This window comes from Schistocerca cancellata, chromosome 8, assembly GCF_023864275.1.
Source record: "Schistocerca cancellata isolate TAMUIC-IGC-003103 chromosome 8, iqSchCanc2.1, whole genome shotgun sequence".
NCBI lineage: Eukaryota > Metazoa > Arthropoda > Insecta > Orthoptera > Acrididae > Schistocerca > Schistocerca cancellata.
The window spans coordinates 174,737,011-175,025,368 of record NC_064633.1 but is presented as its reverse complement, the minus strand read 5'-3'; the positions used below and the strand labels follow the sequence as shown (position 1 = coordinate 175,025,368).

At 41.8% G+C, this 288,358-nt stretch overlaps 1 protein-coding gene and 1 non-coding gene across 2 annotated transcripts; both read left to right on the top strand.

The window, feature by feature from the left end:
• The first annotated feature begins 101,256 nt into the window (after positions 1-101,256).
• Positions 101,257-216,023, top strand: LOC126095451 (hemicentin-2-like). Its single transcript, XM_049910244.1, has 5 exons — positions 101,257-101,275; positions 111,553-111,722; positions 147,693-147,906; positions 204,374-204,661; positions 215,899-216,023. Exons 1-5 carry the CDS (start codon positions 101,257-101,259, stop codon positions 216,021-216,023), a joined length of 816 nt encoding a protein of 271 aa, XP_049766201.1.
• Positions 161,588-161,662, top strand: Trnas-cga (transfer RNA serine (anticodon CGA)). The gene has a single exon. It is a non-coding gene; the product is annotated as a tRNA-Ser (tRNA).
• Positions 216,024-288,358: the final 72,335 nt, after the last annotated feature.

Sequence of the window (288,358 nt, the reverse complement as noted above, 5' to 3'; positions counted from 1 at the left end):
GAAGACAAAGGAAATCAGTTTTCATGCTGAAGTATGTACAGGGTGGTCAGATGCACTCTGAGAACTATACAAGAGCTGCAGGATACCTTGTGCTGAGATATAATTATTACGAAAAAATTCGATCCGTTGCGCTGTTTCCAAGTTAATTACCATCGAAGCTACCCAATGAGGCCGTTGTGCGCGCCAAATCAAGCGGCCTGCCAGAAACGGTGTAGCCAGACGAACGCTTCGTTTGGTTTCTTAAAAAAGAATACGACAGCGATCCAAAAACTGGACATGGGACGGTAGTAAGGATCAAACCGGAGCCAAAACCTCAGCAAGTATAGTGCGCTGTCGGCTACGCTTTTGGAGCTACACTGATCGTATCTGTCGGACCGCGCACCAGACCTGATTGGCTAACTTCAGAGCCAATTACCTCTCAAACGGCGAGACGTATCGAATCGTTTTCTTAGCAGTTATTTTTCAGCACAACCTGACCACCCTGTAGACAGTCGTTTTATATCGCTCCATTTGCGAGTGGGACAGGAAAGGGGTTGATCAGCTGTAGTGAAGGACATCGTTCGCAATAAATCGTGTAGTGGCTTGCGGAGTATGTATGGGTATGTGAATGTAAAGGCAGATAACTGTTCGGTAACTGCAGTTGAAATAGCATACATGCTAGAAAGTTTTTCAGTCAGGAAGACCTATATAGAAGATTTTTGTGGTAACAAGAAAGGCCCACAAGATTTTGAAGACAAAGTTGAAAATCTGATAATCGCACTAAAATGTATCTTTTCAGTTTTTCTACTTAACATGACGTTTTAACGCACACAAGATTTGGCGTTTTCCTTACGGTGTAAGGAAGGCAGCTCTCTTTCTGTGTAGATAAAAGAAGGATGACAACTATAACGAAGAAAAAGAATGCGATAATAACATGGTTGCAACAGACTGGTGAAACTCTTCAGTAAGTATCATCGTAGTAGTGCTCATGAAACGGTACGAAATGTGACGATCACTTAAGATCACTATCAGGGAAGGCGAATGGAAAACTTTGATTATTTGTAACTCTTCCGTAAATGCATATTACATTTTGTAATGGAAATCGTATAGAAGATGCTAGTTCGAACAATTTCTGAGTCTACAACATACGTGTTTTGAAGTCGTTGTCAAGTGCGCATGACGGCAACATTGAGCTGATTCAAAGACGCGCTGCTGGAGTCCTAACATATCGGTATAGGCACCACGAAACTGTAACAGTGATATTTTGTAACTGAAATGTGAATCTTTGGTTGCAAAGTGACTTCATTCTCACAAATTGCGTTGGGTAAGTTGAGAGAACCGGTGTTCGAGGAAACTTGCAGGGCTCCCTGAGATACATCGCGTATAGGTCGTGATAATAAGGCAGGAGAGGTATGTTATGCACAATGACGCACAGACATTGAACGTTTGGTCGCTCAATATGCGAATGAAATATCGATAGTACTTGTCCTAAATGTGTACAATGTCCACCTGGCACTATAGACGGGATTTTGGCGTATATGTGTGGATGTAGATTTGAATATAGTGTAAGTAGGCTGTTTATGTTTTCTTATTGGCAACGTTACGTAGCGCTCTATATGAAAATCACTGGCTGTGCTGTGTGCAGTCTGTGGCTAGTTTGCATTGTTGTCTGCCATTGTAGTGTTAGGCAGCGGCAGCTGGATGTGAACAGCGCGTAGCGTGGCGCAGTTGGAGGTGAGCCGCCAGCAACGGTGGATGTGGGGAGAGAGATGGCGGAGTTTTGTAATTTGTCATGAACTGATATATATATATATTATGACTATTAAGGTAAATACATAGTTTGTTCTCTATTAATATCTTTCATTTGCTAACTATGCCTACTAGTAGTTAGTGCCTTCCGTAGTTTGAATCTGTTATGTAGCTGGCAGTAGTGGCGCTCGCTGTTTTGCTGTAGCTTGAGTAAGAAGATTTTTGTGAGGTAAGTGATTTTTGAAGGGTATAGGTTAATGTTAGTCAGGGCCATTCTTTTGTAGGGATTTTTTAAAGTCAGATAAAAGGCAGCAACAATATGATGAAGTTGTGTGTTTGTGCTTATTCTTTTGTAGGGATTTTTGAAAGTCAGATTGCGTTGCGCTAAATAATATTGTGTGTCAGGTTAAGCATAGTCTTGTACAATTTTTCTAAGGGGACGTTTCATATGTCGACCCTTAGCCGAGGATACCTCACTGGAATCTTCTGATTTTTTCATGTAGTTTGTGTAATTAGTGTAGATTTTGTTTATTGCTAGCGCGTAATTGTAGAGAGAATCTCCGTTGTAGTTGCAGCCTTTCATTGTTGTACAGTAAAACAGTTGTGGCATGCATGTAGATTTGCACCAAGTATTTCGCAGCTGCAATTAACTAGATATTATTTTCAGTACTATGTTAATGTGTTCTCTTATTTTTGCTCTTCAAATTGTGCTTTTCTGTGTTATCGTTTGAAATATTGTGACAATAATGACGTGTGAAAAACGTAACACTAGGCTTCAAAGTAAACTGAGAAATAATAGTGACGACGAGTGTAGCTTATCAGCACCACTGGGTAGTGAATTAACAGACATTCGAAGTAGTAATTTGGTAACTGTGCATAGGGAGATGGAGCGGGTGGCAAATAATGGTGTAGACAGTCAAACAGGTAGTGAACAGGGAAGCATTATCGATCGATCGGTCGGCAACAGCTCGCCTCAGGAATCCGAAATGATAGGACACAATTTTGCAAATACTGTAGATTCAGGTTTTGCGTCCTCACCATTTTCTCAAATGAGTCAAGACACATTTTCTGCTTGTCAAAATGTGAATGTTGCCGGTGAAAATGCACTGCCAAAAAGCATAGAGAAACAGATTCCAGACACTAATACATTATTATTGCAATTAATGCAACAAATGGAACAAAATCAGAGACAAATGGGACAAAATCTTCAAAAGTTAGACACAATGGAACAGAATCTTCTAAAGTTAGACACAATGGAACAAAATCAGAGACGAACACAGCAAAAGCTTCAAAAGTTAGACACAATGGAACAAAATCTTCGGAAGTTAGACACCACACTTGAACAAACACGAGAAGATTTAACTACTGAGTTACATAACATTGAATCGAAATGTCAAAAAGTCTGTAATGACGTAAAAACACAAATTTGTGAGCATTTTAAGCGTATTTTTTCGCGGCACGAAAATGCATTACAGAATCACAAAGCAGCCATAAAAGAGCTGCAAACCATTGTTCATGAAAATCATGAGACCTTGTGGGCTAAAATTGACTCAGTTGCATCTACCGATTCGGTTATGCAACTGGCAAAAACTCAGGAAAACTTAAAGAACACAGTAGATTCGATTTCAACACAAATGGACACTCTGAAACTTGGGTCAGAAAAACACACTGAGGAAATGTGTTCACTATCGGAGAAAGTAGCTGAACTTTCGGATCAGGTCACTAACTTATCTACAAAGGTAGATGATGATCTGAATGACACAAGACCCGTAGCCTTCACTGACACAGAAGAGTATGAGCAAATTAGAAAATTCAAACAAAATCAAAATCAAATCAATACACAGTACAAAAGAGAAATCCGGGAAGTACAAGATCAGTTGACGCAGGTAATACAAGAATTACATATTTCAGAGGACACTCGCGCTCCAACACGGGAAGAGGAACTTAGAAATACGGAAAAGCCACAAAATAATAGCACAGGGCATTTCGGTAATTATGAAAGGAATTGGCAAGGTGCACCGAATTTTGAGATGGAACCGCCGACACGACGTAACAATGACCGATATGTAACTCGTCGACACGATGATTTTGACTATAAGCTGTTCATTACTACACATAAATTCAAAACGTTTAAGAATTCTGCCAACGACATTCATTCACAAGCGTGGCTCCATCAATTCTCTCATTGTTTTCCTCCCAACTGGTCATTGGAGCACAGATTAGAATTTATGTGTGGCTACTTGGAGAATGAACCAGCTGTAAGAATGCGATCGGTCATTCACGATTGTCACAGTGAAGGAGAATTTTATCATGCCTTCCTCTCAGCGTATTGGACTGAAGCTACACAAGACCGAGTAAAACATAGCATCATAATGATGAAACGTTTCGAACAATCTGAATTTTCCAGTCTTATGAAATATTTTGAAGACATGTTGCATAAGAATCAGTATCTTTCAAACCCATACAGCCCCTCAGAACTCATCCGCATTTGCTTACTCAAATTACCTGAACATGTACGGCATATTATTTTGGCAGGACGTTGCAAAGACGACATTGAAGCTTTTCAGGGACTCTTACAAGAATTAGAAATTGACACAGACAGTCGCGGGATGCGAAAGCAGGAAAACAATCACTACAGATCACATCCGGCACAATTCCGCGATGACAGAAATAATACACGACAATGCTCTTCTTATAACGTAAATCGTGACCAAAAGAGACACCACCCGTATGACAACCACTGGCAGAGTAATAGTTACAGAGAAAGATCGCATTTCCGTAGTAATGAATATGACAGAGACAATCATAGAAACAGACAATTTGGCAACCAGAACAATTATTATCACGGGAGACAGAATAATTTCAGACGCAACAGTTCAGCGCGCAGTTACGATTCAGGGAGAAATTCTCCACCACGTGACCGACACGAAAGAAACTGTGTAAACTACCGACAAAACGACAGACCTGAATTCCATCAGAACTGGCGAGCTTTAAACAGAGCTGGGCCCTCTCGGCAAGGCGAATTTGTGGAGGTTAGGCCTCCTAATCCCAGTAACGATGCGCAGCAACAAAGAGACAGACAATGACTCGCACTGCAGGCATATACGTGCGCCGGCTGGCTCCGAGAAAAATAACATTATACCAGCACTGCTAATGAGATTTTCATGCAACATTTTGGTTTGCTTAAGAGTGGATTCTGGATTTGAGGTGCTTTCTGTGAAATGCCAGATGACACAGTGGTTAGTTTATGTGACAGCTACACGATTTTATCATGATGCTGCTAATGCGTGACAATTTACAATGTTGCTTTTGCGGTGTATCTGTTTTATATCTGCACAGTTTTTTCTGAATTCTTCTATAAAGTGAGATATGTTTTAGTGGTGTTTTTTGTGGTATGGCTACAAGGAGACAGCCTTTTCCGTAGGACAACAATATGTTACAGCACAGTACTTTCCTCATCAAGGCAATAAGCGTAATAACTAAGTCATCTATACGCAAAGCATTTCACTTTTGTGTATCATGAGGTAAGTACGAGGGTTATTCCAAAAGTAAGGTCCGATTGATTGCCAAATTGAAACCACAGTGAACATCAGAAATGTTTTACTTGTAACAATTAGCTACACCTTTCAGCTACTTCTCTACGTAGTCGCCGTTCTGACATAGACTTTTTTCATAGCGTTGTACCAACTTTTCAATAGCCTCATCATAGAAGGCAGCCGCCAGTGCTTTCCGCCAATTCTCCACGCTGGCCTACACCTCGTTGTCTGTGTCAAAATGTTGTCTTCAAAGACAGCGGTTCATGTGACCAGAGATGAAACTCAGGGGGAGACAATTGCGGACTGTATTGTGGGTAATCTAACATTTCCATTTGAAAACGATGCAGGAGCATCTTCATTGCCCCTGCAGAATGCGGCTGAGAATTGTCGTGAAGACGAAACAGCACGACAGTTATGTAATGTTGGCTGCATAGCTTCAGGCGAAATTTCTCACCAGGCCCTCGTACTTGGCGGCAGACACTATTTTCTAGACATCTTTACGCACTCACTGCGAGCTCAGAAATGAGAAGAGTGACGTGATGCTAACTGGGGTTATACTAGAGACACTACCCAACACATCTGTGCAAAGCTTTATCGGATTTTCATAGTCGTTTCCATTTCGCGACCGATCGGACCTTACTTTTGGAATAACCCTCGTACATTGACTTCTGCAGAACTTAGCTTTCGGAGGACAATAACTACGACACTTCCACAGAGGTTATCTTACAGCAAGACGCATATTTAGCGTTACAGGACACGTATTTGAGTGATTAATTTTGTACTTAAAACATTTATCTTTAAAGATTTTTGAATTACAAAGAAAGTTTTCCATGATACATTTCATTCCAATGCTGTAATCTGTAACACCTGAGGGTATAATTACAATAATCCTCAAGGGGGTACACGCCTGCTTTGTGTACCATGTGTTTGGCAAGCACAAGGAGCCCTAGCTAATATGGTATTTGCTTATACAACTTTACACATCGGTACCATATTTCCATAACACACAAATTACACAGCTATCTGATCATTTAACTGAGAGAGACAAACTTTTTTATTACGTCAGTGACAGATGTTTCGTGATTACACCGTTGGATAACTTCACATTTACGAAACTGTATTTTGTCTGTACTTTGTGAACTTTTCATATTTCTTCGGACCCATTGTGATACTATGAGAGCTTTGAATGATGTATTTGGTGTGAGATCATTATTTTTAAAGTACATTTGAGGCAGATGACACTATTGAAATGAGCAGAGAATATTTTTTATGGTTTGAAATTATTGCAGAAAGCTACGACTTTTTTGAGATTTGACTGAGGTGTTATGATGTTATTTTTACGACGACGATGTGTATTATGCTGTTGAGGTATGTTTATGTCAATAAGATGATGCTACCATATATGAGGAATGTGATTACGTGTTTATATGTATATGAATAATGAATAGAAGTTAGGGACTCTTGACTTGTGAAAAAGGATGTTGGAAACCAACAATCGTACATTAAGAGTTATGAAATGTGTGTAAATGCGTGAATGTATCACAATGCCGGCGAAAATTTTTTTGGACACTGTTATATTCATAAGATTTTGTTTCTACACATTTGCAACGCAAATTCTTGACCTGTGAAATATTTTTATATGAGGCTGTCACTGTTGCGGAAACTGCTGTCGTAAATATTTCTGTAAGGAAGTTAAGTGACTACCTGCACGTAATGCGTCGTGTGCACCCAGCTGCGTGACAGACGCCTGGAAAAAAGCCTTTAGTGCCTTTCAGAGGCAGAGGTGGAGAAAAGAAAAGAGACATTAACCTCGCTGTTGACATTCCTTTAGAGAAAACATTGCAAGTCGACACCCTCATTACTTGGAAAGATACTTACATCTGCACACCTGATTATGACAAGCGTCTTTCTCTAGAATTGAGGGAATTTTTACTGCGTTATGAAATGCCATATGGCTAATGAATGATGTTTCATGGTGTCCTTTGTACATATTTGCTCATTTCCTTTAATATCTAGTTCCTATCTGCACTGCAGCATTGGTTAAAATAAAATTTAATATATGTACTAATATAGTTATTTTATGCCTACAGATCTAGTCAATAAGAAATTTCTGATCTACTTCCAAGAAAACGAGGGCACATAAATAGACATTTCCCTTCACAGGAATTGCATAAATAATTTCTTTACGATTTGGTAACTTATCTGCTAGTGTAAGTTCTCGTGGTGCATCACTCTAGTGTTAAGATGTGACATAGGTATTAGACATGGCCATTTTAGTGTAATATTTTTTTGCTTGAGCTATGTCATGTTTAGATATAAGTTGCTGCTGCTGTTTGCCAGGCATAGTGCTACTAAATTTCACTTTGTATTACTCTGTTAAGCTAGTTTTACTATTGATTTATTTTTATTGTTGTTGCACATTGGCTCATATTATTTGTAATGATGCATTGCTTGGTAATTTAGATTTACTGTAGCTTGCTTTGCGATTTTCCATTTTTTTTTTGTCATTGCTGTTTGCGTTAATTGTTTTGCGCTGCTGCATTGCCTCGTCCCTTAGTTTAGAATCTGAGCTCAGTAGATTTAAGTTAGCTTAAGAGGGGTAGACTATATAAGAAACTGACTATGGAGAATAGGTAAAGAATGCATTGCGAAGTTATATGAAAAAGATTTGGGCCAAAATGAGTATTGTACAATGAGAAATAATGATTTTGAAAGAAATATGAATAGAATACAGGAAGGAGGTATAGATAGGACTTTTTGGGAATAATGATGAATGAAGGGAGATCTCCAAGAAGCAAAGAAGGTTTTGTTTGCAAAATACTGCAATGAAACAAACCCTGTCCTTTCCTTGTGTTATCCCACTATGTGTTTGTGTACCCTTGTGTATTTGTTTTCTTCCTGTCTCTGTGTAGTTTCATAGAATTTTTTCCTCTTTTAATATTAAGCTACATTCACTATGATGAGGAATACTGTTATCCTCAAAAATAATTGGCATTAATAATATGTTATTTACCTTGTAAAGATGTTTAGACATTATTTATTCTGTTTTGTTTTAATGCTCATGTGTAAAGTTGATGTTTCAAAAATTATTCTGATCTTTTATGTATTTACTTATGTCATAATTCCAGTAACACTGATGTATATGTTTATTTCTATTCTGTTGTAAAGCCTGTACTACAACTGTTATCTGTATTGTTATGTTCTTTAATGATGTACACTCCTGGAAATTGATATAAGAACACCATGAATTCATTGTTCCAGGAAGGGGAAACTTTATTGACACATTCCTGGGGTTAGATACATCACATTATCACACTGACAGAACCACAGGCACATAGACACAGGCAACAGAGCATGCACAATGTCGGCACTAGTGCAGTATATATCCACCTTTCGCAGCAATGCAGGCTGCTATTGTCCCATGGAGACGATCGTAGAGATGCTGGATGTAGTCCTGTGGAACGGCTTGCCATGCCATTTCCACCTGGCGCCTCAGTTGGACCAGCGTTCGTGCTGGACGTGCAGACCGCATGAGACGACGCTTCATCCCGTCCCAAACATGCTCAATGGGGGACAGATCCGGAGATCTTGCTGGCCAGGGTAGTTGACTTACACCATCAAGAGCACGTTGGGTGGCACGGGATACATGCGGACGTGCATTGTCCTGTTGGAACAGCAAGTTCCCTTGCCGGTCTAGGAATGGTAGAACGATGGGTTCGATGACGGTTTGGATGTACCGTGCACTATTCAGTGTCCCTTCGACGATCACCAGTGGTGTACGGCCAGTGTAGGAGATCGCTCCCCACACCATGATGCCGGGTGTTGGCCCTGTGTGCCTCGGTCTTTTGCAGTCTTGATTGTGGCGCTCACCTGCACGGCGCCAAACACGCATACGACCATCATTGGCACCAAGGCAGAAGCGACTCTCATCGCTGAAGACGACACGTCTCCATTCGTCCCTCCATTCACGCCTGTCGCGACACCACTGGAGGCGGGCTGCACGATGTTGGGGCGTGAGCGGAAGACGGCCTAACGGTGTGCGGGACCGTAGCCCAGCTTCATGGAGACGGTTGCGAATGGTCCTCGCCGATACCCCAGGAGCAACAGTGTCCCTAATTTGCTGGGAAGTGGCGGTGCGGTCCCCTACGGCACTGCGTAGGATCCTACGGTCTTGGCGTGCATCCGTGCGTCGCTGCGGTCCGGTCCCAGGTCGACGGGCACGTGCACTTTCCGCCGACCACTGGCGACAACATCAATGTACTGTGGAGACCTCACGCCCCACGTGTTGAGCAATTCGGCGGTACGTCCACCCGGCCTCCCGCATGCCCACTATACGCCCTCGCTCAAAGTCCGTCAACTGCACATACGGTTCAAGTCCACGCTGTCGCGGCATGCTACCAGTGTTAAAGACTGCGATGGAGCTCCGTATGCCACGGCAAACTGGCTGACACTGACGGCGGCGGTGCACAAATGCTGCGCAGCTAGCGCCATTCGACTGCCAACACCGCGGTTCCTGGTGTGTCCGCTGTGCCGTGCGTGTGATCATTGCTTGTACAGCTCTCTCGCAGTGTCCGGAGCAAGTATGGTGGGTCTGACACACCGGTGTCAATGTGTTCTTTTTTCCATTTCCAGGAGTGTATGTCGTCAATGGCTGTTACTTATACAAGTGAATGTACCGTCAACAGGCGTGACTTTGACCGGTTTTTTACTTTAAAATTAAATATCTCTAAAACCTAAAAAATTTAATGTATTGTTTTTTCTTTCAGAGCATGAATGCTGAGTTGTAGTAATATAAGTTTTTGCGTTTATTACCTTTTGCTCTAAGAGATCGTAAAATTTACAAAAGAACCGTGTTACCCATTATGTGACGATTGCGGATTGTTTATCATTCTGTGGTTGCTCTGAAGCTTTATCGACAATGTAAAAATAACCAAGCGTAGTAGTTATATTTTAATGCTAAATTCAGAGTAACATACAAAGAAATATCAAGCGCAAGAAAGTGATCACAAATTTGCTTTATGATATTCCGAAGAAACGTAAACACTTCGTCTTCCTTACTAAAATCTGGCTGACCACCTTCTGTTTCATCATAAAAACCATGAATCCTGATTATGGTTGTTTGTTTGAGAATTTTATACACTCAACTTGCTTTACTAGTGCTTATTTTCCATTTACACTTCTGTGAGACACAGTTCTGTAATATCCAGTCTATAATTCTTCGGTTGCTCTTACACATTTGCACACTTTCAGCTTTTTTACAATGGCGTCTCTGACTATCTCAATGGTAAGGTGTAACAAACACAACTGCGACCTACATCAAAAACTCATAAATTAAGATAGAGATATTTGCATCAGTTACTTCCTTACTCCATACTAGACAGTTACGGACAGTTGTTGCTGCAAGCACTGTGTCTTATTGTTGCTGTGTTCATTAGGTAACATTCTTGCCGCATTGTGAATGTTTTTTTTTTTAATAAGAGAACCAGTCGAGAAAAGACAGTGAAGTTCATCCCGATTACACCAAGAATTTGCAGGGTTTTATTTCTCTATCTAGAAATAGGTAAGTACAACAGATTAAGTTTCGCTCTTGCCCCAGTTGTAGAGCGGAGGGTCAATTCGCAACATACATAAGACTAAGTCATGTGAATTGGATTACGCCAGTCACACGAATAAGAGCTGTAGCACATTAAATAATTTTAAAAAAAAGCTGTTAGTATCTAGATAGAGGTTCGGAATACGGTACTTTTAACTACTGCCAAGAGGTAAGAAATTAAGGACAGTAAATATAATGAATAACATAAAAGAATTTTTATCGACAATATGTAACTATTTGACGCAAAATTTTTACTATACTTTGACCCTTAACCCCAGCGGTAAGCGTTTCCTCATGTTATGATACTACATAAGGTGTATGACAATAGCAACTGAAAGCGTAGTTACACCCTTCTAAAAGCAGGAAGTGGCTCTTGAAGAGTGTGCAATTAGTGTGACCTAAACTTTAATGATGATTAGATGTGATGAATGTCTAGCAGTCAGGTACCTCAGAAAATCTGCGAACATCACGAAGAATTTTTTCGGTTGGAAGCAAGAGACTTCTAACTGCCAGTTTCGTTTACTTGCGCCGCACACGTGCTGGTGGCATTGTCTCTGCTGCCACGTGCCCTCTCTGCTCAGTAGGTCGTCGGTGTATTATTGTGTGCGGGGTAATAAAAACTTGATGATCTCTCATGCCCTGGAACACTTCCAAGTGCTGACAGACGCCGCTCCCAACTTTTTGTGACTTCAGAAGTGCGCGACGCGCCGGAAAAAAGGGCTCACTCCCTGGGGAGCCGCCGGGAGAGAGAGCGACTCTGGCTGCTGACTGGCTCTCTGGCAGGATGAACAAGCCGGGAACAACCCTCCCGCGTGCGCTCCACTTGTGCCGACTTAACGCCGCCCACAGGACAATGGCTCAGCTCCTGTCCGCTCTAGCGTACAAATCCGCGCGAATATGAATTCGTGCTTAAAGAGCTTACTCGCATACGGTAAAATGGAAGACATAAATAAAAGGAAATGCTGAAATATTTATGGGAGCGCCCACGTTAGTCACGCACTTGTGCAGAACTGATTCCAGAGTTCGACGCGTCACCAATGCCCAGATCCTGCAGACGGAACCCATTCCCAGCTGGACAAGGATGAGATCGCAGGAAAGTAGAAAACTGCAATTCACCTCACGTATCGTCAAAAGTCGAGATCTCAGGGACGGAACTCAATCCCAGTTAGACAACGATGAGATCGAAGCCAAAGTGGAAAACTGCAACTGACTTACAACATTCATTTGCATCCACCCACCTTGCAACCCACTAAATCACGCACTTGCGTGGAACTGAAAAGACGTCAGAATACGAAACTTCTTTATTTTAAATGAGTGTGTCTGTATTTAAATTGCTGAATGACTGAGAAGATGAAACATCTACGTTATTTTATTCTGAAACAGCTGAGTAAAACTGAACGTACAGAGCCTAGTTTCTCTTTAGTTTTCCTTATCATGTCAACACTGACCCACAATATTCTAGCGCAACGCAGTCTGACTGCTCAAAGAAAATTACAAGCTGACTTCAAATAATTAATACGAAAGAATGGCCCTGAATAAGAAGCAAACCTGACAATAACCGACACATTTCATTGGGCACTTACCTCACAAAAATCTTCATTGCGCGAACTACAGCAATACAGCGAGCGTCAATACTGGCAGCTAAATAAAAGATTCTAACTACTAAAGCCACTAACTACTAATAGGCATGTAGTTAGCAAAGGAAAGATTTAGTTTCAAACAACAAAAATGTATTATTTACCTTAATAATGTGACCTCCAGTTCAAACACGAATATAAATCGTCATAGACATCCAGTACAAAGATATATAATCATGAATAATTTTCACTCTGCCAGTCAGATACTTAAAGATCGTTAGCCTACGCTAACCATTCAGACCTCTACCCTCCATCAATCCCAACTTGTCACATTAAACATCCATCACTGCTGGCTGTTCACCTCCAAGTGCCCAACAATACTTCCATCACTGCTGGCGACTAACTTCCAACTGCCCAACACTACTGGCGATTAACTTCCAACAATGAGTACGACCAGCCACAGAGTCTCTTACAAAGAAAGCGCAGTCAGAGATCCAATGCAAAGCGCTACACAGCGCTGCCAACACAGAAGCGGCCCACTTACAAATTCAACGCATCATCAAAGTACATATCTCAAGGACGGATCTCAATTTCAGCTGGACAAGGATGAGATCCAAGACTAAGTGGAAAACTGCAACTGACTTACAACATTCGTTTGCATCAATCTCCCTCAGGAGATAAATTGAGCCGGCCGGTGTGGCCGTACGGTTAAAGGCGCTTCAGTCTGGAACCGCGTGACCGCTCCGGTCGCCGGTTCGAATCCTGCCTCGGGCATGGATGTGTGTGATGTCCTTAGGTTAGTTAGGTTTAAGTAGTTCTAAGTTCTAGGGGACTGATGACCACAGATGTTAAGTCCCATAGTGCTCAGAGCCATTTGAACCATTTAGATAAATTGAACCACCTCTGGGGAATGTTACAAGTAGCCCCTTTGCTTCCCAGCAATCACCTCCAGTTTTCTGTGTTGAGTTGTTCACTTTGTCCTCCTTCCCTAGCTTTGATATTAGCCGGCGTAGCTGATTCTTCTGCTGTGCTCCGCTGTCTGTAAGTTATTTATTATTTTTTATCATAATAGTCAGGGAATATCATTTTCGTTAATGTTAAATTTTGATTCTTTTTTTAATTGGGGTTTGTTTTCTGCAATTCATTACTTCGAGTCAGTTTTCGTCCGAAACCAGACTGTCCTGTGTGGTTTTTCTCTGTAACTACTTGTAGTAAGAACAGAATCATGCAGTCTACGAGTTGCTAGCCTTACTAGTTGTATGCTATGCCACCATCTTGATGAATGAAGACGCGGCCAGAAGGTAGTAACAGTCGACAGTGACGATAAAAGTGAAATAGTGGCACTGCATAGTGCGGCATTTTTGTAATTGCGCGATAATCTACGCGAAGATAAAGTTTTGCAACATTAATCCAGAAGACAGAATCAGTTTGAGGGCTAGTAGGGGCATCAACTTGTACGCCAACAACAAGACCAAATAAAGCGTAACTATCCAAGAGACATTAAGAAGGGAACTACGTGTAATGGACAAGTGGTGTCGGTTATGTTGCGAAAGCCCATCACATGCAGTAGCACACAAAGCTGTACGTCTTCAGTGGGTGCAACAACACAGAAACTGGATAATACACTCTTTTTTTTTTCTTTAAAAAAATTCACTGCAATTGAACTATCCGAATTGGACGGATATAGGTAGATGTGATATACACTTACAGGCAAACAAATGATTATACTTTAAAAAATAGGCTGACTGAATCAAGAGAAAGAGCTTGTCCAATTGAGCAAATCAAAAACGCGTTGGTCCACCCCTGGCCCTTATGCAAGCAGTTATTCGGCTTGACATTGATTTATAATGGATGTCCTTCTGAAGCATCGCGCCAAACTCTGTCCACGTGGTGCGTTAGACCGTCAGAAACCCAAACTGGTTGGAGACCCCTGCCCATGATGCTCCAAACGTTCTCAATCGGGGAGACGTCTGCCGACCTTGTTGGCCGAGACTGGGGTTTGACATGCTCGGAGACGTTTATTATCTTGCTTAAATATAGGTCCACAATGCCTTGTCATGAAGGGCAACAAAATGGGCCGTAGAACATGGTCGACGTAGCGCTGTAGTGTAAAGGTGCCGCGGATGAGAACCAAAGCGGTCCTCCTATGAAATGATATGAGAAGCCATACCATCACTCTTGGCTGTGGGGCCGTGTGGTTGGCGACAGTCAGGTCGGTATTCCAGTGCTGTCTGGGGCATCTCCAGACATGTCCACGCTGGTCTTAGGAGCTCAGTTCGAAACGATACTCATCAATGAAGACAACTGTCCTCCAGTCAATGAGACTTCAGGACGAAGATGTATCTAAAAGCGCACCAGACAGCGTTGGGATACCAACCTGACTATTGCCCTTCATATGGCGCAACAACAACAAGTGATGGTCTGGCGCGCCACTTTATTTCATAGCAGCACCCCTTTGGTTATCATCCACCGCACCCTTATAGCACGGAGGCACGTCGACAATAATCTAGCCCTCTTTTATTGCCCTTCATGACAAGTCATCCCTAGCATACATTTCAGCGTGATAATACCCGTCCACACACGGCAAGATTTTCTACTGCATAGAGGGCAGAGGAGGACCTACGCGTATTAACTTGCGCAATTTGAGAGGCTCTTTCTCTTCAATAAATCACCTAATTTTTCTGAAACTGTAATCTTTTGTTCGTCGTTAGATGTATATCACATTTACCGATTTCCGTCCCATTCGGATAATCCCTTTGCGGCGCGTCGTTTTTTACTTTTTATTTCGACTCAAGGGGAGTTGGGTGAGGACGTTTAGTGTGGCCTGCTGAGTTTCGTTTTTGTCTCTGTCGAAGTGTGCAAGGCTTCGAGTTCACCGACCACTTAATAAAGCGTTTTGCGCGCAGTGTGTGGGGAATCTAGTCTAGGCTGAAAGTGATTGTGTGATGTTTTGGTGGTTTTTTTTTTTACTCTCCAAGATTTGGGTCCACTCATTCAGGTTAATGTGAGCATGGACGAGGATGTTTATTACAACAATTTCTGTAATCAGCTTTCGCACTCTCTTCTACATCTTCTTACTGTGGATACTCCAGCCTCCTGTAGTGACAACAGCCGTATTATCGAGTCTGCACGTCTACATCTGTGCACCCTCTAACACCTTTACTGGTCCGCTACATCACTCTATTTTAATTCCAAAGAATATGTCTGGAACTGAACCTAACAGCGGCTAAATCCAGCAGTCATCACCACCGAAATTTGGACGTAACAATGGATATAATCGTGGAAGATTGGCTTCATCTGGATATGGCGTACGTGAAGATATTTGTAGACTTTCTCCCTCGCCGAACTACGGCCTTAATCATTGCTAGACGGTATTTTACAGTATTATCATGGTGTATCCTGGGAGTTATTTTACATCTGGCGCTATAAGCTCAACAATGAAAAACTATAAAACTCCAATACGGTGAGACAGGTATTTTCTTAGAGGTACTACCTTTCTGTCGGACTTTATACTGTAGGGAATAGAGACAGTTGTAATTATACAGTGCGTCAGTTACGAATGTGAATATTATACGTGTTGAGTCTGTTCTTTGGCACATATCCGAAAAGACAGACACCACACAATCATGATTCTGAGGCCATATAACTACAAGATGAATGAGAACTATCGGCATCAAACACATAGGTAAAATGAAATGTTGTCAAGGCACATGTAGTAGCTGCAGCTGAGTATCCAGCGGTTCCCAGGTACATATTTACTATTTTCTTCTGTTAATCTATCTCCTCCTTCCTCCCTATCTCTCTCACTCTCTCCATATCCTTCTTCACTCTGTCCATATCCTCCCCATCCTTTCTCTGTCCTCATACTTTACGTCCCACTCTCTGTTCATCTACTCCTGCTCATTTGTCTGTCCACCTCCTCCACTCCTCTTCTCTGTCAATCTGCTCCTTTCCCCTCTATCCATCAGGTCCTTTCGCCTCTGTCTATGTGTCGCCTCTAATGACATCTCCTCCTCCCCATCTTTTTGTCCTTTCTCTGTCCGCCTCTTTCCACTCTCTCCCTGTTCATCTCTGCCTGTTTCCTTTCTCTGTCTATGTCCTCTTCTCCTCTTCTTGGTTCTTCACTTCCTCTTCGCTTTCTTTGTGAAATTCCTCCCTCCCCTCTGTCTGTTCATCTCCTGTTCTCATCTCTCTTCCTATGTATTCCTCCCACTGTGTTTGTCCATCACCTCCTCTATCCTTCCTCTAGCGTTTCTCCTTCCCCTCCATCCACTCATCACGGCCACCCCCAATAAGAGGCTGGTGGTTCTCACTCCCAATGTATTTCTTTGCAGATTGCAACTCATATATGTGCAGCATTTGGTATAAATCGTTCCAGAAGTGTAGGATGAGCTTTTTACCTGTCGATTTGCCCATGTACGCACTTATAAAATATATGTAACATACATGAAACTTTCTGGCAGATTAAAACTGTGTGCCCGACCGAGACTCGAACTCGGGACCTTTGCCTTTCGCGGGCAAGTGCTCTACCATCTGAGCTACCGAAGCACGACTCACGCCCGGTACTCACAGCTTTACTTCTGCCAGTATCTCGTCTCCTACCTTCCAAACTTTACAGAAGCTCTTCCGCGAACCTTGCACAACTAGCACTCCTGAAAGAAAGGATACTGTGGAGACATGGCTTAGCCACAGCCTGGGGGATGTTTCCAGAATAAGATTTTCACTCTGCAGCGGAGTGAAAATCTCATTATGTAACATACATATTACATATGTAATACGATTTTGTACACATATTTCACCTTTACTGCTAGCAAATTTCGTCCTGCAGCTGCATTTTACGCAGCTCAATGTTTATGGCGACGTATCTCCTGAACTATGTGCTGTACAACGATAAAATTTGCATGTACGTCCGGCGGTATATGTGCCTACTGTTTGCGAAAGATGTTGTGAATAGAGTTCGTAGTAAAGAAGTAATAAATTAAAACGTTATGGAAGATGATTCAGTTTTTCATTCATCGCAAAGTTTATGACCTAAAATATCCTGAAATATATGTCGTACAGTTACATATTTTATAGGTAGTTTCAGCTATATTTGTGGATTACATTGTGAACAGGGTTGGTTGTGAAGAAGTAATAAATTAAAACTTCTACATGATGCAAGAGTTTTTCATGCATCACGGTATTTGACGTCATATCACCTTCATTATTTGTCATAAAATACTGTATTTCTTTAGGTATATTAAGCAACAAATGTGGCTACTATCTGCGAAATGTATTGCAAGTACAGTTTGCACTAAAGAAGCAATAAATTTAAACGGCATACTTCATGCACCGTATTTGCTCTATGAACGACGAAAGTATAGTAAGCGGAAACATTTTTCCTTTCACAGATTTGTGGGTGTCGTCAGGGAGAAAAAGTTTCGTAAAGAGTTGAAATTATATGTAGAGTTGGTATCACGTCTCTAAGTGCTCTCATTTTCAAATGCTCGATGACTAAAGTAAAGATATCAGCGCGTCGTTGGTTATTCTGCTCTCTTCATCCCCACCTCCATCCCTACACCTTTGAGAGGTAGGTAGATTTTAGCCCCACCACGACGATTTTCAAACATTGAGTGATATGTGTAGCAAGCGATTGAGATCGGTCAAGTGGTTTAGGAGATGCAGAATCTCAGGAATCTGGTAAAACATCAAATCTCCGACTTCACTGAGGCCGGAAAAATATCCTGCAAGAACGGGACCAACGACTACTGAAGAGAATCGTTCAGCGTGATGGAGGTGCAACCCTTCCACAAATTGCTGCAGATTTCAATGCTGGGCCACCAACAAGTGTCAGCGAATGAACCATTCTACGAAACATCATCGATATGACCTTTCGGAGCCAAAGGCCCGTTCGTGTTCGCTTGATGACTGCACGACACAAAGCCTTACATCTCGCCTCGGCCCGTCAACACCGACATTGGACTGTTGATGACTGGAAACATGTTGTCAGGTCGGACGAGTCTCGTTTCAAATTTTGTCGAGCTGATGGACGTGTATGGGTATGGAGACAGACTCATGAATCTCTGCATCCTGCATATCAGCGTGGGGCTGTTCAAGCTGATGGAGGCTTCGTAATGGTGTGGGGTCTATGCAGTTGGAGTGACATGGGACCACTGATACGTCCAGATACGGATCTCAAATGTGACAATGATATGAATGGATGCAGGTGATCAGACAGAATGCTTACGTAAGCATCCTGTCTGATCACCTGCATCCATTCATATCATTGCGCATCCCGATGGACTTGGACAATTGAAGCAGAACAATGCGACTCCCCAAACGCTAGGAATTGCTACAGAATGGCTCCAGGAACACTCTTCTGAGTTTAAACACCTCCACTGGCCACCAAACTCCACAGACATGAATATTATTGAGCATTTCTGGGATGCCTTGCAACGTGGTGTTCAGAAGGGATCCCACCTCCTCGTATTCTTTTGGATTTATGGGCAGTTCTGCAGTATTCATGGTGTCAGTCCCACCCCCCGTACTACTTCACACATTAGTCGATTCCATGCCACGTGGTGTGGCGGCACTTCTTCGTGCTCATGGGAGCCATGCACGACATTAGGCTGGTGTACCAGTTTCTTTATAATACGTGTGGATTATACGTATATGTCTGTTCTTCCTGTTGTGTCTGAAAGGACAGACACCGTACATTAATTATCCCGTGGCCATTTGTATGCATAATGAAAGAAAAAATCGACGGCAACCGCAGGATGGCTCTGAAATAATTTAATGACAACAAGTGAAAATGTATGTTGGGCCGAGTCTCGAGCCTGTATTTCCCGCTTTAAGCGCGTGGTCGCTTTAATCTCTTTGCCTATCCGAACGTGCTTCTCGTCCAGCCTAAATTCCCATCTCGCCACATACTGCTTCGGTAGGGCTCACTATTCGCAGCATTTAGCATGATACCCGCAAGACGTCGGGCCTAAAGAGCATCCACAGCGAAGATATCATGAGATGCCGTCAAGACGCATCGCATACACAGGCGATGAAAGAGAAATACCAGCGTCAAGCGCATCAGGCCACAGAAATACCTCAATGCCAAGTGGAAAATTTATTCCGCACAGGGACTCAAACCCGGATTCCCACTTACCGCGAGCAGTCGCTTAAACATCTTTGGCTATCTGAGCACGCCTTGCGGCCATCCCAAATTCTCAACTTGTTGCACACTGATTTTGTAGGTTAGTATGACCAGTCGCGTAAAGAGAGAAATCTGGATAAGAAACTCTGTCCAGCATACATTTCCATTTGTCGTCATTAACTTATTTCAGAGCCCATATGCAGCTGCCGTCGTTATTTCTCTTGCACTGTGTATATAAACGACCACGGGATCATGTGTGTCTGGTGTGTGTTCTCTCAGACATACAGGGAGACAATTATTGAATTATATGAAAAAAAAGTAAATTAGTTACAAAATAGGACGGGCACACACTTTATTCAGCACGCAAACGTCACTACAGATATTCGGATTTAGGTTATGAAATGTTCGATATGCCTGCCATCCTTGGCGATGATGTGGGGTAGGTGAATAACGAAATTCTGCATGACCCGCTGAAATATCGGAACATCGATGCTGTGGATAACCTCCTGAATTGCCATTTTCATCTCAGTAATGGTTTTGGGGTTACTGCTGTACACCTTGTCTTTAATATAGCCCCACGCAAAGGAGTCTCATGTGTTCATATCCGGAGAATATGGTGAAAAACCGAGGCCCATAGCTGTGGCCTCTGGGTATCCTATAGCACGAAAATAGTTCCCAAAGCGCTCCTCCAGGACACGAAACACTCTCTTGCTCTTGCGTGAACCGCATCTTGCCGAAATCATGGTCGCTTTGGACAATGGGGCTGAAATCATCTTTCAAATCCTTCACGTACCATTCAGTAGTAACCATGTCATCAAGGAATATCGCACCGATTATTCTGTGACTGGACGCTGCCCACCACCCAAGTCACCCGTTGAGGGTGAAGAGACTATTCGATCGCGAAATGCGGATTCTCAGTCTCCCAAATACGCCAGTTTTGCTTATTGACGAACTCATCCAAATGAAAGTGGCCGACAACAACAAAGCGCGTAAGCGTCCCCACAGTAATTCCCGTCGTACCCCGCCGCCAACCGTGCATTTTGAACGTCCTAACACAAACCTTTCAGAAGATGCGGCCATTTTATTTAATATAGTTCGATAATTGTCAGCCTGTACCAGAAATCACTGGCACCCCACGTATAACTGTAATATCTGTAGCTCGACTGCATATCATATCTTCAGTATGGATGCACACTAGGTCCGAGCTTCTGTGTGAAGCATGCTAAATGCTGCGAGGAATTGGAATGGTGGATATGTGCGGGCTACGGAAGTTGTTTGCGACAAGTTAGGAATTTGGGTTGGACGTCAAGTGCACTCGGACAGCCAAAGCCGTTAAGGTGACTGATCGCATGAAGCGGGAAATTCGGGTTCAAGACCAGTTCAGCACAAATTTTCACTTGTCGCCACTGAATTATTTCAATGCCCTCATGGGAATGATGTCGCTATTTGTCTGTCATCATGTTAAGAAAGTGTCTGACAGTACTGTGTTGTCACGATTTCCCGTTCTCCGTGAGTTGTTATTCTCAATATGCCTGACGCATTTCAAACAACTGACAGCTGAAACTATCTTTTGGCGCCGATGACAATGAAGATCAGTAGACAATGTTTCGCACCTATTTAGCCCATTGATTTACACAACTCAGGTTATAAATATCCATTGCAAACAGTGTTGTTCGCGAAATCGGCAGTATTTCTATAGGAAATTGAGCTACTGCAATGTGAAAATTTTTCGACATTTCTCATTTTGAGCAAGTTTTTCTGCCTGAAACCTGACCTCGCCAATGGCCTCTGGAATGCCTACGTCCTCACGACTCGGCTCTCTTTCAACTCTCTTATGCTTCAGTAAATCCCGATGGCCTCGTAATGATTGCCCAGTTCACTTTTAACTCAAATCGAGTTGCACTTGTTTACTTAGATAAATCGGATCACTTGCACCGTAATCCACACCCGATGGCATTGTTGAATTTCCAACTAATTAAATCGTGTACAGCTTCAAGATCGCCACAGAAAATACGTTTTCTAGCGTACTTCGTTTTGTGCTGAGGTGTTCGTTGCTAATAATCGTCTCGTGGTTGCTATAGTTCTGTGCACCACAAATTCCACAAACTGTCGCCAATTATGTTTCGCGGGAACTAATTGAGACCATAGCGGTTGCTTTAATAGGACCTGTGCACAATCGCACTCGTGAAATTATTGCATAACGTTTAACTAACTTTGCGGATCTCTCTCTCGCCTGCAGTGAAGAGCAATTTTGTCCGACGGTAGTGTCCACACGGACGGTTCTCTGACGTTAACACTGCAGTAATTAATCACAAAACAGAGAAATAAAATGAAATCGAAATAGGCTGGGCTAATAATTTTTATCACTTCATCAATCAGAGCTGGTGCTAATGTTATTAAGCGTTTTCCGATACGGCAGTCGGTAGCTCTGTGATTACTCCGATTCTAAATGAGCTATGACGAACAGCGCTGTCAGCGCGAACTGCAGGCGACGAAACAGCTTCGGTTACATTTCACTGATTATCCAGCGGCGATGCCACCCTTTATTACTATTGCCCTGAATATCAGGCGTATGGCAGACCGATATGCTGAAGCTGCGACCAGCGCAGGACTCTACTTAATGAATGCTGTTGCTTACTGATATCCCTGTTAAATATACCCAACTTGAGCTATAGCGGTTTCCCATATGTCGCATTGATTTGATTGCATCATCACAAAATATGTTGTACATTTTAAGCTTTGCATTAAGAGGATGTAATGTGAAACAAATTGTCCAGTAAAGCTGATTACTATCCTGGCAGATCAGATACTGCTTATAGCAAAAAATAATGCTATGATGCCGCCCGAGGTAGCTGCGCGGTCAAAGGCGCTTTGTCACGGTTCGGGTGGCTACTCCCGTCGGAGGTTCGAGCGGCTCCTCCCGTCGGAGGTTCGAGTCCTCCCTCGGGCATGGGTGTGCGTGTTGTCCTTAGCGTAAGTTAGTTTAAGTTAGATTTATTAGTGTGTAAGCTTAGGGATCGATGACCTCAGCAGTTTGGTCCCATAGGTACTTACCACTAATTTCCGAATGCTATGATTTTGTTTCCTCGTGACTGTGTTTGTTGAAATTTAATTCAAAAGCAAAATCTGTCCAAGAAGCCTATTTTAATGCAGCAATCTTCCTTCCGGAAGAGTGTCGAAAACATACCATAAGGGACCTGTAAATTATTCATGGACACAGCGGGGTATTTACTACTAATGGACTGATATACCTATGTCCGACTGATTACTCATCGCTGAGACAAAAATTTCAGCAACAGACTTCGACAAGATGGCGGTACACTAGCATGTAGCTATCTTATGTTCAAGCATAAGTGAATGGCATAGGTAGAGCAAATTAATTAGCAGGAATACTGAATGTAGTTACTATATTGTTCTCAAGCTGTGCAAACAGGTAACAAAAATGACATTAATTCTTAATACACGTAATATGAATTCAAGTGCTAGTAAAAGCAATGAATTACGTATTTCCTAGGTCCGTCTTCCTGGAGGAGAATGAACTATTCATAATACAGGAGCGGATAAGATTGAATACACAACGTAACGGATTGAATAAATTGTTCGACACTTACGAAAAACAAAAATGATATTAATTCTTAATACACGTAATATGAATTCAAGTGCTAGTATAAGCAACGAATTACGTATTTCCTAGGTCCGTCTTCCAGAAGGAGAATGAACTATTCATAATACAGGAGAGGATAAGATTGAATACACAACGTAACGGATTGAATAAATTGTTCGACACTTACGAAAAACAAGCGACCGGAGCGTTTGTGGTGCCACGTGCATGAATATCTCTTTATGTTACAACTCATTGCAAGTTATGTGCTTGGAATGACTGCACAATAACCGCGTGAATGTCTTTACCAACCGAATGAAGTTACCTACACTTTTGCTATTAACCACCATGACAAAGTATTTGGAAAGCTCTCACCCAACATCTCCAGCATCGCCTAACGTCGACTCAAGAACACAAAGTGTAATGCACAACTCATTCATATATACACGAGCTCGTGGCCCCGACCACTGACACCGTTTCTCATTGGCTGATGGCCCGAGCACTAAAGCTGCACTAAAGTTGCAAACACGCTTCAGTGGTGTCATAATGAGACAACTGAAAGATTTTTTATAACTAATCAAAGCCGATCACTAAATGTTCTTGTATCATATTGCAAAGATTATTTCGAGGTTTGGGGATAAATAAAAGTGCGATTTAGAAAGCCACTTTCACGTTCATGTGCTGTGTGAGGAATTGAAATTAGAAGTCTAATAAAAGTAGTCCAATACATCTAACTGTGCACTGTGAAAGGGCCCTCTTTCAGCCTCCTTTGGTGTCATGCTCATTTGTAATAACTTGTTCCACTGAATTATACTTGCAGAGTGGTCTTCGGCTATTTTTTGTAATTATATTTCGATGCTTGGCGAAGGATTGCATAGCAGCCTATTTTTATCGATCATCATTTTTTTCTCTTCACCAATTTGTTCACCCTTTTTCCGTAATCGCCAGCATGAGAAGAACTGCAGTGTGTGGGTGTTCAGGTGACAGGGTGTTTACAAGTACCAGTTGTGATCAAGGTACTTTTTCTACTTCTGAAGAGTTACCGAACTTCCCGTTGAATCTTGTTGAAACAGGCCTTGTGGTCTGCTGTTACCAACGACAACGGATATCATGCCTTTTCTTTAACGTTTAAGATTGGATAAAGCAGGCCAACGCACGAAGTCGTGAAAATTTTTGTCCGTCAAACTGATGTGGGTTCAAAACAATGGCCTCCAAAGTGGACAAACGTCTGACTTCTCGTTGTTTGTTTTTTGCGGTTGGTCCACCACCCACTACTGTGCCTTGTGTAAAGGTGCGCCCGACAGAATCGGGTAGCGATGGAAGCTAGAGGCTTTATAGAGGACACTGTTCCGGATGAGGGCGTGGTGAGTTTATCTCCAGAGCACACTTATTATTCGTATCAAGTGTGGTCGGGATCCGCTAAACACTTCGCTTTTCGAAGTAGGTAATCCCCACATTTACTTAAATTAACTACCAAGAGAATTAATACTCTTTGGTATCGTGTGAAGTTTATAGCTTTCTCCCTACCCCTCCTCCCTACGTCATTAATAGCCTATTATATTCTCGGGCCAATAAAATTTGGAAAATACGACGTATTGACTCGGATCAACCTTTTCACCACCAAAATCAGTCTGGTCCTGAGGAACGTCACTGCAATAAAGTCGAAACGTCCGTTTTAATTTTATAACTAAAGTAGTTTGTACAACACCCAGAAAACTTTTAATCATCATCACAACAATCGCGGTTCCCTACGTAGTTACATCAAGTGATGCTTTAATACTCAAAAACAGCTGTAAATTATCAAGTATTCTTGTGGCAAATGATTGTATCAAGTTAAGTAAATCTTTTTATTATTCATGTGGTTAAGCGAATTAATATTTTATATGCTGTAGTTCAAATGAGCAATCTTCTAGAGCAATAAAAAACCCACAATTATAGCCTGACGATTACAATAAATCTCGTCATAACACAACGCTTAAGGGAAACCCAGTTTTCTTAAGGAGGAGGAGGTTAATGTTTTACGTCCCGTCGACAACGAGGTCATTAGAGACGGAACACAAGCTCAGATTAGGGAAGGACTGGGAAGGAAATCGGCAGTGCCCTTTCAAAGAACTATCCCGGCATTTTCCTGGAACTGTTTAGGGAAGTCATGGAAAACCTAAACCAGGACGGCCGGAAACAGGTTTGAACCGTCGTCCTACCGAAAGCGAATCCAGTTTGCTAACCACTGCGCCACCTCGCTCGGCCACAGCTCTTAAGGAACCATATCACAGTAATAGGATGGATTTTGGTAGACGATGTGTGAGTGAAGAAGGGAGAAAAGTCTAGGTAATAAATATTTGCTTCGTGGAATGTAACTCCCTCTTCGTTCTCCCCCAAGTGCACACCGCAGATTTCCTATATCCCTTGTGTAATCACTGATAAAAATGGCCTTGCTTGAGGAATGATTGACAAACATTTCACAAAAGCCATTTCCTGACTCGTCGTTCTCAAGTGTCAGTATTAATTTCCGTTACGCGTCTCATACAATACGTTGCGCCAAATGTAAGAAAACTTTCATACAGACTTCAAACGACATTCTACAAGGTGGAACTGTGATGCAGTAAGGCATTCCCTACTATTAACAAGATCCGCAGAAGCTTCCAGAAGACCATAGCGTATTCCATGCCATTTGGCAGAAAGTATCAACCGAACAGTAAGAAATTAATTGTGAATAAGACTCTGTAACAGAGACAGAAGGGTTGTTAAACGGGTTACGGACACCTTTTAACCGTTGTGTCACAGTAAAATACATCAAAATTTCAATTAACGGAACTTGATCCTTACTTCTTTAGGACAAAGAACTTTCATCGAGAGTTTTACTACTGTGTGTTCTAAGTTCCACCTAAAGTGGTTTTGCATTCCAATAAATCGTCTAATGGTGACTGTTGTATGAAGGTACGTTACAGTTTATCGACCCACCGCGAGGAGATCGTTGGAGACAGAGCGGAAGTTCAGAGTGAGGAAGATTGGGAAGGAAATCGGTCGTAAATGGTTCTCAGCACTATGGGATTTAACTGCGGAGGTCATCAGTCCCATAGAACTTAGAACTACTTAAACCTAACTAACCTAAGGACATCACACACATCCATGCCCGAGGCAGGATTCGAACCTGCGACCGTAGCGGCGTAGCGGTCGCGCGCTTCCAGACTGTAGTGCCTAGAACCGCTAGGCTACTCCGGCCAGCGGAAATCGGTCGTGTCAGTTTTTACGTGGTGTATAGTAGAATGCTCCTAGCGTCTTTTGCATCCAGCAACATGGTGATCAACTTCTTTCCATTTCGAAAACGTTTCCCTCAATAAAGAAAGACTTTTCACTAGCGGTGCAATGGTTTCTTCAGGTACTCAGTTTGCTGTTTAGTTAGTATGGTTGTTCTTGTGAAAGTCGTCTCCCTGTCTCTTTAGTTTTGGTTTGTCTTAGCCGGCTGTACCTAGCGTAATTGCACCAACGCTACTAGTCACACACATCTGTTGTCATACTACAACTATCCGCATGAGAGATGGTGAATACTCTAATCCACTATTCATGACGGTAAAGTCGTTTTACGAATGTTGTTAAATCTGTTTGTTTTGCAAAGGCTATTATTAAGTTAAGGGTTTACGGCTAGGTCTGAGAGCAAGTTGACCAATGAAACAATGTTTCGCCTTAGCTTTTTCAGTGACACATCTACACTAAAGTACAACACATTCCATTTATGCAGGGACAGCATTAATAAAAGCGATAACTGGAGGGGCAGGTTCCTGAATGGAAATGGAGGAAGAAACGCCTTATGAATATGTGTCCGGAAATGTATCTTTCCTATGGTAGATGGCTCTTACGAATGACAATTCCTCTGAGCACATGCCGTGAGTTCCTTGTGTGCTGCAGGCTGTGTGACTGACAAAGCATACTCTAAGCAGCAGGATGGTCCGGTATTCATGTCGTGAACAAGCGGACGTAGTGTTTGTGTACTATGAAGCAGATGGAAATGGTCGAGACCCACTACGACCATACCAAAACAATTACACTCACAGCCAACAACCACATCAAACAACATTCCAAGTCCTTTTTGGATTTTTGTGCGATCATGGGTCTTTCACACGGACAAACGTGTAGGGAGGCGACGGACTGTGCGTGCACCAGGTTTGGAAGACTGGGTTCTACAGGGTATTGGGACGAACCGTAGCAGAAATTCCAGGTAAGTAGCCCGCCAACATGCTGTAAGCGAAAGTACGATTATGTGTATTTTGCATGACACCCGCTACCGTCCCTATCACCTGAAATCTCATCGAGGTTACTTTGAATACCTGCTGCGATGTGGATGCGATAGAGATCTGAACAATGTTCCGTGACGATATTTGTTGCATGCATACCGTCCGTTTCCAAACACATGTTCATAGGGCCTTCTTGCTTCCATTTACAGTTAGAAACCCGTCACTGCAGTTTGTGAGTTTCAGTGGTTGGTTTCTTGATGGATTTGGGTGAGGGGACTAAATAGCGAGGACATTGGTCCCATCGGATTGGGGAAGGACGGGCAAGGAAATCGTCCGTGCCCTGTCGACGAAATCATCCCGGCATTTGCCTGAAGTGACTTAGGGAAATCACGGAAAACCTAGATCAGGATGGCCAGACGTGGGGCCGGCCGCTGTGGCCGGGCATTTGTAGGCGCTTCAGTCCGGAACCGCGTTGCTACTACGGTCGCAGGTTGGAATCCTGCCTCGGGCATGGATGTGTGTGATGTCCTTAGGTTAGTTAGGTTTAAGTAGTTCCACGTCTAGAGCACAGATGACCTCAAATGTTAAGTACCATATTGCTTAGAGCCATTTGAACCAGACGCGTGTTTGGATCGACGTCCTCCCGAATGCGAGTCCAGTGTGGTAACCACTGCGCCACTACACTCGGTTAAGTTTTATTAAAATTCATCCTGTGTATTCTGCCATTGTATTTATAGGTTACAACATTTAGGACGCTTTCTTGCTTAATAAATGTCCTGTCGCTCACAATATGTGTTAAATGTACAGTACACGCTTCTCCTTCCCGACGCATACCGAGCGATCGTCACGATATACGAAACACACAAAGGTAAAGAGCGGACGAAAATTTCATGTAGTCGTAATACGACCTCCTAAATCAGTGCACTGCAGTGAACAGTAATGACATATATTTTTATAATATACACATCGCTTGCACAGTATCATTTGGATGTAAATGTTGGCAGCTACAACACGAAAATCTGTGCTCATCAGAAGTTTTCCGACTTCAACCGTTCGCGGAACATTCGGCTAACGACAGAAAACTGTACTCCCGTTTTCAATCATTTCACTAACCACTGTAGTAAGTAATGCAATAAAAGATGCATGTTTGGGCAGGTAATGTTGATATGTTATAGTTTTGGGACAGGTCTATTTTAAATGACGTCCTTAAATGGGAAATCTAAATTCGTTAGGTATAGCGTCAGTGGTGTACCCTTTAGCGTTCAGGCACGGCGACAAGTGGTATGAGGCAATCATTTACTGTGCGCGAATGGAACGGCCGCCTTGCGGAGAATAAACTGTCGCGAAGATCTCACTGCTGTGAAACGATAATCACCCTCCAGTGACTTCGGCGTTCATTTGGGTAACAGCTGTGGACCAGCTGCAAATGGTGACTAGCAGCGGAGTCTGCCCAGTGTCTGCAGAACTGGTCGGTTATACGGAACCCGTCAGATTTGTCTTATCCGGCATCAGAATACATCTGGTGAGAAATGGGCTCGGAAATTATCCATTAGATCGACAGATATGAAAGTGTTTCCAGGACTAACTAATAGATCAGTGTAACCCCAGCAATACCAAGGCATTTTCCACAGTGCGCATTACCAAAGGGAGGAATAGGTTCCTGACTGCCCACAAACAAAAGAATCAAAAAACAATATTGGTTAACTGTTGTAGAATTGTGTTAACAACACATTTTTTAAAGAGGTACTGATGTGTAAGCAGTGTCCCGAACCTCAAAGTACCTTTTAGCACACATTTAACAATTTCAACGCACTGTCTATAACATGTACTACCAGGCTCATGACCACAACAAACGAAAAAATTAAGAAAAGCAAATGTCTTTCATATTTGTTGTTTTTTACCCTCGAAATATTTTTTAAAGAGATACTGGAAGGCCATGAACCTTGAAATGCTGAAAAGTGACACCTGCCACTGTGACTTGAATTTTTGGGTTAAGTGTAACTGAAAATATTAAAACATATATAGAATCCGGTAGAAGAATTGATTAAAAACAATAAACATTCTTTTCAAAGTTTTGAAATGTAGAGCAACTAACTATATTACAATTTTTTCAAAAGACGGGGATAAGGTACCCTGTCCCCTTGGTATTGCGAGTGTTAATTGCGTTACAGTTTACAATGTATAAAACTATCTAGAGTGTAATTGTGGAAGCTCTGAGTGGTTGTTCGCAGCCGGCCAATGGGGCCGAGCGGTTTTAGGCGCTTCAGTCTGGAACCGCACTACCGCTACGGTCGCAGGTTCGAATCCTGCCTCCGTCATGGATGTGTGTCACGTCCTTAGATTAGTTAGGTTTAAGTAGTTCTAAGTTTTAGGGGACTGATGACCGCCGGCCGCGGTGGTCTAGCGGTTCTAGGCGCTCCGTCCGGAACCGCTCGACTGCCGCGGTCGCAGGTTCGAATCCTGCCTCGGGCATGGATGTGTGTGATGTCCTTAGGTTAGTTTGGTTTCAGTAGCTCTAAGATCTAGGGGACTGATGACCACAGATGTTAAGTCCCATAGTGCTCAGAGCCATTTGACTGATGACCTCAGATGTTAAGTCCCATAGTGCTCAGAGCCCTTAGAACCCCCCTATGGTTGTTCGCAGACAGTGATGTTTTCTATAGTAGACTACAACTGTAGAGGGCTGTTTATAAATCCAGGAACACACGCGAAGGATCGTCGCTTGGGGCAGAAAATAGTTGTTCACGGTGAACGTAAATAAATGACAAGCACTGCGTGTAAGTAGCTGAAGAGGCCCATTACTGTTCGATTACGCTATTAGAGGTATATCACAGGAAACCGTAACGACGGAAACACATCTAGTGGTAACCTTCATCAGTGACTTAAAGCGTAATGATGGCGTAAGACTCCTGGTATAGCAAGCAGACTCCAGATGGTGATTCACTGGAGGAATCCGAAGGAAACGTAATTCATTCATGGAAGAAGTACCTTACAAAACACTCGTTCGGCCGATTCGTAGGTACCGCTCGCCAGTCTAGCCCTTTATCACGTTGGATAATTTGAAGATATAAAGAAATACAACGAAAAACGACAAGTTTATCATGTAAACGTTTAGTGAAGCACATGAGTGTCTCGGAAATGATCAACAGTTTATAAGAGGGTCGTTGTGCATATCAGGGAGGGAAGCATATAACTGGATAGTTATAATAATATAGTGCAGTTGCTCTCAGAGGTCCAGTGGGGACCGTAACTATCGTATGGTAGCGAAACTTGGTAGATGTACTAATGCGTTAACACAGAACCGATTTACGCTGAAACAAAATTGATCGAAGTAGCTGAGAAACCGTGAGTTATCCGGGTCATACTATTTGGCATGAGACGCCATAAGTACCATTCTAGACATGAGATGCATACAGACACGTATCTCAATTAGTATATTACAATGCAGTTATCCTGTTAATAAGATACACATAAAAAGAAGTTTTGCAACACCTCGGTTCCGCGAGTTCCGGAACCTGTACAGAAAATTGGAATAGAGATCAACATAAATATCCACATCGCGCATTCACAGTATGGATGAATCACATCGAAGGATGTATCACCACCACACAGCATCCTAAATAAAACAATAAAGTCCGCAGCTCGTGGTCGTGCGGTAGCGTTCTCGCTTCCCGCGCCCGGGTTCCCAGGTTCGATTCCCGGCGGGGTCAGGGATTTTCTCTGCCTCGTGATGACTGGGTGTTGTGTGACGTCCTTAGGTTAGTTAGGTTTAAGTAGTTCTAAGTTCTAGGGGACTGATGACCATAGATGTTAAGTCCCATAGTGCTCAGAGACAGCCATTAAAAGAATAAAAACACGTTCGCAATTTGTAAGTAATATATTAGTTAGCTTTACCTAAGAGTATTTATTGCTCAGTACTTCCAGGATTTTTGCCCACAACACTCACTCACTGCAAAGCAAGCGACCAAGCTACGCACATCAAAAAAAGTTTTGCATCACCACGGTTCCCAGAACTCTTGAAGATAGACGTTCTGTGTGCATACTGTATCACAGACACAGTCCCTTTGACTGTTCAGAGATGTCACTAACCCGCCCATAGATGTAAACAACCATGCATGTGCAGCGCCTATAAGACGGAGAGGGTCCGACAACACGGATTCCTGAAATCTCTTCTGTTCATTGCTCATGGTCACTTTGTGTGTGCACATTTACTGTTTTTCATAATGTTTTGTACAATTACTTCATCATTTGTCAATTAGTTCGTGTTTTATCTGCCTACGTAAGTGCAACCATGTGTAAACTTAGCCATCTCTTCCTTTATTGTACAGGCATACAGCAAAATCAGCATAGATCGCTTTTAATTCGTTAGCAACGCCCAAGAACTACCCAGGACAGTAACTTTTAATTACTCTGTACGTTCAATGAGAAGATGTTGTTTGTTGTAACTTCATTTAATCTGTAGCCATGATCACGTTGTACGATCACAATGAAAGGCGTATATATTAGAAGAAATGATTATGAAAGTATACACAGCCGAGCAAAATCGTTATGACCACCTGCTTAATAGCTTGTTTATTCGTCTTTGGAACGAAATACTTTAGTTATACTGCGTATCAAGTACCTGACAGACTGATGCTAGGTTTTTGGAGATCCGTGACATTAGATATCTACCCACAGGTCTCGTGATTCGCGTAAATAACGGGCCGCTGATTTGCGTACGCGCTGATTGTGCCCGATGGTGAGCCAGATGAGTTCCACAGGATTTACGTAAGGCGAATATGGTCGCCGAGACATCAACATGAGTTCACTATAATACTCTCCAAACCACTTAGCACGGTTCTGGCTCTGAGACACGATCAGTTATGCTGCTGCAAGGTGGCAATGCGATCTGGGAAGATATCAAACATAAAGCGATGCAGGTAGTTCGCAGATGTCAGCGCGTCTTCGATGACGTTTTCAAGATATTCGTTCAAAGGGTCTCCGTAATAATAATCCGTCCTTTGTCCTTTGTCTTAGTGGATTTCCCCATTTTCAGCCCACACCTCCGCTACTGTGATCACCCGTCCTTTTCTGTTCCGCTTACATAAATTTTTTACAGCGTCTTGTGTCCGCAACGCCACCAAGCGGCATCCAACATGGAGGTGGGTATTGGTCCCAGTGTTCTGGCTTATAAGTGTGTGTATCATGAGAAATATCAGTTTCCTTGGAATGTTGGCCACCTTGAGCATCTTTATATATCTGAACTCATGAGTGACACTTTTCTTTGGGTACCAGAGGTTGTAGTATTTAGAGTAGGGCCCGGGCGAGTGAGGGAAACAGTTGTCGGCCACAGAGGGAGAGACAGTCTAGTGTCTTGGCAGTGTGAGGGGCTTGGATGGTTGACCTGGCGCACAGAGAATGGAATTTAGTTTGAGAGGCACCCTGATGTGTAATTTAGGATAAAGAATAAAGAATGATTTGAAATGATATTAAACAGAGATAAGGAACGTAATTTGCATTGAGTTTATTTAGCTGAAAGTGCTACCGGAGTAATAATTGTAGTGTAAAGATTTCATTTTGTTTACTAATATCTACGTGTTGGTTCAAATGGTTCAAATGGCTCTAAGCACTATCGGACTTAACATCTGAGGTCATCGGTCACCTAGACTTAGAACGACTTAAACCTAACTAACCTAAGGACATCACACACATCCATGTCCGACGCAGGATTGGAACCTGTGACCGTAGCAGCAGCACGGCTCTAGACTGAAGCGCCTAGAACCGCTCGGTCACCGCTGCCGGACACTTTTTGGTATCCAGCGTGAATTATCAGTCATGTGTTCAGCGTTCTAATTAGTTTCTTCCTACCATTGTTAGTTAAAAGTATTTTATTTGAAATGTCACAGAGTAAATTTTACGTAATTTAAAATTCTGTGTACAGGTACTTATTGTGGTGTATGACAATGATGAGAAAAGTTACTGTTCATGCTAGTTAGAGTTTATTTCTTGTCTCATTAAAATGATTTAATATATTTGCCGAATACTGTTTGTTTCTCATTTACAAATATTTCATGGAGCTTATCCTCACACACAAGTGAAAGATAAATTTCGTACCCATACTGTCACGTCTTATACTACGGTGTGGACAGTGATTAGCATTTCCAGAAATGGAAAAAAGTTTAAATTACGAAATTTAAAGACATGAGAAAAGGCCGTTTGTCGGCCAATGATTTATTTCAGTAACACACAGTTCAGCACTTCACTTTCTTGCAGTGTGCACACAGAGTAGAACAGAGTTATCCACTAATCTGGTAAGAAACAATTATAGCACCTAAACGAACATTTCGATGAAGAATTACTAACAGTGCACATCTGTAAAATTTTCTAATAAATTCAGTAAATGTTTCTGTGCAATAGGGCACATTTTGAAAACCTAACAGCTAGTCACTGTATGTAATTGTTTCATGAGAGTATAACGATTCTTTATATTCAGTCTATTTACAGATAGTCAGCGGCAGTTTAGATTGATTGGTATCACTCATTTGGACAATAGTGTTCATAGTCGAAAATGAGGCATCTAAGGCTATTGTAGATCAGAAGCTGCCATTCGAATTTAGAAGTTATGCAGTTTCAAAGTAAATCTTTATAGCTGCATCACGTTCATTCAGTTACAGTATCAGAATTATGTTTGGAAAGTTTCCACAATTACTGTTTCTAATGTATTGTGTATAAATACTTCACAATCGACTGTATAATAAGACGTATAACGTTATGAATCTAGTGATGATGCAGCTCTGTGTAATCATAGGTGTATGTTCTCTTCCACTGTAAATAACTGTAGCTAACTTAACACGGTTAGCATGTGATTCTATAAACAGCATACGATAACCACCAGTTTGGATGCTTTAGCTCTTGTACATTTCCGAGGAAAATATATTGATTGTAACTACGTTATTGATGACTCATGATCGCTCTGTGAGGTCTTAATTGACGTTCCTAATTCATTTTACATAATTATTTTGCATAATTATTATGCAATAATTATAACGTGGTACAACGTGGAACCTTACGTAAGTACAAACACTAGTCTCTCAAAACAGACTGAATTTTTGTACGAATATGTAGTGAGAGCGGAGGTTCGATTCCTCCCTCGGGCATAGGTGTGTGTGTTTGTCCTTAGGATAATTTAGGTTAAGTAGTGTGTAAGCTTAGGGACTGATGACGTTAGCAATTAAGACCCATAAGACTTCACACGGATCAGAACTTTTTTTTTTTTTTGTAGTGGGACCAGATCTCTCACGTCTGACTGCACTGCTGCATTTACCATCGCTCTATATGATGACTTACCTAAAAATGCTCCAATTTACATAATACAATAATAATATAGCAGTGGGGAATGTTCTAGATTCAACGGCTTGCGGTACAGGTATTCAGAGCGTGAGATCCTAGTATGGTCCATTGCAGAGTCTGTTTTATATAAGCACGTGTTGAGGGAAGAATAAGGGAAGTTTCGGAAGAACATGCATATTGATACCAGATGTGCTAATAATTTACGCTTTTAGAAAAACCTTTCTTCCACAGATAAGCAGATGTATATTGAAACCCCTTAACATAGACTTTAGTGCAAAAGAAAGAAATCACCATGCAGGAAACGTAAAATAATGGTGTCGAAGAATCTCTCTTATTACAAAAGGAAAGTAGTGGGCTCAAATGGCTGTGAGCACTATGGGACTTAACTTCTGAGGTCATCAGTCCCCTAGAACTTAGAACTACTTAAACCTAACTAACCTAAGGACATCACACACATCCATGCCCGAGGCAGGATTCGAACCTGCGACCGTAGCGGTTGTTGTGGTTGGCAGGAGAGCCAACACCGTGTTACTAGAGGAAGCCGAAAGGCACGCGTTTTAGCTCACGCACGCTGGCGTGAGGTCTGGAACATGACAAGGAAATTAGAATTTAGAAAAAACGGACGTAGCTGCTGGAATACTTAACTTTAATCCATTAATGGTGAACGTCGCTCTTAACGGTACTTGATTCACAGTAACAGTAGTAACTGGTAATGGCGCCTTGCTAGGTCGTAGCAAATGACGTAGCTGAAGGCTATGCTAACTATCGTCTCGGCAAATGAGAGCGTATTTTGTCAGTGAACCATCGCTAGCAAAGTCGGTTGTACAACTGGGGCGGGTGCTAGGAACTCTGTAGACCTGCCGTGTGGCGGCGCTCGGTCTGCAATCACTGATAGTGGCGACACGCGGGTCCGACGTATACTAACGGACCGCGGCCGATTTAAAGGCTACCACCTAGCAAGTGTGGTGTCTGGCGGTGACACCACAGTGGTCGCGAGGTTCTAGAATGTAGCGCCTAGAACCGCTCGCGCACGGCGGCCGGCACGAAAGTTGTGGTTTATTACCTAGTATAGGAATGGAAGGCAGCAGTTTGCGTTGTCCAAGTGAGCACACAGTTCAGATCTACCTACTGAGAACTGGGTTTCGTTTTCACTCAATAGTTCTACAGCGTACTTCCAACGACTTGTTGAATCCAAGCCACATCGGGTTGCCGCACTACGCCGGGAAAAAGAACGTCCGACACAATGTTAAGAAATGTAGACGATATATGGTTACATTCAGAGAAATAGTATCTGATGTATTTGATAGATTTACACCAAACAAATTAATAAAAGATGGTTGTTATCGAGTGATACACAAGACGTATCAGAACGCTATTGCAAAAGCAACGCAAAAAGCATACCAAATTTAAAAGCACAGAATCCAAAAGATTGGCGATGTTCTATTGAAGCTCGAAAATCAGCTGGGGCTTTAGCGCGAGATGCTTTTTACAGCTTCCACGATGGAACTCTGTCTCGAAATCAGACAGAAAATCCAAAGAGTTTTAGACTTATGTAAAATACCCCAGCGCCAAGACACAATCAATACCATCAATCTGCGTTACCAATGGTAATATAACCAATTATAGCGCAACTAAGACGGAGTTACTTAACACAGTTTTCAGAAACATCTTCACCAAACAAAACGAAGTAATTATTCCAGAATGCGAATCTAGATCAACTCTCAATATGAGTAAATTGAAGCAGATATCCTTGATGTAGCGAAGCAGCATAAATCGATTAATAAAGGCAAGTCTTCTGGTCCATAAAGCATACCAGCCAGGTTCCTTTCAGAGTATGCTGATACAATAGCCCCATATTTAGCAATCATGCAGAATGGCTCACCTGACGTAATATCCGTACCAGAAGTTTCACAAGTCAGACAGATACTCAAGAACGACAAGGAGTAATCCGCTGAATTACGGACCAATATCATTAACGTCGATTTAGAGTAGAATTTTCAGCGTATATCGCGACTGAACGGCATGAATAACCTCGAAGGTAACGCTCTATTGACACACTATCAGCACCGATTCAGAAAATATTGTTTTTGTGAAACACAATTACTATTTATTCGCACGAAGTAATGAGTTCTACCGACAGGGAATCTCAAACTGATTGCATATTTCTAGATTTCCAGAAGGGTTTTGACACCGTTCTTCACAAGAGACCTCCAATTAAGTTGCATGCCTATGGAGTATCGTATCAGCTGTGTGACTAGATCCGAAAATTCCTCTTAGAAAGTTGACAGTACGTCGTAATAAACGGGAAATCATCGAGGATAACGGAAGCGATTTCAGGCGTTTCCAAAGGAAGTTTCATAGGTTCCCTGCTGTTCCTAATCCATACAAACGATTTAGGAGATAATCTGAACAGCCTTCTTAGATTGTATGCAGAGGACGCTACCATTTACTGCCTAGTAAAGTCATCCGAAGATCAAAACCAATTGGAAAATGACTTAGACACGTTATCGGGATTTTGCGAACACTGGTAATTGTCTCTCAATAAGGAAACGTGTGAGATCATCCACACGAATACAAGAAGAAATCCGTTAAATTTCGATTACAGAATACGTTATAATACGTTATACAAATCTGATGGCTGTCATCCGACTTAAATAAGTAGGAATTACATTTACGAAAAACTGAAGTTGGAAGGATCACATAGATAATGGTGTGGGAAAGGGAAACCGAAGACAATGTTTTGTTGGCAGAACACTTAAAAGATGCCACAGGTCTACCAAAGAGACTGCCTACATTACGCTTGTTCGTCCTCCGCTAGAGTATTGCTGTGCTGTATGGGACTCTTACCAGATAGGATAGACGGAAGACATGGAGAAAGTTTAAGAACGGGCAGGGCAGCTCGTTTTGTACTGCCCCGAAACAGGAGAGTGTCACGGGTATGAAAAGCGATTTCCGCTGCCAGTCATTATAAGAAAGGCCTGTTTCGTTGAGGCGATATCTTTTCATGAAATGTCGATCACGAACATTTTCCTCTGAATATGAAAATATTTTACTGTCACCCCCTAAATAGAGAGAAATGATCATAGTGATAAAGTAAGAGAAATCAGAGCTCGTGTCGAAAGAGTTAAGTGTTCATTTCTTCCACGCCTTGTTGGAGAGCCGGCCGTAGTGGCCGAGCGGTTCTAGACGCTTCAGACTGGAACCGCGCGACCGCTACGCGTCGCAGGTTCGAATCCTGCCTCGGGCATGGATGTGTGTGATGTCCTTAGGTTAGTTAGGTTTAAGTAGTTCTAAGTTCTAGGGGACTGATGACCTCAGATGTTAAGTCCCATAGTGTTCAGAGCTATTTGAACCATTTTTGAACCTTGTTGGAGAGTGGAACGGCAGAGAACTAGTCTGAAGGTAGTTTGAAGAATCCTCTGCGATACACTTCAGTGTGAATTGCAGAGTAGTCATGTAGACGCAGTGTGGTGATGTAGGGATTTTCTCTGCCTCGTGATGGCTGGGTGTTGTGTGCTGTCCTTAGGTTAGTTAGGTTTAAGTAGTTCTAAGTTCTAGGGGACTTATGACCACAGCAGTTGAGTCCCATAGTGCTCAGAGCCATTTGAACCATTTTTTTGTGGTGATGTAGGAAAAATATGTTCGTCCTGCAAGAATGCAGCCATTTTATATATATGCAGTGCTATTCGTAAGCCACGTACACGTGTCGATCACACACACAGATTTGCGATAGTGTGAATTTAAAAAGCAACCGACTACATCGTGACTGCGGAAAACAAAGACATTAAAAGTTGAAGCATTTGTGATAGCCTGATGTTAAATTTGCAAAAATTATTACCTGAAAAAAAACGAAAAACGAGCGCATAAGAAATTAAATTTTAAACAGAATTTGTGTTACATGAAATTCGATCCATGTGGCGAACATGACCGAAAGAATTCTAAAGTACCAGAGAATGGTTTTTCTTAAACAAGTACAAAAATATAGCTCTGATCAAAAAACGTTGAGGGAGAAAGTTGCAGGGCTTGGAATCATCTATAGGTTGCTTTTTTTGAAACGTTGATTGACTTGTTGCGTTTCGAGTTATATCAAAAATGCGTAAAAATATCATTAACATTCACGTTAAAAAACTCTTTAAAGTTCACGTTCCATTACTTGCAATTTATTCTATAAATGTCCGCCAGCTTAGCTGGGTAGTAACGTGCTTGCCTCCCGTGGAAGCGGGCCCGTGTTCGATTCCCGGCCGGGATGGAGATTTTCTCCGCTCATGGCCTGGGTGTTCTGTTGTCGTCATCATCCTTTCATCCTCATCACCGGCGTGCAACGCCCAATGTGGCATCGACTGAAATAAGATTTGCACTTGGCCGTCGAACTTCCCCGGACTGTGCCTCCCGGCCAACGATGCCATACGCTCATTTCCATTCTTTTCACTGTAGAAATAGCCACGAATTGTCAGAAAGGTTCCTGATTGAAAAATTAAGTAGTAGTAATTATTTTTAGACATGTAGCGATGTCTTTAAAAAAATGACTCTCACAAAAACTGGCTAGATCTTCTCAACGGGTGGCCCTAGAGTAACGATTTTGGATTTATGTCCTTCATGCGATGTTATTAATATTTAGACTCAGAAAATGACTTAAAAAACCTGCATCTTTTCAATTACATCAATTTTAATTTTCAGGGAAAGACTTCTAAAGAAAGAAATTGCTGTCATTCTTTTCGAGAATTTTTTTAGAAGAAGATTTGTAAGATGGCAAGAACCATGCCACTTACATGAAGTCATTAAAGATCACCTAACTCACATTGAGCGAACAGTAGGGCTGCACAAAATGACTGACAAGGCACAATGCATCTTGTTGATGGTATAGTATGGATATATTGGAATAATCATTGTCGGGTGATGGTTTTAAAGTAATTCACATGACATGAAAACTTTGTGGAAACGCGTTGATTTACTGGAGGCTAATTTATCCCAGTGAAGTACCCAGAAATGACCGCGGCGCGCGACTGGGGAGTGGCGAAGGGAAGCGACAATAGGCAGCTTAGGGCGGCTCAAGCTCTGAGAAAGCGGTAACAGGGCGCAGCCTCCAGCCGCCTTATGATGAGTGACAGCGTGGGTGGTTGACCCCAACTCCATGCTGGTGTACCAGGAAGCAGACAGAGAACTTGTACGCCTGTTGATAAATGTCTGTCATCCCGTTTTCAGTGAAACATGTGAGAAAGCCACGCAAAGCCACGGTGGAGCGGTCAACAGAGGTCAAAATATGCGTGTTCCTGACTATAGCAACTTCACACTGTATTCACGGTGTGCAGAGTCTGAAGTAAATCAGGTGAAGAGCGACAGAATGAAATACGTCGGCCTCAGATGGGAACGTAGGACCGAGGAATTTGAAGTACTCTCCTGGGAGTCAGAATTCCGGAAAAATTGGTGTTTGTGCCGACGCTAACATTGATGGGTGGCCTGGGAGGAGCTAAATAGCAGAAGTTGAGAGGAAGGGAAATTTTGTGGGAATTTGTTCACTTCCCAGAGCAGGCATTGGTCAGCACTGGGAAGCAACGCATACTTAACGCGACTTGCGCTGCAGTTGGCGTAAGTGATTTTGCTGGAGGGGGTTACCAAGGCAAAGAGCGGACTGTGAGAAGTCCGTAGAGATCTTCCGTTCACTGCTTGCCTAGAGTGCGGACGTGGCGTTCTTACTCAGCTTGCCTGAGAAAGAGTGACCATCTCTGCAGTTTAGGACGTAGCAAATTGAACGATTGAGCTTAGAGATAGAAAGTTTTGGTTCAGCTATGTACTGAGCAAGATAGCTAGGAGTGAATAGACGAGCACAGCCTTGCAACACCAGGAGGTCGGTCGACGTCCACACACACACAACGACGCCGCTCCGCCACGCTGTATTCGGTGATATTGCACCCGTTCCGGCCACTGATTAATTTATGGGATCACGTTGGCAAAGTTTCCACGAGGATTTCATGGGCCATGTATTGTAGAATTCTTCACGCACTTCGCATTACGCCTGGGTCAGTCGATAGAAATTACTTTTGAGTTGTCCCGCTTTACACCACGCAAACGCAATCTATTACCACTGCCTGATAGGAGAGTCTTGTAATGTGATGATTGAAGGTCGGGAGTTAAAAAAATAAATTTGTGCCAATCGACTGCATCTGTTTTCAATCAAGTAGTTGAAATCCCAAGTCACTTTCTTAATTAATTTTATTTTCAACATTTGCATCTGGTGTTCAATAGCTGAATATATAATCAATGTGCACCCCTTTTTAATTAAAAGTGATCAATTCTGAATAAATTAATGTCAACACTGCCATTGCAGTTCAATCTGGAGTCACAGGGCAATATTACTTTTTTGCGTTATCAGATATTGCGGCAGTTTTGCACTCTCTGTTGATCTGGTAGTCAATTAGTTGGGGTGAACACACGCCAAAACCAGCTAAGTGACAGGTGGGGTGTTACAGATTCTATGACCTCCTGGAACCAAGATTTTTTCTTATTTGATTTAATTTTTTACTTTTCTTACAATGTAGGGGACGTAATTACGCAGCGTAATTTTACAGCGATGCACTTGATGGAGGTTTATACACTGATCACCAGAATATTGTGGCCACCAGCCTAATAACCGGTGTCCACCTCTGGCAAAGACAACAGCGGCGACGCAGTCGTGGCATGGAGGCAATGAGGCTGTTGTAGGTCGCTGGAGGGAGTAGGCACCACATCTGCGCACACAAGTCACCCAGTTCCCGTAAATTTCGTGGAGAGGGAATGAGCTCTAACGCCACTTTCAATCACATCCCAGATGTCTTCGATCGGATTGAGATCTGACGAGATGGGGACCAGTACATCAATTGGAACTTGCCACTGTGTTCCTCGAAACACTCCGTCACACTCTTGGCTTGTGACAAGGCGCATTATCTTGATAAATGCCACTGTCGCAGGGAAACATTATCCACATGAAGGAATGTACGTGGTCTGCACTCAGTGTACGACACTCCTTGCTCGTCATGGTGCGTGGCACGAACTCTACTTGATCCAGCGATACTCACGTGAATGTACCCCAAAGCATAATGGAGTCGCCGCCAGCATGTGTCCGTCCAGCAGTACGGATGTCAAGGATCTGTTCTCCTGGAAGACGACGGATTCGCGCCCTCCCATCGGCATGATGAAGAAAACATCGCGATTCGTCATATCACGCAACGCTGAGCCACTGCGTCAATGTCTAGTGCCGATGGTCACTTGCTCATTTCAGTCGTGGTTGCCGATGTTGTGGTTTTAACATTGGCGCAGGCATGGGTGGTCGGCTGCGGAGGCCAATCTGTAAGAGTGTTCGGTGCACTGTGTGTTCAGAAACACTTGCACTCTGCCCAGCATTTAAGTTTGATGTTAGTTCCACCACACTTCGCCGCCTGTCCAGTTTCACCAGTCGTCTCAGCCTACGACGGCCGACATCTGTATCGAAAGGTGGCCACCCAATCATAAGACGTCTGGACATGGTTTCACCTTGGTTTCTCGATGTGTTGAAAACACTCACCGCAGCACTCCTCGAGAAACCAATAAGTCGAAAAGTTTCCGAAAGGCTAGTTCCGAACCTCTGGGCCATCACAATCAGTGGATTGCGCTCCTTCTTCATTCCACAGGCGGATACAACATGCACCATGGTGTGTGTCTGACCATTCAATCATTCTTCGACAGGTGACGCTGCTATTGCCTGGGAGGGTTTATATCGACAGTAGGTACGTGGTCATATTTTTTGGCCGATCTGTGTACGTGCTTGACTCTATGTATCTGACAGGATGCGTGTCGCAAATAGCGGAAAGCAAACGGGTATCAAGCTGTACAGAGTTTCGTTGCATGTAACATCGTCAGTGTGATGTCGGTTAAAACTTTTCTTGTAATCCAGATCTCCATGTATCCAGCTATAAGTTGTTCCGTATGTGAGATGCAGTGATTTTATTTACATTTTTTCCTCCTTCCCCGTCAGTAAGTGGGTTGTTCCTTGAAGTTTTCAGTAGGGCGAATAGAAATGAGAGTGGACATAAATTTACGCAGCGGTTCCCAACACTTCATGAAGCAGATGCTGAGTGGAAGTAGATAATTCTTTTCTCACGTTGTAGGATGCGACCTCCTTTCTAAACGGTGGAAATGCGTTGCGAGCCAGGTATTGATGATGATGATGTTTGGTGTGTGGGGCGCTCAACTGCGTGGTTATCAGCGCCCATACAATTACCCAATCTTTGCTCAGTCCAATTTCGCCACTTTCCTGGATGATGATGAAATGATGAGGACAACACAAACACCCAGTCATCTCGAGGCAGGTGAAAATCCCTGACCCCGCCGGGAATCGAACCCGGGACCCCGTGCTCGGGAAGCGAGAACGCTACCGCGAGACCACGAGCGGCGGACGAGCCAGGTATTGAAGTTTATCATATGGGGTTGGTCGTAGGCATCCAGTTATCGATTTCCAGCATATAATTTGGTAACTTGTCAGTAGACCTATGTATCAATCTGTAGAATCTGGGCTTAAGGCCCATGGACTTAATGAGGCATCTACTACATCTACGTTGAAGTGGTTAAGATAGCTCTGAGGACAATGGGACTTAAAATCTGAGGTCATCAGTCCCCTAGAACTTAGAACTACTTAAACCTAACTAACCTAAGGACATAACACATCCATGCCTGAGGTAGGATTCGAACCTGCGACCATAGACCTGGGACCTGCCTAGAACCGCTACACCACAGCGGCCGGCCATCTAAGATCTTTGGAAGTTTTTACAATACGTTTACCAATTTCTTCATAATTCATTTTTAAGAGAGGCATAGTATTTTTGTCATGTGTTGGTCACTATTCGTATTCAATCTGGTCCTCTAAAACCAAAACAATCGTGGATATAAGTGATCAAAATATGGTTCAAATGGCTCTAATCACTATGGAACTTAAAATATGAGGTCATCAGTCCCCTAGACTTAGAACTACTTAAACCTAACTAACCTAAAGACATCACACACATCCATGCACGAAGCAGGATTCGAACCTGCGACCGTAGCAGCATCGCGGTTCCGGACTGAAGCGCCTAGAACCGCTCGGTCACATCGGCCGGCTATAAGTGATCCCAAATGGTGTAACATGTTAGTAGAAATAACAACTGTGAGATATAATCAGGGTTTCACCTGAAGTTCAATTTTACTTTAAGAACATAACTAGCGACACTAATAATACAGCACTTCAAGCAAAGTTTGGATGCACTGGAATGGGTTCCAGTCTATTACATATTAATTGGAAACAACAATGTATTCGCTTTTACGTGTGAGCTTACGCTCAAATGAAGTGTATCGCAACAATCACTTTGAGTTCTACCTTTTACAAACTATTTAGGAATACAGTCTCAAGCTTTCGTTTCAGGTACAGTCAATATTCTTGGAATATGCTGATCTAAAACACACTGGGCTAACATACTCATCAGTGGAGAAGTATGTTGCTGAAATGTATGTTTCCACAACTAATGTTTTGGCTCCCTACCTTGAACAGTTTGTGAAGGAGAAAAGCGGAAATACAAGGCGCAGTCAAATGAAAAGGAGACAGATGGAAAAAAGTGAGTTTCATATTTCAGTAGTAAACGCCACAGATGTTAATATATTTATCCCCCTGTGGGACAAGACGGTCACTGCCTTATGGGAAAATGTTTGCGCTTGCCTGCAGGAATATGACTGTACCCAGGCCAGCAGCTTTTCGTCCGAAGCAAGCTGAATCGCGAGTGTCTTTCTTCTGGACTCCAAAAGTATGTAAATCGCATGAGGAGGGTTTGGAACTATACGGAGGATGTGTAAGCGCTTCCCAGCGGAAGTTATGAAGTGTAGTCGAAACAACAGGCGCAACAGCTCCGCGTGACTCATGATTATCTTTTCCTTTGACTGCAAGGACCCGCAACTCATTGACATTCTGGAATATGACGCCACAATTAACGCACATTGGTACGCGGACACTTTGCAGAAAGTGAAGCAATCCGTCAAGACCCAACGCAGAGAAATATTTACGAACCGCATCATTCTCTTATGGGGTAATGCCTGCTCATTTATTGCCAAGATTGTTTCGATTACGCTGCTGACATTTGTCCCCCATACACTCCCGAGCTCTCCCCATGCGATTTCCATACATTTTGTGTCCTAACGACCGACATCATGGACGTCGTTTGCTTCGGACGAGGAGGTCCATGCCTGGGTCCAACCATTGTTCCGTAGGCAACCACAAACATTTTTACGTAGAGCGATTGACTGTGTTGCCTCACAGTAAGCAAATGTATCAATAGTTATTACTTTTGAAATAATACTTTCTTTCCATCTGCCTCCTTTTCGTTTCACTGACCCAAATGGAGATGGAAGTATAATTTAGTGGTATCTTTCACGAAATGTTCAGTCGCCCGTAGCACCAACAAAAATCAGTTCTCCTATGCTCAACAGATTACTTCAATCTCTTGTGTACCCTAAAGTGATGTAAAGTAGGCACAGTGAATATGGCTATGAGCAAACGCTCTCTGTTTCTCGAATACAAGTCACTAATATTGAACTGTCAAAGATAGTAGTCTACCTTATGTCCACAACACGTGACAGACTTCTTGTCTGGTTGTGACCTGTTTCGATGCAGCAGTATTCTGGACGACGAAGACTTGCAGGTGTGCGCAGTAAGACTAAACTACTCTCATACCAAGATTTTGGAAGAGTCAGGGGCTCGATGTTTTCGCAACACACTTCGTTGCTGCTTGGTTAACCAACCTTCCAAGAAGCATGCCGCGCGGCTGTAGAATGGCCATTGTTTGAAGACACTGTAGAATTACCAAAGCTATATACCGTAAAATGAAGGTCAGCCCTTGGGTTGCACTATCGAAAACTCTAAAAGCAATTTTTAGTAAAGGTTTTACTAAGTACATTGGGCTGATGCGTAAGTTCGTAACGCTTTCCAATAAGTTCAATAAATACGACAGATACACCTAACAGAGACTTTACTCATCAATGATGTTTTCTCCTTTACTACATACAACAGTCTACCGCCACTGGGGTAGCTCTTCGATCCAGCGATTGTAACATCACATGGTTTTGAGGCGAGAAAATCGTCGAGTCACGTTCGCAGCGCTTTTTTATGCTGAAAGGAAGATCCCTGAAGACTTCGATAGAGAGCAGGAAAGGTGACATTCTAAGAGCACAAGATCAAATGAATAAATGAATTACTTTCAAATCAACTCCCGTATAACGTCAGTCGAGCACGATGCGGGCGGGCTTTATCGTGGAGTAGCGTCACCTCACGCAGTCGTCGTGGTACTTATTCTTGGATTGCGTCTACAAGATCCCTTCATCGTTGACAATAAAAGTCAGCAGTGACAGTTCCACATCGGGGAAGCAAATTGTAGTACACCACGCTGCCGCTGTCCCACCAGAAGCATCGCATTATCTTTTGCGAGTACGCTCAGGTCTCTGTATGGCGATTTGATGCTTAGTTTTTGCCCCCCCCCTTCCCCCCCTCCCGCTTCTTTGCTTCTTTTCCTTATGTTAGCACAAGTATATCATTTCTCGTCACCAGTGACGATATACACTCCTGGAAATTGAAATAAGAACACCGTGAATTCATTGTCCCAGGAAGGGGAAACTTTATTGACACATTCCTAGGGTCAGATACATCACATGATCACACTGACAGAACCACAGGCACATAGACACAGGCAACAGAGCATGCACAATGTCGGAACTAGTACAGTGTATATCCACCTTTCGCAGCAATGCAGGCTGCTATTCTCCCATGGAGACGATCGTAGAGATGCTGGATGTAGTCCTGTGGAACGGCTTGCCATGCCATTTCCACTTGGCGCCTCAGTTGGACCAGCGTTCGTGCTGGACGTGCAGACCGCGTGAGACGACGCTTCATCCAGTCCCAAACATGCTCAATGGGGGACAGATCCAGAGATCTTGCTGGCCAGGGTAGTTGACTTACACCTTCTAGAGCACGTTGGGTGGCACGGGATACATGCGGACGTGCATTGTCCTGTTGGAACAGCAAGTTCCCTTGCCAGTCTAGGAATGGTAGAACGATGGGTTCGATGACGGTTTGGATGTACCGTGCACTATTCAGTGTCCCCTCGACGACCACCAGTGGTGTACGGCCAGTGTAGGAGATCGCTCCCCACACTATGATGCCGGGTGTTGGCCCTGTGTGCCTCGGTCGTATGCAGTCCTGATTGTGGCGCTCACCTGCAAGGCGCCTAACACGCATACGACCATCATTGGCACCAAGGCAGAAGCGACTCTCATCGCTGAAGACGACACGTCTCCATTCGTCCCTCCATTCACGCCTGTCGCGACACCACTGGAGGCGGGCTGCACGATGTTGGGGCGTGAGCGGAAGACGGCCTAACGGTGTGCGGGACCGTAGCCCAGCTTCATGGAGACAGTTGCGAATGGTCCTCGCCGTTACCCCAGGAGCAACAGTGTCCCTAATTTGCTGGGAAGTGGCGGTGCGGTCCCCTACGGCACTGCGTAGGATCCTACGGTCTTGGCGTGCATCCGTGCGTCGCTGCGGTCCGGTCCCAGGTCGACGGGCACGTGCACCTTCCGCCGACCACTGGCGACAACATCGATGTACTGTGGAGACCTCACGCCCCACGTGTTGAGCAATTCGGCGGTACGTCCACCCGGCCTCCCGCATGCCCACTATACGCCCTCGCTCAAAGTCCGTCAACTGCACATACGGTTCACGTCCACACTGTCGTGGCATGCTACCAGTGTTAAAGACTGCGATGGAGCTCCGTATGCCACGGCAAACTGGCTGACACTGACGGCGGCGGTGCACAAATGCTGCGCAGCTAGCGCCATTCGACGGCCAACACCGCGGTTCCTGGTGTGTCCGCTGTGCCGTGCGTGTGATCATTGCTTGTACAGCCCTCTCGCAGTGTCCGGAGCAAGTATGGTGGGTCTGACACACCGGTGTCAATGTGTTCTTTTTTCCATTTCCAGGAGTGTATTTCAGAGCCAGTTGATAGAGCCAACAGCTAACGAGCAAGTACAGATGCACAAATGGCCGCCCATTAATTTTGTAATTTTGGTTTTAGAACATGCGGTACACTTACACCCATGCAAATTTTACATGATAATGTAATGATCACATTTCATCATATTTCGCAGTTCTCGACTAGAATGACTTGGATCATTGTGGATTAATGCGTTTAAACGATCTTCACCAAACCCCGAAGGTCTTCTTGAACGTGGAGGGTTGGTAATGTCAGAACGATCCTCCTTAAAACAAGAAAAAGAAATTGCTTTCGGTGATCTGTTCAATGACATCCCGATATTCGGCGCAAACGTTTCTAGCAGCCTCCTCTGCTGTTACCCCTCTGTTTAATTCAAACGGAAGACCTTTTCGGAAATGTTTCGATATCTCCACTTGGCACCGCAGTTCCTAGCCTGCGCAGCTCCACTCACTATCTCCAAATGACAAAATGACGGTATGCAAAGTCAAAGAGCAACAGTGAACTAAAAGTAAAAATAAGCAATAAATAACCCTACAGCAACCGTAATACCAACAAGAAAACAAAAATGCAACAAATTTATGCACAACCTAACAGATACTGTTAAATAATCTTAACACCAGTCACAGTTCATTCAAATGCAGTTAACATTATTTCTTTCGAGCCATAAACATCACCAGGTATTAAGAGACATGCAAAAGTTAGTTTATTAGAATATAAAATATTTCTATAAGTGATAATTATATCGTACTGGAGCATACTGAGGACAACCTGTAGAGTATATGACTAACAGGGGTATAACAAATTTTAATGTAATAGTACGTAATAGAAGATTCTGTTATTTTAAGAGAAGTAATGAAAATGTGTCTCGAATGGAAAAAGAGACATTAGGGTCGACGAAGAAGTTATTACAGAATTAGCAAAAGCTCGGAACCGATGAGAACGGTAAAAGAATTCGGTCCTGCCTTTCTGAAACTAACCATGCCGGCATTTGTTTTATACGATTTAAGGAAACGGCAGAAAACCTAAATCCGGATGCTCTGGAATCAATTTGAACGCCATTTCTCCTGAATGCAGATTTAGGGTGCTTAACGTTAAGCCGTTCTGTGTATCTCTCTCTTCATACATACAATTCGTTGAAGGTTATTCTTAGCATACGCAAAAAAAACTGTGATATTTAATAAGATCTCTGTACACGTGTCTAAAATTACTTGTCTGCCATTATGAATGCTTGAAGATGCCTTTTATATCTCGTAAATTGGAATTAAGATGGGAAACAACTTTCTGGAGCGCACGTTTCCCTCTACTCATTTTCCGCCCTTTGCTCCAGAACATTCCTGGCCACACAAATAGTAACACACGCACCTACGTACCCACAAAGTTATACGGAAATGTGTACAAACACGGCAACGCAAAAAAAAAGACAACAGAAGAACAAACAGCGACAGCTGGCAACACTACAAACAGTAAACATACACAATCAACACACTTCGCAAGTGAAGTACTTAGGAGAAATGTGCTCGCACACGCAGAGAATCGGACATCTTGGTGTATACAAGGCATCAAGTTACAATTCCAATACGAGACATGTGTAATAACAAGATACCAAAAATCGCATGTACACACAAACAACAAGGAATAATGGAAAACTGTAATACGTCTGGAAAACTGCTTATTATATGTATACTTCCACCATGTTTAACATTGCTTTTGGAAATAATAAATAAATAAAAAAGGTGGTGATAGTTCGATATTTGTACAGATAATTTTTAAACGTTATTTGAAAAAAAATGATGCTCACATCGGAGACGACGTTATTCAACACCTTTTACTGGGAATATTGACTTAAGGCAAAACGTTGGCAATTAGTAAGTAAACGAACTGTTCTGTATTTTACTCACAAATACGTAAGACTCACGTTCAAATACGGCAACGCTCCTGACAAAACTGTAGATATATAGATAATTGATTTAACTGCAAAAATGCCTGTTACTTCAACTCTTTTTTCTAAAAAAATGTGAAAATTCAAAGTAAACCCTATTAGAGCAGTATGACATCGTCTATTGGTGGCACCCAAAGGAAAAACACATATGTATTCAGACACATGCTGCTCACAGCAGCTGTATCGAAACCATAAAATCAGCGAAAATAAGCCAATAGCATCCTCTCAGAAATGCTCATAGTTAAATTTTTCACCTTTTTAGGCACCAAAACGCTGAAAGGCTTAATCAGTCTTAAATGATGATGATGATTTAGGCATCAAAAAAGAAACGAACAAGAAGGGGAATAACAACCCATTTTTGCCAGAAAAAACCGTGACAAATTTTTTCTATTACACATGATTTGGTATCACCTTCCCCCCAAAAATGCTGAAATGAACCGCTACTGTAGAACTTCCAAGAAATTCTGGTAATGAAAGATGATTTTTTTTTCTTACCACCAGAGGAACACAACGTCAACTAGGACTAAACCTGAAACGAACGAAAGAATTACAGAAAGTTTTATTAACCGCACAACAATGCTGATCATATTTTTCTAGTATAGAAAAAGTTACACCGTCATCTCCTCTCCTAAAATGATAAAGGGTGAAGCGCACCACTCCTGAAAAACCTTAGAAATATCAGGAGGTTACAGCTCAATTTTTTAACCACTTATGACACACAATATCAACTGATCCTAAAACTGAAACAATTTAATGTAGAATAAAAAGCTGTGTAAGCTGAATCACAATGTCAGTGGTATATACGCTGCAACCTAAAACGCTCTGTATGTATTACTCTATCAACATAAACAACTGAAATCAACCCATAAATAATTCGCAAAATACGCTACAACATATTTAATCAGGAGGCATTTAAATATTACTATGTAGCATAACATACAAAATATTTGAATGGAACATAAAGCAATACCAGTTTCAGCACAAATTTTTTCCACTGTTCTTTTTATTATGTTTTATTTTTGTTTTATTTTACAATCAGAGTTCATTGTATAGTCTCCCGTGATCTAGCACAGACGGAAAAATCAGTTTTTCTTACCTTATGATTTTTCACGGTCTCTTTGCACTAAGCTAGAAGGTATTTCAATCCCAAGACATAGGAACCTAATTTAAGAATTTTAAGTCGATGCTTAATTTGTTGAATTTGTCCAAACTCTTAACTGAAATGAACTCATCGATTTCCTTGTCTGAATTAATAAAGAGATTCAGAACACAATCTGATAGTAAATATTTTGATACGTTCTGAATAGCCTACTGTACAAAAGTGCTGCATTTAAATTCATAAATTTATATAAGGCCAAAAATTAAATACATCAAACAGTTTTGTTACTGCAGCACGTATTACAGTGGAACTGTTTTGGTCTCCGAAGTTTCCCACTGAAGGGTTCTAACCATATATGTTTTAGTACAATTGCTAATCCTGAATCGAACAGTGATAACACACAAATATCTACATTTGAATACTATAAGTGCTGATAGCACTTCTTTAGAGAACTCGAACGATCCTTGCATTTACTTTTTCGCGCAGTTTGAAACGCAAGTGTAACCTCCCCACAAAATTTTGAAACGTCAATGTTTATAAAAGAATGTGCCAGATGTCGTCTTTCCACAAAACTGCATAATAATAAATGAGTCAAGCCTAAGCTCGCTGCAAAATTAAAGAATAGTAATGCCCCAAATGCACACTCCCCACCATAATAAAAGTCAATGATAATAAAAATGTGCAAAAATGTAAAGTCCCCACAAAATTAACGCTAAAATGAACCTGATAAATTTTATAAGGGCAGCTGCGCTGACCCTCGGCCCTGTGCAATTATTAAATCTGAACAAAAAAAAACAAAATTCTTACATCAGTAAACTCCCTCATTATCTGCTCTTGTTTTTCGGCACAGCTCCGTGCAATGCTGGCCTATATTTACTTCTGATACTTGGAGGAAATGCATAGGAAAAATTCTTTAAATGGAAATGATTGCTTTTCTTTAGAAGATTTACTTTATAAAAAATTATTATTGGGGCAATTCTTCAACAAATTAATTACAATTAACATACATTACATTATCAGATGTTCGGAATGCTGCTTCATTACCTTTGATAACAATATACCTCGTCCTGAATCGTGACCAGAGACCCATGTCGACGCCCGCCGACTCCTCACACACAACTATCGACTGACTGCTACTGCAGACAGAGTGCAACTTGCAACTGAACTACATGCTCTCGCGACTCGCTACGTACAACTACTGCCGCACTCACGCTCGGTCAAGCGCAGACTAGCAACGATAAACAACTCTCTGGTCAGAGATTCTGTCATGCCTCGCCATCGCTGTTATAGAATACATACGCGACGTACGCGTTTCAAGTTTTAGTTCTTTTAAAAAGCAGAAGTCATTGTAAAGTGGCCCGAATGCTGATGTACTGAGACACCAACACTTTCCTATACTCACAAGTGTTACTCAGCCTATCAAATTCACTAACACTGAGGGGTAGCTGAGGACAAAAGAGGAGCATATTCAGTTAATAAATTCCCTTGGCCACCCACTTTGCATGATGCAGAGCACCAGATGGTCTTACTTGTATATTCAAATGCAGTTGTCCCCAGAAACATGATGCAAAATTCAACAAATTCGCGGTAATAAGTTTTCAGACGATTTTCCTTTAGTAGTTTTAGGAAGAAGGGCTTAGTCAACATCGACATTGATAAAACCTCAAGTAAATGTTTATTGCTATCTTTATAATTTGATTTTTGCATACCATTTCACAATAGTCTACATTTTTAAAGATTTTTATGGCAGGAGTAATTGATACTTGGGGTAACTCATTTTTGAGTACACTCCGTATCACTAGCTCATACCTGTGATGACGGCAAGAGAAATACCGCTGCTGTTTTACTGAATGAGATTTTCACTCTAAAGCAAAGCGTGAGCTGATATGAAACTTCCTGGCAGATTGAAACTGTATGCCGGACCGACACTCGAACTCGTGACCTTTGCCTTTCGTGGGAAAGTGCTCTACCGACTGAGCTACCCTAGCACGGCTCCCTCACCATCCTCACAGCTTCATTCTGCCAGTACCTCGTCTCCTACCTTCCAAACTTCACAGAAGCTCTTCTGCGAACCTTACAGAACTCTTACTCCTGGAAGAAAGGATATTGTGGAGACATGGCTTGGCCACAGCCCGGGGGATGTTTCCAAAATGAGATTTTCACTTTGCAGCGGAATGTGCTTTGATCTGTGTGTGCTTGGGTGGCTCAGTCGATAGAGCACTTGCCCGCGAACGGCAAAGGTCCAGAGTTCGAGTCTCGGTCCGTGACACAGTTTTAATCTTCCAGGAACTTTCCGTTGTCTTCCTGCTAACTATTCCAACAAGTGCGTCTGATGTGGTCGTTTCACAATAATGAATTGTATTTTTTTCGAGCAGTTCCGAAAGCATTTTTGCATTGTAAACTGCCTGTGGTTGTTATTTCCAACAGAAATTCGGCAATACTGACACTCCAATTGACTGTTTTTGATTTCCGTAAGTTACAATGACTGGTACTCTTTCAGAATTTGAACCCCTGACATTTAACGCTGGTATCAGCTTACTGTACCAGTGCATAGGCACAAAAATTAGATTCTGCTCTTTAAACAAATATGTAATATTTTCCGAATTGCTCTCGACATACTCGTATTTGCGCAAAACGACGACTAAGTATTATTTCATCAGCGTTATGTCGAAAGGCCTCGACTGTAGCCTCAAGAGCGAATACAGCATCCGTCTGACTTAACTGACGCCTGTCGAAAACAGCGCCTTCGTTTGAAGTCATAAAACACCATGTTCCATATTTACTTTCCTATTTAGAGTTTACCATATTATCACCTACGATTTCATCCCTGCCAGAAACAGGAGCTGAATTTGAAGACGCGTTTGTGAAAATGGTACGATCATTATAATCATTCACTCCAAAGATTCCTTCACAAAAATTAGTTACATTCTAAAATCTGTGAACTTATGTCACTTTTCAGCTTCCATGATTGCTCTTTCGTAACCTTAAATTTCGCCCTTTTCTTCTTTGCCGCCTGCGTCCGGTCAACATTTCCTAGATAATTCTACAGCTGGGCACTCATGAATGTAAGAAAGAATGTTTATACTACTGCATTTTTCTCATGTTCAAAGCATTGCCATGGGAAACATCGAAGAGATTATTTAGACTCGCGGAAAACTTAGGCTCTCGTTCTTTGTGAGTGCTTGTCTTTTTATGAACACTTTATTGCACTCTATTGCGCCCCTCTGGATGCAATTCTGTAAGTTTTCTTGTACAGTGAGGTAGAGGTCTTGTAGGAATCCTAGGCTTCGCCCAGAATATTACGTATTCACGCGGGACTAAAATAGCACTTTCACTGACAATCGATTTCATTTCCTGCATGTTATAAAACAAGAGCGACAAAACCGTCGATTAAATGCTGATTTATGACCACTGATCTTTAACTTCATCAACTAAATAAATAATTGTGTCACTGCTTCTTAAACTACCTGCTACGACGTAAATAAACCTTCACGACGTAATATAAGGAATAACGACGCTGTAGTGAAGGTGGGCAGAATGACAGCTGACAGTCGAGCATGCGCATAAGCAGTAATAAGCCAACAAGTAGAGACACGACGCATCATGGCCCAGTTCTAGATCCTTGCGGGATGGGCTCCTCGTCTTCGGTTTCGACAACAAGGGTCCTAAAATTATTTTTGAGGAAATGTAAAAAAAGCTAGGGGGTGCGTGCTAAGAAATACGAAATTCGAGAAATAAGAACTACCCTATATATATGAAATTAACTGTTAAAGGGTAGAAGGAAGAGGGGAGGGGGAAGTGAAAGGATGTGATATAGTGAAGGGGTGCATCGTTGAACAGGCGTGTGTCATAGCGCTGTTATTTCTCTGGACCGGCCCTTGCCTTTCTTATATCAACCTGACGTTCCAATGATAAATTTTGGCTAAAGTTCCTATTACCCTCCTCATTAATAAATACCTGTTTCCCAGAGATCCTGACTACTGTTTTAAACAGATGGTTGTTTCTAAAAAATGGAACGGAAAATCTTATTCCTTGGCTGAAACATTTATTTCGTTTTTTTGTGCATCAGATAACGAGAAAACGAAACTTAATATTATTAAACATTTCTTTTATGCGATGGTGTTATTCATAGTATAAAAAAGTAAAATGAAAAAGGCTCAGACATCTTAAGTTATCATTTTTTTGGTCTGCGTCCAGCTCTACTTTGCAGGAGCGGCAGTATACACTATCTGTCAATGATCATTTACCAGCAAATCACCGATGGAACATACTGTTAATGTGCTTATCACGTTATCCGCGCACATCATGACAATTTGCCTAAAATGAACACAGAAGCTGTTTCCGTTTTCAAAACCATAGGAGAAGAAGTTTTATTTGGCGTTATAGTGCAGCTGGATTTCTACAGTTAAGCGCAAGAGAGAAGGCGGTTAGTTGGAAAGAGAACACTGGGGACTTCTACTATGAGGAGGAATTGTTTGAGAACATGATAGAGAAAAAATGAGGGTCAATATGGGAGACACATAAGATCCACTACTGGAGTCAAACTTTAATAGAATTTTGGAATATTTCGGATCAGATTAAAGCAGAAGGAATAGATAACATTGCTTTGCAGTTTGTGAACTCATTGTGGGAAGCGACTGTTTAGGTTGGTGCGTAGAATTTATGAGTCAGGAGATATAACGTAAGGCTTTCTGAAAAACGTCACCCACACTTTCCTGAAGTAATAAGTTGCAGGTAAGTGCGAAAGTTATGAATCGATAAATACACCAGCTTTCACCTTTCAAAAGTGAGACTGAGGAACTCAGGACGTAAGGAAGAGAACGCCGAACTTTTTACCCTTAAAGCTGTTACGTTGTTTCTCATATATGAAGTGTCGGATTCACAAAATTCTTGCACAACATTCTTTTCTCCTGGAGTTAATTACCATTTTTAGTGAAAGATTTCTTGTGAATACTGTTCGCACGGGAGACTACAGTGCTTGGTGTAGCTGTAATGCAGCATTAAAGATAGAGAAATAACTGTAAATCCTCACACCGTTCCGCTGTTTTTTACATATTTGGATGTAAATCTTTTGTATTGTACTCTATTCTTTTTAAGTAACTTCTGGAAATGGCAATATATGATTACTTACTATGACCAATTGTAACAAGTGAAGACCCTGTTACCTGGATACAGTAGCGCTGACCCCGTGACGAAGACGTGTATCCGATCACCTGATGTTACTACTCTGTGAGGATTACATGTTCAGGCAGTTCTGCCAGCTGCCCAAAAGGGGGACGCTGTGTGGTAGAAATAGCGTAATAACAGATAATGGCTGAAACTGCCAAACTAGAGATAATACGCGAATATTAACGTCCGTTTCGTGCTCAGTGCCAAATTAACAAAATTTAGTCCGTATCGTTTGCGTAACGTTTTTTGTTTCGGATAGTGTAATGAACTCAGATGTGTTTAATTAAATCGGAACTGTTAAGGATTGCAGTATCTGACCACGTCATATTGGGGTTAATTGAAGAACCAATGCAGAAGATGGTGTGTTCTTTGGCTTATGGGTGCTTCTTATATACTTGGTTGGTGCTTTGCGTTTGAGGTTGTGTTCACCTTGTGGCCGTATAACAAATTAATCGTCTACATACTTCATTGAAACTTACTACTATGAGTGTAATAAAGGGTCCGATTTTTTCTCCTTCCCGAATATGCTGACAAAGTAACGACATGTTTAACGATCATATACAGCCGCTCATTCGACGAAAGACCAGTACCTAATAACAGGAACGTAGCACAGGTCCCACCAATACACAAGAAAGCAAATAGAAGCAATGCACTGAGTAATACCACCGACATCAATTTGCAGTAAGATTTGGGATCATGTAGTGTGTTCAAAAATACTGAAACACTTCGAAGATAATGATCTATTGACGCACATAATCGATTTATAAAATATCAAACTCGTGAAACACGGGTGGTCCTTCATTTACGCGAAGTAATGAGTTCTATCGACAGGGGATATCAAGTTGATTCTACCATGTACAATATTTATCAAATCGACATCTCTTTTTCTCAACTCACAGTAATAGAGTCGAGGGGCATGAAAGGGAAGCAGTAGTTGGGAAGGGAGTGAGAGTGGCATGTAGCCTATCCCCGATGCTATTCGGCTCTGAGCACTATGGGACTTAACTTATAAGGTCATCAGTCCTCTAGAACTTAGAACTACTTAAACCTAACTAACCTAAGGATATCACACACATCCATACCCGAGGCAGGATTCGAACCTGCGACCGTAGCGGTCGCGCGGTTCCAGACTGTAGCGCCTAGAACCGCTCGGCTACTCCGGCCGGCCCCGATGCTATTCAATCTGTACATTGAGCAAGCAGTAAAGGAAACAAAAGAAAAATTCGGAGTAGGAATTAAAATCCATGGAGAAGAAATAAAAACTTTGAGGTTCGCCGATGAAATTGTAATTCTGTCAGAGACAACAAGGGACCTGGAAGAGCAGCTGAACGGAATGGACAGTGTCTTGAAAAGAGGATATAAGATGAACATCAACAAAAGCAAAACGAAGATAATGGAATGTAGTCGAATTAAGTCGGGTGATGCTGAGGGAATTAGATTAGGAAATGAGACACTTAAAGTAGTAAAGGAGTTTTGCTATTTGTGGAGCAAAATAACTGATGATGGTCGAAGTAGAGAGGATATAAAATGTAGACTGGCAATGGCAAGGAAAGCGTTTCTGAAGAAAAGAAATTTGTTAACATCGAGTATAGATTTAAGTGTCAGCAAGTCGTTTCTGAAAGTATTTGTATGGAGTGTGGCCATGCATGGAGGTGAAACGTGGGCTATAAATAGTTTGGACAAGAAGAGAATAGAAGCTTACGAAATGTGGTGCTACAGAAGAATGCTGAAGATTAGATGGGTTGATAACATAACTAATGAGGAGTTAGAATTGGGGAGAAGTGAAATTTGTGGCACAACCTTACTAGAAGAAGGGATCGCTTGGTAGGACATATTCTGAGGCATCAAGGGATCACCAATTTAGTACTGGAGGGCAGCGTGGAGGGAAAATATCGTAGAGGGAGACCAAGAGATGAATACACTAAGCAGATTCAGAAGGATGTAGGTAGCAGTAGGTACTGGGAGAGGAAGAAGATTGCACAGGACAGAGTAGTATGGAGAGCTGGATCAAACCAGTCTCTGGACTGAAGACCACCACAAGGACAACAGTAATCGCACTGGGATGAATGAGGTAACGTCAAAAATGTTTTCTAACTGACTTCTCACACTGCATACCGATTTTGCACCACAACTTACTATTTGTGGACGAGCATTGCTGTATTGAGAAATGGCACCACGATACTGTAACGTGAGAGATTAACACGTGTGGACACAGTATGTCCGTGTTGTTTCGTTGTGGCGTCAGAGTTTATTCAGTCACACCAGCCGTGACCCGAAGTCATACCGGAAGACATTCCACACATGAAGCCAGGAGTAGTACCGCAGTGCCTCGCCGAAAAGTTGTAAGAATAGGACATCTCGCAGGTCATCACAATACTAGCCAACATTGGGAATTCTGGGTAGTCAGAACCACGAGTTGTGGTATTAACGGCAAGCAACGCTTGGGACGGTGATTACCTTGTACAACAGCTGTTAGTTTCCGATCAGCGGTGCGGGATGACACAGAACGTTACAGGGACTCCATTATTTGTTCTCGGATGACAATCGCAGAACCGAGCGAGGTGGCGCAGTGGTTAGCACATTGGACTGGCATTCGGGAGGACGACGGTTCAATCCCGTCTCCGGCCATCCTGATGTAGGTTTTCCGTGATTTCCCTAAATCGTTTCAGGCAAATGCCGGGATGGTTCCTTTGAAAGGGCACGGCCGATTTCCTTCCCAATCCTTCCCTAACCCGAGCTTGCGCTCCGTCTCTAATGACCTCGTTGTCGACGGGACGTTAAAACACTAACCACCACCACCACAATCGCAGATATTAAGTGGTTACCATAGGCTTAGTGCACTATATGGTGATCCTCCCTTGTGATGTCAGAAATGGTCAACCAGAAACTTGATGTCAACTATGCCTACGTTCATAGTCTCATGTGGTCCAACTTCGGACGACTGTCACATCCGAATCGCCGATTGACCTGAATATTCCACGAACTGACCAGCCGGCCAAATTGACACCCTCGAAGAGGCCCGTTTCGAGCTCCGCCAGGTGCTAATATCGCTGCCTCACACGGGTACGTCACATCTGAGCCCTCATAGTAAACAATCAACGCCTCACGATGTTCGCGTTCCTCATATTACCTACAGGTTTTGGTAACCACAATGAACAGGACGTCATTTCTGCACTCTGCTGGCCGTGATTCGTGGCACAGAGAATTGTATCCTTTATCATTTACACACCCGTCGATGTCATGCGTGTGTACGATGTTGCACTGACATATCTCCTGGGTGCTGCACTTTCTTGTTAAGCAGTGTATATCCAACCACTGTGTTATACGTTAGACATTTCTCTCGTTGACTTGATACAGCTCATCTTCATTCCTTACGTGATCAATGCATCTAATCTCCAACAGTAACGCCACAGTAATACCACATTATTATTGCTTCTAATCGTTTCATTTCAATCTCCCCACTGTTCAAGTTTCGCACTTGTACAGACCTTTGCTCCAAACGTTGCTTTTCCTGAATCTCCTTCCGGTTGGATATTAACAAATCTTTTTGGACAGAAATCCATTTTATCATGAACAATTCTTGCTGCAGCTTCTGTCTGCATGATTTTTGTGTCATCCGTTTTACTTCCTGGATGGTGAAATTGTTCCACCTGTTTAAGAGTCTGTTATACGAAAGTAACGTTTAGCTATGTTTATTTGCTATGAACATCATTATCTTACTTTTCCATAATGTTTATGTGCAAGTTGTAGCTACCATCTAGTACACCTGACGTCTTATTAAACCGCAGACTAAACTGCTGTTCACGTTTTCTGCATTTCTCCGATGTTGACAGACGACTGTATCATATTGGTTTTCCACCTTTGAAAAGGTACTCGCTGTTCGGGACAGCCCTTTACATCCCTCGTTGACTGTTTAATATACAGAATTAAATATCAATGTGCTAATTAGCTATACAGAATTAAGTATCAGTGGTGCTAATTAGCAACTCAATCTTTCCTTATTTTGGTAACTAGCATCTTTCACTAGCGCTGACTGCCCGACTCTGCTTCGCATAAAGAGGATGCATAAACGTTCTACTATTGTAGTTGATAACGGACTGACTTATTATTCAGATATTATTTTTATTAATCTATTGGCATTCATGAGGCTCAAAAATATTTTTCTTGGATTTCCGCCTAGTCTAAATGAAATGAGTAGACACGCTGATATAAATTTTGGCTGTTAACTGTCTGCGAATCATAGACATTTATTTTCCTCATGTTTGTCCAAATGATTATAGAATATTCTTCTGAAAATCTCTCTGTCGTCGATACATTTAGCTACAGACTTCATTCCGTTTTCCCATCCAGTGTTTAGATAATGTGTCTTGTAACCCGCTGTAAATAATTTAAGTTAAGCAAACGTACGTATTTCATACATAACGTGGTTACTACTCATATCATTACTTGAAAACGGTTTTCGAAGCTCCGTCATCAGCAGGGTCTTGTCACAATAAAAGCCAAATTCGGTAGAGAAGTGAGAGACAACTGTGAAATATATTATTAGCCCACAAAAGCCATCATAATTTATATTCACTCTGGGTACAGTACCTCATCGGCTAAACAAACCAAAATGTATTAACTGATGACGACGTAAATTTCAGTATGTCGATAGAAACATGTTAATTTTCCCCGCATAGGTTGTGGCTGCATGTATCAGTGTCGAATGAAATAAAGGTAACAAAAAAAAATCATGACACAGTGATAGAAGCGAGTAATATGTCAGGTTACCACAAATGTGGTATCATTATGATTCGTGAAGGCGACTGAATTATGAATACCAGAAACAGTTCTCTGTTTATGGAAATTTGCATATATGTAGCAAACTCTCACAATGTAATTAAAGTACGCACGTGTATGACCTATTCAAAAGTTTTTACAGGCGCACATCTCATAGTTATATATTCCATTCCCAAATTTATTCACCAGTCCTTTAAACAGGCGCGCCTGTATTATTTCAGCATGATTCTCAGATACAGATTGTAGGTTGTCAATGTCAAATAACGTAATAAACTGGCCCATCATTGGAAACGACGCAGAAGGAACCTTCCCGAAACGCGTTTATATTAGCTGACGGTAATTTGACGCTTGAGAGAAGCAGCACAGATTGTTTCGCACGTAAAGAAAATATCGAGTTGTAGTAAAGCTGCGTGGGTAGGTTAAGACCTCAGAAACATTCTTCAGTAATTGGGAGGTTAAATTTGTTTTTGTTTACAAACTCCCGCAATTTCTTTTTCACAGCACCCGACTGCGGACTCCTGCGAAACGAACTATAAAAGAAATACGAGAACGTGTATTTATAGCTTGAATTGAAATCTGAAATGAGGCTTTATTTTAGCATTCCGTGAAACAAATCTACTTCGGGAAAAGCATGAGAGCAATTACAACTGGGAAACATTCGAAGAAAGGCAATCAGCATTTAGAATTTCGAAACTTAACCAATTTAAAAAATTCACGATGGTACTGTCAAAAAGAAAGCAGAGTGATATTCAATTTACCTAGACCAACAATATGCAGTATCTAATAAGACTTGTACGCCGTAAATTAATTTAAGATATTCTTTTACTACATTAAATCGATAACATATCGTTAAAGGTCTCGACGTCATTAGAGAGAGAACAAAGTTGTGACAGGGCAGGTTGCAGAAGTAAATTATTTGTGTCGTTTTATTCGTTAATGTTCAAGGGTAATGTAATTAAGAATCGTTGACTATATCTGAAAATATCATATTCTGAATCATTCAAAATTCTACTTTCAGAAATAACTCTGTACTACGGATACTATATACTGCTTCACTGATAGCGTACTAAATTTGTGAATGACGAAATTTCACCAACGGAAATACATAGTGGTTTGTCGAAGGCCGTGGACGGCACTGATCGCAACATTAATTTGTTTTTATGGTATTATGAGAACGAGGTTTATTTCATATTTAATTAATGGGAAGCGAATGGCAGCGGTAGACTATTTATGCAATCACATAAAATTATGAGTATTCTGGTACAGTTTAAAATTGAGTCCACCCCCCTTTCTTGCTGTAGAGGAGTCTTATGCTGTGCTCTACTGTAAGTCAGAAACGATGCTCTTAGCTGAGATGCAATAATCACAATCAAATCCAAAACACGTGCAATAACGTCATGAACCAATAAAGAGTTTATCGAAAATAGATAATGGTTGGATCACGGTAACGATCTGTAAGTGTGTAAGAACACACTTCATTCAATTCTGTACTAGGCAGGATACATCGTCATGATTAAGAATATTGTATGTGCTAAAGCAAATAATAAATGTCAATATTCAAAATTCTTGACTGTTCATATTCACCAGAAGTTGAATTGACATTCACGTATTACAGATCATTACAAATTTTCTTTACATGCATGTACTGAGATGATGATGAGGGCATAAATAGTTTTTTTACAGAGCATATGACCGTAAATTAACCACATGTGAAATACTTTTCTGGGTTAATACCACTATTAGACACGCATTCATTGCGTCTTAGAACCTCGTATGGGGAACTGTTTGAAATCTTCTGTAGTCTAACTACAGTCTCGTCATAAATTTACTATCTTATAAATTTTGTAGTCAAGAATCAATCACAATCTGAAAATAATAATAACACTTATAAGTATATCGCTAGTAACAAGAATGTTGTAATTACCCACTACTTAACCTTAGTGATACAAAAAAACGTAAGAAAATGTGTGCAGCCATACAAACGTAAGACTATCTCCATGGTAAATAAAATTGTTATATTTGGCTCTAAAATTATCAATGAATTTAAATAATTTGAGCTTTGTCGCAACCTTTGCTTCTTAAATGAGTTTCAGTGTAGATAGTATGTGTTAAAGTATATTGAGGATTAAGATTAAAGTAAAAACCTACTTATCTAAATGATCTGCTTGTAGCCTTATTTTCTACACAGAGATCTGATCAACAGAACTCGTGAATAACCAATTAACTAACAAACATGCCTTATCAGATTCTTGTCTTACACTGTTCGACGAAACCACAGACATTCTAAATCTTGTTGATCTAAGTTTTGGAATTCTGCTTTCCCAAATAATAATAAAGTGACTCAGACAATGTGCCCACTCTTATTCAATCTAATGGTTAAGTCAAACATCTGCTAACGAAAACAGGATCTGACCATGCTTCAGTTCCACAATGCCAAATTTCATGTGGTATTGTATTTCATGTATTTCATAATGCGCACTTCGAAAAAAGTTTTGCATCACCGCGGCTCCCAGAACTGTTGAAGATAGACGTTGACTGTGGATATTGTATCACAGACACAGTCCCTTTGACTGTTCAAGCATGTCACTACATCTGCCCAAAGATGTAAACAACCATGCACGAACAGCGCCTGTTAGACGGAGGAGTCCGCCAGCCGATCAGTCGCAGTCATACCACCAGGAAGGAGGTACACGGCTCGTGTTGTCTGTAGTTCAACTATGCCTAGACGATCAATACTGCAGATCGATCGCGTCCCTATTGTTACTTTGTGCTAGGAAGGACAATCAAGAAGGGAAGTGTACAGGCGTCTCGGAGTGAAGCAAAGCGATGTTGTTCGGATATGGGGGAGATACAGAGAGACAGGAACTGTGGATGACATGCCTCGCTCAGGCCGCGCAAGGGCTACTACTGCTGTGGATGACCGCAACGGATTAAGGCTCGGAGGAACCCCGACAGCAACGCCACCATGCCTTTCGTGCAGCCACAGGCCATCGCGTTACGACTCAAACCGTGCGCAGTAGGCTGCATGATGTGCAACTTCACTGCCAACGCCCATGACGAGATCCATCTATGCAACCACGACACCATGCAGAGCAATACAGATGGGCCCAACAACATGCCGTATGGTCCGCTTTGGATTGGCACCACGTTCTCTTCACCGATGAGTATTGCATATGCCTTCAACCAGACAATCGTTAGAGACGTGTTTGGAGGCAACCCGGTCAGGCTGAACGCCTTAAGCACACCGTCCAGCGAGTGCAGCAAGGTGGTGGTTCCCTGCTGTTTTCATGTGGCATTGTGTAAGTCGCTGGTGGTCATGAGAGGCGTCGTAACGGCTTTGCGATTCGTGAATGGCTTCCTCCGACCGATAGTGCAACCATATCGGCAGAATATTGCCGAAGCATTTGTTCTCATGGGCGACAATTCGCACCCCCATCGTGCACTTCTTTCAGGATAACGACATCGGTCGATTAGAGTGTCCAACATGTTCTACAGACATGAACCCTATCGAACATGCCTAGGATAGATTGTAAAGGGCTGTTTATGGACGACGTGACCCACCAACCATTCTGAGGAATCTACGCCGAATCGTCGTTAAGGAGTGCGACAATCTGGACAAACAGTTCCTTGGGGAAATTGTGGATATGACGCCACGACGAATACAGGCATGCATCAATGCAAGAGGACGTGCTACTGGGTATTAGAGGTACCGGTGTGTACAGCAATCTGGACCACCACCTCTGAAGGTCTCACTGTATGGTGGTACAACATGCAATGTGTCATTTTCATGAGCAATAAAAAGGGCGGAAATGATGTTTATGTTGATCTCTATTCCAATTTTCTGTACTGGTTACGGAACTCTCGCAACTGAAGTGATGCAAAACTCTTTTCATTTCGTGTAGTTAATACTTATGTGTAATTACCAACATCTACTGTCACTTTCCTTCGCAGCAGGTGAACTGGTGAACTTAGTGTTGTGGGTTGGCAGGAGAGCCAACACCTTAATAATAGAGGAAGCCGAAAGGCACGCGTTTTAGCTCACGCAGGCTGGCGTGAGGTCTGGAACAAGACAAGGAAATTAGAATTTAAAGCCAAGGACGTGGCTGGTGGAATACTTAACTTTAATCCATAACTGGTGAACATCGCTCTTGACGGTACATGTTTTACAGCATCAATAGTAACTGGTAATGGCGCCTTGCTAGGCCGCAGCAAATGACGTAGCTGAAGGCTATGCTAACTATCGTCTCGGCAAATGAGAGCGTATTTTGTCAGTGAACCATCGCTAGCAAAGTCGGTTGTACAACTGGGCGAGTGCTAGGAAGTCTCTCTAGACCATCCGTGTGGCGGCGCTCGGTCTGCAATCACTGATAGTGGCGACACGCGGGTCCGACGTATACTAACGGACCGCGGCCGATTTAAAGGCTACCACCTAGTATGTGTGGTGTCTGGCGGTGACACCACACTTAGCATGGAGTATCAGTACTGAAGAATATTGTACTGCCTTATCTTACCACTTCTGAGAAGAAATTTAAATACAGCACAAAAGAAACTGTTAGAAAAACGTAACTTAGAATCCCTTCTATCATTATTACATTTTCAAATGAAATGATCTCGGTTCTCGTAACTTAGAATCCACTTCTATCATTATTACATTTTCAAATTAAATTATCTCGGTTCGCAGCAAATGATCCCGTCTACCTATGGCGGCTGCCGGTCACCTGAAGACGATCCTCCCATTTTTCCCCCTCCACTGACTAATTTTGTATGGTCACTGAATGTCAAGCAGCAGTAATTAAACTTTCAGTGTCAATAGTTTTATGGTGCTTAATTTAATAGCTTGTAAGGTAGCGCTGGTCTTTCTTAGATGTTTTTTCCGCGATGCTTTTAATAAAAGTGACTTTAACTCTGGCCTTTTCTGTTACGTTTTTGTACGTGAATGGCTGTGGCCATATTGAGGCCATGTAGAGAAACCAAAATATTTTTCCGTCTGGCGTTCCTTCAGAGCACCAAATGCACATCCTCGCTTGTGCCTAGTCCGCATCTTACTTAATTCTTTATAATTATTTGTTTAGGCTTGAGATCACACAAATCGTGTCATAATTGGTTTAGATTTATCACCAAATCGTCATAGGATGACTTGTGACCTAGTAATTCATTAGCTAAACTAGACAGGAGAGGTACATAAAACGCTACATAAATATGTCATGTAAGAGACATGTCCAGTTAGGAAGTACACGGTTCTGCGTGTGGGATTAGTAAACTGTAATGTATTCGCACTTGTATAGTATGGGATAGTTTCTTAAGTTCTGCGACCTGTTTAAGAAGTTTTCCATTCCTAATTGGGATGTCTAAGATGGTATTCTTAAATTCCTGCTTTCGGAATACTGACTGACTTAGTGTCTCTCTATTTTTGTCGAGTTCTTCCTTTATTAACGAACAGAAGACGCTTATTGCAGAATCACCAAGTCCAATGTGTACAGTACCGGTATAAGAAATAGTGGGTCCTCGAGTGCCCCAATCCTTTCTTCGAACTGTTCTTATCGACATCACAAGTATCGTGTGATTATGTCTGTACCATACCAGTGACCGAGAGACGTAGCGCAGTAGTTAGCACACGGGACTCGCATTCTGGAGGACATTGGTTCAGTTCTGTGTGTGTTCATCCCGACTTAGATACTCTGTGATTCTGCGGAATCACTCCATGCAAATGCCGGAATGGTCCCTTTCAAAGGGAACAGTCGATATCCTTTCCTGTTCTTCCAACAGTCCTTGAATATGCTTTGTCTGTAATGGTCACGATGTCGACAGGCCGTTAAATCCTGACTGTCCTTTATTCCTTCATTCTACACCATCTTACATATTACTCACTTGTAGGACCTAAACTGGACTTAAATTTCTATATAGGTTGATTTACTGTTTAAAATATCAACGAAGAATTTTGTAAATGATATTCTTTTACCGTAAACTGCAAGTAAGTGTTTTGTGTATCATACGATGCTTGATGATAAGTATCATTGACTCTAAATCCATCATATATTGATTTGTTAGTACAAATACCCATCTAATGAGTGTATTACCTTTTATGTCTGAAGAGAACGACTCATAACTCGAAACACATCGAAACAAGCTACAGAGAACAACAGCACACCATCAACATAACCAGTATAGTATCACATGCTCAATGTTAAATATTTTTATCACCATTCCAGATTTTACATAGTATCCCAACTATTTCTTGTCATGTATCGCATATTCCTCGTTACACGAATATTTGACGTGAGACATCGTCGTGTTTCCGTTTTAAAAACCATAGGAGGAGAAGTTTTACTTGGCGTTATAGTGCAGCTGGATTTCTACAATTAAGCGCAGAGGAGAAGACGGTTAGTTGGAAAGACAACACTGGGGGCCTCTACTATGAGGAGGAATTGTTTGATAACATGACAGAGAAAAAATGAGAGTCGATATGGGAGACACATAAGATCCACTGATGGAATCAGATTTTAATAGAATTTTTGAATACACTCCTGGAAATGGAAAAAAGAACACATTGACACCGGTGTGTCAGACCCACCATACTTGCTCCGGACACTGCGAGAGGGCTGTACAAGCAATGATCACACGCACGGCACAGCGGACACACCAGGAACCGCGGTGTTGGCCGTCGAATGGCGCTAGCTGCGCAGCATTTGTGCACCGCCGCCGTCAGTGTCAGCCAGTTTGCCGTGGCATACGGAGCTCCATCGCAGTCTTTAACACTGGTAGCATGCCGCGACAGCGTGGACGTGAACCGTATGTGCAGTTGACGGACTTTGAGCGAGGGCGTATAGTGGGCATGCGGGAGGCCGGGTGGACGTACCGCCGAATTGCGCAACCGTCTCCATGAAGCTGGGCTACGGTCCCGCACACCGTTAGGCCGTCTTCCGCTCACGCCCCAACTATCGTGCAGCCCGCCTCCAGTGGTGTCGCGACAGGCGTGAATGGAGGGACGAATGGAGACGTGTCGTCTTCAGCAATGAGAGTCGCTTCTGCCTTGGTGCCAATGATGGTCGTATGCGTGTTTGGCGCCGTGCAGGTGAGCGCCACAATCAGGACTGCATACGACCGAGGCACACAGGGCCAACACCCGGCATCATGGTGTGGGGAGCGATCTCCTACACTGGCCGTACACCACTGGTGATCGTCGAGGGGACACTGAATAGTGCACGGTACATCCAAACCGTCATCGAACCCATCGTTCTACCATTCCTAGACCGGCAAGGGAACTTGCTGTTCCAACAGGACAATACACGTCCGCATGTATCCCGTGCCACCCAACGTGCTCTAGAAGGTGTAAGTCAACTACCCTGGCCAGCAAGATCTCCGGATCTGTCCCCCATTGAGCATGTTTGGGACTGGATGAAGCGTCGTCTCACGCGGTCTGCACGTCCAGCACGAACGCTGGTCCAACTGAGGCGCCAGGTGGAAATGGCATGGCAAGCCGTTCCACAGGACTACATCCAGCATCTCTACGATCGTCTCCATGGGAGAATAGCAGCCTGCATTGCTGCGAAAGGTGGATATACACTGTACTAGTGCCGACATTGTGCATGCTCTGTTGCCTGTGTCTATGTGCCTGTGGTTCTGTCAGTGTGATCATGTGATGTATCTGACCCCAGGAATGTGTCAATAAAGTTTCCCCTTCCTGGGACAATGAATTCACGGTGTTCTTATTTCAATTTCCAGGAGTGTATTTTGGATGAGATTAAAGCAGAGTGAATAGATAACATTGCTTTGCAATTTGTGAACTCATTGGGGGCAGCGACTGTTTAGGTTGGTGCATGGAACTTGTGAGTCAGGAGACATAACGTAAGGCTTTCTGAAAAACGTCAACCACACTTTCCTGAAGTAATAAGTTGCAGGTAAGTGCGATAATTATCTTACAACACGTTAACGGCTCATGTAACCAGGTTGCTGACAAGAATAGTGCCCAGAAGAACGGAAAGGAAAATTTAGGATCAGTTACATGACGATCAGTTTGGTTTTAGGAAAGATGAAGCCACCAGAGAGGCAGGTCTGACGTTGCAGTTGATAATGGAAGGAAGGCTGAAGAAACGTGATCGATCAGTAAAAAGCTATCCCAAATGTAAAGTGGTTCAAGTGTTTGAGATCCTGAGAAAAATGGGAATTAGTTCTTGGGAAAATCTGATAATATATAATCCTAGTGAATTTGACAATACTTCGCAATTGCTAAACATGCATAGGATTTGGATATACAACCTAATCTCCTTTTCCCACTCTCTTAGTTCATTTCTTCCTCCCCCCTCTCTGCCCATACCCACCTTCCCCCTCTCTACGTCCATTTCTTCCCCTTCCTCCTTACTGTCCATCACATTTTCCCCTCCGGTGTGACCTTAAGCCTTGTTTGTTATTACCAAAAATTTAGATTCTACGAGAATATTATAATCAAAAGCCCATAAGCCAATAGGGAAAACAAAACAGCTCACTGTTGTTTATACAACTCTTGTTTAAAACTATGTATAATGAGAAAAAATATGTGTGGGAGAAACTATTTGTGTAATGGCTTAAACGCCGTGCTATTGTAGTTAAAATGAACTGTGATAAAAAAAAACCGCACATTATCACAGCAGAGTACAGCAGATTATTTTCTTACCACAGTCGGTTTTAACAGAAAACCTGTACATGTTTTGTTTAAAAAAAATATAGCTTACGCCAATCTGACTGTTTATGAGACAGTCATGTAAAAATTTGAAGTAAATTGGCCACTAACTTTTCTAGATTTTAGTTAATGACGTTTCCACATTTTATATATATTCTACATTATACGAGGATTGTCCAGAAAGTAATTTCCGATCGGTCGCGAAATGGGAATCACAATGAAAACCAGAAACGTTTTATCTGCGACAGTTAGGTACCCCTTACACCTACTTCTCTACGTAGTCGCCGCTTCAACGTCAAGTTTTGTCGTAGTGTTGTATCAGCTCTTCAATAACCTTGCCATAGAAAGCAGCCGCCTGTGCTTTCGGCCACTTGTCTGCACTGGTCTGGAGCTCGTTTTCTGTGGAAAAATTTTGTCTTCATAGTCAGCGGTTCTTGTGAGCAGAGATTAGACTCAAGGATAACCAATTACGGACTGTATTGTGGGTGATCAAACACTTCTCATCGGAAATGCTGCAGGAGTGTCTTCATTGCCCCTGCAGTGTGCGACCGAGAATCGACATGAAGAAGGAACTGCTCGACAGTTGTGTTAAGTGGGCTGCACGACACAGGTGAAGTCTCTAACCAAGCCCTATAACAGCCTGTTTTCGGCCGAAAGCTGATTGGAGTAATGTATAAAAATTGGCGTAAATCGGTCAAGAACTTTTGGATAACTATATTGACTGGGTGTACACCGAAGAAAGATGAAAGTAATTAGGGCTAGCAGAAATGAGATTAGTGACAAACTGAACACTAAAATTTATGATCACATATTGACGAAATTATATTAACTTGGAAGCAAAATAAGGTATCTCGAACGAAGCAAGGGGTTCATGAAAAACAGACTAGCACAGGCTAAAGAGAGAATGCTAATACCAAACATCCGCCTCAATCTGTGGAAGAAATTTCTGACGAAGTGTGTTTGGGGCAACTCATCGCATAGTAGTGAACCATGGACAGTAGGACAACCGGGAAATGAGCGAATCAAAGCATTTGAGATGTGATGCTACAAAATAATCCTTAAAATTAAGTTGTCTGATAAAATAAGGACCGTAAGAAGGACACACAGCATGAGACAGGGACAGCGTGATAGTACACGCGTTAAGATGTCAAGGGATTATTACCATGTTGTTAGTGGGAGCTGTAACGGGTGAGAACCGTAAGGGAAGGCAGAGACTGGGATACATCCAGCAGATAACAGAGACTGCAAGGTGCAAGTGCTACTCCCAGATGAAGGAGGTTGGCAGGAGAAAGGATTTTGTGGCGGGCCACGTCAAACCAGACTGATGACTAAAAATAAATAAATAAATAAATTCCAGTTATGAGACAAATGTCATAAAATGATCAAGTACATAACAAAATCATGACATAAATAGCAAATTAGAGATAAAAATATATGCCTCTGATTATTATACTTAAGAAAACGCTCTCTGCAATTGAACTTTCCCTTTTCCTCTTTTTCCAGTCCTAATTCAAAATTAATATTTCTTGTTTAAGGATTCTTCCATTTGTTACAGTTAGTGCAAGTGCTTTTGTAAACACTACTGAAACGTCCCCTTTGAACAATTATACAAGACTGTGCTTAAACTGACACACAATATTTTTAGCGCAACGCAATCTGACTTTCAGAAATCCCTACAAAAGAATGGCCCTGACTAACATTAAGCTATACCTTTCACAAATCACTTACCTCACAATAATCTTCGTTACTCGAACTACTGCAATACAGCGAGCGCCACTACTGCCAGCTAAATAAAAGATTCAAACTACGGAAGGCACTAACTACTGATAGGGATAGTTAGCAAATGAAAGATTTTAATAGAGAACAAACAATGTATTTACCTTAATAGTGTTGAAAAACCATAATATACATGTTCATGACATCCATTTTTACAAATTTCCAAACTCCGCCATCTCTCTCCCCACATCCACCACTGCTGGCGGCTCACCTCCAACTGCGCAACACTACGCGCTGTTCACATCCAGCTGGCCAACACTACAATGGCAGACAACAATGCAAACTAGCCACAGACTGCACACAGCACAGCCAGTGATTTTCATAGAGAGAGCGCTACGTGGCGGCGGCGTTACCAATATAAGAACCTAAACAGCCTACTTACATAGATCATATTCATCAACACATCTTCAACAATTCATCATAATAAATACATATCCTAATAAACATTCCTCAACAGCATAATACACATCGTCGTCGTAACAATAACATCAAAACACCTCAGTCAAATCTCAAAAACGTCGTAGCTTTCTGCAATAATTTCAAAACCGAAAGAAAATTCTCTGCTCATTTAAATAGTGTCATCTACCTCAAACGTACTTTAAAAATCATGATCTCATACCAGATACATCATTCAAAGCTCTCATAGTATCACAATGGTTTCAAAAAATTATGAACAGTTCACAAAGTACAGACAAAATACAATTTCGTAAGTGTGAAGTTATCCAACGGTGTAATTACGTAAATATATGTCACTGATGTAGTAAAAAAATGTTTGTTTCTCTGTTTAATAATCAGATAGCTGTGTAATTTATGTGTTAGAGAAATATGGTACCGATGTGTAAAGTTGTATAAGCAAATACCATATTAGCTAGGGCTCCTTGTGCTTGCCAAACACATGGTACACAAAGTAAGCGTGTACCCCCATGAGGATTATTGTAATTATACCCTCAGGTGTTACAGATTACAGCTATGGAATGAAATGTATCACGGAAAACTTTCTTTGTAATTCAAAAATCTTAAAAATAAATGTTTAAGTACAAAATTAATCACTCAAATACGTGTCCTGTAGCGCTAAATGTGCATCTTGTTGTAAGATAATCTCTGTGGAAGTGTCGTAGTTATCGTCTTCCGAAAGCTAAGTTCTGCAGAAGTCAATGTACTTACCTCATGATAAACAAAAGTGAAATGCTTTGCGTATAGGTATCTTACTTATTACGCTTATTGCCGTGATGAAGAAAGTACTGTGCTGTAACGTATTGTTGTGCTACAGAAAAGGCTGTCTCCTTGTAGCTATACCACAAAAGTTACTATTAAACATGTTTTACTTTCCAGAAGAATTCAGAAAAACTGTGCAGATATAAAACAGATACACCGCAAAAGCAACATTGTAAATTGTCACTCACTAGTAACGTCGTGATATAATTGTGTAGCTGTCACATAAACTAACCACTGTGTCATCTGGTATCTCACAGAAAGTACTTTAATTCAGAATGTATTTTCAAGTACACCAAAATGTTGCATTAAAATATCATTAGCAGTACTGGTAAATGTTCTAAGTATGTGAACCTTATAGTCGTTACGTAATCGTGCAACTAACAAGCAAGAATGTACAAATAACAACACTGTGTCATCTGTTCACTATAACAATGCATTCGTAATTTCTGTTTAAATAAGTTCTCTTGGTTCTTGACTGGATATTTAACTTCAAACATTGTTGCATGGTAACAGTTTCTAAGTGTGACAATGCATACTAGAAATGTGAAGTGAATCGTTTTATGGCAATGACAAAGTCAAAAAGCAGATTATCTTTCAATAAACGGTTTTACATGTGAAATGTGGTGCAATCTTTAACCCTTTATAGCGTGCAGAGTTTCAACTTGAAAGCAATTATCATGTTGTATACATCGGTAAGGAATGCTAAAATTTTTTTTCAGGATTAGCGTGTATGCTATTTTTCCCTGAGCCAGCCGGCGCAAGTGGCTGCCTGCAGTGCGAGTCATTGTCTATTTATTTGTTGGCGCTCGTCGTTATTGGGATTAGGAGACCTAACTTCCACAAATTCACGTTGTCGAGAGTGCCCTGCTCTGCTTAAATCCCGCCAGTTCTGATGCAATTCAGGTCTGTCGTTACGATCACATCGTCTGTCGGTAGTTCCTGTAGTTTCTTTCTTGTCGGTTAAGTGGTGGAGAATTTCTCCCTGAATCGTAACTGCGCGCTGGACCGTTGCGTCTAAAGTTATTCTGTCTCCCGTGATAATAATTGTTCTGGTCGCCAAATTGTCTGTTTCTATGATTGTCTCTGTGATATTCATTACTACGGAAATGCGATCTCTCTCTGTAACTATTACTCTGCCAGTGGTTGTCATAAGGGTGGTGTCTCTTTTGGTCACGATTTACGTTGTAAGAATAAAATTGTCGTGTCCAGTTATTGTTTCTGTCGTCACAGAATTGTGACGGATGTGACCTGGAGTGATTGTTTTCCTGTATTCGCATCCCGCGACTGTCTGTGTCAATTTCCAATTCTTGTAAGAGTCCCTGAAAAGCTTCAATGTCGTCTTTGCAACGTCCTGCCAAAATAATATTTCTTAAATGTTCAGGCAATTTCATTAAGCAAATGCTGATGAGTTCTGTAGGGCTGTATGGATTTGAAAGATATTGATTCTTGTGCAACATGTCTTCAAAATATTTGACAAGACTGGAAAATTCAGATTGTTCAAAGTGTTTCATCATCATGATGCTATGTTTTAATCGGTCTTGTGTAGCTTGTGACCAATGTGCTGAGAGGAACGCATGGTAAAATTCTCCTTCACTGTGACAATCGTGAATGACTGATCACATTCTTACAGCTGGTTCATTCTCCAAGTAGCCACACATAAATTCTAACCTGTGCTCCAATGACCAGTTGGGAGGAAAACAATGAGAGAATTGATGGAGCCACGCTTGTGGATGAATGTCGTTGGCAGAATTCTTAAACGTTTTGAATTTATGTGTAGTAATGAACAGCTTATAGTCAAAATCATCGTGTCGGCGAGTAGCATGTCGGTCATTGTTACGTCGTGTCGGCGGTTCCACCTCAAAATTCGGTGCACATTGCCAATTTCTTTCATAACTTCCGAAATGCCCTGTGTTATTATTTTGTGGCTGTTCCGTATTTCTATGTCCCTCTTCCCGTATTGGGGCGCGAGTGTCCTCTGAAATACGTAATTCTTGTATTACCTGTGTCAGCTGATCTTGTACTTCCCGGATTTCACTTTTGTACTGTGTATTGATTTGATTCAGATTTTGTTTCAGTTTCCTAATTTGTTCGCACTCTTCTGTGTCATTAAAGACTACCGGTTTTGTGTCATTCAGATTATCATCTACCTTCGTAGATAAATTATTTAGCTGATCCGAAAGTTCAACTACTTTCTCTGATAATGAACTAATTTCCTCCATGTGTCTTTCTACTGTGTCCTTTAAATTTTCCTGAGTTTTTGCTAGTTGCGTAACCGAATCGGTAGATGCAACTGAGGCCAGTTTAGCTTGCAAGGTCTCATGATTTACATGGACAATAGTTTGCAGTTCTTTTATGGCTGCTTCGTGATTCTGTAATGCATTTTCATGCCGCGAAAAAATAGGCTGAAAATGCTCACAAATTTGTGTTTTTACGTCATTACAGACTTTTTGACATTTCGATTCAATGTTATGTAACTCAGCAGTTAAATATTCACCTGTTTGTTCGAGAGTTTGTTCCAATGAGTCTAACTTTTGAAGCTTTTGCTGTTTTTGTCTCTGATTTTGTTCCATTGTGTGTAATTGTTGCTGTGTTTGCCTCTGGTGTTGTTCCATTGTGTCTAACTTTTGAAGATTTTGTTCCATTGTGTCTAACTTTTGAAGCTTTTGTCCCATTTGTTGCATTAATTGTAATAACAATGCACTGGTATCTGAAACATGTTCCTCAGTGCTATTCGGCAATGCATTTGAACCGACAATATTCGCAGTTCGAAAAACAGAAAATGTGTCTTGACTTATTTGAGAAAAGGGTGAGGACGCAAAACCTGAATCTACAGTATTTGCAAGATTGTGTCCTGTCATTTCGGATTCCTGAGGCAAGCTGTTGCCGACCGATCGATCGATAATGCTTCCCTGTTCACTAATTGTTTCACTGTCTACACCATTGTTTGCAGCTCGCTCCATTTCCCTATGTACAATTACCAAATTACTACTTTGAACATTAGTTAATTCATTACTCGGTGGCGCTAACACACTGCTTTCGTCTTCACTGTCATTTCTCAGTTTACTTTGGAGCCTAGTATTACGTTTTTCACACGCCATTATTGTCACAATATTTCACACGACAACAAAGAAAAACACAATTTGAAGAGCAAAAATAAGAGAACACATTAACATAGCACTGAAAATAAAATCTAGTTAATTGCAGCTGCGAAATACTTGGTGCATATCTACATGCAAGCCACAACTGTTTTACTGTGCAACAATGAAAAACCACAACTACAAAGGAAATTCTCTCTATAATTACGCGCTAGCAATAAACAAAATCTACACTAATTACACAAACTACAAGAAAAAATCAGAAGATTCCAGTGAGGTATCCTAGGCTAAGGGTCGACATATGAAACGTCCCCTTTGAACAATTATACAAGACTGTGCTTAACCTGACACACAATATTTTTAGCGCAACGCACTCAGACTTTCAGAAATCCCTACAAAAGAAAGGCCCTGACTAACATTAAGCTATACCTTTCACAAATCACTTACCTCACAATCATCTTCGTTACTCGAACTACTGCAATACAGCGAGCGCCACTACTGCCAGCTAAATAAAAGATTCAAACTACGGAAGGCACTAACTACTGATAGGGATAGTTAGCAAATGAAAGATTTTAATAGAGAACAAACAATGTATTTACCTTAATAGTGTTGAAAAACCATAATATACATGTTCATGACATCCATTTTTACAAATTTCCAAACTCCGCCATCTCTCTCCCCACATCCACCACTGCTGGCGGCTCACCTCCAACTGCGCAACACTACGCGCTGTTCACATCCAGCTGCCCAACACTACAATGGCAGACAACAATGCAAACTAGCCACAGACTGCACACAGCACAGCCAGTGATTTTCATAGAGAGAGCGCTACGTGGCGGCGGCGTTACCAATATAAGAATCTAAACAGTCCACTTACACTACTGCTGCTTCATAAATCTGTTTAGTCGTTGCTTTTGTAGAAAAAAAGAACCAAAATCACCACTTGAGATGACTGATTTTAGGAAAACTAATTTTATTGACTGTTATAAATTGTATATTCGTGAAACAGGCTGGGCTATTGCAGGTACATTGAGCATAAGCGTGGGTTGAGATTACATCATTTTGCTATACTTGTGCTGAAGGATGTTTCGTATTTCATACAGAACTGGCAGATATGGCCAACAAAGGGACAAAAATTAGCAATCAGTTAAGCTAAATAACCATACAGCTGGAAACTCCCACAGGGGTTCTAAATGATCAATTACAGCCTTTCCTTAAACTTCAAATTCTGAACACTTAATACAATGTCGACTATAATGACCTCCAAAATGATACAGTTCGCAAACTGCAAACTATGTGTAATATCATTTTGTGGAATATTAATGATAGTTTTAGCGTAGATATGGTGGAAAGGTAATAGATGCTAATTAGAGTGATTCTGGCAACAGTCTCTAGGGGATGAAATGACGCAGAACAACTTTGTAGTTACCCGGTCCCGATTATAGTTTTGTGACTGAAATAAACATTTCCACTTTGAATTATATTTCGACGACATGCCTCCATAACAACATTATTAAATAGGTTTTTAAGGTCATAGATTGTTCACATAATACTGTAAATGCATTAGTAAAACTGCGTCATGAATGTAGCTGTTAACACGATAAAACTGTCGTCTTGCAGAACAAATTCTGTTAGAATAGTGCCGTAATGGCATGAGTGCCACTGCACAGATATTGTTATATTAACAATTGACTTTGAGGTATTCATATCGGCCCGCCGGTGTGGCCGAATGGTTCTAGGCGGTTCAGTCTGGAACTGCGCGACCGCTACAGTCGCAGGTTTGAATCCTGCCTCGGGTATGGATGTGTGTGATGTCCTTAGGTTAGTTAGGTTTAAGTAGTTCTAAGTCCCATAGCGCTCAGAGCCATTTGAATTTATTCATATCGTAGTAAATGTTTACTGTGGTTCCGAATTTTGGGAAGAAATTAATTACTTATATATTTATTTGTTACACAGGATTATTTTTACTTTATAAAAGTATATGACTTTATTTTTTATTTGCATTGGATTTAAAAAGAGTGTCAGGATGACAGATTTTTTTGGGATTCTTGTATTCTTCCATAAGGTGTGTTTTCAGCAACCGTAAAAACAATAACGAAATATTAATAACAGAAAAGTGCGTTAAAAAATCAAAGATGTCCACAATAAAACGAGAATCACGAAAAGTTGGCCAAAAGCGGAATTCGATGGAACAGAGAGACTATCATGGAATGTTTCAGTTTAGAAAAGAGGGAAACAACCTAGTACTGTTACGATATGATCCAGTCAACAAGCCAGATACTCCCAAACCTCAACCCCAATAATCACACCCATCTCCACAGACTTTTATCGCAATAGAATTGTCACATACTGTACTTTGTTTTATATCACTACCTTTGCCGTCCTATCTATACAACTTGTGGACTTTAGCATTGCGCGTTTTCGTTAAGGACTCTATTTGATAACCATCTGTCTTGAAAATTTTAATTTATCACTATAATTTGTTTAGCGCTCGATTCGACACCTAATGTCACGATCAAAGTTTCTGTGTGTGTTGATAGTATCTATGTTTCTAGCGTTTGGATTCCTACAATTATGGATGTTGGTCAGTCGTTTCCTATGCGATGGGCCAATAAGACGAAAATAATTCCGAAATAAAGAAATATTAGTAGAACCAAAATACTTTTAGTTTGTTGCTCTATCTTAAATAATTTTCCTCTCTGTATTACGCTTTTTGTTTAGCTTCTCTCAGGACAAACAGCTGACACGTTGTTTGGCGCAGTATGAAAGTCGAATAGTGAATGAGGAGGTGGAAGTAGCCATTGCACTCGGCAGGGAGTGGTTTCCCTTGTGCGCCTACAGATGTAAAATGCATCTGTTTCGTGATACCGCGGCGCCAGCGAAGTGTTTTCGCTGTGTGTGCAAGACACGTAGCGCTGCGGAAAGTTTAACCTCTGGCCGGCGGCTGCTCAGAGCGACCGGTCCTCGAGGACTAGTAATCGGGGGTTCCGGACTGGGAGTGGCTGCACAGCGCCGCCCACTCCGCCATCCCTGCCTCCACACCCCCTCCCTATCCAACTATAGCGGCTTTCTCTTGATGTTGCCAAGTTTCTTGGCGGCGGCCCCCTCTTCCTCCATCGCCACCAGTCGGCAGTCGGCTTGCAATTTCCATCCCTGGGGACTCCTTTCAGACGCAGCTCGCGGCGTGTGCAGCAGTTCGCCTCGGTATTCTGTACAGCACGCGGGGCCGCATAATAGATATCGGCATGCCCCGATGCCCGCGCACAAGTGACTGGCTCTCAGACAGCGGAGCAACAGCAAAGCTTCTCCAGTCCCAATCTACCGCCGTTGGAGTTATGTTCTGTTCTCCCTGGCTACAAGCGGCGAATACGTCCACTAAAACGACGCACTTCCTATATTAACCCAGCTTTACGCAAAGCCCAGTCAAAATACACTGACGGAAAGAAAACCATCACAAAGAAATAATTAACATAGAGTAACTAAATTTCGGGAATACATTTGTCTGGGTAACATATTTAAGAGATCGACGGTGCAAGATAGCTGGTTAATGTAAGTGCGAGATAAGCCATTCCGCATGGGAAACGCTGGTACATTAATAAGCGGTCTATGCGCCAGAATGTTAAAGTCAAGCATGGAAACGTGCATCCACTAAGTAGTAAAAGAGCGACATGTCAGCTTGTAGGATGGAGTTCGATACCTGCTGCACTTGGTTGGTCAGTACAGGGACGATTAATGCTGGTTGTGGGTAATACTGGAGCTGTCATCCACTGATATCCTGTATGTGCTCGACTGGAGGCATATCTGGTGACTGAGTAAGTGAAGGAAACATTCGAACACTCTGTAGAGGTTGTCACCCGAATATGAGCGAGCGTTATCTTGTTGGAAAACAACCATTGGAATGCTGTTCATGAATGGCACCACAACAGATCGAATCACCATAATGACGTACAAATTTGTAGTCTGTGTGCTGAGATAACCACAAGAGTGTTCCTGCTGTCACACGAAATCGTACTCCAGACCATAAATCCAGCTGTGGGTCCAGTGTGTCTAGATGCAGACAGGTTGGTTACACGCGCTCACATGGCCTACTTTTAACCAACACAAGGACATCACTAGCACCAAGGCAGAACTGGCTTTCCTCAGGAAACAATACAGACCGCTACTCTACTCTGCCGGCCGGGGTGGCCGTGCGGTTCTAGGCGCTACAGTCTCGAGCCGGGCGACCGCTACGGTCGCAGGTTCGAATCCTGCCTCAGGCATGGATGTGTGTGATGTCCTTAGGTTAGTTAGGTTTAATTAGTTCTATGTTCTAGGCGAGTGATGACCTCAGAAGTTAAGTCGCATAGTGCTCAGAGCCATTTGAACCATTGTACTTCACTCTCCAATAAGATCTCGCTTGACACCACTGAATTCGCATACGGCAGTGGTTGGGGGTCAATGGAATGCACACGACAGGGCGTCTGTCTGCGAGCTGTTATTGAAGTAACCGTTTTGTAAAAGTTTCTTCTGTCGTTGTGGTGCCAAATAGTGCTCGATTTGCTGCTGCTGGTGCAGTACTATGCTCCACAGCGATACACCTAACACGACGGTCTTCCCTCTCGGCAGTGTCACGTGTCCATCCGGTGCCCGGTCTTTTGGCGACCGTACATTCCCGTGCCCATTTCTGCAACAGTCAGGTACATGGCTACATGTCTACCAAGTCTTTCTGTAATATCGTGGAAGGAACGTCCAGTTTCTGTTACCCTGTTACACGACCTCGTTCGAGTGAGCTGTCGATAATGACGGCTTTGTCGCCATAATGGCGTTCTTGACTAGCATCAACTCACCACGTCCAATCCCAAAGGTAACTAACGCTCACGAGCGTTAAATCCCGTATTTAAAGCAGAAGTGATTTCCATCTTCGTAGTGGCGCTCCTAGCGTCACTTATGCGACTGGCGCGAAACTGATATACAGAAACATGCCTACCAATTTTCGTTTATCCCCCACAGCTCCCACCTGGTGGAGGGATTTCTATTCTTTCTGTGCAAGAATTGCTCCACGGAGGCATATTTTTCTTCTTTTCTACTAACTACAAGTTGTCCTACAAATGGTCGGTATTACTCGATTAAATAAAGTACGTGCAGAGGTTTATCAGAAACTAAAATTCTTCCTAGTATTTATTTCGCATTGGAAACGGTACTCATACAGCCATTCTCACTGTCCACGGATGTCATTTCAATAGTATAATACAAGATATCCTTGATGAAGCACTAACTCCAATATTACTTAAATGGTTGTGCAGAGCATAACAAATAGGTATGACCAAACTGTGAGCAAACAGTCCGCACACATAGAGGAAGAAAATGTATTACATGTCAACTGGACCGAAAAAGTTTTATTTCCGTGTCAGAGCTCATTTTACGTTTCTGCTCTTGATCACGTTAATCATGGGGAACAAACAGTAACTACCAGATTTATATAAAACGTTTTCGTACATGACATGTTCAAAATGCCCTCTTGATTACGTTTAGTTAGACTGGAGTAAATTTTAATGTTATGATGTTCACTGACATTTGCAAGGTGCTACTGGAGTAAGGCTCCAGTCGATCTCTTTTGCCACTGACATGCAACAAAGTGCAAGTCTCCCACTACATTCCATGTGTTTAGAAATGAACTGTGCGTATGGAAACTGAAACGAAGTGTTTGCCCAAACAAAACTGTACTGGTGTACCCTGATTAATTATTAATATTTACTGAGTAATAATGGGATCTGTCAGCTGCTATAATGAAACAAGGTTACAGATTACGCACGTTTATTGTTATGACTTCAACGACTGTTCCGAGGAAACAAGAGTCAAATATGAAACTTCCTGCCAGATTAAAACTGTGTGCCGGACCGAGACTCAAACTCGGGACCTTTGCCTTTCGCGGGCAACTGCTTCTGTTAAGTTTGGATGGTAGGAGACGAGGTATTGGCAGAAGTAAAGCTGTGAGTCGTGCTTGGGTAGAGCACTTGCCCGCGAAAGGCAAAGGTCCCAAGTTCGAGTCTCGGTCCGGCACACAGTTTTAATCTGCCAGGAAGTTTCATATCAGCGCACACTCCGCTGCAGAGTGAAAATCTCATTCAAGGGTCAAATATTCATCTTGGGAAAATGAGTGCATGTGTGAGTGTGTCATAACTGTAGATCTTCAGAGGGAGAGGACTGGAAAGGTTCTCATAAAATAGACCGGACCAATAAGAAATCGTCTTAACGGACTGTGAATCGCAAAACTGAAGGGTTGAGGATGACTGCATCGAAAGGTTAATGAGTAAAGGGAAACATAACCCCAAAGAGTAAAATTATGGGAGAAAGATCACCAGAGAGTGACTGAACAATCTGAACCAAGCGCCTATCATCCCGTACGAACTTTGTGTGTCATGGCTGCAACATTCCCAATATTTTCGCGAGAAGAGGTCAGGTGAGAGGGCAGGCAGAAATTATAAGGGCCCTGTTTTGACCCTGCGCTAACTTCAAGAATGATTTAAACATTCACTTTAGAATTAAAAGAAATTAAAGGAAATCCTCTAGAATCATCACCCACCCTCACGGTTAACACCAATTTTTTTTTCAAACACATAGAAATTTACTGTTTAATTTGATCTATCATTTAGATGGATTAAGTGTGCTGAGCAATAAGGAGAATGAAACACGAGGCTGGCTGCAGCCTGATACGTTTCACAGTGCTTGTTGTACCTATGGACAAAGATAATGTTGAAATGTGATTCACCTCGATGCTTGAGTTACATGCGAGAGACTTCAATGCTCTACTGGCATCAGGCCCCTAGAATTTACTTTTTAGAGCTCATCACAGACTTGGTGGATGGTGCATTATAATGGAAGTGTACTCAAATGAGGAGTTAGCAGACGCCCCTCAGCTCTACGGGTTATCAAATGGTAATGGCCATGGCGCACAACACTCGTATCTGGAGGTATGTCCTGAACGACGATACCCCGACAGGGAGCGTGGGATGTTCGAGCCTACTACTCGTGACTATGGGGGGGGGGGGGGGGGGAGCGCTAGAACGATGAGACTGCCTCACCTGAAGAGGAATTACATCGTGCAATTGACGAAAACCCTAGTCTCAGGAAGAGATAATTAGCTGCAACATGTAATGTTGACCACATGACTGTCTGGAGGATACTACATGCTGGACTTCCACCTTGGCAAGTCAAAAGTCGGCACATTATCACCTTTGGCAAGTCTAAAGTCGAGAAATTTCAAACTGAAGTTAGCGTTTAATATATCCAATATGCAATCCTTAAAAAAATCGTAACAGGTGGCAACAGTGGCTACCTTTGAACCTGCTGTATTTGTACGCATAGTGGCTGCAGGCACTGAGGCACTATCAGCAGTTGATGTTTCTGCACGGGTACATTGTACCAATGGCTCATTCAACAATGTGTCAACCCTCACTTTAGGGCAGATATTGCTTTTCAAGTACGCGGCTTCGTTTCATCGCCATCGGATAATCAATGAGTGCCTAGGCGCTGCCGGGAATCCTCATGGAATTGTGCAGTCACGTCATCAACAAACATTTTCTGTCAACGTATGGACCGTCACCGTTGTTGACTGTTTTTTAGGGTCTCATGTTTTTCCACCCAGTCTCATCAGCGAAACTTACCATGCTTCCTTAGAGAATACTCTGTCAATTTATTCTGCTAGAACATGTTTCTTTCCGAGTTCGACAAAATATGTACGTTGTACACGATAGACTTCCTACGCATTTCATACTTACGCTTCTAAATAATACATTCTGTGACAGAAGATAGTTACTGGTGAACCAATTCCTTGGCCTCCACGCCCTCTCCGGACCAAAAATCACTACACTTTTATCTTTGGGGGCATAGGAAAGCTCTTCTGTACGGAACCCGTAACAAGATGTACCAAGTTCTCCCGGATTTGTGGAAGCATGTGAAACAATATGCAACCCACAGGCATACATCAGCTCATAAGGGATTCAAAGCGACGGCCGACTGACGCATGTAACATAGCTAATGGTGAGAGTTTTGAACACTTCACTAAGGTAACTGTTTCACTCTGTGCTGATCCGTTTTTTTGCTGTGTGTTTGCTAGGATTAATCTGATTATGAAGAAAAGTAGAAATGAGCTCTAACTTCGAAATAAAGCGTCACTGGATCTATGTCAATACAGCATATTTTCTTCCTCTACACGTGAGGAGTGTTTCCTGAATGTTTGGCCACATCATTTTGTTACAGCTGCGTAAACATTTGTTGCTGTTGTTTTACTCAACGGACCGTTGACTGGTTTGTTGCAAGCCTCCACACAATATTTTGTGCAATTTGTGTCATATTTATATAACTACTACGACCTATTTCCTTTTGAAACTGCACTTAAGCTTCCTCTATAGTCTTCACCCCCCACCTCCCCCTCCCCCAAGCTTCAATCCATTACCAAATTAACTAAGAAAGTGCTAACCCATAAGAGCCTAGTTTTGAGTTACTTCATGTTACACGTTGATTAATTTCAGCGTCAAGAAAATAAATACAATATGATTACCAATTTACATAACTGACAGTCTTTCTCCAGCTGCACAGATGAACTACTTTTTATCAGTATGTGGTGCTCTCGAATACGCAGTGGATACCGTGGTCGCCCATATACTTTCCAGCTGTGGGACTAGCACATTATTCCGGCGAAGCCCTCGACTATTCTTGATGCATCTACGTATGTCCTTTCAACTTGTCCCTGCTTTTAGTCAGGTTGCGATGTAAAACTCTTTTGTCTTCAGTATAATTTAGTACCTCTTAATTAGTTACTCGGGCTAACCACAACAATTTTAGTGTTAATGTACTGCTTACATTGTTCACCATTCTTTAACAGTTTATGACGCGTTCTGGGGATAGATATTACGTTTAGCAGTCCAGTGTAACTGCTGTCAGCAGTCTTCTTTTCATATCGGGATGTTAATCAATGGATTTCGCTGTGCTGAAAAGTTCCACAGTTCATCGAACGTATTACTGTTTCTATCGTAGTAAATGGTAGATAGATAGAATATTAAAAGTATTTCCCTCCGAACGGTGTTGATATTGTAAGCAAACGAATTTTGTGCCGGCATTATAAATGCGGAAGATGCAGGAAAGTGCGGAAAAACCTTAAGAAATGCGTTAGTTACCTTTGAAATTTGACGAGGTTAGTTGATGTTAGTCAAGAATGCTTTTAAGGCGAAACAGACGCCGTTATCGACACCTCAATGAACAAGGTCGTGTAACAGGACTACGAGAAGTCTGATGTTCCTTCTGCTATCATGCAGAAAGACTTGGCAGGAATGTATGTTTTGTGATGAGCGCTGGTTCTGCGTCGGTGCTAGTGATGTTACTTAGAAGGACCTACACCTGGAATTATGGTCTCTGCAGCAATTTCGTATGACAGCGTGAGCGCTTTCGTGGTTATTCCATGCACCCTCACTGCAAAATGGTATATCAGTCCGGTGTTTCGACCTGCCATGCTGCCATTCGAGAACAGTATTCAAGGGGATGTTTTTCAGCAGGGTAACTCGCGCCCACATACAGCTGTGGTAACCCAACATGTCCTGCGGAGTGCCGTCAAGTGGTCTTGGCCTACGAGATCACCAGATCTATCTCCAATCGAGCCGATATGGGACATCAGCAGACGACAACTGCAGCGTTATCCACAACCAGCACTATCCGTCCCTGTACTGACAGACCATGTGCTACAGGTAGGAATCTCCATCCCACAAACTGACATCCGGCACATGTACAATACCGTTCGTGCACGTTCGTACGCTTGCACTCAACATTCTGGCGGTTACGCCGCTTATTAATGTACCAACATTTTACATTTGTAATGGCTTGTCTCGCCCTTAATTAACCTGTGATCTTACATAAATATAACATCTTGACAAATGTTTCTCCCAAATTTCATTACTCTACATTAATAGCAAAAATGGTTGAAATGAATCTGAGGACTATGGGACTTCTGAGGTCATCAGTCCCCTAGAACTTAGAACTAATTAAATCTAACTAACCTAAGGACATCACACACATCCATGCCCGAAGCAGGATTCGAACCTGCGGCCGTAGCGGTCGCGCGGTTCCAGACTGTAGCGTCTAGAACCGCTCGGCCACCCCGGCCGGCCATGAATTGCATTTTGATGGTCTAGGGTGCAATTTCTTATGACAGCAGAAACACTATCGTGATTATTCCACGCACCCTGACTGCGAATCTTTTCGTCAATATTTATCGCGTACAGGGAAGGCGGCAAAACGAAACGTTCAGTCCCAACGCGTACGAAATTGCGTGTCGAGTGACCTTGACGGACGTAAAAGGAGATAACTGTGACAGAAACTAAGGAGACAACATCTTCAGAAAGCAATGCAGAAGTAAACTACGCACTCACGAACTCTGACACCACCAAAACAACACGAAAGAAGCTCTGTAAGTAAGAAATTGCGGGGCGAGCTGGAATTCCAAAACATCTCATCAGTGATGCGAAGACCTGTAAAACGAAAACTTGGTGCTGAAGCCATAAAACCTTCACAATGGAGCAAGAGAAGATGTTCATTTGCTCGGACGAGTCTTCTTACACACTATTTCCAACTTCTGGTCGTGTTTCCGCTCCCAGAGTGAAATATGGCGGCGCTTCGGTGATGATCTTGGTAACCATGTCGTGGTATCCCAAGTACCCTTTGGTTATTCTGCAACGTTGCATTGCAAAGGATTATGTGACCATTTTGGCTGATCATGTCCATCCCATGGCACAATATTAATTCCCCAATCGTGATGCTGCTGTCGAAGACGACACGGTCCCTTCTGACACAAATTGCTTCGTTTCAGTCTGGTTGTGTATGCACGAGCACGAATTGTGTCAGGTCACCATGCCACCACAGTAATCAGATCTTAACATTATTGAGCTTCGGCTGTCTACTTTGAAGAGATGGTGCGTCATCGCTAGCTACCGTCACCGTCCTTTCCTGAAATCGCCACTACTTTGCATGATGAATGGTATAATAAACTCTTGAAAACCATACAAGTCTTGCATTTATCCGTTACAGGACAACAGCAAGTTGTTCTGAATACCAACTATTTTCGTACATCGTGTTAGGAGTGGTAATGTGTTAGTTCAGCGACCTGTATGCGTAATGTTGTATCGTTGACCTATCGATAGTCGCCTCTCTCCTGAGGGTAGAGTGTGTCAGTACTTCGTAGTGGTTGTGTTAGGCGCTGCTGCATCACGCATTTCTCAACTTACTGTGGTGCAATTAAGAACGTTGTCATACAAGTTCTACATTTCACATCAGTGTTCACGGATCAATATTAATATTTATCTAAAGGATGACGATTTTCAATCTCGTGTGTCGTTCTGGGAGGTCAGTAACAAACAGTATCGGGACGGTTACGGCAAATTAATGCGTAGTGGACTGACTATATTTACAAGTTCCAAGTGAAACAAGAATGCATACTGTTGAACGGTTTGAATAGCACAAGCTTAGGTACTTTTTCGTTTCGTATATAGGGCATCGACCTTTGGAAACATCCGTGTGCCGATTCAGTCATGCGGACGCTCGTGTAAAAATAAAACAGTTGTTTGGTATTAACTGAAAGAACCGCGGTTTTTGTCATCTTATAAAGCACCTTTGTAACTTTGAATTTCATGTGAGTTCTGTGTTGCGCGTATTTAAATGGGATAATACACTACTGGCCATTAAAATTGCTACACCAAGAATAAATGCAGATGATAAACAGGTTCTCATTGGACAAATATATTATACTAGAACTGACATGTGATTACATTTTCACGCAATTTGGGTGCATAGATCCTGAGAAAACAACCACCTGTGGCGGTCAAAAAAGGCCTTGATACGCCTGGGCATTGAGCCAAACAGAGCATGGTTGGCACATACAGGTACAGCTGCCCATGCAGCTTCAACACGATACCACAGTTCATCAAGAGTAGTGACTGGCATATTGTGACGGGACAGTTGCTCGGCCACCATTGACCAGACGTTTGCAATTGGTAAAAAATCTGGAGAATGTGCCGGCCAGGGCAGCAGTTGAACATTTTCTGTATCCAGAAAGGCCCGTACAGGACCTGCAACATGCGGTCGTGCATTATCCTGTTGAAATGTAGCGTTTCGCAGAGATCGAATGAAGGGTAGAGCCACGGGTCGTAACCCATCTGAAACGTAACGTCCACTGTTCAAAGTGCCGTCAATGCGAACAGGAGGTGACAGAGACGTGTAACCAGTGGCACCCCATACCATCACGCCGGGTGATACGCCAGTATGGCGATGACGAATACACGATTCCAACGCGATGTCACCAAAAACAGATAAGGCCATCATGATGGTGTAAACAGAACCTGGATTCATCCGAAAAAATGACGTTTTGCCATTCGTGCACCCAGGTTCGTCGTTGAGTACAACATCGCAGACGCTTCTATCTGTGATGCCGCGTCGAGGATGACCGCAGCCATGGTTTCCGAGCTGATAGTCCATGCTGCTGCAAACGTCGTCGAACTGGTTGTGCAGATGGTTGTTGTCTTGCAAACGTCCGCATCTGTTGACTCAGGGATGGAGTCGTGGCTGCACGATCTGTTACAGCCATGTGGATAAGATGTCTGTAATCTCGACTGCTAGTGATACGAGGCCGTTGGGATCCAGCACGGCGTTCCGTATTACCCTCCTGAACCCACCGATTCCATATTCCGCTAACAGTCATTGGATATCGACCAACGCGAGCAGCAATGTCGTGATACGATAAACCACAATCGCGATAGGCTACAATCCGATCTTTATCAAAGTCGGAAACGTGATGGTACGTATTTCTCCTCCTTCCATGAGGCATCACAGCAAACTTTCACGAGGCAACTCCGGTCAACTGCTGTTTGTGTATGAGAAATCGGTTGGAAACTTTCCTCATGTCAGCACGTTGTAGGTGTCGTCACCGGCGCCAACCTTGTGTGAATGCTCTGCATATCACTGCATCCAGTCGGTTAAAATTCGCGTCTGTAGCACGTCATCTTCGTTGTGAAGCAATTTTAATGGCCAGTAGGGTATTACTTCAGCAGTAACCTCAGAACCCCACAACGATTTACGTGACTGTCATGCAAATAATAACTACGTCAACTGCGGCATGATGTTGATCGTGATCATTGCAGCACAACCCTATGTGTTGCATGGGGGCTTAATTAAATTTTATGCAAATATTTTTAATTATTGTAGCTGTTTGTCCGATTACGAAGTCTCGTAACCGGTTGGCCCTGACTAGTATTACTCCGCAATCTGACTGCATAGAATAACAACAAGGAATGAAAGAAAACTACCGTTAACACAATTAATTAATTAAGTCCTCAGCAACTATAAAAGCTACGAAACAACAAAGCACAAATGTAACTGTTCTGTGTGTGGAAGTGTGATTCAACGTACACATCTGGCACGGTTCTTCCTCAATACGACAAGATGCTTTAAACGCCATCTACAATGAAGTAATTTAAAAAAAAAACAAAAATACTATAATTGCACATAAAAACCAGAATTACACTCTAATACATGAACACAAGCCAGATGCTTTGTTGACTGAACCTGTGACCAAGAGACATTGTTAGTTAGGACATTTGAAATAAAAATTTTTTTTTACCTTCATATATATTGACGAAAAATACACTCTGATCATTACAACATCCGCAATCGAACAGCATCGACTGTCTAGCCCATCAGAACAACTGCATACAACATGCTCACAACTAGTCACCGCTATATCAGAACTCCTACTACTCACTTCTCAAAAAACACTCTCCACGACGACTTCTCGACAAGCACTCTCCACTACCACATCTCAACAAGCACTGCCAGTGGAGGTGGCTGAATAATACTCTTTGGCGCAATCTCTGGCGCTGTGTCTCAGTGTAGCCACCTTTCATATGCCCCTCCTCCACGGGCTAGAATTTGATGGTATTTTTGCCAGCATTGGCGGTGAAAATACCACCAAATTCGTCCAAAAAATACAGACAAAAATTAAAAAGTAATATTAATAAGTAAATATCACATAACTAAATAAATTTTGGCTCTGCACTGACCCTTCAATAATCTAATATATAAAATACAGTAAGGAATACAAGTGCTTGCATACATATGATTTTACATAATAGTTTACATAAGTATTATTCAATCAATGGCACCAGAAATGACGAACAGTTGCAGGTAAGAGTCCCATAACATTTCATAAACAATAAACACACAAAAAATCAGTTTATACAAATATTCACATAAAATCCTTTCAATAGTTCAATAAACAAGTAGGACTCCTCAGAGTAGTTGGCAGTTTCAACAGTAGCACCCAGCAATGATCAACAGGTGCAAATAGCAGTCTCATAACAGTTCATCAGCAGTATTTAAACAGCTTCAACAGTGGCACCCAGGAATGTTGAACAGATGCAGACACCAACAAGTGACATCATTTCATTAGAAGCAGTCCATCAATGGCACCCAGCAATGTTGAACAGGTGCAGCCACTAACAAGTGACATCATTTCAGTAGAAGCAGACCATCAGTGGCACCCAGTAATGTTGAGCAGGTGTAGACACCAACAAGTGACATCATTTCAGTAGAAGCAGTTCCATCAGTGGTACCCAGCAATGTTGAGCAGGTGCAGACTGCAACAAGTGACATTATTTCCGTAGAAGCAGTTCCATCAGTGGCACCCAGCAATGTTGAGCAGGTGCAGACAGCAACAAGTGACACTATTTCAATAGTAGCAGTCCATCAGTGGCACCCAGCATTGTTGAACAGGTGCAGACACCAACAAGTGACATCATTTCAGTAGAAGCAGTCCATCAGTGGCACCTAGCAATGTTGAACAGGTGCAGACACCAACAAGTGACATCATTTCAGTAGAAGCAGTTCCAACAGTGGCACCCAGCAATGTTGAACAGGTGCAGGTAACAGTCCATAATATTCACAATCACTAATTAGACAGTTCATCAGAGTTCATCAGCAGAAATTAAACATCTCCTAGTGGCACCCATCATGTTGAACAAGTGCAGATAACAGTCCATAATATTCACTATCACTAATTAGACAGTTCATCAGAGCTCATTAGCACAAATTAAACATCTCCTAGTGGCACCCATCATGTTGAACAAGTGCATGTAACAGTCCATAATATTCACTACCACTAATTAGACAGTTCATCAGAGTTTATCAGCAGAAATTAAACATTTCCTAGTGGCACCCAGCAATGTTGAATAGGTGCAAGCACGATCAACAGTTTGAAGGCACACACAATTATTTTTACAAAATTATTATCAATGCTCTTACACTAAACATACAAATTATAATAAACACACAAGTGATATCAGATAATTGTCAAATTAAATATTACAAATACACAAATATCAGTAAACCTATAATATTTATGGGTGTCAGTGCAACGTACAGCAATCAACAAAAATTATATTTAGGAGATAGGTCAGTACCAATTATTTGGGATTAGGAAAGGAAAACACACAAAACACACTCACTCATCTTTCATCCACATTAAGTACTACTGTGTAATTGAATAGTGTTAACTGTGTAAATGCAATTCTGTCCAAAATTTTATGTTCAACTTGTGTATCAAGTAGTAGTGGCAGCAATGTATAACAGTCAATAATAGTTAATCAATGTCGTGGTCATCATGTCAAGACCAATGTTTGCCAAGCCAAATCAAAATGTATGGTTGCTGAACAACTGTCAGTGTGCCAAGATATGCAATTACTTCCTCTCTCCAAAAAATATATATACTGCTTATTGACTTAACAAAGTGTGTGTGTAGAGAATCTTCTTTCTACTTGAGTGTTCTAGTCTGCTATCTTCATCCTCTTTGTTCCATATAGACCAAGAAACAAACAAAAATAAAATGCTCCTCACTTACTTCATCTCTTATCCACCAAAACTACAATAATCATTATCATCACATAATCTTAATAGTTCAATAATACCTCTTATGTCGATAAATATAAACCTTATCATCAATATCATTTACCTTACCTCTTGTCCACCAAAACTCCAATAATCATCAACTTCACACAATCTCAATACCTCAATAATACCTCTTCAATACGTCGATTCTTATAAACCTTATTACCAATATCATTTCACTTCCATAACAACTCCTTCCTCTAGTCAGTCTCCTCGAACAAGTACAGACAAAATCCTAGTGCAAACTTCAATTTATCATCCCATGCAATCCGAAGACACAATGTCCACACACAACCTCTGCGTAGTCCACCTGAGCCAAATCTTCTACTCATTATGAATTATAAAATACATTTTGGTTACCTTGTCCATCATAAAATAAAAGAAATGCATACATGACCTCTAACAGCCTTCAGTTTGAATATCTTTCAGTAAGTAGGTGCGAGTATGTAGTATGAAAGATCACATAAGACTTTGAATGAATAAATCGTAATATTTCACAGTGTGTACACCACTTCAAGATTCATGGCAAAACAGAAGCAAACATGTGGAGTATTTCTTGTGTCAAGTGTCACTTACTATTTCAATTGCTCACGAAGAATGCAGTGTAATAACTGTCAATGGTCTAAACCCAGTGTTGGTATTTCATGTCGTTAGCTTCCTTTCTACTAGCATAAATTTATACAGCTTCCATAAAACCTCCAGCTCATGGCAGTTCATTTTCTTATCTTAAAATATAAAGCACTGAGCGTAAGCAAAACATGCAATAGCGAGTAAATATACCAGTAGAGAACAGAATGCTAACAAGTGGATGCAGCACAATCCCTATAACGAGGCTCTGGCTAGCAAACAATCTATAATTAATACCATAGTGTGACCTAAACCCCATGTTCGTACACCGTATATCAGCATTTCTATGTACCAAATTAAAGAGTAGTAATGACAACAAAACAGAAATGTATAAATGTGCAATCCATACGCAAAGCAGCAAATAAATATCTTACATAATAAACAGGTCATTAGCATCATGTCAGCATAAGCAAATAAATGTTCATATGTAATCTTAATAAGCAAACATGAAGGCGCAAGCAGATAAATCACAAAGTTTAACTTACATACATAACCATATCAGCACAATTAATCAGTTGACAATTATAATTTAAATAAATAAGCACAGCAGACACATAATTAAAAAATGTGACATCAGTGAAAAAGCAATGCAGCCAAGCGATGCATAACATACATAATTAACAACCCTGTTCATCAATCAATCATTGTCAAAATCAGTTAACACAAAGTATAAATCACGTAATCGCGAGCAGCAAATTACGTCTAAAGTACGTACCTAAGGGGAAATATGTTACCTGAAAAATAAACTCAATTAATAGTTACCTTTTTAATTTATTAGTTTCTTCTTCGAAATTACATTCTTCCTGAAGATTTCTCGATAGCAAGTCCTCTTAACGTCGGACACACACAGAATTTACCTGAAGTTCTTAAATATTTTATACAAGCGTATCCTGAAAAATACTGAACGTTAATAACATAATTTATCAAGTCACTATAGCTTTATACTGAATTTATTCGGAGAAATTACACTGTGTATTTTTCTACAGCTGTCAGTGCATTGGCACTGAGCGCTCGATCAGCTGTAGGTACGCGTGACGTAGGAAGTAATTGTTTACGGTCAACGACTGCCTTGTGCGGCGCGCAGACTTGACTGTTGCTTTGAGTATGTGCCGCCGCCGGAACATGGCGCGGTATCCTTGTATTCTCTTCATGTTTACGTATAACTGTTGGTTTCTCGAAAGTATGTCATTCCACAAAAATTTTAACGTTCGATATGTGATGTATTCCCTTAGAGCGCCGAGATTTAAGAGTTTGTCCTTCGACAGTGTTACCATGAATAATTTTGCGAATCCTATATGGACCGTTATAAAGCAGAAAAAATTTGCGACACAACCCCTTTCTTTTGTGAGACAATGGGTGAGACTTAATTAACACCTTTTGACCAACCGACAAGGTTTTTAAAGGACCAGGACGTTTAGCTGATTTCTCTCTTCTAGCAGCCGCAGATGCAATATTTTGCAGAGCCAGGTTCACAACTTCAGAATGCCGCAGTTTCCGTGTAGGCGGAAAAGGAACGATTTCAGAAATGCGATTTGTCGGTGCTTTATTTCTTAATATCAATATAGGCGGTAAAGAAGTTGCATCATTAGGGAGTTCATTTAGTATGTTTTGAAAAATATGAAGATACTGATCCCAAGTTCTGTGATTCTGATGACAATAAAGTCGACACAATTTATTGATTTCCTTCATCCATCTCTCTGAAGCGTTAGATTGAGGGTGAAAAAGTGAAATGAAAATTGGTTTAATCTTACGACGCCGTAGAGTACGAAGCCAAATTTTAGAACGAAATTGTGATCCATTATCTGATATAACCTTATCAACATGACCCACTTCTTTAAAAAAAATGTTTGATGAAGGCATTAGATACTGAACGAGCTGTTGCTTTGCGTAAAGGTGTAAAATACACATATTTTGATGTCAATTCCACTGCTACCAAAATGTACGCAAAACCATTAGTAGAACGAACCACTGGACCGAACAAATTGACAGCAGCCATGTCCTTTAATTTCGCTGGAATGATAGGAAACAACGGTGCTCTGTGAGAAATAGTTGGCGGCTTAGCCTTTTGACATAATTTGCATTTGGCAAGAACAGATCGAATACGTTTTTTCCATATTACTGAAGTAGCAATTTTCTCGTAATTTATGAAAGCATTTTCTGGGACCAAAGTGTGCATAACTGAAATGTGTGTACCAAATCAATTTATTAACCCACTCATCAGGAATGCAAACTAACCAAATAGAGTTGTCGACCGATTTTCGTTTAAAAAGAATATCATTGCGAACTAAATAATACTGTCTAATCGCTACGCTTTCCTTTCTCCTCCACGTCTCCTTAATGTCCTTCCAGATTGGATCCTTGTTTTGCTCCTCAGCGATATCCAGGAGCGAAGACGAAATAAAATTCTCAAACGCAACACCTTGAATATACATCAAACAATAATTGTTTTCTTTGCAATCCTCTTCAGCACTTTGTTTCAAACCCATCAGTGCACGTGATAAAGCATCAGCAATAATATTTGAAGAACCCTGTATGTAAACAATACTAAAGTCAAATTCCTGTAGATACAACGCCCATCGTGACAATCTTCCATGAGTTAATTTTGTTGACATAAGAAATTCCAGAGCTCGATGATTGGTGTAAACCTTTGTATGTCTGCCATACAAAAAGATGCGAAATTTTTTGAAAGCCCAAACAACAGCCAAGGCTTCAAGTTCCGTAATCGAATAATTCTTTTCTGATTTAGAGAGAACACGACTTCCAAATGCAATAGTTTTCTGTACTACAACGCCGTCTTCTTATATCTCTTAAAATAAGTGTGCACCTAGGCCTTTGTATGATGAGTCCGTCGCCAAACAAAAATCTTTAGATAAATCCGGGTGTGAAAGAAGTGGAGCCGCAACTAAAGCATCACGAAGTTGTTCAAATTCTGATTGAGCTTCCCCATCCCAACCCCAATTAGAATTCTTTCCAGACAGTTCACATAAACGAGGTGTGGCCAAATTGTCCAATCTAACAAAGCGTCTAAGAAAATTACAGATACCAAGGAAATTACCAACATCACGTTCTGTAGTAGGAACAGCATAATTACGAATAGCGTCTAGTTTCACTGGATCAGGAAGAATACCTTCTGTAGAAATAATATGACCAAGAAATTTCACCTGAAAACGACCAAATTCAGATTTTTTAAAGTTCTCTGTAATGCCAACTCTTGCAAAAATACGTAATAATGAATCCAAAATTTTGTTATGCTCACTCCAACAACGTTTAGCAATAAGAATATCGTCAACATATGAAGTAATATTGTCACGAAGATAAACAGATAAAATTTCGTTTAAACTACGAATGAATACTGCTGAAGATACAGTAAGTCCAAACAGTAATTTCCGGAATTGATAACAGTTACCAAAGGCTAAAAAGGCAGTGTATTTTCTACAATCCGGATGGAGTTCTATTTGCCAAAAACTTGCGCGCATATCAATCGTGGATAAAACTTTAATTCCATGGAAATGTTGAAGAAGTTCATCTAAATTTTGTGGACGGTCAGTTTCAGGAATGATGATATTATTTATGTGTCTGGAATCCAGAACCAAACGAATTGACCCATCCTTTTTAAGAACGACGTGTAATGGGCTGGTATAAGGACTGACTGCTGGCTCAATAATGCCTTGATCTAACATGTATTAAAGTTCACTCTTAACCTTGTCTCTGTAAGCCAAAGGAATAGGGTACGTTTCCCCCCGAAATGGTGTGTGTTCGTTTACTTTAAATAAATATTGTAAGCCTTGTATAGTTCCTGTGTGATGACTAAATACTGTAGCATGTGAAGTCAAAATTTGGTGCAGTTCTTCTCTTGCAACGTCATCTGGCACTTCAGCTTTCTTAACCTTTTCATTAATTAATTCTTCGCTATTAATTATATCATCCATCCCGTCTCTGTATCTATTGTCATTGTCATGAATGAACACATTGTCGTCATAATGCTCAACGAAAACATCAGAAGTAAGAAACCTTAAACATTTTGTGTCTGATTCAGATTTTGTTAAACACTCGAAAAATTTCAAACATCTCAGCATTCCGGCAATAGTCAAATTCACACTTCCATCTTTAAAGTTTAAAATTGCCTTATGTGTGTTAAGAAACTCCATACCTAAGGTAATTTGTGTACTGAGTAATGGAACAATAATAAAATGAGCAGAAAATTCGTATCCTTGACAAATGAAATTTAAGTTGGTCTGTTGTTTGACTTCCACACTTTTTCCAGAAATAGCTCCTCGAATTGTAGTTTTAGAAACAGGTAACACAGGACAAGCAATAGTTCTTACACATATACGAAAAACTGATTCACTAATGACATTCAATGGGCTCCCAGAATCTAAAACTGCAGTGAACTTATTCTTACCCACACATACTTCAATAACAGGATGTAAAAATGCGTCTACATTATTTTCCTTTTCGTCTAGCAAAATGTCTCTCATGTCTTCCAGGCGTACGTAGTGTAAAGTCGTAGTGTCATTACTTTCTGAACCGTCTATATTGCTGCCAGAAGCCGAAGCTACAAGTCATTGTCGATTGTTCGCGTCACGTCTTTGATTATTTCCGTCATTTCGCGGATCAATTTCTACGATTTGCACATGTCTCTCTGAATTTCTGTCACGCGGAGGATGCCAAGTAGGCCCCTCCTGTCTGTTAGATGTAAATTCTTGGTTGTGTCTGTTATTAAAATTTCTGTTTTCCTGGCTATCTGCACGACTACTTCTTGTGTAATTTCGACTGTCACTTCTGAAATTATTGTTATATCTACTACCCTGGTTATTTCTATAGTAAGAATTCCTATTATTGTATGAATAATTTCTGTTTTGATGATTCCGATTACTGTTTCCGTATGATTGATCATTCCGGTAGGAATTTCCGTTATTATAATTGTCTGTGTAATTTCTGTTAGACCGTCTGTTATTGTCATAAGGCTGGTATGTATTATCCTGTCTGTTTCGTCTGTCATTCTCAAAATTAGCCATATAACGTCCGTTCCGATCATTATTCTTTATCTTTGAAAATCTATTGAAATTACTGTTACTGAAAAAATTGCAAGAAGTCCCGTCGTCGTTGTCATACTCAAGATCTTGTAGCAACGTCTTAAAAGTCTCAATGTCGTCTTTACATCTTCCGGCTAAAGCAATTTGTCTTATCGATTGTGGCAGCTTAGTTAAACAAATGCGAATTAATTCAGTCGGACTATAAGGGTTGGACAGGAATTGATTCTTTCGAATCATGTCTTAAAAGTATTCTGCTGGCGTGCGGAACTCAGACTGATTAAAATTACGCTGCATAATAAGACTATGTTTGACTCTGTCTTGCGTGTTTTCGGACCAATATGCCGATAGAAATGCATGATGAAAATCATTTAGATTATTACAATCTCTAATAAGTGCGCGCATCCGCGTCACCGGTTCGTTTTCTAAATATCCACACATAAATTCCAGTTTGTGACTTAGTGGCCAATTCGGTGGAAGTGCGTACATAAATTGATCTAACGATGAACATGGATGTATGTCGTTCTTAGAATTGCGAAAGATCTTAAATTTCCGAACAGTTAAGAAGTGTTTATACTCAAAGTTTTCTCCTCGTGGCGACAAAGACCTACCGCGTCTGTCCCAGTCCCAATGTCGATTATTGTCAAGTTCGCGCGCCTGGCGCTCTCTTGTTGCATCTCGTAAATGAAACAAATTATTTTCTTCAAACCCTTCTGCTATCTGTGATTCTAAATTTCTCCTGCTGTCTTTTCCTACGATTTCGCCTTCAATTTGTTTGACTTGCTTTCGTAATGTCTCAAATTCCCTTTTAACGCGTTCATTAAATTTTCCCTGATTTTCAACATGCTTATTTATGTTCTGGTACTCTTCGGTTTCTGCAAATGGCCGTGGAGCTGTATCATCAGAATCTCCGTCCCCATTTAAACTAAGACTTGTCAATTTATCTGAAATCTCCTCAACTCTTTCCGATAAGTCACCTATTTTTTCTTTCTGTTTATTTACTTCTTCCGTAAGTCTCGTGACTCGGGATTCAGTATTGACACATTTAGTAGTTAATTGTTCATAATGTTGTGTTAAGTTATTTATTCTGTCATTTGGTACGGATTCCTCGATTCTTTCAAATATTTCTTCCTTATCGTGTGCACGTTGTAAATTTAACTCTGAAAATTTTTGTACTACCGCGCGACCTCTTGCTTCCTGTTCCATAAAAACACGGGAGAACTGCCGGACTCTTGCTTCCTGTTCTCTATCCTGTTCCTTTTGTCTGATTTCTATTGAAATTAATCTATTATTGTGAGCATTCAAAATCAGTTGTACTTCTTCTCTAATTTCTTTTTTTAATTCATCTTTCATGTTTTTGAAACATGTCCCTATCCGTGAGTCTAACGGTGTTTCCATTGTTCCCATATCACTTTCTAATCGTGTTGCCAAAGTTCCCATCTCTGTTTTTAATTCAGATCCTAACTGCGATCCCAGTGAGTCTAACCGTGTTTCCATTGTTCCCATATCTGTTTTTAATTCAGATCGTAACTGTGATCCCACTGCTTTTAATTCAGATCTTATCTGTGTTTCCATTGTTCCCATATCAGTTTCTAACCGTGTTGCCACTGTTTTTAATTCAGATCCTAACTGTGATCCCAAATTTAATATTGCGCTCCTTAACTGCACCATATTAACTGGTTCGAAATTCTTTTCGCCCCTAACATTTCCCGCTAAACCAGCTTCTTTCGTCATAGCTGTAAAGCTATCGGTGTTCGATACAGTTCCAGAATCTTCTGTCGTTAATCTCGTATTCTGAAAATTTTTTGATTGTGAAAAGTTTTGAAATGCTTCTGGACCATTTTCCCGACTTATTAAATTGTTTTCCACTTCATTATTCATAATGCTGTTCTCCTGTGTTGGCGAGTTCGCCATGTCAACAATTTCGTCATTCTGACTATCCATCATTTTTGCCATTTTCATCGATCGCGTAATCATTTACAAAACATACAAAACTCGTCACTATACGAAAATTACACACAATGACACTTTATCTCCAACAATACCAGTCACACGAAATGCTTCCCGACAAACACGATTAACGAACAATTGAAATCTTCATATTTGCACAAATTGTCAAACCCGTATACGAGTCATCAAAAATTAAATTCTGCAAAAATACCATTAGAAGAAAGACAAGACAACTACAAATGTTCATTACCAAATCTACGCATGCAATATAGACTACAATTACTAAACTACAAATTACTTCAACAATACTACTGTCTGCTATTTTTACTATCAGAAGATTCCAAGGGACGATCCTGGCACGTGCATGGTGGCTTAATTAAATATATCTTATGCACATAATTTTAATTTAAGTCGCTTACTGTCCGGTTACGCAGTCTCGTAACCGGTTGGCCCTGACTAGTATTACTCCGCAATCTGACTGTATAGAATAACAAAAAAGAATGAAAGAAAACTACCGTTAACACAATTAATTAATTAAGTCCCCAGCAACTATAAAAGCTACGAAACAACAAAGCACAAATGTAACTGTTCTGTGTGTGGAAGTGTGATTCAACGTACACATCTGGCACGGTTCTTCCTCAATAACACAAGATGCTTTAAACGCCATCTACAATGAAGTAATTAAAAAAAACCAAAAATACAATAATTGCACATAAAAACCAGAATTACACTCTAATACATGTACACAAGCCAGGTGATTTGTTGACTGAACCTGTGACCAAGAGACATTGTTAGCTAGGACATTTGAAATAAAAAAAAATTTCTTTACCTTCATATATATTGACGAAACATACACTCTGATCATTACAACAACCGCAATCGAACAGCATCGGCTGTCTAGCCCATGCTCACAACTAGTCACCGCTACATCAGACCTCCTACTACTCACTTCTCAAAAAACACTCTGCACGACGACTTCTCGACAAGCACTCTCCACTACCACATCTCAACAAGCACTGCCAGTGGAGGTGGCTGAATAATACTCTTTGGCGCAATCTCTGGCGCTGTGTCTCAGTGTAGCCACCTTTCAGTGTCTTTCAACAGAATTTACTGGATTCCACCACACTAAATTGACATTGTTTGTGTGAGTGGCTCCGCAACTTGTCAGTAATTATTACAGGACACGTCGAAGCAGGCAGAGCAAGAACAGAAGAGCAAACGCCGCGAAAAACTTGGTACGCAGGGATTTCGAACCGTGATCCTTCCTTTGTTCAGGGAATACTTGTACAGAATATATATACGACATTTTCCCCTGGCTCGCTACACCATGTAAATGCTCGTATATTACCAGATTCATGCGAGGCCAGTGAAATCCATTTCGGTACAGTTAATGAGCGAAACCACTGCAATTTTATTCACCATTCGTGGCAAACCCTGAACAGAGCTATCAACATGTTTGGTCCCCCCTTTCAAGTAACTGCACTCGATTATCTGTGAAGACGTTGCGGCCACCTATGCATTTGGCTACTAAAGGCATTTTGACAGTTTAATTTTTGAGTTTCGAATTTGTCATTCGCCTCCCTTTCGTAGAAAGTCGATGAAATGATAGTTCTGAAAATGGAGTTTGTCTGTAGAATTGTTTTACCATTATTTCCTTTTATGTAGCATGTTATTCGTGCAAGAAATGCGTGAAGTTAGAAACGTCTACCAAGCGTTAGTTCGGACACAATGAGAGACTGCGAGTCAGGGTGTCTTTAGTATTGCGAAACGCCTCCTTTACTCTCTGTCACGAGCAAAAGTGGGAAGAAGCGAGTGGACAATGGCGAATTCAGATGCTTTCAGTGGCAAGCGCCAACTAGGCTGTTAAGCATTCTCTCGCTTGCAGCAGGAACGCCTGGTAATTATGGCTACGTCCGTATAATTTATTTATCGCGTTATATCTCGACGCGTCGGAAATCCCTTACGATAATGAATGACAAATCGTTCGTCCAGCCGCGCCATTTATCATTCTCACGAACTTGAGGACGAAGGCGCGAAACGCGTTTCATTAAGTGAGGTAAATAAATGCCTTTGAGGTTCGTTTTTAGCAGCCCGAGTGCCACGGTTAAAGGTGAGATTGTGAACGAGGTCAGATTACGTAAAAGAACTGATGTCGTTACGCCACACTGCAGCTACATATTCCTTGTTACAGTGCTGACCTCAGTGCTGGTGGCGTAATGTCGCATGTTATCAAATGGAGCCAGTGAGTTGAGCGCCCGTCTCGGGCATGAGTGTCGGTTTCAAAAGTTTCGTTATTGTGCGTGTCCTGCACGGAAATTAATGACATTACGCAAAAAGGGACTTAATAGGTCCGCCAAAAGGAAACTGAATATTTTGATTACTGTGCGCCTCTCTGTCGTAGAATGACATAATTCTACCTCGAACTGCGTTCTTGCGATATGACAAACACGATCGTCGCAGTAATGATGAAAGAGCAGTCTGCTACAGACGTTTATGAGACTCGTTAGAAGCAAAGAATGGCGGCGCTCCTTCGCAACATTCCGTAAGACGAACGCGAAAATTTTTTTTGGTATAAGTGACGAATTGAGGCGTGTGTCGATTCAAATGAGACCACTTTTCGCACATGTTTGGTAAGCACACTAATTTGCATTAACAGTCTCACTCCTTTTGTGTCAGCCCAAGTTATTGCCTTTTCCGACAGACACGAAAGAAAATGATTATAGAACGGACAAAATAAAACTGGCCCGGAAAATATTTACAAGACTGACGCGCAACAGACGTTTGTTAATGAACAGGAGAACTCCCTGTCACAGAAAGAGCTGGAAACCTTGCACAAATTGGTACCTGTCACATGCCTGCATAGGCGCATCTCCCTATAAGCTCTGTCCCAAGTTCTGTGCTGTGTCATTTCGTTTGAATGAGTGAGGGGAGCAGACGTATTTAACCACCAGTTGAATGAAACACAGTAATGGTGCTCACTACAAAATAGTGCGGTTTCTGTTTCAGGTTTTATGCGTGGCTCGTGGGAAACGTGTGCAGAACTGTTTGCACAAGAGCTTTGAAGCCTCCTACTTCTTGCTGAACTAAACTGAATACATAAGGTGTGTGACTTACGTAAAATGCCCTGAAAATATTCCTCTTTCATTCAAAGCATTGACCCAAAAGTAATCACTAACGTTAGCTGACCATCGCTTTCTTGAAATATTCAAGACTAAGAGATGCTGTCATTGCACAACGGAAAATAAAAGTGGAGCTTGAAAAAACGTTTGAATGAATCCATGATCACGATTGCGCCTGTCCTAGCCTGATTCGTAAGTCTAATGATAATACACAGTCTCCCAGTGAAAGCCTAAAGTCTAACATAGTTTGGAGCAGAAAGAAGTATCGAAGTCTCGCCAACAGTATCTTTCGGGCTATAAAAACAGGCTAAAATTTCAAAATATTTGTATTCCTTTTATTTTTGGCTAACAGTTCCGCTGAACACAGAACGCATTGAAAAATGTGTCAACCGAGTGGTGTCTCAAGTATGCATACATCAGCATCGGTGAACAGTTCAAAAACTTTGCAAACTTCCAAAAGACTGAGGGATGAAACTATATCGAAGATGCTTCAGTGAAATTTTTGTTATTAATAAGAAGATAAACTACGCAGTGACAAACAAATTTACACTTGGATTACGCGATGTGCAATTTCACGATACGGGAGAATTGGAAAAAAAGACAAATCCGTGCACTAAAGAATAATCTGAGCAATGTAATGTCAATGGGAATATACGGAGTCCCAACGCTAACCGGAGAGATGGACAACAGAAATCCCGACACAATGTCACGTGCATCTCTCTCTTTGAACAACGGAAGCTGAGTCTGGACATCCATAGACCTGAAAGTATCGAAGAAAAAATATTACGCCACATAGTGCGATTATGGCATGACGTCACCATAATCCCCGTAGTTTACAGTACAGGAAATTGCCATTGGAAAACTTCAACTCGATACACAGCGGCACAAGCCCGTTCGGACGTTCATGTAGACTCAGAACAGCAAAAACGACGAATGCACATAACAGAAAGCCGTCCGCAGAACAACGAAAATGGAGGACATTACCACATCTTAATTGAAGCACACTAACACTCGAACCTGCCGCGTGGGATCATATTGGTCTGCCAAATATACTTCCAAATTAGTGACCACAGAGATGCCTTCACTTTACCAGCCAAAGACCGTAGTATGCTTATCAACCGGGAATCCGTGCATTAGCGTAAAAACTAGTACCTTGAAAGGTGACTTTTAATAAATGGCTTTCAAATTTAATGGTTAAGAGTTTTGGTAAAACCGCCATCAAGGTCTGCAGTGCGTAACTTAGAGGCAAATGGTGCGAAACGGGCTCTGCAGCGAATAAGCAGCATAACAGACACTGAATGTTGCAAAATTAATTTCCCTCTTGTAACTTCGATTTTATTTTTGTTTTCTTTGTGTCGAGGCATAAGTTATTTCTTATATACCAAATATAAAATTCCCTGGTGGTTTTATTTGCTTTCTCTAGTCGGAATTCTCCTATTTTATCTGCCACTTGAATGTTCTGCCATCCAAAAGAATTCTCGAAGGACCATCCAGATCTAGGTTTTCCGTGACTATCCAGAACCGTGTAAAGTGAATACTGGCTTGGCTCCTTTCACAGAGTACGGCCGATTTCATTCCCCATGTTTAACAAACCGAGACTACGCTCCGACCATAAAGACCTTGAAATCGAGGGGCCATTAAACGTTAATCATCTTTCCTTCCTTCACCCACAGAGAAAATGTTTCCAAGAACTGTCTGGAAAGTTAAAAATACGTATTAACAAAAACAATAGTGCTTAGGTGGTACCTTTAGGAACATTTTTATTAATGTGTTTTGGAAATGATCACAAGGAGCGACTACAGACTGTTTCATAAAGACATGCAGGCCTTTCCGCAACGCGTCTTTTAAACCATTTGCGACGTAGTGCTCAGACAGGCACGGGAGTGTTTATTTTCCGGTTAATGTGCACTTCACACAAACAGAGGAGGGTACTCATATGCGCAGGAGGGGGAATGCAAGGGTGGTTTAGGGGGGGGGGGGAAGGGCAAGAGGTAGGTACTCCTGTCTATCGAACGAGCAAAGACGTCAGGGGCTGCTCGAGCGCAGATAAGAAAATGTAAACGGGATTTATTTTGCAAGCATAGCCAAGTGAAACGTACAATTTGATCGTAAACAATAGCTTCACTGTTAAGACATACGCAGATATTTAACTGCAGGCTCTATTGTACATTACAAAAAATGTAGTTCATCGTTCGATCCACTAGTACGGATCTTTCACTGTGACTATTTCCATACACATAAAATATATTTAGAAAATGCTTAACCCTACGTTTCTTCACTTTCAGTAGACCTGTTTGTTTCACTTTCACTGCTAATCGGTTCAGTTTCAGCTTTACTAGCGGAATCAGTTGCTTTCATCATTATGGCTCTCACTATTCGAATCTGTACCATTTCCCATATTTAAGATCATCTCCAGCTCTTGGTCCAGCAAACCTTCATTTGAAATATACTACTCTTCAGTTGTACTTATGTGCTCAAAGAGTTTCTTGCAGTCTTCTTTTGTTACGGAAGCAATTTGTTTATCTACAGGTGTTAACAACATATCCATTCTGAATGTCACATAAAGTTCAGAAACGCCGTTCTTGACTCCTGCCCATATCAGCTGCATAGGATTCAGTTATCGGTGGTATGGAGGAAATCGTTTCACAGATAACTACGTTCGGTTAACACGCTGTGTTTTATAAATGATATGGCCGGGTGTGTTCATTTTGATTAATTATTACAACTGGCGTCTCAGCATAACCTTGTCAGCCCTCATGGAGTTAGATGTTGGAACACGAGTCAGTGGCTTATAGCGGTAAGTTGCATTACCTATAACGAGTGCAGAGGTAGCAAATTAGGTATTAATCTCTTCCTGAGCTACTTTTCGTACTTGTAATTTGAGAAATACCTGTCGTTTCGACAATCCCCGGTTTTCTTCCCAGATATAGGTCTTTCGTAGGGATTATATAGAAAATTGTCCTCCCTGCCAACATAGATGACGATAGTTCTACTTTCTTTTGAATCAGGTTCCAACAGACCCTGTACTGAATAGTTACTCCGTTCATACAATGCTGCGTTACAAGTGAGAACAAATATTTCATCTATGTAGACAATGTGACGACACTCGCATATGTACTTACGGACAATATTTACGTAAGCAATACGTCTCGCCATGATACTTCTTTAGTTCTGGGGAACTTCATGATTACTCGGCGTCTTCTTCAACATAAATTCTAGAATGCGATGAAATTTACGATGTGTTGTCTATATAACCATTAAAATTTACTAAACTCTGTAACTTTTTATTAATTCCCTTTACTGTCAGTCTTATTTAGTCGCTAATGTAGAAATTATTCATCACGCGGTGGAAGACTTGCATATTAAAATTGTGTTTGGTGGCCTTCTATGATCATCTGGGTCTTTCCTTACGACATGTTGAAAATGTCCACTTCTCTCTTGATTCCCCGAAGAGAAGTAATCCATACAGTAGTTGCTTCAGCCACTAGTTGCAATGTAAACTTTAGTTCCAGTGGAGCACCGAGCACAGCTTCTTTCTCCATAAACTGGTAGACACGTGGAACCACATTTCGTGTTTCAGTATGACGGTGTTCGACATTTAACTTGCTTTGTAATGTTGTCATCTTCAACTTCGATTCCCTTCTCCCAGAGTCTTTACTGATGGAGCGCACCGCCTGACACGACGGCAACACGTCCGACGCTGTCGATCGACTGAGCGGAGTCGACTGCGCATGTTGTTTATGATGTTCACGTCTGTTTGCATGAACTGCAAAATCGTTATACGGAACACAGAAATAGCTATTATGATGGTGGTTTGAAAAGTTCTCGGAATCATCACGAGAGGTCAGCGCTAGCGAAACGAGTTGTTCACATGATATCCATTGGACTGTTGTCTGTAAACACATGCCGCGTCAGTGCTCTTGAAAGAGAGCTGTGGCGGTGACAGGGCTCTGTTGTTGTTCCCGCGTAGCGATTTGCGAAGATGAAAAAAAAAGAGATCAGTGGTTAGCACTGAAAGACCAGAGTCGAAACAAGGCCCCGGGGGTAGACAACATTCCGTTACAATTACTGACAGCCTTGGGAGAGCCAGTTCTGACAAAACTCTACCATCTGGTTAGCAAATTCTGACGGTGACAGGGGTCGAGTACAGGAAGCGAAAGGGTATTTACAATTTGTACAGAAACCAGATGGCAGTTGTAAGAGTCAAGGGGCATGAAAGGGAAGCAGTGGTTGGGAAGAGAGTGAGATAGGGTTGTAGCCTATCTTGGGAAGAGAGTGAGACAGGGTTGTAGCCTATCCCAGATGTATTCAATCTGTATGTTGAGCAAGCAGTAAAGGAAACAAAAGAAAAGTTCGGAGTACGAATTAAAATCCATGGAGAAGAAATAAAAACTTTGAGGTTCGACATTGTAATTCTGTCAGAGACAGCAAAGGACTTGGATGAGCAGTTGTACGGAATGGACAGTGTCTTGAAAGGCAGATATAAGATGAACATCAACGAAAGCAAAACGAGGATAATGGAATGTAGTGGAATTAAATCGGGTGATGCTGAGGGAAATAGATTAGGAAATGAGATACTTAAAGTAGTAAAGGAGTTTTGCTATTTGGGGAGCAAAATAACTGATGGTGATCGAAATAGAGAGGATATAAAATGTAGACTGGCAATGACAAGGAAAGCGTTTCTGAAGAAGAGAATTTTGTTAACATCGAGTATAGATTTAAGTGTCAGGAAGTCGTTTCTGAAAGTATTTGTGTGGAGTGTAGCCATGTATGGAAGTGAAACATGGACGATAAATAGCTTGGACAAGAAGAGAATAGAAGCTTTCGAAATGTGGTGCCACAGAAGAATGCTGAAGATTAGATGGGTAGATCACATAACTAATGAGGAAGTGTTGAATAGAATTGGGGAGAAGAGGACTTTGTGACACAACTTGAGTAGAAGAAGGGATCGCTTGGTAGGACATGTTCTGAGGCATCAAGGGATCACCAATTTAGTATTGGAGGGCAGCGTGGAGGGTAAAAATCGTAGAGGGAGACCAAGAGATGAACACGTTAAGCAGATTCAGAAGGATGTAGGTTGCGATAGGTACTGGGAGATGAAGAAGCTTGCACAGGATAGAGTAGAATGGAGAGCTACATCAAACCAGTCTCAGGACTGAAGACCACAACAACAACAACAACGATCAGTGATTAAGTAGTTCATAAAGAAATGTATGAAAACAAAGGATATTCATGCCGATTTCCAGAATACACCAGGGGATTCTGCTCCTTCATATACAACTGATGCCAAGTGGACAAATGAATTGAAATTTGGTCGGGAGAGCTTACATCTTCGCAGTGGTCGGCCAAGATGTGTCACTACTAAAGAAATCACTGCAAAAGTGCACAAACTGATCATGGGGGGTCGCCGATTGAAAGTGCTTGAAATTGCTCACGTTTGACAGATGTCACCTGAAAGGGTATATCATATTTTAACTTAAGAATGAAGAAATTATCTGCAAGACGGGTGCGATGACTCTCGCCACTGGATCAAAACCGCATGAGAATGGACAAAAAAAAAATGGCTCTGAGCACTATGGGACTTAACATCTATGGTCATCAGTCCCCTAGAACTTAGAACTACTAAAACCTAACTAACCTATGGACAGCACACAACATCCAGCCATCACGAGGCAGAGAAAATCCCTGACCTCGCTGGGAATCGAACCCGGAAACCCGGGCGTGGGAAGCGAGAACGCTACCGCACGACCACGAGATGCGGGCGAGAATGGACATATCGGAACAATTTTGGCTCGTTTTAGGAGAAATGAACAAAATTTTTTGCGGCGGTTTTTGACCACAGATGAAACTTCAGTGCACTGCTACACGCCAGAGACAAAACAACAGTCAAAGCAGTGGAAACATGCTGATTCTCAGCCACCAAAGCAGGCAGAGACAATTCCTTCGGCGGGAAAGGTCATGGCATCTGTGTTCTGGGGTGTGGAGTGGACTCTGTTTGTAGATTATCTCCCCAGTGGGTAAACAATTAGTAGAGAATACTATGCTGACCTCCTGAACAAATTGCAACAAAAGATACGCCAAAAAACCCAGGTTTAGCAATGAAGAATGCCATCTTCCATCAAGACAATGTGCGCCCACACACACGTGCCGTGGCACGGCAAAATTACACGAACTAAGGTATGAACTGTTGCCACACCAGCCTTATTTACCTGATACGGCTCCTTCAGACTTCCATCTCTTCCCAAAACTGAAAATTTTTCTTGGTGGACGAAGATTCACTTCAATCGAAGAACTGTAGGCCGGAGTTGACAACTATTTTGCAGACCTGGAGGAAACTCAATTTCGAGATGGGATCAAGGCACAGGAACATCGTTAGACCGAGTGCATTAATTTACAGGGAGACTACATTGAAAAATAAAAGAAAGCTTTAGTGATGTAAGTACTTTTTTCTATTCCGTTCTGAGAACTTTTCAAACCGCCCTCGTACTAAACGGCTAATGCTGTTTGTGGTTCGTGGTTCATGGTTCACAAATACCGTTGCAGATTGCCTACGTAACGACTTCCAGGGACACTAAGAATATGAGTTCCACTATTTCATATAATTATTGAGAAAATTTAAAAAAATTAAAAGCTGCCGTAATGGACGTATTAAGAAGTGCAGTTCTACGCTAAGGGTTTAACACAGTACAAACATTACGGTTAGAAACTCTCTGTCTGTCTTGAGGCAAAGTTGCTTACTACGAGAGCGAGAGCATTTGGTGATTTCTAACAGAACTTAAATATAATTTCATACCTTTATGAACTTTATCCGCATTCTCAAAAATGAAGGGAAGGAAAACAGTTTATCGCTTACTAAATAATGTCTGTTGATCCCACAAAACTTCAGCATCATGCATGACGTTTTAATTTATTGCTTCTTTACTGCTGACTCTCTTGTTTACAATTTTTTGCAGACGTACTCAACATATACAACTTAATGTGGCTGCAAAGTTATATCACTGTACGACACACTGCTCGGGAAATATGACATTGAGATGCATGGAAAGCTAGCTTCTGCCTAAAATGGAGGGCAAGTCACCGAGAATATATTCATTCAGTGTTTCATAATTAGAGCACTAAGCGACCTCCAACGAACTTTAAACATAATATCAAACCTTTTCGAAACTTTTTCCCGCAAACATGCTTAATGTCAAATATTTAACTCATTAACTCATTTTAAACCAATCAGAAGTCTAAAGCTGTTGTATAAATGTGAGTTGGATTCCTTAAGGTTTCGGGGGTTTACAGGTTAGTCACTTACACAATAAAGGCCAGAAACGAATTTCAACTGAATTTACATAAATCACCCCACACTGCACTGCATCGCTAAATGGGTAAGATTGCTAGTGTGTCTGTGCGGCAGTTAATTCGTTCTCATTGTGAAGGGCACTTCCCTCACCATAAGCACTCTTCGCTATTCAGTTTACTGAGAGACTAAATACACTGGTCTGCAAAACTTAAGGAAGAAATAACTTTCACCAGATATGTCATTACCAAATAACGTAGCTCGATGAAAGTTGGACCATACATAGAAAGAACTGCTACTGTACAATACATGAGGCAACTGAAAGAAATACTCTGCGAGACGATATTAAATGACGCTTCTATTCAAAGGCAATAATTCTGCCGATGTATGATGGTCCCCTGGACACTGCAAAAGGCGGGACACGGTGCTTAACACGATGTGCCATTACAAAGAACGGCAGTGCGCTCTCTGCAAAGTACTTCCGTGCTGGCCACCAGTTTAGTAAAGAGTCCTTGTGGTTGGGCTTCCCATGCCTCCACGAGCGCGGTTGACAACTGCTGTATTGTATGGGGCCGTCCGTTGTGACCGAGCGGTTCTAGGCGCTTCAGTCCGGTACCGCGCTGCTGCTACGGTCGCAGGTTCGAATCCAGCGTCGGGCATTGATGTGTGCGATGTCCTTAGCTTAGTTAGGTTTAAGTAATTCTAAGTCTAGGGGACTGATCACCTCAGATGTTAAGTCCCATAGTGCTTAGAGCCATTTGAACCATTTTTTTGCTGTATTGTCGCTGGTGCATTCTGACGTACAGTACATGTCGTCACCGCATGCCTCATGTGCTCAGTGGGATTTAAGTCGAGTAACCGACAGTCCTGTCCATTCGCCGTTATTCACTAGTCTCGAGTGCTAGTCCAGCTGCGCTATTCGATGCGGTCACACCCCCCGAAAAATACGGACATGGGGAAGGAGTACAGTGTCACAATAACGCTGACTTGTGAGTGCACTGTATTCAAATATTTGAAGATCAGTACGCCGATGCAACATTACGCCTCCCCACACCAGATCATCGGCGCCACAAAAACTATCAAGTTCGACAATATTTCTGGATGCATTGCTTCCTCTCTCCAGATGACGGTACTTCCAAGATTATACTCGCTCTGTATATGTTCTTACCTGAGAAGAGCACCCGACTACCCAATTCCTTGGTCTAGTTCTTAGGCTCTTGACACTGACATAAACGGCGCATCGACATATGGGTGACTTCGGAACACAAGCTAATGGTCGTCGAGCAAAGAGACGACCCACTTGCGGCGGCCTTGCCACTGTGCAGCGTGAGATTGTGTGCCTTAGTCTTGTGTCACTGTGCAGCGTGAGATAGCGCCTGTGGGTCGGAACGATCCCCACGCATCTGGAAACAGTGCTGTGACCATTAGTGAATTGCTGGATAATACTCATTACACTTCGTCCTGCTTCCTGTTTCCCTGTGATTATCCTCCGTGTGAAATGATCAAAATGTTTCCCCAGGCTATGTTCCAGTAACGAGCACCACCACAGTGCACCATAACTGCTCGCTGATTCACACACACTGTCTCTTCCTGTTCCTTTAACAGCCTCGTGTTTCAGGGACCAGCCCCCTTTTGCTCTATGGCCACGCGGACGTCACGCAATGTGGCATCCAGCTTTCTGTGGACGACAGAGAGACCTGTGACAACATGCTTTCGCCCTTCCATTCATTTCCACCAAGCTGATAATATGTTGTATTACTTTATCTATCTCCTCCTTAAGTTTTGCCGAGCAGTACACTGTCTCCATTCGGCTTACCCTATTTTACAGATGTGACTGACTTGGTACTTCTCATCATTCCAGCCATCTGAGTAGAAACTTGTGGTCAAAATTATCATGCGCCTCGAAGAGATGCAAGAGTAAACCTGTCATGCATTTGTCATTGTCTGATGTATGAGCGACGGCTAGTGCAAGGAAAACTGTCATGCATTTATCATTGTCTGGTGTATGAGCGACGGCTAGTGCAAGGAAAACTCTCATGCATTTATCATTGTCTGATGTATGAGGGACTGCTAGTGCAAGGAAAACTAGCGAGTGCCCGATTGTTGTGTTTGCAGGTGGGCAGAAGGCGGCGCAGCAGCAGCAGCAGCAGCTGCAGACGCCACTTTACCAACACGGGCTGTACACGGGTCCCTACTTCGACACCAGCACGGCCACCAACGTGTCTGCGCAGCTCGGCACGCACGCCTACCTGCCCTGCCGCGTCAAACAGCTGGGGAACAAGTCTGTAAGTATTCATTGTAACCATACTACAGGCTCTTCTCTTTTTAGTAAGATATAGCATTGTCTTTTATTACGAGTGTCTCATCGCGCCCACATGACCTTACGGTGATTTAACGAAGATTTGTGCGAAGTATTTTCATTGGGGGAATGCAGTGGGGATGCCAGTGTGCTTATAAGAGAGTTCCTCTCTTGGAAATACAAAATTTGTAACAGAAATAAGCGATGCAGGAGGAGGAGATATTCAGACAGTTGTACTTTGCGTATAACCACTAGATTTGACCAACTGTCAAAGCTGAAGGGAGAGGAGTCTCCTGTAGATTTAGGTGTAAGAAACATGCAGCAATTCGTGATAGTTAGGGAGCCTAAGTCAGCTGGAATTTCTAACAGAAAGAAGAAGGTTCTGCTGCTAGGTAGTTTGCATGCCAGAGTTGTGGGCCAGCAATTGCAGGAAGTGTTGGGTGAGTGAGTACAACGTCACCAGCATTATGAAGCCCAGTGCAGGTATGGCTCACGTGATTGTTAACAAAGGGGAGTTATGTAAGAATTTTACGAAAGAGGATCAGGTAGGGACTGTCGGTGGAGCTGGGAATAGTCTTAGTAAGGACGGGGAGATTAATTCAGGTGGTGACATGGTAAAGATAGCTACTCAAACTGGTGGCATTAATGTGCACTTCGAACAAATGTTTTAGCGTCATGACCGGCCTCATCTTACGTTACCCGTGTTAACATGGGGCTGGAGAAGGTACTGATGGCGGTATGGGAAGGGGAGGCTGGCAAAGATTACAGGTAACAGTGTAGTGAGCAGTGGTGGGATCACTCATGGGAAAATTCCTGTAGTAGTTGGTGTTACAACTGCACATTTTTTTAGACTTAAGTCAGCTGATACGTATTCCTGCTTACAGAATGTCCCTCTAACAAAGGAATCATTTTCAGAGGAAGTCAGGCATCCAAGTAGTAAAGGAATTAGCATATTTCATCAAAGTATAAGATGCAATAGAGATAAAGTTAGTGAACTGCTTACAGATGTTGGCTCTGACATTATTGGTATATCGGAGCAACGCTTCAATTATTTTACAGTTCAGAGGCTTAATTTACCAGGATACAGAGTAGCTGGCTGTTTTTCAAGGAGTTCATGTGGAGTGGGGAAGTGGACATGTGTGTAAAAAAAGCAGTATTCCATTTGAGTCCGTAGACATATTATGACATTGCACTGAACAGGCATTTGAATGTTGTGCAGGGGCAGCTTAATTTAGTGAAACTAAATTGCTAATTGTTGTTGTTTGTAGGTCCCCTAACTGTGACTTCAGCGCATTTCCGCTCAAGTTAGAGAAGGTTCTTGGTTCACTTTATAGTAAGTACCAAAAATTAGTTAGATGTGGGACTTCAATATTAATTTTGTATTCGACTGTGTAAGAAAACGGATGTTGAAAGATCTCCTAAATTCATATGATCTGATGCCGACTGTGTTTTCCCAGCCAGGATACAGGGGGACAGTAGCACAGCCGTAGACAGTGTTTTGTTCAGTCTTCATTAGTAGACAGGCATTCCGGTAGTAAATGGGGTGAATGGCCTTTCAGACAATGTTACACAAATTTCAACAGTAAAAGATTTTAGTACTCAACCAAATGTTACATATAATTGCAAACTATGTAGAAAAGCTGATCCAACGGCAATAAACAGTTTTTTAAACCTCGTTAAGGAACAAGCGTGGCGGGATGTTTGTAGTACCGATAATACAGATGACAAATGTAATGCTTTCCTTAACACATTTCTCATGCTCTTTGAAAGATGCTTTCCATTAGAACGTTCCAAAAAGGATATTAGCAGTAAAATGTAGCCTGGGTGACTAACTAGCGGGATAAGGATATCAAAGTTAAAATTGTATCAAAATTTTATAAGTACGAGTACTCACAATCAATTACAGGTGCTTCTAAAATGTTTTTGTTTCCAGATGACACTAGCTTGTTAGTAAATGATGTTGTGTGCAACACTGACTCTATTTCAAATAGTGCAATTCCTGACATAAGCTCAAGGAAAATTAGAAATTTGTGGTAAGATCGCATGGGATCAAACTACTGAGGTTATCAGTCCATAAGCTTACACACTATTTAACCTAACTTAAACTAACTTACGCTAAGGAGAACATAACACCAATGCCCAAGGGAGGACTCTAGCCTCCGACGGGAGCAGCCGCACGAACCGTGACAAGGTGCCTCTGATCGCGCGGCACAAGTACATGGCTTGTAGAAAATTAAATAACGCTAAATTACAGTAAGACTCAGTTTTTACAGATGCTAACACACAATGCAACAAAACCCAAAAGTTTTAGTTTCACTGAATGGTCGTACGATTAGTAGAACAGTGCAGTTCAAATTTCTAGGGGTTCAGATCGATAATAAACTGTAGCGGGAAGCCTACGTTCAGGATATTGTTCAAATTCGTAATGCTGCCATTTTTACTACTCGAACGCTGTCTGAAGTAAGTGAAAGGTCCACACGGAAAGTAGTTTAGTTCCCTTATTTTCATGTGCATATTACGTATGGTATTATATTTTCGGGTAACTCTTCCCATACTCAAAGATATTTTGGGCTCAGAAACGGGCGGTTCGGGCAAGTGGTTGAAGTTCAAGAACCTCTTGTCGACCTCTCTTTATTAGTATGGGTATTCCGAAATTGTCATCTCAATACATATAATCTTTACTGTCGTATCTTGTTAATAATATCAGCTTACTCTCAAGAATTATCAGATTTCACTTGGTAAATATTAGGCAGAAACCCAATCCGCATTTGGATCGCACTTCCTTCACTCTTGAGCAGAAAGATGTGTGCAGTGTACTGTTGCATCCATTTTCAATACCCTACATAAGAATTCCAAAATCTCAGGAGTAATCCACATTCTTTCAAATTGAAACAGGAGAGTTACCTCCTGGGTTACTCCTGCTATTCCTTCGAGGAATTCCTTGAAAAGTTAAGCTGATTCCTGTATTATATTGTTCATTGCGTTTACATAAACTTATAGCTGGCCTTTTGTTGGTTCCCAAACATTTTATTTTATCTGTTATTACTTTTACGTTGTAATTTCATGTACTGACACGTTTCGTGACCTTGGAGATTTGCTTCTCCATTTGGTCCTGAGTAACTAGACGTTTAAAATAAAATAAAAGATAAATAAATAATGATTGTCCCTTAACCTCTCCTGTGTTACAACAGATGGTGTGTTAAAGATCCGATTTGTTATGGGAATGCATTACATTCGAGGTGCCTAGTTGCTTTCACCGACCTGAGTGAAATTCATAGAGTTTTAATGATTTGACCAACTTAGAATCTTCTGAAGATGCCTCTTGTGCAGAGAGCAGCACTTAGTTCGTATAGGCTGCTATAAACAGTTAGCGAGGAATTCATGTCATCTAAATAGTTAGTTCATTCACTTCTTTGTCAGGGATGCCACTCGTATTGATTTTAGCAGAACACTAGAAACTGCAACTTCAAGGCATTATTCACTGCTTTACCAAGCCACAAGATATGAACATATTTACAAACTTTATCTTGCGGAACCAGTAACTGATTACGTGTTATGGATTCTTAAACTGTTGCGGACTCATTATTTCTGCACAAAAAGGAGATGTGACCAGTCGCACCAAACCACACATCTGTTCCCTATGACTGGCACTTCCTATCTGACTAACATTTTACTGAATTTGCCTAAAACTGAAACATTACTGTCCGACTCCGACAACACGTCTGTCCACCATGTCTGTGCCATTTGATTTAAAATGTTAATGAATTTACAGGAAACTGAAACATAACTGTTCTCGCTAGACAACATGTCTGTCTATCATAATTAACTCATCGAATCTGATTTGACAGTGGGGCTACTTCGCTTGGGAGGCCACTTTAGCCGGAGTTCCGAAGACACCCGAAGTGCTTCGTTTGCCTTTTCATTTAGCTTTTCTTTTTAGTTGTGAGAGTAATTCTGACCTTAGAAACAAATAGACCATACCTTGGTATTTAGAGACTTACTTCAGAACGCTAAGCAAGTTTAATGGCTCGCAATTAAAATATTAATGAAAGAAAGTTAGCATTTTGGCGCACTGCCTGCGAACATAGCAGCCAGTCATATTGTTAGGATTCGATTCCTCCGTCTTTTCCACGAGAACGGTATCATCTGCTTCTGGTACCTCACACCACTGATTGTGTCATATGAATATTGCTTTCACCTTTACTACTTTGAGAAACGAATTTTGTTGCTAAAACCAGAAATATCATACTTTCCCCACATTTTGAGATTTCCAGAAATTGATGTATTCGCGAAGCAATACTCAATTTGGAAAATATGAAGCTTCATAAAGGTTGAATAAAGTTAAAGGTGAATATCTGTCAATAGCCATGCTGTCCCATTAATGTGTTACGTGGATTTTGATATAAAATTGTTTACCATGAATTATTAATGGCCACAATAATTTTGTAGTAGGAGAATTTTGTCCTTAATATGTATCTATACCATTGTACCTTAAATAATTGAAAATTAGACATATATATTAATAATAATATTAGTCCTTTCTGAACTGCATTTCATAAAACCATTAATAATAGTTATGCCACGTGCATTTTCTACTCTTTTAAGTTGGGGCAACGTATTAGTAACCTGTTACTTGTTTGCATCTAGAAATATACATGTTATGAAAACATCATTATAAGGAAAATTTTTACCAGAATTACTCTGCTCTCAGCACACTGCGTCCTTTAAACACATCGTAGCACATTTTTGAGTCATACAAACTTCCACTTAATGTAACAATAAAAAATCTTTATGCACATTTCATATTGACGTTCAGACAAAGTATCAAATTTGCAATGACACTGCTGCGATAAACAGATGCATACAATCCACAATAGCAACACGTAAGCTGGATTCAGATCAGTGGCGTTTTGTTACATTCAGATTAACATAAAAATTGCCTACCGGTCCATGTTTCAGTAACTCTCCTTTCATCCTCCCTTCTCCGACGTCATCATACAGGATTTGAACAATTTAAATCACCACTACAAAATAGCTTAAATTAGTTTCTTAATAAATCTAAACAGAAAGCTGAAACCCATACATCATTTTTTACACATGAATATGAACAAATAGAAATGCGAATTACTATCATAACTTTCTTAATGCTTGGTCATTAAAAACCTAAACACTTTCGCTGTGTGTTTACTACAAGGGAATTGCTACCGCTCGTAACACTCTCCAAACGTTCTTGCTCATTAGCAACTACCTGTCGCTAGTGACCTGCTGTGTGGATGAATGACGCTGCTGTCCAGCGTGTCGCTCTCGTGATTTAACCTGACAGGCGGCGAGATGCATGTCAGATGTTTTATTCAGCAGCATTATTCGACTGCTTCACCTGTTATTTCAAAACTATCTTTAAGTACTTATGTTCCATAATAACTTCTATTTAGTAATTGCTTCATATTTAGTGTTACGTTTATCGAATATCTTCTCAAATATTCATTATTTACTCTTTAGTTTTGATCAAAACATTACTTTGCTTTATGTTACACATACGATTGCGATTAAGAGGTACATTGAAAGACCACCAATGATACTTCGTTTCCTTTAAATAGAGACCAACACTCAACTATAATCATATTGTTTCACTCAAAGGTTTGAGTTTAGTAACCTTTGTTACTCGCGTGTTATTGTTGCCGTTGTCATCATTGTCAGTGGAACTAATTTGTTGTGTATATTGTGTACCTGTTTGCCAACGTTTAGTATTGGAGCTGATTATGTTTCTTATAATTATACATTTGTCTGATTTTCAACTTCTTTTGGTAAAGTGCGTAACGTTACACGTCTCTTCATCTCATGCGGCCTCGTATCTAATTTAGTGTTACCATGTTTACGTCTCCGGAGAGCTGCTAATAACTCTTGTTGTACCTGACATATGTTATTATGCTCATTAATATGTGTCTACTTCATCACATTTCGTGGACAACTGGTGGAAACCAGCTCGCCTACAAACATTATTTTTCTTTCAGTAAATAATTAGTCGACTTACCTGTCGCAATATGTATATCGATATCATAGACCATTGTCCGACTCACACGTCGCCTTATTCACCTAAAATACCACAAGTCGACTCACCTGTCGCAGTATGTATATAGATATCATAGACCATTGTCTGACGTCACCTTATTCACCTAATATATCCAAAGTAATTGGCCGACTTGCCAGTCGTCTAGTAATTTTCACAGTTCACATCATTTTCATGACCATCCCTTGCTTATAATCGTATAATTAGTTATTTCAGCGCAAACCACTTCAACTTTTTAATCCATAGTCTAAGCATAACGTTTATGAGTTTGGCCTGACACAGCCTTCATTTATTTCTTATCTCGAGACAACATACGAGCTGTTGCTTCGTCTCGCCGCGTAATTCCCCGTTTTAATTCGTCCCTACGCACTTACTTGGTGTAGTGGAGTCCTCCTCTGCTTCTTATTCAGATTATTATGCACTTAATCTTATTATTCATCTATTCCATCACAATAATCCTACCGTTTTTCCACTGCACTATTGAATGTCGACGCTTGTTATTTGACTTAAATACAGTACGAGTGTTTCTTAGTGCAACCGTATATTGTGTTCTCTTGTGTTCTTATCTATGGTTCCTCATATTAAGCCTATGTATGTACTGACAATCTTCTTTTGTTTGTTTATCGACACCCTGATTTTCAGATGTATATTCTGCTGGATTACTTGTAATCACGCAATTGTTGTTTATTTGTTTGATGTCTTAACCAGTATATAGTGTTTTTGTCCTAGCTTTCAGCTCTTTTTGTAGCGAAGAAGGCTGAAGATGACGGATTTAGCTCACAATAATCAAAGTGAAAAAACTAACATCGTGAAAGGAAAATGCAGTAATGCCATCACATAACTCTGGTACCTTGTAATCGTCAATAACATGACTAAGCAAAGAGTGGAGTTGCCACCTAAGGTATTTCTCGTCGTAGCATTTGATAGTGAAGAAGGTTAAAGGTGAAAAATTATGTTCACAATGACTGAAGTGGAAAAAGTAACAGCAAGAAATGAATATGAAGTAATGCCATTATATAACTTTGGTACTTTGTAATCGTCAGTAACATGGCTACTCAAAGATTGCTATCGACTACTGAGCTGTTTATTCATAACACTTTTTGTTGTCCACAGTACTGTAAATTCCTTTGCTTACTCTTACCTTTGTGTTGATTACCTCCATTGCATTCGGTTACGCTATTCTAATTATTCTGTATGGACCCTCCTAAGTTTCATAGTATTTTCTGATATCTGACATTCTCTTGGAAGATTGTAGTCTTGATCTTATCAATACTATCTCATCAATGTGATATGTCTTTTTCTTCAATTGGTTATTGCATTTATTTCTGCTTTTCTTTGATTCTTCCTAATGTTAAATCCCTCTTTTCATTAACACATATCTCCTCTCTTGTGGAAAACGTATCAGTTGTTCAACAGTATTAGGTACTCTTTCTCCCGTTAACAACTCCTGTGGCGGTATTTCCGTAGTAGATTGAGCCAGTTCATCTCATTATTTTTTAAATTCTTCCAAGTAATCTCCGCATATACGATGATATTTGCAACCCATTGTGACGTGGGCAAAAGGCCACAGTGATCAACGCAAACCTTATCCGTTGTATTTGCTGTGTCCATACCAAGCATTTCCGCTTTCCTACTCGAATTCAGTACGTTGGTCTTTTAGCATATCCAACTGAATTTTAGAATCTCTTGTGCCTTCCCGTTTAAGTTATTAAAATAACAGTTCTGTTTCACTGAATGGATTCAAGCTTAGGAGCGGAAGTTTTTTGGTAAAACGTCGATCAGTTTCTGCAGTGGAAAACTTAGTAGCAAAATGATGCGAGATGGACTCTGTTGTGAATAAACACAGTAATATACATTGAATGTACCAATATCATTTTCCCTCTTACTACTAAAATCTGAATTTCTTTTTCTTTTCTCAATGTCCAGCGATAATTTATTCTTTATTTGCGGAATGTAAGATCCCATATGGTTTCGTTTGCTTTCTCTACTCAGAGCTCTCGTATTTTATATATCATCTGGATGTTTATGCCATGAGAATAAATTACGATGTGAGCATCCAGATTTAATTTTTCTGTGATTACCCTACATTGTTTAGTTAATATTTTGATCCCTCCTTTCAAGAAGCATGGCCAATTTCCTTCCCAACTCTACACAAACAGAGGCTGTGCTCCGCCTCTAATGCGCTCAAAATCAGTGGCGCGTTCCACCTCAACCTTCTTTCCTTCCGTCACCCACAAAGAGAATGCCTTGCATGTGCCAAGAACTGTCTGAAAAGTCACTAACAAATCTAAAGAACAATAATAATATTAAGATTGAAGAAACGCTTAAGTTAACGTATTTTGGATCTGATGAGTGTTTTAATAATAACGCCGTTAACAGTCTAAACTAAAGAGTGTGCTGGCGAGTCGACACTCTACTACTGGCTGTCATGAATTTCTACACGACTTTCCATAGTGCTTTTTAAAATGTGGGCGACATAGAGCTCAGACTCGCACGGGAGTGTTTATTTTCATCTTAATGTACATTTCATGCAAACAGGGCATGGATGTGTGCAATGTCCTTAGGTTAGTTAGGTTTAAGTAGTTCTAAGTCTAGGGGACTGATGACCTCAGATGTTAAGTCCCATAGTGCTTAGAGCCATTTGGTCCTTCTATACCTTCCGTCAATAAACAGTCCCTTCTAAAACATTGTCAAATCCAGTTTCGTTTTCTTTTTGTAATGACCTTCATCATGTATCTTTCTCCTTCAACTCTTTTTAATACTTCTTAATTTTTTACTCGGTCTTTGCATTTAACTTTTTCCGTTCTTCTCCATACCCACATCTCTAGTGCCTCCAATTTTCTTTCATCTTCCTTCTTCAATGTCCAGGTCTCCGCACCATACAGTGCAACGCTCCAGATGTAACACTTGGCAAGTCTTTTCCTCAGATCTTTGTTTAGTGGTCCGCAAAGTAATTTCTGTCTCCTCTTGAATCCATCTTTTTCCATTGCAATTCTGTTCCTAATTTCTGTTGAGCAATGAATATAATCCATTACAACACTTCCCAAGTAACCGAAGTTATTCACTTGCGGTATTTCCTCTCCCCCTATTTTCATATTACATTTTCTTCCCTTTCTTCCAGTTACCATGCTTTTCGTTTTCTTCTTGTTGGTCATCGTTCCTTATTCTTCCGATTGTTTGTTAAGATCATCTAACGTTTGTTCCATCTCTCTTTCACTCTCTGCCATCACAATCCTGTTCGTCTGCAAATCTTACACACTCCATGCTCCGATTTCCTATACAAACTCCCCTCCTTCCATCAAAACTTTCATTAATACTTTCCTCCAGATAGATACTGAACAGTGTTGTTGACAAACAACAGTCTTGTCGTACACCTCTTCCCAAATCAATTTTTTCACTCATCACACCTCCTATTCTTACTCTTGCTCTCTGGTTCAAATATAGATTTCTAATTAGCCGTCTATCCCTCCAGTCAACTCCATGTTTCCTTAGGATTTCCATCAGTTTATCCTATCTGGCACAGTCAAAAGCCGTCTCAAGATCAATAAACACAACATACCCCTTCCTTTTCTTCTCCATGTACCTCCCCCCTTTCACTATGAATAGCCCAATGGCATCTGTAGTTCCCACTCCTCGCCTAAAAACCAAATTGTTCATTTGCTATTGCGCAGTTCAGCTTTCCATATAGCCTTCTGTTGAGCGTCCTCAGCTTGACTTTGGCTGCATGCGATATCAGGCTATTGTTCTATGTTCCTCACACTTTTTGCTGTCCTTTTTTCTTTTCTATAGGTATTAAGATACTTTCCGTAAAATCCTTTGGCCATTTTCATCTCATGTATATTTGATTACACAATTCTATCAACTCGCTTTATCCTTCTTTCTCCAATGACTAACAGCTCTACAGGAATCTGATCAATTCTTATTGCCTCTCCATTTTTCATCTCCTTCATAGATGCTTCAATCTCACTAGTTAGTATTGCATTTCCTTTGTCATCATCTGCCACTTTATCTTTTTCTTCTATCCCAAGGTCTTCTTCACTTGGTCGGCTGTCTACGGCATATAGCGATTCTATGTTGTCTTCCCATCTTTTCATTATTTCTTGTGGTCCACTCACCATTTTACCGTTTGCTGCCTCCACTTCCTTTAGTCCATTTTTGTATCTCTTTTCCCTGAATGTCAAATCCATTGCTTCTTTGTACATCAAACCATATTTGGGGAAGGAAATTTTCCAACGATAAGGATGTTCACACAGCGGTTCTCGAAAGGTTCCGTGATCAAGGAGCGAATTTCTGTCGTCGTGGAATTGAGGTAGTGGTTGATGGTGCCGACCGATGTTCATGGGCACCTGGGGACGGTTGATAATTAGTGCCATGTATCTGCGTCAGTATAACTTACATTTGAGGTGATGATGATTGATGTTCCCAATACACGAATACTACTTACAAGAAAGGACCAGCATCACTAGCTCATTAAATATGTTGTTGTCTATGGGGCAGTAAGGAGACATACGAAATCTTCCCATTTGATGTAATTAATGCCCGCGCTCTTTAAATGTTAGTAAATGTAAGACAATAACCTCAAAAAGAGACTGAATGCAATTGTATTCTATTATAAGACTGATGGCGACTCTCCAGAGTTTGAATAGTGGCTATTTGGAAACTCCTTATCGTCTATAATTTTACTGATATATGCGAGGGCGTACTGAAAAGTAATGCCTCTGAATTTTTTATTCTGTTCTCTGTGCTGTTTGAGGTATTTGCAGTCCTTTCTCAATTGCTACTTCAGTTATGCTTTCCCACGTACGTAAATTAAACTCCGTCTTTTCTAATGAATTTATTTCATTGCATGAAACATGTTTCTTGTATCCATGCTAGCCATCTTGCTTTGTATTCAATTTACGTCCTCATCATACGTCAATTTGTAGTTCTATATCTTCTAAATTCGCTAAGTAGAGCTTTCTTCCAATTCACATGCCACATGTAAACATTTTTCCGCACTTACTCTGTACTGCAGCACACTGCACACGATCTTGTTTTGTTCTTTAAGGAAGGTTGGTACGCACGTTTCTTCATGTGAAAGATGATGTCTATTCAAATTTCGCGCCAGTCGGGTAAGATCACTATGCCGATGCAAATCAGGTTTCCTTTAAATACGCTCAGCAACGGTCGCAAGCGTAGTTACCTTGGACATTGGAGGCGATGAGTTGATGTTAGTCAAGCATGCTTTAAGGCGACAAAGACGCAATTATCAACACCTCACTGAGTTTGAATGTGGTCGTATAACAGTCTTCCGAGAAGCTGGATGTTCCTTATGCGATAATGGAGAAAGACTTGGCAAGAATGTAGCCACTGTGTGTGATTACTGAAAGCGATAGTCACGAGAATGTACGGTCGCAGGAAGACAGGGCTCCTGAAGCTAAATGTTCAAATGTGTGTGAATTCCTAAGGGGCCAAACTGCTGAGGTCATCGGTCCCTAGACTTACACACTACTTAAACTAAATTACACTAACTTATGCTAAGAACAACACGCACACTCATGTCCGAGGGAGGACTCGAACCTCCGGCAGGAGGGCCCACGCAATCCGTGACATGGCGTTTGTAACCGCGCGGTCACACCGTACGGCATGAAATATTCAATCTGTGGCGGAATGTGCGCTGATATGAAACTTCGTGGCAGTTGAAACCTGTGTGTCGAATCGAGACTCAAACTCGGGACCTTTGCCTTTCGCGGGCAAGTGCTCTACCATCTGAGCTACCCAAACACACCACGTAAGACTACAAGGCACTACCGAGAAGAGAGACCACTGTGTTCGGCATATGGCTCTGGCGCATCGGACTGCATCTGCAGCAGCGATTTGGGCCTCATTTGGCACCACAGTGACACAACTGTTACCAATCGGTTAGGTCAGGGACAACTCCGAGCCAGACGTCATGTAGCCTTCGTTCCACTGACCCCAACCCACCACAATTTGCGACTTCAGTAGTGTAAAGCGGTATCTCATTGGATGGCAGGGTGGATATATGTTGCATTTTCTGGTGAAAGATGGTTCTGCCTCGATGCCAGTTATGGCCGTGGGTACATTAGGAGGAGACCAGTTGAAGGACTGCAACCAAACATTCTGGTTGCTAGATTCGCTGCACCTATAGGTATGGCCTGGGGTGTGATTTCGTATGACAACAGGAGCACCCTCATGGATGTCCCACACACCTTGACTGCAGAATTGTACGTCAATGAATCGACCTGTTGTGCTGTCATTCATGAACAGCATACCAGGGCGTGTTTTCCAACAGGATAACGGTCGCGAACAGACCGCTGTTGTTACGCAAAATGCTCTACAGAGTGTCTTCATATTTCCATGCTTGCAGTCAACATTCTGGCGGTTATATTGGTTATTAATTTACCGGTATTTCACACTTGCAACGGCTTATCTGATCTTGCAAAGTTAATCACTTAAATATATTCCCTAGACAAATACATTCCCTATATTTCATTGCTCTACAAAAATAATTTTTTTGTGTGAAGTATGAATTAATAAATCAAAGCATAAATTTGTTAACCGGACGGTGGGACTAGAAATCATATCATGGAATTATTTCAGATATTTTCTAGAGTTTCTAAGTAGTCTGTGATTAGTCGGTTCCTACGCATCACAGTCACAGGCGGCACTATCATAAGAGCCATAACTCTTGGCCACATCTGACTTGTAACCTTTGGATGCATTAATAGTCTCTACCTTTCACGACGGGGATTCTTAAGCTTCGCAACCTTTTCCGTTGTGTCATCGTCTTGAGGTGGATTCGCATTCCAGCGCCCTTCCACTCTCGAGGATACTGAGGACGTCTGCGTGATGCAGATCAACCCAAGGTAATCTGTAATCCGATTTGGCTACATCTGTGACTCCGTTTTTGTCCAGTCTCACCACCTGGTCTATTGCAACTTATCTATTTGCTAAATCGTTCCTTCAGTTCCTCTTTGTGCCTCATAGTGCCCATTTATGTGTCCCTAAATAATCAGTTTGATGTATGTGAGTTAACAGGGAGAGCGAAACACGAGGAATAGTCAGTGTTTTTGCAGCAATGGACAAGCGCTGTTACACGGCGGTACACTGTGTCACGTCCGATGTGTCATGGTATGGATGGTGTATCAACGTGAAGACTACAGTGGGGCGACCCAAACACCACGTATTTTTAAGGCTAATTAATTTTGCAAACAGAATCATGTAAATCACTCTAAATGAGGTTCCACTGATATAAATTAAACAAACAAACGAAATATATATTCCTGCCATACAGTTTTACTTAATCATACATAATACATATAATGATGTTAAATTAGTTCGCACGCTCAATCTTTTAGCTATTTTTCTCTTTTTTAAGAGCATGTATACTCGGTGTAGTCGGCCGCTTTACGATTTAAGCAATGAGTTTCTGAAAAGCCTTGTGTTGTTCTTCATTGTTGAAAACATTTTTCGCAGACGTACGTGGAACCGAACTCTGATAATGCATCTGCAGCTATGTTTTATAAAAAAATAAATCGATCGTGCGGGAAATGCCTGTAGTAACATAAAATTTTCTCTTGTTATAAAATTTTTCTTTATATTTCTTGTTGCATAGCAGGGCAATTACTTTACGTTGCAGCCGACAGCGAATGTCTTCCAAATTTACTGAATATTGAGAGTAATGGAAATGAAAGTCACCCTCAAGCGCTGTCACAACCTTAAATCGAAACTATAATTCTACCTTAAGGTTGCGTGGATTAGTTATATGGTGTTCAAAGTCTACATTTGTTCTGTTATAGCGAAAATTTCATTTTGAATGTTTGTACATAGTCAATAAATATATCATCAGCAGATGCTTTCCCTAAACCTGAACTTTTGTATCGACAAGGAAAGCAAGATTATTTGCCTATGAAGTCGGTTCCACCTCAGGAACACACGCGTTTCTCATTTCCACGAGCATATAGACCTCACCCAAAAGACAAAAATATCGATGTAACAAATGGTTTCTATTAAGCCAGCTCACCTCACTGTACACACGAAGGTTTTCGTACTGCCTGTCGACAAGTTCGAGACAGCGCTGAAACTGGAGGTGTAGAACGCCATGCTGTAGTAAAAGATAAGTCGTACAGTCAGCAATATTCATTACGTTGTTCAAAGTAACATCCTGTGTACATAAATCATCCTGAAGAACCTCTATAAAGTCTTCACCAGTCATTCGTATAATGGAACACACTTGCGTCCCTTCTCTTTGTCAGGGCATTTTCTTACTTTTACTCATATTTAAAGAGACCAGGCATCCATTACATCATGTAGGAAATTTTTTTAATCTCCTTATGATGATCTAATGTCAGTATTGAATATTAGGCTACCACCTTGATGACACTGAGTGCCGGAAATTCTTTTGCGTCTCCTCTTTCAGGTGCTCAACGGATACACATATCTTTCCTAAGATGGCTGCCCCTCGGGCTGTTGCCACAGAAACCTTGAAATTATACACCTTGTTCAATGCTTCAGTGCTTGCGACTCTGACAAAAAGTGCCGGGCTGTGCCTGTGATATTTACATTTTCATCGAGCGCTAAGGAATATACAACATGTTGAACACAAGGCGCTTCATAAATTAAACATCCGAAAAGTATTTAGTATTTTTTGATAGGATAAACACATTGTGAATCCATTTTTTCAAGGTTCAGTAGCTCAGTCGGAATGGCTCTGAGCACTATGGGACTTAACATCTGTGGTCATCAGTCCCGTAGAACTTAGAACTACTTAAACCTAACTAACCTAAGGACATCACACACATCCATGCCCGAGGCAGGATTCGAACCTGCGACCGCAGTCGGTAAAAACGGAACCTTTATAGGATCACTTCGCTGTCCGTCTGTCTCTCCGTTTGTCCTCCGACTGTTTAGAATCCTTTTTCTCAGGAACAAGTTGGCGCATCAAGTTGAATTTTATGTCACATAGTAAAGTGAAGGGTCCCTTGACGAAGCAAAAAACTAAAGCGTCTAGTAAATGCAGTCGGAAGATACGGCCATTTATGTCACATATTTTGATGCTTGTAAACCCACCCATTTTGAAATTCCGTTCGACTAGAGTCATCACGTTTATCAAGAAGCAAGGTTTCACAATGAGGCCAAAGAAGAAAATCAGGAAACTATTCATTGGTAATTATATCAAAACAATAATTTTTGTCAGTTCGTATCAGACTCTTCGTCCGTCCGTCCGTTCTTCTGCTAAGACACCTTTGTCTCTGTAACGGGTAGACGCATCTAGTTGAAATTTATGTTGCATACTGAGGTCTATGGTCTCATGATAGTATAATCAAAGTTAGCTTGTAAGTCAATGCAATCAAAAGATACCACCGTTTATGTTACATATCTTGACACTCGTGAACTCACTCAATAAAATCCATAGCATACTTCCCTTGACGCAGAATTATGAAATTTTGGCAAGACAAAATGTTTCACGATACAAGTAAGTGGGAAATATAAGAAAACTTTTAATCTGTGACCATACCATGCGAAAAACTGTCGTTTTTCATTTAGTACCCGAATTCAAACTTGACATTAAAACATTTTCGAAAATTGCGGCATCCGGGCGACCGATACCTTGCATTATCAGCATCGATAACAGGAAGAATCATCAAGATCCTCGAATCTCGGAATGGATCAACTGTCTCTATACATAATTAGGTTTTACAGAACCCCGCAGGGTGCGAATCCTTCTCGCACCTGGCCAATTTTTTCGATGTAAAATGGTAACGTTCCGAACACTGGGGATTAAAATGATGAAACTGTCGGTGTTACATGACGCAGATCTTACGGTGCTGCTGTTAGGAGACACCCTTGACAGATCTGATCCTTTCCTGTTTCACAGTAGGCGCTTCACCAATGTTCTTGCGACCATATGATGCACGTGCAGTTCCCTCACTCTCCACCACGCCGCTACCGAACTACTAGCGAGCACGAGTTTAAGCAAGCCCGAATACTCACGCTCAAATCAACGAATTGAAAGCATAGCATTAGTATTAGCATAGCATAGCATTAGCGTTTGCTTTTAGTGTATGACACACTTTTTTGGAAGCGGTGGTGACGTCTGCCCCCAAGCGTAACGGTCTGCCTACATTTTAGAGTTCATCTCTACACCATGCCTTCGCCGTAAAAAAAAAAAAAAAATAAAATAAAAAAATAAAAAATAAAAAATAAAAAAATGAAAATAAAATAAAATCGTAAAATTTTCTTAAGGAATTACTTTAACTAATTTCTGCGATATTTGGGCCGTAAGACGGTCTGATAATGCTACTTGGCACCGCAACTAGGAGCCATTACTCAAAACAGATGTGTGACTACAGGGAAAACCAAAAAAATTTTTCCTGTTACTGTTGGTCGCTGTTCCAACAGACAGTGTATCGGGGATCTTGAAGCAGGTGAATGGTGATGGAGTAACAAACGAAAGAAGTGTGGGAAAGAAGTCTGAATTGTTTGATAACGGACAAAGGAATATCCATGAAGAAAGATTGATCCGGACGTCGGTCAGTGGTTTTAGGAATAAATTTAATGACAAGAACGCGCAAGGCACCTCGCTATCAGGGTCGAAGAGTTCGTAGTCGGGTTGGTTGTCGGACGTGATGCCGAACTGAAGAATATAGTCAACAAGTAGCTTCATGGACTAGTTTTAGGTGATTACGACAGGGACTTGTTGAATCTATGTAATGTGTGCTCCACTTTTAAATAGCATAATTTTTATTGGCATAACATATTTCTTGATTTGGTTTCTAAGCATCCGTCTTTTAGAAAACACAATTTTATTTCCTTTTATTTATCCATGCATGTTGTGGTACCATTGCGTCATCTTCTTTTTCTCTCGATAACATTTCTGTAGAAATGTTGTATAAACATTTGTATTTCAATTGTACATATAAAATAATACCTTGTAGATTTCTTTGTAGTTTCTCAGCTGAAGCAGTGTTCCTTGAATTGGAGGTCTGCACATAGTTGTATGTTCCTATGCATACCATCTACAAAGCAGCCGAAAATTTGTTTCTCTGCTTAAAATGTTGTTTATGTACAGTCTACTCAGAGGATGTATTGGAATTAAGTTTTTTATAGTTATTTTTGATTTTTATATTGCCGTATGGTGCACCTACGTATGTTTCGTGAGATATAATTATACATACTGTGTTTGAACACGTTCGACCATTTCACTATTGCCGTGCATTTTATTTGTCCACCAACGAAGTAAATTTAAAGCGTACAAACGGAAAAAAATTGAAGCAGAGGACACTAAACCCAGCAAGAACTATCGAGGTTGTTACAACCAAACGATCATTACTTCCTGAATCACCTAGTAATTTCTTCTTGATGTACTATTCATTACTATTTAATATGCCTACGACAGTATCTTTAGTGTTCATTAGTAGTAGTAAAGTCGCTTCTAAGACTCATATCAAAACATACGGGAGGAATCTACGTCGTAAGACGTCGTTTCCTAGAGAAGGATGGCGATTAATGTATCAAACTGAGATGTACAAATGTACTCTCTTTGAATGGCTTTCTGCCACGAGTTCCTCTGGCTTCCACTGGAGGTCGTGTCACATAACTTTCCTCCAATTATAAGTTGTAATAATTTATGTCTCTCGCTCCTCATCACGTTGTAATCTTCAAATTTGTTCCTTCCTTGGTTTGATATTACGCAGCAGTTGTTTCTGCTTTTTCAATCAACGAAGGACCTCGATATTTCGTACTTTCGCTATCCAGGGTATACTCAAAAGGTGAAGACGCAATTAAATTTCAATGGCCTGATTTGGTCTTTCAGTATTACGGTGCAGAATCCAACTTTCCCACCAGTACAGGTGAATATGGAGTGACGAATCACGCTGGTTCTCACTTGTAAACTGAGCTCTGACTTCAAGAACCATTTTCTCCTCTTAAAAAATTGTTTCATACTCTGCTCCCGGCTGTAGTCCAAATCTTGTAGCAATATAGTGCCTAAGTATTTGAAGGAAGACACTTACAGAACTGTATTATCTTTCATTGTGAGGTTTGTTGGAATTTCCCTTTTATAGAATAACTTGGATTTTGGTTTCGAAATGTTAATACGCTGAAGGAAATGCGAAGTGTAGCACCATGAAGCACCAGTCCGATATTTATCAGACTCTGCGGCACTCTTCATCACATGACGAGTGTTAAGTGATTCATTTTCTATTCCACCGGAAATGATGTCCATCTTCGGCATTCGTATGAGCTGTGGCGCCCACTGACACAAATACACTCTTGTGTTGGTTGGGAATGGAAGAAAATAGCCTCATAATGACCCGTTGGCAAATTTCTTGCCATGTCTGAAACTTGTGCTGTGAAGTTCACGAAGATCCCTAACTGGAGTCGGGTATGAAAGTGTGCGCCATCCAGTCGCATCCCCGACTTGCTCTGTGAATGACGCATAAGGCGACCGGGCAGACCAGTCGAGCTCCGTAGGTACGTCAAAGCGTTTATGGTGTGAAAGCAGCTTTTCGTTTTGCATAATCCTACTGGGTTATGTCGTTTGGTGTCCCGATCGAAAAGGGTATGACAACAGCCTTTGCCATTCTTGACACATACTTCCTTCCTCTAACAGTTGCTGAACCAGTCATGATGTCATATCGATGTCTCTCAGCCCCACAGTTCCATGAATGCGTGGGGGGGAGGGGCTATGGATAATGAGAATCGCTGCTCCTTTTGATCATACACCTAAGCATGTACGGACGCCATGGGTCGATGTGAGCACCACAGACAGAAGCCCCAGAGAATGTTACTCAATTTTACAACTGATTCTGGCTATGCACCACGCAAAACGCTGTTGTCAGTGGCATAGAGTAAGCAGTAAATGATGCACGCAACTGGAGACCTCAATCCACCTTCAGTAATCTGTTTCCGACAGTTCGTGATGGAAGTATGCCTATAACCACTGCCTGGATTTCAGCCATTGGCCTCCGTCTGTTCGTCAGAGCAGGTCGAACAACGCTACTATGTTCCCGTCGAGTATCCTTCCGCAAAGGGTTCGTGATAACTTTTCCTGACACGCTGTTGTCGTGAGTCCGTAGTCATTTTAGTACATCCTACAGTAGGCGCTATCTGTGTCTCAGATGTCCCTCATCGGCATAAATCGACTTTTTCCAAAGTTTCAAGACCTTCAACAAGCTGCACGCACATTTCCGATGGCCATCCTGTTTGGATGGTAGACGCACCTTACAACACAACAAGGAATGATTTTTTTCTGAACTGAAAATAAGCTAGCGGTATGTAAACCCTGCAGTATCAGTTTAGTAACGTTTTATCAGCTTATTCATGACGTTTCATTCTGAATTTCCATCAGTGTAGATAGGCCGAATTAGGTGCAAGGGCCTATAGCTCGTCATGTATGTTGATGGCGTATTACGCAAATATGATGCTATCAACAACGTTCTTTTAAAATGTGGTCCTTTCATAATATTGCGTCAAAGCTTCCTGAAAACTTTCTGATAACAAAGGTAGCGCAAAGGAAAAGCCTTGTGCTCACATATCAGCACGGATTTAGAAAGCATCACTCGGGTAAGAATCGTCTTACCCTTTCCTAACAGGGTATCTAGCGAACCGTGGATGAAGGGCAGCAGATAGGTTCCATAGGCCTATTCCTAGATTTCTGTAAAATGTTTCACGCGGTGCCCCACTGTAGGCTATCGGAGACACGAGCACAAGGAATAGGTTCCTGATATATGAATGGTTGGAAGACTTCTTAAGTAATTTAACCCAGTACGTAGTCCTCGTTAGCGAGTGCATATCAGTATCAATAACAAGGTTATCGTCAGGAATGCCCCAGTAAAAGTGTGATAGGTCCGCTCTCATTCTCAGTACACATAAATGACCTGACGGGTAGGATGAACAGCAATCTGTGGCGGCTTGCTTATTGTGCCGTAGTATATGAGGTGTCGTTTTTGAGTGACTATAGGATGAAACTCGTAGTTGGTATGATGAATATCAGCTACCTCTAAATGTAGAAAAAATTCAAATCAATTCAGAAGAGTAGGGAAAACAGTCCCTAAATGTTCAAGTACAGCATTAACAGTGTGCTGTCCGACAGAGTCACGTCTACTAAACATATAAGCCTAAAGCTGCAAAGCGATACGAAATGGAATGAGCAAGTAAGGATGGTAGCGGGGAAGGCTAATGGTCGACTTCGGTTTATTACAGCAATTTTAGGAACGTGTAGTTCATCTGTAAAGGAGACCGCGTATAGAACACCAGTGCGACCTGTTCTCGAGTACTATTCGACTATTTGGGATCGCCGCCAGGTCGGACTAAGGGAAGTCATAGAAGCAATTCAGATGCATGCTGCTAGATTTTTTACAGGTAGATTCATTCATCACCCACAAGTTGTAGAGATACTTTGTGAACTCAAATGAGAATCCTAGGAGAGAAAACGACACTCTTTTCAAGCAGCACTATTGAGAAAATTTAGAGAACTGACATTTGAAGGGGACTGCAGCACGATTCAACTTTCACGAATAAAAATGTCGCGTAAGGGCCACGAAGAGAAGATAAAAGAAACTGCGGTTTTTACCGAGGCAGTAGCTTACCCCTTGTTCTATTTTCGAGAGGAACAGGAAAGGAAATGAGTAGTAGTAGTACAAGGTACTCTCCGCCATGCACCACACGGTGGCTTGCGGAGTGTGCAAGCAGATGTAGACTAAATAGTTGTTATAAATTAATTATAAAAAAAGTAACCGTAGTTGTGAGAAAGATTAATAACTTGTAAAAGTGTGTCATACAGCATTTAAAAAAATGTAAATGTCGTGTGACTAAAGCCTCCTGTCGGGTAGACCATTCGCCCAGTGTAAATCTTTCGATATGACACCACTTCGGCGACTTGGTCATCGATGGGAATGAAATGATGATGATTAGGACAACACAACACCCAGTCCCTGAGCCGAGAAAATCTCCGACCCAGCCAGGAATCGAACCTGCGCCCTTAGGATTGACATTCTGTCGCACTGATCACTCAGCTACCGGGGTCTGACCATACAGCACTGAATGCAGTGTATCTTCAAGTCTTATTTACAAATGTTCAGTGTGGCTATCTTTTGTTACAGGACAGATGTCCCATCGCTAATCAGTTTCCTACCAAATACTTTGATGTAAGTCTTGATGTGTGGAGACAACAACCAGAGATAAGCGCTGTTGCAGCTAATCGACGTTTCCCTGAGATGGAGGAACAAACACTATCTTTAACGTGGCACCTTACACAGAAGGCTATTGTGGTCACATCAGGTGATTGTGGTGACCAGGATATTGTTCTTCCAGGTCTAATCCAAGTCGGCACATTCCTGGAGAGATAAGCAACAACTTCACGTTGATAATGCGGTGGTGCTCCATCTTGCTGGAAAACAAAGTCTTTGCTCGTATCCAGTTGTAATTGAGACATTAGATAAGGTTCAAACACGTACAAGTACGATTTGTATGTTACAGTTGAGTCGACTATGAAGACAGGATCGTAAATCTTGTTACAGCGTAACGCGCGATAAAAATTTGCCTTACGCGAGTCCCATACATGTTCGGTTACGTAATATGTTTTCTACTCACCCCATATTTGACCGTTATGTTAATTCACTGTCCTGTTTCACGCTTCGTCGCTCTACATATGTGTATTAAGAAAGGGATATATGTTGTCTGTGCCCAGTGCACGATACGCCTGGGACGTCATGGTGCCTTGCACGAGCTCCACTGGACCCATCGATACCAACGTGAATGATCCTCAGAGCATAATGGAGCTGCTGGCAGCTTGTCTCCATCCTGTAGTACAGATTTCAAGTATTTGTACCCCAGGAATAAGACAAATTCGCGTCCTTCCATTGGCATGATGAAGAAGATAATGGGATTCATCAGGCCATGTAACACTTTGTGACTGCGCCAAAGCCCAGTGCCGATGGTCATGTGCCTGTTTCAGTCGGAGTCACCGATGTTGTGTATCAACATTGGCACATCCATGGGATTAGTAGGGCAAAGTCAATATTAGCACAGTTTGTAGGCGTTGGTTGCCTACATCAGAGGCGAGTATACATTCAGGGCCAATCCTATTATTCTCTTTCGATTCTCAGGTTCTTCACCTATCGTTCTACTAAGTGAATTATAACCCCTGGGGAGAATCGATCCTTCTGAGAAACATCCCTCACCCCTCTCACTTCCACTTCTCCTCCTCCTTCTCTTCCTTTTCTCAATCCCTCTGGAAACCTCCAACCATCCTTTCCCCCCCCCCCCCTCCCCACTTATACAAGTACACTACCATGCCTTAGTTATTCGGACAGCCCCCTCCCACTTTACCAAAGTGATTGATTAATTATATAAATTGATCAATTAAGTAACACTTCGTCTGTGATAAATCCCAAGCCCTTCCCTCTGAACCCCCTCCCCTTCCACCTGAAAAGTGGCAGCTCTGTGTGGGAAAGGAAGGATGTGTTGACAGGAAATTCAATTACAAAGCAGATGGTATATTCTTTATCTACAAGAAATTCTATTTGCTGGTGTTGTATCTATGTTGCTCAACATCCTTTGCTGTTTGGTAAGGTGCAGGTCTTGTAACATACATCGTAAAAGAAGTAGTTAATTCGATCGATTTTTTTATTCCGATTACACAAGGAGTATCATCGACATAACTCATCACACATTATTACAGTGTTAACAATCCTTCGATCATGAAACACTTGCCTTCAACCATCTGCCAGGGTGCACCATACACCAGTGTTCAAGAGACCACACTATGCCCACTCCGAACACCCACCAACTGTCACGTCAGCTGCCACTCAGCCAGCGGTCTTATGAGATGTGCAGACCAGAAGATGCACTAATTCCCCAAACAAAAGCTTCAGATGGCGGCAGTACTTTAATAATTGATACCTGACAAATTCATTTCGAATCACATACTCGCTCTCTCTCTCTCTCTCTCTCTCTCTCTCTCTCCCTCCCCCTCTCTCTCATGTGATCACATCCTGTAACATGCCACAGCTGGGACTGCACATGACTTCACTTGCTGTCAGATCGAACTGCAAACAGACCAGTGTTTGCCTCGTAAACCACAGCTGTGGTGTCTCGGAAATATTCCCTCACTCTAATCGATTGATTGACTATGTAATTAAATTGATACCCTTTGGGTGGGGCAGTTTCTCTTTGCACCCTATTGATCGATACTATGACAAGAATATTTGGAGTGTTTTGATCCTGCAACCATCTGGTTTCCAAACCTTACAAGGTTTTTTCCATCTCAGCTCCTATTGGTGGGTCCTAAAACAGTTACATCGTTTGGTAGGAAATCCATTACGTTGGAGGTAGCCGAAAATTTTAAATTCCAGCTCATTTCCATACTATGTCCTTAAGTAACTTGTAGTGGGTTGAACTGGTGTGTGTGCTCACAATACAAATATCACAAACAATAAACTGATCAACTGAGAATTTCCAGTTGGAGCTGGGTTTTTGCAGAGCAATATAACACCTAAGTTGGTTCTCTCACTTACACCAGGACGAAGAATGAGCAGGACGAGAAGGAGGATGAAGAGTCGACTGTGTGATAGCATAGAAACAACATCAACAATGAATACTTCTCTAAGACAGAATCCACTGTGATGTATTTGGAAGCACTAAACACAAAACACTTAAAATGTGATACAATCTGCAGTAGTGTTACTTGTCATGCCTAGATGTCGGACATTGCTATCATTCGGGCATTTGATATTGCGAGTGGATTTTTAAAGCACTGTAGAGTTCCTAAATTGGTTCTCTCCCATTACATTCAGAAGATGGAGGAGGAAGGGTCTACTGTGTGATAGGATAGTGACACCAACAATGCCACTAAGACAGAGCCCACTGTGATATATTGAGAAGCACTAAACATGACACGCTAGTTGTCGAACTTAGATGTTGGAGATCACTGAAACACCCACACTACCCGCGTGCTCATGTCCCGATACTTACAAGCAAGCAAACATACCCTCAAACACTGCCAGTGCCAATGCTCAGAGGCCAGGGGAAACTGCTGCCGATCACAGCATATCTATCACCCATCCCATATTAATTACAATACTTCGCCAAAAACTGATTTCTAGTGTCACCAATGAATATCGAGCGAAAACCGCGGTGCATTGACATGCCCCATTTGCTTTTCTTGCCAGTGGTACCAGTGTCTCGTAGCAAGAGAGACGTATTGTCTTATAAGCTACCATATGTTAAAAACACAATCGCAAGTCCTATGTTACTATCAACCGACATAAAAAGCGGTCTTGGTTCTACATGCACACACAACTATCACTAACGGTATGTATGTTAGAAACATGTTATACATGCTTTATTATTCAAGGTATGGCATTGCTACTGAGTGAAGTGGTATTCCTCACAAATACTGCGACACTGAATATACAATGTGATCGCAAGGTGCATATTAACTGTCCGAAAAAGTTGGTACACGCCGTCGGTGGAGTAAGGTCATAATAAAATCACCGACATTACCGAATTTATAAAGTGATTTCGGGTGAGAAACGTGGTATTAAGCAAATATTTGCAAGTCCCTCTTGCCGCTGTTAGATATTTCCCACACTAAAGAACTGTATTTGTATCACACTCAGTATCAATACCATGTAGAAAGTGTAACAGATGTTCTGTGACATATCTACGTGGCTATAGGTGAGGGACGATGATGGTTGATTGAGAATGATCATATACAGTAGATGGTGTGCTATGTCAGGAATCACTTAACAAACGCAACTGTAGATTGAATTCATAAGAAATATACACAATACTGTGGGCAGTACACTGGGTTTTTCGGTCTATAGCGTCACGCTCCCTGGTAGTAACAGTGTCTGTGATTTGGAAGCAAATCTATCCATTCAACCACATACTTCTGATGGATTATTGGAGAATTTTTCAATCATTACCACCACCAGTAAATTATATTTGTAGCACCCTCACATCTCGAGACGTCATCCTTTTTTAACTATCTGCTAACTACACCGTACAGAAAATTCGTGTGTTTTTTTAGACAGTTTATCTGCATCTTGTAACTGTTCTTCAGTCTCTGCCCCACTATGCCTCCAGCTTTAAGCCGTCGGCACACGGACCGTGCTGTCGAACGTTAACGTTGAGCGTGCCGAGTTCAACGTGCTGCTGAACGCTCAGGAACGATGCGACTTGTGCATACGGTACGTGCGCCACGACGTGGTATACGCGACCGCAACGCACTCCAGCGGCAGTTGAGGGATGCTTCTAGTTCGTAAACGGGCGCGCGTAAAATTCCCACGATAGCTCTATTAAAACGCATATTTCATTCACGAAAAGGAAAGTACCGTGTCCAATCAATAAGGACACAGGCTTATAAAAGTTCCATTACAAACATTGCGTTACAAATTTGGAATACTTCTCCGCATAAAATAAACATTATTTCATCATTCCCACATTTTAGTAAATCCCCAAGGTCAGTCTTACTTGATCACTGTTCTACCCAGTAGCAGAATCTTTGAAAAATGTGAATTACGAAGTGTAAAAGAAAAAGGAGCAAAATATCTTTACACAAGTCGCACAAGGTGTCCTGTAGATAAAGCAAATCGAACAAAGTCACTCCTCAAAAAAAGGTGAACTTATATTTACATAACATCAAATATTATAGTATATATTTGTATGAAACTAATAATAAAGTATCAAGACGCGGATGTTAGGAAATAAATCTGGAATTGTCAAGACGCGACCCACCGCCCCATCCAACCTCTCAATGGAGGGCAGTTACGCTATTCATTACGCATCCATCATATTATGTTACCCAGTGCTGGAAACCTTAATCGTAGATATGTTACTAATTGAAATTTAATTATAACAAATTGTACGAAGAACAATACGTTTTGGGTGGATCATCAGTGTGTCGCTGCCTTCAAATAGCCTACTCTCATAATACGCAAGTTACGGTAATGCTTTTGCCATCAATATGATTTTTCTCATTATTTTATTGGAACGAATCACACAGTTAACAACGGGGTTTCCAGTGATTCTCAATTTTCTGGTGCTCAGAAACGGCATATACAGATATAGGCTTGAAATGAATGGCAATATGGCGCCTCACAACTCTGTACCGAAAGGAGACGGCGTGCGTGTGACGTAGGCGGCGTTGTGCCATCTCATTGTTCAACGCTCAGACGCACGCTCAGAATATCTGACATGCCTGATATTGCTCTGCACGTTCGGAAAGACTCCCGAGCGTGCTATTCCACGCTATGACGTCAGAAACTCGGCACGCTCAACGGTCAGCGTTCGGATGCACGGTCCGAGTGCCGACGGCTTTATCCAAGTGATCGGTCAAATTTAAGTCAGAACTGAGCAGAAGTCAGAGAGCATAATATCCAAGACCTTCTGCGTCCTGTAGAGAAACAGGGTGAGCTGAGATAATGCGTCAGGTCCTGTTTTGGCCACTCGAGGTAAATGAGAACATGTTGTCATATCTCTGCCAACCACATACAATGAGCAAGGCAAGCGCCAAACGAAGCCGCCTCCTGCAAGCCGAGGTACAAGAAAAGACAGTATGAGCAGCTGAGGTGGGGTTACTTATCGGTAAAATTAGGAAGATTGCCTATCGTATGGGAACTGAATAACGACGAGGATTTTATTACTGCATTGTGATGCATCACCAAACTACATACAGGTATTGCAATCCGAAGGTAATCTGAATCCCTCAGGGTGCCTTCATGTCTGTCACCCAAACAACCTCACTATCCTGTTGTTTTGTATCATCCAATAGAGAAAATGGCTCAAATGGCTCTGAGCACTATGGGACTTAACATCTATGGTCATCAGTCCCCTAGAACTTAGAACTACTTAAACCTAACTAACCTAAGGACGTCACACAACACCCAGTCATCACGAGGCAGAGAAAATCCCTGACCCCGCCGGGAATCGAATCCGGGAATCTCATCCAATAGAGAAAATCTACTAACTATAGTAAGTTCATTAACATCACTCGGTAGAGATCTCGATATTACGACGTCCATCTCTTCTGATACATCTACATCTACATCTACATTTATACTCCGCAAGCCACCCAACGGTGTGTGGCGGAGGGCACTTTACGTGCCACTGTCATTATCTCCCTTTCCTGTTCCAGTCGCGTATGGTTCGCGGGAAGAACGACTGTCTGAAAGCCTCTGTGCGCGCTCTAATCTCTCTAATTTTACATTCGTGATCTCCTCGGGAGGTATAAGTAGGGGGAAGCAATATATTCGATACCTCATCCAGAAACGCACCCTCTCGAAACCTGGCGAGCAAGCTACACCGCGATGCAGAGCGCCTCTCTTGTAGAGTCTGCCACTTGAGTTTGTTAAACATCTCCGTAACGCTATCACGGTTACCAAAGAACCCTGTGACGAAACGCGCCGCTCTTCTTTGGATCTTCTCTATCTCCTCCGTCAACCCGATCTGGTACGGATCCCACACTGATGAGCAATACTCAAGTATAGGTCGAACGAGTGTTTTGTAAGCCACCTCCTTTGTTGATGGACTACATTTTCTAAGGACTCTCCCAATGAATCTCAACCTGGTACCCGCCTTACCAACAATTAATTTTATATGATCATTCCACTTCAAATCGTTCCGCACGCTTACTCCCAGATATTTTACAGAAGTAACTGCTACCAGTGTTTGTTCCGCTATCATATAATCATACAATAAAGGATCCTTCTTTCTATGTATTCGCAATACATTACATTTGTCTATGTTAAGGGTCAGTTGCCACTCCCTGCACCAAGTGCCTATCCGCTGCAGATCTTCCTGCATTTCGCTACAATTTTCTAATGCTGCAACTTCTCTGTATACTACAGCATCATCCGCGAAAAGCCGCATGGAACTTCCGACACTATCTACTAGGTCATTTATATATATTGTGAAAAGCAATGGTCCCATAACACTCCCCTGTGGCACGCCAGAGGTTACTTTAACGTCTGTAGATGTCTCTCCATTGAGAACAACATGCTGTGTTCTGTTTGCTAAAAACTCTTCAATCCAGCCACACAGCTGGTCTGATATTCCGTAGGCTCTTACTTTGTTTATCAGGCGACAGTGCGGAACTGTATCGAACGCCTTCCGGAAGTCAAGGAAAATAGCATTTACCTGGGAGCCTGTATCTAATATTTTCTGGGTCTCATGAACAAATAAAGCGAGTTGGGTTTCACACGATCGCTGTTTCCGGAATCCATGTTGATTCCTACATAGTAGATTCTGAGTTTCCAAAAACGACATGATACTCGAGCAAAAGACATGTTCTAAAATTCTACAACAGATCGACGTCAGAGAGATAGGTCTATAGTTTTGCGCATCTGCTCGACGACCCTTCTTGAAGACTGGGACTACCTGTGCTCTTTTCCAATCATTTGGAACCTTCTGTTCCTCTAGAGACTTGCGGTACACGGCTGTTAGAAGGGGGGCAAGTTCTTTCGCGTACTCTGTGTAGAATCGAATTGGTATCCCGTCAGGTCCAGTGGACTTTCCTCTGTTGAGTGATTCCAATTGCTTTTCTATTCCTTGGACACTTATTTCAATGTCAGCCATTTTTTCGTTGGTGCGATGATTTAGAGAAGGAACTGCAGTGCGGTCTTCCTCTGTGAAACAGCTTTGGAAAAAGGTGTTTAGTATTTCAGCTTTACGCTTGTCATCCTCTGTTTCAATGCCATCATCATCCCGGAGTGTCTGGACATGATGTTTCGAGCCACTTACTGATTTAACGTAAGACCAGAACTTCCTAGGATTTTCTGTCAAGTCGGTACCTAGTATTTTACTTTCGAATTCACTGAACGCTTCACGCATAGCCCTCCTTACGCTAACTTTGACATCGTTTAGCTTCTGTTTGTCTGAGAGGTTTTGGCTGCGTTTAAACTTGGAGTGAAGCTCTCTTTGCTTTCGCAGTAGTTTCCTAACTTTGTTGTTGTACCACGGTGGGGTTTTCCCGTCCCTCACAGTTTTGCTCGGCACGTACCTGTCTAAAACGCATTTTACGATTGCCTTGAACTTTTTCCATAAACACTCAACATTGTCAGTGTCGGAACAGAAATTTTCGTTTTGATCTGTTAGGTAGTCTGAAATCTGTCTTCTATTACTCTTGCTAAACAGATAAACCTTCCTCCCTTTTTTTATATTCCTATTAACTTCCATATTCAGGGATGCTGCAACGGCCTTATGATCACTGATTCCCTGTTCTGCACTTACAGAGTCGAAAAGTTCGGGTCTGTTTGTTATTAGTAGGTCCAAGATGTTATCTCCACGAGTCGGTTCTCTGTTTAATTGCTCGAGGTAATTTTCGGATACTGCACTCAGTATAATGTCACTCGATGCTCTGTCTCTACCACCCGTCCTAAACATCTGAGTGTCCCAGTCTATATCTGGTAAATTGAAATCTCCACCTAAGACCATAACATGCTGAGAAAATTTATGTGAAATGTATTCCAAATTTTCTCTCAGTTGTTCTGCCACTAATGCTGCTGAGTCGGGGGGTCGGTAAAAGGAGCCAATTATTAACCTAGCTCGGTTGTTGAGTGTAACCTCCACCCATAATAATTCACAGGAACTATCCACTTCTACTTCACTACAGGATAAACTACTACTAACAGCGACGAACACTCCACCACCGGTTGCATGCAATCTATCCTTTCTAAACACCGTCTGTGCCTTTGTAAAAATTTCGGCAGAATTTATCTCTGGCTTCAGCCAGCTTTCTGTACCTACAACAAAGGCAAATATCATTTGCATGCTGGCATTGAGAATTTGTGGCGATTCTATTAAGTATACAAATATTGATCCACTGAAGTGGTCGACCAGTGACTGGTGTCACCTGCACAGAGCAGTGTATAGTTTTGTAGCCTGTACTGTAAGGGGACCATACACCACAGAATGTCATTTGCAAGAGAGGGAAAGCATACTGGTGGGAGTAACAAATTCTGGGGGTGGCCAGCACCAAACCAATGATCACTTACCATCATGCAATAAATGGAATCAATGTTCTTGTTCTCTCTGAATTGGAAAAGCTACACTTCTGCTACGCCGTCACTGTGAAAGATGAGATTAAATGTAGAACTCATCACTTTTGGGCAGCTTTTTTTAAAATTCTCCAAATGCTGCAAACTTTTTCAGTTTCCATATGTTGCAATGTCATCCACATTTTTGTCAGTAACAAACACCGCCTCTGTCTTCTGCTTCAATCATCTTGTGTGAGTGGGAGCAGCATAGTTTACACCATGCAACGTCCAGCTTTCTGTGAGAGCCAACGGAGATGTGTAAATGTTTGGTTAGCATCTGACCAAGATCTTTAATTCGAGGTGGAAAAAAAAACTAAATGTATGTCTATGTACGCAGCCGTAGTCAATTACTGCTTGGATGTATTACAGTAGAAAAAAAACAATGTATCAAGCTGATCATGAAAGAACAGCACAGGGACTTTCTCTTGTGATTGATAGTCTGTGACATATGGTCCTTCCGCAGTACAGCTGAAGAAAATTACATTGGTCTGTTCAACGACTTTGACCAAAGGTCATCTGTTCCAATGGATCAAAATTTATGTATTTAATTGGATCGCCACATATGCTCAATGCTAGTACGTATACGGTATTTGTTTCAGTGTATCATAAGAGGGGATCGTGATAAAACCTTCCCTACCGGTTGACCTTAGTGGAGTTGTAGCAGTTCGTAGTTTTTCTCTGTTGCATGGTACAAAATAAAAAGGATAGGAAGTTGGGTGACAGACATGAAAGCTCACTAAAGGATACAGATCACCTTCGGACTGCAGTACCTGTGTGTGGTTCAGAGATGCACCGCAGTGCAGTAGTAAAATCCTCCTACTCATTCTTCCAGTTCCAGTATGATGTGCAGTCTTCCCAATTTTCCTTGTAAGTAAGATCACCTTAACTACTCATACAGTTTTTTCCACTAACTCACGTTGCAGGAGGAAGCTTCGTTTGGCGCTAGACACACACATTGTATATGGTTGGCAGAGATATGTCAACATGTCCTCATTTCCACCGAGTGGCCAAAACAGGATCCTGTCGCATTACCTCAGCTCACCCTGTTTCTCTACAGGATGCAGGAGACCTTAGATATAGTGCTCTCTGAACTCTGCTCTGTTTTGACTTAAATTCGACCAGTCACTTGGATAAAGCAGGAGGGAAGGCGGGGCAGAGACTGAATAACAGTTACAAGATGCAGAGAGACTCTAAAAAACCACAATGGAGTTTTGCTGTATGGTATCGTTAGCAGATAGGTTCAAACCGGGTGACGTTTCGACATATGAGAGTGCTACAAATATAATTCACCGGTGGCTGTACTCATTAAAACATTTCTCCCCAGGGTCCAACGGAAGTATGTGGTTGAATGGATAGACTTCATTCCAAATCGCAGACAGCATTACTACCAGAAAGCGTGACGCTATAGACCAAAAAAACTACGTATTGGTCATAATGTTTTGTACATTTCTTATGAATTCAATCTACAGTTGCGTTTTTTAAGTGATTCCTGACATAGCGTACCATCTGTGGTATATGATCATTCTCAATCAACCATCATCCACCCTCACCTACAGCCAATAGATATATCACAGAACCTCTGTTACTCTTTCTACGTGGTATTGATATAGACTGTGCTACAAATACAGTTCGTTAGTGTGGGAAATATCTAGCAGCGACAAGAAGGAGTTGCAAATAATTGCTTAATACTACGTTCCTTAGCCGAAATCACTTTATAATTCGGTGATATGGGTGACTTTGTTACAAGCTTACACCGCTGGTGACGTGTACCACCTTTTTCGGTCTGTTAATGTACACCTCGTTATCACAATGTATGTTGTGTGGAAGACCACTGCATGAGGAGGCAACACCATACTTTAACTAATAAAGTACGTACAGTTTTTAACGTCAATATTTTTAGCGATACTTGTGTGTCCCTGTACAACAAAGACCGCTTTTTATGCAGGTTGAGTAACATGTTTGTGGGAATCGTGTTTTGAACATCTAGTTGCTTATTAGACAATTATGTCTCTCTTCGTAAGGGAGACTGATATCACTCGCAAGGAATACAAATGAGGCATATACATCCACCGCGGATTTTCACTCGATATTAATTCGTGGCACCAACAATCAGTTTTTGGCGAAGTATTGTACTTAGTAGAGGATGTATGATAGATTCACTGTGATCAGCAGGTTTATAAGGTTTTTGTTGACGTGTAAAGTTATTGTGGTCATTGTTCTTACGTGTGCAAAGAAAATAATTGTGTACCGTTGTAAGCGAGGTATGGATTTGATGTTGAACATTGTGATTCAATGCATCTTTAACCATGATGTGTGAGTGAAGTGGAAAATTATGTACAGTCATTAGAGGAATATAGGTATAGATAATTCCAGAGCCACAGCATCAGGAGGAGGTATTTCCAATACTTCGCTCATCGTCGAATATCCTCAGATTGTGGGTGCTAGCGTAATATTTAACTGTAGTTACAGTGATAAATATGAGGCTGGTTTATTAGGACGACATTGTTAGCGAATGGGAGCGCATGCCAGAGGTAGCCTTTGACGGGAACGAATGGGTATTCCGATCGTAACTCAATCGCAAGCTGCAGGTACAAAGGAAGGATCCACCCAGCAGGCTATTCGGTTCTTGCATGCTGTTGTATGGTCAGGTCCCAGCGAGGGCGCTCCCTGTATAGCTGAGTACCGAACTAATACTCAGTATGCATTGGGCTAAGTCCGCGATCATGTCTGTTGCATGTATTCTCCACCGAAAACTGTGCAATTAAATATTGATAACTGCCACATATTGGTGCTGGATGTGTCGATAAAATCCGAATTGCTACCGTCCTAGTCATCCCAACATGCCCTCCATGGCTGGGGCTGATGCGCTCTGGCGTACACACATGTTCACAACTGCAGCAGTTTTCTGCGGCCTCTGAGCATTGGCGCTGTTTGTGTACGAGGGGATTTTCATGCTTCATGTGTATATCGGGACATGAGCGTGCGGGGTGTGTGAGTGTTTCAGCTATCTCTGACATTCAGACATGACAACTAGGGTTTCTGACTAGATCGTGTTTTAAGTGTGTCATGTTTGTTGCTTCTCTATACATCACAGTGTACTGTAGTAGTCACAGTTGTTGTTGTTTCTGTCCTATCACGATGCAGAACCTCCCTTCCCCTCCTCCTACTTATTCTTCGTCCTGTTGTAACTGAGAGAACCAACTTAAGCCTTACACTGCGCTGTAAAGACTCACTCGCTACATCAAATTACCCATTCATCAATTTATTGTTTCTGATAGTTCAATTGTGAACACACACAATATAACCCCTCCACAGGTTGTTTAAGGACATAGTATGCAAATGAGCTTAATTTTGAAATGTTCAACCTCCTCTAATGCAATGGAATTCCTACCAAATACCCCAATTGTACCAGTATCCACCAATATTAGGCCACAGGGGAAAAATATATGGTCATGTTCGGGAACCGGGTGGTTGCTGGAATGAATCATGCCAAATATTCCAATCCTGGTATCGACCAATCGCATGCAAAAAGGAACTGTCCCACACAAAGGGGCACTGATTTAATTAATTACTCAATCAATCTGAAAGAGTGAGGGATATTTCCAAGACATCCACAGCTGGGGGTTATCAGGTAAATCCTGAATTGTTTGTTGTTCGATCTGACAGCGAGTGATGGCATGTGCAGGCCCCACTGTGGCACACTACAGGATGTAACCACTTGAAAGAGAGAGAGAGAGAGAGAGAGAGAGAGAGAGAGAGAGAGAGAGAGAGAGAGAGAGCATTTGTTTCGAAACGAATTTCTCAGGTATCAAATGTCAAAAGGTTGCCACCAACTGAATCTCTGGTTTTGAGGATTAGTGCAACTTGTGGTCTGTGCACTGCACGAGGCGGCTGGCTGTGTTGCAGCCGATATGACAGTGCAGGCGTTGTCCACATCGGGTGTAGTGTCGTTCTCTTGGACATTGATGCATGGTTCCGGCTGGTGGATGGCAAGAGGCATGTGCTTTGTTATCAAAAGTTTTTCGACAGTGTAATTATGTGTGATGAGTTACGTCAATGTTATTCCTTGCACAATCGGAATAAAAAAAAATTTAATGATTGTATGGCAGTGTTGGCTGGGAGGCCCCATGCGGGGGAGCTCAGACGCCCTATTGTAAAGTCCTTTTCAGGTGACGCCACATCGACAACTTGCGAGTCAATGATGATGAAAATGATGATGAAGGACACACAACAACCAGTCTCCTGCTGGGAATGGAACCTGGGCCCTCTGCGTTGTAGTCAGTAACACTACTGCTAAACTACGGAGGCGGACTACAGTCCGAATAAAAAAAGTCGATGGAATTAACTACTTGTTCTTTGATGTATCTTACAAGACCTGTATCTTCCCAAACGATGGAGAATGATAAATGTGGTGTCACCGCCAGACACCACACTTGCTAGGTGGTAGCTTTAAATCGGCCGCGGTCCATTAGTACATGTCGGACCCGCGTGTCGCCACTGTCAGCAATTGCAGACCAAGCGCCACCACACGGCAGGTCTAGAGAGACGTACTAGCACTCGCCCCAGTTGTACGACGACTTTGCTAACGACTACACTGACGAAGCCTTTCTCTCATTTGCCGAGAGACAGTTAGAATAGCCTTCAGCTAAGTCCATGGCTACGACCTAGCAAGGCGCCATTAACCATTTCTAGAGAGAGTCTCACTTGTATCATCCAGAATGCTGTATACAAATGATGGATTAAAGTTAAGTATTCCTGCTGCTACGTACTTTTCTTTATAGCATTCATTACGTATCCTGTTTCAGACCTAACCCCAGCCGGCGTGTGTAAACGCGTGCCTTTCGGTTACCCGTCACTCTGGACTGGCTGTCTTGTCAGTCCACTACAATAAGTAGCAGAGGTCCAGCACCTGCAGATTGAATATTTCATAAATAATATTTGTTATGAAATATATTTTCTGCCATGTAATTGAATTTCCTGCTTTGATATCCTACCTCTAGTGCATAAGCAACCCGCACTATCAGAAGTGTGCTGATGCCCCCCTTGCCCTACTACTCATGAGTTGTCAGCTGCAAAGGCCCATTGGTAGGAGTGTTCAGCGCACTGTGTGTTTAGACACACACGTATTGTGCCCACCATTAAGTGTGATGTTTGTTCCACCATAGTTCGTCGTCCATGCTGTTTTACCAGTCTACTGAGGCTACAGCATCTGATGTCTGTAATGAGTGGTGACTGTCCACCTCCACGACGTCCTGACATTATTTCAACACGTGCTGAAGACACTCACCACAGCACTCGTCAAAGACCCAACAAGTTGTGCAGTTTCCGAAATACTCGTGCTGAGCCTCCGGGCCATCACAGTCTGCCCTCTGTTAAACTCAGACAGATGGCGTCCCTTCCCCCTTTCACATGGACAGCACACTCACAGATGCCACAAGCACTGTGCGTGTGTCTGACTGGCAGTCATTCCTCTCCAGGTGACGCTGCTATCGCCTGGACCTGTTTATATCGTTAGTAGGCCGGTGGTGATAATGTTCTAGCTGATCAGTGGAAAATGCACTCTGTGCATTTCTGTAAGTTATGTACACTTTCCACGATTGAAGGTTATTTTTAAAAAAATAATTTATAAACGCCCTATACATAATACACATCTTTAACGAACAACGTTCATGACTGAAAAATTTCTTCGTAGGTTTCAATATCTGCTATCTGTTTCAAGAAAAGGTCAGCGACTGTGGGTATATCATTGCCACCATTACCTGTTTGTTGAAAACTAGAAACATTCCCACACCCTTCTCCCACTGGTTGGAACCCTTTCACTGGTGATGGGCCCCTTTGGCTGTGGCAGGTGTCGTGGGTGCGCCGCCGCGACTCGCACATCCTGACGGTGGACCGGTACACGTTCATCGCGGACGACCGCTTCCAGGCGTTCCTCGTCGACTCGACGTCCACGTGGACGCTGCAGGTGAAGTACGTGCAGCCGCGCGACGCCGGCCACTACGAGTGCCAGGTCAGCGCCGCCGAGCAGAAGCTCAGCAGGACCGTCACGCTCAACGTCGTGGGTGAGTACCCTGCTGCCTCCACCTGCTGTGCAATGTGTCATACCTTGACAGACGCTTCAGATTATGGCTTAACAGTCGACATGTCACATAAATATTAGATTAGTGCATAAGTTGATAGCACTTTAGTTTTGCATGTTGGTATTAGATTGCTATGAATTTTTTTATCGTTCATTTTATTTGTAGTTCGATCTTGCTATTTCAGTTTGTATAGTGTCGTTTTGCCTTTTGGAGATAGTTGCTGGTGCTGTGGATGCTAGAAAATGAAGTGTGAAATTGGTATATCGGAACATTTTCGACATATCTTTCAGGTCTTTCAGGTCAATAGAGGGGTGACAGCAGCGGAGGCAGACAGAAACATTTGTGCCGTTAATGGCGATACTGCCCTTGGACAGAGAACAGCAAGAAAATAATTTTTCGATTGAAGGAAAATCGTTTTGACATTAGTCACTCTCCACGTTCGGGAAGACATTCGGGATTAGATGACGGTCGTTTGAACGCATTGATACCCAACGATCCACGTCAGTGCACTCGAGAACAAGCAAATGCGATTAACTCTGATCATTCCACGATCGTGCAACTTTTGCACGGAATGGGGAAGATTCAAACATATGGAGTTTGTGTACCGCACGCTCTTAAGCCAAAATCATAAAAATCAGCTGGTGGACGTTTATGCATCTTTGCTCCTTTGTCGTGAATTAGCTCGTGAACAACATCGTCCTGTCTTTCCCTTTATGGGTACTGGTGATGATAAATGGCGTCTTTATCCTGAAATTAGGAAAAGATGGGAAAGGTCGACTCAAACAAAGCAGCAGCTCTCCCTACAAAGACATGCCCTCATTCACAAAAGATAATGTTACGCGTCCAATGGAACAGTGACGGTGCGGTGTACCACGAATTGCTTCAGAGTGATGAAACCATCACTACAGACATTTATTGTCAGGAATTGTGACGTCTTACAGACGCAGTCAATGAACAACAGCCAGAAATACAGCGTGGAGTGTGATGTTATTCCGAGATATCGCACGCCAGCATTCTGTTAGACTGACGAAAAACACTATACTGGAGTCGCGTTGGGAAATCGTTCCAAAGCCACCTTATTCACCTTATGTTCCGCCCTCAGATTTTTACCTTTTCCACACTCTACTGAACAACCTCTAAGGAACTTCCTTTCCGGATGAAAATTCTCTCCCGTTATTTTTACAGTCGCGGAATCGAAAAGTTACCCGAGCATTGGCAGTCATTTGTAAATAGTGAAGAAGAACACATTATTGGTGACTAAAGTCTCTGTTATCTGTATCTGTTGTGTTTATTACACTGAGCTGACAAATGTCATGGGACACCTCCTACTTTCTTGTCGGACCTCATTTTGGTCTGCGTAGTGCAGCAGCTCGACTTGGGATGGACTCAACAAGTCGTTGGAAGTAACCTGCAGAAACATTGAGCCATGCTACCTCTACAGCCGTCCGTAATTGCGATTTTGTGCACTTACCTCGCGATTAAGTCCAATAGATGTTCGATTGTATTCATGTCGGGCGATGTAGGGGGCCAAACCATTCGCTTAAATTGTCCAGAATGTTCTTCAAACCAGTCGAGAAAATTGTGGCCCGTTGACATGGAGCATTCTCATTCATAAAAATTCCACCTTTGTTTGGGAACTTGACTTCCATGAATGACCGCAAATGATCTCCAAGTAGCCGAAGATCCAGAGGACCCAGGCCATTCCATATGTACAAGCCCACACCATTATGGAGCCACCACCAGTTTCCATGTGGTCAGAGCCCAGGAGAGGCGCTGCAGGCGGTCATGCTGCTAGTAAACACACTCACACACATCTGCTGCCATAGGCCATTAATGCCAAATTGCGCTTCACTGTCCAAACGGATACGTTGGTCATACGTCCTACATTGATTTCTGCGGTAATTCACTCGTTGTTCCATGTCTGTTATCACCGACAACGCCATGCCACCGCCACTGCTCGCATCTGTTACGCGGGGGCAATAGGCCGCTGCGTTGTCATGGGTGAGAGGTAATGCCCGAAATGCGATGTTCTCGGGGCACTCTTGACAATGTAGATCTCGGAATATTCAATTCCCTACAGACATCCGAAATGGGATGTACCATGCGTCTAGCTGCTACTACCATTCCGCGTTCAACGTGTGTTAATCCTCGTCGCCCGCCGTAATCATATCGTAAACCTTTTCGTGTCAGTCACCTGAGTACAGATGACAGCTCCAATTTTGCACTGCCCTGTGTATGCGATACTACCGCCATCTGTACACGTGCATATCGACATCCCAAGGCTTTTGTCACCTCAGTGTAAACTTATCGAAAAACGCTACAATGTTATTCACCAACATAATAGTTTGTACCTGTACTGTTTACAACTTGTAAAAAAGCTAGATATATTACACAGCACTTAAATGCGGATAATGTGAGATATTTACAAATACTGCCCAAAAGACAGCCACATCTCAAACGAAAAATTCACCAACATAATAGTTTAGACATATAATATTTGGCTAAATATAAAATTTGTACCTGTACTGTTCACAACTTGTAAAAAAGCTAGATATATTACACAGCACTTAAATGCGGATAATGTGAGATATTTACAAATACTGCGCAAAAGACAGCCACATCTCAAACGAAAAATATAGAAAATGGCGGAAATTACTATTAGCGGTCTCTAGGTTGCGTTCCTTCACGTGATTCTAAATTCACTCACTGGATTGAAATACCGAGTAAAAAAGCATCGATTTTTTTGTTGGTACACTGTACTCTAGGTATAAAACACTGACCTACTAAGGTGGTGTGCACACGGTTGTAAATACATATTGCTGGTATCACGCGCAGAAGTGCAGTGAGTGATAGGGTCGTTGATGACCCCATGTCTCACTGCACCACTAAGAATGTTGTATGCACAGGGCGCACACTTGTTTAACTCGTATACAGTCGTCAATAAAATCAGGATTTTCATGATAAGGGGTATTATTATTATAATTAGTAGTAGTAGTAGTAGTAGTAGTATTATAACTATTACCCTTATTAGATTGTTTAATGATTATATCATCGGAGGTGGTAGTATGAACACAAAAAGAAGGAATAACGTCTCGTAAACATTGGCTCTAAAATCCACGCCCTAACAGCTATGATGTCTTGTTCATTTTCCATACTGTGAAACACGTCTCCTCTACTGGAAGCTCTTTGCTTTCCAAATATTACGAAGTTATAGTATGCATTAAAACAGTAAAACTGTTCAGTGGATACGGTCTATAATGTGCATACTATAAGAGCTATGAGCACTTGTTCACCAGAGATTTGTTTCACAGAAGAGAAGATGAATAAGTACGAATAGTTCATATAGTTTCCATTTCAGAGCCCACGTCCAAAGGACACTTTTTATTGTTATAGTCATTCTTCCATCTCGTAAAATTTGGAAAGCAAAGAGCTTTCACTACAAGACGGGTGCCTTACAGTAGCAAAGATGAACAATGCTTATAGCTCTTATGGCATGTAAAGATTTCCAGGAACTACTTCAACCAATCGCCTTTCTTTCTTCTTTAATTTTGATTTACCATTACGGAATTCGAATCTCCTACCAGATCGCCATCAGAGTGTGCATATTTATTGCATGTTTTCAGCACTGTATGGGCGTGTAGCTGTGTGAAAATGTAAAACTGAAATATGTAAGCACTGACTGTGACGAGAACTATTTACATAATGAGATTGATTTACTTACATTACTTACAGTTATCAGTATTTGTTGGCTTGTTCTTGGTGCACAATTTGTTCTGGAAATCATAAGGATGTTTTCCAATGACGTTCATTTTACAGTAATTCACAAATTTAGCCACGGGTAACAATTTACACAAGTTAAACGTTAGTAAACTATTGACCATTACTGAAGTTATGTTCTAAGAGTTATTATCGGAGCAGTTTCTTGTTCAGCATCTGCATTGCAGATTGGCGATAGTATGCACAGGGGGGTGGAGGCAAATTAAAGAGGCCCGGACGAGTGGGTACGATTGGACGTGTATGTATGCATGTAACCACACACCGCGACGCGCACACCACGTGTACTCCCGCCATGTGATCCACGCTTCTTCAGAGCGTAGTGAAAGATATATCAGTGTGAGTGGAGCAGTGCAAAGGGGACTATGGATTCGCAGTGTAGCAGCGGGTGCTCATTGTGAAAAATTACGTGACACGAAATTCGTGGAAAGGGTGTGGTCAGTTGTTTGATAGCAAGTTTAATGTTGTCAAAGTGCTAACAAAGATTACCACGGAACTCTTAGTCCGAAAATGGCGTCGAACAGGATCTGTTTTGAACAAGTCAAAAATATTTCGAAACGTGCCCTTGCATTAGAAAACGTCGCTGCAGTTCACAAAAAATACTTCCGGGTCTTATTAAATGAACCCGACGGTGTCGTAAGAGACCAGCATATCACGTCGATCATGCAGACGAATGCTCCACCTACACCTGCAGTCTAGGTGGCCATCTTGGTCACCTGATCTGTAAGTGACCGATGACTCTGTGTGGGAAGCCCTCAAGTCGAAGGTCTATCGCAACAACTCTCATAGCAGACTGCAGAGATTGAGGCGATGGGTGGACACACTCAATACTCTTATCCACTAATGGGTGTGAACATGTTAATGATCAGGTAGTATATACTGCCAACTCGACCGCTGAAGGACAGAAGGTACACTACATCTTCCAATCGAATTAAGTGACAAGTCCGGAATCGATTTTCGTCAAACAGTAAAGGACAATTCCATTTCTACCTTGCATGTGTTGTGAGTGGAGTCGTTTATTTTACACGATCAGCTGATTTCGGCGGTGCCACTTTCAACTGCCTGCTCATCTAACAGTGATTTTATACAGTTACCCTTAGTGTCTGTGAAGAAAATGTATTGTTATCGTTTACGGATACAGATGTACTTTGTGTGTACATCGACATTGATTGACTGTGTAAAATTAATGAAACATATTTCCACAAGTCATATAACATTACATGATTCATGTGCAATAGTAGTTTGCACCATTACTAGCTTCTAAACCATATATCACTCTTTCACTGTTTTATGTACGCGGTAGAGAAACAATGCGTTGTCGTATCCGGTCACTAAACTAGTTATATAACCTACTGCTGATCACCACACCTGCAAACCTGTCCTTGACCCACAGCGTGAGATGGAGGATGGGTTAGCACACTGGACTCGCTTTCAGGAGGAAGATATAGCTTTCCCACCATTCCCTCACTCGCTCCAGGCAAATGACACTATGGTTTCTTTCTAAGAGAACGGCCGACATCCTTTCCAACCGTGAAATATCACGAGCTCGTGATGCGTCTCTAATGACGTCCATATCTGCGGGACCTTCAAACCTAATGTTTTTTTCTTTCTCAGAACTATACTTAACCACCCACAGTTGCTGGCTCAGTAGGACGTCTTTCTCTGACGCCATCTCAAGACGAACTGCTTTGGACATAACACTTTGTATGTTCCTAAACTTGTGAAGAAGACAGAATTGTCCTAGGTTACTAACTATATCGCAAAACCTCCAAGGGTCGGATAAATATTCGTACAATTATCGCGTCCAGTGAATATTCTGGAGCAGACCCGTGTGAATAGGAACTGTTGGCTATCGTTATCGTGCTTGCGAGACTGTCTGACGTGATGTCTAGCTTGGAGAATTTCCCACGGTACGGTTTCCAGAGCAGCTCTACGCCGCGCCCCAGCAGCGATCGCAGTAGCACATCCAGAAAATACAGTATGCTAGGGAGTCGTGCGTCTGCTCGGCTTGCTACTAAAATGGTTTCCCACCACCATCCTCTGCCTCAGGTAGACCCAAACCGACGTAGTCATTGCCTAGCGTTCGACTGAGCACATTGACAATTTTTGCCCCCTGGCACTGATTGTTAGAAATCACCGCGTTTTGATTTTAGTTCACTCCCGATCTCTGACAATGATAACTGCAGAGACGTTTTAGGTTTCTGTATCATAGTCTACCAATATTTTCAAACGCTAGGAGCTCATGGTCCTGACAGAAATTGCAAGGTTTTGTACATTTACAGGACAGGTGAGCACATTAACAGACGCCAAGCAGAGAACAGGACTTACACATGACTTTGTTAGTTGTGGAATTTGCACCTCACATGTCAGCCGTTCACGAATAATGCAAATGCGTGTCGTAAACGCTGGTGGGCAGGATAACATATAACACAGGAGTAAAAGCGTATCACCTATAGCTCAATCATCGCAGTATATTACCACTGGAGTATCACCGAGGCTGTTTTACACATAACCATCCACAGTGAAGAGGAAGATTAAAGAGACTGTGGAGCTTGCATAACAGCCTGCGAACGTAATCTCTGACCACTGCCTTAAAGTAATATGTAGGCTTCCATAGTGGGTGTCAATATCGTTAAAATATTTCTGGCTGTCAATAATAAGATGCGTTACAGTTGTAAAAACTATTTATTTCTAAAACGGAAAGGGTTTCTGGCAGGTGTGCAATTGAAGAGGGTATTTCTTGCGTGTCGTGTACCAGGTAAGCGCTAATTTATCGTATTTTAACCTATTTTAACCTTTGTTATGCATCCTTTGTGGACACACATTTTAATGTGCATCTGAAGATGGGATATGTGTCCTGAAACCAGGTAACGCTTTCTCTTTTGGAAATAAATATTTTTTACAACTGTAGCAGATTTTATTTTTGACAATGAGTATCAGTTGTAGATGACCCATGAAAAGAAGTCTTTCTGGGTGTGCTGCCGCGTCAACTTGTAAAACATACTTCTTAATCTAACGTGGTTTTGATATTATTTGATTGTTCTTTTGTAATGTTTGAGTGAGACATTCACTACGGTTCCTAACCTTTGGCGAAACATTGCAAATAGATCTGCTATTCCGAGCATTTATTGGACTGATTCAGATTTCGCTAGTTGGCACTGCGGTCAAGGCGCAATGGTGGAAACTTAAACTATGAATCGAAGAGTTGCTAGTCATACTACTCATATAATAATGCACCGTTTATAATATGAGAGTATAATTTTAAATTTGTTATTGTTTAAAGAATAATTATTCCCACTGTGGCTAATGTTAAATGGAATAATACGCGTTTAGTATGTACATATGAGTCACAGATGTGCACGGAAGGCGAGTTGGGCAGCTCACATCAGCTTCGCCCCAGTGACATCGAAGCGACGCAAGGGGCCGACGTCACGTTTGAAACTGCCGCTTCCGCCTCCCTACAAGCGTCAAGAATTCGTCTTTGCTTCCTTTCGATATACAAAGCCCGTCCCCACGTCCTACTTTCTGTGTACCCCTGGTCTCTGTTAAAAATGTTGCTCTACATTCTAATCTCAGCCGCCTCCTTCATAACAGAATCTCAATATGTTGACGCATGAGTCAAGAATCCAGTTTTTTCAAACTGTGTTTTGTGTCCGTTTTGCAAGCAATATTCGGCTGTGGAGGACTTGTCAAGCCCCCTTTGTTTCATTCGTTGTATTTGCCCTACGCTTGTAGGGAGGCGTGAGCAGCAGTTTCAAATATGGCTCCGACGCGTCGCCCTACCTGACATCACTCGATCCCTCGGCGAGGCTAACAAGAAAGAAAGACCGTGGTGCTTGCGTCTCAGCACCTGACACTGCAGGCTTACGAGGGCCAGCAGCCGTCTCCGGCGGGGAGCGAGTAACTATTTCAGACGAGTTTATTAATTCTTGACCGCGCATTTACATGGATGTAAGCTCTCGATAGCAAACGATGACCTTTAATGGGCACCTTTTCAATTACATATTGATTTCCCGTGGGTCTTGCACAGAGCTGAGCGTTCACAAAGTGTGGCGGACACGTCGAGTAGTGTGTCGTCACAAGTTGGCCCGTCAGAAGTTGCATGGCCCGTATATCTCGCGGATCCCGGTCCCTCAGTGGGCTTGAACTGCTATGAGCTGCCCAACTGGTGCCAGGAGGTTGCAGTCGTGCCTATATGAGCGGAAAGCCTATCTAACCCCGGAAGTCAGTGGTTTTTACGCCTGACGTCAATGGTGGAGGTAGCCATCCAGAGCTCTAGAATGGTGCTCGAGTTGACACAGGTTGAAAACCGAAAAAACTTTATTCATAGAGGTGCATTTAACTGCCGCTGTATTGGACACGTGTTGTTACGAATTTGCATCTGATGTCTAGTAATGTCGTTGTCCATTTACCTTTACAGTTGAAACGTCCCCTTAGAAAAATTATGAATTGCAGTGCTAGTAAACCTCTTACGTTATTTGATTTTTCAGACAGCTGAGCGAAACTGAACGTACTCAGACATTTCTCTCTTTACTGTTTCTGGTCATCACTAAACTGACACACAATCTGACTTTCAATAAACCCTGCACAAGAATGTCCCCGACAAACAGTAACCTATACCTTTCATGAATCACTCACCTCACAAAAATCTTACTCGAATTTCCTCTTTGTGACGAACACACGTCCATATCGACTGCTCTCAAAACTCTGGCATCTCTGTCCCCACATCCACCACTGCTGGCGGCTCACCTCCAACTGCGCAACGCTACGCGCTGTTCACATCCAGCTGCCCAACACTACACAAGCGAATATTCCAACAATGAGTCCAACCAGCCACAGACTGCACACAGCACAGTCAGTCATTTTCATACAGAGCGCTACGTAGCGTTACCAACATAAAAATCTAAACAGCCTAGTTACACAGTGCACACTATTAATTCTTGGATTTTTAGAAATGTTGATAACTTGTGAGTAAGTTCACATTTGAAAACGGGTTTACAGCATAAACTGTTCTGTAATAAAAATGGAAGTTAAGGTTATACATTCTTTGCTTCATTTTATAACAGCCATTGTGAAAAAAAGTTCTCCCTTTAACCAATTTGTAAGGGGTGTGATCCCAAAAGCACCCTAAATAATTTTGAACATACATTTTCAATGTCTAGCATTGCGGAATAGGAGTAAGGATGACATAGCTAAAATAATCAAAGCGCTGCTATCAGCTTCATAAAATGACATTTGTATCTCTGAATATTCATTTCGCTGAACCGCTTATATACAACGGCTAACAATTATCCATGGAAGGAGACTCTTTGCAAGAGACAGCTGGTTAATAGTTTTCCATTTGTCGGCAGAATTTCTTATATCTCTCATAATTCAAGCGCTGAGGATTCGGTTCTAGATAAGAAGCTTAAACAGAGGCAAGAATTTTAGATTCCCTTGAACAACCCTCTCGCCCATCCCCCTCCCACCCCCCTCCCACGCAACCTCCTACTTCGTAATTCGGATCTGAGCCTCTCGAGAGAGATTAATTTAATTATATCCCGCTTCCCTGATTAAAAGAGAGACCGGAGCCGAAATGAAGTACTTACGAGGACTAAATTCCGCGTCCCAAGTTTGCTGTTCTTTCATCAGTGGCTTTCTTCCTGAATTAGTGGTTGTTAAGCATAATGCGACCATCACAGTTTCCGTATTTGCCCTATAGAGAACTTCTTAGCCTCGAGTAAATCGTTTGTTATAAAATATTCCGTAAACGTTAAGATTCTTTGAGCATTCCTTCAACGAACTGTAGCATAATAATGAGGGCTACGACGAAAACCTTGCTTCCAATTACGCTTTGTGGCTTGTGAGAGAGATTGTTAGAGAAACATGTCATCAGTTTTTACAGTCCAGGACGAACCTATTACGTAGTAATGAATACACACATTAGCTGATGGGGAACTTTCTGGACCAGAATACAGTATGAGTCACACAATTATTTTGCAGATTGTCAAGTACAGAACGTCAGAAAAGCCCGTTAGCTATGTTTCTGCGTACACGTTAACGACGAAGAAAGTTATGCAGTTCTTGTGTTGCAAAAATCTCGCAGATACGAAATTCTTAGCATTGGTAATCATACTACCGTTTGATTTAATTTATGTAGATTTAATGATGTTGGCCCTCTCATCTGTACATAGAAACACTCAAGGGTCACCTAAGTATTAATGCTTAGCCAGCGTGCTCTAACTGCCGAACAATTTTCACATGCAAATGCCTTAGATGCCTAAAAGAGAGTGAATGAAAGGCAACAGGCGCTATACCATTCCAGTCATGACTGTTAGTAAATAAAAATACGAAATTGTTCATTCACAAGAGTTTCAACAGGTGAAGCAACCAAAACAAAAGTGTTGCGCATTTCAACGTTCTCTAGTGTTAAACTTGTGCGTATGACATGTGAAAGAAGTTATACATCCATACTTTACAAAAGTCCGCAGTTCCCCACTTCTCATGAATAGCTAGATGAGCCTTTGGGTACAACATATCTTCTTATCTTCCTTCTTCTTATTATACTGGTATTAGTCCGGCATCCCTAATGAACCCATTGAAGATTGGACATTGAACTCAAGAATTTCCCTTTCTCTTCCTCGTTCAATAACACGAAAGAAAACGCTGGCCACTTTTATGATCGCATTATATTTTCAAAGCAGAAGGAAAGGTTTCAGCGATATCAGACACACTACACCGTATCATTAACCTGATTATTTATGAATAAGTGCCTGAAAACATCATAGCATACACTATGTGATCAAAGGTATCCAAACATCTGGCTGAAAATGAATTACAAGTTCATGGCGCCCTCCATTGGTACTGCTGGAATTCAATATAGTGTTGGCCCACCCTTAGCCTTGATGACATCTTCCGCTCTCGCATACATACTTTCAGTCAAGTGCTGGAAGGTTTCTTGGGGAATGGCAGCCCATTCTTCAGGGAGTGTTGCACTGAGGAGAGGTATCGTTGTCGGTCCCTAAGGTGCTCTATGGGATTCAGGTCAGGGCTCTGAACAGACCAGTCCGTTACAGGGATGTTGTCGTGTGACCACTCTGCGACAGCCCGTGAATTATGAACAGGTGCTCAATCGTGTTGAAAGAAGCAATCGCCATCCCTGAATTGCTCTTCAACAGTGGGAAGCGATAATGTGCTTAAAACATCAATCCAGGCATGTGCTGTGTGCAAAACAACAACGGGTGCAAGACCCCTCCATGAAAAACATGACCACACCACAACACCACTGCCTCCGAATTTTATTGCTGGCGCTACACACGCTGACAGATAACGTCCACCGGACATTAGCTATACTCACACCCTGCCATCGGATCGCCACATTGTGTACCGTGATTCGTCACTCCATACAACATTTTTCCACTATTCAGGCACCCAATGTTTACGCTCCTACGTTTGGCATTTACCGGCGTGATGTTTGGCTTATGAGCAGCTGCTCGACCATGAAATCCAAGTTTTCTCACCTCAAAACACCTTCCATCTAACTGTCATAGTACTTGCAGTGTATCCTGATGCAGTTTGGAAGTTCTGTGTGATGGTTTGGATAGATGTCTGCCTGTTACACATTACGACCCTCTTCAAATGTCGGCGGTCTCTCTCAGTCAACAGACGAGGTCGGCCTGTATGCTTTTGTGCTGTACGTGTGCCTTCCCTTTCCCACTTCACTATCACATCGGGAACAGTGGATCTAGGGATGTTTAGTAGGGTGGAAATCTCGCGTACAGACAAGTGACACCCAATCACCTGACCACGTTCGAAGTCCGTGAGTTCCGCGGAGGCCCCACACACTGCTCTCTCACGATGTGTAACGAATACTGATGTCGCTGATAAGGAGTACCTAGCAGTAGGTGGCAGCACAATGCACCTAATACGAAAAACGTATGCTTTTGGCGGTGTTCGGATACTTTTGATCACATAGTGTATATTCCAAATCAAGGTTTTATGTCACTATACCTAATGTCAATGAAAGTGCGTTTCTTTCTCAACGCAAAATTTAAATTCTACTAGTAGAAGAATATAATATATTTTATATTTGTTCTCTTCATATTTATACGTGGTCTCATAATGATATGCCGCCCCTATTTCCCGTACACATCTCACTTGTTTTGTTTAATAAGTTGCTCCAGACGGCTTGCAGGAACGTGATATGTTGCAGAAAATCGTGTTACATAGCAGTTTGGAATTTCACATAAGCAGTCCTAATGAAACTGGAATACACTTTGTATTCACGTACCATTGCTAAATTTAGAACCGTGGAACTGTAGATTAACTACATGTCTACAGATACAGTCAGGCGTCAACTTGCTGCAGCTTGCTGGGGCGTTATTTTTAATCTGAAAATTCTAAGGACTTTACACTACACAACGGCTGCAATGTGTGTCATTTGTGTTCCAGTGACACGGAACAGATATAATTTGCGGAAGTGTGATATGGACAATACTTACGCACAGAGGAAGGAAATAAATAGCTGCACTGGACGGATAACTAGTCTTCGTGAGGATTCATCACGCTAATACAATGTAACACCGTCTCTAGCCTTGATAACGATGACCGGAGAGGAAGAGTGTCCACAGTTTCTTTAGGCTTTACATATGAAACAGAAGGCAATTGTTGATGGGTAGATCCCGCAGAGGTACCAACCTGCAGGAAAAAAAAAATGGAAGCAAGATTAGAGTATAATATCCAGTAAACAACTAAGTTCAAAATGGTTCAAATGGCTCTGAGCACTATGGGACTTAACTGCTGAGGTCATCAGTCCCCTAGAACCTAGAACTACTTGAACCTAACTAACCTAAGGACATCACACATATCCATGCCCGAGGCAGGATTCGAACCTGCGACCGTAGCGGTCGTGCGGTTCCAGACTGTAGCGCCTAGAACCACTCGGCCACTCCGGCCGGCAAACACCTGGGTCATAAGAGGCGGAGCACAAGAGTGGTTTTAAGCAAAAAGGGGAAGGAAATCGACCATGCCTTTTTAAAGGAACCATCCCGATTTAAGGAATTCACTACAACCTTAAGCTGGATGACGTAATACGGATATGTCTAGGGTTTGTTTTTCCGGTAATGTGAGTTGTGCGTTAACACTGATGTACGGCACTATGGATAGGATTACTCAGCTAGAGTTGGCATATACGCTAAACTCTCGCTAATACGGCCCTCAGTAGTCCGGCCTCTCAGTAATCCGGCACACTTCCAGCCTATAGTCGTTCAACATGAAACGACGCCTACAGTAATGAAATTTCGTCTGCAACAATGTTGTTAGTTAATTATAATGTTCAACATTCCTGCACACTTTGAAACTGTGGCTTTCCTTACAGATCATTATCATGGCTTCTAAAGGGAAACACGTTATGCTGGACCTCAAGCAGAAGCTCGAAATTAGATATAAACTGAACTGAAATTCTTCGCAGAAAATCGTTGCTTTTGGCAAAACTGTTGGACGAGCAGCTATTTGAGACCAAACTTCAGCAGAAAAGAGATAATCATAAGCTCGCAGGAAAGTTACGGTGGAACTGATAAAGAAGAGGACATAGGAGGAGGGAACATGAGGATATCTCAAACTGCTGGTGCTCAAGCTGGAGACGTCTTCCTGGATTACATTTTGCAACAGTCAGAAACATGGCAGGACCTATGAAATGCTTGTAAAGCCGTTGTGCGATAAAGCTCACTTTCGTCGCGTATCGTCAAGGAGACTACTAAAACTTTGGGACATGTTTCATAGTGAAACTTCCTGGCAGATTAAAACTGTGTGCCCGACCGAGACTCGAACTCGGGGAGAGCTTCTGTAAAGTTTGGAAGGTAGGAGACGAGGTACTGGCAGAAGTAAAGCTGTGAGTACCGGGCGTGAGTCGTGCTTCGGTAGCTCAGTTGGTAGAGCGCTTGCCCGCGAAAGGCAAAGGTCCCGAGTTCGAGTCTCGGTCGGGCACACAGTTTTAATCTGCCAGGAAGTTTCATATCAGCGCACACTCCGCTGCAGAGTGGAAATCTCATTCTGGATGTTTCATAGTGTTTGTCGAGTGATACTAATATGCATGTACACACTCAAGGACTAAGTTTTCTGTAAAAATGAATATATCTTTTGATTTGATAAAGTGCGATCCTTATGTGATTATACTAAATTTTAGACACTCTCAACAATCCGGCACTTCCGCTAATCCCGCACCCATATGTGCGTGGAATGGCTGGTTTAGCGAGATTCTAGCGTATGCACTTCGTGCATGGTTCCATTGAATGCAGAGAAAGAGGGCCTCAACGCCGCTGCAATGGAACCGTTCGTGTTTCGTGCGAGGGTTGTCGAGTTACTAAGTGTTCTGTGTCATTCGTTTTGTTTATTGGAAATTATAGACATTTTAAGTGTTTTCAATGCATTTCACAGGAAAACTGACATTTGGAATGACAAACCGAATAAACCAAATTACATTATTACTTTTTAAAGTCACCAGATATTACAGTTCCCTTACACCTAAATACTCAGAAACTTTACTGCTAGGTTAAGTGTAGGTTTTGTTTCCCGGGAGTTTAAGTTGTACAATAACACTGCCATATAGCGATATAGATGGGATTGATGACAAAATATTGGCCGAATTCAGTGGAAGAGAGCCATCTCTGAACAACCTCTTAAATTTATGGTTCACTCTGTATAATTTTCCATCTTTTGGCTGATGATCACTTACACGTCTCCTGGAAACTCACATACCTTTAGAGGAAGGAGTGCACTGTTTGGTATATAAAAGGAGTCAAGGTGACAAATATTGAAACATTTAGATCCTTGTAAGAAAATAGGAATAAAACGTGGCAATCGGAATAGGAAATTTACTTCTCTAATGCTGATAATAGGTTTTGGTCATTACTGACATTTTCAGACCAAGGATCTCAAAGATGTAACAGCACAGTGGGTCACATATGAGATACGCTTAGCAGCCACTACCTTCGAAATACCAAGGGAAAGGAGGGATGTACTTTATGTTGACCTCTCGAGAATGTGATAATCTAGTCAGTTTCTTTCTATTTTAAAGTTCTGGATAAAATTACTGATTCTCATGAATTCTTCTACATGATTTCATAAATGTTTTAAATTCTTCAGTTAAACTTTATCCAAAAATTTAAGTCTCAGTAGCAGACGTCACTTCTCTCTGTAAACATCGTATTCAACCTTTTCTGGTTCAGGGTCTTACTTACACATCTACATAACTTTAAAAAGTATTTTGGGAGAAAAATTCTACAATAATTAACGAAATTTGCATTTTTAAATTTTTTTGAGGAAGCGTAAAGTTCCCCACTTGGCAGTGGGCATTACTGGAAACGTGTTATGTTTCACACATGAGTACGTCTTAGAAAAGAATGTTCCCAATATAAATCAACAACAATTAACGAATCTAGTTTTTTTTTGGGGGGGGGGGGCATAAAATACCTGCATTTTATGAAAAATGTGTTGATACTGCTATTATTATCAACATTATTTACGATTTAAAATGATATATACACAGATGACCGAAATCGGTTAACAGTATTAGAAAAACAGAATTATCACCGCAACTCTTCACCTACGTGATTACTCTGGTATTTACAATAAAGTGCCTGGCAGAGGGTTCAAATAACCACCTTCAAGCTGTCTCTCTATCTTTCCACTCTCGAAAAGCGCGTGAGAAAAAGAGCACTTAAATTTTCCTGTGCGAGCCCTGATTTATCTTATTTTAACGTGATCATTTCTCCCGTGTATGGGTGCCAACAGAACGTTTTCGCAAGCGGAGGAGGAAACTGGTGATTGAAATTTCATGAGAAGATCCCGTCGCAACGAAGAACGGCTGTGTTTTAGTGATTGCCACTCCAATTTGCGTATCATGTTTGTGACACTATCTCCCCAATTTTGCGATTATACAAGACGAGCTGCCCTTTTTGTACTTTTTCGATGTCATCGGTCAGTCCCACCTGATGCAGATCCCACACCGCACAGCAGTACCCTAGAATAGGGCGGAAAATCGTGGTGTGAGCAGTCTCTTTAGTAGACCTGTTGCAACTTATAAGTGTTCTGCCAATAAATCGCAGTCTTTGGTTTACTCTACCCACAACATTATCTATGTGATAGATCCACTTTAGGTTATTTGTAATTGTAATCCCTAAGTATTTAGTTGAATTTAGAGCGTTCAGATTTGTGTGAACTATCGTGTAATCGAAATTTTGCGGATTTCTTTTAGTATTCATGTGAATAACTCCACACTTTTCTTTATTCAGGGTCAATTGACGCTTTTCCCACCATACAGATATCCTATCTTAATCATTTTGCAATTCGTTTAGGTCACCTGATGACTTTAGAAGACGGTAAATGACAGGACCATCTGCAAACAATCTAAGTCGGCTACTCAAATTGTCTCCTATGTCGTTAATCAGGAACAATAGAGGCCCTATAAGATTTCCTTAGAGAACGCCGGATATTACTTCTGTTTTACTCGATGACTTTCCGTCTATTACTATGAACTGTGACCTCTCTGAGAGGAAACCACGAATCCAGTCGCACAACTGACGCGATATTCCATAGGCACGCAGCTTGGTTAGAAGGCGCTTGTGAGGAACGGTGTAGAAAGCCATTTGGAAATCTAAAGATATGGAATCAATTTGACATCCCATGTTGATAGTACTCATTACGTCATGAGTATAGAGAGCTAGTTGTATTCCGCAAGAACCAAGTTTTCTGAATCCGTGCTTACTATGTGTCAATAAATCGTTTTCTTCGAGGTACTTCATGATGTTCGAATACAGTACATGTTCCAGAACCCTATTGCAAATCGACGTTAGTGACATGGGCCTCTAATTCAGCGGATTACTCTTGCTCCCCTTTTTGGGTATTGGTGTGACTTGAGAAATTTTCCAGTCTTTAGGCACGCATCTTTCTGTGAGCGAGCGGTGGTGTATAATTGCTAAATATGGAGCTATTGAATCATCATGCTCTGATAGGAACCTGACTGGTATACAATCTGGAACGAAGGCCTTGGCTTTATTACACCAAGGATATTTACATCTATGTTTCTCATCCTGGAAGTTGTTCTTGATTGGAATTCAGGAATATTTACTTCTTCTTCTTTGGTGAAGAAGTTTCGGAAAATCGTGTTTAATAACTCCGCTTTAGTGGCACTGTCGTACCTTTAATTACCATCTAAATTATGGTCACTGAGTTCCTACATCATTTCCATCTTTTAAAATCAAATTTATCATACGATATTCACAACGTCATGTGTAGCTTCATTTTAAATGTTATACTAATGTATTTTAATAAGCTGTACACTGCCACGATTACAATATCCTCATAAGAGTCGCGTTTTTCTATTTTTATGTACAGATATGGTGTCTGAGATAGTTGTGCCCGTAACTGCCACATTTGCACGAAATCGATATTGAGGGCGTCATCAGTCATAGATTCCTCCACAAAGGAAGCTAGAAAGGGGGTGAAATTAGCCAAAGATAACTGTTGAAATGAGAGAATTATTTCAAAATAGAAACCGCTTACGCGGGAAAGAGGCATATGCAGACGAAAATTCGACATCTGATGCCACAGAAAAGACTGTTCAACATAGCTGATAATGGTAGAAATGATCTTTCCAGTTGTTGTATTACGGTGCACATATTTTAAGTTCACTGCATGTGCGATCGATTCTCTGTCAACGAATAACCATCCTCTTATACTTGTTATAACGAATTATAGGTAGAAGACAACTATCCACAGCTGCCTGACAAAAAATGAAAAACATCTTAAATCGGAAATTAAGTCGGAAATCACTGAGTGCTCAACTCAAGATGAAGTACAAAAATAAACTTGACCAAAACGTATACGACAATACTGTTAAGGTACTTTGTGTTCTACTTTGATATCAGTAATAGGAGAAATATTCCCTTGTAATATGCACAAGTTAGAAACTCTACAGGAACATAGTGCGACAACTTTGTCTTGTCATTCCGAAAGACGTAATTGTCGATTTACTAAGATTGTTAAAATATCGTATTCAGTCACTGATAGTTCCACAGATCTTGTACGCGGATCAAAGGACTAAACGTACTGTAGGAAAATATGTACACTATAGAGCGTTTTTATAGGTCGTTAGTTCATTAATAAAATATTAATGTTTTCGACAGCTGTTTTACGAGACAGACCTGAAGGTACAAATGTTGATTAAATGAATAATCTGGTACAATTAAATAGAACAAAATACTCAAGATGATTCCTGGGGGAGCTAAGCGCCCCCGCAAATATACCTTTTGTGTGGCGTGAGCCAATAATATATTGAAAACTGTTTGTGATAATACAAAGAATATTGTAAAACAGATAATAATACAGAAGACAGGTTTCCATGGAACAAGTAGATCAAAACACTACCCGCTTCGTGCGTTAAACAGGATTTACACACGTGGGCTATGGGTAGCGTCTTTCATTAGCCATCTAAACATTCTCCGTCCCGCGTTCGAATCGCACTACAGCTTAAATTTTGAATGCCAGTCACCAACAACGACTGCCGAAGACTTCCGTCATAAGAAGTCACCCTAACACTGCTGGCCTTGTTTAAGAGAGCGGAGGAGCGGACGTTCAGCCCACTCCCTTTCCCTTATGATGGGAAACTGCCTCTAAAATGCGGAAGAATGATTAACGGAATGAAGATGATTGAAGCAATGCAAAACCACTGAATTAAAGAGACACAACATGACATGTGGAATGTAATAGAAAAAGTATCGTGTTTATCTTTCCCTTGGCTAAAGACTCCGGACTAGGCGCCCATCCGCATCTCCGAGGAGAGAAGGCAAAGGGGGAGGTGACCGTAAGAAAAAGACTATAACCAACGAAAGGATAACGTTCTACTAGTCGCGGCGTGGAATTTCTGCAGTTTGAAGATCGTTGGGAAGCTAGAAACGCTAATGCTCAATCTACATATATTGGACATATATTGAGCAACGGAATGGAAAGAAGACAAGGGTTTCTGGTCATACGATTACATGGTAACATTGACATCAGCAGAAAATGGTGTGATGGGAGTAGGACTCGTTACAGAAACGAAAGTGGGACCCAGAGTGATTTACTGTGTATAGCAGGGCAGAGATTGAGTTGTTGTGAACAGCTCAGTGATTGGGTTGTCTTCATCAGACTCGACAAACCAACGCCAACAACAATAGCTCAGACTCACATGCCGATGTCGCAAGCAGAAGATAAAGAGATAAAGAAACTATACGAGAATAATGAACGAGTAACTCATACGTAAATGGAGATGAAAACCTAATAGTCATGGGGGACTGGAAAGCGTTTGTAGGGAAAAGAGTGAAAGGAAGTGTTACAGGAGAATGTGGGGTTGGTACTACGAATGAGAGAGGAGAAAGACTAATTGAAATCGGCCACAGCCGGTCGCTGTGGCCGAGCGGTTCTGGGCGCTTCAGTCCGGAACCGCGCTGCTGCTACGGTCGCAGGTTCGAATCCTTCCTCGGGCATGGATGTTTGTGATGTCCTTAGGTTAGTTACGTTTAAGTAGTTATAAGTCTAGGGGACTAATGACTTTACATGTTAAGTCCCATAGTGCTTAGAGCCATTTGAACCATTTGAATTCTGGAATAAATTGCAGATGGTAATATCGAAGACTTTGTTCGAGAATCACCAAAAGAGAAGGTACACATGGCAAAGGCCTTGAGCTGCAGGAAGATTTCAGTTAGATTACATCATGGCCAAGCAGAGATCCCAAAATCAGATATTGGATTGTAAGGCTTACACAGGGGCAGACATAGATTCAGACCACAGTTTGTTAATGATGAGGGGTAGGCTTAGTCTAGTCAGGAAGAATCAATAGCAAAAGACGAGGAATGCAGAAGTACTAGTGAATGAAGAGATACAGTTGAAGTTCTCCGAGAGTACAGCTACTGAGGTAGTTGAGTTGAAGATGAATGGACATCTCTGAAAAGGGCATTCACAGAGGTTGAAAAGATAAACGTAGGTGCAAAAAGGTAACTGCGAAAAAACCAAGGGTAACAGAAGAAATAGTTTAGTTGAAAGACCAAGGGAAGAAAGACAAAAAGGTTCAGAGGAATTCAAGAATACAGAAATACAAGTCGCTGAGGAATGAAATAAATAGGAAGTGCAGGGAAGTTAAGTAAAAATGGCTGCATGAAAAATGTAAGGAAATTGAAAAAATAAATGATTGTCGGAAGGATTGACTCAGCCTATATAAAAGTCAAAACAGCCTTCAGTGAAATAAAAATGTAAAGAATGCAATAGGATTACACTGTTAAATACAGAGGAGAAAGCGTGTAGATGGAAAGAGTACACTGGTGGCCTCACAGGTAGGTTTGGGGGGCGCAGGTGGGGCGACCGAAGGGGGGGGGGGGACGGGGGAGGGTCCGGGGGGCGGGCTAACAGAGGAGGACTTACCTGATGACGTGATAGATTAAGAAACAGGTGTCGATAGGGAAGAGATTAGGTATCCAGTATTAGCATCAGAGTTTAGAAGAGCTTTGGAAGTCTTAATATCGAATAAGGCAGATGGCGTGGATAACATTCCATCGGAGTTTCTGGAACCTTTAGGGGAAGTGACAACAAAATGATTATTTAGGTTGATGTATATAATGTATGAGACTGGTAACACTCCATCAGGCTGTTGGAAAAACGTCATCCACACAATTCGAGAAGTGCGATTATAATGGCAGAATCAGTTTAAGAGATCATACATTCGAATTACTGACGAGGATATTATACAGTGAAATGGAAAAAATTGAGGATCTGTTAGAAAAATGTCGTTTTGGCCCTAGGGAAAGTAAAGCAAAGCACCAGAGAGGCAGTTCTGACGTTGAGGTTGACATATGAAGCATGGCTGAAAAAAATCAAGACACATTCTTAGGATATGTCGAACAAGAAGAAGAGTTAGACTACGTAAACCGGTGAAAGGATTTGTATGTCCTGAAAAAAAGCTGGAGTGAGCTGTAGGGAAGGAAGGGTAATATACAATATGTGCCAGAACCAAGAGGGTACAATAAGATGGAAGACCAAGAACGAAGTTCTTGTATTAAAAGGGGTGTAAGACAGGGATGTAGTGTTTCCAGTATCATCACATCGTTTACTTTACTTCGAATAGAAGCTTACATGGTAACAAGTGCTCGAAGAGCGAGCTATCAATCAATGACGTACAGATGATGTATTCCACATTACTTTACAATACATGAGATGTATAGCTGTCAGTTTCTCGTTTCCCCAATTCCATTACACACCTAGCGAATCTCCGTCTGTTATGCAAATGATTACGCTCGTGCTAATGGGCGAGATACCTCAATGTCACTTGATGTGATAGCAAACCATGAGAAACAATAAAACACTGGGATATCAGTGCACGTGATGTAAACGACTAACCTTTCAAGTTCAGTTTTTCCAAAGATGTAACAGTTTCACGATGTTAATTACTGTTTATTGTGTGACAGCGTGTACTCTCCGAAATATCGTGTTTTGTGGTACCACTTCTCGTGAACATTTAGCTGTTTCTTAATTTTCATTTCCTGTCGCTGGTGATCACCAATTTTTTCGATGAATAATACAGCGCATGTATTTGCATCTGACAGCTGAAAAGTAACCTTCTGGCCTATTTTACATACATTACAGTTATTTACCTATTTATTTGTCAAAAAAAAGATGCCCGCAGTGCGCTAACTTATAAAATGTGTTAGACCTGCGATAAAAGCGGTGTATCCGTGTCTGGAGATGCTTGGGAGCAACAACCGCATTCAGAGACCATGATCACTCCTCGGTACTCTGGCCAGTTGCTTGGACTATTTGGCGCAGGTGGAAAAATCTGTTTTTTACGAGGATAAACTGGACGAACCTGGAGCGGCCTTTAAATAAGTTCGAGAAAATCGTTATGCTGATTACTAACTCTTATATAATATTCAAAAGTATCTGGACACACCTAGGTAATACCGAACTTTATAAGTCATGGGAAAGAGGAATATTCGCCAGTGTAAAGGAATGCGGAGAGTATTTTGCTGTCAGTAGAGGATCACTAACAGTGGAATCGATCGGTCCGGAGAGGTCAGCGACTTCGAGCGTGGGCCAATCGTTGGGTTTCACCTGAGTAATAGATCCATCAGCGACATTTCAGCCTTTCTAAAGTTGGCCAAGTCGACTGTTGTTGATGTGATTGCGAAGCGGAATAGGGATCGAACAACTACTGATAAACCAGGACGTGCGCTGACGAAGAGGGTGTGTCGGTCATTGTGGAGTGTGGATGAAATAATCGCATGAAAACAGCGAAAGGATTACCAGCATTTCAGCCAGCACAATGACTGCGCGTGTGGAGTTAACGTGATTGGTTACAATCGTCGAGCCGCTCCTCATAAGCTACATATTTTTGTAGTTATTGCTTAGTGGCCGTTGGTGTGATGTAAAGAGAGGCAGTGGACAGTGAATGGCAGAAACGAGTGATTTGGAAAGATGAATCTTGCACTATCATGCGGTAATCCAATGGAAGGGTTTGAGTTTAGCGTATGCCTGGAAAACGTTATCTGCCATCATGCATAGTGCCAAACATCCAAGTGTGGAGGAGTTGGTGTTATGGTATGGGGGTGTTCGTCGTGGTTGGAGTGTGTTCCTCTTATTGCGCTTAAGAAAACTGTGATTGTGAATGGATATGCACACATTCTACAACATTGTGTACTGCGCACTGTAGAGGAACAATACGAAGGCAATGGCTGTATGAGCATGATATTTCCCCCTGTCATAAAGTAGCATCCGTGAGGTAATCGATTGTGGACAATAAACATTGTTGAAACAGACTATCCTCCGCGGAGTCCCTACGTGATCTCAATGGAACACATTTTTGGATGAGTCAGGGCTTCGACTTCCGTCCAGATCAATGCTTTGAAAATCACTTCTCCTCATCACTTCTCCTCTGCTTTATGCTTCTGAGTAAGGAAGCGCTACTATTCCTCTTCAGAAATTCAGATACCTCACTGAAGGTGTCGTTAGCAGAGACCAAGCTGTCACAAGTGGGAGAGGTGGACACACCTCACATTGATGTCCGCTAGTTGGTGTGTGTATACTTTTTACTAGAAAATGCATGTATGTCGGTATCATCTGTTTGTAGAGCTATGCACGAACTCGAACTGAACACTTACGAAGTACCGTACTGAATGAGTTGCCTAACTGAGATAAAAGTGCTGTACGTTAGTAATGCAACTGGCTATAGCAGTCTGTGTATGAGGGACAGTGCCGTCTTGAAGTTATCTTACTTCCCCAATGACGGAGCCATCCGCCATGTCTACCTTCGTCAGGGTACTTGAACTCGAAGAACATTCCATTTTACGGTACTGAAAATCCTCATGAGCTACTTCAAGAGTCTCTGCATGATGCGAAAACAGAAGCTTGTTTTTCAGTTAGTGTAACACGAGTTACTGGAGTGATCTTTTTCCGCGAAACTTTTATGCCTGATAGGTCAGTCCAAGAGCACACACAGCCAATGTTTCTATCACTGTATGTAATTGAACGTCGCGTATATTCGTATAGGACTATCAGGCATGTGACTTCTGTGTACGAATCATGATACAGAGTGGATCGGGGAGATTGATACCTTGAAACACTTCACTTTTAGTCTGCTATATAATAGGACTTCAATAAACTTTCTTACTATATTTTGAAATGGTAGCAATCACTCTATGAAAACAGCAGTCTTTTTGTGAAAACACAAAAATTACTCCGGAAAAGCTGGGAACAAATACTCAGTTCAAATGTAAAAGTGTTGCAGTCGAGAAATCATGTCCACACTGCCTTTAATAGTCCATGTGGTACATGATTACTCTACTAAACGCCAATACTCAGTAGCTGAAAAAAAATTGGGAAGGGGTGCTCACAAGAACTAGTTGCAAGCTCAAAATATCTTGAAACATAAACTGTGGCCTGCTAACACAAATTTCCATTTTCAACTAAGAGAACTTGTTAAGACTTCAAAGAAACTCAGTTCATTCGCAAATATCACGCGTTCGGTGGTAGAAGACCTTCCGTTTCAATGAACAACATGGTGCACGACCGATGAAATAAGGTTTAACTGTCAACGCTTTATGTAACTTGTACGAAACATATTTAGAATTTTACTCACCGCAAAACACTCTTGATGAAGAATTAACTATATCTTCAAAATAGCTTTAATATATTATACAGGACGAACACAACCTCTTGTCTCACAACAAAAAAACTGTAGACAATATCGGAAACTGCTTATCGCAATAAATAAATCATTAAATACTCAAAATCGAATAAAACTATTAAAACGCAAGATTACAAGCAAATTACATTACTTAAAAATTTCATTAAGAGACAGTTGTTCTGAACACGACTCATAATCTTCAAATAATTAGCGAGACAAATCTGAGCACTATCATCACAGTCTTTGACAAACAGCCGTGAAACTCTATTGGAAAAAAAAAATCCAACCATTTGGTAGCACATGTTAGCGCTCCAATCTGTTGGTGTGTAGTAATAGATGAACGAAATGATACCAATAGAGAAATTGTTGTTTTTGATGCTGTTACTTTCACATTTCCCAGTCCTTCCTCGTGGTGGTTGATTTTTCCAATACCAAAAGGAAAATTTAATGAAACTAATATCCCAACTCCTACTATTGTGAACATAAAATAATTAAATCGGAGTGCAATGTAATATATGTGATTCACAATAGCCGATTCGTAATCACATCACTGAAAATCCTTTGAGATGATAATTGAGGTACGACCTGAAATATTTAAGTACAAAAGCAACTGACTGTTAGTATATCTGCGTGCCTGGCACTTAATTTTTAATGTTTTATGTCGATTTTAATACATTCAAAACTAGGCACGACTTTTACATTCTTGGGTATTTGCCGTTGTTTATTCTTATAAGAGAGCTTCTGGCTTTTTCCTTCCTTTTACGCCACACGAGTGCCCATACTCTCTATCTAGTCCGCTTTCCAGGTATTAAAATGTGTATACCCCTTCGAGGTTCTTCTTTTCCTGGCTGTAAGATTTGATACGCCGGTACGTTCATCTGTGACGCTGACGCAGTTTCTTATTTATGTGCATATCTTAATCTGGAACTCGCTCGTATCCCATTATATTCAGTACAAAAGCCAGTCCTAAATCTCTTTCAGGTATTACTGCTGCAACATCAATGGATCGTATTGTGCTAGTTTCCTGACCTTGACAAACAAAAACCGTCGTTTATTTACTTTATTCCGATTCCAATGAACAAGTAAACATCAGTGCTAACAACGGAAGTTCTTGCCTTACACCTATCCCGGTTTTCACTTACTATACAAATCTGCCAATACAGAGAATTTTCATTCGGTTTGTAGTGAGGAGGTGAGTTTACAACCCTCTCTGTTATCGATGCCAACCTAACTAAAACCGGAAAAAATTTCACCTCTAATAATGAAAGGCTTTTATTTGCTAATAACGGCAGAATGAGCTACGAAATACGACCCTATTTGCGGTTTCAACATGCTTCTTCATTCCTTATACACAACGGTTCCGCAGTGTGTTTATACACGCCAGCCGCCTGGCGACGGTGCAGTAGTGGAGTGACAGGAAAACCGTGGGAGTTTCGTGACTCACTGTCTTGGTCTGTACCGTCATCGTACCAGCATCAACTTCCAGATTACATTTTTGACAACTTCCGACCTATGGCAGAAACAGAAACGCAGTATCATACAAACATGAAAATGTTTGGCAAAAATTTAAATTTGCTACAAAATTATTATCATACAGTCTGACTCATGTCTAAGGTGACATAGTTAGTCTAAAAGTGATCAACTTATCATTACAAAATAACTGTGAAAACAGCTCTAAATGTAACCAGGTACTGGTTACAAGATAATTCAAACAACAGTTCTTACCTGCGAAAGATACATGGAGGGCTCAGGCGCGCATTTTTCTACTAACAACCTCCCCATCGCACCCCCCTCAGATTTAGTTATAAGTTGGCACAGTGGATACGCCTTGAAAAACTGAACACAGAACAACCGAGAAAACAGGAAGAAGTTGTGTGGAACTACGAAAAAAAAGCAAAATATACAAACTGAGTAGTCTATGTGCAAGATATGCAACATCAATGAGAGTGTGAACTCAGGAGCGCCGTTGTCCCGTGGTTAGCGTGAGCAGCTGTGGAACGATAGGTCCTCGGTTCAAGTCTTCCCTCGAGTGAAATGTTTAATTTCTTTATTTTCGCAAAGTTATGATCTGTCCGTTCGTTCATTGACGTCTATGTTCACTGCAATAAGTTTAGTGTCTGTATTTTGCTACCGCACCGCAAAACCGTGCCATTAGTAGACGAAAGGACGTGCCTCTCCAATGGGAACCGAAAACATTTGATCGCAAGGTTATAGGTCAACCGATTCCTCCACAGGAAAGCACGTCTGATATATTCTATACGACACTGGTGAGGGCATGTGCGTCACATGACAGGAATATGTTGTCGACCCACCTAACTTGTACACTTGGCGAATGGGTAAAAAGATTCTTCTACCTTTAGGTTTTCTTGTGGATGTGGTAATCACTCCCAGAAAAGTGATGAAAACATAAGAGTTTGTCACATGAACTGCCACATATGAATGCAACAGTCTCACAGTCGCACAGTCTTCTCTGTGCTCTGTCAAAACATATGTTTTTAACGTTTTCAAATTTTTCCGTGTGTAGACCGTCAAATCCTGCATATGTCCAAGCAAATCTGAACATTTTCTGGAATTTTGGAGAGCGAAGTTGATTATGCGTGAGTGCCTGAACTTTGTTAATTGACACACGATCACGTAAGCAATACTGCTCTGTGTACCTGTGCAGCTTCGCAAAATAATTGTCTGAAAAAAAAATTTAACTTTTCACTCGAGGGAAAACTTAAACCAAGGACCTCTCGTTCTACAGCTGCTCACGCTAACCACAGGACCACAGCGCTCCTGAGCTTACATTATCCTTGATGTTGCCTATCTTTCGCATGGACTACTCAGTTTGTACACTCCTGGAAATGGAAAAAAGAACACATTGACACCGGTGTGTCAGACCCACCATACTTGCTCCGGACACTGCGAGAGGGCTGTACAAGCAATGATCACACACACGGCACAGCGGACACACCAGGAACCGCGGTGTTGGCCGTCGAATGGCGCTAGCTGCGCAGCATTTGTGCACCGCCGCCGTCAGTGTCAGCCAGATTGCCGTGGCATACGGAGCTCCATCGCAGTCTTTAACACTGGTAGCATGCCGCGACAGCGTGGACGTGAACCGTATGTGCAGTTGACGGACTTTGAGCGAGGGCGTATAGTAGGCATGCGGGAGGCCAGGTGGACGTACCGCCGAATTGCTCAACACGTGGGGCGTGAGGTCTCCACAGTACATCGATGTTGTCACCAGTGGTCGGCGGAAGGTGCACGTGCCCGTCGACCTGGGACCGGACCGCAGCGACGCACGGATGCACGCCAAGACCGTAGGATCCTACGCAGTGCCGTAGGGGACCGCACCGCCACTTCCCAGCAAATTAGGGACACTGTTGCTCCTGGGGTATCGGCGAGGACCATTCGCAACCGTCTCCATGAAGCTGGGCTACGGTCCCGCACACCGTTAGGCCGTCTTCCGCTCACGCCCCAACATCGTGCAGCCCGCCTCCAGTGGTGTCGCGACAGGCGTGAATGGAGGGACGAATGGAGACGTGTCGTCTTCAGCGATGAGAGTCGCTTCTGCCTTGGTGCCAATGATGGTCGTATGCGTGTTTGGCGCCGTGCAGGTGAGCGCCACAATCAGGACTGCATACGACCGAGGCACACAGGGCCAACACCCGGCATCATGGTGTGGGGAGCGATCTCCTACACTGGCCGTACACCACTGGTGATCATCGAGGGGACACTGAATAGTGCACGGTACATCCAAACCGTCATCGAACCCATCGTTCTACCATTCCTAGACCGGCAAGGGAACTTGCTGTTCCAACAGGACAATGCACGTCCGCATGTATCCCGTGCCACCCAACGTGCTCTAGAAGGTGTAAGTTAACTACCCTGGCCAGCAAGATCTCCGGATCTGTCCCCCATTGAGCATGTTTGGGACTGGATGAAGCGTCGTCTCACGCGGTCTGCACGTCCAGCACGAACGCTGGTCCAACTGAGGCGCCAGGTGGAAATGGCATGGCAAGCCGTTCCACAGGACTACATCCAGCATCTCTACGATCGTCTCCATGGGAGAATAGCAGCCTGCATTGCTGCGAAAGGTGGATATACACTGTACTAGTGCCGACATTGTGCATGCTCTGTTGCCTGTGTCTATGTGCCTGTGGTTCTGTCAGTGTGATCATGTGATGTATCTGACCCCAGGAATGTGTCAATAAAGTTTCCCCTTCCTGGGACAATGAATTCACGGTGTTCTTATTTCAATTTCCAGGTCCGCCGCTCGTGGTCTCGCGGTAGCGTTCTCACTTCCCGAGCACGGGGTCCCGGGTTCGATTCCCGGCGGGGTCATGGATTTTCACCTGCCTCGAGATGACTGGGTGTTTGTGTTGTCCTCATCATTTCATCATCATCCCGGAAAGTGGCGAAATTGGACTGAGCAAAGATTGGATAATTGTACGGGCGCTGATAACCACGCAGTTGAGCGCCCCACAAACCAAACATCATCATCATCATCATCATCAATTTCCAGGAGTGTGTATTTTGCTTACTCTTCTTTCATAGTTCCTCACAACTTCTTCCTGTTTTGTCGAGTGATTTGTGTTCAGTTTTTCAAGGCCTATCCACTGTGCCAACTTATAACTAAATTTGAGGGGTGTGCGATGGGGAGGTTCCCTTGTAAGCACAGTTATTACACGATACCCACAGTAATCTACGTTATGATGTTGAAATGTGTGTGAGATCTTATGGGACTTAACTGCTAAGGTCATCAGTCCCTAAGTTTACACACTACTTAACTTAAATTATTCTAAGGACAGACATACGCACCCATGCCCGAGGGAGCAGTCGAACCTCCGCCGGGACCAGCCGCACAGTCCACGACTGCAGCGCCTGAGACCGCTCGGCTAATCCCGCGCGGCTTACTTGTGTCGTCTCCGCGGTTACTGCCTACTAAGCTGTCACCGCACACTCATGTTCACTTTGTTGTGATACTCACCAACGTTTTAGCTGTAGGTAGAGACGAAAAGGAGAGACAGCTCCTTCATAGCGCACTCTGGCGGATGCGACTAATCGAGCCGTCGTTTGTCAGGTCTCACACGCGTTTCGTGTGGTTGCTTTGCTCATTCGTCTTCAGGTCAAAGTGATACACCCGTAGCTCCTCTTCTGCGTTTAGGCGGCTTAAGAAGTCTTCTAGATTGCATTGACACACCTCCGACATTTCCGCTGTTGCTTCGCTGTGGTGGTTTTTCGAGTGGGTGTGAGGCGTCGCGGGACACTGCTGGCAGCGACATTTTTCGTGTTCAAAATGTCCCGTAAGGCATTAAAAAATGATCCATGACTAATTATCACGTTTTCCACAGGTACCTTGATTACAGCTCCCCAGTTTTCTAGTTCAACGGTCTCCATTCCTCTGGCAATTACCTATGAGAGAGGTGGTCTGCCACTTTTGCTTCCGTCATGCATACTTGCGGTAGTGTCTTCGCCTCCTGATCAGTGTCATTTCATGATGCGTTGTTGGAGTCCACTTTCACCAACTCAGCATAGAATGCTGCAGCGTAGTTCCCTTTCTCCCGCAGAAAAGGAGTTATTGCACGGTACACCTTACAGTGGACTGTCCCATTTTATTTGCGGCTCCTCTATCGCAGTGCTACGACACGGATTGAAGATTTCGACATGTACTAGATTACTGCAGACACGCAATTACACACTAACAAAAAGTTAATTACGTAATTTTATGTTTTCGAGGTGGTAATTAAATTTTCTCTCGGTCTCATACAATGCGAAACAAATCTCCACCGACAAAATTTCGGAGGTTGCTCAGTGATATTCTATCTATTATCAGACTTCTAACCCACAATCCTGAAGCCTGAACCCAGAACTCGGAACTTGGAACACAGTGAATCCAGAGGCAACAAAAATCTCATTTCCAATACTTTGTGTGACTTTTAACACAATTTAAAAATCTAAAATGCTACCATAATATACTCCTTAACTGATATACTCTTTCGTTTAAAATTTATCACAACAAGACATGTATTAGTAGTACTACAGTCACAACCTGTGAGTTTGTCTTCAAGCAGCGTAACTGATAGTGCACATATACCCGGACTTTATTCATCCAGTATTAGAAAATGACTGAATTTAGCGACTTCCCACAAACTTTGCACATAATTTGAGCTGTATAAGAAGTATCTTCTCACTGATCCCCATGACAAAATGAATAATGAATAAAGTTTATCTGTCACCATATTTACTCTATTCATGAACCAGACACGACGTTTTAACTTATTACATGCGTACTATCGACTCAACACAGTTTGTAGACTATGCCCCCATATGCCGCTGAACTACCTGTAAAATTATATCATTGTAGTGCACACAGTTCAGTAAACAACACGTCACAGACATTTAGAAGCTTGAAAAAACAAGCTTCTGGTGGCGAGGAGTAAAATTTCAGCATCAGGAATGCCGTTTTAATTTCTAAGCTTTTTAATACTAACATTATTCGAAAACTGCTTTGCGCATAGTATCTACATACATCACTGACCGTACGTGAAAAGTTATGTTCTTAAACTACACGTAATTTAGGGGATATGACGACATAAACACTGACATGCGTGAAAAACTAGCTTTTGCTGAAAATGAGGCTCCAATTACCCACACTGGATTCGTCCAGAACATTGTCTCGCTTACATATTTAACGACAAATATTTAATACATTAACTCACTTGTTCAGTACTAGGTGGTTTGAAGCTATTTTATACGTGGGAGTTGTATTCTTTAAAGAGTCTGGGGTTTACTGGTTGTCGTAGAAGGGATCCTTGGGTACTGGTGGAGAAATGGGGTAGGTACAATTTATTAGTTTGTCACGCCAATTATTTTATTTGTAGGAAAATACTCGCACTAGAGTGGAAAGATCAGAAATGTAAGAACAGAAAACATAGCGACGTTGTGTCGCTCTTCGATGGTATTGCCTCTGAGCACTATGGGACGTAACATCTGAGGTCATCAGTCCCCTAGAACGTAGAACTACTTAAGCCTAACTAACCTAAGGACATCACACACATCCATGCCCGAGGCAGGATTCGAACCTGCGACCGTAGCCGCGGCGCGGTTCCAGACTGAAACGCCTAGAGCCGCTCGGCCACAGCGGCCGGCTCTACGGTATTCAGTGGACCCATAAACGAGGCGCATTTCGGCAAACTCTGCGCCAGTAAAGCGAACCGTACTGCTCTGTATCAGTCTTAACGAACAACTAACTTTAGCCGAAAAAAAAGACGAAATCAAGCTGTACTGAATGCAATCTTGACGTGCAAGAGTAATGTGGGATTCACTGTTGACAACAAGAAATACCGTGAGTGAACGGAACATGTGCTTCGAAATGAGGCACTTAGAGCATACCGGTGCAATACAAAGATACGTTGGGACCATCGGAGACCACACGCCCTTAAACCAAAATACATCCCTGAACATTCTTCAAAATTTTATCTGCATCTATGTAAATACTCCCCAATCCACCGTACGGTGCTTGGCACTGGGCACCCTGTGCCGCTACCAGTCATTCCCTTTCCCGTTCCACTCGCAAATAGAGCGAGGCAAAAACGACTATCTATATGCTTCCGTAAGAGCCCTAATTTTTCGTACCTTGTCTTTGTGGTTCTCACGCACATTGTACACTACTGGCCATTAAAATTGCTATACCACGAAGATGACGTGCTACAACGCGAAATCTTTTGCTACCGTACTCATTTCTTCTCCCTCCCGGATCACTCTCAATCCATATTCTATACTTACTGGACCGTTCATTCCATTCTACATATCATTTAATTCTTTAGCACTTTCACCGAGTATAGAAATGTCCTCAGCGGATCCTATCATTGATATCCTTTCAACCCGACATGTTAAGATTTATTCCCGTTACGTTCGCGTGTGGGGAACTGGGAGAATGCCTCACTGCATGCTATAAGTTTTGTAATCTTTTCTTCGTTGCAGCGACACGTGGAGATTGTAGTATATTCTAGATGAGTTTCCGTAATCTGCAATAACGAGATTCTCTACACTACTGGCATTTAAAATTGCTACACCACGAAGATGACGTGCAACAGACACTAAATTTAACCGACAGTAAGAAGATGCTGTGATATGCAAATGATTATCTTTTCAGAGCATTCACACTAGGTAGGCGTCGCTGGCGATACCTACAACGTGCTGACATGAGGAAAGTTTCCAACAGATTTCTCATACACAAACAGCAGTTGACCGGCGTTGCCTGGTGAAACGTTGTTGTGATGCATTGTGCTAAGGAGGAGAAAAGCGTACCATCACGTTTCCGACTTTGATAAAGGTCGCCGGCCGCTGATGGCCGAGCGGTTCTAGGCGCTTCAGTCTGGAACCGCGCTACCGAGACGGTCGCAGGTTCGAGTCCTGCCTCGGGCATTGATGTGTGTGATGTCCTTAGGTTTAAGTAGTTCTAGGTTCTAAGGGACTGATGACCTGAGATGTTAAGTTCCATAGAGCTCAGAGGCATTTGAACCATTTTTATGATAAAGGTCGGATTGTAGCGTATTGCGATTGCGGTTTATCGTACCGTGACATTGTTGCTCGCGTTGGTCGAGATCCTATGACTGTTAGCAGAATATGGAATCGGTGGGTTCAGGAGGGTAATACGGAACGCCGTGCTGGATCCCAACGGTCTCGTATCACTAGCAGTCGAGAAGACAGGCATCTTATCTGCATGGCTGTAATGGATAGTGCAGCCACGTTTTGATTCCTGAGTCAAATAAATGGCGTGTGACGGGGGCCTCCGGTAGGGTAGACCGCTCGCCTGGTGCAAGTCTTTCGATATGACACCACTTCGGCGACTTGCGCGTCGATGGGGATGAAATGATGATGATTAGGACAACACAACACCCAGCCGCCGAGCTGAGAAAATCTCCGACCCAGCCGGGAATAGAACCCGGGCTCTCAGGATCGACAGTCTGTCGCGCTGACCACTCAGTTACCGGTGGGCGGACATCCCTGAGTTAACAGATGTGGACGTTTGCTAAACAACAACCATCTGCACGAACACTTCGACCACGTTTGCAGCAGTATGGACTATCAGCTCAGAGACCATGGCTACTGTTAACCTTGACGCTGCATCACAGACAGGAGCGCTTGCGATGGTGTACTCAACGACGAACTTGGGTGCACGAATGGCAAAACGTCATTTTTTCGGATGAATGCAGGTTCTGTTTACAGCATCATGAAGGTCGCATCCGTGTTTGGCGACATCGCGGTGCACGCACATTGGAAACGTGTATTCGTCATCGCCATACTGGCGTATCACCCTGCGTGATGGTATGGGGTACCATTGGTTACACATTTCGGTCACCTCTTGTTCGCATTGACGGCACTTTGAACAGTGGACGTTACATTTCAGATGTGTTACGACTCGTGGCGCTACCCTTCATTCGATCCCTGCGAAACCCTACATTTCAGCAGGATAATGCACGGCCGCATGTTGCAGGTCCTGTAGAGGTCTTTCTGGATACAGAAAATGTTCGAGTGCTGCATGGCCAGCACATTTTCCTGATCTCTCACCAATTGGAAACTTCTGGTCAATGGTGGCTGAGCAACTGGCTCGTCACAATACGCCAGTCACTATCCTTGATGACTGTGGTATCGTGTTGGAGCTGCATGGGCAGCTGTCACTGTACACGCCATCCAAGTTCTGTTTGACTCAGTGCCCAGGCGTATCAAGGCCGTCATTACGGCCAGAGGTGGTTGTTCTAGGTACTGATTACTCAGGATCTATGCACCCAAATTGCGTGAAAATGTAATCACATGTCAGTTCTAGCATAATATATCTGTCCAATGAATACCCTTTTATCATCTGCATTTCTTCTTGGTGTAGCAATTTTAATGGCCAGTAGTGTATATTGGCGGCAGTAGAATCGTTCGGCAGTCAGCTTAAAATCCCGGTTATCTAAATTTTCTCAGTAGCATATCCGTCCAGAGATTCCCATTTGAGTTTTCGAAGTATCTCCGTAACACTTACGTGTTGTTCGAACTTACCAGTGAAAAATCGAGCAACTCGCCTTCGAATTACTTCGATGTCTTCCTGCATTTAGACCTAGTATGGATACCAAACACTCGGGCAGTACTGAGAATAAGACGCACCAGTGTTCTATATGCGGTCTCCTTTACAGGTGAACCACACTTTTACTAAAATTCTCCCAATAAATCGAAGTCGATCATTCGCCTTACCTACCACAGTTCTCACATGCTCGTTCCATGTGATATCGCTTTGCAGTGTTACGCCCAGATATTTAAACGACTTGACTGTGTCAAGCAAGACACTAGTAATACTGTATCAGATCATTACAGGCTTGTTCCTCCTACTCATTCTCATTAACTTTCATTGTTCAAGATTTAGAGCTATATGCCATTCATCGAAACAACTGTAAATTTTGTCTAAGTCGTCTTGTATCTTCCAACAGTCCATCAACTTCGACACCTTACCGCACACCACAGCATCTTCAGCAAACAACCGTAGATTACTGCCCACCGCGTCCGCCAAGTAATTTATCTACATCACGGTAGAATTCTGGTTCACATCATTCAGTGTACTATTTTGACCACTATTAAAAGACTACTTTTAAGTAATTTTTCCAAAAGGGGCAATTAATATTTGTTTACGGTAGGTTTTAAGACAGGAAACTTAAGAGCAGAAATTCGTAACGGTTTCACTACTGGCAGAAACAATGGAAGTGCTCTACCCCGAGCAGCAAGTGGGAAGGATGCGAGAAAGAATTTCGTGCATTCCTGCACGGAACCACTCCCCATTGATCCGGTGGTTCGCTCTCGTCGGACACGTCATGCAGGCGCCTCGTAAGAGCGGCGGGAAACGAAGCTTCGCGATGTTCCCGCGGCGCCGCAGCCGCGCTGGCGAGGAAATCGCGTGCGAGCCGGACATATAGTCGCCACTGCCGCACCGCACGCCAGCCACCACATGCACGGAGCCAGCCAGTTCGCGAGTTTTCAAACAACTCATGGCCAAGTAGGGCAGCTGCTGTGTTTCACCTGCTGCGTTCCGTTTATAGCGGATAGTCGCATGCGTCATCTATTCGTAAAGGCTTAGCGACGAATGGCGGCCATTGCCCGGTGGCACACTACTTGCCCCTTTTTTCTGGTTAATTTCTAAAAGGTCCAACATTTGCTATTTCTGCACAGCAAACAACTTCATACAGTTTCTAATAACATTAATTATGAAAATGTTTTGTATTACAACTGTTAGCACTAATAGATGTGTGAAGCATATTCAAGATCTAGTCTTCGTGTCATTAAAAAAATACACTGCCGGAGAAAAGCAATACACCCTTTTAGCGGTTTACAGTTCACTCAAGATTTATTATTGCAACAGAGCATATAGAGTACATGAAATGATTAGATTTACAGATCAGTAGCACGAGCGGTTCTGAGGTGGCAAGTATCGACGCATGCTGAAACACCCATGCCGGCCGGAGCGGCCGAGCGGTTCTAGGCGCTATAGTCTGGAACCGCGCGACCGCTACGGTCGCAGGTTTGAATCCTGCCTCGGGCATGGGTGTGTGTGATGACTTTAGGTTAGTTAGGTTTAAGTTGTTCTAAGTTCTAGGGGACTGATTACCTCAGAGCTTAAGTCCCAAAGTGCTCAGAGCCATTTGAAACACCCATATTAGTACGTGGTGTAGCCTCCTAGGACGCCAATGCAAGCACTGTCTCTGGCATCCAGTCGGACGCACTGATGGTGAATCCGGTCCTGGGATACAACATTCAACACCTGGTCTACTTGTTCACGTAGCTCTGTAAGAGTTGATGCTTGACGAGTCCCACGGGTCGCTTCTTGTCCCACCATATCCCACACGGGCTCATTTCCAGACAACTCTGGAGATCTTGCTGGCGAGGGAAATTGCAGCACATCCTGGTTCAAAATGGTTCAAATGGCTCTGAGCACTTGGGACTTACCTTCTGAGGTCATCAGTCCCCTAGAACTTAGAACTACTTAAACCTAACTAACCTAAGGACATCACACACATCCATGCTCGAGGCAGGATTCGAACCTGCGACCAAAGCGGTCACGCGGTTCCAGACTGTAGTGCATAGAACCGCTCGGCCACCCCGGCCGGCAGCACGTCCAGAAGAGGACGTTGAGTTTAACGGGAAATGTGTAAGCATCACCTTCCTGTTGCAAGAACTGCAAAAGAACGAGTCTAAAAACGTTCTGTACGTGCAGTATGCTCGTTAGTATCTCTCCTGGAAAAAGGAAGGTACGAAGATTAGGAATCAACGTCATGACGACATCGGGCACAGTCTCTAATTGTTCCAAGAATGGAACCATCGCACCGTTAGCGTTGAGCGATTTATTGAAATCATGGTACACCGAAATCAAAACGGCCGGACACGGGTTTGAATCGCCGTCCTTCCGAATGAGAGTCCAGTGTGCTGACCACTGTGCCATCTCGCTCGGTCCCCTCCTGAAACAAAAAAGATGCACGACAGCTGCAGCTTATCACAACCCGCACCATGAAACCTCGGGTGGGGCCAATACGTGAGCGACAGAAGCAAGCGACAGCACGCGACAGCTTCACGCGACAAAACACAATCGCATGTGTAGTTACGGAAGTGTCCTACGTGAGCGACATCTGTGTCGCTGCCTGTCTCCCACTGCAACTGGCGACAATTGAATTCAAACGTGTCTGAATCTTATCGCTGCAGCGTGACACAGAGCGACAGCCATGTGTCTTCTTGGCAAAGCAGTGGAGTGGACGAGACGGCAGCTATAAATTACTTAACATCCGATTTTAAGAAGACTATTTGGAGAAAAAAATTGACTTTTCCGCAACCTATGCCTTGATATCCTTAAATGATAGAGTTCAGAATTTATATTCGTTATTCGTCATAGTTCCTGTTCAGCACGAAATTGAGCACATGGCTGCACCAAATTTTTAAGAATTTGCAGAGGTGAAATCACATTGTGTAGACTTTCCGTACAGTTCATTTAAGGCTATAGAATATTACGTATGAAATGTAACCAATATATCTAAATTGTATTTAAAGTTGAGACCGGCATGATATCTCTTTTCATTCTTGAGATACTGGTTGTATATCCGCGGACGGGTCGCTAGCGGCGCGTCCGAACCTTTCCTGCGCTTCGGGAATCAAGTGGTCGTAAAACTCGTCGTATCTTATAAAAGGTTTAAGATATCGAAACGACGAATTCTGGAAGTGACAGCACGCAGAGAGGTTTACTGTATCATATGATTAACACTCGATACATGTTTGTAAACGCGTAAGCAGCGCGAAAACAAGACTCCCTATAACTTACACCATGAGGCTTTGTCCAAATGTTCATAGCCAAACAAAGGGAGAGAAACAGTTAAATGTGGTATCAAATAGACCAACATGGGATCTAGTTTGACATGAAAATATTTAACTGCTTGAAAATAATCAGGGTAATGAACGATAACTTAATTAATAATCTGAGGAATAATGGAAATATCTCACGAAAAGCTGCTGTAAATGAAGTGTCAAAAATTTCATCTGTTCGAGACCTAGATTTGCATATAAAAATATACATTGGTGCGCTATTTAAATGTCTGCTGTAAATGAAGTGTCAAAAATGTCATCTGTTCAAGACCTAGATTTGCATATAAAAAGATACATTGGTGCGGTATTTAAATGTCAATAAAGCTTCCTTCGAATCAAGTACGTTAGGAAGGCAAACGAGGAGTCCGTAAAGTCATGCTTTCTGAATAAAACTTAAAATTCAAAAATTGAAGTCGGTCAAATATTTTATGAAATGATTTGTGTAAAAGAAATAAATAGAGAAACGTTCTACGTGCCTTTGAGTTATGCTCGAAATCATGAACAGAAAATGAGGCACACCAAACGTTACCCTAATGTATTTTATTTCATACTTTTAGTCAAATCATTGCATAAAACGTTTGACTATCTTTTCAAAAATGTTGTAAGCTTTACTTTTACAGAGTATTTAGTGCAATTGAAACACTTGGCCTTAACACTGACTGCTGATGAATTAGGTTCGCAACATCAAATATCTGTAAAATTTCATAGTTCATTGTATTTGGTTAGGAATTAAATGTGTGTGATATACTGGGATAGGTGTGTAGATCAAGTTCATTGGCAAGACCTTAAAAATATACTTAGCAATGCAATGTACACAGTCTACGTAGAACTTACTATGCAGAATCGTAACTGAGTAAGTCAAAATATAACAATGGTTGGGAATCAAACCCAAGACCTATTTTTCACATGTAAATATCAACTGTATATGCTATCCCTAGACCACAGCTATTGTTCACTGATATCAATTTGTGTGGTTATGTTTGTATTTAGCGTAGTTAGTCATGTAATAGTCACACCTCCACATTTACTAGCTGTTAAAAGTTCTTGATCATGTAAAAAAACATTCGTATTTAATTTATTGATGAGATAGTCGACTGCTCCTCCGCTCATTCACGTGTATTCGAGGAACTTGTCTGGTGATCTTCGCAGTTGACGATACTTATGAAATTCACCACGGAGATTCCTCCCTTTGTTAATGTCATGCACAGCATTCCTTTTCACCTTATTTTCTGAAGTAAACCTAATTCTGTAGCCTTACTCTCCAGCTACAGAATTCTACAGGTGAGGGACGCCGTTTTATAGAAACAGCTGGTTTGCTCTAAGCAGCTCTCTTGTAGCGTGACATGATCGCTCGCACGCTGGACACACAAGGTTTTCGCCAGATGTTGCTGCTTGTCGCTGGAGTGTCGCGTATCCAGAAGTCGCTCGCTGTTGCTCGCTTCTGTCGCTCACGCAGGACACGGCCTAAGAAACAGTGCTCGCCACGTCTGCATCGTACAAGCGAACGAGCGTAACTTCCGAGTAGGCGGGAATCTACGAGATGAATTCAAGTTCTAAGGCCTCCAATTTTTTTTCTCCGGACTGGAAAGAGATAGAAACATGCGCATTGTTTTAAAATGAGGCCGCGTTCATTGTCAATACATCCCAGAGATGGCAGCACCATACGGCAGATGGAATTTTACCGCCAGCGGCGAGAATGAGAACTGTTTTAAATACTTAAAATGTCGACGTTTTCCTTACTTGAACAGCGTGCGATCATTCGTCTTCTGAATTTGCGTGGTGTGAAACAAATTGAAATTCATCGACAGTTGAAGGAGACATTTGGCGATGGAGTTATGGATGTGTCTAAAGTGCGTTCGTGGGTGCGACAGTTTAATGAAGGCAGAACATCGTGTGGTTGTCAAACTGAAACAACCTCGGGCTCGCACAAGCGGGTCTGACGACATGATCGAGAAAGTGGAGAGAATTGTTTTGGGGGATCACCGAATGACTGTTGAACAGATCGCCTCCAGAGTTGGCATTTCTGTGGGTTCTCTGCACACGATCCTGCATGACGACCTGAAAATGCGAAAAGTGTCATCCAGGTGGGTGCCACGAATGCTGACGGACAACCACACGGCTGCCCGTGTGGCATGTTGCCAAGCAATGTTGACGCGCTACGACAGCACGAATGGGACTTTCTTTTCGTCGGTTGTGACAATGGATGAGACGTGGATGCCATTTTTCAATCCAGAAACAAAGCGCCAGTCAGCTCAATGGAAGCACACAGATTCATAGCTACCAAAAAAATTTCGGGTAACCGCCACTGCTGAAAAAATGATGGTGTCCATGTTCTGGGACCGCGAGGGGGTAATCCTTATCCATTTCGTTCCAAAGGGCATTATGGTAACAGGTGCATCCTACGAAAATGTTTTGAAGAACAAATTCCTTCCTGCACTGCAACAAAAACGTCCGGGAAGGGCTGCGCCGTGTGCTGTTTCACCAAGACAACACACCCGCACATCGAGCTAACGTTACGCAACAGTTTCCTCGTGATAACTTTGAAGTGATTTCTCATGCTCCCTACTCACCTGACCTGGCTCCTAGTGACTTTTGGCTTTTTCCAACAATGAAAGACACTCTCTGTGGCCGCACATTCACCAGCCGTGCTGCTATTGCCTCAGAGATTTTCCAGTGGTCAAAACAGAGTCCTAAAGAAGCCTTCGCCTCTGCCATGGAATCATGGCGTCAGTGTTGTGAAAAATGTGTACGTCTGCAGGGCGATTACGTCGAGAAGTAACGCCAGTTGCATCGATTTCGGGTGAGTAGTTAATTAGAAAAAAATCTGAGGCCTTAGAACTTGAATGCACCTCGTAAGTTCATCGCTGAACACCATGACGCACCATTCCGTCTTGCAGGTGATTCTCTGATGGCACCATTCGAGTCATGCAAGTCGATGCTGTGGCGTGAGTGGAAGTCGGGTTAAAGGGGAGCGTACTCTTAGTCTCACCGCTAATAACCGGTACGCAACAGTTGTGTTGACAAGTCTGGCGTCACAGGGCCTCTTGTTTGTGCTGTCATAGCTGTGCAATCTGCCACTGCAGCCCTTACAATACGATGATCATAGCGGCTGTCTTTGTTGTGTGGACGTCCAGAACGTCGTCTATGGATGTGAGAATGTTCACGTGACATTCTTTCTGCGTAGTAAAGACAAGGTCACGTGCTTCTTATCGCGGAAAGAATGAACGCAGAAGCTTTGGAATTTTCGTCTCGTCAGTTGGGAAGTTAATATGAGCGTGACATTACCATGGAAAACCAGAACCGAAATATCACAACAGGAATTTCAGTTTGATTACCAAAAATTGCAAGTCCTTTAACAACATAAATTCTTCTCTCTGCCTTACTACCATATTCCATCCTGTTTGCTTTAAGTGATATCTCAACAGACGAAACCAAAAAACATCTCTGTCTTCGCTGTAAGTCTTCAAGAAAGCTCCAAAACTGACGCGGCACATCCAACTTGTATGGCAGTTTCCTGAAAAGGCTATCCCGCTACCTGGAACGCCACTATCAGTTGTAGGAAGCACGAGTGCGTCTCCGTATCAAGGTTGCCTGCTTGTTTCACACGTTACCGCCACACAGAGCCTTTTGGCTGTGAGCATTACCTATTAAGAGGTATACACGAATGGCGCTCTGGTAACCATGACACTACACTATCTGTTGCCAAACATCGTTGAAAGCAATATCAGTTCATCTACTATCCTCCAGGTGGCATATGCCTTCATAGAATCAAAATCGTCGTCGTCTTTTAATGTGCACTATTTTTCCGGCAGTGTGTACTCCGCAGAAAAACTTTTAATGACGGTTTCTGTTTCCTACAAACATACTGCAATATTTCACGTAATGACCGTTCACTTCTGAGCGCCTGTGGGAATGTTGAATATGCTCTTTCCATTCCTCTCCTTACAGTTTCTCCATCTGGGAAACGTTCCCGGTGAACAACGGCGATCCTGACTTAAGCTGAAAACCTTTTCCCATAATTACTGCTCTGTTCTCCCATATTCACGTTCGTGACTTCTAAAGTTGTGGGAGAACAAATTACTTCCATCTTTTTGCTATCCATCCAAAAATTCTTGTCCGCTTAATATTCGTTGTTCTTCGTCATTGTCGGTAAGTATTTTCAGTACTTACCCACCTTGTACCCAATTTGCGATAAGAGAGTTTTCCCGCGACGGATGAGTAAATGGTGGTACAAAATACGTAGCCAGGGTATATTCAGATAGTGCAACAAACTATTCTGCAAATAACAGGCAGTTTACTTCAATACACTTTTTCATATTATTCTAAATTCTTAGTATTTTTCCAACATGCAAATCAAGACAACTATGTTCAATGTAACAACCTGTCTTACACCCACTTTTATTTTAAAGAGCTTAAAAGTTTCTCCTATGAACATCGGTTTCGAGATTGTGTTTGTAAGCGTTTCACGGATTACATATACCACTTTAGGTTTAACAAAAAATTCCTAGATTACTTTGTCTCGAGTTTCCCTGTAAAAAGAGTCAAATACCTTAATTAAATCCACGATTGTTACCACCTGTTTAGAATTCAATATCTGTGACGGATTAAATATTTCAAATTAAACGTCTGTTCTGATAATCCTTTACTTCTCGTTAAATTTTTTCCTTATTTACCCTATTTACAATGCAGTACATCACTACATGAATCCCCGGTTTCTACCTGAGGTCCCAGAGCTAATTATAGTTTGTGAATGTTATCGTTGTTCGCTAACGCTTATCGAAATATGATGGCATATCCGATACGTTTGTGTACAGCGATATTTTCAGAAGCTGTGTCAGCCGTGGCACTACAAGGGTGATCGAGTGTTGTCAACGCCACCATGTCGATTGTGTCATCTGAGAGCAGCTGGCTTTGTCATTCTGTTACCTTTGCCCTCGTTAACTACCGATCACAGAGAGTTTTTCACGCTTTCTGAGTTCATTATGTAGAACATTTATGAAAATGCAACTGTTTCTCTTATCATAGACCATATCACTCTACCTCTAAAAGGTCATGCGACTTAGAATATTCCAATTGTGGGTAATATTAGCATTTTGGCAAAGAAGGAAATTACGTTGTGATTCAAATATTTTAATTACGAAGTCTGAGGCACGAGTAGTATGAACGTGATTATTTCCCCCTTGATTTATAGTAATTTCTTCGATCCATTGGCCATGAACCAGTAAGATAACGTCAAGCTTTAACCGTTAAATAATCAACAACGATATTGCTCCGTTCTTTTAAATTATTTCTTGAAGACTTTCAGCGAAGACAGAGATGATTTTTTGTTTCGTCTGTTGAGATATCACTTAAAGCAAACAGGATGGAATATGGTAGTAAGGCAGAGGGACTTGCATTTGTTGATAATCAAACTGAAATTCCTGTTGTGATATTTCGGTTCTGGTTTTCCATGGTAATGTCACGCTCATATTAATTTCCCAATTGACGAGACGAAAATTCCAAAGCTTCTGCGTTCATTCTTTCCACGATAAGAAGTACGTGACCTTGTCTTTACCACGCAGAAAGACAGTCTGTAACAAAATAATTTAAGCTAAGGCTGCTATACGTCTTGATGGGTATTGGACGCTCTTCAGATATACTAAAAGGAAGGAGACATTCAGTGTAGACTGATCCAGCCTCAGTACAAATTCAGCTGAGAAAGAATCACTAAGCTGAATGATTCTACCACGTTACTACTACACGAAACCAATTCGTGCAACAAAATATATACGCATTGTGCAATTGGTTGTAGTTCAGTCTGCAAGATCATGCAGATGTGTAGTAATTTTAAATTAACTTTGTTCTAAAGGCCCCGGGCAACCTCCACTACCATTCATGAAAGAATTAAGGAAGACACTGGCAGCTGAACTAAATGGCGTGTCATAAATACGTATCTTTGAACGTGACTTATTACGGACAAACAGAGGAAAAAAGAAGAACAACAAAATCAGAAGAAACGAGAAGATTACTAAATGACACGTCGGCTTGAACTGAATAAGAATGAACACAGTATTTAATACCGTCACTTAAAAAGCGCAAGAATTTATAAACAGAGTGGAATTTATAAGGTGACAGGTAGTCGACCTACAACGACCAAGCGCACTTATGTAACGTCTCGGAAAAAAGTCATATAAAACATTGATGCCTTTTCCACCGAAGGCACGCAAGTGAAATGAAACGAGCGTATGGCACTGTTGGCCGGGAGTCCCCATATCCGTTCGACCGCCGAGTGAGAGTCTTCTTTGAATCGACGCCACAATGGGTGACTTGCGTGTCGTTGATGAGAATTAAATGATGATGACAACATAACACACAGTCCAAGAGCAGAGAAAATCTCCTACTCGGCCGGAAATCGAACCCGGGTCCGCTACATGGGAGACAAGCACGTTACCGTGCAGCTAAGCAGTAGGACGGCACGCAAATGGGAAAACTGGAGTTAATCAATAAAACTATCTTCTTCTGATAAGAACGAAGTCATTTGTAGAAAAAAAAAGGAAATATTTTAAATGATCTGCACTGTGGAATCACCTTTTCATATCTTTGGAACGCATAATTTTTCCTAATTTAAAAATTCTTACTGAGAATAACAAATGTGTGTATATTCACACTAAAGGGCTGACAGTTTTCATATACACTCCTGCAAATGGAAAGAAGAACACATTGACACCGGTGTGTCAGACCCACCATACTTGCTCCGGACACTGCGAGAGGGCTGTACAAGCAATGATCACACGCACGGCACAGCGGACACACCAGGAATCGCGGTATTGGCCGTCGAATGTCGCTAGCTGCGCAGCATTTGTGCACCTCCGCCGTCAGTGTCAGCCAGTTTGCCGTGGCATACGGAGCTCCATCGCAGTCTTTAACACTGGTAGCATGCCGCGACAGCGTGGACGTGAACCGTATGTGCAGTTGACGGACTTTGAGCGAGGGCGTATAGTGGGCATGCGGGAGGCCGGGTGGACGTACCGCCGAGTTGCTCAACACGTGGGGCGTGAGGTCTCCACAGTACATCGATGTTGTCGCCAGTGGTCGGCGGAAGGTGCACGTGCCCGTCGACCTGGCACCGGACCGCAGCGACGCACGGATGCACGCCAAGACCGTAGGATCCTACGCAGTGCCGTAGGGGACCGCACCGCCACTTCCCAGCAAATTAGGGACACTGTTGCTCCTGGGGTATCGGTGAGGACCATTCGCAACCGTCTCCATGAAGCTGGGCTACGGTGCCGCACACCGTTAGGCCGTCTTCCGCTCACGCCCCAACATCGTGCAGCCTGCCTCCAGTGGTGTCGCGACAGGCGTGAATGGAGGGACGAATGGAGACGTGTCGTCTTCAGCGATGAGAGTCGCTTCTGCCTTGGTGCCAATGATGGTCGTATGCGTGTTTGGCGCCGTGCAGGTGAGCGCCACAATCAGGACTGCATACGACCGAGGCACACAGGGCCAACACCCGGCATCATGGTGTGGGGAGCGATCTCCTACACTGGCCGTACACCACTGGTGATCGTCGAGGGGACACTGAATAGTGCTCGGTACATCCAAACCGTCATCGAACCCATCGTTCTACCATTCGTAGACCGGCAAGGGAACTTGCTGTTCCAACAGGACAATGCACGTCCGCATGTATCCCGTGCCACCCAACGTGCTCTAGAAGGTGTAAGTCAACTACCCTGGCCAGCAAGATCTCCGGATCTGTCCCCCATTGAGCATGTTTGGGACTGGATGAAGCGTCGTCTCACGCGGTCTGCACGTCCAGCACGAACGCTGGTCCAACTGAGGCGCCAGGTGGAAATGGCATGGCAAGCCGTTCCACAGGACTACATCCAGCGTCTCTACGATCGTCTCCATGGGAGAATAGCAGCCTGCATTGCTGCGAAAGGTGGATATACACTGTACTAGTGCCGACATTGTGCATGCTCTGTTGCCTGTGTCTATGTGCCTGTGGTTCTGTCAGTGTGATCATGTGATGTATCTGACCCCAGGAATGTGTCAATAAAGTTTCCCCTTCCTGGGACAATGAATTCACGGTGTTCTTAATTCAATTTCCAGGAGTGTAGTTTAGCCTATAGATTCTAACTGGTCATTGCGTTGTCATCAGCTGATTAGCAGATGTCTGCTGGCACTTACACCCGACGTACACGTGTCATTGGGCATAATTACATGTTTCATGGATAATTTATTTCAAACTTCGAAACATTAGAACGCTCGGTGTCTGCCTAGGGAGTCATAATACAGTTATAGTCTTGATCAGTTGTAACAGACATTTTGTAAAGAGATGTTGGTACATGATTGTTAGAGACTCTTGTGAGAATACCTGCCTCTCTCTCTCACCACGACCCCCTCACACACATATGCACAGTAACAGATGCACACACACACACACACACACACACACACACACACACACACACACACACCGCACTATTTCATTACTGTCTGGTAGTAGATTTGAGAAGGACAACGACTGGTGTAGTTGTTACGAGGTACCCTTACCAATGACGAACGTAGGGAGGGTTTCCATGATCTGAAGACGACCAATTTTTTTACCACTTTCTGTACAATAATCGTATATTGTCACAAGGTGTCAAGGAGAACTTTCCTGTTTTAGTTCTTAGCCTCTATGTTGAGTTCCCACAATCTATCTGTGAGTGAAACTGAATACATTTATAAGCTGGGAAAACATGTGAATTAAATTCTTTTTGAACTGTTGTGTTGTTAATGTCTCAAATTATCTCCCTATATGGTGAACGCGTGACGTAAGATAACTTCTATAATAAAATGTTTGAAACGTTTAGCGTTAATCTACGACTATATTACACCACATGCCGGTTTCTGTTTGTACCGACCCTGTGACAATCATATAAGTATGGTGCTTTCCTAATATCAAAGCTTTTGATTCCTATAACAACTGTGATTCTTCTGAACAAGTAAATTTCCGAGTTAACGGAACATACTGCTGCATTGCGCACAGTTAACCAAAAAGTCTACCATGAAGTGTAAGAACTGGCAGGTTAATCATCAGATCGATAGTTAAATTTTGTAAATTCTGGCTTGATCTTTATACACATTTCGGTCTAGCAGCAAATCAGAACCTGTATAGATAACTGTCCATAAGTGTTGTCACACACCCTATAAAATGCGGTCGAACTACCTCGTGCGTTGACCACAAGAGTTGTCTTCCTGCAAAGGTAGCGTTTTGCAGTTTTTCGTACAGAAATTGGCGACAAGTAGTATCTGTTAATTTTTACGGAAGTACTTCGCCCTATGGTTTAGTCGCTCACAATTCCTGCTCTCACATTGATACTAAAATTACTTGCTTCCCTTTATTTGCACCCACACGTCACTATTATGGTGATCACTCCTCATCCGCGAATAAAATAGAGCTGTGAACTGTAAACTTCAGCGCTCATCTTATAAGCCACTGAAAAAATTGTAATCTGTTCTGTTAGTCTTGTGACCTCAGGGCTTGCAGGGTTGTTCTGGAATAGGAGGTAACACAAAAGAATCTTTAAAGATTTTCGACGTTTTCTGCCAATCTATCTGATAAGGATCCCATATAGCGCAGCAGTACCATACAAGTGAACGGACAAGCGTAGAGTAGGCAGTCTGTTCTGTGCGTTTATTGCATGTTCTATCTGTTCAGCAAATAAAACGCAGTGTTTGACTCACCTTCTTTACAACATATTTTTCTGTGATGGTACTGATTAAAGTATTCGTAGCCGTAAGATATTTAGTTGAACTGACAAGTCATATAGTAGTGTGAAATATTCCGTAACCTAAATTCAACAGAACAATTTCAGTACTTTTGTGCAGGAGCTCACCTTCCTTCAATGTCAACAAGATAACGCAATACCACATTTTGCCGGTGATACCTTGATCTATCACGACACCAGAGGGCGTTCATCTGTTGACCTAGCCAGCACGTTCTGTAGATCTTCACCCATTGGGAACATCTGATCACATGTTGCCGATTGACTGTCAAGCCAACGAGTCGTCAACTACTGCAGGTGTTGAATTCTGATATGACGGAGTTGAAGCAACCTCGAATGACGTATCTGTGTCTGTCATCCGGGTTGGACTCGACGGCCTGCCGACCTAGAGCTACTGTTGCTGCCACGGGAGCAGCCCTGCTTAGTAAATTTCGTATCTAGTGTATCCTCAAATAATCTATAAATTTGGTATGATGCTTATCCTGTTGTACTGTACACGCAGAATAAGCGAAACTTCGTTCTTTGATGTCCTTAACGATGTTCCATATAAGGGACGTTCAGAAAGAAACGACCCGGACGCATAATTACAGAAACCAGTACCTGTACCTGCTGAACTGCTTAACATAGCTAGTCTCTGGAATTTTATGAGACAGTCATTCACCGGAAGGTGCCACAGTTGGACAACTTCTCGAAAGCCAGGGTCAATACTTCTAACACACAGGTACTGGTTGTTGTAATTATGCCTCCAGCTCGTTCCTGTTTGAACGCCCCATATATTTAATAGCCAACAGCATAGTTATAATAAATCTTATACCAGACAAAGCGACAGAAGAAATTGTTATTGAGGTTGTCCAAGGAATTATTAAGTGATTCTTTGAAAATAGTGTCGTTAAGTTTTTAGAAAATACGCTATACTCAGTTCCGCAGAACAAATAGTTTATTATCAATTAATCTAGCATACGTAAAGGAGTCAGTAAAGACGATAGACGAGTCTGTAGAGTGGGTAGACTGCTCCATCATTTTGGGTGTACATGTTGGCGAAAACTTGAATTGAAAGAAGCTGATTACTCAGCTGCTGGAACCATTGAATTCACCTAACTTTGCAAACACGCTGAAGTAGGTCATCGAGCACTCGGTAAGCAGGATCTCACTCCCAGGTAGACAAGAAACAAAGCATGTTTTAAAAAGAACATAGAATGGCACTTTACAGCTGTATAGTGAACTGCTAAGTGATAATAGATTCTGTTCGTGAGTATAACTGATTCTGCTCGAGCACATACATGGTGACAATTATTGAACTATGAGAAATAAAATCGCCATAATTCCTGAACGGTTTGTGTTAGGACGTTCAAATTGCAGGACTGTCCGCTGGGCATGATAGGGATTATTAAGCCCATGCATGATTTGGTTTAGCGACGAAGTCCAGCCGCGCGGGGTTAACCGAGCGGTCTATAGGCGCTGCAGTCATGGACTGTGCGGCGCGTCCCGGCGGAGGTTCGAGTCCTCCCTCGGGCATGATTGTGTGTGTTTGTCCATAGGATAATTTAGGTTCTGTAGTTTGTAAGCTTAGTGACTGATAACCTTAGCAGTTAAACCCAATAAGATTTCGCACACATTTGAACATTTTACGAAATCCACTCTCATTTGGATGGGTTCGTCAATAACCAAAATTGGCGCAACTGGAGAACTGAAAACCTTCATTTGGAGATCGAGAAGTCTCTTCACCCTCAACGGGTGACTGTGTGGTGTGCAATGTCCAGTTACGGAATTATCGGTGCGGTATTCCTTGATGGCACGGTACGTGAGGGTTTTGAAAGATAATGTCATCCTTATTATTCAAAGTGACCTTGATGTCAACAATATGTGGTCCATGCAAGCCGGAGCTCGACCCTATCGAAGCAGGAGAGTGTTTGATGCCCTGGAGGAGCACTTTGGGGACCGCATTCTGGCTCTTGGGTACCCAGAGAACGCTGGTATGGGCCTCGACTGGCCTCCATATTCCCCGGATCTGATCATATAAGACATCTTTTTATGGTGCTATATTAAAGGCAAGGGGTACAGAAATAACCTCAAAACCAGTGCTCAGCTGAAAATAGCCGTTCAGGAGGCCATCGACAGCATCGATGTTCCGCAACTTCAGCCGGTCATACAGAATTTCGCTATTCACTTGCACCACATCGTCGCCAATGATGGCACATATATCGAACATGTCATAACCTAGATCCGAATATCTGTAGTGACGTTTACATGTTGTACAAAAAGTGTGTGCATGCCGTAGTTTGTAGCTAATTTATGTTGTTTTTTTTTTTCACGTAGTTCAGTAATTGTCACCCTGTAAGTACCACGATAAGGACTGTAACTATTGCTTTAGATTTCGGGTGTGTAGCTGCATTATGTCAGCTTCTTCTTCTAACATTTCGGCTGTGTATCGTTCAGCCACCTTCAGAGTGAAGCGAAGTACCAGCGCTCCAACACTCGCTCCGTTCCTCTAAACCGGCGGACCACGTCACTGTGTATGCGGCAACAGACACACAGGCGCCAGAGACGTTGATCGGTGACAGAGAAGTACAACATACATGCATGAGTTGTATCTGCGATTGCGCAGTGAATCCCCGCTGGGATCTCGATGTATCACTGAGATCTGCGCCGGCCGGTGTGGCCGTGCGGTTAAAGGCGCTTCAGTCTGGAACCGCGTGACCGCTACGGTCGCAGGTTCGAATCCTGCCTCGGGCATGGATGTGTGTGATGTCCTTAGGTTACTTAGGTTTAATTAGTTCTAAGTTCTAGGCGACTGATGACCCCAGCAGTTAAGTCGCATAGTGCTCAGAGCCATTTTTTTGAGATCCGCGCTGCCGCGACGTCTTTGTAATTTCATTACAGAAAGCGCCGGATTCCATGATTTATCCAAGCTGAAGCAGCTATTCTTTTAATTAAATTAGTCGCCGTGCAAATTTCAGTTACCTCTTTCACAAACGAGTCCCAGAAAAATGCAGTAACGCTAGAATTTCGACGTTTTCGCACAAGGTTGACTTGAGTGACCTGTATCACTATAGCGCTCTGCTACAGCCGATTTATTAGGCTGTAAGAGCCTGATATACGTGCGGTGGATTATACGAATCATTTGTCTGGTGTATGAAGGGCGACAGTCGCCGGGGATCTTGTATAAAATAGCCTTTCTGAGCATCAGATAATGTTTAATGGAACCCAAGAATGCTGCTGTCTTCAGTGTAGGACGAGATGTCACTTACGTTATGCTTGCGAATGATCCGACTTATTTCTAACGACAGATATCCCACATATGACAGGAAAGCTAATGATTTGAATCTTTCTGTGTTTTCTTCTGCATTGCTTATAGTGCATCTTTCATTTCATTCATTTCGCCATCCGTACCCGCTGTGGAGAATACTCTCTTTAAGCGTAGACGCTCGTCTTGAAGCCTGCTGTCGTCAGCAGTGATGTGTGCTCTGTACACCAACATTTGAGAACACTCATCGTCTGCGAAGAACGATTGTAGCTATTTACACGTAAGTATAAATCTGTATCCGTCGGTTTCCGTTGGGATGTGCAGTATATCCGTTAATCACGATCCGATGCTCGAAAGGCTGAGGTACACAAGATCATCTGCGGATGTGTCCTTTCATACACCGGACAGACGATTCGTATAATCCATGAAAGATATAAACAACACCGCAGCTATATCCGGCTCTTACTGCCTAATAAACCGACTGTGGCAGAGCGCTATGGCCATACAGGTCACTCTAGTCTCTGATGTACGAAAACGTCGAAATTTTTGCCTCTGCTTCATCTTTCTGGGACTCGGTGGTGAAAGAACAGGCCCATACAACTAAGAACTACATAAACATAACTGACCTAAGGACATCACACACATCCGTGCCCGAGGCAGGATTCGTATCTCCGACCGTAGCGCTCGCGTGGTTCCAGACTGGAGCGCCTAGAACCGCTCGGCCACAGCAGCCGGCGTGAGGCGTGGGTTTAAAGGGACGAAGGGAGTATAGGAGCCTGTCTTTCGGCTCACACTGAAGGTGACTGAACGATAGACAGTCAAAATAGCAGAAGATGAATATAACGGTGACACGAAGTCACGCAGGTGAATGCAATTGGGTTTTAAGACAAACTATTTTATGCTTTTTATCGTTAATATTGAGGCAGTTGTTTGTCGTACCACATATATTACGACCTAGACCACACATATGTAACTTATGTACTCTGATACGGTTGTCACATTTTCTTCTACTTTAATTTATTTTATTGTTATCTATATTAATTAATTATTATTAAAAAAGTTCTTCCACTGTTCAACTGGACATACGGTTGTATGCAATACATTTGATGTGTTGCATGGCCTTTTGCAACTGTGTGGTATGGTTTTACGAAAAATAGCGTATGTATATGTTCATATATCATGCTATATTCGAGTAAAACAGTGAAAACTATTAACAACAGCATGACACAGGATGAAGCATATGTGCCCTAATGTTACATATAGATTTAGTGATATACAATATGACTTTTTGGGCCACTTAAATAGTAACATGATACCTGTCAATTGTTAACGTATGTTCTGTATTTTTAATAGTATATTTATTCTACTCATTGTACAGGGGCCTGAAGATGGCATCAATGTAATGCCGAAACTGGTAGCACATAGAAGTTCATAAAATAAAATAAATTTCTACAATATATACGGCTGTTGGTAAATTATTGGATCAAGAAACACGCCATGGAGGTTGTTCTCATTCGGAAGATACGGTGTTTTGGCTGTCGTTGCTATGGACCCTAAGAGCTCATGTATTGCCTGTCCCTCGCACTATTCTGCTACGTTCGTCGGATATAAGCCCAGACAAACCACAGACGAACCAACTTCCTAATCTGTTTTGCGTACTGCCACTCAGTAATGTCATACAATAATTTTCTGGGTGAATATCATCACGTAGAAAGAAGTGATTGCAGGAGAACGAGCAGTAACAACAATATCTGATGTCTATTTTTGCTCTTCAGGGACTTAAGGACTTTAAGAGCAGCTTCACACTATATAATATGTATATTCCTCGTAAAGAATCCATTATAATTTAAGACCCAACCAGGTAACCGAAAGCGTTAATGTGGTGCTTCCAGGATTCAGGGAGAGGAGCCTTCTCGGATCGGATCTGCTTCACAGATTAACGACAAGAGCTGGTGAGCTGGGCTGCTTGAAGGTGGCTTTTAAGCGGTTTTCACTTCCACCAAGGAAAATACCGGGCTGGTACAGGTCCCGCCTGAGGTATACGCTAAGGAAACATTACATGTTGACTTGAAAATGAAATTTACTATTGACGCAGACAGATTCGGTACGCAAGTCCTGTCTAAGGCGCTGAGGTCATGGACTGTGCAGCTGGTCCCGGCGGAGGTTCGAGTCCTCCCTCGGGCATGGGTGTGTGTGTTTGTCCGTAGGATAATTTAGGTTAAGTAGTGTGTAAGCTTAGGGACTGATGACCTTAGCAGTTGAGCCCCATAAGACTTGACACACATTTGCACAACAAAAACCCTGTAGCGTGGTAGGGGGTGGGCTGTGCTTGCGTCAAAAAGGGCTTTCAGCAAACAAGTGCCACTACGACAGCCCATTCAGAACCAGATTGGTTGGCCAAAACTCCCTGCCCCACACCGGCGCCACCCCGAACTGGCCGAAGACCCGTCTCACTGCGTTTGGCCGTAATAACGGCCTTGATACGCCTGTTCTAAGTGCCGTCAATGCGAACAAGAGGTGACCGAGACGTGTAACCAATGGCACCCCATACCATCACGCCGGGTGATACGCCAGTATGGAGATGACGAATACACGCTTCCAATGTGCGTTCACCACGATGCCGCCAAATACGGATGCGACCATCATGATGCTGTAAACAGAACCTGGATTCATCCCAAAAACGACGTTTTGCCATTCGTGCACCCAGGTTCGTCGTTGAGTACACCATCGCAGGCGCTCCTGTCTGTGAAGCAGCGTCAAGGGTAACCTCAGCCATGCTCTCCGAGCTGATAGTCGATGCTGCTGCAAACGTTGTCGAACTGTTCGTGCAGATATTTGTTGTCTTATAAACGTCCCCATCTGTTGACTCGGGGATCGAGACGTGGCTGCACGATCCGTTACAGCCATGCGGATAAGATGCCTGTCATCTCGACTGCTAGTGATACGAGGCCGTTAGGATCCAGCACGGCGTTCCGTATTACCCTCCTGAACCCACCGATTCCATATTCTGCTAACAGTCATTGGATCTCTGAAAAGCTAATCATTTGCATATCACAGCATGTTCCTCCTCTCGGTTAGATTTCGAGTCTGTAGCACGTCATCTTCGTGGTGTAGCAATTTTAATGGCCAGTAGTGTACTTTTGTCTTTAAGGGGAGACAGTGGCAGTCTAGCTCTGATACTGTTCTAAATCCATATCTTTGCCATTTTTGTTCCTTCTCATTGAAATTTTGCACCCTTATGTATAGAGATCTAATATGATTTTTTTTTAAATCAAAATTTTTAATAATAATCTAATGCAGTGATATAATTTTGAATTTTTTATTGCATATTATTTTAAGGTACACTTTTTCATAATTTCGAGGCAAATTTGGCAATTTTTTTTTGATGGTGAAATAATCTACACTAATAGGTGTACAATGAAGTGCAGTAACCTTTTGGTAAATTAATGCTATTATTTTCTGTAATATTTTGGATTCGAACATTTTTTACAAACAAACTTTTCAATATATTATCAACCACAAAACTGTGTATAGTGTCTCGATTAAAATTTTGTTCCACTTAAATATTGCTTCAGAGTAAAAGAATGGGTGTGCCAAATATCATTGCAATCCTTCCTGTAGTTTCTGATATATGTGTTCCTGAAAGCAGAAAACCTTAAGTTGTAGAAAAATCATTTTAAATTTGGATGAAATTAAAAAAAAAAGCTATCATACCTTAGTTACAACTACCCATATCCTCTACAGCTCTTTTAGCTTCTCTGCTTCTTTGCCTAGCAATTTTTGTATGTTCTGGACAGAAGTCTCCGTCTTCGCGATTCTTTGCTTGTCGATGATCTGCAGTATCTGCTCAGTGAAGACTCCAGGTGTAAAGCGCAACTTGCTGAGGATGTGAAGTCTTGCCACATTCCCATCATTAAACACTGCTGCAGCTTCCAAAGCAGAAATCTTCACCAGCAAAGTGGAAACAAACACAGTCTTTGGACATCTTTTCCAAATAAGAGCATTGAATCTTTCATTTGGGTTCTGTATTTTCCCATGCAGACATTTTTCTAGCAGTTCTGGTGAAGCCAGTGCCCTAAAATTTGGTTTAATGGCCATTGAAACCTAACAAGGAAGGTTATTTTTATGGGTATAAGCTTCCCCACTTTCCTTACTTTTCAAAAATTTGCACCATTCATTAGAACAGAGGCCATGTTGAGGTGTAGTGTTTGTCGACAAGTAATGAAACCGAATAGCCCATACTGCTTTCCTCATACTGTCCAAGCTTGTGAGGTTACTTCTAATTCCAGCACCATAATAGGCTGTCAATTCTCTTCTTTGTTAGTCTGTTTTTACCTCCCAGTGGCTTGCCTTTATTGTCTGCAACAAGTCTTCGGATTCGTCCACCCATCCTCTTCTGAATATGGTCTAAACACTCCAGTGTCTGAATAGTGCAATCTTTTCCATAGGGCTGACTTTCAACTACATTCGTCGAAGTACTAGGGTCTCCATCTCCTAGATATTGTACGTATCTTACTCCATACTTTTGCAAAGATCTATGAAAAATTAATTTCATACATGCAGCTTCCATCCCACCACTGGAGCCTGCATAATTTCTGCTTCAAACAGCTTTCTGGGCTTCTTGCCATTCTGTTTCTTTACCTGCATCAATATATTTCTTGTGCAAGGAACATGTAGAACATTATTTAGACATCACCTCTAAGTCTAATACTTTTCTAGTGTCGTCACTAATGATTGTTGAAACTCCATGCTGTGATTTATGCCCCCTCTTCATCCAAGAACTGTCACAGGAAACTTCTATATCGTTGCTATTAGTTGCTTCACAATTTTCTGAAATTCCACCCAGGACTGCCATTTTCATGCTCTCTTCACTTAATTCTGCAACTGCATTGAGGAGAGCAGTATTCCTTGCAGAAAATTTTAGGGGAGGATGAGGTATGTTCATAATTCCACATAAAAGGTTTCCACCATCTCTTCCAATCCCTATAGATCTTAGTCCATAAGCAAATCTCATATTGGCTTCATAGATTCTATAACTAACCTTTGATATCTTGGATGATCTGTCAGCATCACAGTTTTGACACAAAATGTGCAATGTGCTAACCAAACCTTCTCTCTTTCCATCATCATCCAAATCCACATTTCCCCCACAAACAGAGCACTTGCAGGCTTTTCTAAGTGCTTCTGCCACCGTTTCCAGATCCACAATTCTAAAACCTGTATTTCTGTCATGATTTGTTTTTTCTGACACGATCCCTGTCCCAAGTTTTATTTCAGATGCACTTGGAGATAAGCTAATGTTTGCATCTGCAGGCCTGACCCTAACCTCAGTGTAAGTTTTTCGCTTTATATTGGAGATATGGGACTTACTATATTTTTTAAAAACTTTACCAGGCCCAGGCATTGTAAAAAGGGATCAACAGATTCAACCTTGCACAAAGAATGGCACAATAAATCAAGCGTCACTCGAATTCTACTGAACAGCACAAAACTTGACATCTTGGATATTCGGGAATCTAGCCGGATGTTCGCGTCGTTCTCACACGATATTCCAACAGCGTGCCTCGCTGTCTTCTTCAGGTGCTACCTGAGACTGGTGCGAGAACGACGCGAACATCCGGCTGGATTCCCGAATATCGAAGATGTCAACAGATCGCCGGGAAAGCATGAAGAATTACAGCACAAAACTTGTTTACAACACTTCACAGTGTTCTATACCACACTGATTTCATCAGAATACGTCTCCACAGCTTTCGTTAAAACACTGCTGTTATGTATACAAAAAATCAGAGTCTTCTAAAGCTGTATTTTCTAGGTTCACATGCCAAATTCTGCAATAGAATTTTTCCTCCATTTGGTACATTGAAAAGCACGCTTGGCACATTACACTGCTTAGGGTCTTAATTTTGTATGTCATTTGTAGTTCAAATTTCAAGGAAAAAATTTGGGATAATAATCTCAATTATATCCACTATCAAATAAGCAAGTAAAAATAATTTGTAAATTTTTCATTATTTCTGCCACGGTCTCCCCTTAAGTTTTGCACCCCAGACTTGGCATCTTGTAGTGACTGTCGCGCGGCGTAGTTGACTGCCGGAGGTGACGAGCTATGTCGGTGCCCGCGGGCAGTGCCGCAGGTGGAGATCGCGGGCGGGCCGGACCTGTACGTGCGCGCGGGCAGCACGGTGTCGCTGCGCTGCGAGGTGCGGCAGGCGCCCGACGCGCCCGCCTACGTGCTGTGGTTCCACGACGGCGAGCGCGTGCTCGACTACGCCGACATGCGCGTGGAGCGCGCCGCCCCGGACACCACCGTGGCGCAGCTGTCGGTGCGCGACGCCGCCCAGCGCCACTCCGGCAACTACACCTGCAGGCCCAGCAACATGCAGCCCGCCACCGTCTTCCTGCACGTGCTCGACGGTAAGGCTTCTTCCGACCCAACGCTGCCTCAAGATGTTTGTCTTCACAGGTACCCCATAGCCTTCATGAGATGCTGGGTAACGTAATGAAGTTGTCAGACCTGTACTCTGGCAAGAGGTAAACATGGCGTTAGCATTCTTATCACTAACTAGCGATCCGCCTTGGCTACGCACGGTTAGCACTAATTGCCACCCGACCACAACGTTGCTGCACTTCGCCTCCCGCGACCACTGTTGGGAACGTGCGGTGACATTACGGTAAAGAGATACAGAGGTGGTTAAGGAGAACGCGTTGCACTGTGAATGGATTCAGAACATTTGTGTAGATGCTACTAAGTGCTTCAGCGTGTGCTCATGAAATATTTATGTTGACTATACTACAAATATAGCGCCATTCTTATCCATCAGAGATCATTGGAACGGCGGGATGTTCCACGGGACTGGAAGAAGGTCCAGGTCATAGCAATCTATAAAAAGGGTAGAAAATCGGATGCACATAATTACCGGCCAATTTCACTGGCAGCGATTTCTTGTAGAATCATGGCACATGTTTTGTGTTCAGACATATGTCCTCTCTAGACTCTGAGAAATTCATCTGCAGAAACCAGCACGGTTTTAGGAAACAGCGGTCATGCGAGACACAGCTGGCCCTCTTTGTGCATGATATACAACAGGCTCTACATACCGGCTCCCAGGTTGATGCCATATTTCTAGACTTTCGAAAGGTGTTCGACTCAGTTCCGCACGGTCGCTTGCTACAAAAAGCGAGCGCTTACGGTCTATCCGATGACATATGCGGTTTGATAGAAAGTTTTCTAACAGACAGGGAGCAGTATGTCTTCCTGAACGGGGTAACTTCAACAGAAACAAGAGTAACTTCAGGTGTGCCCCAGGGCAGCGTAATAGGTCCTCTGCTTTCTACCATTTACATAAACGATTTGGTTGATGGTTTTGACAACGGCCTTATACTGTTTGCCGATGATGCTGTAGTCTACAGTATCACATGAAAGCTGTGAACGAGCCAATGAGGATTGGCAGAAAATAAATGCGTGCGGTAAAAACTTGCAGTGATCTCTCAATATTAGTAAGTTTAACCTACTGCGTATAACAAGGCGAAAATCCCCATTAACGTATGTGTACAAAATAAATTATCAGTCTCTGGAAGCGGTAACATCAGTCAAGTATCTGGGTGTGACTATTCTAAATGATCTCAAATGGAATGATCAGATTACACAAGTAAAGGGTAAGGCGAACTCTAGATTGCGGTTTATTGGTAGAATCCTGAAGCGATGCAGTCCTTCAACAAAGAAAACAGCTTACAACATGTTAGTTCGTCCAGTCTTGTTCGTCTGTATGGGACCATTACCGGTTGGGTCTGATTCAAGAGATTGAAAAGGTCCCAAGAAGAGCGGCAAGATCCGTGACTGGTAGATTTAGCCATCGCGAGACCGTTACAAATCTCATAGAAAGTTTGAAGTGGGACACACTTGCAGATAGACGACGCGTTAAACAGAATGGGCTGTTCACTAATTTCCGAAATCCAATCTACATCGAAGATGTAGAGCATATATTATTGCCACCAACTTTCAAATCGCGTAATGATCATCATTCTAAGAAGGGAAATAAGAGCTCGTACTGAGGCGTTCAGACAGTTGTTTTTCCCTCGCCTGATCCGCGAGTGGTACAGAGGGGGAGAAATATGACTTTGGCGTGAATTGTGCCCTCCGCCACTCACCGCTTGGTGGCTAGCTGAGTATACATGTAGATGTAGATGTAGAAATATTATGATCAAAACTCACGATAAGCCAACCGAAGCGCCCACTCTCCCAGGTGCAATAATATTGTTGTCGACTGATAACTAGGAGCTTCCAAAGAGCAAGTCAATGAGTGACGTTCTAGAGCGTTAACGAGTCTCATCACACGCTCTTAATTCGATTCTTCAGACTACAAACTCCTCAGTCTTTTAGCCACTTCGGTGTATTGAGGAACACTCCGCTGTTTTCTTTGCATTTTTATTCGTAAACATAACCGAGTTCTAATTTAATAAGGAGACACTCACACCATAAAACAAACTCAATAAACCTATTGAAACAAGCAAAGCAATTTCGTTAAGATTTTAATACAGGCAGCGAAATCAGTGAATCGAAATATCCAAGCCAAGCAAATTCAGTGGTAGTTTGTATTCTTAAAGGTAAGATTGCGGCTTTTAATTCTGTAACTGACAGAAAGTAAAATGGATTATTAACTTTAAATGTCCGGAAAAACTAATGCAGAGAGAAAGGAATATAAAAATTGGTTATGGATATAAGGAATACTGAAACAGAAAGAGCATATTTTTTCGTTAAATATCTAACAGGAAATACCTATTTGGAACAAGGAAACTGAATCCCCATATCACATTGTCTAATGATGAACCATAAGCTCAACAGAATATAAGTACTTGAAACGCGGATATCAGAAAAATAATGGGTGCAGTACAAACTATAGTAGATTAGAAAACCAGAAATAAGGAAGACATCAACTGCAATACAGAGATAATCTCAAGAGTAATGGCAAAGAAGAGATTAATGTTCTCTGGATTCTTCTACGAAATGAATGAGAAAGTGCTAACGAACTAATATTTCCGTATTTCAGGAAAAAGAATTTCACCATAGCATGGGTTTCCGAAATAAGAAACGAACTAGAAAGAAACAACAAAGAAACAGAATTTACAAAAAGAAACCTTTAAGGATAAAATATTATCTTTAGAGGGCTTTCAAGGCAGAAAAAAGAGGAAACTGGGAACAATAGGGACAGAAGTAAGGGGAAAAAAACACATAGGAGAAGATGCATGGGTGTTGGAAAAATCGGAAATAGCAAAGGAGGAATAGGGACTGAAGATGCTACGTGACTCTAGTTGGTCAATACGAAGAAACAAAGAAACAACAGTTCTTATAGGCATCATCAATCGGACAAACATTAAAGAGGAAATTAGAGGTGTAACTGTTATCATAGACTTAGCTTTCCTCTCGGCATCTCCCAGCTGTTTTCCACCTGTCCAGTACTGAACCAGTATCTTTCACATTGTCAGCGTTATCAATGCTTTCCACATTACTCTCTTCCATCTACCTTATCTCCTAACCTTCTAATTTTCTCGATCTTCCTCTGATCAGTCAGCTTCTTTTCCGTTTTTACTCATATTCGACAGTAACGTTACGAGAAAATTACTCAATTTGCTATCAATAAAATATAAATTACTTAAATTTTTATCATGGGCACTATGATCTTGACTCACTAATATCTTGGATTAACTGTAGAAGAGAGCCCAAAGTCCCTAATGTGGTCACGCGACATAAACGCTTAAATAAATAAAGAAGAGGAGAACTTGCATTGTGATACTGGACGCAGTATGTCCAACACTGATAAAAGCAGCATGACCTCATGTCCGAAGGAGGGCCAATAGGACCACTAATGTTCTCTATAGATGAAGTACGAACATTACGAGAGCTATTTATGGCTGTGGTCGCTCCTCGCCTCCAACAGTCCACCACGTTTTATTCAGCCAACCGGCCCCCTGTAGAACTCTGGTCTTCAGTACGTCGTACATGCATCCCTTCCACGTCCTCTATTGCATCCCCTCTATGGAGCAAGTTGAAGTTCGTTTTGCCGCCTGCGATCATTCGTTATATCTAGGTGTTCCAGCCAAAATAGCTGCTTTATTTCTATTACTTCGACTATTTATCTTTTTTCTGGCTCCTATAATCTTTCTTATTGTATTATTTTGCATGTGGTCGCTTTTAGACTTGTCACATCTTCGCCGAAAGGCCATTTCCAGTCCCAAAATCCTCTCTCTCTGTCTTTTATTCAGCTTCAACACATTTGCAGAATATGTAACAGGACTCTCAACAAGTGATTTGCCAAGATCTGCTTCGTCCTTTTGTTATATTACTATTGCGGAAAACAGAGTGGAGTTGGATTTCTGCTGTTACTTGTATTACTTGTGCTTCAGCTATTGGATGGCAGCGTTATTCCCTACTCTCTATAAGCCACATATTCTTGTCAGCTGAGGGCGTACGTCTTCAACATTGTTTTCTGCTCCGGCTAAATATTCGGTTTTCTGCGTCTTAACGTTTTCGCGACGGAACCAGAGGAGAATTCTTGCAGTGACAGTTTGCAGTCGTACAGCGAGATAGTCTCGCTTGTGTGGTGCATAGAAATTCTAAGCTGACAGCTCCTTCGATAATTACATAGACAACACAAGGAAGGGTCTCTGAATTGCTTAACCACATACTGTTCGAATTCTCACTTATCTCGACTCAAATACAGAGAGCTGTATGTTGCTGCTCTGAGTTGTGTGGATTCTTCTTTCGCGTGTTAGTAAGATCCAGAAGGGAAAAACGTACCGGAAGGAAACGTCCTGGTGGTGTCCACTAGTGATATTCCTTTTTATATGCCTGAGTGTTTCAGATCATACGATGCTCAGGCAATGCTGTCTAAGAACGTGTACATGTACAAATCTGTTTCCGGAATAAATACATGGTTCAGTGACAATATTTGTATATCTGCTAATTTTTCTATGACATAATTCAACTATTAAGAATGCTTGAAGTAGGTTGCGTCATTTCAAACGACGCACACACACGAATTTATTGCATGTGTAGTTACAGTGGTATGATCGTCGGAACATGTGTTAAAAGCAGCCGTCCAGCTGTCTCTGTCACTGGCAATGTGCTCTGTCTATAAAGTATTCATTATCACTTCTAGATTTTCATATTCTTCCTTCATCTTCTGCAGCAGGTACGGCAGGATGTATGTTGCGTACTGGTCGCGTTATAATAAGACCACTGATACCAGTGTTGCAGGATGGCCACTTATGCTTCAAAAGTGGGATGTGTTGCATATCGTCTCTCTCTCTCTCTCTCTCTCTCTCTCTCTCTCTCTCTCCTATTTTCCTTTTTTGATAAAGAGTGTCGGTTTATTATGCATGGAACAGTGGATGAAAATATTTGTAAGTTGTGACGTCGCGTATATTTCGCATATTCGTATTAGCGTCTAAGATATTCGCTTATAATCATCAACGCTGCTACGTACACAAAAAATTCCGAGCAAAGGCACTAAGTTGGGTTATAACAATTTAGTTATGGTGTCAATACACACGGCTAGCTCAAAAATGCGCTTGGTTTGTTTAAAGCTGCAGTAGTTAATCTCCACTTAATAAATATACGTGCAGAGAGAGGCACGATATAATCACCTACATAGCTGCACTATTACATCAATGTCATGTAAATTATTTGTTAAACAATGACCTTTTATACTGTTAATTATGATGTGAATAATATTTACGGCAGTGAAAACAAGATTTTTGCCACGGAGAAAGTTACTCATAAGCAAGCCTAAGCCTCATATAATTATTAGTTATCTTTGCATTAATCGCGTATATTTAATGAAAAGTTTTCTGCAAAAAATACTCTCTATTCTCGACAGCAAAAATATTTAAAATATTTTTTCATGTTATCTTGTGGGCTAAGCTCGAAGATCGTGTGAGTAATTATATTTCACGTAATGGCTGCCACTGTGCCATTAAGACAAAAGAATGGCAGATAGTCAGTAATAAAACTTGAATTCTAGCCATAGTTAATTATTTCCACTTAATTCTATTCACATGGATGCAGAGGTATGAAATAAGATTAATAGGATAAATACCTATTGTACATATATTGTGGAAAAACTTTGGTGCAAGTACCAAAATAGTGCGTTCAGAAGCAGCCTGGTACATAAGCGTCTAGGAGGTTCGAGAGTTGACACCAGAGTGATAAATTTATTCAGCCATGTCTTCGACACACAGTTATATGGAAATTCTATGACATGATAGACTTATTGTCTTTGTTATTACTGGTATTTGTCACACAGAAATATATTGATTATTAATATTGTTATGTTAAAAAAAGGTAAAAGTGGAGAGCTTTTCTCATTCCAAAATAATATTTCAACATTTATGGAACGTTTATATACATAAATACGCATAGTCGTATTCGTTGTTGATAAAGTTCACCTGTGGTTATCGTAACTTTTACTGCAACAGGCTTTCCAGTAGACGGTATAGGGGGTAACTTTGTGATGGGACCTCCATTACTATGGCGAGTGCGGAGCCGAGAATGCTTTCTCCACAACAACCTTGTTTATTAATCGATAATTCCATGATGGAAATCCTTACATGCTACCCAGGAGCTCTTCGTGGCTGGTGGGTAGCACAATGTGACGCCGTAACAGCGGCTGGCAGAGACGGTGGCCTAGCTGACAGGAGTCGGGTGACAGCTCCGCAGTACACTGACCTTTCGGTCGAACTGGTGTAGGCTACATACACCACAAGGCTGCTTCCCGGGCACGCAGGCGCCCCGAATGGAACACAGGACTCTCGAAAATGGCACCTAATGGGCGGCTTTCATCAGCAAATCTATTTCAAAGCCCAGCGCCACGGGACTATGTGACGGCTAGTAGACCAGCGGCTTTGCCTAGTTGATAATGCTGCTCGACGAGGCTATAGCTACTTGGGCACACGTTCGGCTGGTGACTGGCGCAGAGACTGCATCGGTCGACTGCTTGGTGCCGATGGAATGCTGCTAACGGCTGAGCGTGGAGCGTATATACTCGCTTCGGCCGGGTGTGTCATGAGAAGAGCTGCACTACCGTCATATAGCGGGCTGCAGAAATGCAGTGTTTCGCTACAGCATGTAGTAAACTAGTCCGTGTTACAGAACACTGCTCCAGCGTTATTTCAGTGGTATCTCGGAATTACGAGTACATAGGCGGCTGCCCTGCGTAACCATTGACTGCTTGCGAGGACCTATCTGAGGCAGATGCTGCAGCGGTAGTGTCAGCAGCTTTGAAGTACCGTCATTGGATTTTCATACGAAAATGTGTAACGACATGAAAAAATTTCCACTTTGTGTAATTAATGATGCGGACAAATGACCGTAACAAAGAGAAAGAGGACAACATCCGATTACAAGTTTAGTAATGAACTTCGCTGTCGCTTCACAATGTTTATATATTTTGAAGCCATACTAGGGACAGATTTAAATTAGGCTGAACGCACAGAATCAGCGGTAGGGAAGGAAAACTGATGAAGTGAAGTTTTTAGAACGGTTTTGAGAATATTGATCTCAAGAGAAATTCATAAACAACTGATCAACGCGTGCTGTAGAAAAGTACTGCTAAAGCATTTTAAGACTATTTGACGTAGGCATGGGAACTACTAGTATCGTAAGAAGGTGTTATGGGCTTTACTAAAGTATAACAGATTATGTTCACGGATGAGTCCATGTATAGTCTGAACAGTGATTCTCGCCGCGTTTTCATCTGGCGTGAACCAGGAACCAGATACCAATAACTTAATGTCATTGAAAGGGACCTGTATGGTGGTCGTGGTTTCATGGGATTACGATTGGTGCACGTACACACCTGTATGTCTTTGACAGAGGAACTGTAACAGGTCAGGTGTATCGTGACGTCATTTTGCGCCAGTATGTCCGCCTTTTCAGGTGTGCAGTGGGTCCCACCTTCCTCCTGATGGATGATAATGCACGGCCCCATCGAGCTGGAGGCGTTTCTTGAAACAGAAGATATCAGGGGAATGGAGTGGCCTGCCTGTTCCTCAGACTTAAACCCCTTCAAGCACGTCTGGGATGCTCTCGGTCGACGTATCGCTGTACGACCTCAAACCCCTACGACACTTCAGGAGCTCCGACAGGCACTGGTGCAAGAATGGGAGGCTATACCCCAGCAGCTGCTCGACCAACTGATCCAGAGTATGCCAACCCGTTGTGCGACCTGTGTACATGTGCATGGTGATATCCCATAATGATGTCGGGTACATGCGTAGGAAACAGTGGCGTTTTGTAGCGCATGTCTTTCGGAACGGTTTCCTCAACGTATCACCAATACTGTGGACTTACAGATTTGTGTAGTGTGTGTTCCCTATGTGTCTATGCTATTAGTGCCAGTATTGTGTAATGCCACGTTGTGTGGCACCACATTCTGCAGTTATCCTTAATTTATGAGTATGAGTGTAGTTAGACGCAGTGGGAATTCTGTCCAGGCCTTCTATACGGGGCAGTCATATGAAAACGAGACACATGGACAAAAGATGAGTGACCTGATTATTATTTCACAAGTAATCGCCCTAACTGATAATACATTTATCCCGATGTGAGACAAGATGGTTAATGCATTCATAGAAAAATGTTTGCTGTCATCTACGGAACCGTGATCGTAGCCAGGCGTTCACTTCTTTGTCCGAAACAATTTGACGGCCAAGTATTTCTTCAGGGCCGAGCGGTTATAGGCGCTACAGTCGCTACGGTCGCAGGTTCGAATCCTGCCTCGGGCATGGATGTGACTGATGTCCTTAGGGTAGTTAGGTTTAAGTAGTTCTAAGTTCTAGGGGACTGATGACCTTAGCAGTTAAGTCCCATAGTGCTCAGAGCCATTTGAACCAACCATTTCTTCAGGGCTCCAAAAATATGAGAATTACACAGAAGGTAGCTGCAAGAAACACGCAGTGACACGAAGAGAAATGAAACTTTTATTCAAAGACAATAATAACACAGAACGCATCGTGATTCATTATAGTTCCTTGGACATTGCAAATGGCACCACATCGTTTCATATATGTTGTGTGTTCATCAGGGACGGACAGCAATGAACGCTCCGCAACATGCTCCCATGCTGGCCACAAGGTGGATAAGACGTTCTTGTGTTAGGGCGTTCCATTACTCCACCAGCGCGGTTAACAACTCGTGGTAGGTCGTTGCTGCATGTGGACGTACCACAGTACGTTTCCCCGACGAATTCCACACATGACCAATGGAATTTAAGTCGGGGAAACGGACAGGCCAGTCTATTCGCCGAATGTCCTCTCGTTCCTAAGGCTCCACCAATGTGGTAGCACATTCCAGAATGAGATTTTCGCTCTGCAGCGGAGTGTCCACTGATATGAAACTTCCTGGCAGATTAAAACTGTGTGCCGGACCGAGACTTGAAGTCGGGGACCTTTGTCTTTCGCGGGCAAGTGCTCTACCAACTGAGCTACCCAAGCACGACTCACGCCCCGTCCTCACAGGTCCCGAGTTCAAGTCTCGGTCCGGCACACAGTTTTAATCTGAGAGGAAGTTTCTGGTAGCACATTGTTACCTACAAAAATGAAGCCGTGACCGAATGGAGCACTGAAAACACGCGCACGAGGAAGGAGCATAGTGTCACAAGTACGTCAACGAGAGAATGTACCATGATAAAAGATTTGGAAGTCATTATATTCATGTACTATTACGCCTCCTCACACCACACCACCTGCACCATCAAAACGATCATGTTCGTTTGTCCATAGGTGCATTACTTGTTCCCACCTCTCGCCATATGAGGGTGCTTTCCAGCAATGTCGAATTTGATGGTTTCGGTGGTCCGGATGTTACGCAGTTGAACGCATGCACTGACTACACATCTTTGACCACGGTATACCTTTCAGTCGATGTCATTGTGACACAGTACCCCTTCCTGATGAGCGTGTTTTCAGTGGTGAATTCGGCGAGGACTTCAATTTTGCGGATGTAATGCGCGACCGCATAGAACAAAGCAGGTAGATGAACTCTTGGAACAGGAGAATATTCAGCGAAAAATCTGGCCTGCCCCCCCCCCCCTTTTAATTCCCATCGAGTCCGCGTTGCCTATGGTAGGGACACGTACTGGAACACGTGCACATACACCAAAGACAATACAGAACACATCAACCACTCTCGTAGTGGGATGGAATACTTCACCTCATGAACTCCTTAACAAACTTGGACAACATGAAAGCAAGTTATAGAGCACGCAATGCCATTCCATCCGTGGTGACACATACACTACTAATAATCACGTCCCGTCTTTTGTAACGTCCAGCTGACCATCATGAATGGTAGTGACTTCTGTGTAATCGTCATCTTTGAATAAACGTTTCAGTTCGCTTCGTTTCATTGGTTTCTTCTTTCAGTTAGCATCTGTACTGCTGTACTGTAATGCAACAGTTATTTCTACGTATGGTCCAAGTTTCTTCCTGCTATGTTACTCAGGAGTGACACATCAAGTTGAAGTTACTTTCACCTTAACCCTCGATCACTAAACCATCGTAAAATCATGACTGCACTTTGTACCAACTCTCGGTTATTGTTAATATGGTATCGTCAGTATAGGGTGTAAAACAGAACATTTTGTGCCTACTTCATACGCCACGTACCACTGACGATCTTATAAACTTAATTTTGTAATACATAAACTATAAATTAAGACTTCCATTGAATAGAATATGGAGTAGTAAAAATTATAGTGGTTTGGTAACAACGTAACGTTTTCTCCTCTTTAGTGTTGTAGTCGAAGTTTTGCGCACGAGTGTATTATGTGAATCTCAATATCTATGGCAAGTAAAATGTTAACAGCAAAGAAATGGCAAAAATATGTGAAAGAGAGATATTACCGGTAATAATTCGTATCGTTACGCTATCAGCTGCTAAAAAGACGTTATATTAGGTCTACCAGATTATGTTGTCATAAATCCTCATCAGTCATTCGGGACATCAAATCAAAGAGAAATAAAAAAAAAACGGGGAAAACAAATTATGTGCAGTGTCATAACGTCTAACAACGATTTTACAGCAACTTTCTAAGTCACAATATTTTTCCTCGATACACACATTTTCTTCATCCTCACCTTAAATGCAGGTGAAAACACTATCTGAACTTTATAAATAAAATCTTCACCTTGTGCAGGAGAAAGAAAATCAATAAAAAATCAATAAAGCACACTGAACTTCTCAATAATGGTAAGGCATTAGAACCCCCTGCTATTAGAGGGTTTAATCGCAACTGACAGAAACTGAACAGTAGTACCAGCACGTAATTAGTAAAAAATCTGTTATAAGAGCTGATGGTGGAACAACGTCATCAGAAAATTACAGGGAAGCGCCCACAGAAAATATTTCGAGGATACAGCCCTAAGGAAATAATGTAACCAGGTGAAATGTGCGTATTTAATTATTTAAAAAAATCATGTTTTACAGTGACGAACGTTTATTCTCGTTATGAGCTGAATACTCCTTTATACCTGACGTAAAACGTATAGTTTACTCCAGTGATGATGAGGTGCCCTAGGCGTCACTGGACACCTTTATTACATGTGCATATCTCACTATTCTACGAAAACACTCGATATGACCTTCACTGTTGCAGGCGAACACCCGGCGGCGATGCAGGGGGACAAGAACGGAGCCTTGTGGAACCACACCGCAGCCCTCTCGTCGCCGCTGCTCGCCGCCCTGGCCTTGGCTGTCCTGTGGATTCCAGCAGCGCTCTAGGGCCCAGAACTTCCGCAGACAAAGACTCCAAACAGAGGACGCCGCTAGCGGCCCATGCGACCGACAGAAACCGTTTCCAATATTCCTACATTTAACCGTGTGTAACTCATGCATACTACATTACAGAACAATAAGTGTGCTTGTCACACAGAGACATTAAGGTTATACCGGTTGCATCTGGGAGCATCTGGATAAAAACGTGAGTGCTTGGCTTCACAAACTTGAAAAGAGTAAACAAGGTGATTAGTAATGCTCAAGGGTAACTAACAGCTCGAATATTTCAGGTTGTCAACATGTTGTCATTAAAGCTACGGGTAAACTGATCACAAATCATATTTTGCCAACGTGGTTTCTAAAGGTTTGCGAATTTAATGCAGATGATTACTAGTTAGGGCAGGGGACACACTTGGCACAGTAATGTGTCTGACAAAAATAAGCCATATGTTAATAAAGGATACTAAATTTACGTGTCTAAAGGGAAATGTTGCCATATTTTACAAATTTTTTTGCGTTCATAAAATATTGAGTTTGGAATATTTAACAAAGTGTTCATCATCTACTTAAATAAGTTGCGTTCGCGGATAGGAAAATACATTTGGCAAGTGGAATTGCATTAGAGAGCAATCAAAGACTAATAACTACGCGCAGCACAAGAAAAATATGACAAATAGTGGAACGAACTTCGAAATTACGTACAATTTATTTGGTACAACCTGCGCTGAGAAACATGCTTCATTTACTCCGTCCTGAAACGGCTGTACAATATACACATTAGGAACCTGAATTCCGTATAAAAAAGGCAACAGAAAAATCGTTAAACAATTTTTTTTTGTTTTTACGGAAGTTTTATTTTCTCCTTTCCGAAAAAATTGAGTCCAGTGCCACGAGATATTGTAGGTTCCACTTATTTGCGGGTTAGAAAAAATGTCTCTCATAGGAGTCCACGCCAAAACTAATACATCGATATACAGTGTGGAATTAATGCTGACACGGCACTTTGGAGTCTGAATTTATGTATTGTTCTCTATTCATCTTTAGTATGGGACGACGACACTAGGTGAAAGTACAGAAAACGTTTTATCCAGTCAATTGCATTTAGGATAAAATTTATAATTCCAGTATTGGTTCGAGACGGGGATTCGGTAAAGATGTTGATGTTGAGGTTAGTATAAGGAAATTTTAGCTTTTTAAGTTTAGAAATAAGCCTGTGTGTGAGACGAGTGCAACCACAGACTACCGCCGTTCTTACTTACAGTTCTGAGTGAAGACGTTTTTCACTAATTCTTGTATCGTGAGCATAGCACACGAGAGAGTTAGAAAATTTAGAGACACGGATATATTTGTTGTTCTGGAGCAGAGCATGCAGAGAATCTGGTATTGGTATGTAATGCTGTCATCTTGGTTAACGAAAGACTGTGAGCGTAAAATCTCATCAGAATGTAAGTCGTAATGTAGAATGTCAGACACCGAAATTTTTCAACCTAAATAACTTTCAATTTGTTGAGGATGTCTGCCATTTCTTTTCCTCTAGGTGAAGTGTGTCAAGGGCCGCACACGACAAATGCATTTTCAAAGTGCAGTTAATCATACTGTCACAGGGACCCCATCAGTTCTTGTTTTATTGGAGATGCCAATTTTTTGCACCAGATCACAACATCTCTATTAGGGAAGTCAGTGAGACAATTTTTTATAAATCAAACAAGAATATAAGAATCAAAATGTATTGAATATTGCGGTTTATGCGCTGTTGGTTGCGAAAATGTGTGTGAAAGTCCGCTTGCAGCCTGACTCCCTTCTATGGCCTAAATATAACGTATCATTTGCCTCGGCAGCTCTTGTTTTCGTGGTGAGTGTAGCGAACTTCCTGGTGGCACGCAATCGCATCTGCTACGACAACACAATGACAGTCATTGTATTCTGAGTCAAGAATTTCTTTCCAGACCTAAAAAAGTGTTTTACCACAGAATTTGTCTCACACAAATCGGCATTCTTACGTAATGAAACAACAAAATGGTGTTTGGAAAGAACAATATTTCTTGTAACTCGATGTTTAATGAAGTTGGGAAAACCAATCTCTGTTTTCGGTGAAAAGATATGGCATACATCTGCCATGACGTAAAATTTATTTGAACTGGGAAATTTAGGCACCTTATACTGTATACATCTGTACGTCCTCATTCCCTACGAAACGGTCTAGGTATGTAGGTTTAACATAAGTGCTTCGCTTATACTTTGACGATCTGTCACCGTACGAAATCTAACTTTCTTGGGTGATAAGGTGTGGAATAACGATCAATCGAAAAAAGGTGAAAATGATGAGGAGTAGCAGAAATGAGATTAGAGATAAGTTGAACATCAAAATCGGGAGCCACGAAGTAGATGAAGCAAAAGAATTCTTTACCTAGGAAGCAATACAATACATGGCAGAAAGGACATTCTGATAGGATGAAGTTTCAGTAAATTAGCACAACAGAGTCCAAGCACTTCTCTCAACTTCTCATTAAGTATTTTATACTGTAATCGACTTCCGGATGCTGCTCTCCATTACTACCTGCGATCCCCAGACCACTCTCAAAACACCCAAAAGTCTGGAGGTTACAAGCTGATAATCTCAGACTATGCGGGGATCGTATATTATCTTCCATGGAGAAACTAAATGGTTTCTGTGGAGCTTATAGCTTTGTGAAATCGTGTATCGACTAGGAAAAACGTAAATCTGCGTCTCTTGATGCTGACTGAATGATGCGAAATACTAAAGAGATTTTCTCGATGCTGAGGAAGTGTACCACATTCCACCTGCATTATGAAGTGCTGTTTCTGCGTGCAATGTGAGTCAAAGAGTAGGTATTTCCTGACATGTAACTGGGGAAACTTTTCAGATTTTGAAAACGTGGCAGTGTATCCACGACAGGCTTTTGTTTAGTATATCGCTCACAGTACGTCCCCACCTTTCAAAGTCTGTTAAAATTTTATTAAATAATTGGCAGACTACCGATTGTAGCACATTACAAGTTTCTATCATTCTCATTCTCTGACGCCTCGGCTCGCCTCTGACAATGCGGGAACGCGGCAGTGCTTTACCACTTGTGCATTATTTTTTATTCATATTCCAAGCCACAGCATCAGCCGTGTAGCACCGATCACCTCAAATGTGACTGTGTTCATCCTCCAATTTTTCCACATAAAGACCCGTTCTCCGGTTATGCTTATTCACACATTCCTCCGAGTGACATTTGTTTCACGGCGTAAAATATTTGGTTGTCAAGAGTGCCAACTCCTTCTAAGGCAGTGGCGTTCGATGTGGAAATAGACGGCTTCATTTCAAGTTGGAGCGAGAACCTTTCATCACCAACACTAGGCAGCCAAGGAGCGAAGGGGGTGCCCATTTCTGATTATGAGACAGTGCAGCATGCATAGCTTAAATTTCATTTTTGTGTACTGGGGCCCACTCAATAACATCTGTGACAGGGTCACTGTCACTGCTGTGACCTTGAGCCCGACAGCCCACTTCTTGTTTTTAGAGAGCTGTAGGGTTTCACCCTTCTTATCAGTATCAACAACACTCACAGACACATACACACACAAACACACACACACACAAACACACACACACACACACACACACACACACACACATATATATATATATATATATATATATATATATGTCTTTGCCTGCATAATTGTATGTCATATATATATATATATATATATATATATATATATATATATATATATATATATATATATATATATATATATATATATCTCCACACAGTGTCTCTTGCCCCTATCCCTCTCTGTCCATCGTCCATCTCCTCGATCGCTCCCTCTTTCTCATGCTCTTTTCTGCACGTACCTCTTCCCCCTTCTCTCTGTCCATTTCCTCATCCCCCCCCCCCCTCTGTCCACCTGTCCTTTCGCCTCTCACTGTCGCTCTCCTCATACCTCACTTTTCTCTGCCGTGACCCTTTGAGAGTACACGAAATGGAAATCATTCTGATACCATCCACACAATACGACGGTCCTGTGGAGCAACCCAATTACTATTACCAATCCTTCTCACCCCCATACCCATCCCTATGGGAGATAGGTCCCTTTTATTGCCCCTTCCCCATCCCACCAGCCCTCTACAGCTCCTCTTTCCTGACAATCTGGTTGAAATCGATCCAGTGGACTAGGAGGTTGTAAGGAACGCACATAACCACGTATATCTCTTATGAAAAGTGCACTAAACATTTCCACTTACGAAGTATGAGATTATATTCACCAAACTAGCGTCATGCTGAAAGTCATGATTACTCCTTGAGTCACATTGTTAAATCAGCACATACGCCGAAATAATACTTTCGGCAACTAGAATCTACTAGAATTGGTTCACCACTATCTCTCACGGAGTAATGAGAGCATTATTTCGGTAAAACTCCTCACAACAAATCCAAACACAATAATACAGTTAACGTAGACACACATACATACCGGTATATGAAACACAGGAAAACGTGTAACTTTAAATTACTCTGACAAAATGATGGGAAACTGGCGATTTCAATTAATAAGCGCATTTGAGCCATATAACGAATGCAGTTTATTTTAAAAACGAAAAGAAGGATTTCAGAAATGAAATACAGCCTAGAAACTTGTTGAAAATACTGTCATGGGTCATACGTACTTAGTGAATTTCATGTAGAGAGACAAAGGAGTGTGATTGACAATTCTATTAAAGATTTTTTTCACTGAGACGTATGTCTGTTGAAAATCTGCATGATACATACTCGATAAAATACCTACATGAAGGCTTGAAGTATTTGCAGAATGTCGTTCTGATTACCACGAGAAATATTCTCTTCACATGGCATTTTGGACTACATTCCAGTGAATACGTACCAGAGTGAATGAAGCCAATCCCTACCATGAAATAATGTTTGACAGTAAGACATTTACGAATGCCTTAGATGTACTAACGTCTGAAATATCCGGAGAATATCTCATCGTGTGACGTAACTGACTACATCTACAGCTAGATGTCTTTCCATGTTTTACAACGTTAGAGGACTGGTGAGTCTCTTATCCAGACAAAGAACTTAATGAGATTTGCATTCACTTTAAATTTATATGGACAGTGTTTGTAGCATAATGTGGTTGGTGTTACAGTTATAAAGTATTACTCAACGTTTTCCGTACAGAATGGTTAACATCTCGATGTCTGTTATCTGTTTGTTTTAAGCGTTCTAACGTTTCCATTGTACCTTAAGAAGCTATTGATTTGAAATAATTGTGAAACGTCTTTGTGTCTGAGACGTATAAATGTATTTTGGAAATAAATGTTATTTTAACACGTTTTTCTGGATCTGTAATTTAGGTCCACCCTACTTTGAGGCACCGAGTTTCTAGCTATGTTACTTACGTTACGTATGAAGTCAGTCATTGTTGGAAACAGGTAAGCACAAAATAGTTATGAACAATGAACGCTAATTTACTCTCACAATACGGCTTTTACATAAGACGTGCTCTACATCTGATTACGTTTCACTTGACTGTAATTGATAATAAGAACGGAAAGGAACTTTATTGCTAATGAGTTGTTCATAACACAAAGCACATCCAGTTTTTTAAAACAGCATTATTTTTAAATTAGTAAATATATATGTATGCGATAGTAATGGCTACAGTGCACGAGCTAAAACATAACCGCCAAGAAGGCACGTTCGACTGGAGTGGACAGTACACCACATGGATATAAATTATCGATTGTCTTTACTATAGTGCATATTGTTGTGGAGTCTTCAACGCTTAACTTTATCCGTCTTCGAAAGAAACGTTGATAATTTATTTTAAGCAAGTAACATCGAATATTTCATATAGATCTAGAACTGTAAAATATAATTTACCTTGTTGTGCTGACAACCTAGTTGTCGTCTTTAGGATTGGTAACGGTCCCTGACACGAAGAAATATCAGCTGGTAAAATAATTGGGTTACTCAGGTGGCTTTCAATGACAATTCAAGAAAATACAGTTCCTGAACTTTGAAATAAATGTAACCCTTAACATTTGCACACATCGATCTATTAACAAAATGTACATCTGCCTTCACCGGTGTTACAATAAACACATTACCTCCATCTAAAATAGATCTTCCACCAATACTTCCCACTTCACATCACGTTTCGGCCAAGACTGTCGATTTCACGTTACATTACTGCCAATACCACAAAACGAAGAAGAACAGAAAAATAATATACAATCAAAGAGTTCACAATTTTGTGGATAATAATTGCTGGAACATACTGAAAACAGTGAAATAAAAATGAATTTTCAGAAATAGAACTGAAATGAAACTTCCTGGAAGATTAAAACTGTGTTCCGGACCGAGACTCGAACTTGTGACCTTTCCTTTCTCTGGCAAGTGCGCTTCGGATGTTGCTATTCCGGTTTCTAGGAGTTTTTACTATCGATTGTCACTTTTATTTGTAGTTCACTGTTGCTGTTTGAGTTTACATATCGCAGTTTTTCATTGGGAGATAGTGCGTGAAACTGTCAATGCTAGAAAATGGAGTGCCAAATTAAATACTGGAACGTTTCCGGCATATTCTTCCGTATGATTTCAATGGAGGGGTGACAGCAGCAGAGGCAACTTGAAACATTTTCGCCGTGTATGGGAATAACGCACTGGACAAAACGATACTAATGACTCTCTACGTTCAGGAAGACCTTCGGGGATTTGACGGATATTGTTTAAACGTATTAATCCGCAATGATTCACGTCAGTGTACTCGAGAACTGGCAAATTTGATAAACTGTTATCATTCCACTATCGTGCGACGTTTGCGTGCAATGGCTAAGGTTCAGAAATCGTGTGTACGGGTACCGCATGTTCTACGCCAAAATAAGAAAAATCAACGGGTGGCCATATGTGCATTCTCTTTGCTCGTCATTAATTGGCTCGTGAACAACACTGACCATTCGTATTCTGCATAGTTATTGCTGAAGACGAATGGTTTCTTTATGCTAACATAAGGGAAAGAAAGGAATGGTCGAATAAAAACAAAGGAGCAACTCCCCATAGAAAGACCTGCGTGCGTCCTCAAAATAATGCCATCTAATGCATTTGGTGGAGCAATGACGGTGTCGCGTACTATGAACTGCTTTCCCGACGTGTTGCCATCACTCCTGACATTTCCTGTCAACATCTGAGACATGTTTTAGACTCAGTCCAGCAAAAAGAACCAGGACAACTGCATGAGGTGTTGCTATTCGACGATAACGCCGTTCCGTATTCTGCTAGAATTACGGCAAACACTATACAGGAGTTGGGTTGGGGAGTCATTCTGCACCCATCTTGTTAACGTGATTGTGCACCTTTAGATTTTCACTTTTTCCGCTCTTTATTGAACAAGCTTCAAGGAACTTCTTTCTCGGATTAAAATGCTTTCCGAGCATGACTCGACAAGTTCTTCGCCTCAAAGCAACGTAATTTCTATAGTCGTGGATTCAAAAAGTTACCCCAGCGTTGCAGACTGTTGTGAATAGTGGAGGAGAATATATTATTGACGACCAAAGTCTCCGTTATGCTTATCTGTTGAGATTATCATACTTATGGATAAATGCTACGAACTTACGCCCCAAAACATCACTTCTAGGTAGACACAAAGGGAAATCACTGAATCACGGGCGAAATGTCAATATTATCCACTAAGAATTTTTTTTCTTTTTACAATATGATGCGATCGCGCTCTCGGAAAACTTATATATGGTAACTTAAATAGCTTTGTTTTTTGTTTACCTAAAAATAGCTCTAAGCACTATGGGACTGAACATCTGAGGTCATCAGTCCCCGTAGACTTAGAACTACATAAACCTAACTAACCCAAGGACATCACACACATCCATGCCCGAGACAGGATTTGAACCTGCTACCGTAGCATCCACGTGGTTCCTGGCTGAAGCGCCTAGAACAACCCGGACACAGCGGCCGGCCTTTGTTTATTTGCCCAAATATATGTTGAAAATCAATAATGGGAACTACATTAGGAATGAATTTCAAATGGCATTTTTGTCAATAACTCCCTACAATCAAAAAGAAGTCAAGGAACACACTACTAGTACCAAAAACTCAATTTAATAACGCGGGGGAGACCTTCCCTTTCGACATGACGTCGAAAAAATACCAGAATGCTCCATAAATCACCAAATAATACGGCGAGAAATACACAATGTCGAAATTCACGCGGAAGTACCAAGCTGTCTAAGCTCCCTCTAAATTTATGTCAAGTGACAGGTATTGTTAGCAGAACGTCTTGTTGTGACAAACGAATTTTTTCGTTTCCCACTGTGGACGAACATCGATTTCCAGTTCGGCCATGCATGTAAAGCGCGTGGAGGCTATTTAAAGTGTATTTCCACGTCATTTCAAACTAGACATGAATAAAACATCAGTCAATACATAAATTGATTCCTCGATTTTACCATGTGAAAGCCCGAGGCTCATACTTGAATTTTACTGTTTAATAAGAAGATAACGCCGCCTAAGACTTGTACGTTTTTCTATACACACCTATGATTCACTATCGTCATCATTGTGACTACGAGATTCGTCATATATACTCTGGAAATGGACTACTGCTGTAGTACCATAAATTACCTTCTTCAAATGAAAATAATTACAGTTTTTTAACATTTTATTTGTTTTGTTAGCGATGCAGATGTATCCGGAAATGAAAGCGATGATAAAGTGCTACCGCAGAAAGAATCGTCATTTTGACTGTTCCTCTTCATAATGCCGTGCGTGGGTTTTCACTGCCGGACAAATCTCAAAGGCTTTCCGAAAACTGATCCCGTCTTTCTTAACGTGAAATACGCTTGAGGTCCAAATGGCTCTGAGAACTATGGAACTTAACTTCTGAGGTCATCAGTCCCCTAGAACTTAGAACTACTTAAACCTAACTAACCTAAGGACATCACACAGACACCAATGCCCTAGGCAGGATTCGAACCTGCGACCGTAGCGGTCACGTGGTTCCAGACCGTAGCGACTAGAACCGCACGGCCACCACGGAGAGCCACACTGGAGGTTAACGTAAATAATACACAGGAGCTTTTTCCCGTTGTACGCAGTTGTCTGTTCTTTTGTCAACCAGTAACTGCAGATGGTCTTGTCAATGTTGGACCAGGTTTTCTTTCCCTTTTCTATGTCTTAAGTTATGTTGAACTTTATCAAATAACCCCAAAAACGTATTCAACTCTGAATTTAATATTGATTATCAATGAGAAGCTTATCGACAAACTGTACAGGTTGGTCCATTGATGATGACCGGGCCAAATATCTCACGAAATAAGTATCAAACGAAAAAACTACGAAGAACGAAACTTGTCTAGCTTGAAGGGAGAAATCAGATGGCACTATGGCTGGCCAGCTAGATGGCACTGCAATAGGTCAAACGGATATCAACAGCGTTTTTTTAAAAATAGGAACCCCCATTTTATTACATATTCGTGTAGTACTTTGTGATAGATGGCACTGTAACATTCACCAACGTATACGTACGTGTTATCACGTAACATTTCGCCAGTGCGGACGGTATTTGCTTCGTGATACATTACCTGTGTTAAAATGGATCGTTTACCAATTGTGGAAAAGTTAGATATCGTGTTGATGTATGACAACTGTGATCAAAATGCGCATCGGGCGTATGCTATGTATGCTGCTCAGTATCCTGGACGACACCATCCAAGTGCCCGGACCGTTCGCCGGATAGTTACGTTATTTAAGGAAACAGGAAGCGTTCAGCCTCACGTGAAACGTCTACCACGACCTGAAACAAATGATGATGCCAGAGTAGGTGTTTTAGCTGCTGCCGCGGTTAATCTGCACTTCAGTAGCAGACAAATTGCGCGAGAATCTGGGATCTCAAAAACGTCAGTGTTGAGAATGCTACATCATCATCGATTGCACCCGTACCATATTTCTGTGCACCAGGAATTGCACAGGGACGACTTTGAACGTCGTGTACAGTTCTGCCACGGGGCACAAGAGATATTACGGGACCATGACAGATTTTTTGCACGCGTTCTGTTTAGCAACGAAGCGTCATTTACCAAAAGCAGTAACGTAAACCGGCACAATATGCACTACTGGGCAATGGAAAATCCACGATGGCTGCGACAAGTGGAACACCAGCGACCTTGGCGGTTTAATGTATGGTGTGGCATAATAGGAGGAAGGATAACTGTCCCCCATTTCATCGATGGCAGTCTAAATGGTGCAATGTATGCTCATTTTGTACGTAATGTTCTACCGATATTACTACAAGATGTTTCACTGCATGACAGAATGGCGATGTACTTTCAACATGATGGATGTCCGGCACATAGCTCGGGTGCGATATTGAGTAGCATATTTCATGACAGGTGGATTGGTCGTCGAAGCACCGTACCATGGCCCGCACGTTCACCGGATCTGACGTCCCCGGATTTCTTTCTGTGTGGAAATTTGAAGGATATTTGCCATCGTGATCCACCGACAACGCCTGACGACATGCGTCAGCGCATTGTCAATGCATGTGCGAACATTAAGGAAGGCGCACTACTCGCTGTTGACAGGAATGTTGTTACACGTATCGCCAAATGCATTGAGGTTGACAGACATAATTTTAAGCATTTAGTGTATTATTGTGGTATTTACAGGTAATCACGCAGTAACAGCATGCGTTCTCAGAAATGATAAGCTCACAAATGTACATCTATCACATTGGAACAACCGAAATAAAATGTTCAAACGTACCTACGTTCTGTATTTTAATTTAAAAAACCTACCTGTTACCAACTGTTCATCTAAAATTGTGATCCATATGTTTGTGACTATTACAGTGCCATGCATCACAAAGCGAAAAAAGTGGGCCAACTAAAACATTCATATTTCTTTACGCACTACACGAATATGTTATAAAAATTGGGGGTTCCTATTTAAAAAAAAACGTAGTTGATATCCGTTTGACCTATGGCAGCGCCATCTAGCGGGCCAATCATAGCACCATCTAGTTTCATCCTTCAAGCTAGACAAGTTTCGTTCTCTGCAGTTTTTTTCGTTTGACTCTTATTTCGTGAGATATCTGACCCGTTCACGATCAATGGACCACCCTATATAAAGTGCATCAGTATTCAGATGTCAACCACTGCATGATTTATAATGAATTTATGTGCTTGATACCATTAGTATTATTTATGTTGTTCATTAACATGTGATAGCTTGTTTGGTGGTCATTGTCTTTCTTCTGCCATCATTTTCTATCAGAACGCGTCGAAAGTTGATGAGGAGTGTACTACTATTTCCTATGGTTCACAACTACTCCTAATAACATAACAACTAACAATTATCACTGTCAAACCGTTAAGAATAGACAACAAATCGCAGTACCATTGACCATACTGCAATTAACAATATAACAAAAACTGTTATCAGCCTGATAACAAGTACTACCTGCAGAATAAACTTGGACATCGGGGTCACATTTTGGAAGTTGTGGAAATAGTTTCTTGAAACATGAAACATGTAGAAGAGACATGTATAGCCCCAGATGTGTACAGAAGATGATAGATATTCTTATAAAGAAGTAGTAAGCAATACGCGAAGAAACCTATGTAAATGTAAATCGCCGGGAAAGGCGCATATGTATTACTAGTTGCAGCTTCATGTGAGAAACTACAACTGGTATTTGTGACCCTCCAACTGATATTCGAATGATGCTGTGTGCTTGGAGTGTGGCAGTCGTTGAAACTGTGTGCCAATACCTCTTGATTCTCGACCGTGTGAGTCGGTAAACTCGATGACGCTGTAGAATGTGTTGTGAGATCAAGGTAAAATTGATGCAGATCTGGGGCTACGCTAATATTAATTTTAATCAAGTAGTCGAATTAGCAAAGACTGCAGCCTAGAAGAGTACATTAAAATATATTGAATTAAAGCCATTAAACTTCAAGGCTACAAAATATACAGCAAGGTGCCAGTGGAAAGAGGAAGATCACTTATCCAGACGAAGTGAAGGGAAATATTATGGACAATTACTGTCGAATATTCCATCCAAGTCCTGGTTACATACACAGCAACACCGAATAAAATAAATTATATTCCATAACCTGGATGAGACTTACGGTTCTCGAGCCATCTTCACCAAACTGGCTTACGACATATCCCTTTTCTGTAAGTGTGACAGATTAATAATCGGAGACATAAATCACATTTTCGTTGTTTATGGACTGTATGCAAACGGGCTAACACATTTTCTACAATACTTAATAAATGTGAACAAAAATTTCCAATTGATTGATTAATCCTTCTTCATCAAAATAATATATACCCTTTAACAATTATGACAATTCTTAATACGTGTAACATTACCCTCTAAGATTCTACAAAATTTGTATAGTACTGAGATATGACTATGGTCTCTACACACAATGAATTAAAAACCAAATGAAAAAAACTAAGAAGATCTGATAACAGCTATCTGCATTATGTACAGCTCCTCCAAACAAACAGTTGCATACTGTAAGAAGGCGACTTTATTACTCTTAATACTGTGTGCTTTTTTTCTGTTTTTACATAGTGTTAGTTATGTTATCGGATTACGTGCCTAGAACTGAACAGGCAGGAGTTCATAGAAATAAACCGCGAACAGCGAGTAAGAATCAATGAAAATAATTTGTATACAGATACGTCGCACATTACGCCTACTTGTAGGAGCGTCAAATTTTGCTGAGTGCAATTATTAAAAAAGAGACTTGACGTATTGTCTAATTCTCCATTGGAATTCGAAGTAAAGACGGCTGAGGCTTACACTCTCTGCAAAATTAAGCTAGATTCATGATGGTACAAATATGTAAACCAGCTGTTGATTCCAAAAACAGCCCAGAAATGAAAATTAATACAAGTATTACGAAGTTAAAATGGAATATGAAGTACAGCACTCCGCATTATTTTGTGAGTATGATAATGTTAGTTGTGGGACCCGACGTTATAATGTACCAAACTTTATTACTTATCTCTGTATAAGAATTTGTAGAAGGAACGAATCTAAATCAGTACAGCACAGCATGTAACAGAAACTGACGGTTGGACTCTGCTCAGAAAGAATATAATATTCAAAGAGAGCTTTTTAGGTACCCATTCTTTACAAAGTTTATAACATATCCCGTGCGGTATTCGACTTAGCGATAAGTGTCACCTGTGATTGGGAAACGGTAGGATTTACCAGAACAGTGGCACCGAGTGTGTGAGTCTTTACACGGCAGTAACAGGCTGCTCGGCGTGAGACTCGATGTCGCGACAGGGCTCTAGTCATCAAGTATCTACCGATACACCAAATGCTAGAGGGCAATGGAGTCCACTGTCCTTCCCAGTTCAAAGCATAGTAAAAAACAGTAGGCAATCCATTTATCAACTAAGGAACATGAGGATAACAATTTGACGAATTACGCTAGTGTCTCATTACTTTTACCGAGCGATCATGTATACCAGGTTTCCTGTCAATCCACAGCCGGCCGGTGTGTCCGAGCGGTTCTAGGCGCTTCAGTGTGGACCCGCTGGACCGCTACGGTCTCAGATTCGAATCCTGCCTCGGGCCTGGATGTGTGTGATGTCCTTACGTTAGTTAGGTTTAAGTAGTTCTAAGTTCTATGGGACTCATAACCTCAGATGTTAAGTCCCATAGTGCTAAGAGCCATTTGAACCATTTGTCATTCCACAGAAGTGACATTCTAGAAGTAACAGCGACGGGTTTAGTTGTGACATCGGAATTTTCGCTCTTTGTAAACACATACGTGTTTCATTAAAGATATAGGAGTAGCTTTACTTGATGCTCTAATTCTTTTACATTTCTTACTTGCATGAGCTTACACGTCAGGGTTAGGGGACTATGATCTGTGTGGCATCATATCAGTCTTCACGTTATTTCAGCGTAGCGCCGTAGGCCACCAGAAAGACCCAACAACTGGATTTAAAATTACTATTGGCCTCTTTGGGCTTCACAAAATGCCCTACGGCGTCTACCAGTACGAACGATCAGTATTTTCGCACTTTCATAGTGTCGGTGAGTCTCCCTTTGTTGCGAAAGTATGTACCTTTTCATGATTCTACAATGTGCATGTTAACTGTGAGATGCCTGAGCTTATATCCTAAGTATAATGACAGGGTTTTAAGGAAGTAGCTGTGGCAATGATATCCTGACGCTTCTCCATTTCATCACGCCAGTTAAACTCTCACATATTTTCACTTTCTTATGTACTGAACAATCGACAGTTATGAAACTTCCTGGCAGATTAAAACTGTGTGCCCGACCGAGACTCGAACTCGGGACCTTTGCCTTTCGCGGGCAAGTGCTCTACCAACTGAGCTACCGAAGCACGACTCACGCCCGGTACTCACAGCTTTACTGCTGCCAGTACCTCGTCTCCTACCTTCCAAACTTTACAGAAGCTCTCCTGCGAACCTTGCAGAACTAGCACTCCTGAAAGAGAGGATATTGCGGAGACATGGCTTAGCCACAGCCTGGGGGATGTTTCCAGAATGAGATTTTCACTCTGCAGCGGAGTGTGCGCTGATATGAAACTTCCTGGCAGATTAAAACTGTGTGCCCGACCGAGACTCGAACTCGGGACCTTTGCCTTTCGCGGGCAAGTGCTCTACCAACTGAGCTACCGAAGCACGACTCACGCCCGGTACTCACAGCTTTACTTCTGCCAGTACCTCGTCTCCTACCTTCCAAACTTTACAGAAGCTCTCCTGCGAACCTTGCAGAACTTTCAGGAGTGCTAGTTCTGCAGCTAAACTAGTGCAGTTTCACTGACACACCAGTACTTTCTAAACAGTGAGTTGCGGAATACCTTAAATACAAGTCTACTTCTTGAAGTTAGGTATATAGCACAATCAGGAAGACAACACACAAGGAAATGTGTGTATGAGCTGTTCTATGTATCAAGTAGTAATCAGTGTTCCGTTGTTAATTCCTGTCATTGTCGACTCACCGTCACAACTTTAAATCCAGCACTTTTCAATGATTGTATGGTCTACGCACAACGCAACATGAGTCTGTGCTAAGTTTAATTCGTTCTCCGATCTCATTCCCCAGTAGATGTGTATTCCTTACCTTATCTCTCTCTGGGGAATTCTGCCTTAAAATCTAGTTCAATTGCGTACACGTTCTACTTGCACAGTTTAATGTCTTGATGAATTGTTGAACTTTCCATCAAATATACACTGAACAGTAGTCACAAAATTGACTGTGACACGTCAAAGCTATTAGTTTGTGGTATATAGTCAGGATCCCTCTGCTGTGGCCGATTACTCAGCGCTGAACGTCATCAATGGTGGACGTATAGCGCTATTCAATGCTATCACATAATTCTGCCAAATGCTAATGTTCACTTTCACGGGGAACACTACCTTATCAAATGAGCAATTGCTATTGATCCCAAAACATTTGATCGAAAAAACACGCACCACGCTTCCCAAGTTCATAGTACCCGATAGCAATGGGCAGGCAACACTGGCAAACAGGTCAACACATAGTGACTGAGAGATCAGTGTTAGGGAATCAGTTACACTCGACCACATTTTTTGATTTACGTACAATACGCTAAACGAATACCACACGTTCACCTAATACACACAAACAATGAGATATACACAGAAGTGAAAACAACATCCAAACACTGATAGCACTTCCCTTTTTGGAGAAGGAAACATGAGACACACACGCTAATAACCAACATACGTTAACAACAGAGTTAACAACAGAGTGTGGTGTTCCCGGATAGTTGTCGCAACAGTATGTCCTGAGTAAAGAACATACAATGAAATTTATGAACATGTTAGTCAGAATGAATAACTCACGAAGTTGCTGAGAAGAATATACGAAATACGAACAGATAAAACGACCATTGTCTGAACGATCAAACTGTGGTATTACTCTCAGATTGTTCTTTTCTAAAGAAGAGAAAAGCTCGATTACAATAACTTTCAAACGCTGTTGCTTGGGAGAGCAATTGTTTAATTTACGTCTAAATTATTCCCATTGCGTCTGTTAATGCACTTAGTGTTTTCACTGTTGTCGTGGCTCACTAGGCGGGGACCACACGTTGGATTATCAAGTAATTTCACAGCAGATTACCTCCAAAATGTTGTGGCCACGTCGCTGTATATGCCTTAGCGCTTATCAGAAGCGAGAAAACTCTGGCCGCTACTTATATTTAGTATCTGTTCCTAGGACGCTGTGACCTCGATTGCAGGCAAAAGCTGCAGTCCTCTTGAGTACCACAAAACTACACGAATTGTTTGCATCATCCATGGCACGGAGACAGGATAAACTGTTCCTGAGAGATTTACACACCAAATTCCAACATCAAGAGTAAGAGAAGTAAATATTACGGACATGTATTGAGCAGTGTGTGTGACTTTGTTCCACTGACAGGTCCCTTCTGTGTACTCACTGAGGTCGCGAGTTGAAGCTACAAGTCCAAGGTCATCACTTCTGAGCAATAATTGTTCATTGGTTCCGAACATCACGTGCAGATCCACGTGCTGAGTTGGGAAAATTTTATGATCACTGTTCTGTGTCAAATTCTATACAAAAGCAGTCCACGTAATTATACGCTAGTTACAACCGGAGTTCTTGATACCCAGAAAAAAGAAGTCAAGGAGTCACAGTTGATCTCATAAAAATCAGTAGCCACACACATCCAAAAAACATAAGCTTCTGCGAAACCAACCGAGCAAAGCGTCGTACCTTAAGTACTGTACTTTGGGGAGTACACTATGAAGACTGATGCACTCTTTGATACCTGAAACATACACTGTATGTAATTGCAAATTACAGTAGTACTGACTCCTTCATGCCTCGGTCACAGATGTCGATGAAGTCATTCGTCAGTTTCTTTTGCGTATATCATTGTATTCACGCGTCAGGTCTCTAAAATATCATGGTAGAGTCATAATAGCGGATCTAGAAGCAAGCGCATATTCATAGTGTGTTTTCTTTTCCCTTTGATACTGTTAGTAGCAGATACAGAAAGAAAAAATTTCGCATCCGTCGAATTATGTTCTCTCATGCATGTCTGAGTCCTGGAGATGATGATCGGTTACCTCTTATGTGCTGCTGTTAGCTAGCCTATCACTGGGAAGTTAGTTACCTGTACACTGGAGGAATAAACTGATACTGAACTTCGGTGACAGCATCATGGAAACGACAGAAGCAGAATCTTATCGCTGTTATCATCACTATTGTGCGACATCATGTAGAATTTAATTTGTATTGTCAAGTCAATCTTAGTAAAATTTTCGGTAAAGAAGGCTACAATTTTAACTTAATTACGTGACACATGTCACGTCTTTAAAGAAACGCCGTGAACTATCGTATTTATATCAATCGACTGAATTAGGAAAGTGACCGATATTGAACTTTTACTACAAACTTTAATAATAATGTACGTATTTCACTTCTCAGGTTTCCCACAGTATCTTGCACTTTTGAGGGAAAACACTGGAATCCGTTTTCAATTATAGGGATAAAGTACACGAGACCTAGCCACTCATACTTTAAGGACTGCACCTCCGACATTACATGGAAACCACAAACTGTAATAATTAGTTTGCTTAAAGAGACGATTTCAATCGGGTGTCAGAATGCTATTATTCTGATGTCAACAAATCGCTAAATACGAGTGATGAAAGTGAGTCAGAAGGCTATTGCAATCATCCCAGACGCCGTAAAGTGAAATCAGATACCGTTAACATCATCTGTACTGTCTGCAAGAACTTAAACACATGCTCTCGCGAAGATCAAAGATTTTCGCTGCTACCTCTCTCCTCCCTGCTATTAAAACAGTACGCACTGATAACCACACTGAAATTTCTAATGATTGTGTTACAATATGTAGTCGCCAACACAAAATATGCGCACCAGTATCAACATAACAGCTGCAGTATGAGAAAATGAGCCAACATTAACGACTCACACAACCAACTAACACTGCCATTTTCAGTAGCGGGTGTATTTTATTAATTTACTTATCTGTTTCCGTGGGATCATGCAATCCCAAGCTAACTGACGTAGAAGGAGTCACAGCATGTTCATAGGATGCCGGTTAGATAATTTTTAAACAGAAGAAGTTGATGAACTAATACATAAATGAGAGAACATATGAATAGATAACACACTAAAGAGAAAAGTTCTCAAGTACTTCAACAAACTCCTGCACGGGATTCAAGGAGAGAGTCACAAGGAAACATTTGAACTTAGATTTGAAGACTTGAGGATTATCGATCAATTTTTTTCACTTCTCCTGAAAGCCATTTGAATATGAAACCTGTTGAATGGTGCACATCATTCTACAAAATGGTAAGCGAAGCATTATCGAGGTGCAAGGAGTTCTTCCATCTAGTGTTCGCTCACTGATTATTGCTGTTTCTAATTCTCAAAACAAAACTGTCATCAACAAACATCATGTGCATGTACACCAGTGCTGTCCCACTTTCTTATGTGCTCAGAAACACTTAACTCATGTCTAAGGCCGTGCTGATGCTACGGTAATCACAATCAGCGTTTTAATATTACTACTACTACTATACTGGTACTACAAACATATATGGCTGTAAAAATTTCGACGAATTATAATTAAAATTGGATTTATTTACAACTTACACAATTAATGCGAAGTTTGGCACTGCATGTTGGCTGTAACCTGAAAGCATCTGGTGTGAAGCTGGAACAAGCTATTCTTAATGCGTCATCCAGATCTGGGATACACTTGATGCGGATTTGAGAGATACAACAGATGTAAGGATGTAGGTTGTATCTTTTCGATATGTTAGAGCTGTTTGATGCCTTTTACTTTGAACTATGATTTATTTTAAGTGTACAAGATCTGCGGATGTGTAGAAGGATGCCTGAGAAGAGTACTGAAAATTTGAAAAGTGTACAGAGATATTTACTGGTGAAAATCCGCGAGCAAACAGAAGAGCTCAACGAGTTTTGAGAACGTTTACTAGCGTATTTCTTCTGCGGAAAGTTCGAGCAGTTTAATGGCTGATGGACACTGAATTAATAAGTACAGGTAGTCGTCGTGTAAAGCAACGGTTACTGCCAAGGGTTAATAATCTTGTTAGAGAAAGATCAGACCTGTGTGCAGACTGAGTCATTTGAATGGGGTGTGTCGCTGGAAGGATGCAAACTTTATGTCAACATCTGAGTTTCAGGACAAAATTAGAAGCTCCCCATAAATAGAACGGCATATCATGAAGTTTGTGAGGAAAGCAATTCTGAATAAATGTGTATCCCTTTGAGAAAGTAAATACTCTTGTAAGACAGGGCTATCGCAACAATCCCACACTAAGGCCTATACTGATGATTTGTTTAAGGCTCTTATTTCCATTAGATCTGTCAGTGTGTTATCTTCCAGAACAAGACTTTGGTTATTCAAGTTTTCAATGAAAAATGTTCATATTTAATGAGAAGGAGACCATCTATAGCAGACAGCGACGATCCGCTACAGCAGGGAGATGACCGTAGTTCGCACAGCATCCAATAGTAACTGGTGACGCCATAAAGGTAGGAAATTGCGATAAGCAAATCGCTGGTCGTGGAAGAACAATAATAACAAACCGCAGTGGACTAATCGTACTACTTGTCAAAACTGTCAACTCACTGTAATTACTTAACACGCGTCGGTATTACAGTTAAGTTAATTATACAACTGGAAGCATTTTAATGAAATAAACCAACTACATAACGAGTGATTTTATGGTAGCAATTGTAGCGGCTGTGGCAAGGTTGTAGTATTTATTCACACAGGTTGAAAAGGAACAACCTCATCTCAGGTAAAAATTGTATGTGTTATTAAACAGGGTGTATCATGATAAATGGCATACACGCATACAGCTGAAAGTGCACCATACCGGGAGCTAAAAAGCCTGAGTAAACATAGGTCTCCAAATGAATCGTCTGTGAGACAATTGTGACTTTGTGGTTTGCTTCCTCTACGTACGTAATTCTGTGTAACATTACATCCTGGGGCGCGATGTGGTCTTTGTTTGTATGTTAGAGACGTCGTGTTGTAAACAGGGTAGGTACGACAGTACAGTAAACAGCCACTCATGTCAGCTGTCTGCGGAGCTTCAGTTTTTCTGTAGGAGTGTTGGTGGTGACATGGAACATTACAGTAATGAAGAGTACATACACGTGCATTTCGTGTATGGTAGGTATGAAGGCAACGGACGAGAGGCTGTAGGCTGGTACCAAGAAGCATACCCTACCCGAAGGCTCCCCGAGAGTTGAACTTTACAAGGTTGTATCAAAGCCTACAAGAAAATGGAAACTTCGCACATATTGATCTGGTAGACCTTCCCATTTTACATCTGTGCTTCAAGATGTGGTGCTGGAAACGGTTGAACACTCTCCATGAATCTCTACAAGGTGATCTGGAAGGAGCCAAAGTAGTGTTCTGAGAATAATGCATCACAGTGCCATAATCCCTACCCCTTCTAACGAGTTCAGTGTCTTTGGGAGGCGGACCTTATGTCCTAGACTAACCATCTGTTGTTCTTGTTGTGGTGTTCAGTCCTGAGACTGGTTTGATACAGCTCTCCAGGCTACTCTATCACGTGCAAGCTTCTTCATCTCCCAGTACATACTGCAGCCTACGAGGGCAGTTCAATAAGTAATGCAACACATTTTTTTTTCTGAAACAGGGGTTGTTTTATTCAGCATTGAAATACACCATGTTATTCCCCAATCTTTTAGCTACACAACACTATTTTTCAACGTAATCTCCATTCAATGCTACGGCGTTACGTCACCTTGAAATGATGGCCTGTATGCCTGCACGGTACCATTCCACTAGTCGATGTCGGAGCCAACGTCGTACTGCATCAATAACTTCTTCATCATTCGCGTAGTGCCTCCCACGGATTGCGTCCTTCATTGGGCCAAACATATGGAAATCCGACGGTGCGAGATCGGGGCTGTATGGTGCATGAGGAAGAACAGTCCACTGAAGTTTTGTGAGCTCCTCTCGGGTGCGAAGACTTGTGTGAGGTCTTGCGTTGTCATGAAGAAGGAGAAGTTCGTTCAGATTTTTGTGCCTACGAACACGCTGAAGTCGTTTCTTCGATTTCTGAAGAGTAGCACAATACACTTCAGAGTTAATCGTTTGACCATGGGGAAGGACATCGAACAGAATAACCCCTTCAGCGTCCCAGAAGACTGTAACCATGACTTTACTGGCTGAGGGTATGGCTTTAAACTTTTTCTTGGTAGGGGAGTGGGTGTGGCGCCACTCCATTGATTGCCGTTTTGTTTCAGGTTCGAAGTGATGAACCCATGTTTCATCGCATGTAACAATCTTTGACAAGAAATTGTCACCCTCAGCCACATGACGAGCAAGCAATTCCGCACAGATGGTTCTCCTTTGCTATTTATGGTGTTCGGTTAGACAACGAGGGACCCAGCGGGAACAAACCTTTGAATATCCCAACTGGTGAACAATTGTGACAGCACTACCAACAGAGATGTCAAGTTGAGCACTGAGTTGTTTGATGGTGATCCGTTGATCATCTCGAACGAGTGTGTTCGCACGCTCCGCCATTGTAGGAGTCACAGCTGTGCACGGCCGGCCGGCACGCGGGAGATCAGACAGTCTTGCTTGACCTTTCGGCGATGATGACACACGCTTTGCCCAACGACTCACCGTGCTTTTGTCCACTGCCAGATCACCGTAGACATTCTGCAAGCGCCTATGAATATCTGAGATGCCCTGGTTTTCTGCCAAAAGAAACTCGATCACTGCCTGTTGTTTGCAACGCACATCCGTCACAGACGCCATTTTAACAGCTCCGTACAGCACTGCCACCAGTCGGAAGTCAATGAAACTATACGAGACGAAGCGGGAATGTTTGAAAATATTCCACAAGAAATTTCCGGTTTTTTCAACCAAAATTGGCCGAGAAAAAAATGTGTTGCATTACTTATTGAACTGCCCTCGTACATCCTTCGGAATCTGCTTAGTGTATTCATCTCTTGGTCTCCTTCTACGATTTTTACCCTCCAAGCTGCCCTCCAGTAGTAAATTGGTGATCCCTTGGTGCCTCAGAACATGTCCTACCAACCGATCCCTTCTTCTAGTCAAGTTGTGCCACAAACTCCTCTTCTCCACAATTCTATTCAATACCTCCTCATTAGTTATGTGATCTACCCTTCTTATCTTCAGCATTCTTCTGTAGCACCACATTTCGAAAACTTCTATTCTCTTCTTGTCCAAACTATTTATCATCCATGTTTCCCTTTCATACATGGCTACACTCCATACAAATACTTTCAGAAACGACTTCCTGACTCGATATTAACAAATTTCTCTTCTTCAGAAACGCTTTCCTTGGCATTGCCAGTCTACATTTTTTGTCGTCTCTACTTCGACCATTTGCTCCCCAAATAGCAAAACTCTTTACTACTTTAAGTGTCTCATTTCCTAATGTAATTCCCTCAGCATCACCCGACTTCATTCGACTACATTCCATTATCCTCGTTTTGCTTTTGTTGATGTTCATCTTATACCCTCCTTTCGAGACACTTTCCATTCCCTTCAGCTGCTCTTCCAAGTCCTTTGCTGTTCTGACCATCTGTTAGTGGATGCAATAATAAGCTGCTGTCAATCTGTCATTTGACAATAACATTATACATCCAGATGAAGCAGATTTCACTCGTGATGGTGTGTTTAAGTATCGGGTTTCTCACGAGTAGAGCTATCTAGTCTGCAACTCGTGGTCTCGGAGTTGCGTCTTTGAATAGTAATCAGAACGTTTTCGGTCCTTGGTTCGAACCAAGTCACTATTCAGATTTTGAATACAAATCATCAGCAACGACGGCCAAAGAATTAGGCCGTAAGAAGTCACCTGCCAACGGCTTTGTGTGACGAAGAGCGGGCAGACATTCAGGGCACTTTCTTGCAGTGGGGTGGGAGACTGCCCCGAAAGGTGGAAGAATAAGCAATGATCAGCGACATGAGGGTGCAGAAGGCAACGAAAACCACTGCTTTAAAGACACATAATGTGTATTCACAGAACGTATGGCCTGTAACCGCAAAAGTCTCATAATGAAAGTCGCTAAAGATTCCGGGCTAGCTCTATTCGTATCACCGGTAGGGGACTGTCGAAGGGGAGGTGATCACGAGAAAAAGATACGATAACGTTCTGCGAATAAGGACGTGTGATGTCAGAAGTTTGAACGTGGATGGGAAGATAGAAAATCTGAATATGGAAATGCTAAGGCTCAGTCTAGATACAGTGGACGTCAGTGAAGTAAAATGGAAAGAAGACAAAGATTTCTGATCGGTCAAGTATAGGGAGATATCAAGAGCTCCATAAAAGGGTATAACTCGAGTAGGATTCGTTATGAATAGGAAGGTAAGGCAGAGAATGAGTTATTGTGAACCGTCCAGTGATTGGGTTGTTCTCGTCAGAGTCGACAGCGAACTAGCACAGACAACAATAGTTCAGTTATACATAGCAAATTTTCAAGCAGAGGATGAAGTGACAGAGAGTATATGAGGAAGTGAACAGGAAATTCAGTACGTAAAGGAAGATGAAAATGTGATAACCATGGAGAAGTGGAACGCAGTTGCAGTGGAGCTAGTAGAAGAAATTGTTACAGGAGAAAATTGAATCTAACACTCATGGGGAATTGTAATGTGGTTGTAGTGGAGGGAGTAGAAGATACTGTTACAATAGAATACGCGCTTGGCACTAGGGAGAAATAGGGAAAAAGAGTAAGGGAGTTTTGTCGTAAGTATCTGTAAGTATGAGTGACTACTTCGTTCAAGACTCACTTGGAAAAGTCAAGAGTCCAGTTAGATTATATCGTGGTCAAGTAGAGATTCCGAAATCAGATATTGGATTGTAACGCGTACTCTGGAGCAGAAACAGTTAACAATTTAGAAATGATTTAGAGTGGGATGAAGTTTAAGAGACATGTCAGGAACAATCACTGCTCAAGAAAGTTTGATACGGAAGTACTAATAAATGAAGACAGCCGTTTGAACTTCTTTGAGGCTATAAATACTGCAACAAGGAATAGCTTAACAGGTATTTCAACTGAAGAGCAGTGGACGTCTCTAAAAACCTAAGTCATAAATGTTGGAAAGAAAAACGTATTTACCAGGATGATAACTGTGAAGAACCCATAGATAAGAGAAGAAAAACTCGTATTTCATTTGATCGACGAAATAAAGAAATACAAAAATTTTTCAAGGAAATCCAGGAATTCTGAGATACAAGTTACTTAGGAACGAAATTAACAGTAAGTGCATGGAGGTTAAGGCGAAATGGCTGCGTAAGAAATGTGAAGAAATCGAAAAAGAAGTAATAGTCACAAGGAGTGGCTCCGCATAGGTTGCCATGGGAATTCTACTCTCAACTGCAGTCAAAAACTAAAATTTAAAAAGTCCGTAGGCTTAGATGAAGTACCGGTGTGTGAACTGAAACAATGCATTGGGATTATACAAGGTCCCTTAACGAATATAATACATGAATCCTTCACATCAAGGACATTTCCAGAGCAGTTAAAACAGGCAAGAGTTGTACCTTTGCTTAAGAAAGGTAATGAAGAAGACAGAAAATTAGCGGCACATTTCCGTGCTGTCAGCACAAATAATTATGAAAGACAGATTAATGAATTGCCTGAACAAATACTCTCATTTAAGCGAATCATAGTTTGGTTTCCGAAGTGGCAAAAATACGGAGTCAGCCATAGAAAAATTCACAATTCAAGATGCTCTTGATAAAGGTGAGTGTGTCACAGGCATACTTTTGGATCTTTTTAAGGCGTTTGATACAGTCGATCTCAAGATTCTATTACATAAATTAGAAGCATTGGGAATAAGAGGTGTAGTTAATGACTGGTTTCGATCACACCAAACAGATAGGGTACAAAGAGTAGAGATAACACATACTTCAAATAGCCCTAAACATTTAGTAACACACTTATCAGAACCAAAATACATTAATACAGGGGTTCCGGAATGTAGTATATTAGAACCAATACTGTTCCTGGTATACATCAATGACTTTCCCAGTAGTGTTACGCATGGTGAAAAAATCATCTTCGCTGATGACAGCAATATTATAGTCACTGAGAAAACAAGAGAAATCTTTGCCGAGCAAGAAAATAAAACTCTCAAAGAAGTTTATGATTGGTCAATAAGTAATAAAGTGAGACTGAACATAAAGAAAAGTAATGCTATTAATTTCAGGTTGTAGAGGAAAAATGACAATGTTAAGTTAAATGTAGATGGAACCTCTATAGACTGTGTAACAAATGCAGAATTTCTAGGAATGGATATTGATTCTCAGTTGATTCTAAGGTACTTGCAAGCAGAATGTCATCAGCATGTTATGCTCTTAGAATCCTATCATCAATGTGTAACAAGTAGTGTCTTTTACTTACATATTATTCACGTGTACCTCAGTTCTTAGCTATGGCATTATTTTTTGGGGAACACATGCACAAAATACGAACACCATTTTCAAACTCCATAAAAGAGCCATAAGAATAATAACCAAAAACACTAGTTGAGCTCATTGTAAAGATCTGTTCAGAACACTGGGGATTTTAACTGCTCAGTTGTACACATAAAAAATAACGTTTATAATTACTGCACAAACAGCTCTGTCGATGACCATACAATAAGATATAGACTTAATTAACATTTACCAAGAAAAAATAAACATAAAACTCAAAACAGCATTTTCTTCCAAGGAATAAAATTGTACAATGAATTACAAAACGAGATTAAAGAAACAGAAAAAATACACTTATTTAAAAAGGCAGGTACAAAATACCTGTAATGCGATACATTTTATACAGTGAAGGATTACTTAGATAAAACAAAGTAGGTGTTTGATAAAAAACGTTATACAAATAGATAATAATAATAATGATTATAAAATATCCATCACTCCACATAACTTTATGTTTTTTTCCTTATTTTTTTCCTATCTAGAAATACTAACCCTTAACCTATTCATAGCACAATACTAACACCTCTTCCTCCTTCTGAGCTCAACATCTCATCACTCATTATGGAGGGTTGCTGACTCAGATTTTCAGGATAGCAAATGGGAAGTTGCGGTCCAGGAAATGGTCCAGAGATCACGTGTGTGTGTGTGTGTGTGTGTGTGTGTGTGTGTGTGTGTGTGTGTGTGCGTATAGTGAGTGAAGTGTTATGAAACAATGTGTGTATAGTGTACGCAGTGACTGATAGTGAGGTGTGAGTGAACTACATCTACATCTATACTCCGCGAGCCACCTTACGGTGTGTGGCACTACAATATTTAATAAGATATTTGTAAAGTAAGTATTGTATAATAGGAGCAAATTTAATGATTGTCTCTAACTAGAAGTTTGTGAATATATGTGTATATGAATTAACTTATTTTAAATTGATCTAAATTTGTGAATACTTTGACATGTCCTATATCCTTGTAAAAAGATCATGCATGAATTAAGCTAATACTACTACTACTGCAAAGCGGATAGGAGTGAAGGGTACACTGAAGACCTCTATTAGACAGAGAACTTGTCTCATGACGCGATAGAGGAAGTAACAGGAGTCGGCAGAGAAGAAGTAGGGAATACAAAATTAGACTCAGAGTTTATAAGGTCTTTGGGCGGCTTAGGATAAAATAAGGAAGAAGCGACCGATAACATTCCTCCGGAATATCTAAAATCAGCTCATTCATCCAAGTTGCCGACAATAATAAATATACAAGAGAACGGAGAAGAAAACTGAGGATGTGTTAGGTGACGATCATTTTTAGAGAAAATAAAGACAGCAGAGCGGCAGTTCTGACGTTCACTTGATAATAAAAGCAAGATTAAAGATAAATTAAGACACGTTCATAGCGTTTTTAAACCTGGAAAAAGTCTTCTACAATGTCAAATTGTGCAAGATGCTCGAATTTATGAGAAAAAATAGTGATAAGCTGCAGGGAAAACGAGTAATATGCAATATGTACAAGAGCTACGAGGGAGCAATAAGAGTGAAAGATCAAGTACAAAGTTTTCGAATTAGAAAGGGTGTAAGACAGGGATATAGCCTTTCGCCGCTTCCGTTCAGTCTATACATCGAAGACGCAAGGATGGAAATAAAAGGTAGGTACAATACTGGAATTAAAATTCAAGGTAAAAGTCCCTGATGGTACTGATATCCTGAATAAAAGTGAAGAAGAATTACAGATTGCGTTGAATGAATGAACAGTTCCAATGAGAACAGAATTTCGATTGTGAATAAATCGAAGAAAGACGGAATTAAGAGAGACAAGTTTAACATCAGAATTGGGTATCATGAAGCACACGAAGTTAAGGAATACTGCTACTTGGGCAGCAAAATACACTCCTGGAAATTGAAATAAGAACACCGTGAATTCATTGTCCCAGGAAGGGGAAACTTTATTGACACATTCCTGGGGTCAGATACATCACATGATCACACTGACAGAACCTCAGGCGCATAGACACAGGCAACAGAGCATGCACAATGTCGGCACTAGTACAGTGTATATCCACCTTTCGCAGCAATGCAGGCTGCTATTCTCCCATGGAGACGATCGTAGAGATGCTGGATGTAGTCCTGTGGAACGGCTTGCCATGCCATTTCCACCTGGCGCCTCAGTTGGACCAGCGTTCGTGCTGGACGTGCAGACCGCGTGAGACGACGCTTCATCCAGTCCCAAACATGCTCAATGGGGGACAGATCCGGAGATCTTGCTGGCCAGGGTAGTTGACTTACACCTTCTAGAGCACGTTGGGTGGCACGGGATACATGCGGACGTGCATTGTCCTGTTGGAACAGCAAGTTCCCTTGCCGGTCTAGGAATGGTAGAACGATGGGTTCGATGACGGTTTGGATGTACCGTGCACTATTCAGTGTCTCCTCGACGATCACCAGTGGTGTACGGCCAGTGTAGGAGATCGCTCCCCACACCATGATGCCGGGTGTTGGCCCTGTGTGCCTCGGTTGTATGCAGTCCTGATTGTGGCGCTCACCTGCACGGCGCCAAACACGCATACGACCATCATTGGCACCAAGGCAGAAGCGACTCTCATCGCTGAAGACGACACGTCTCCATTCGTCCCTCCATTCACGCCTGTCGCGACACCACTGGAGGCGGGCTGCACGATGTTGGGGCGTGAGCGGAAGACGGCCTAACGGTGTGCGGGACCGTAGCCCAGCTTCATGGAGACGGTTGCGAATGGTCCTCGCCGATACCCCAGGAGCAACAGTGTCCCTAATTTGCTGGGAAGTGGCGGTGCGGTCCCCTACGGCACAGCGTAGGATCCTACGGTCTTGGTGTGCATCCGTGCGTCGCTGCGGTCAGGTCCCAGGTCGACGGGCACGTGCACCTTCCGCCGACCACTGGCGACAACATCGATGTACTGTGGAGACCTCACGCCCCACGTGTTGAGCAATTCGGCGGTACGTCCACCCGGCCTCCCGCATGCCCACTATACGCCCTCGCTCAAAGTCCGTCAACTGCACATACGGTTCACGTCCACGCTGTCGCGGCATGCTACCAGTGTTAAAGACTGCGATGGAGCTCCGTATGCCACGGCAAACTGGCTGACACTGACGGCGGCGGTGCACAAATGCTGCGCAGCTAGCTCCATTCGACGGCCAACACCGCGGTTCCTGGTGTGTCCGCTGTGCCGTGCGTGTGATCATTGCTTGTACAGCCCTCTCGCAGTGTCCGGAGCAAGTATGGTGGGTCTGACACACCGGTGTCAATGTGTTCTTTTTTCCATTTCCAGGAGTGTAACTCATTATTGGTGGAGCAAGGAGAACATAAAATGTAGAATAGTATCGCCAATAACACGCTAGCATTAGTCGAGAAGTCAGCTTGTATCAAACACAGGCCTTCATTCGAGGAAGAAATTTCTTAGAGTCTAGGTTTGGAGATCAGCATAGTGTGGTAGTGATTCATGGACTGTGGAAAAACTGGAACGGAGGAGAATCGAAGCATTTGAGATGTGGTACTAGAGAAGAGAGTTGAAAATTAGGTAGACTGGTAGCGTAAGTAATGAAGAGGTTCTCCGCAGAATCGGCGAGGTAAGGAATACACGGAAAATATTGAGAAGAAGAACGGACAGGATGATAGGATTATTAAGACGTAACGGATTAACTTCAGTGGTACTAGAAGGAGCTGTAGAGGATGACATAGATTGGAACATTTACAACAAACAATTAGGGACGTAGGATGCAATAACTACTCTGAGATGGAAAGTTTGGCTCAGAAGATGAATTCGTTGTAGGGTGCATCAAACCATTCACAAGACCGACGACAAAGAAATTGTCTCAAAGCCACATACTGTGCATGAGTCTCCACATCAGCGAAGTTTCTCATTGAATGTGTGGTTAGGGTACTAGATGATCACCTGATTGAGCTGTACATATTACCAAACAAACTCAATGAACGGAATTTCCTTCGGCTTTTACGGCATAATCTGGCAGATGTGCTTGAGAATGTTTCCTTAAAGCAACGTCAGATGACGTGGTAAGTACATGATGGAGCAGCGTCATATTTTTCTGCTACGGTGAGACGACATGTAACGCACCAATGTGGCCAAAACTGAGTAGGGTATGTACCGTGGGATCCAAGATTAACTGATGCGACCCCATGGATTTTTGTGATTTGGGCCACAGAGACTGTCAGTGAGATTCAAGAGTTTGGATATGATCCAGGTAAGTTTGCAAGGACTCGAAACTCACAGCGACAACGTATATAGGTCTGCATCCGGGCACACGGACGACACTTTTAACACTTCCTTTAACAGTGATTAGTGTCACGTGTTTGTTGTACACATTCAAAACACCTTCACTTCTACAGAAGTAATGCAGTAATCTATATTCTCAATAGAGAATCCCCATACACCATATTACTCCTCACTCTTTTGGTTAAAAAACCCTAGTTTTAAAATGATCTCCCTTTAATGCGACGGCCTTACGCCGCCCTATTGGGAGAGCTTGTATGCCCGCATGGTACCACTCTACTTGTCGACGACGGAGACAACGTCGTGCTGCATCAATAACCTCCCCAACATATGCGTACTGATTCACGTGGAGTGCATCCTTCGTTGGCCCAAACAAATGGAAATCGGAAGGTGCGAGATCCGGGCTGTAGGTTGGATGAGGAAGAACGGTCCAATGAAGTTTCTTGAGCTCCATTTGGTGAGCAGACTAGTGAGAGGCCTCGCGTTGTCATAGAGAAGAGAAAGATGCTTTGCACTTTTATGGTGACGAATACACTGAAGTCATCTCTTCAGTTTACTGAGGGTAGCACAGTAACTTCAGAGTTGATCGTTGCACCATGAGGGAGGACATCAAACTAGATAACTCATTCAGGATCTCAGGAGCCTGTCACAATGACTTTATCTGCTGAGAGTGTAAGGTGTCAGGCAAATCCAACACCTTCCATGAAACCCTGACATGATAAGAAAATCCAGTAGTATGTCACATAGCTCCGAATATATCGTGACATTAAATTAACCAAAGTAATACGAGTAACGAGTGAGCAAATGGAATACCACAGACTAACAAAAGAATAACTAAATGCATGTCATACCTTCCCACCGTGAGATAGACACAGTTCCGAGGGGAAAAACGAGAACAGAAGCCGAGAGCAGAACCGTGTTAAGCGAGAAGGCCCTACGATAAGGGACGGACGGACACCCACGTCGCCAGCTAACCGCTACGACTACGCCACCCGCAAGTTTTTAGCGTGAGACTTTTTCGCGTCTCTGTTACGTTAGGACCACTCCCAGCCCATGATAAAAGATAGAGCCCTCCAGAAGAACAGTATAGATCTTACGATAACGCTAAAAGGACCACACCAGCTGCAAGTTTTAGCGTGAGACTTTTTCGCTTCTCTGTTACGTTGCAAAGTTTATAAACATTGCCCCACCACGAAAAGTATAACGTTTCTCATTGGATAGACAGAATTTTTGTAGGCGGAGCTTAAGGTTAACATTGAGACCCTGATTGGTCAGTTGAAAACACAGCCAGATAGTTTTTTTTTAAACCAACTTCGGTAAATTATAGTAAGGATAAGTTAGGAGAGAGTTGAGAGGGAGTTGCTTCCGAGAGGGCGAGCTGGACGGAGCCGCGCCAGCCGCCGCCCCCTGACGAACACCGACAAGGTAATGAACGCACGCGATGCCTCATTTTTGAGCGCATAAGGCTTCACTCAGAACTGCAGAAGTCTCATCTGTTACAACCTCTTTTTGCGTAATACTAGTGTCGATCGTCAATTAAAGCTCATGGTGTTCACATTTGCCACTTGAAGTAAAAATCTGAAACGCGATGATTTTTCTGTTATATAGTTATTGAGAAGCCACATCAGCCACTGTAGTTTACGGCAAGTTAGATAAGTAATTAAAGATAATTGAGGGTCACTGTGGGCCATTTTGATAGTTTTCTCTTTTGTGAAACTTAATTTAAACCTAGATTATAGATGTGATATGGCATAGGTCATCCTTCGATCCATTGTAGAACTTGGAAACCCATTCAGGGAATATTCGTTCACATTTTTGTTGAACGCTGTTGGTTTTTACCATCCTGTATTAAAACATTTCCTTTTATCAATAGTGCAATTTATAAACGATGTTTTGTGAGTAGAATAAAATTTCCAACTTAACTGCTTTTTCGACGTTATTTTACCAGCTAACTAAAAATAGGAAAGCCTTGAAACCCTTCCACTAAATTTAGTTAGTATTAAGATTCTTTTACAGTGAGTGCAGTGGAGCTGACGCTGAAATCATTAAGTATTTGGTTATAACATCGCTAGTCTCACTGAACTCTTCTGAATTATACATGTCATGTGTGGTCTGACGTCTCCTTACCAGCTACAGGTCCCAGGTTCAAACTAGTCAATTCCCTAAAAAACACGCTCAGAGCGTGTGGCCATGTCACAGTGTTTGGCTCACAAAATAATTTCATTTTTTGTAAGTATCACAATTTCTTTATTATTCAATTATTAGACTGATAATGCATTCTAGCGAGTAATATATGTCCGTATGTGGTTTAATTTATAGGTTCTGAAGAAGATTCCATCACTGGAATCGAAACCTAGGTAAACGAGTAAAATTTCCTTGCAACTGAAGGCTGAAAAAATTGTTTATTTGCTGTACATTTCACAGTTGCTGACACGCTGCAATATGTTAAAGATTTGTATTGCCTAAAACTTTGCAATAAAAGAACTTGGCAGTAGTCTGGTGTTATGCAAAGACTAGACGATGTAGTAGCCCATTCGAATTATTGCAGTAGCTCTCCAAGAGCTTCCGGATTTTCATTTTGAGCTTCGATCATTTTATTTATTACTGAACCACACCAACAGATTGCAGTACTGATTCGTTGATGTTTCAAGGAACTAAAAGTCCAACGTTCTTCGAATTTCCTTCCCCACAGCATCTTGTTTTGCTAATGATACTGAACAGTGTTTTATTTTAAATGGTCGGTATGGTTTGAATTGGAATTCGTAGGGCTTGCCTCTCATTGGGTCTGGTTTGTTACGAAACACAGTTTTATAATTAATCAGCAAAGTCTCTCTCCTAGCCCAATGTGGTTAATTACTCAAATAGCATTTACTTTATCCCTCACTTCACCATCACACACGTTAATTCCAGCATTGGTTTGATTATTCCTCCGCTTATGTAAAGAAATTTCGTTTTCATTGGTTTCCTATAAAAAACACCCATGCACTACCTTTAGCAAGCAAGCAACTACACTGTAATTTTTAGAGAGGAGTATCGCAATTAGAAAACCTTTATTATTCTTCGCATCATTCACCGTAATGGTGAATTGCCTTTTCCAAAATCTGTAATAACTGCATGGTCTACGAACAGATTTGCTCGTGTTATAAGTCCTCTACAAATATCTGGTATGACCATGGCCATAACCTCCTGCACCGTTATCTGTATCGTCACTTCCAGGAAGTCTTGATTCTTTATTATTATACTCTTCCCACCAGCAGCACCTATGACCTTAACTCCCTGCATCGATAATACTGTTACCTCTCCTTTGTTTATTATTTACTCGTTAAGTTCACCTATTGTTGTCGTGGTCTTCAGTCCTGCCTATAGTGGGACATAATTTGCTACCCGTATCAGTGACTGAAACTACCTCAGTGCCGTTAAACACAACATCTACTGTAGGTTGACATTCCTTTTTAATTTCATCTTCTCTTTCTTCAAAAAGGGTTTTCCTTACATCTATAAGGTCTTCACTCATCAACCATCGAATTTTTTTCGGTTCTTTAGCATATGAGTTCGTGTTCAGACACCATACGAGCTCCCTCCCAGGTTTCTCATATAGTACTTTCGCTCTCGCAGTCACTATCTGCCATACTACCATTATTTCCTTCGTCATGTTTGGACTACAAGTCCATTTAAAGAAAAAAAAGTCATTTAGTCTAATAATTCTTTCATTTTCTCTTATTACACTCTTAGTCTCAGTAGGACTGTTCCTGTTTCGAACTTTTCTAGAATTTTAATTTACAGTCTTCAAGCCATTGATTGTGATTGTTTCCCATTATGAGCCATCCTACTGATCGAACGCTAGAAAAGTATCTAGAGTTTCCTTTTTTGATGATGAGCTATCCTACTGATCCAGCTCTGGCAAAGCATCTGCCGTTTTTTTTTTTTTTTTTGGTATTACTATCAATTTTTCCTGTTCACTTGTCGGTAGTATGTTCAGTACTACTTTAATAAGGTCATCCTCACTCAGTAGGTGGTCAAGATATACATTATTTTCACAAAATCTATGAAAAAAAACTTTGTACTTATGGAACCCACTACTTGAGAAATTTCTCCCCTGAAAAATGGTGTTTCACACATTAGCTTGCGTACTATTCGATCAATATTTATCTTGAAAATTTTGATAAGTTCTTCATATGATTGGCAAGAGTCTCCAGCTCTCATTCGATAAGACAGAGCGTGTCCTTCCATTCTGCTGGTGAGGTAGTGTTGTGGTAATACTTCATCACAATGTTTTCTGATACCTTTCAACTGCAAAAATCACTTATCTCCTGCTGAATACCATCTATCATCTCAGCCATCTCTTTCATGTTGTTCTGAACCAAATGTTGAACTTAATCTATTCTGATATGTAATGAAGACGCACCCTTATTTATCTCATTATTTATTTCAATTTGGCGTCTCGGGGGGGGGGGGGGGTTATGGTAATTCATCAGAGTCCTCTTCAAACCACTCGCGTACACTGCGCTGTGTGAGTCGTTGCATGTCTAGCTGGTATATGCCATCAAGCCTAGGAGAAAAGGAAGTGCCTGTAGGGTTTGACATAGTACCAGGGGCTAGATTCACACTTGTGTTGTTCCATTGCAGAATGACAAGATCACCCAGGAAATGTCCAAAAACATCGTTCAGGCCCTAAAGCTCCCGCTTCCACCTTGGACAATTCCGGCAGGGCCGTACACGATAACGGCCATCTGTCTGATGGAGCGTCAAATGAGATTCATCTGAAAAGGCCACCATTCGCCATTCAGTGGACGTCCAGTTATAGAACTGGCGTGCTAATTTCAGTTTTCGTTGCCGATGGACAGCAGTCAACATTGGTGCATGAACCCGGAGGCTGCCGTTGGGCTCATACACAGCAACGTTCGCTGGAAGTCCGTTGAAGAGACACTGTTGGTAGTCGACCGGTTCCTCGGGGCGGTAAGTTGCTGAGCAGTTGCAGATATATTCATCGGTACACATCTCCGCAACCGTCGTTCACACCTGCCCTCTATGGTTGTGGCGCACCTCAGTTGCCTCAGTGTCGGTTTTGGATAGCGCCATTTTTCTATGCACAGAATACTTTTACCACAGTGGATACTTAGCTGTTTCGGAAATGCTGCCACTATTGGCCCGAAAGCCAAGGGTCATGCCGTTTTGGACATTAGACGAATCGCTACGATTCGCCATTACAGCAACGATTCCACTTGTGATTCTTGAGTTTCTCCCGGCCCGTTGGACACTGTACACCGGCAGTACACCCGTGGATATTTTGATTAACGATTCCACTGTTTTCCGCGTCCTCCATTAACTTTATATACCCTCCACTGCTAGTGCTGTCATATGTTGTATGTAAGTGGCTATGGTACACTGACGCCTTACGTAGGCGGCTGTCACACTACTGTGACTAGACCGTGTATCCCCATCTGGACTCCTACCGTGTTCCCTCATTACCACATCACCTTCATTTATTCTACTTCATAAAATGCCCGTTAATTTTTCTGATCATTCATGACATTCGTGATTCTTTCGTTTACTTCTTTAAATCCAGTGTTAGTATTCTTAGCCATATTCTTCTAATGTGTTATTTGCCTCTTTCCGACCTATCTATAATTGTCAAAGTTTTTGTTAATCTCCGTTGCTGACTCTTCTGTTTTGTTGTTAGCTACTTTTACTTTGCTGTTAGCCTCACTGGCAGATGCTTATGTTTTACTCATAAACCTAATAAAATCACCTGCAAATTAATATTTACCCTTCTGCTTCCACTACTCTCATTTCCTGTAGCTACTGTTTCACTAGTAACTGGCTACCATAATTTTATCTGTTGAACTCACAGTAACTTGAGTAATTTCTTTCTCGGTAGTTTCCTTTAAATCATTCATTCTACGACCTTGACATTTCTTAGAGCTCGCCAATGGTTACCGCCAGTGGTTACAAGTTATCAATGATATCTGCTGAGCCTAAAGCTTCTTAAGAAATGTTTGGATCTACCTTTTTGGCACTGACTTGACTTTTCCGAACACTTCTAAACAGCATGCCCCTGTACATATGCCACGATACTTAATTGCTATTATTTACCCCGTCTGAGGTGAACTTCTGCTTAATTCATTACCCCCAGGTAGTACAAAGTGTCGAAGGAGCGCCCGTGCGCCGAACTCCGGACCTCCCAGGCGCACCCCTTCACTGCCGCCGAGACAGACTGCTGCAACGCGCTCTCTGCGTGCAGCCATTCTCCTACTGGTTGAGTGGCTTTCCCTGCCATACCTGCTGCTATTGTCTGTCTTTTCCTTCCCTGCGATGTCTTCTTGATGATCGTCTGTTATGTTTCACTCCAAAATTGTTCTTAAACCTTGGGCAGAATATAAACTTTCTGCGAGATGAATTTGTTACTGTTCGCACTCCATGACGGTCCCGACTTTTACTCGATGTTACTGTCCGCAAGTCACTGGTTCCAGTAATTTTTAGTACGTAGTTCACTCCCTGCTTCTCTTTAAGACGGATTTGATTGTTTATTTGCATGTCATATTCTCAACACATGATTTCAAAACGTTTCCGCAGCATTTTTTTTCTATTTAGTCATCAGTCCTCTAATTCATTTGATGTGGCCCGCTACGAATTCCTCTCTTGTGCGAACCTTTCATCTCATAGTGGCCTTTGTGGCCTGTCCTCAGTTATTTGCTCGCTGTATTGAAATCTCTGTCTTCCTCTATAGATCTTACCCTCTACAATTCCCTCTAGTACCAATGAAGTTATTCACTGATGTTCCTTCATCTTCATAGCGTTTTCGATATAATCCTTCCCTCGCCAATTCTGTGGAGAACCTCTCTATTTCCTACCTTATCAGTCCGCATAATTCTCAACATTCTTCTGTAGCACAATAGCTCAAATGCTTAGATTCTCTTCTCCTGCTGTTTTCCCGTACTTCACATTTCACTGCAATACAATGCTGTGCTCCAAATGTACATTCTCAGAAACTTCCTCTTCAAATGAAGACCTATGTTCAAGACTACCAGACCTCTATTAGCCAGGAATGCCCTTTGCGCCAGCGCTAGTCTGCCTTTTATGCCCTCCTTGCTCCATCCGTCTTGGGATATTTTGCTGTCTTGGTAGTAAAATTCCTTAATCTACTTTTTCATCAGCAATCTACAGTAAATGTTAGGGTGGCCCCTGATCTCATTTCTGCCATTTCTCGTTACATTCGTCTTTTTTCGGTTAAATCTCTAACCACGTTCTGTACTTGTTAGACTATTCATTCCATTAACACATTCTTTACTTACAACCTGTTTAATCCGAGTACTTAATTATTAGTCTCGCACACTTATTGCTCCCTCTTGTTCCTTGTTCAAACTGTATAACAGCCGTCTCTCCCCACAGCTTACCCATACTTTCCTCAGAATTTCGAACATCTTGCATCATTTTGCGTTGTCAAGCGTTTTCTCCAAGTCGACAGATGCTATGAAGTGTCTTTATTTTTCTTTAGTCTTGCTTTCATTACAAACCACAGCTTCAGAACTGCCTTTCTTGTGATTTTACCTTTCCTAAAGCCTAATTGATCGACGTCTAACAAATCTTGGATAATTCTGGCACTTACGGCTCTTGCTATCTTCGGAATTGTGTGGATGATGTTTTCCCTAAAGTCTGAAGGTTTATCATCGGTTTCTTGCATTCTATACATCAACGAGAATAATCGTTGTGTTTCCACTTTCCCCCATGATTTTAGAATCTCCAATGGAGATGTCTTACTTGATCTTGTCTTAAATTATCATGAGACATGTCCTCTTTCTTACTGAGATCTTCAGTGTACTCTTTCTACTCACTCTACCTTCTCTGCACTTAATAATGGAATTTTCATTGCACTCTTAACGTTATCACCCTTGTTTTAATTTCACTAGAGGATGTTTTCTGTATGCTGCGACATTCCTTCCGTTAATCATTTTTATTTCGATTTCTTCACATTTTTCCTGCAGACATTTTGTCTTAGATTCCCTAACTTCCTATTTACGAGTATTTCATTCCTATGTATTTGTGAATTTCTCTGAATATTTTTGTACTTCCTTCTTTCTTCGACCAAATGAAGTATTTCTCTTTCACCGTATAGGTATGCCATACTGCAAGATCCTTCTGCGGTCCCCCCCCCCCCTCCCCCCGTCCATAAATGTTTCTCAGTTTACCCATGAGTCCGTAGAAAGTGGTATAGATGAGTTACAGTACAAGTGGTTGTACTTTCCACTTGAGACTGCAACAGTTATGTTAGACCTTCCTTGGATTTTCTTTAGTGCAGTGTCGCGTAGGACTTCCTCCTACCTATTCTCTGTAGATCTATCATTGATAAAGACCATTAAAACAGTTCCTGTAGCTCATTGGATTCGTTTGTGGTGCAAGCAGGTGACCTGTGCGGATATGATTTGGGAGTGCGGGTAGCTAATGTACATGAAATAAACACCTGGCTGCTATTATGGCACATTTGTTAATGAACACTGTAAAATAGCTAACAAGTCAGTAGTTGAAATAATTCACCACAAAATTACTAAAACCTGAGAGTAAGTACTGTTACACGTATAAAATTGAGAACAGAGGCGGACAGCGACCTATTCCCTACTTACTAGACTGGTGCGCGGCAGTAAATTCGTGCATACTTCTTTCAACTTGGCAGCTATTCGTATGTGATTGGTAGCTGAACGATTTTAAAGTTTGATTCCATAGGGAAACAGTTGTGCCCAGTGACGGTATTCGTTTCAAACAGAAAAGAGTACTTGAATCAACCGCAAATGATGTTTTTGAGTATCCACATTTCGGTCAATGTGTGACCATCTTCAGTGCTTGATGTCAAATTTCTTGCGATGCATGTTTTATTGACATTGATGTGCTGCCTAAAATGAGCGAGTTAACTCGAATATTTTTCTGTTTGTTGCAATAGCCTTGAGTTTACTACTTAAATGAACCCAGTCGCTGGGGCAACTGTTTCCCTAGGGAATCAAACCTGAGAATACTGTTGCCTAGCTGGACATTTGCTACATACTATAAGACTACAAATACTCGAGTCAAACTCTGTTTTCAACCAGCGCATCACCTTCAGTAAGGCATGCGTCGTAAGAATTTTGACGCCAAAGACTGAAGATGGCCACACAATGACCGAAATCAACACATGCAACAAACATCATCTGCGCCTGATTGATGCACTCTTTGCAATTTGAATAAGCGTAATTTGTTTTTAGATTTAACCGTTTTACTGTGTATTGAAATTGTAGTACCAGAGCTTTAATGATAACTAGGTTCCTCTCAGTATTGATTCTGTCGTAATTGGACTCTATAGAGTTTTTAAAGAAAATGTGTATTGGCGTGTCCCTTACGTATAGGTCACCAAGCAATGTTCATTTTCATGGCTCGCGTACAGCTCTTCACTCCATTGACACACTACCGTGTTCTATGGACATCCGTTTAGAATACTTGCATGGCAGTTTCTCAGTCGATGTTGTTGTATTCTGCAGTTCTGCGTAAGGGGTCATTTTACTTCCGCTAGCAGCAGACTGCCATTAAAACGTACAATTCAGAAAATAAAATGCTGTCAACAGTAGAAGGAATCTCACAATGTGAGCGTCAAGTACGTGCTTCTTTGGAGTCATATTGAGGTTATGAGATCTGTATGATGAATAACAGATCATTTCAAGACAGCGTTGATTTTTTTGTAGTTTTCTTCTAACCGTATACGTATGTAGTTATAAGGTAAATGGTGACATAATGTTTTATTTATAGGTGAAAAGACATGGAATAATCTAGGTTTTCATACAGTCATGCATCTGTATTCGTTGTGGCGCTTTTGTAGGAATATAACAAAGAGAAAATGGCAAAAGTCGCCTACAGTGTAAGCTGCATGTTTCTGATAACTTGTATAATTTGAGAGCCTTCCTGGTCTAGCGAGCTTTAAAAATGCGGTAGCATTATTGATGCAACATAAAGTTGAGAAATGATGTAGTAATTTTACTAATGCGTTTTTCCAAAATGATTAATTAAGCAACTATTTCGTATTACAGTTTGGCAATAGAAAGACGTTTTGGGAAGTAAAGCTGGGTGATTAGTATTTTGCTGTAAAAGTATATCTAAATGTACATCATGGATTAAATGAAAATGCACGCACAGAAAATTCTCCTAAGCCAACAGTTGAAATAAAAGCTGAAAAAATGTAGACGGGAATATAATCATTTATGTCTGCAGTAAAGTGATTTCCAACGAAGTTGTAACCGAATTGGATTAACATGTTCCCACGTTTGCAAAGATGATGTTCGATTTAAACACGTTGGACTTCAGGAAACCTGCTTTCGATATTGATAAATGGAAAGGTTGCCTCATAATTTTATTGCATAAGGAGTAATGGCATGGAAAAAGTGGGAAGAAAGTTTCTGTCCAAGTAATATTGCGAATCCGAGGGAAATGATGATAGCTCCAAACAAAACCTCAAGAACTAGCCATGTGTTCCGGAGACTCTGTGGGGAGACACCACAGAGTCTCATTCCAAAAATAGAGGAATTAAATAGCGAGTTGTTAGTGGAATATCGCCTGGAAGAAGCAATCAGCTGCATTAACTGCAAAACATGAATCCACGAAAAGTCTGCAGCGGTGCGGATTGAGTGAAAAAGCTATACTTCAATGTCTGCATACGAAACGTATTCAAAAAGTACGGGGAATTTTAATTTTTAGTGAAAAATGTTATTTTTATCTTCGTTAATGTCAACTCATTCAAAGTACTCCCCATCAAATGTTATACATTTACGCCAGCGTTTCTCCCAACACCGAAAGTCTTCTGGAAATCGATCCTTGAGATAGCTCCTAGATTCCTAAATTGTACAACTTGCTGATGTTTAGAAAAGTAGGTGTAGCGTATTTATCTTTCTCAAGAAGATCCATTCTTTAAATCAGATACCAAGGGCAATATCCTAAAGTTAAGGATGGCATTTTAAAGTAATTTTGTATGGTATTGTTTAGGCTATAACAAATAAAACCTCGAAAATGGTGCAATTAAGGAAACTCTCGCCAACGTATTGGAAAGTGCACTGAAGTGGCAATGTGATAGCTCAGTTACGCGTGAGGAGTGGTAAATATTTATAATATCTGTTAAAAACGTCTATCAAGTCCATAAATTATCTCCTCTGTCAGCTAAGCGTCGAAGCAGATCCTGTTAATCGTCATGAGTTGATACCAGTTATTTAGTTAAGAGCTGAGCTTTAGTCAGTGGAATAGGTTGCTATTAGGGCACGCAAGCGACTGCTCTCCAAACAGCAGCGCAATTAAGCTGCAAGTCATATTGACATATTGGAAATGGCAGAGGCTCTCCCGGCGTGTGTGTACTGTGATTTCCGGCCCTGTTCATGCAGCAGACAACAGACGCCCCTCAGGCCGGGTCACGGTAAACACCAATATTGCGATGATCAGTGCCACTTGCTGAAGAGCGCCTCGTATTCCGATCCTCTAAGAGGTTCTCCTCGTTTATTAATCTCAGGGTGCAAGTAAATTACAGATGTCTAAATTGGAAGCTACTCGAGAAAAGTTTAGACAACATGTAATTACATCAGCAGGATAATAAACTTTGTACCTTTGACGGAACCACAGGTTGCTCCATAATGCATAGAAAGTTAACAATGAATATGAATTTACCTTAAACTGAAGTTAAATGCTCTTCAACTTTTTATTGTAAGATGATCGCTCTTGAGGCTGTTGCAGAACAATTGACGACAGCAAGACGTGGTCATAATCTCAATATCCACAGATACCTCAGTCCATGGAATAATGACGACCATGGACACCACAGCTGGCTGTGAACCACCATGGAGAGTACACTGGCCGGTTACGTGATAAAGCATCCCCGATACCGCCAACGTGACTGAAAATTTGACGTTACCTAGTAAAACATAAAGGAAGCGGGAAAGGATTCCCTCACTTTCTTGGAGGTAAATGACTTTACTGAAGGAAAATGACTGATATGGTTTGTAAGCAAGAGCAGAGTGTGTTTAGTATTCGACAGGCTGGGTGCAGAACAAGGAACACCCGATCATCTTTGGGAACTAGGTCATTGGCGCAGGGTGTTTTTGGGACCTGTTCATTCTTTCTCGTCCACCGTTCTTGTTTCAGCTACTTGTGAATTGCTGCACGGCTTGAAACAAGTATAAATAGGAAACTTGAAGTGATGTATCTAACAACAAGACTGTTTGGTGACTAATAACTGTCCAAAACACATAACGTGGGGAATGTATACGGAATGCGATGGGTTATTTCTTAAAAGATACACAGAGTTAATAAATGCAATAAAGGATATCACTGAATAATTTGTTTCAAGATGTGGCATCTGTTTATTCAGTATCTTCACTCTCAAAACCACTCAGTGTTTGGCTCTCACAGAGAAAGACTCTACCAATCTCGGCATGTTCCAAGTTAGTTTCCTGTTGGAGAGAAGGTCACCTCATTTTCAACTTGCACTGGGCGCTGTTTCTCAATAGCCTACAGGTCCTTTCTTCTCTATTCATATAAACAACTATTATCTACTCCGTGTGCAGGGATTTCCTCTGGCCAGGGACTGAGTGTTTGTGTTATCCTCATCATTTCATCATCATCATCATCATCATCATCATCATCATCTGTAGCAGTGGTTAGAGTGGACTGTGAAAAAAAATGGACTGTGTAATAGTTGGGACTTTGCAAGGGCGCTGATGACCGCGCAGTTGAGCGCCACACAAACCAAACATCATCATCATTCTCCGTCTGTTGTCTTCGCTAGTACTTCATACACACACAGCAGTTCATTCTAGGTCCGAACTATTCCTAATCTTCCGATACCTTCAATTCTTCTTTCTTGAGGATCTTCCGCATCGACATTATTACAGTCTTCAGTTTGTCTACTGCTCTTCAGCTCTTGTTCTGCCTCTTCAGGGATTGAATAGAGCGTACACGTAAAACTTCATATTGTAACTACAATTACACGTCCAACAATGACCCCATGAGAGTCTCCGACAAATTCTTCATACTCCCCCGCTGATTTTCTAACAACTACTACTATTATTATTATTATTATTCGTTACAGTCAACTTTGGACTACGCTAAGCATCAGTCATTTCTTGTGCTTTTTCTTGCGTTCTTCCCAGTACTTCTTCATTTTTTCTGAGTGGGCTTCTTTACGTTCTTGCGACCAGGTTGTTCCCGTCTTCTTTGATTGCGTTCGGTCTTTGAATCCCTGTATTTTGTTGATGGCATTCCTATATTCCATTCTGTTGTAAACTGTCTCTGGTATAATGTTCATTTCTGCAATGTCTTCTTTTACTTCTTTCAGCCAGTTAATTTGTGTCTTTCTGCTTTCCATGTATTCCAGGATTTTCTTTGCCGTTCTTTCTGGTGCCATTCTTTTGACATGCCCATAGAAACTCAGTCTTCTCTTTTTAAAGGATGTTGTCAGTTTTTCAATTTTCTCGTATAACTCTTTATTGGATCGCAATTTATATTCTTGTCCATCCTTTTTAGGTCCTAAGATCTTTCTCAGTACTTTTCTCTCTTTTATTTCCAATTTCTCCAACAGACGTTTTCTGTTCAGTGGGATGCATTCAATCGCATACAAACTTTCTGGTTTTATTACCGCATTGTAGTGCCTGAGCTTGGCATTGATGGAGATCGACTTTTTATTGTATACAGTTCGGCATAGCTGGTATGCCGTTTCCATCTTTATTGCTCTTTCCTGTAGTGAAACATTTGGTAACCCTGTCGGTGTAATCCATTCCCCTAGATACTTAAATTTATGAACTCTCTTAAATATTCCATATTTAGTTTGCAATGTCTGTGTTGGGTCTGTTTTGTCCTGTATCATCAGTTCTGTCTTTTCATACGATATTTGTAGACCTGTCTTCTCAGCGATCTCATGCAGCATTTCTATCTGAATCTTTGCTGTTTCGATGTCATCCGCCAATATTGCCATGTCATCAGCAAATGCCAGACATTCAATTTTTGTTTTATTTCTTCCTAACGTTATCCCATTTTTCACTCCAGCTTCTGCCATCTTCTTTCTCCATTCCCTGACCACTTTTTCAAGGACAATGTTAAACAACAGTGGGGAGAGCCCATCCCCTTGTCTAACACCTGTTCCAATTACAAACGGTTGTGACAATCTACCCAAAAACTTCACTTGCGATTTTGTTCCCGTAAGGGTTTCCTGGATTAGACTTCTGCTTTTATCATCAATCCCAAATTCTTCTAATGTGTTAATCAGAGTTGGTCTATCAATAGAATCATATGCTTTTTTGAAGTCTATGAATGTAATTACTAGATTTTTCGATGTGCGTGCGCGAAGTTGTATTATGGAGAGTAGACTGAATATCTGTTCACTGCATGATCTTCCTTTTCTAAACCCAGCCTGATATTCACCCAGTTCTTTCTCTACCTGATTTTCAATCCTGTTTTGTAGTGCCTTGGATAGGATCTTATAGGCCACTGATAACAATGAGATACCTCTGTAGTTATTTGCATTTGTCTTGGCACCCTTCTTATGTAATGGATGAATCAATGCTGTCTTCCATTCCTCCGGAATCTTCTCTGTATTCCAAATCTCTTCAAACAGCGCCTCGAAATTATTTATTAAGTGTTCTCCTGCGTATTTCAGTAGTTCCGCGACTAACGAATCTTTACCAGATGCTTTATTGTTTTTCAATCCTTTCAAGATCTCTTTAATTTCTTCTTTATTAGGTGGTTCAGAGTCTGGTAGCTTATTCTTAGGCTTCTCAAATGTCAAGGTTTCATCAGGTCTTTTGCAGCTTAGCAGCGTTTCAAAGTAGTTCACTAGGTGTTGGCAATTTTGTTCCACGCTGGTGATCAGATTTCCTTTTTCATCTTTGAAGCAGAGTGTCGGTGGTTTATATCTTGTTATTGTAGTTCTGAATGTTTGAAAGAAATTGCGTGTATTGTTCTTAGAAAATTCATCTTGTATTTTCTGTATTTGTTGTGTGTCATATTTCCTTCGTTCACTTTTAATGATTTTCGTCGTTTCACGTCTTTGCGTTTTGAACTGCTCCCAGTCAGTTGGCCTTTTGGTTGAGTTGTATTTCTCCCAACTTCTGGCTCTTTTCTGTAGTGCTTTCTCACAGACCTCATTCCACCAGGGATGCTTTTCCTTTTTGGTTAGTAAAATTGTTTGTTCTGCTGCGTCTCGTATTGAGGTTGCAATTTCTTCCCATTTGTGACTTTTGATTTTATCTGTCTTTTCCTTGTAGTCGTCTAAGACTTGCTGATTGAGCATTAAGTCCTGTACTCTGTATTTGGCTATTTTTGTTTCGTCACTCTTGTGACTTCTTTCTGGTGTTAATTTCATCTTAATTTTGGTCAGATAATGGTCAGAATCAAAGTTGGCCCCTTTCACCACCTGTACATCTTGAATGTCCCTTGAATTATCATAACTTATTGCCACGTGATCAATCTGGAACTCGCCAAGTAATTTGTTCGGTGATTTCCATGTTGTTTGTTTTTTGGGATTCTTCTGGAATTTAGTTGTCATAATGTTCAATTTGAATTTCTCACAAAACTCTACTAATCTCTGGCCATTCATGTTAGTTTTAGTGTGTGCTGTAAACCTCCCTGTGCTTTTTGATAATTCGTTTCTTCCAATTTGTGCATTAAAGTCTCCTAACAGAATATTAGTGTGTTGCTCAGGGATCTTCCCTATTGTTTCTTCCAGTTCCTCCCAAAATGTCTGCACTTTCTCTGGATTTTGTTGGTTGTCTTTATTTATTGGTGCATGGGCATTTATAAGTGTGTACTTTTTATTTTTATTTCTGAATGTTATCAATGATATTCTTGGTGATTTAGATTTAAATTCTAGTACCTTAGTAGAAAATGAGTTATGTATCACAAATGCTGTGCCATATACCCGAAGACCTTTTGTATTCCTTACTATCTGTGCTGGTTTCCCTTTATAAATCCTGTACTGGTCTGCCTGTACTGTATCCTCATCTGGGTATCTTGTTTCTTGTATAGCCAGAACTTTTAGTTTGTGTTCATCCATTAGTTTTGTCAGTTCTTTTTGTTTACCTGTTCTCAGCATTGAGTTCACGTTCAGTGTTCCTATGAACGTTTGATGTCTGTTCCTATGTTTAGCGTTAGGGATCCTAGGACCCTCCGACTGGTCTGTTGCGCAATGGTGCTGGGCCCCCGGATCCGAATGCCCAGCTTCGGTGGTATTACCACCACGGGGAGGAAACTTTCTCATTGCACCTTCCATTTCTGATACTTGGTTAAAGCTGTTGTTTCCAGAGGTATACACCTCCTTCCACTAAGACTTAGTTCGCTACACTAAGAGGTTAATTCAGGCCGCTCCTCTGGAGTACAGACGCCTTTCGCAGCCGCTTCTCTGAAGTACAGACGCTGCTGATTGAAGATAACTCTTCCGCTCCAAAAGCCGTTGGGACATATAGTGTCTTCTTCCGCCTTCTGGACCGTTGGTTAATCTTCACCTCTTCCGCCAGTTCCGCCGTTCCGATGATCTTCATCTCCGCCTTCACTGCCGTTGAGGTCTTCACCGTTACCCTGGCAAGGGACCCTTACGAGGTACTATCACCCGGGCCAGGTGAACCAAGGTTTTTTTAACGAGGTTGTTACTCCTCCCCCTCCTCCTTTTTCAACCGGGCTTGGGACAGGCTTTGGCGGAGTTAAACAACTACTATAGTTTAATTGCTTCTCTATACTGACCCACTTTCTTTATCAACTCCGTTCGTCACTGTCCGAATTTAGCTCAACCGTACTCATTCTTCCATTACATACAGAACGCGAGCTCCCGGGAACATTACCACGTCAAATCCCTCCTCTTTCACACACTGTCGTACCGGTCAGTGACCTCTCTCCTCGTTTTATAATAACACAGATTACTTTTCATGCCACTTGGTCATAGCACTTCCTATTGCATTAATGTTACATATAATTTATATTAGCCTGATGTAAAACACAACAAAATACTATATCTGCAAGTAACATTTTCAGTTTTATGTTTTTTGTATGCAAGTAATAGTCTATAAGACATGTATTATACTAAATCAGCATTAAAATCATTGTCCTTAACTGAAGAGATTCTATACCAATTTACAATGGAGAAGAACGTCCGCAGCAGACCTGCAGTCACTGGTAATCATCCTGTTTACTGACCACCCATCGAAATGGTATGCGGCTGTGAGAGACAAAATCTTGTGGACACTGCGGGAATGCAGACCTAGGCATACATGATGGCAATTACACACACACACACATACGAGTAAAATACCGAGTGTCCGTCCTAAGAGTTTTCAGGCGAGTTTTCTCTAGTGTCTCGGTAGATATCTGCAATTTTGTTTTTGCAAACTGCAGCTGGAGTCAGCCCAAAGAGTACTACTCATCACGTATTTCATACGATGCCGGTGTCGACGAAAAGCGTCAGTTTGCTTACTGTTAGGAACAAAATAATTTTTAAATCGAAATATTACGTGCCCATTCGATAGAGCGGACACGAATACGTAAGTGCGACAGCAAAACACGAATAATAACAAGTTCTCCAACAGGGACTTAGCAGTTTTTATTTGTACACGTCCATTTTTAAAATTCTCGATGAGCGACTGCAAGTGCGACATTTATTTGAACGTAGCGAGATATAGTTGACAATTTCTATGAATGTTGTAAGGATGGAGTATCTGAAACAGGGGAAAGACATTCAATAGAAGAAGAAAGAGTTGTTATCAGATATCTCATAGTAACGATAGTAATCTTCAGTGGCTCACCTGAAGATGGCTGTCCAGTCAAGATATCGTGCGATGAATTAAACGACGTCTGGCTGCAGACCCGAAATTTGTTTGAACATAGCGTCAGGTTGTTGAGAATTTATAAGCGTGATATAGGGAAGGATTATCTGAAACAGAGGATATAGGTTCAATAGAAGGGAAATAGATTGTTATGATACATCATATAGTAACGATAGTAGTGTTGCACCTTTCATGAACAGTTTGGTTCATTCATAACATGAAATTTTTTCAGCAGTAACGTAAGAACAGTAACTGTATTTTACTTATCAACGTGGTACGTTGTATATACTGGCTTTTTCAATTTTTTACACTTTTTTTATCGACTTTAATCATAAATTATAAGTATAGTTCCTGTAGTGCAGAATAATATTCAGTCGAAATATTATTAACTCAAATTACCCTTCGATCCGGCCACTGACCGCACAATATTATGAACTGCACCTACTATTGGACTGAGATGAAGTAAGGCCATGAAAGCAATTAAGCACTATAAAAATGCCTGATGATAATGTTGGCTGGGATATACCTTAGGAAATGGACTACTTCAATGGAAAACTTTTTTCCTGTTCATTGGACACTTTTCGTTATTGAAACGTGTGGTTGCATCTCATGTGTACTATCGTTTGGCTGACAGTGATGACTGAGTGAGGAATGTAGTGTCGTGTCTGCGATATATAGGACTAGGAGACGAACTTCAGAGCGTCAAACCAAGTGATGGCCCTTTGCCCACTCCTCTCAAATGCGAACAAGGGCGAGACGAATTGTGGTGTTGTTACCAAAACTACGAATATCACTCATTTTCCTCCTGTAGATCCGGACGGGAACTCCACAGTTTCAGACAAAAGCGTAAGGTGTCTTTGCCGGTGGCACTATTATCTGTTTCTGTTTCTTCCGGAAATTTTTATTTGACAATGAAGCGCGATTATATCTTCTTTAGTGTAGCAGGTGCAAAATATATTCCAAATGTGCCGGATACAATAGTGCTCAAAATTACAGAAACTTTGTTTTTTAATTTTGTGTGTTGAGCACATATAAATTATTTAGTAATCTTTTTCTTATTATATTATTCTTCGGCTTATGCACTACCTAAGTTCAACAATATGTGTAATCAACAACTTACAGTTTGATAAAACATTGTTTTCCTCGCAATGGAATGGGGAAAGAATCTTTTATTATTACCATTTATCAAAGCACGCTGGCTGATATTGTTGTTTGAAACTATAGCTTTCTTTGAATAATTTCAGTAGTGACTAACCAATATATATTCATGTTTTGCTGGAGTTACACAGTATTTCTGAAAGGTCAGAGACTGATTTAATTCACATTGAAGCGTATCATGTTCTACAAAAACTACATAGGTGCATTCGTGTGAATTTCTACAGTTTTCAACTACAGAACTGTTCTTTTTCGCTTTTTTCCACTCTCTAAAGAATCATCGAAAACGCTCGTTACGAAAAGTAATTCATACATGTGACAATTTCATGTCCACAGTTAATTCAGTGTGTTGGTACTGTATTGTGTTATAGAATAGTTGTAAATCCTATCGTTTCCATTTCAAATTAATTCTTGTTTATTCAGTACTGTAACAACTGGTGTCATACGGTACGGCGGTGCATAGAGCTGCATTAATGTCACAAGTTTTAACGATGTTGCACATTAGTTTTTCTTCAGACATTCGATGAGATGTAGTTTTTAGATAAGAATTTGCATTTGAATAATACACAGAGTGCTGTGAGGTACATTTATTCATTATATCAACACTAGTGATGAATATTCTAAGGAAACTAAGAACTGAGGGTGGATTTCATTGTTTCAAACAATGCGTCAAGAGGCGCTATTATTGTGTTGTATACAAAATTTTCCGTTTCTCATCCCCGCCACGCAGTGATCGTTGTACGTCCCTCTGCGATCTGTTATAGTCAGCTTTTATCTTCTTTATACATTGAATTTAGGCGGCTTAAAATATTCTTAATCTCTGCCCTAAAAATCAGATTTCTAAATCTCTGAACAAATGTTCAGCGTATAGTAGGCATATTTATTCGACCCTGGGAAAGCTGGGAATTTTAAAAATTTATATAACATATTCTAGCCGGTTTCTGTTTCTACCACTTTCTGGTTGTATCCGATGCAACCCTCATAAGTCCAGTCTAATCTACATTCTACCGCCTATTAATATTCGAGAAAGACCTGTTTGCTATCGCATGTGCATATATTTATCTGCTCTACAAACACAAATTGCATGATTACATCAATCCGTACCCGATAGTGGTAACAATCTTGATACAACGGAGAAACGTGTTGCATATTAATTCTGTAGGCTGCATTGTCGTATCTGGCTACGTATGTAGAGTACTTCTGCATGTTAGCGTGGAGAGGGAGAGGTACTGGTAAGTGCAGAGTTAGTTAAATTTTGTTACGTGAACTCAAAATAGGGGGGAGGGGCTCATATCAGCGTTTTAACTCAGAGGATATACATTCTTACAATGGATAAAAGTTCGTTTTCGGAAATTCATCCCAAGTATAGTCAATAACTGCTCACCAACGTCTGTGGCCTCTCTAAACTGAACTGAATTGTGTACATCTGTGTATCTCCGGGATTCACCGATTAGAAAAAACTTCCATACAAATATTAGATTTCATTTGGGAGTTCCCTGCCGCGTTGGTCGTAATCGCTAGTCAGTCAGTGAGTCAGTCGTGATATTCTGCAACATATATATATATATATATATATATATATATGTGTGTGTGTGTGTGTGTGTGTGTGTGTGTGTGTGTGTGTGTGTGTATATACGAAGTAGTTGTGTTCAACATTCATTTGTTTCAAAGCTTTAACAGTGTCTATGTTAAAAGCATGCCGACAAATCGAAAGTCAACAAGAAGTGAATCATTTATCGAAGGAGCTAACCTTAAGTTCATACAGAAACATCATGTAAATCAAGAGACAGAAAACACTCGTAATCAGCTGTTGAAAGGAAGATAAAAACTACGTTGTCTTCATGACAATGACGTTTAATGTGCAAAGTATATCAATAAAGGTTCCATTTTTTGTTTATCCCTCAAAACCGTTAATACTATTTTCGCGGAGCCTTTTGATAACTTGTCTTTCTCCGTTTGTCCGTCCTAATACTACTCACGGTTAGCATGCTTAAAATAAAGTGTTCTTAATCACGTGTTAAAAACGCTATTTAATACACATTCTAAATAAAACATTTTTTTTAGTATTGTGTTTTAATCAAAGTTCAAAACAAACAAAAATATTTTCATTTTCAAGTATTTTTAAGCATGTACACCAAAGCTGAAGGTGGGTTTCTAACATGACTTTAGTAATCTATGTATCTATTTATGTATGTCTTTGGCTATATTCACCTACTGCCTCAATAAACTTCCTTTAACGTCGTATTTTGGTAGTAATTGCATTCAAAGTGCCTCTCAACGTCTCGTAGGGTACAAAATATTGCCGCCCTACATTCAGTATGACGGATGTAATAAGCTAAATTTCACATCTTAAAAAAAAGTAACTTGAAGAAGAATTATTTGTATTTGGTATCAAATGAAAGGCCTAATAATTAGTATTTCCATAGTATGGACATTGTATTTGTAAATATGTTTACTTCATACTAATAAAATCGTAACTATTAATTTGCGTCTGTTCTATGATCACGCAAAACTACTGAACCTGCTGAGATTATTATGTACTACATTGTACGCAATGGTAAACAGAGATGGGCTACAGAGTGGTGCAGCAGCTGTCATCGTAGCTGGACAGGAAAGAAATGATTATCGAACACGTAAACGCCGTATGCAGAAATTTTATTTAGCTTATAGCTCTCTCCAAGCGTTGCGACGAAAATTTACAGAAGAGCGATCAGCAATGATGTTGCGTCGGAGCGGTATATAAAGAAGTGCGGTTGTAGCGTTCACACTAATGTACCTATACAAATGTTGGTTAAAAAATGTTATTGCAAATTTTGGCTCTCACGTAAGTCTCTGGGGATGATTATCACACATGGCGCATTAGTACACAGTTCCATACCCGTGCGTTACTTACGGTTTTTGAATTAATATTCATGAGTACAGTTTATGCTAGGGAACAAAATTAGGCGATTATTATAGCAAAATAATTTTTTTTAGACGTAGGCATTATTTATTGGCGTTGTCCTTTTCTTTCACACAGTGAAATTAACACGGCTGGGACGGTTTACAGTTTTACTTTAATTAATAATTTGACTCCGTGGCCCCAATAGCAGTAATGTAAGCTGCTATAAACGAAAATTACTTAATCAATTCCGAAAGAATCACAAATACCACTGTCCTCTTTGTTCTAACAGTTTTGGCGCGAAACCACAGTTCACCACATTTTCACTTACGACGATGTATACCTCGTAAATCGCACTCACAAATAATCGTAGCACTCCCAGTTCACGAAATATATGCTTGCACACTTGGACTATTAAACAACACTCTTTGTCGACATTAATCGGCGCGAAAAATTCGTACTTGAACGACCACATGGGCCACCAAAAAGAGTGGGGCTTGCTCGCCACCCACCCTCCAAAACGACTGACCTCTGACTGACCCCTGCCCAAGATGGCAGCTCACTTATATAGGCTCGGTTGTCAACCCCTCCCCCCCTCTCCCGGTTATGCAAGTACCAATCTCACCAGTTAAGGTTACGAATTATGATACATACATACCTCGACAGAAATAAGTACATTATCGGAACCGCTCTAAAAAGTACACCTTATTTACTATGTTACATTAATTTCTAGGATTATTCTGTCACCTGTAAATCAAGTTTTAGTTTCTGAAAAATTTCGCCACTTAGCGCAAATTAGTTTGTTGACATCTGTGCTGCAAAGTTTTAACACAGAACTGCATATAGCACCGTTTTTAGACGTAATCGATAGCGATCTACACATTGCGCTGCTCAAAATCTTAATATCTATAGCAATTAATTAATTATGGGCGATAAATGTTAATAATAATTTGCGAACAATGAAAAATATTGAAAGTTAAGTGTATAGTGTAACTTAACGAGTTTAAAATACGTGTGTTGCCACCCAAAATATTATATAGTGCCGTTCTTTACGTCATTAATTTTCTGTTGAATTTTGTAAACAATTTTCCCTCAAGCTTTGTTTATTGCTCTCTACGGGCTTAATTATTTATGAATCTTAACATATGACTACGGCACTCGATCCGCTATAACGAAACGTTTTTAATGAGTGCTCTCTCATCCATTTAAGTTGTTATTTACTATTTTTATTAATCTTTAAGTATTCGTGGTATTAACCAATTTTGAGGTTACTATAACTTTTGTGTCTCGTGACTTGAAATAAAGCTCGAACTTTCAGAAGGTGCATATTGCTGACCACGATCCACTGCGTATCGCTCTTCACTCTAAGCTGCGGTCCACGTGGGCACCCGGCGACGGAGGCGTCCCACCGACCGTTGCTAATCTCGTGTGGGCGCGCCACGCGCTTCCGGGAATCGCGCACCGTGTAGCGTGCTCGCTCTCCACAAAGCAATCCTTGCATACTAGAAATATTCATCTAGTAATGGGGGGTTGGACGGTCACAAAGTCCAGCTATTACAAGAAGCAAACTAAATATCATGCAGCGTGAGACTTCCACTAATAATACACTAGTGAATTAAAGAAAGCTGACTCAGACCGAACACTGTCGAAGACTGCGACTGAGACAGTGCTGAGTAGCTGCTGTCGGCCGTCCTGTATCGCAGCGGCAGAGGGCGCTCGCAGTCGGTGCCGCTGAGGGCGTGGCCCAGCGGGCAGGCGTCATTGGATCCGCCGGGTCCCAGGACGGCCACTATTGGCGTCTGTCGGAATCGAGTGTTTCTTTTGTCAACTTTGAGACGCTGGTGAGGATTGTATCGATTGATGAGACCTCTGAGCTTAGGTTTGTTTTACATTCTTCACAACATTTAAGTGATCAGTTTAGGCTGTACGGGTATTTAATGACGATATGACCATGGCAAACTATTTAAAGGCGAATATAAAATAAAACGTTTTCCCACCAGCGAGCTCTCTTGCAACGAGCAAACCAAAGAGTTACATCAATGTATCTAGTACTAAATTGTAGATCTTTAAAAGGTCAACAACCCCCAGGAACAGTGAGCGAATTTTCTTTATTTGTTACGCTTCTCTCACGAGACCATTTCTTTGTTTTGTAGTCGTTGCACCAGACCACTCCACAAGCCAATAAAAATGTTCAACTGTGGGTCAACCGCACAAGGTAAACATGTTATCCCCGAGGCTTTGATGTCGATCTTCCTGAGACATACAATCTCATGCTGCGCAACTTACTTAGCTCATATGGTGTTGGCTGTGTATTACAAAAGAGCGCACGCTGCACGTGAAGTTGTCACGGTGATTCAGTCTGTGGCATGCTACAAATCGAATCATAATTCATAGTTCAGAATTTATTCATTTTACCATGACGAGGCTATCGCGAAATGATAGCACACGAGTGGAGTATATGCTGCGTAACTCATAAACGTAGCGCTTTATCTGTCGTCATATAGAAATTACAAATTTATTAGTAGAACAGTATACTTCAAGCATCATTCGACACCGCATGTTGGGGTATGTACTACATGTACGGGACTACAGTCGGGCTGTTCGAAAAAAAAAAGCGGATAATACCTGTTCACATACGAAAATGGTGGGATTTGGTTTTTTAGTTCTTATTTTTGTTTAATACACTTTTTCTAAATAAAATACGTTTGTTAGTAGAGTATTTCGAATGAATGCATTAAACAATGTTGGAAACACATAAAAATGTTTTACGTTTCATTGTAATTTCTTATAAGGGTATGCATTAACAGAACATTACGAGTTTTTACTACAGGTTGAATGTTCTTCACCACAAAGGTTAAATGGAGTTCAGGCTAGGACGTCTGCGTCATTTTATACTTAAGAAAATCCTTTAAAATCTCCACCAGCTGTTCTTACGCACGTAGATAATGGTAATGAAGAAGGTCATTCATGTAAGTCGCCTTTGTTTCCTTAGACAATTCTACATGAACATTTAATACAAGTTGACTGGTGGGGTGCCTACGTAACAGTCTCTCATCACAAATAAATCATACTCTTAATTTCCATTTTTAAATAAAGTATTAAATTTTCAGATTCTAACAATCGGAAAATGCAACCTGTTCAAATCAGCGAAAACGAATATCGAACTGGTACCCCTTCAATTGCTCCTATTGCCCTACACCGGCGTAAGACGCCTTTAAAGAGACGTTTTCGTACGAAACGTAATCTTACACAGAATCGCAAAATTATATGAATCCTGAATGCACTGAAGATAAAATGACAGTATGACAACGACGGAAAATTGATCAGCGTGAAAAAATCTTTAAAAAGAGACAAATACAGACGGCCTATTCAAAAAAGGACAGGGAATCTCATTGAACTAAGATGGAATAATTTTGCTCTCATAATCCGGAAACAGCTAAATTATTGACACTTCGATGTGCCCCTGGATGTGCACACTTGGAGGAGCAACAATCAGCTCTGTTTGAGACCCGTGGTAGACATGGCTATGTTTGACGCTTTTGACGACGCTCGCCATCCGTGTGAAGTTGTTCGCATCTGCCATACCGCATTTGATCTACATGTGAATCCTCTAGATCTCAGATTCAGTATATCTAGAAGTGGTACACACATATTCTTCCTCCCCAGGAAAAGTAACACCTCCGAGGCGAAGGCGCACGGCCGGCCAAAAGACGAACATCATACTGCACACCCAGACCAGCATTTCTGTGTGTCGTCAGGAAGTGGGCTGTCGAGAAAAAATTATTTACTTGTCTCAGGGTGAAAAGCGTGTTTTCCCATTGGACTAACAACAGCAAACACGTTTCGTTTTTCTTGCACGTAGAATACAAAGATTCTCTCCGGGGGTCACCACTTTGTCTTTGGTTTTCAACATAAATGACTTCCACGTGTACGCTATCTCAGAAATGAAACCCGATGAGATGGGTACCTTGACATTTTTACTTACAGAGGGCTTACGTACGCCGATATCCGCAGCTCGAAGCACTCTTCGTATAAGGTGACATCTCAAGCTGATGATTTCGATAGGCTTTTGTCTGCTGGGACTTTCAAAGCATCTAAAAAGGGTAGTCGAGGTAAAATAAAACTAATCTTTATTATTTCGTTCATTGTAGTCCAGATGAAAAACCGCGCTTTCCTTAAGAGATCACTATAACCTCATTAGGCCCGGAGGTGTTTTTCTCTAATTTTATCTCAAATACTCTCTATATGTAAACAAATATACCTGACGTACACATTAAAACCAGAAAATTTTTTCAACAACCCTTTTTCCAGAATAACTGGTTCAGAATACTGGACTTATGGTATTAAGGATCGTTTTTCTACTAGTAAAATATTAAATTATATTTTTAATCTTTTATATAATTAGGTTATTGTTTATGATCAGAAATGCTGATGACTAGATTTCTATGCACATACACACAAAATCATATTTTTCTTAACATGTTTCATATCAGAATCTAAATTAACCAAAACGACGCAGACATCACATGAACAAACGTTGTCATACAAAAAAATCATTACAACAAAAACAACTGGAACTGCTATTAAGATTCGAATCATACTCACTTATCCTGGTGGAATTCGGCAAAAGAGCTCCGATTCGGAATGAAAAACAGGAAAACTTCGTACCTTTGGCATGTAGTCCTTGTTTTTTCCTTTGCATCCTGGTTTCATATTTTTTTCCAGTCCTTTGTCATTTATTTCTGGCTTATAATCCACACAGATTCTCCGTTTGCTCCCACATGGTATGCGGATTGGATTACAACTCTTTTGGGTGATTGTTCTAGAAGGCCATTTTCATTTTCGGGATCTTCGTTCAAGAGAGTTTTCTTCATTTATGTAGACAAGCGTGTCTGACAAAGAAAGCTTGTATTTTCTCATCTGACGAATCTTCTTTCTAGCAACTCATTGGCGCCATTTATCCTGTCGAAGCTGCAGCCATGAATTGGCAACATTTAAATCTAGAAGATGTAAAATGGTATTAATACTGCATTTTTTAGGTCTCGCTCACATGGGACAAGAACATCATTCTACCAGCAAGGTCCTCTCCATCAACGTTTCTACAATATTATATTCTTCGACAACAGCAGTTCGTTTAACATGAATACTACTTTTTCTTTCTTATTATATCTTGTGCAAGAATCCATGGGTTCAAACCAATGAACTGATAACATCATCGTCAAACTTTTTTTATCCAGTCACTTCAAATTGCAAATTTTCTTTTCTTGTTCAACCAACAAATCACAGAAACCTCTTCCTTTTTTTTCTCATTTCCTTATAATTTTTTAGTCGTGCTTTATTTGGAACGGTACGATTGTTTATTGTAACAGTAAAGAGAAGCACTCGATTCAGAAGCTCATTGAGTAGTTTATCTTTTGTGAAATACCGATCACGGTAAATACTGTGACCGGATTTAATAATTTCAGTAGGTTTGGGTACAGAAGAATCTCCCAATGAATACACAGAACCTATTAATACTTGGAAGTACTTTCACCTTGGTACACTATGTGATCAAAAGCATCCGGACACTCCCTGAAACGTACGTTTTTCATATTAGGTGCATTGTGCTGCTACCTACTGCCAGGTGAGAGAGCAGAATGGGGCGCTGCGAGGAACTCACGGACTTCGAACGCGGCCAGGTGATGTGATGTCGCTTGTGTCATACGTCAGCACGCGAGATTTTCACACTCCTAAACATCCCTAGATCCACTGTTTTCGATATGACAGTGAAGTGGAAAAGTGAAGGGACACGTACAGCACAAAAGCGTACCGGCTGACCTCGTCTGTTGACTGACAGAGACCGTCGACAGTTGAAGAGGGTCGTAATGTGTAATAGGCAGGTATCTATCCAGACCATCACACAGGAATTCCAAACTGAACCAGGCTCCACTGCAAGTGCTATGACCGTTAGGTGGAAGATGAGAAAACTTGGATTTTCATGGTCGAGCGGCTGCTGATAAGCCACACGTCACGCCGGTAAATGACATACGACGCCGCGCTTGGTGAATGGAGCGTAAACATTGGACGATTGAACAGTGGAAAAACGTTATGTGGAGTGACGAATCACGGTACACAATGGGGTGATCAGATGGCAGGGTGTGGTTATGGCGAATGGCCGGTGAACGTCATCTGCCAGAGTGTGTACTGCCTACAGGAAAATTTGGCGGCGTGGTGCTATGGTGTTGTCGTGTTTCTCATGGAGGGGACTTCCATCCCTTGTTGTTTTGCGTGGCACTAGCACAGCACAGGGCTATTTTGATGTTTTAAGCCCCTTCTTGCTTCCCACTGTTGGAGAGCATGTCGGCGATGGCGATTCCATCTTTCAGCACGATCGAGCATCTGTCCATAATGCATGGCCTGTGGTGGTGGTGGTGGTGATTAGTGTTTAACGTCCCGTCGACAACGAGGTCATTAGAGACGGAGCGCAAGCTCGGGTTAGGGAAGGATTGGGAAGGAAATCGGCCGTGCCCTTTCAAAGGAACCATCCCGGCATTTGCCTGAAACGATTTAGGGAAATCACGGAGAACCTAAATCAGGATGGCTGGAGACGGGATTGAACCGTCGTCCTCCCGAATGCGAGTCCAGTGTGCTAACCACTGCGCCACCTCGCTCGGTCATGGCCTGTGGCTGAGTGGTTGCACGACAATAACGTCCCTGTAATGGACTGGCATGAACACAGTCCTGACCGGAATCCTATTGAACTACTTCGGGATGTTCTGGAACCCAGACATCGTGCCACGCCTCACCGACCGACATCGATACCTCTCTGTAGTGGAACACTACGTGAAGAATGGGCTGCCAGTCACAAAGAAGCCTTCCAGCACCTGATTGAACGTATACCTGCGAGAGTGGAAGCTGTCATTAAGACTAAGGGTGGCCTGTACCATACTGAATCCCAACATTAGCGATGGAGGGCGCAACGAACTTGTGAGTCGTTTTCAGTCAGTTGTCCGGATACTTTTGATCACATAGTGTAGAAAATACAATACTTTCAAGCCTAGTTCACTGTGTTTGTGCAGAACATGTTATTTGAGACTGAACACACCAGAAGAAGGCACCATCGTCTCATTTTTACATCCACTTTTATCCCTGGTTTACATCAGACATCACTCTTGATTCTGTCAATGAGTGGTCGTAGTTTCCAAAGGAGATCTGTTTTACATTCATTATTTGGAACAGTTTCATCAAATACCACTTTCAGAGGCGTTCGTACTGTTAAAAATCTTGTGCATGACATGTTGTCACTAACTCCTCGAACAAGCCATCTATTTTCCCAGTACAAGCTTTTGTGGATATCCCGTAAGCAACTCATTAGCGTGCTAATGCCAACGAGAATTTAGGTTATATGGGGTTTAACTTAAGATGATGGCCTTCCTTTAATAAGTAACTTGCCTGGGAAATCTCTGGATGTTCAGGCGGGAAGTCTCTTCCGCCTAATCGAGAAGCTGCTGATGTTGACGGTGTCTGCTGTTGGCTAGTCGTTGGTGGTGTTATTGTTGTTAATGAAGTGAGAAGCATATCATCTTCTTCATCATCCCTTTCGTCTACTGGAACTGGACTGTCAGCAATAACAGATGTGTTATATTCTGGGTCATCTTGATCAACTGATTCTTCTCCATCTGAAAGTGAAGCATCAGATTCATCGAGAATGCTGAGTACTTTCTCAACATCCCCAACTCAAGGTATACCGGACATTGGAATCAGCTCAGAACATTCCCCATACAAATTACCAATTATAACGTACAACAATCAAGAATAACAAGAAGATAATGATGAAGACGATTGTTATTATCAATCATTATCATCATCTTGGACAGTTTCCAGCCACTGGCTGGGTCTGTCGGGAACACAAGCCTCTCCATCGTGTTCTGTCTTTCCACCATTCCCCCTCTTCCACCTTCGTCCAGTTCTCTCCTCTTCTCGTCACACATTCCTTCACTCCCTTCACCCATCTATCTCTTGGTCTTCCTCTGGGCCTCTTCCCCTCCAGTTGCAGATCAAACATCCTCTTAGGAATTCTTCCCTCATCCATTCTCTTCATGTGTCCATACCACTGCAGTCTTGATTTTTCCATCCTGTCCTGTACTGGTTCCTCCTTTAGTCTTTCCCTCACATACTCATTTCGCAATCTGTCTCGTCTTGTTACACCCAACCTGCTCCTCTGGAACTTCATTTCGCTAGCCTGTATTCTACTTTTGTCGCTTTTGTGCATTACCCATGTCTCACTTCCGTATGCCAATATGGGGACAAAGTAGGTTCGGTATATAATTCCCTTGGATTTCTGTGGCACCTCCTTGCTCCAAATAAGCCCCCTAATGCATTTGTAGAACTGCCCTGCTTTTCTGCACCTTTCATTTATTTCCATTGCGTTTCCCCCCTTACTTTCAATCACGCTTCCCAGGTACTTGAAGTTCTCTACCACTTGTAGTTTTTCCCCTCCACAAGTTATATCCACATTTGGCCTATTCGTCTTCCTTGTTGCGACAATTATTTTACTTTTCTTTGCAGAGAAATGCATTCCATATTGTGCTGCCGTTGCCTCCCATGCATCTAACTGCTCTTGCACCTCCTTCTCGCAATTTCCCCATAACATCAGGTCATCGGCAAAAAGCACTGCTTTCATTTTATGATCTCCAATTGCATCTGACACTTGCTGTAGGATTTCATCCATAACAATAATAAACAATAAAGGCGAAAGTGCACTTCCCTGTCGCAGCCCATTTTCCAGCTTGAACCATGCAGTACATTCCCTCCCCACTTTCACACAACTCTCACTTCCCTCATACATTTTTCTGACTTTTCGTGTTATCTCTTCATCTATCCCTTTTGCGTTCAGCACATCCCAGAGCTTGTCCCTACAGATACTGTCATACGCCTTCTCAATATCTAAAAAGGCCATGATTAAGTCCTTCCCGTACTCATAGTGCCTTTCCTGCAGTTGCCTTACCGCAAATATGAGGTCCGTTGTTGATCTTCCCGGTCTGAAACCATACTGCTCCTCTTGCAGTCTACTTTCAATACTGCTTCTTATTCTCTTCTCCAGGATCTTTTCATAGATTTTTCCACAGTGGCATAGCAGGGTGATTCCTCTGTAGTTCTCACATCTCCTTTTATCCCCTTTCTTGAAGATCGGGACTATAATTCCTTTCTTCCAATCCTCAGGAATTCTGTTCTCCTTCCACACCACCCTCAGCACTCTGTATAGCCACTGGGTTCCTACTTCTCCTGCTGCTCGTATCATATCCACTGTTACTTCGTCCCAACCTGGTGCCTTGCCCCCTTTCATCCTCTTTATGGCTTCTTCCACTTCATTCCAAGTTAGATCATCAATTTCCCCACTATTATCATCGTCTGCTGCCTTAGGCTCTCCATCGCTGTTAGTTACCCGCTTGGCGGCATTCAACAGATCTTCAAAGTACTCCTTCCAAATCTTTTTGAGCTCATGCATTTCCTCCACAACTCTTCCATTATTATCCATGATCCTCAGGCACTCGCTTCTGTCCTTCCTCTTATTTCTTACCATGGTGTAAAGTACTTTTTTGTTCCCTTCACTGTCCTCTTCTAACATTCTTGTCCATTTTTCCATACACTTCTTCGTCTCCGCCCTTACTATGGTCTGTGCCGCTTTCTTGCTTTCCTTATATTTTACCCTAGCTTCCTCTGTTCGGGTCTGGAACCATTCTCTGAAGGCTTTGTTCTTTCGAAGTACTGCCTCTTTACATATGTTGTTCCACCATGGGGTTTCCTTACTTCTCCTCTTTGTGCTAGTTCTTCCGCACACAATCTCAGCTGCCTCAACTAGGGCCCTCTTAAAATCTCCCCATTCTTCTTCCACTGTTCTCTGATCTTCCTTTGGCAGCTTCTTCCTGATCAGTGTCTGGTACTGGGTCCTCCGTTCATCCTATTTCAGCATCCATGTCTTCAACCTTTTCTCCTGTATATCTGTTGCCCTCCTATCTTTTTTCTCTCTCAGGGTGGCTACCAACAGCCGATGGTCACTGTCTAAGGCCTCAGATGGAACGACCTTAACATCTGTGAGGCTGCTCATCATCTGCCTATCCACTAGTACATAGTCTACTACTGAAGTTTGGGACCAGTCCCCACTGTACCAAGTTATTTTGTGACTACTTCTCTTCTTGTACCAGGAATTTGCGATCGTCAGCCCATTCCTCTTGCAGAATTCCAGCAACAATTTTCCTTCTCTATTTCGGTTCCCCCAGCCCTCTGGTCCCATTATCTCCTCGAATCCTTTCCTGTCTGTGCCAACATGTGCATTGAGGTCCCCTATTATAATCTGATTACCTCCATTTAGCTGCTTTTGCATGTCATCTTCAAATTCCTCCTTCTCCTTTTTTGTACACCCCACCTGTGGGGCATATGCTTGGATGATTTCAATGCTTTTTCCTTTCACTCGTACTCTGGCTTTTATCATTCGATCATTGATACCTTCCACCTCCTCCTGCAGACCCTCTCTGACCACTATTGCCACTCCATTTCTTCCCCTCTCATTCCCTATCCAGTACAGTTTACATCCTTTACTTAGTGGTTTTTCACCAACTCCTCTCCACCTAGTCTCAGCAAGTCCCAAGATGTCCAATTTCCTCCTTTCCATCATTTCTACAATTTCTTCTAACTTCCCAGTTAGAGTCCTTACGTTTAAGGTGCCCAGTCGTAAACCATCTCGTAATCCTTTTCCATTGCTTGGTCGGTTTCCTTTAGATCCGTTCCGTGATCCGAGGCATGTTCCCTTTTTAAAAGCAGTTGATTTATCCACTACTGGCTTGCTAGGCCTATCGCAGCTTCACCAGAGCCCCGTTAGCCGTCACGTTTCAGGGTTCCCATAGAGCCTATTATTATCAATATTAATACATATTTTTATATCAAACAGGAATTAATAGTAATATAACACTAAATACTAAAATTTTTAAATATTAAAAATCTGCATAAAATAACACACTAAATATTACGAGTAACTTACAGCTTCCAGAGATACCATTTCTAATATAATGGGCTACTAAGCGTAGCCTAGTACCAGTGACAATAGGTACTTCATGCTAAAACGGCTTAAATGCGTTTCTGTAAAGCTAGAATTTATACTCAGCTTGCTATTTGCGTTGCAGGAGGTCAATTGAGGAAATCGCGACTCCTTCAGGCCACTGAGAACCGCGCTGTATACTGTGGTTCGTGAATGTTTCATGCCTCCACCTGAACCGATCCTCGAAGTTAGTGGAGAACCGACAGCGCCGGATCCTGGGGAACACGATGAGAAGTCGTTCGCGCTGTTCCTACTTCGGCAGTCTTTCACGGTGCATCCCAAACATGAGGGCTATTCGCAAATGCCGTACGATTATTGCTTACCATCTATTTTGACGAAAGTATTATCAATAACAGATGCTTCAAGAGTAGCAGCGTCCACTTAGCTTCTTGTGTGAAGGTGCAGAAACTCAGATCAGTGCTGCATGCAAACCCGCGAGCACCTGTGGACATGAATCGACCGAAGTGCGTGGTCACCCTTAGGGCAGAGGAGCTAATGTATGGCTACCCAAGGTGGATGTAGATACGCCTAATGACTGTATTCCTGTGCTACTAAAACACGTGTCATGTGTCGAAAAATTACTACAGAGGAAGCACATGAATGCCCATGGGGTTAGAGAAGAAATAGGGAATGTGATTACACAGTCTATTTGGTATTTATATCAAATGTATTCGTAGTTGCCAATTCTAAAAACCATCAGCTGTGTAAGAGAATACCGACAATGAAAATATATGCGTATCGCATGCATATCCGAAGGAACACTGTCTCGTTCTTAACAATATAGACGTTGCAGTATCGTATTTACCTGCCAATTCCAGGCAGCGGATTTCAGTTAAAATGCCCCTGTGCGGGTGTTAAATAAAGTGTGTACGAGTACAGGTTGTGACGGAGGAACGATACCATATAGAAGTTTGGGCCTGCCACAAGTCGAGTGCGGACGGCCAGAACGGTTAAGGAGACCGCGCGCATAAAGTGAATAGTCCGGGTTCGAGTCGCAGTCCAGCACAAATTTTCATTGGTGTATTCCCATATACAGCTGATGATTGTTGCTATTTGCAACTGTGAATACATTTCATGCATTTCATAACGGCTGCATTCGCCGCAGTGTCTGTTCCGTCGGGTATGCATGCATACTCAAAGAAACGTTGCACCATTCTTCTTAACAACACAGGCATTGCACTATCGTCTTCTATATTTGGCTGTTGCGAAAAATATTTGCAAAACTAACGGTAAGTAGAGAGCCGTTTGGCAGCTTTCAAGTTAATTAATGTAGTTAAACTTGTTAGAGTGAACCTTAAATGTGGTCATCACTTTCATCACTAGGTTCACAAAAATAATGTACGTAGAATACCAGCTGAGTACACGGCATGGCGTAGGTATCTATTTATTCCAGTCTTGTATTGGACCATCACCACCTTCCCCACTTTTTCCTCCTTCTCCTCTCCATCTACACCTACCCCTCTATCTGTCTATCTGCTTCACCTTCCTCTCTTTTTCTATGTGCTCCTCCTCCCTTTCTCTGTAAATGAGTTCCTCCATCCTTTGTCCATCTACTCCCTCCCCCTCTGTCCATCTCTTCCTTCCACCTCTGTCCATCTCCTCCTCCTCCTCTCTCTGCCCATCTGTTCCTCCCTCTGTCACTGTCAATATCCTTCTCTTTCCTTTCTCTGTCCATCTCCTGTTGACACCTATTTCTTTCCATCTCCTGTTGATTTGTCTCTCTGTCCATTCAACCCCGCTCCTCTCTCTGTCGATCTCCTCCTCTCCCTTCCCTCTCCACGTTATCACGCTCACCCCAAAAGGAGGCTGGTGGTGCTTAAACCCAAAGTATTTCATTAAAGATTGTAAGTAATATGTGTACCAAATTTCACATATGCCCGCATATGCAAATGTCACACATATATTTTTCATGTACCTACCTTATTTAACAATTATCTGTACACTATTCTACCTGTATTCCAAGCGAATTTCACACTGCAGTTTGAATTTCATGCAGCTCAATGTTTATGATGTTGTTACTCCTGAACTATGTGCCCTTACGATCGTAGAATGTTGCAGATACATCCACTAGTATATGCAGCTACTGTTCGCGCAATGTTTGTGAATAAAGTTAGAAGAAATAATAAAATCAAAATTAGTGCCTAGTGCGATAGGTATAAGCATGGAGAGTGAGAATGTAGCAAGGGATAAAATTGTTTCCATTCTTCATTTTGTGTCTGCTGTGAGCGAGAGAAAGTTTCTTGAAGGTTTGAAATTATTTGTAGTGATTGTTACAAGTCATTGACGGCTGTCATTCTCAAAAACTAGATGAATAAAGTAAGAGTATCCACATCTATTGTGATGCACTGATTTTACGCTCCCTTATGCTACCCTTTCATAAACAGGTTCTTCTTATTCAAACAACGATTCTTTCCATACAGTAAGCGATACGTGATAGAAATTTGGTTGAAAACTGCCGAGTGGTTTAGGAGGAGGTGTGGAACGGACATACATTCATAGACACATATTTTTATAATACTATATATGGATTTGCCAAAGGCCTTGCCACCGTTGTAACACTGGTTCCCGTCAGATCACCGAAGTTAAGCGCTGTCGGGTTGGGCTAGCACTTGGATGGGTGACCATCCGGTCTGCCGAGCGCTGTTGGCAAGCAGGATGAACTCAGCCCTTATGAGACAGATTGAGCAGTTACTTGATGAAGTAGCGGCTTCGGACTCGGAAACTGACATACGGCCTGGAGAGCGGTGTGATGACCACATGCCCCTCCATATCCGCATCGAGTGACGCCTATGGTCTGAGGGTCACACGGCTGCCGGTCGGTACCGTTGAGCCTTCCTGGCCTGTTCGCGAGGAGTTTAGTTTAGTATATGTATGGATTTTATTTAGTAATTTTCAGTGGTATGAACCACAAACAGGAACATATGGAATAAATTTATTTAAAAATTATGGGATATACCTCACATGAGGGGAATGGAGTGTCCCACCTCCCGTCACCAAATCTCAGCAATGGGCAAGGGGAGTACAAATTAAAAATAAGCACTCACGTAATCAATGGACGTCCCCTAATGGAGTGACCAATTTTTATGTTCCAATTTATTACACAGTAAAGCAATTGTGCCTGAAGGGTTCCTACTGTTAAAGATGTGCTCCAAGACTCGGAGTAACTTGACACATTTCTCACTGTTATGGATGATTGAAGCGATAAGTGCCAGAAAACATCGAAATATCAATGGGCGATCGAACCATATAAACTGTATATAAAACCTCCCTCTGAGTGACTTGCGTTACTGACGAAGATAAAAAAAAATTGGCGACTTCTTAGTGAGTGAAAAATAATTTAATAATTTTGAAAATGAGATACGCACTCAATTTGAGAATCATTCTCGATTGAAACGTTAGTCGCAGCACAAAAAAGGGATGTACATTAACGAGAGAGGTGCGAACAGGTTATTTTTTAGTGTCACGTTTCATGTAATGGTTAGTTTTACGATCTTAGAAAGAAACTACCTGTTCCGCTTTAGATCGATATGCAGGTTGCAGAAGACTTCCCTGACGAGCTGATGTTGAGATAACTGTTATTTATTTTACGTTATGAACGTGAAGTCGGAAAGTTGAAGTCTGCAAACTCGGGAGAAGGGTGAAATTACACTCGTTTTTACATACCGCGCAATTGATCATTTTGAAACACTCCAAACCACGCAGGAATTAATCCGTTTTCTACTCCCTCCTTTTATAGTCTCGAAGAACCATTATACTCCTTCACCTCATCTCCAATTAAAGGTGCCATAAGACAGCATTATTTGTGTACACCGATATACATCTGGTATATTTTGATTTAAACAATATTTGCACAGAAGGCCTTTGAGGATAGGATTTGTCAGTTTGTGAATAGAAATATTGCTTGCAATGAATGCTTCACCTAGATCCAGGTTAAACCGACTTTTTGGGTTACCTTTGAACAAATCTCTGCTAGTGCAACTTGCAGTTGTCAGCAGTTGTGGTCGTGGTCATTTCTTCTGCGTTCCTGGGATATGAAGACTTGTCTTGACATGCTGGTCTATTTGAAACGTTTTTTGCACGAAACATTTTTCTCGCAAACTTGACGGAGCGAAACGATCCTGTCACATGTAAATTTTGCAGGATGGTCAGCTGTCCACGGAACAACGTTTCTGTATCCGAGTGGCAAGGCGCACAACACATCACACACTACACGTCGTAAACACGTGCAACTGTGTACAAGTAAATAGAAAGCTGAACTGAAACAATGGTCGTCCGACTAAATGCTTGCGGAGTTTAATTTAATTGTTGCCGACGCGTACGGTATGACACTGGAGGGGATTAACCGGGGGCGCGAACGCAGGAGCATTGAATCTGTCTGCCTGTTCCTGTTCCTCTTCTGGAATGACTTTTCTAGGCAGTGGTCTCTCGGTTAGCGATTGCACGCAAATTTGTGAGATATCAAAATTAGATCGAGGTAGAAACCACCAGTCTAAATTTATAAAACATCGTAAACATAGAGCGAAGTTATGCATCGTCACTAGTTTTTAGTTAAAATATGCAGTAACCGGTGAAAAGGACCCAAATATGCAAATGCATATGCATCACGTAAATCCATAAAATCCGGTCGCTAGTGAGGATAAATTTATTCTATTCTATGAAAATTCCCTCAATACGCACTTGTTTAAGTGCCTCTGTGAAGTTCGCTTTTCATTTTTAAAGTCACATTGTCTCCGTCTGTTGGACGGCAAGAACGCTGACGGGTGCATGAGTGCATACGCAAAAATCAGTACTGTACCATGGCACAGCAACTGGTCTTGTTATCCACCACAGTTGAGCAGTGCGGCATACTTTACAACCACACGCGTGTTACGACCGTAAGTTACCGACCGCTTTCTTTCATCATGGTTTTACGAGCGCCGGACTCCACCACACTCAGAGAAGAGTAGCAAGATTCTTGAAGAAGTCGAGAGTTCCTTCCTAGATACTAGATCCCAGAAAGTAACACAGCTTAGTGTTTATTTACATGCGCCATGCTGCCTTCGTTGTCCGGAACAAACCCTTCTTAAATCTTGGTTTTCACTTTACTATATTTTGACTAATCGAATGTAGTCACTCAGTTTACAATCATTTTTTAATTGAGCGTCATAACAATCTTTCTTCATACCGCCGTCTCTCATGAGCATAACCCTTACTCGTTTTAGAACGTCACCAGCCGCATTATGATTCATTTACAGTTTATTATTTACAAGACAATTATTTGAGGTACTGCTCCCTCTCACTATTATTCTGGGCGTAAACAAAAGTGGATCACATGAGACTCCCTTTTGCTACCACCATACAGAATCGAGAATCATGTGTACACGAGAGTTGTCTGGAAAGTGCACTTGTGAAGTTAAAGTACGCATTTCCGTCATCGTATGTATGCTTTGCTTCATTGTTTGGTTACTTTCGCATCAAAATTTCGGAGCACCGTCAAGCTCTCGGAACCGGCTAAAATTTGAGATGTGAATTACTGTTTTTACGGCAACTTTATTGTGGGAGGGGTAATTTCATTTCCACGAGACCCTGAGAGCAACTTCGCGGTAATTACCAATTGATAGTTTCAAATCTTACTATAATATTAATAATAACCACAAATGTATCAAATAGACAAATCTGGAATAGAGGAGATTATTGAACTTTTCTTTCCTCATTCATTCGTAGTTCAAATAGTTCAAATGGCTCTGAGCACAATGGGACTTAACATCTATGGTCATCAGTCCCCTAGAACTTAGAACTACTTAAATCTAACTAACGTAAGGACATCAAACAACACGCAGTCTTTACGAGGCAGAGAAAATCCCTGACCCCACCGGGAATCGAGCCCGGGAACCCGGGCGTGGGAAGCGAGAACGCTACCGGACCACCACGAGCTGCGGACTCATTCTTAGTTAGTGACATCTCCGCATATACAGAGTGAGTCATAAATGAGGAAAAATATGTCGAGCACCGTAACACGTGACGCACCGTTATTAATTTCTTTCTTTTCGGCGTACTTTGTACGTAAAACAAAAACACCTGTTACCCGTGAACGAGATAACAACGAGCCTCACGATCACGACATGTCATTCACCCATAGATACAACACATGGCACACCAATGAGCTGATGTGTATCTGCAGCGTTTGTAAGACACGAGAAAGAACAAATCCCATCGTAATGTATGTGAAATTGTGGAGAACTTGTGAATCACACGTTTCCGGCGGTAACGGAGTGTACAGTCACATGTTAGGGAATGTGTGTCCTGTAAGCGGAAACAGTGGTCAACAGCGGAGTAAAACAGCGGCGACCATGACGTGTTTACAGCACTTCTGCGCTGCTGACTCTGCCAGATACTCGCCGTGTCGACAGCTGCTAACGGCCGCGTCGCAGTGTTACTACAGTACCATGGCAAGTTTCACAAACTAAGAAATCGCCGACATTCACCTCACCTACGGGCTTGCAGATGGAAGAGCTGACGTTGCAAGGTAACTGTATCACTAGAGGTTTCCTATCTGGCACCTTCCATTAGCAAAAACGGTTTACTCTGCGGACAGGCGCTTGAAGTAGTATGGTGCATTTGTAGCACCTCCAGGATTTAAATATCGTGGCCGACCGTCGACGTACAGTGCGGATTACGAAGAAAAAGTGTTACAAACTATTGCTAAGGACCGAACAATAAGCACCAGGTCTCTCGCCACTGTCGTCGGAATGTCACAATCTACTGTTATGCGAGTACTCTATAGAAACCATTACGATCTCTTTCGCATGCAGAAGGTACAGGCATTATTACCGGAAGATTACGAGGGTAGGCTGGACTTCTGCAACTTTGTCCTACGCCGTCAGACCCACGACCAGCATTTTTCACGAACAATGCTGATCACCGACGAAGCCTATTTTACGAAGGAGGGTATAGTGAATTCGCATAATTGGCACGAGTGGGTGGAAGAAAACCCCCACTCCACAGTGATACGAGGGTACCAACAACGATGCGGTGTCAATAACTGGTGTAGTATTATTGATCACCATCTCGTAGGGCCAGATGTTCTACCACAAAGGCTTACAGGAGAGCGGTGTCTGCGTTTCCTGGATGCTAAATTACAAGAATTGTTGGAAGACGTTGGTTTGTCCTGTCGTATGAACCTGTGGTACATGCATGATGGTTCCCCCACTCACTTCAGCGGCACAGTGCGACGCCACCTGGACAATGCCTTACCTTCGAAATGGATCGGTCGTGGAGGCCTTGTAGCATGGCCAGCAAGATCGCCAGACCTGTATGCACTGCATTTCTTTTGTGGGGCCATCTGAAATCTGTGATTTGTGAAGGAGAGGTTGTTGATGTCAACACCATTCAACACAGAATACAACATGTGATATTACGCAAAGAGATGCAGACATGTTGGATCATGTTCAGCAATCCTTCCTGCGAAGAGTTCAATTTTGCCACACACCTCGTGGTCATTTCGAACAGTACTTATAAACGCCACTGCAGCCACTGGTCATGTATTTATATGTTAGTTTCGATTTCTACAGCTGTATTGTATACGTCTGTATTAACTGCCACATAACTGTGTAGTTGTATTTTGTATTCTGCATAGATATACTCGTTTCGTAAAACTAAGTCTGGGACACGAAATCCAAATTATAAAACATGCATGTACGTTCCTTTATCTATGCCAACTAGCCACGTTACATAATACTGGCCAGCGTAACCGGTACGAGATAGATGTGGGCGCTGCCATTGCTCGCTTTGTCACGCAGACCGCCGCTTAACGCCGCATGCCTCGCCTTCTCGTGAGCGGCTAGACTACCTACAACACTCGTGTGTTGTGCTCTGTTGCCGATCTGTCTCCTTGGCAAATGTCGGCGAACAGTAACACCCAACCACTTCCTATTTCCATATTTTTACCATTCAATTGCATTGTCATGTATTGACACAGGAACATACGGAAAACGAATTTATGTTTGTAGCTCAATGTGTGGCAATTTGCACGACACATTTTTCCTCATTTATGTCTCACCCGGTATATGCCTTTAGATCTAAGCGTGTACCCTTACCGAACGAGGTGGCGCAGTGGTTAGACACTGGACTCGCATTCGGGAGGACGACGCTTCAATCCCGCGTCCGGCCATCCTGATTTAGGTTTTCCGTGATTTCCCTAAATCGCTCCCGGAAAATGCCGGAATGGTTCCTTTCAAAGGGCACGGCCTACTTCCTTCCACGTCCTTCCCTAATCCAATGAGACCGACGACCTTGCTGTCTGGTCTCCTTCCCCAAAACAACCCAACCCGTATACCCTTTGTTATTCTCCTGGTAGTATCACTGTGTGGTAGTGTAAGTAATGTTTGTGGTTCATGTCCATTTCATTGTGTCTGTTACTCAACTTATCATAATTCGCTTTTTACGGCATGCTGCCTAGATCATACCTATTAAATAAAAGTACTGTGTGCTAAAGCTGAGCCGGCCGTCGGTGGCCGCGAGGTTCTAGGTGCTTCAGTCTGACACTGCGTGACCGCTACGGTCGCAGGTTCAAATCCTGCCTTGGGCATGGATGTGTGTGATGTCGTTAGGTTAGTTATTCTTAAGTAGTTCTAAGTTCTAGGGGACTGATGACCTGAGATGTTAAGTCCCATACTGCTCAGAGCCATTTGAACCATTTTTGCTAAAGCTGAGTTTTTGACGTGCTGCTACTTACACTTATGGGTCTTCATTCGTTTCTATGCTTTTGTCAGAGTACCATTGTATGCTAAAAATATATAAACTTTTGGGTCCTGCCTCTCACTGCAGGACCGTGCGAGATGGCGCAGTGGTTGGCACACTGAACTCGCCTACGGGAAGGCAACGGTTCAAATTTGCGTCCGAGCAACCAGATCGCTCCAGGCAAACGCCGGGATGGTTCCTTTGAAAAGGCCTGGCCGATTTCATCTCCCACCCTGAACACAATCCGAGCTTATGCTCCGTCTCTTAAGACATCTGTATCGACGGAACTTTAAATACAATCTCCCTTCTTTTCTCAGTATAAAACGAAGTTTCTTGATAGTTCTTCCCAGATGGTTGGTACTTCTACTCATCTATAGGACAGAAGTGGTTTTTCTTCAATTTCCGGAATTTAGACCAAAACATTAATATATTTCTCTTATAAATAAATGTAAAATTGAACTACTGAGTTTAATAGTATTCGTAATTTCCTATATGTTCCAAACAGTTAGTCCTCCTTGGCATCATAAAAACTATTAGTATTGAAAGTCGTATAGATTACGTGTGTTTATGCAAAGGCAAATAAAAATTTACTTGTATGCATTCCTCTGATCCATTCCTTTAAGGAGGATTTTTTAAGTCCCATCCTTTGTCCACTCACCTTGATCAACCTGTAATAAAACTAATTTACGAGGTCCATGCTCATATACTCCGGATCCTCTATTGCGTTACCTAATACACAGTGATCAATGTAATTTCAAATACATTTACTCTTATCAGGTGGTCGCGAATGTGTGCTAGCCCATTTTCCTTTTTATAGTCTACTGTCACTTCCAAGATAAGTGTACTAATTTTTGTTTCATTTGGTCTTAGTTTACCTACACAAGCATAGTCTCTGCTG

Excerpts from the sequence above, each read along its gene's own strand:
- LOC126095451 (XM_049910244.1), top strand. Across the intron at positions 111,723-147,692 it reads AACAGCTGGGGAACAAGTCT|GTGTCGTGGGTGCGCCGCCG; the intron begins GTAAGTATTCAT and ends TGGCTGTGGCAG. Across the intron at positions 204,662-215,898 it reads CTTCCTGCACGTGCTCGACG|GCGAACACCCGGCGGCGATG; the intron begins GTAAGGCTTCTT and ends TCACTGTTGCAG.